Below are 224,651 nucleotides of genomic sequence, written 5' to 3'. Positions count from 1 at the left end.
CACCGGGCCAACTTCTGACCCTTGCAAGGAACAGTGGACTCCAAGGCCTCCCTCCCAGCGCCAGCTTGCTCTCTTCTTCCCGGTGTCTCGTCTGCGTCTGTTATAAAACTGTATTCATCGGCATTTTAATAGTTTCCCCACCTCAGACTTCAACCTACCAGTGGTACCCTGTCAGTGACCTCCAGAATGAGCGTGGATCAATGCCATTTTTATCGCACGCTCACCCTTAATTTCTATTCCAAACGCAGCTTTGCGGAGCTTCCACAATAGGACCTCCTTTATCAACGTGCCGTAGGATGACTGCCATTCTTTTGGGGGGACCCCCGCCTTACCACGCCCGTCTCTTCATCTGTTGTTGCCTCTCAAAGCACACGGTTCAAATTCTCCAACATTCCAGAACGTTCCCTTCCCCCCAGAACTCTTGCAATCCTTGCTTACCTATGTGTACATTGATTTATTGTTACTGTTTTCTCTTGGCTGTTGGACTGTGAGCTTCTTGAGGCCAGGGACCTTACCTTAACTAATGAGAGTGTTATCTCTCCATCTTGTTAAAACAGCAAAAACAAAAACTGAAGTCTCATCTAGAAGCCCTTGAGAGTATGTGCTACATTTTTTCTGGGGTTAGCCTATGTGTATTTTTCTGAGGAGAGTAACTATATCTTTCATCAGACTCTCAAAGTGATCTGAGTCCTCATAGTTAAGAGTTGCCTGAGTCCTGGGGCACCTGGGTGGCTCGGTTGGTTGAGCGGCAGGCTTCAGCTCAAGTCATGATCTCCCGGTTGGTGAGTTCCAGCCCCACATCCGGCTCACTGCTGTCAGCCTGTTAGCGCAGAGCCCGATTTGGATCCTCTGCCCGCCTCTCTCTACCCCTCCCTCACTTGCACTCTCCCCCTCCCAAATAAATAATTATTTTAAAAAAGAATTGCCTGAGTCCCATCCATGAATGAACCCCAGCTCTGATGTGAGAACCTCCCCACTCCATCCCCTCTATGCTACACATGTCTCTCTACAGTACCTGGAAGAACCCTCTAGCCAGACCTTCTTCCAGTCCATTTTTAAAAAACTTCTGGATCCATCCAAACAATTGGTGGGCCCTCTCAACAGTGTCTGCACATCGGAATCACCAGTGAGGGCTTTAAAAAAGACAAGTGCTTGATTCCACCTCAGATACACACAGGTCAGAACCTGGGGAGGCGGGGAGGGCTGGGAGGGGAGAGGCATGGGTATTTTTACAAAGAGCCATGGGTGATTCTGACCTGCCCATGACTAAAGTCACTGCCTTTCTTGGAAAAAGGGTCCCCAATTTATAAAATATCCTCACTTTTCCTTTCCTCCATGGAAAGATTGAGAAATCTTGCACTCTGTTTAATTTATTTGAACATTTTCATTTTCACTTTGAGCCAGGCCCACTTTTGCTTAAGAAACTAACTGGGATTTGTGAGGATAGCAGGCTCAGTGCCATTTGTCAACAGCACTAAATCACTGCCACCTTCATCTCCACAATGTCCATCCAGATAAACCCAAAGCATGAAATAAATTGTATTCCTGACAGTGATATTGACAGCTGAAATATTATGTTAAAATACTGGCCATGAAGGAGAGCTGGGTGCTATAAGCAGATCTGTTAACGTCATGAGAGTTTTAGTGAAGCTTCGAGGGAATGGATGACAAACGAAACACAAGTTTACCTATGCTTTTATCTTTCTTTTATTGCTTTTGGAATCCTACCCATTAAAATTTGTTCTCTGTGTACTCAATATGACCTTCGATGTTTTAAATCATGTATGGGTGTAAGATCGAAATACTTTCCTAGAACTGGTTGTCTTTTTAAAAAATGTATAGAAAGATTCATCCTGTATTCTTAAATGATTTGTTGACAGTGTTCCAAAATGCTTCAGGCTTTGAGGAAAGGGCTTAAGTACAGAACAAACAGGGCTTAAGGTCTGGTAATAGATGCCAACTATAAACTCCATGGGGGTAGGATGGAGATCAATACACAGAGACATAATCGCTCCACAGCACCATGATTTTGACACCATGCTGCTCCAGCAAATCTGCTGACCAAACAGGTGAACAGCACAGGTGTCCATCTATCTGAGTAGGGGTGATGTTTTTTCTGATAGAAGAGAACTTGTTATCTGGCTGAAACCACAACAAAACATTTAGGATTATGAAGAAATTCTATATTTTGCTCATTTCCTCTCTCTTAGGAAGCCAATTTGTTGTTGTTTATGATTCAAATCACTTCCCTCATTCAGTTGGAAAAAGGGACTGGAAGCACAATTTATAAATAACGCTGCCAGGGTGGTGGGATCCTTGCTGCTGGTTGAATTGCAATATATCGTGTTATAATAAAAATCTCTGTATAACAAAGTTATCGCCAACCCTTCTCCAACCAGCGATAATTCAAGTAATCTCTGAGAAACAACAGAATCATGCAAAGTTTGTTGAAATGGCATTTGATCTTTTCCAACGTCTACCTAGTAAAGAAACTTTATAGGGGTAATTAGAAAGAGAATGAGAATACATTTGGTAACAGGATGTTAAATTGGAGCTATTATTTCATTTCTATTTTGACAGAGGACCCAGATAATATCTGTCAACCCCTTTCACATTCCAAGCAGGTACAGGACCGCTATGTAGGACTTGCAAAGGGGTATTTCCTTAATGTCTCACTTACCTGGAAAATGTGAAAAGGTTGAGGTGGATGCTGGTGAGAGTGCTTGGATCAGAGAAGGGTTTCCGTAGAGGAATTGAAGGTATTCTAAGAGATCCCTCCTATGTACCCCCAGGGGCATGTTGGAGGGAGCTCTTCTCTCACCTTAAGTCTGGTGAGAGGTACTTCAGGCAGACCTCTTGGAGAGCTTAGGATGCCTTCCCTGCAGTTTGGGGAACTGCCATGGGCTGGTGTCTGCCTAATGCTTGAGAAATCTTAAAGGGCCAGAGTTGGCAAGAGGGATCTGAACACGGGGTGGAGGCCACGGTAGGGGAAGTCATTACTCCCAAGGAAGACAAGTCTAAGAGAGTGAGGCAGACAGTGTGGGCGGGACTTTGATCCTACCCATGAGGATTGCCTAGAAAGGCAGAGATCTCGGCAGAAAGAACCCAGAGGTTTGTCTCCAGATGGCCAGGGCCCAGAGGAAGAATCTGAGGCAACCAGTCACAGGCAAAATGAACTTGCTTGTGTCAAGGAAATGGGTGTTGAGAGATGCCTCCGCAGGATGGTAATGGTGAGAGTGGTTCTGACAAACCTATAGAACTGCCCACGAAAGAATCAGTTGGAAACATCTGCCATTGCTGGAGAAGCTATGCCAGTTAGAGCCCCCCCCTCCCCCCCGCAAGGACTTTCTGCCTCCTTAGCTCTCTCTCTTCCCTGCTTTAACCCTGGAGGATTAGGCAGCTTCATGAGAGAAAAGGAGGGAAGAAGACCCAGGATGGGAGAAACACAGAAGAAACCTACTATTACTGCGCTTTGCCACTGAAGTGTGGAGTTTTTTTTATTATGACACTGCACCAGACATGTAAATTACTGATATAAGACTGTATTTTTGACTAAAATAAACCAGAAACGCTTTTTATTATTTGAGCGTGACCCCAAAAGTCATAAGGCTTACACATTAATTCATCCAAGGGCAGGAGAAACATGCAGCCCCACAGAGCAGGTTTGAACAGCATGATGGAGGAGACTAAGGCTGTTTTCTGATTATACCATGAGTCCTGCTGGGTCAACATATCAGTGGTACATTCAGATATATTGCATTCCACCTCACACCTTATACCTTAAAGCTTCCGGGGCGCCTGGGTGGCTCAGTCGGTTGAGCGTCCGACTTCGGCTCAGCTCATGATCTCATGGTTTGTGAGTTGGAGCCCCGCATCGGGCTCTGTGCTGACAGCTCAGAGCCTGGAGCCTGCTTCTGCTTCTGTGTCTCCCTCTCTCTCTCTGCCCCTAACCCACTCGCATTCTGTCTCTGTCTCTCTCAAAAAAAAAATTAATAAATAAACATTAAAAAAAATTAAAAAAAAAAAACAACTTCTGAGGATGTCTTATTTTGGCATCTTACCTAAACTACAAACAAGTGACATGTGTCAAGAAATTCCTTCACATGTATATACATTATAACTTAAGCTTTCCAACAAGAAAGTTAGAAGTGAAGATACTAAATTAAAACATCCAAATAGGGGCCGCCTGGGTGGCTCAGTCAGTTAAGACTCTTGGTTTCGGCTTGGGTCATGATCTCATGGTTTTGTGAGTTCGAGCCCCACATCTGGCTCTGCGCTGACAGTGCAGAGCCTGCTTAGGATTCTCTGTCTCCTTCTCTCTCTGCCCCCCCCCCACACTGTTTCTGTCTCTCTCAAAATAAATAAATAAATTTTAAACATTTTTAATAAACCCCCCCATCCAAATGGATCTAAATGTTGCTTTGACTTTCTATTAAATAGTTGTCTGCCACACATCCCTCACCTCTATCTAAATGGCTAGAATTAGATAAAAGGCATCTCTCAGTCAGAAAAATCTACGTTTTGAAAGGCTACAGCCACGTACAGCACGTCCTAGATCAAGGACATATTAATTTTTCAGAGTTTGCTCCACCGGGCCAGCGGCCTCAAACCAGTGTATCTGTAGTGCCCTGGAGTGATAAAGGAGAAAGATTTCCAACACATAGACTAACACATACAGGGGTGCCTTCCTGTGGGGGCTGACATGTGGCTGCTTGATATGATCACCTTGGTGACGGTTTCCATATGATGTACTTGGCAACCGTGGGAATCCCCAAGCACTTCTCTGTATTCTCTTGAGTGCTAGGCAGCATCATCTCATTCCCGTCCTCCAGTGGGAAAGCAGAGTTGCCAAGAGGTCTGTGACTGGTGCTCAGAGGGAAAGCCTCCCATAAACACCAGATTCTGTGTTCTGAAATTCACTGCAACTCCGTTTTCCCTCTGTGAACTAAGACACTGTGCTTTGTAGCAAGAGAATAAGCCAGACAGTGTGAACAGTTTTCATTTCGCTCAATCCCTTCTCTTTTAGACCTTTTGCCAACATGCATTAAGTGTATAGAAGCCATTCATTATTTATATGATAAAAAAATACTTTCTAAATCAGAGAGCTACAGATTAATCATTTTATAGCATGATATTCTTTTGTTGCAAATGACTGTTTTGAGGAATTTACATGATTCTTAGTCAGTCTTCTAAGTTCTACCCAAGAAATGTGGCTTCAGCTTTAGAGTTGTCTTTCTCCACTCTGCTGCCTGCCCCTTAGCTGCCCCACCCTCTACCCTCAGACCTTGTCATGATCAGTAACTAGAGTTAACATGGCACAGAGTAGGTGGCCTGTTGGATGCTGCTTCAGTGCTTGTGAACTATTTTAAATATCACCCCTGGATACAGGCTCAATTTCCCTTCACCAAAAAAAAAAAAAAAAAAAAAGTATCTTTTTATCTTCTATAATTCTTTCTTGCTCTCTCCCCACTCTTAGAATATGAAAGTTTGCATTCTATTTCCAAGCTTAACTCTACCACTTGTTATTCTTATTTCTGTCCTTTCCCAAGACTCTCTCTTAAAGGTATCTAATCCTCCCTTCTCAAGTGCCTATTAAACATGGGCATATTTTCTCCATCCTAAAAACGCCTTCCATAGGGGCACCTGGGTGGCTCAGTCAGTCGAGTGTTGGACTCTTGATTTCAGCTCTGATCGTGATCCCAGGGTCGTGGGATCAAGCTCTGCATTGGGCTGTGTGCTGACAGCATGGAGCCTGCTTGGGATTCTCTCTCTCTCTCTCTCTCTCTCTCTCTCTCTCTCTCTCGCTCCTCCTCCCTTCCTCTCTCTCTATCTCAAGACAACAACAACAGCAACAACACCTTCCATAGATCCTGTTTTCTCAGTCAAATTCCTATTTCATTACTTCCTTTCCCTTTAATGAGAAATTTCTCAAAAACATTGTGTTCACTTGCTATTTCCACGTTAGTCTGGTCTTTGATGAACTCTTAGCCCCCAGAAATCTGGAATCCACACCCTCTGTTGAAAATGCTCCCTTGTAGATGCACAAAGAATGACCTTCTAGGCACCAAGAACCACTGACTGCTGTACAAACCCCTGCTTCATCTCCCTGTCCTTTTTGAAATTAGCTGGGCCTTCCCTTCCTGGCATGTCCTCACAATCCCCTGGATTTCCTTCTTCCTCTCTGACTACTTCCTCACATATTCATTCTTCCACAGAAATGCCCATATGGAAATGTGGTCTTCAATATCCTGCCCTTGGTCTTCTCTCTTCTTGCACTGTGTAATTTTACCTCTTTCCAGATGACTCCCCCAAAGCACTCATCTATCATGGGTCTCTATCTGATGAGCCAGTCAATACTTCCAACTCAAAGCCAGTCTAGGAACATCTCCTTATATGTAGACCAGCCTGGAATCTTCAATTAGCAACAACTCGTTTTCTCTTCGAGTGATCTCATCTTCACCTAGTAACTAAGTTCTATTTCTTGTACAAGAAATCTACAAGATTTTACAAAATCTTAGGAATCTGTTTCCTTTTCATTTCTACTGCTTTTGGGCAAGACCTCATCACCTCCAGCAAGCCCAATTACCTTATTTCCTCCTTCTGCTTCCACTCTCTCTCCTACTCCAATTCCCTTTCTCCCTGCCTCCCAAGATCTTTTAAAATAGTTTAATTTTATTCTTTCATTTTACTTCTTTTTGATACATGATCCTATATACCCAATTAAAAAGTGAAAACAATCCACATTTGTATAAAGAAAAACTTAATCACCTCCCGTTGTCTCCAACCTCTTTCTTCCTACTCCCCAATGTTAACAGCTCAGTGTATAGCTTTTGGAAATTTTTTCATGCTCATGCAAACATATTTTCACATTTTTAACCTAAAAATGGAGTCATAGTATATATATTACTTTAGAACTCTCTTCTTATTTAAAAGTGTATCAAGGTCATCTCTCCAAGTCAATAGATATAAAGCTAACTCACTTAAAAAAGAAATCACAGCTTTATTCAGATGTCATTCACATACCATATAATTCATCCATTTGAAGTGAACAATTCAATGATTTTTAGTATATACACAGAGTTATTCACCCATTACCATAATTAATTACACAACATTTTCATCACTTCAAAAAGAAACCTCATACCCATTATCAGTCATTCCCTACTTTTCCCCAACACCTCTTCCAGCCCCTTACCATTACTAACCTACTTTCTGTCTCCATGGATTTGTCCATTCTGGATATTTTATACAAACGGAATCATATAATATGTGGTCTCTGGTGTCTAGATTCCTTCACTTAGCACGGTTTCAAGGTTCACCCATGTAGCATCTATCAGTACTTAATTCATTTTTTTTAGTCAAATAATATTCCAATGAATGGATGTACTACATTTTATTTTATTTAACCATTCATCTGTTGATAGACATTTGGATTATTTCTACCTTTTGGCTATTATGAATAATTCTGCTATGAACATTCATGTATAAGTTTTTTTAGAGATTTTGTTTTTAAGTAATCTCTACACCCAACATGGGGATCAAACCCACAGCCCCAAGATCAAGAGTTGAGCGCTCTGTGGACTGAACCAGCCAAGTGCCCTTCATGTATAAGTTTTTAAAATGTAGATATATTTTTAAATTTCTCTTGGGTACACACCTAAGAGTGAAATTTTGGGTCATGGTAACTATATTTAACCTTTTGAGGAACTGCCAGACCACTTTTCAAAGTGGCTATACCATTTCACATGACCACCAGTGGTGTGTGAGGGTCCCCATTTCTTTACATTCCCACCAATGCTTGTTATTGTGTTTATTTTAAAAATTGTTTTTAAAATTATAGCCATGCAGCCAGTCTAATTGCTCTGATTGGACCGCTAGTACAAAGTTGAATAGAAGTGGCAAGGACAGACATCCTTATCTTGTTCCTAATCTTAAGGGGAAAGCATTTAGTACTCCACCATTGAACATGACGTTGCTGTGAGTTTTGTAGCTGGCCGCTATCAGGTTGAGAATGTTGCCTTCTATTCCTAGTTTGTTAAGTGCTTTTGTCATGAAGGGATGTTGGATTTTGTTCAATCTTTCTTCTCTGTCTATTGAGATAATCATATAATTTTTGTCCTTTATTCTATTAATATGACATATTAAATTAATTGAGTTTGGGGGTACCTTGCTTGCTGGCACAAATCTCACTTGGTCATGGTAGATAGTTCTTTGAATATATTGCTGGATTCATTTTGCTAGAATATTGTTGAAGATTTTTGCATATATTCATAAGAAGAGATCCTGGTCAGCAGTTACCTTTTCTTGTGATGTCTTTGTCTGGTTTTGGTATCAAGGACCAATATTGGCCTCAAAAACTGAGTGGAGCTAAGTTATTTTTTCTAACAGTTTATAAAATATTAGTAAGTATTTCATGATTTGGGTGTATCACAATTTACTTAACCAAAGCCTTATTTATAAATATTTAGTTTGTTTCAATTTTTTTTTTTGCATCCATTAACAATGTTTTGGGGAACCTGGCTGGCTCAGTCAGAAGAGCATGTGACTCTTGACCTTGGGGTTGTAAATTCAAGCCACATGTTGGCATAGAGATTACTTAAATAAATAAACTTAGAAAATAATGTGTTGGATATATATGCTTATGTACTTATGCTTTCATTCCCGAAAGAAAATCCTAAATGTGAAATTTCTGATTCAAAATGTATGTACACTTACCCTAAATAGGGCGCCTGGGTGGCTCTGTTGGTTAAGTGTACAACTTTGGCTCAGGTCATGATTTCACACTTCATGAGTTTGAGGCCCTCACTGAGCTTCGTGCTGACAGTGAGGAGTCTGCTTGGCATTCTCTCTCTCCCTCTCTCTCTCTGCCCCTCCACCACTCTCTCTCTCTCTCTCAAAACAAATAAACTTAAATATATATATATATGTATATATATATATATATAAATTTATAGATATTTCCAGATACATTTCCAAAAAGGTTGTAATGATATGGACCCCGCCATCAATGTATGAAAATATCAGCTTCTCTACATTCCACCAAATACTGAATGTTATCACTGTTTCAAAATATTTTAAAGTTGCCAATTTTATGCTTTCTTTTCATTTTCCTCCTTGATATTTTTCTGTTATGTAATTTTTAAGAAGTCTTCATACATTAGGGATAATAATGCCTTTTCTCTTACATATCTAACATTTTCCTCCTGTTTATCACTTTTCTTTTGACTTTGGTTTTGATGTTTTTAACATTAAAATATTTTTAATTTTTTTAAGTTCAAATATTCCTCTTCTTTCTTCCTAAGGTCAAAGAGAAATAGTTGACCTTAAAAAAAATTCCTTCCTTCCTTCTTTCTTTTTCTTTAAAATTTTTTTTATATTTATTTATTTTTGAGAGAGAAAGACAGAGCATGAGCAGGCGAGGGGCACAGAGAGAAGGAAGACACAGAATCTGAAGCAGCCTACCCAAAAGCATAAAATACCTAGGAATAAATATAACCAAAGAGAAAAATCTATACACTGAAAACTATAGAAAGCTTATGAAAGAAATTGAAGAAGACACACAAAAAAATGGAAAAAGATTCCATGCTCCTGGGTAGAAAGAACAAATATTGTTAAAATGTTGATACTACCCAAAGCAATCTACATATTCAACGCAATCCCTATCAAAGTAACACCAGCATTCTTCACAGAGCTAGAACAAATAATCCTAAAATTTGTGTGGAACCAGATACGATCCCGAATGGCCAAAGCAGTCTTGAAAAATAAAAGCAAAGCAGGAGGCATCACAATCCTGGACTTTAAGATGTATTACAAAGCTGTAATCTTCAAGACAGTATGGTACTGGCACAAGAACAGACACTCAGATCAATGGAACAGAATAGAGAACCCAGAAATGGACCCACAAACATATGGCCAACTAATCTTTGACAGAGCAGGAAAGAATATCCAATGGAATAAAGACAGTCTCTTCAGCAAATGGTTCTGGTAAAACTGGACAGCGACATGCAGAAGAATGATTCTGGACCACTTTCTTACACCATACACAAAAATACACTCAAAATGGATGAAAGACCTAAATGTAAGGCAGGAAGCCATCAAAATCCTCAAGGAGAAAGCAGGCCAAAACCTCTTTGATCTTGGCCACAGCAACTTCTTACTCAACACGTCTCTGGAGGCAAGGGAAACAAAAGCAAAAATGAACTACTGGGACCTCATCAAAATAAAAAGTTTCTGCACAGCAAAGGAAACAATCAGCAAAACTAAAAGGCAACCGACAGAATGGGAGAAGATATTTGCAAACGACACATCCGATCAAAGATCAGTATCCAAAATCTATAACGAACTTATCAAACTCAACACCCAAAAAGCAAATAATCCAGTGGAGAAATGGGCCAAAGACATGAATAGACACTTCTCCAAAGAAGACATCCAGATGGCCAACTGACACATGAAAAAATGTTCAACATCACTCATCATCAGGGAAATACAAATCAAAACCACCATGAGATACCACCTTAACATTAACAACTCAGGCAACAACAGATGTTGGCAAGGATGGGGAGAAAGAGGGTCTCTTTTGCATTGTCGGTAGGAATACAAGCTGGTGCAGCCACTCTGGAAAATAGTATGGAGGTTCCTCAAAAAACTAAAAATAGAACTACCCTACGACCCAGCACTTGTCCTACTAGGTATTTATCCAAGGGATACAGGTGTGCTGTTTTGAAGGGACATATGCACCCCAATGTTTATATCAGCAGTATCAACAATAGCCAAAGTATGGAAAGAGCCCAAATGTTCATCGATGGATGAATGGATAAAGAAGATGTGGTATATATATACAATGGAGTATTACACAGCAATCAAAAAGAATGAAATCTTGCCATGTGCAACTACATGGACGGAACTGGAGGGTATTATGCTAAGTGAAATTAGTCAGTCAGAGAAAGACAAATATTATATGACTTCACTCATATGTGGACTTTAAGAGACAAAACAGATGAACATAAGAGAAGGGAAACAAAAATAATATAAAAACAGGGAGGGGGACAAAGCATAAGAGACTCATAAATACGGAGAACAAACAGAGGGTTACTGGAGGGGGTGTGGGAGGGGGGAATGGGCTAAATAGGTAAGGGGCTTTAAGGAGTCTACTCCTGAAATCATTGTTGCACTATACGCTAACTAATTTGGATGTAACTTTAAAAAATAAAATTAAAAAAGAAAAGCTGAAGCAGGCTCCAGGCTCTGAGCTGTTAGCACAGAGGCTGACGCAGGGCTCAAACTCACTAACTGTGAGATCATGGCCTGAGCCAAAGTCTGGACGTTTAACCAACTGAACTACCCAGGCACCCCTCTTTTTCTTATAGGTTTTTATAGTTTATAAGTTTCCAGTTTCACTTGGAAAGGTCTCTTCCAATCCAAGTTTACACATTTTCCCAACTTTCTGTTAATGTTTGTATTATTTTACTTTTTTACTTTTAAATCTCTGATACATTTGAAATTTTTTATTTATGTTGCAAGGTAAGGGTTGAATTTGGTCTCCTTCCAGTTTAATTGATAATTATGACAGTACTTTTAATTAAATAAGCCATCATCAAATTACCACCTTTGTCATGGACTAATTTTTTTTATTTAAAAAATGTTTTTTAATGTTTATTTTTGAGAGAAAGAGAGAGAGAGAGAGACAGAGCATGAGCAGGAGAGGGGCAGAGAGAGAGGGAGACACAGAATCCAAAGCAGGGTCCAGGCTCTGAGCTGTCAGCACAGAGCCTGATGTGGGGCTTGAACCCACGAACCGTGAGATCACGACCTGAGCTGAAGTCAGAGGCTTAACCAACTGAGCTACCCAGGCACCCCTGTCATGGACTAATTTTAATGTCAACTTGGATTTATTTCTGGGTTCTTCGTGCCAATACCGTTGCACTTTGATAATTTTAATAAAGTCAGGCAAATTGTCCCATGTCATTCTTTTTCACAAATTTCTTCCCTACTCTAGACATTTATTTTGTTATAGTACAATGAACGTTATTGGTTGCCTTCTCAGCTTTCCAAATACCCTTTCCTACTGGGCAGTAGCCATAATTGGGTGGACGGATCCACTCTTAGCCACAGAGGTGGCCTCGATTGGCCTAAGCCAATCAGTTTAATCCTATTTCTCTGGCTCTGGCTCCAGAATGTGTGCATGGGAGAGTGAGACCTAAATTGGTCTAATCAGAATGAAACTTCGCATTTTTCATTAAAGGCGGAGAGAAATAGCAAATAGCTCTGGTGGCAACAATCTTGCAACCATGAGACAGGCCAGTCTGAACATGATGCCAACACAACCACCAAAGTCCCTTTTGTAAGTTCATTGGAATCAGGTTTTCTGTTACTCCCAATGGAAAGCCCCCTAACTGATACACATATGGGCTTTTCAAAAATTTTTCTTTCTAAAATCTAACATGAAAATGATCTTCCACTGTCCCACTTCCATCTTTCCACTGGGTACAAAACTAGATTATAGCCCTCTAGCATGGCCTTTAGGGCTTGCTGCAGTCTGATTCTATCCACTTCCCAGCCTAATTTCCCATTACATTGTCCCTCCCCCCAACCCATCACCTAAATCCACCTCAAATGCATCTCCCCATCCCCGTTCCCCTACCGGCATTCTCGCATGTTCAGCCTTCTATTAAAGTTGTGTACGGGGGCACCTGGGTGACTCAGTTGGTTAAGTGTCTGTCTTCAGGTTGGTGAGTTCAAGCCCCCCGTGGGGCTCACTGCTGTCGGTACAGAGCGCACTTCAGATCCTCTGTGCCCCTCTCTTTCTCTGCTCCTCCCCCACTCTCTCTCCCTCTCAAAAATAAATAAACATAAAAAAATAAAGTTGTGGGGCGCCTGGGTGGCTGAGTTGGTTAAGCATCCTACTTCCACTCAGGTCACGATCTCATGGCTGGTAAGTTCGAGCCCCGCATAGGGCTCCGTGCTGACAGCTCAGAGCCTGGAGCCCGCTTTGGATTCTCTCTCTCTCTCTCTCTCTCTCTCTGCCCCTCCCCAGCTCATGCCCTGTTTCTGTCTCTCTCTCCTTCAAAATAAATAAACATTAAAAAGTTAAAAAAAATAAAGTTGTGTATAGATTTTGACATACAATTCTCCAAACGTGTATCGAATGCTTACTCCTATGGAAATGGCCTATGCAAAGTGCTGGGGACACAGCATGAGTTACAGAAAAATGCTGCCTTCAAGGACTTACTGTGTGGTGGGGCAGTCAGACTCATAACCAGAGGGCTTCAACGTGGTGTGGTGAACGCTCTCATAGTCAGCTATACAATGCCTTGTATATGGTAATGGTGAATCAGCATTTGTGAAACAGAATTGGATTTAAGGCCGTGTTAACACAAGCATATCCACAAAGATACATTAGTGCATTTGAAGGAACAAAACTACCGTGCAGAAAAATAAAGTAAACACATGAAATGAATAAGAACTTTTAACAAAGTATAGTCATCTATAACTCTTGTGAAGTCTTTATCTGGTTTTGGCATCAGGGTAATACTGGCCTCAGAAAAGGTGAGTTGAGCTAAGTTATTTTTTAAACAACTTTATAATATTCCATGAATTGCCAATACAACCCCCCCTTTCTCCACACACACACACACACACACCTTGGGGCTGTGGCGGGCCCCGTGCTTCTGAAGATGAAGTGAGATGAATAGAACCAATTGATCCGAAGAAAGAAGTGAGTTCCAGACACATACACTCAGACTAGAGCTGGGGCCAGTGAAAAGAGGGCTTCTGCTTTGTTCACCTTAGTACCTCAGTCACCTTAGATACCCCAGTAGAGGGGCGCCTGGGTGGCTCAGTCCATTAAGCGTCTGACTCTTGATTTTGTAAGTTCGAGCTCCACTTAGGGCTCGGTGCTGACAGTGCAGAAACTACTTGGGATTCTCTCTCTCTCTTCTTTCTCTGCCCCTACCCTGCTTACTCTCTCTCTCTCTCTCTCTCTCAAAATAAATAGTAAACAAACTTTAGATACCCCAGTATCCTTGCATACACATCTTGACACACAGAGCAAGTGCTCAATTACTGCTCACTGAATTGTAAAACACTCCCATCTCCCCTCCCCTCCCCCCCCGCCCCCTAAAAAAGCTGGGACTGGCCCCTTGCTACCAAAGTCCTCTCTTATCTCCAGGCTCTTTGTTACCTTCTCCCACATCTCTTTCCAACCTTTCCTCTTTAAAGGCTGCGTCCACCTTCGTTCAAACCACAGTGACCTGTGAAAGAAGGTGAGCGGGGCCTGTCAGTACAAGATCTGATCCACCCTGGAATTCCAAACTCTCCTGGGGCCTGCCTGTCTCCTAGGACAAAATTAGTAACAAATCTCAGACTGTTCATTTCTGAACAGGTTCCTGAGAACCAGGCCTTGCAGTCTCAGACCACAGCCCCCAATGTGTGAGTCTGCCCAATCTTTACCTGCTGCTCAGCACTGCATATACACACTTTATTATCTTCCTCACCTTTTGCTCCTTCAAATGCACTAATTGAAAGGTGGGCGTGCAACACTACCGCCTGACAATCTCAGTCCCTGGTCTCTGCAGATCCCATCTCCACAATGCCAGCTGCTCAGTCTCCCTTCATACAGTGCTTCCAAACCCACAGAGTTCTGAGCTTCCAAGAGGCAGGCTGACCAGATCTTTCCCCTGGGGGTGCTGGCTGGGCCTCTCCTCCGCTGCCCTTTGTTAACAGTCTCTGTCACTCTAGATCAGTATTTGAAAGTAACAAAACAATCCTTGTTTTAAAGCTGTCTTCAACGTTTCGCCGGCTCAGTCTGCTCTCCCCCTACTTGTGGGTTCGTGAGACTAGGTTTAAGTTCAGGATTCACAAGCACAACTTGGCAAGAGGCCATCTTGCATTATAAATAGGCATGACAGGCCCCCAAGTGCTGGGTGAGAAGGAGGCCCCTGCGGGAGTGGAGTCAATTCAATTAAACTCCACCCAGCAACCTCCTGTCAGGGAACATACAACTCAGGGAACAGTACAAGTCGGTTCTTATGCCATCAGCTGGTTGTGTCACCTTGGGCTAGCCAAATTCTCCGGGTCTCCGCTGTAAATTAAAGTTTTGGACCTTAGATGATCTCTCACAGACTGTGATTTTAGATATAGGGTCACGCATCACACATGCAGTATGGAGCTGATGCAAGTCGCTGTGATATCCCCTGTCCTTTTCTATTAACAGATTTACACAGACAAACCTGATTAAAAATCAAGAGCAGTCTTGGGCAGTTAATTAAATCTTCTAACACTAAAAGGGGAGGGAATATCACTATCACCAAACAACCATCAGCTGTCCTTGGTGGCAGTGGTGGGGGAGGGTTCTGGCCTTGGTTTAGCTGCAATTGGTGGGGCCACGGTGGCCTTCTCCCCAACCATTGCTCTTGCCATCCCATGGAGCTACCCCTAAACCAGCCTCATGGGAGTTTAAGGAGACTCCTGCCCCCTCCTCATTCCCAAAGTTTGCAGACTAGAGCAATGGAACCAATTTCTTACTCTGTAAGAGCAGCTCTACTCATATTTCTGTTGTATACACAGGCATGCGTCTGCGTAATACTTGAAAGAAAATGTTAATTAATGCAATCTCCCCTTTATCTTATGGAATTCTTCCTATTTGCCCCATTTAAGACAGTTGCTCTTTCTCTGCTCTGTCTCACCACCTTGTTTATTTCCTTCACAACACTTATTACAATCTATAATGATCTTGTTTATTTATTAACTTATTTATTATTGGTTTCTCCCATAAGAATCTACTCTCAGCAAGGTCATGAAGCAGTCTATCTTGTTCATAGTTTTATCTAAGTGTCTAGCTCACTACCTGGTACATATTAAATATTCAATAAATATTTGTGGAATAAGAGGCATGCCACGATAACACATTTTCATGTAACCACACACATACATAAAAAAATCACTCATCAGTGCTTACTACATGTCAGGCATTGTGCTAAGCATGGATCAACTCATTTAGATCTCATATAACTGTATGAAGTAGGTGTTATTATTATTATTTTTAAATGTTTATTTTTTTAAAGAGAGAGAGAGACAGAGCGTGAGCAGGGGAGGGGCAGAGAGAAAGGGAGACACAGAATCCAAAGCAGGCTTCAGGCTCTGAGCTGTTAGCACAGAGCCTGATGCGGGACTTGAGCCCATGAATGGTGAGATCATGACCTGAGTAGAAGTTGGACGCTTAATCTACTGAGCCACCCAGGTGCCCCAAGTAGGTGTTATTATCCCCAGTTTACAGTGAAGTCAACAGGGGCACAGAGTGGATAATTAACTCACCTAAGGTCACACAGTGAGCTGGGTGGGGCTGGAACTGAATCCCAGCAGTCTCTCCAGAGTCTGTGCTCTTAACCATTATTCTATAAAAACTCTGAACAAATAATACCGTATTTAGCACATTTGGAGTCTCCTGGTGTGGCAGACACTCTTGGCACCTCACTCGATATCTATCTCAACCCTCCCTGCCTTTTTCTGGCCAACTTCTTTATGGTTCAGAAAGGCAACGTGGCCAACCCTAGCACTAAGCCAATGTTGATAACTTCATGTCCATTTAGTATTTACACATCCTCAACCTTTTTTGCATATAGGGAGCATGTGACCTGCTTCTGCCCAATGAGAGACCAGAAGAAATCAACTGGGGGATCTCCTCTTAAATTTTTTTTTTTTTAAATTTTTTAATGTTTATTTCTGAGACAGAGAGAGACAGAGCATGAGTGGGGGAGGGGCAGAGAGAGAGGGAAACACAGAATCTGAAGCAGGCTCCAGGCTCCGAGCTGTCAGCACAGAGCCCGATGCGGGGCTCGAACTCACAAACTGTGAGATCATGACCTGAGCTGAAGTCGGTCGCTCAACTGAGTGAGCCACCCAGGCACCCCCCAATTTTTTTTTAATGTTTATTTTTGAGAGAGAGAGGGAGACAGAGCACGAGTGGGGGAGGGACAGGGAGAGAGGGAGACACAGAATCTGAAGCAGGGTTCAGCCTCCGAGCTGTCAGCACAGAGCCCGACATAGGGCTCGAACTCACAAACCGTGAAATCATGACCTAAGCCGAAGTTGGACACTTAACAGACTGAGTCACCCAGGTGCCCTGAGGGATCCCCTCTTAAAATGAGACTGGCAGCAGCTAAGAACTCACTGACGCCATTTTTCTTCTTCTTGTGTACGTGGAGTTGCAAAGGCCATGTTGGGACCATGAGAGGATGAACATGAGGACAAAATGCCGACATGCTCAGGATGGTAAACTAAAAACGCAATAAAAACATGAGTCTGATAACATTGTGTTGCTGCTGAACCAAGCTGGGAATCACCTTCTTTCTGACCTCTTATTATAAGAGATAATTAAGTATCTGTATGTAAATGTTTTTTTAAACAGGTTTATTGAGGTACAATTTAATTTAGGCACCATAAAATACACCCACGTATACAGTTTTAGATTTGCAGAGTTGTGCCATCACCACTACAAACCAGTGTTAGAACATTTCCATCACCCCGCAAAGATTCCTTGCACCGGTTTGCAGGTGTAAGATCCCCATTCTTACAACTGTAGCAGCCACTAATTTGCTTTCTGTCTCTATAGATTTGCCTTTTCTGGGCATTTCATAAACACCTATTTGTTTGTTTGTTTTAGCTGAAAATATTCCTCATTGCCGTTCAGAGCATATGGCTATGCAGCTGGTGATGGAGCCCACACTCAGGTGACAGCATAATGAAGGAAACAGGATGGCCAACAATATGGCATAAGGGAAAGAGCCCTCAAGACCAGGAGACCACGTTCTGGTGCCAGCTCTTTTCCTAACCAGCTGTGTACCTTCAATACATTTTTAAACTTCTCTGAGCTGATTTTTCTCGATCATGAAATGGGAAAATCCAAGTGAATGGCTTTTGAGTTCCCTTCGAGATCTCAGATTCTAAACTATTTTCTTAAAAAAATAAAGGTGGTATTTGAGTTATTTCAGAAAAAAAAAAAAGACTGTTTCATTCACCTAAACCGGTGAAGACAATTCCACTCTTCTATACATCTAAATAGTCATGTTAAGGTAGATAATTCTAGTAAATGGGAGAACTGAAGATGTTATGCAATGTTATCAAAGAAAGTGATCTGTACTAGGCAGGAAGGTTGTTGTTGCAAAAGACAATGAATGAATTGTTACAAAGGGTCATGTTTGTTTGAACCTCTTGTCAGCGACAAGGGTGAAGGATGCTTAGAATATGTTCTATGTATGATACATATGAATGCCTAGACATTTCTTTTGCAAAAGGGATGCTGTGAATCAGTGTGTGTTATCTCATGATTGTAGAGAAATAGGACTATATTTATCCTTAAAAGTGTATATATTATTGTCAAGTTTTTTTAAGAAGCTCTATGCCTACTGCGGGGCTTGAACTCATGATCCCGAAATCAAGAGTCACATGCTCTACCAAGTGAGCCAGCCAGATGCCACTGTTATTGTCAAATTTTTAAAGATGTGATAGTGGTATTGTGGTTATAGATCAGAAAAAAAAAAATCCTCTAGGGGTGACAGGACTATTCTGTATCTTATAATGATGGTTACGTGAATCTATCCATGTGTTAAAATTTTTGGAACTATCCATTCTGCAAAAGGGAAGTTTTACTGTATGTAAATTTAAAGATTAAAGTTAAAAAAGAGTCCTTGCCTTTTAGAGATACATGTTGAAATATTCATGGGTGAAATGATACAAAATCTAGTGTTTGCTCCAAAATAATATGGGAAGGAGGGAAATGATGGGGCATAGACGAAACAAGATTGACCATGAGCTTATAATTGTTGAAACTGGATTCATTATAACTCTCCAAGCTTTCGTTATGCTTTCTTATCTCTTTCTGTAAATGTTCAAAGATTTTCGTCATAAAAAGTTAAAACTAAAAAGCACTGGTGAGCAAGAATGAAGTTTCTTCCTGTTTGCATGCTTAAAAGAGGCTTATTTCTGATTTCCAGACTGATGGCCCTCCCAAAAAGAAGGAATTATCTACACAGGTGAAGTGATGGAAAAAATATATACAATGTCTCTATACAATTTATGCACATTTCACAATAGGAGAAAAGATTTTTGGGGGTATATGGTTCCCCAGAGCTGACTACATTTCAAAAGTTATCTTTATATCAAATCAGAACTAATAGCTACCATTTATTGACCTGCTTACGATAGTCAACAAAATAATCTTCCAAATAAAACATCTTGAATCTTTACACCTCCTCCAGAAGATGTTATTCTCATTTTACAAAGGAGATAACCAAGGAGAGACAGGCTGCACATCTACCATTAGTGCAGGTGGAATGCAAATCCAGATCTATTTCCAGAGATTGCCTCTTACCCAATGGACTTCTGGAGTGGACTCTCTACTAAGCGGAATGCCTTTTATAAGTTCCATGCACCTATCCCCCTACTTCTGCCTGCTCTTCTCCTAGTATCTAGCACCTGTGACCTTCTTCAGAGGACTCCTCAGGGCTAGTGGGTCAGCTTTGCCCCAGCCCAGAGAGCCGAAAGTGCACATAGTTTTACATCTCCATAAGTGGCACAAAGTCAGTGATTCACTGCTCAGGAGTACCAAAGTCGAAGTCCCTTGTTCAGATGGAGACAAACTCTGAGGTGTAGTTAACCCTCCAGAGCCCCCCTGGATATCAGGCAGAAGCAGAACAGGCACCTGAGATCACACTCTCGCTCAGCGTTTTTCACTTCCCTGTCCTGCTTCCTTCACTGGCTTCTCATGAGAGTATTTGCTTCATAGGTCCCTTGCTCATGAACCCCTGACTCAGGGACTGCTTCTTGGGAGCCTAGTCAAAGACAGCTTCTTTTTCCTATTTAGATGCAGTTTCATTGCTAATAATTCCTTACCTAGGAACCATTTATGAGAATGTTTGTGTGTTTGTACACGGATAAAGTCTTACATACTGAAATATGAGTGCAATTACTGCAGTCACTAGAAATAGAGATGTCAAAGAAGAAAGGACCAGCATTACCGTCTATAAAGATCACCCTGACCTGTGATAAGAAGCCAAGGAATGTGGTCTCATCTACCAGTGTCCATGCAAGTACTCCAGGGGCAGAGCTGTAGTAGAGTGGGCTTCCAGATGATGATCCAAATACCATCTGCTGAAACAACAGTGCTTTAACCCATAAAGGTGGCCATGAGTGTTGGGAAGAGAGTCTGATAGTGTGGGTTGAAGATGAGAGAAAGAATACTTTGAAAAAGCTTAAAACCAAGTTCTAAAGGCTTCAAGAACAATATAAGACTTTCCTGTAAGCCCCTTGCTGGAAAGCAGCCATGGCATTTACAGGGAATAGAGACTACCTGTGTTGCATCCCCAGAGACAAGAGGATTTGAGTTTGACAAGGATTCTCCTAGCTGTAGTGCTATCCTATCCACAGGAGAGTTTGGTTCCGTACCTAATCTGGGGCAGTTCGTATTCTGGCTAATGGGAAGTAACAACGACCTCGTACTGTTGTGAAGGGAATGTTATTAGAGCCATACATTTTATTAGATACATAAACCACTGGAACATGATAGGAATTCAGTGAATGATACTTATTCCTATTAGCGGAATTGCAAATCTTCTTCTTTGAATGTCTTTCGTAATGACCTGCGGCTGGGAGGTTGCAAGGCATATTCACGCGCACTGCTGGAGGCAGGGAGCATGTGCATTCTTTAGAAAGAGATATGGCAAGTTAAACACCCCTAGACAAAGTCAGTCAGGGCTTCCATAGCAGTTCGTTCTTCTCTATGATATATTATTTCACCATGGTATATTCCCATTTTTTCTGTTGAATAGGGCTCTCTCCATCACCAGAAAGAGAATTCTTTGAGGGCCATGGAAAATAGTTATGATGAATTAAGTGAAAAAGAAAAATAATTGTATCTAGATAATCACCATGACCCTGTAAAAGTTATATAAAGACATGCCAACAAGGGCTAGAAGGGGGTGTGAACATATGAAAACAGGTTACTTTACTGCAGTGATGCTCTTATGGATAAATTTTTAAAATTTTGGCTTTTTATTAATATTTCTACAATATTGTGTGTAAGCCTGTGAAGTTAAACTGTTTTTTAATAAAAAAGTGTGGCCAATCTTCCACTGTGGAAGTATCTCAGGTTTTCATAGAATGACAGCCTCTCAAGGTCCCTTGTGGCCAGGAGTCTGGTATTTCCCAGCTCTTAGGACCACACTCTGAGACTCGCAGAACAGCTCAAAAGCAATTGCCTGTGTGTAATGTCGATGTGGTCAGAACCCAGTGGAAAAATAGTTACAATAAGGTGGAGTCAACACAAGTTGTGAAAGAGTTGACCCCTAACTCTTAAAAATACTTTTTAAACGTTTACTGAATATCTGCTATATGCTAGTCACTCTCCCAAGTGCTGGGGATCCAAAAGATGAACAGGACACTGTTCTTGCCTTCAAAGGAATTCAAAGCCCAATAGGGAAGGGAAACAGCAAATAACCAGCTACAGTATAATATGGTAAATGCCAAGATGGAGCACAGAATAAATGCTGTAGGATGGTTAATTAGGGCATGTTTGGGGGCACAGAATAGGAATGACTTCAAACTGGCTGAGATCAAGAAGGGCTCGTTATAAGGATACGGGGAAATATCATAGAACCCAAGGAGGAAGCACATCTTGGCCCCTCAAGATGTAAGAACTACAATTCCTAGATATAAAATTCCTTTGGAACTAGGGGTTCCTGGCTGGCTCAGTTAGTGGAGCATGTCACACTCTTGATCTCGGAGTTGTGAGTTCGAGCTCCACATTGAGATTGCTTAAAAATAAAATCTTAAAAAAAAACACCTCAGGAACTACAGTAGCTAATAGTCTCACCATCTCCCTCCCTCTCTCTGTCTCTCTCTCATATATACGTTTCTTATCCTTTCTAGGGTAATGGGGACTGTCATCTCCACTTCCTTTGGCACACCTATTCCTCTCTCTCTCCCTCTCCCAATAGACTAATCCCATTGCTCTGTTTTCACATGGTTCACCATGGCTTCCCTCAGATGATACCAAGCTCCAGAAGCTCCAGACTCTACGTGACCTTCAGCTCCAACACTTACAGTTAATTTGAGTCACTGGGTCCTAATTTCAAATCCCTGAGAAAGAGAATATATTAGGTGAGTCCTGAGTCAGGTCAGAATGTAGCTGAGGGCAGAGTCATGAAGCCTATTGTCCACTTAGAAAGGGCCCTGGGGACAGACTTCCTGGCAAGGGGGTACCATGAAAACAGAGAAGTTGGCCAACATCTCTCCTTTGTGAGAAAGCGGAAGACCTAACTCTGACTAGGACACCACGGTCAGGAAGGTGCTTTTGAGTTGATTTTGGGGTTAAAAGTGAGGTAGGGTGCAGATTTCAAATTTCAAATATAATTAGGCGGTAGAATCAATAAACTTGATTGGATAGCAGGAGGAGGGTTGCAAATTGAATCTCAGCCTATCATATAATTGCCTTAGCTCACCGTATTTGTTAAGAAACCTTTTGGACTTCACTGTCCTTGGAACTATCAGGGTTTTTTTCTATATTCAGACCCAATGAAGTCTCACCTACTCTGGCTATGGTCCCTTGTGTTTATCACTAACCCAGACTGCAACAAGAACAGAGTTACAGAAAACTGTGATTCCGCAGAGGAATTTGAGAATTCCATGTACAGTCTAAGCTTTTTGCTGCATACTGCATTCTGAGTCCATGCACACACACACACGCACACACACACTTATGCACACACACATGCATGCACCCCCATGCACCCACTTCCATGGAATGATACAGAGCATTTTTGCCTGGCTATATTTATTTTATTTGTTTTGCATAATGTATGGAACAAATTCACTGCTCTATTAGAGAGAATTACAGCCAGCATATGTGGTGTGTTATACTCTATATATGTAAATATAGCCCATTTATAAACACAGTGATTGTGTGCATATGCGTGTTTAAAGCTAGCTTCGTAGAATTTTTTCAAGCAGAGAAGCCGTCAGCTTACAAATCCTTATTTATGTTTTGTACATTGTCCTTTCCATTCCCGTTGCCATCAGCCTGATTCAGGACATTCGCAACTTATCCCAAGTTATTGCGGCAGCTTCCTAGCTGTCCATTCCATCCACGGCCGCCAGATTTAGCATCTTAAAGTGCCACTTGCATGATGGCACTCCCTGCTCACAAATCTTCCTTGTCTCTCTATTACCTACCGAGTAGAGTCCAAAGTCTATGTCCCAGCACGAAATGTTAGTAGAGTTTAGTACACACCAACCTTACGGGCTGCTTTGCTTCTCCTCCATGCTGCCGCTAAATTTAACTATGTTACTACTGGATTCCTAAATATGCATGGATATTTCTCTAACTTTTTTTAATGTTTATTTATTTTTGAGAGAGAGAGAGAGAGAGAGAGAGAGAGACAGAGCATGAACAGGGGAGGGGCAGAGAGAGGGAGACACGGAGACACAGAATCTGAAGCAGGCTCCAGGCTCTAAGCTGTCAGCACAGAGCCTGACATGGGGCTTGAACTCATGAGCCTTGAGATCATGACCTGAGCTGAAGTTGGATGCCCAAGTGACAGAGCCACCCAGGCGCCCCATGTATGGATATTTTCAATGAGGATATGCTTTTCTTCTGCCTGGAATAACTACTCTTTTCTCTCCTCTTCTCCCATGATCAAGCTAACTTTCACCACATCTTTGCTAATACACCCAGCAGGAGGTGATTATGCCTTCCTCTGCACCCCCAAAGTATTTATTAGCATGTACTTTTTTCCTACCATATATATATTTGCGTACGTCTGGCTGCTCCTTCTAGATGGTGCTACCCGTACTCTTTCAGCCTTCTCTGTCTTGCATACACTGTGATTCTTTCACCTACCCTCCTCCCCTGCCTAGCTAACTCCTGTGTCATTCAGTCACTTCAAACAACACAACCCAAGTTTGGCTCTTTTTTAGGAATTTTCTGGAAGGGTTTTTGGGACTCACAAAATAATGGGAGGCTAGGGAACCAAGATTAGAATACAGACAGAAAGAAGGAACCGAGGAGGACCAAGAGCAAGAAATACAGCTGTTTATTTAACAGGATTCTGCCACCACTACTGCCATTGCTGCCATTAGCCACCACTGTCACCACCATTGCACCATTCCAAATCTCCTATAAATGAATTCTTCCCATCCTGTCTTCACTCCTCCAGCTCTAAATTCAATATCCTGGGAAGGAGTTTGACTAAACCCAGGTTTTGCACTCATGCTCTGGCTTCCAGAAGAAAAGAAGCATAAATGGGGCCTCTTACCTCTCTGACTTCCTTTGAGGGGACACAGTTCTATGGACCCAACAGGACCGCACACAATAAAGAACTTACCCCAGGTAAGAAGGTTAGGCAAGTTTACACTCCCCAAAATACAAATAATAGCCACAACTTCTATTCACCCTTCAAGCCATGACTTTGATGTCACCTCCTCCAAGAGGTTGATGTGAACTTCTCTTTACTCTTTCCAAGAGGAACTAGAGACTTCATCTCAGTTCTGGGAACTGATAAAAAAAATCATTTTTCTGTCTTAAAAGTAATGCTGGGGCGCCTGGGTGGCTCAGTCAATTAAGGGTCCAACTCTTGATTTCAGCTCAGGTCATAATCTCACAGTTCGTGAGATTGAGCCCCACATTGGGCTCTGCCTTGACAGCACGGAGCCTGCTTGGGATTCTTTCTCTCTCTCTCTCTCTCTCTCTCTCTCTCTCTCTCTGCCCTCCCCTGCTCAAGTGCTCTCTTTCTCTCTCAAAATAAATAATAAATTAAAAAAATTGTTTAAGTAATGTTAATTTTTAAAAACAAAGTATAAAGAAGAAAGGTCCCCTCATAATCCTATAATTAACACTTTGGATTGTATATTTTCATTTTTTGTATTATACACATATATTATTTATCTTTTACAGAGTGTAAGCCAGGTTTATTATGTGACATTATAATATTACATGCATATCTCTTTCCCCTACTATACTCTGAACTGTGTGGAGGCAGATGCAGTGGTGTTTTCTTTCTTTTTTTTAATGTTTATTTTTATTTTTGAGACAGAGAGAGACAGAGCATGAACGGGGGAGGAGCAGAGAGAGAGAGGGAGACACAGAATCCGAAGCAGGCTCCAGGCCCTGAGCTGTCAGCGCAGAATCCGACGCAGGGCTCGAACTCACAGACCATGAGATCGTGACCTGAGCCGAAGTCGGACGCTTAACTGACTGAGCCACCCAGGCGCCCCGGAGTGCTGTTTTCTATTTTTGTATCTGCAAGCTGGTAGCGCCTCCCACGGTATTTGGCACATGCTTGACCAATGCTTGCTGAGTCAACTGAAAGCTCCTTGAGAACAGAAATCTTGTTTTGTAAAACTTGATAGTTAATATAAGATGCATTACACTCTCTTGGACATAGTAAATATTTTAAGTAAGCATTCAAGTTAGTAAATATTAACTTAATATTTTTGAATTAAATAGTTTAAGTCATATGTTAACCTTAAATTTTGAAGCTTTGGGGTATAGATATGTATGCATTCTTTCCCTGGCTGCACAAATTTAGGAACAAAACCAGGAGTGTGAATTACAATAGCAATGATAATAAAAATCTCCTTTGTCTCTTCTTCCTCCTCAGCAAATCACCAAAAATATTAAACTTTCCAAGTTTCTTTTTCCTTCCTCCTTGTAGGACCAGACACTTTCTCATTGACAACATGCAAGTTCTACTTCGATAGCCATTTGTTCTGACATGTTAGGGCTGACCTTTTCCATGGCTCATGAAGTGTATTAAAGATGGCGGCAAGGTCTTTGTCACTTTCATCACTGAGAGGTGGGATCTATTTCTTCACCCCTCTGCATATGGGCTGGGCCTGTGACTGCCTTGATCAACAGAATACAACAAAAGTGATGCTGTCCCATTCAGACACTTGCCTTTAATAAGACTGTTAACTTCTTCTTCTTTTTTTTTTTTAAGTAATCTCCACACCCAACCTGGGGCTCAAACTCACAACCCCAAGATCAAGAGTCACACGCTCCACTGAGCCAGCCAAGTGCCCCAAGACTGTCAGCTTCATTTGTCCCTCTTGGATCCCAGCCTCCATGCTGTGAGGGTTCCTAAACAGCCACTTGGAGCCACAGGTTCATGTGGAAAAGAATCAAGGCCTCTGGCTTTTAGGCCCAGCTGAGTTCTCAGCTGACAGCCAGCCCCAACCTGCCAGCTCTGGGAGTGGGCCAGCTTGAAAATAGATCCCCAGTCAGCCACGCTGTCCTAGAAGATGCTACATGGAGCAAAGGCAAAGTGTCCCAGCCTAATCTTGACCTAAGAAATGGTTCTTGTTTTAAGCCCCTATGTTTTGAGATAGTTTGTTACACAGCAGTGTATAATGGAAACAATTCTTAAAGTTGACCCTGCTTCTCTCCTAGAGGTAGAGGAGAGATCGCTTGCTTCTGGGGCAACAGCAAGAAACTTGCTCTTCCAGTTTCTAATTCCTTCTTGACTTGTGTCAGAGAACCCAGGAGTTTACATGGCACCTTTCATTATCTTATTCTAAAGAATTCCTTTTCTTTAAAAACTGACCAGTGTTTCTAGTGAGTCCTCAGGCCCTTTAGCTTTGCCCTCCCACAGAGTGATCTAGATCTCTCTAAACATCTAAGGTATTCCCTGAGAGAATGAGGGTAGCTCTGATGGCCCCTTCCTGTTTACAAGTTTTTATTATAACTTCCTGGAGCCCAACTAGCAATCCCCCAAATCCTGTTTGTTTCCCACCCCCAAAGATTTGACAGATCTCTGTGAAATTCGGACTCCATTTGGCTGCCCTGGTAGATAGGGCTGACCCCCTCTGATGCCCACATCTAATCTATTTGCATGTTTTCCAAAGTGCCTTAGCTAATCCTGCACAAGGTTTGAAACTTTCATTAGGTCATACCAAAACAACTCAGTAACTTTCCCTTGATTTTGCTTTCCCTACCTGTCAACTTGCTTTGCTCCATGCTTCAGCTCTCCACTTTGAATATCATTCCAGCATCTTAAATTAAGAGATCTCTTCTGCTTCAGCAGCTCTCATAGTATAATTTCCTCTTCCAATTCTGAAGGGCTACAGCAGAATGTGCATTATCGGAACATCCTGGGGCTTGGGGGAAGCTAGGGAAATCATTTAGATCATTCCTCTTCCTTCAGATGGGACTACATGCACACAAATAGCTTGGCACCTAAAAATAATTCAGGAAATACTTAACTTTCTACAAGACATCTGAGATTCTCTTGCAACCTTCAGTCTTCCACCTGAAATTGAAAGCCTCCAGGGTTGGGACCAAAGCACTTATTATAAACTTCAGCAAGCCAATGGAGTTCTTTGCAAACTTAAGCCTCCTATCAACCCTGAAATAGGCATGGACTTATCCAAAATAGGGAAAAGGTGTTAAGAGTCTTGATTAAACTAGCTCCAACAGTCCTTTTAAGTAAGGGGACCAATCATGCAAATTAGGATATTTCTTAAGGTAAGGGGGCTTGCAACTGATAATTATATCATGGCAACAGTTATAAACTAGGATTGTCCCAGCCAAGCTAGGATGCATAATCTCCCTGTTTGAGAGATGCTGAGAACATGATGGGGGAGGGAGGGGTGAGAGGCAGGACAGTGATAAGAAGGAAGAAGTATCCTAAAATATATCTTCTGTGTCCTTTGGAGTCTTTAGACCAATGGTGCTCACTTTAAAATTGCTTGCAAAACTTTTAAAAATATCAAATTGCAGACCCTAGCCTAGACCAATTGTGTCAGAACCTCTGTGAAGGCCAGCATGTCTTGAATCTCCCCAGGTGATTTTTTTTAAACCTCTTTTAAAAAAATGTATACTTTTGAAAGAATACAAGTGGGGGAGGGGCAGAGAGAGGGGGGCAGAGGATCCAAAGCAGGCTCTGCGCTGACAGCAGCGAGCCTGAGGTGGGGCTTGACCTCACAAACTGTGAGATCATGACCTGAGACAAAGTTGGACGCTCAACCAACTGAGCCACCCATCCCCAGGGTGATTTTAATGCACAGGCAAGGTTGCTTGGGACCTTAGGTGAGTACTAAATTTATATGGGTGCAGGTTCAGTGGTCTCTTTGGAGCCAAAATACATATCATGCAGAACATGGAGGCCTAAAGTAGGTGTATCTAGGCTTGCTTAATTCAGTGGCTCCATCATCAAAGTCTTTTGTTCTTCTGTCTTTTCCCTCTGTTATCCTAACTTGTTGACTTTCTTCTGGGCTAGTTCCCTACATAGTCACAAGATGGCTTCCACAGTTCTAGGCCTCTACCCCAGGCTTGAGGTCTGGAAGGAATGTCTCATACCTGTGTCTTTCTTAGATCCAGAAAACTTTCCCAGAAACCCCCCAGCAGACCTGATCTCCTGTTTCATTAGCTACAACTGGGTCATATGCCACCTCAAGAACAATCGTTAGCAAAGAGTATAAAGTCACGATTGACTTGGGTTGTTCAGGGCTTACCACTGAGCTAGATGAGGGTCTTTCATCCCAAGGGAGGGACACCTGGAAGATGAGAATTCTGTTGGCAAGGAAGGAAAAGTGTAGAGGAACCAATAGTGTCTGTGGCACCCAGCAGTGCCCGGAATCAGGAACATTTGCAGCAAACCTGGTCAAATTGGCTTGTGGATAGAAATACCCACCCTAACAGGGTTATTTTAGGATCAAATGAGATGGTACGTGCAAAATTGCTATATGTTAAGTACTATTTTTAAGTGATATACTTCTTAGAGTTTCATTTTACAGAAGAAAAAACCAAGGCACAGGAAAGTTAAATGCCATTAGCAAGTTTACCCAAGCAGTCCTGGTCAGAAGCCATCGGAAGTTTGGCCCGTGTTCTCCACAGGAGTCCAAGTGCTACTTAAAATACTCCACAAGCACTTGCCACCATCTGTCCTCCTGCAACTCAGCCAGGGGGTCTTCCAGAAGGGACATGAGAATGAGGTACAATGTAAATATAAAATAGAAATTGAGTCGATGTTGGAGAAATACTATTTATGGTATGTGGGGAGAGAATGGAGGATAGGATTGTGTACAGTATTTGCTATGGCCAGGAGCCACAGAAGAGGAGTGAAAACCCAAAGAAGACCAGAGAATATATGCGGATATCAAAACAAAACAAAACAAAATTAAAAACAAAAACTCTGACAGGTGAAGTTTGGGAAGCAGGACACATTATTGCTTAATGTCTGTCAGGCTCACGAAGGGTTCATTGCACATGGTGTTACACGATGTTTCTCCCCCTGATTCCTAGAAGTTGATCTGTCAAAACACAGATGTTGCATTAGGCAGCTTTGCCATTTATAGGGCAGCTTGGCACCTTCTGTTAAAGACTTGAGGCCATTTGGGGAGTCTTTGGAAAGGAGAGGATGGGGAACTGAGATGTGCTTGAAGCTGAGATTCTGTGCTGTTGAATCATGTTGGAAATTGTTAACTTAGTTCTTTGAAAATGTGTGTATTACTTTTCTTCCCCTCATTCCATCCCTTAAAAAACATCTTTGCTCTAGTTTAAGTTGTTTCTTCATGTTCTTGCTGTGGGTGTAATGATATGTTTGAGAATTTTGAAATTCAAACCATGAAACAAAATACTCTGTGGCTAAACCACAGTGCCAATAGGATAGTGAGGATATTACCAACCAAACAACCACATATACCAGTAGTCACTTTCTGATTGTACCTTGTTCCACCATCTTTAGATTCCAACTTACAGTTGGAATAGTAAACACAAATAAACAATACAGAGGAAAGATCCTGAGGAAGCAACTGATGCATTCTTGGTAATTGTGTCCCAATAAGCAGGGCTATTCTTGGGAAAGATTACAGAAAGGACAATGCCTCTTTGGGGCCCAGCAGACTTCTGCATGCCTCTCTTCTCCACTTCTTCCCCTTCGAGTGATGAGATCAGAAGTGTTCTTCAATTCTGGCATCCCAGAGTCTTTCCCCTGCCGCACCCTTCCCACTAGTCTCTCCCAACCCCATTCCAAAATTACCATGAGTATCCCACCTCATTGCCCATGTCTCCCCTCCCCCCATCCCTGCCTTCCAGCCCTCAGTACATGGCTGACCCACACTGGGTATCAGGACAGGGTAATTGAGTAAGTAAATTTACTTTAAGTCATGAATGACTAAAGATATTTACCTCTTAAATGAGGTGCTTTTAACCCAAGTGAATCTGTAATTGGTGGAATTTTAGGCAGTAACAAAGAGAAGTAAAAGTGAAGACTTTCACACCGGGACAGAGAGAAGAGGGGTGAAGGAAATTTTGATAACACCCACTTAGGCCACAACGCAGTCAACCTACTTAAAAGGAGTTCTAGAATCTCCTCCTCATCTGGGACAGAGTAGAGAAGAAAATAGGGAGAAGCTGTTCTCCTAAAATCATGAGCTACCTGCCTTTTGCCTTGGATTTTGCTTCCTACCTCCCTCAATTGTGTCAGCAATCATGGACATCTCTGGATTATGTCGTTTCTCAATCCAGCATAGGTTTATAATTGTATGGACTGTGATAAAGGAAACACATATCCCAAGATACATTTTTCTAGAAGCTGTTCTTCTAATAAATAAGATCTTGGACCAATATGTTCACAAGGATCTAGTTGTATAGGCAGAGTTTTAAAATAAGCAAACCCAGGACAAGATTAGTAAAAAGTGACAGTGACAGTAATATATCCACGGGGCTCTAATTCTCTGGTCCCTCGAGTCTTCCTGATAAGAAGACATCAGTAGAGGGTATAGGTTCTTTTTTTTTTAATTTTTAAGTTTATTTACTTACTTAGAGAGAGACAGAGACAGCGTGAGCAGAAGAGGGGAAGAGAGAAAGGGAGAGAGAGAATCCCAAGCAGGTTCTGCACCATCAGCACAGAGCCCAATTGGGGTGAATCTCACCCCATGATTTTGAACTCACAAAACCATGAGATCATGACCTGAGCTGAAAACAAGAGTCAGACGCTTAACCAACTGAGCCACCCAGGCGCCCCAGAAGGTAAATATTCTTTACGTTAAGCCTGACAAAATTCGTCTTCTGTTAAATAACAAAAATGTGTAAGGAATGACAGCACTGAACAAAACAGGGAACTAAGAGTTTTTCCTATTGACTATTCCTCTTATAATATAAGCACATAGGAACTCTGTATCTTTTTTTCCACAAAAATAAAATTCTGTGCTTGTGTTGTCTGCAAGAGCAAAAGATTGGGAAACAAATCTAATGTCCATCAATAGGGAACTTGTTAAATAAACAATGCTACATCTACACCATAAGGTACTAGGCAGCTACCAAAAAGGACAAGGAAACTCTATTTGCTGGCACAGGATTATCTTCCATAGAGACTGAACATATGAAGAAAGGGGAACATAAGAATGCACTATTCCCGTTATTCATTGATTTGCGTAAGTACATAATAATTGGATGGTTTCTTGTACAGGATGGGAAGGGGAGTAAGATAAACAGGAATAAGAGTGTGAGACAGATTCTTCACCATTTTATATTGTTTGGATTTTTGAGCCATAAAAATGGGTTATCGATTCAAAAGCTTTTGTGATTAGAATTCGAAATTTTTTCAGAGAGGTTTGTTGAGCATTTAATATATTATTCTTCAGTGAAACAGGTTGAATTTGGGACTCCGTGGGACGGAGGAGAAAACAGAGCCTCAAAATGATTTGGGTAAGATTCTACCTCTGCCATTCTTTGATCCTGGGCAGGCTGCTGACCCTTCCCAAGCCTATCTGTAAAATAGGAATAACAACAGAATGGAAATGATGGAGGTGGACTTGCAAGTGAGGAGTCAGTACAACTTAGCTACTATCACATAGCTGGTCAGTGGCTGAGACACTAACCCAGGTCTCCTGACTCCTAGTCCAGTTCGTGTCTCATCAGAAGCTACATAGGAAAGTGGACGCTCTTTGCTGTTCAAATGCTTAGTGATTTCTTGGAAGGAAGTCATCATCTTCTTTTTTTTAATGTTTATTTATTTATTTTGAGAGAGACAGAGAGAGCGCAAGTGGGAGAGAGGGGCAGACAGAGAGAGAGAATCTTGAGCAGTCTCAGTGCGGTCAGAGCAGAGCCTGTCCCGGGGCTCGAACTCATGAAACTGTGAGAAAATGACCTGTGCCAAAATCAAGAGTCGATGCTTAATGAACTGAACCACCCAGGTGCCCCAAGAAGTCATCTTCTAAGAGGTAAGAACAATTTGGTACTAATAAAAGAAAAGCCTTTGAAATGAATAGATTTTCCCTCTAAAAGTTGTTCTGTCATTTGTTCATCATGTCACTTTACAACTTAGCATTAATGGATGAATTAATATATGTTTGAGGTTTGATTTAAAATAATATAGGTTGGGGTGCCTGAGTTAAGCGACTGACTCTTGGTTTTGCCTCAGGTCATGATCTTGCAGTTCATGGGTTCTAGCCTTGTGTTTGGCTCTGTGCTGGCAGTCTTCCCCACCAAGGAGTCAAGCATGTGAATGAAGCTCTTCTGGACCTGCCAACCCACCCCGGTGACAGCCTCGATGCATACTACCGAATGATGTAGTCGTTGCACCAAATGGCATAAGAACTGTCCAGTCAAAACCATGCCCAAATTCCTATTACACAGGAAGTGGGCACAGTAAAATGATTGCTGTTTTAAGCCCTGAGGTTTTGGGGTTATTTGTTACACGACACTAGACAATAACCAGAACACACACACACACACACACACACACTTTAAAAATTAAGTGCAGGAAGACACCTGGGTGGGTCAGTCAGTTAAGCATACGGCTCTTGGTTTCGGCTCAGGTCATGATCTCATGGTAATGAGATTGAGTTCTGCACTGGGTGTGGGGCCTGCTTAAAGTTCTCTTTCTCCCTCTCTCTCTCTCTCTGCCCCCTCCCCACTTGCACACAATTTCTCTCTCTCTCTCTCTCTCTCTCTCTCTCTCTCTCAAAAACAACAAACAAACAAAACAAATGAAAATAAAATTAAGTGCAGAACATTTAAACATCTGGTTACTTAAAATGTTGCAGCATGACCGAACTAAAGTATAAAATGGTGAAGAGCTTGGATGTTAGTGTAACAAAAACATTTAAGTATGTGATATCCAAGACAGCATTTTGAAGGCAGAGTGGGTCTTTTTAGTAAGTTGTAATAAGTTGTGAAAGACTCACTTTAGAGTCTGGGTAGTTCTGCTGGTCTTCATTTGGCACCAATTTTGTTGACAAAACTATTGAAGGGCAAAGGCTGTCAAATCGCTTCAGAAAAAAGAATAGGTTACAAATAGATGCAGTCGTATCAAAACTGAACAAGCCGCTTTTCATAGCTTTTCTATGTCTCCTTTCATCTGGCCACTCACCATATTTCATCAACTAGACATCATACTAATCGTAGTTTTTTGAGCAGCCGTTACCTTTTAAATCCAGTTTATTCATTATTTGCGGGTGCAAACTGCACTCATGTTGATGTAAGTGGTGCTCTCACTTAATGGAAAGATCTCCAAGTTATTTATATTCATATGTGATACAGTTAGGAAACCAGCAAGCAATAAAAACAAAAAAGACAGACCTTCATGTGAATGTTGCTGTGCTTTTTAAAGAACCTATCCAGTTCACCAGAATGGGCACGTGGATCATAACCAGCTTTTCGATAAGGCCCCTCCCACTCATCCCATCTGGAATAGCAACCTTGTGACTCCACCACCTTGCTCTGCCTTATTTCTCTTCATTGTAATTATGAGGGCATACATTTCACATTTACTGGTTTCCTGTCTTCCTTCTCTGTCAGAAAAGTGTGAGCTCCTCAGAAACAAGACCTTTGGCCTCTTTGGGCCAAAAATATTGACTGACACCTGGTAAATGCATAATAAATACTCATTAAGAGGATGCGGATTTTTAGCCAAGTTATTTAAGGATGGGAAATCACCTTAAATGTATCAAAATATGGGAACAGTTAACTAAGTTATAGTATATCTCTGTGAGAGGGTGGTATGCAAATTATGATGTGACGCTAACTTTCAAAAGCAGCACATGGTGATGGTAGTTGGGGGGGGGGACATTAAAATTATGCCAGATACCTCTAGGTCTATAGGAGACCACCAGCCTCCTGACACATACTTTCCTTTTTATGGGAAGAATTATTTAGTAGTCCTTAACTTGTTCTGAAATGTAAGAAGGCAGTCGGGCAGCAGTTGCCTGAGGGAAGGACAGTACATTTTGTGTGACTGAGCCCAGGTATCTCTCTCAGTGTCTGCTAGTGCAAATCGTTCCAGGAAGGAGGTGCTCTCATTTGCCCAAGGAGCCCAGGGGTCTTCTGAAGGGAAACTGACAGGACTCCAATAACTTATCCCTGAAACTCAACATTAGAGAAATCTTTTGGGGTAGATTGCGAGGGCCCTAACCTGAGGCTCATGGTCAGGTTAAGGCAAAGGGTCTTTTGAAATGAAATCACCTTGAGTGTGGAAAGAAGTAGGACTGGTAGTGTGTTGTGTACTGTGTGAACAAGTGCCAGTGATCACTGTAGGCCCATAAGTATGAAAACATGAGTCTATGCTAGGGCAGTTCCTTAGGAGACAGGCATGTGCTCAGGAAGTGGCGGAGTGAATGCTGACCTTACAAAATGGGGCCGTCTGGTGGCTAACTCTTAGGTCAAACTTTACACTGTGAAGTGGCTAAATCCAGACCATAGTCTCCATGATTCTCGGGAGACTGGATTATCCTCCCTGGGTCCTGGATGATGTCAGAAACATCCTGCCCTACCCCAGAAAGTAAGCAGACATTCCTAGGGGCAAGTATGGAAGGAAACTATGTTGGACTTGGTAAGAGGAGACTCAAATATTTTGTTTTGGGCTACCACAGGATGAGGGACCATAATGCATCTTACATGGGACAGCCATATATCTTCATCACATGCCGTGTGGGGGATGAATGGTGTCCCCCAAATATTCAAGTCCATATGAAACCTCAGAATACAACTTTGTTTGAAAATAGGGTATTTTCAGATGGAATTAGTTAAGATGTGGTCATACTGGACTAAGCTGGCCCTTCTATCCAGTGACTGGTGTCCTTGCACAAAGGCCATGTGGGCATACAGAGACACAGACACACAGGGCAAGAGGTCACATGAAGACAGAGACGGAGGCCAGAGTGATGCTGCCACAAGTTAGGAAGCCAGGGACTGCTGGTCACCACCAGAAGCTGGAAGAGTCAAGGAAGGACCCTTTCCCAGGCTCTTCAAAGGGAGCGTGGTCCTGCCAATATTTTGATTTCGGGCTTCTAGCCTCCAGAACTGGGAGAATAAATTTCTTTTTTTTTTGAAGACACCCAGTTTGTGGTACTTTGGTTTTGGCAGTCCCAGGAAACTAATACACATGCATTTATAGAATGATCTGAATATTGAAAAGATGATAGATGATAGATAGAGAGATAGATGATAGGCCTATCTACCTACATGTGTGTGCATAAGAGAAAGCATATAGAAAAGTGGCATATTGCATGCAAGAGCACATGGCAAAATGTGAGTGGTGGTGACTTTTAGTGGAAGGAGAATGAATGACTTTCATTTCCTTCTTTTTTTCATTTTCAAAGTTTCTATAACCAGTAATTATTATTTTAATAATCAGAACTAAGTGAAATGCACGCCTGATGGATGCTTCCGACAGACTAACACCCAAATCTGTAAGTCAGATGGTTTTGAATCCCATTTTAAAAAGTACTTGTATTAGCATTTAACCAATACTGTCCACTAAAGGTATTTGTTTTTCTAAGCACAGCTGCAGTTTGCATTTACTTATTTATTTATTTATTTATTTATTATTTATTATTTCTTTGCTTAGTTTTCAGTGAAAAGATAATCCTCTTCAAGTTACGGTACGTTCGAGTCTGACACCGTTTCATGGAGTTTTAAACATTCTCAATTGTCCCTTCCAACCACGTCGATGTTTACAATCAGCTGGCGATTCTAGTCTTCTTCGGAATAAACGAAAGCATCTCAGTAATGACAATAGCCAGGCTTACTATGCGCCGGACACCATTCTAAGCGCTCTACACACATCAGCCTACGCTACCACCCCCTTCTGTCTCCCAAACGTACAGTTTGGATAATTAGTTATGTGGCTACCCTGCCTAGGAGGTCCTATTATTATCTCCTGTTTCACAAATGCTGGAACCAAGGCTCAGAGAAATTAAGTGACCTGCCCAGGTTCACTGCCCAGGAGGTAAGTGACTGAGCTGGACTTTGAGCCCAAGCTCCAGAATCCATGCTCTTCTAAGTGCTATCCCATACTGCCTCGCATGGAGTCTGGTAGGAGAACATGGAAGAGTATAGATGCTACAGGTGAAATAGAACTTTTTTCCTAAATACTTACTTAGCAGTTTCTTTAAGTGTTATTGAAAATCTATTTCATATCCTACAAATAAACATGATAGATAGTAAAATGGATTTAATGTGTTCCCCTAAAGTCCTGGAAAATGAGTCTGGAATTGTTCTTACATAACGGCACAGCCATTAGGCAAGGACACGGTCAGAAAATCAAAAGGCTGCAGAGACTGACTGACCACAGGGCACACAGATCAAACCAGCCTCTGATAGGAGACTCTCCTGCCTTCCATTTACCCTTAGGATCAAGCCTAATAGTCCTCACCCGGAATCCAACCGTGTCCACCTTTGTAGTCTTACAGGTTTTCTTTCTGCTTCTGGAACACTTCATCCTTTTGCTCCATTAGAGTATTTCTCTGCACGTACTGTTCCCTCCGTCTGAAAAGTCCTTCCTTCTCCATTGCCTTTGCCAAGAAAATTCAAGAATTAAATCTCACTTCTCAGAGAAGTGTTTCCTGACCTTTCCACCCAAGGGACCCTCTCTGTTGCACACTCCAAGGGCTCATTCTGCTCGCTTTCATAACACAGCTCTCTACCAACCTCTGTCTTCATTACGCTGGAGGGGTCCTTATGCAGCTCGCCCAGTGCTGCACCCCGAGCATCAGCACACATCTGGAAATATTTGTGTACTGAGTTCCTGACTGCCAGATAGACTAAGGGAAAGAGAAGATTCATTCCCCACCACACACACATACACTTTGGGTTTGAGACGTTTACAATTAATGAAAGCTATAAACAAGAATATATCCGTCATAGTACTGCAAAATTAACAAAATAGGGGTATGCTGTGGCCGAAGCTATACAATTTAGTTATCCAGAAAAGCAAATGGTTAAATTCTTTAAATAGGATTTTAAGAAGATGTCTGTATTAGTTATAGTATGTTTGATTTGATTTTATTTATTTTGTTTTTTTAATGTGTATTTATTTTTGAGGCAGAGAGAGAGAGAGAGCAAGCAGGGGAGGAACAGAGAAAGGAGACACAGAATCCAAAGCAGCCTCCCGGCTCCGAGCTGTCAGCATGGAGCCTGATGCAGGGCTCGAACCCACAAACTGTGAGATCATGACCTGAGCTTAAGTCGGACACTTAACCGACTGAGACACCCAGGTACCCTAGTTATAGTATGTTTTAATTTGCACATAAGAATTTACATTTTTTATGTCTCGTATTTCGCAGAAAGATCCAGAGCCCATCTAACACCAGGATATGATCCCCATCAGGAAGACACAAGAAGAGCTCAAATTAATGAATGATTACCTTTCATAGTGGCTAATTGTTTTTCCCTTCCGGAGATATTAGTCACGACATATATAAATATCAATTATAGCTCTTTCTACAGGGAGAGGTCATTAAAAAAGCAAGCAAATTAATTTTTTAATGGCATTTATAAATTCTTTTATTAGTTCCTATAACTCAGAGATCAGCTGCCTGGTTACTCCCTAGGTGTCCCAGAGTTATGGGGGGTCACTCTTCTACATGATATTTAAACAAAAGCTGTCAACTATACAGCATATCAGAGGGTGATAGGTTGATAAATGCTCGGGAGAAAAGTTAGTAGGAAAGAGAATAGGAAGTGAGGGAACATTGAGATGTTAGGGTGGGCAAAAAAACCCAAAACAAACAAACAAACAAACAAAAAACAAGCCTCACCAAGAGGATGGCTTTTGAGAAAAGATTTGAAGTTGATGAAAATGGGGTGGAGGTAGGACAGAGAGGGCGCGAGCTTTCCAGGATAAGGGAACAAGTACAAAGGCCCTGGGCAGAAGCATGCCTGGTGAGTTCAGGAACTGCACGGAGGCTGATCTAGCTGGAGTGGAACCAACAAAGAGAAAAGAAGCAAAAGATGAAGTCTGAAATATTTGGGGGTAGGAAATGGGAGGAGGAGGCCTTGTAAGGCTGTTGTAAGGTCTTGGTTTTTATTTAAAGAAGAGGAGAAGTCATCAGAGGGTGTGACAAGAAGTGTGGTGTCCTCTGACTGTTTCTTGAGTACAGACTGAAGAGTCAGGGTCATCAACCTGGATTCAAGTTTGGAAAAGCAGGTGAGAGGCCTAGACCAGGGACGTGGCAGTGGCTGATGACAAATGGACAGATTATAGTTACAGCTGCTTCTCTAATTACAGTTGACCCTTAAACAACGTGAGTTTGAACTACACAGATCCGTTGATATGCAGATCTTTTCCAATACAGTACAGTACTGCGGATGTATTTTCTCTTATGATTTTCTTATATCATTTTCTTTTCTCTAGCTTACTTTATTTATTTACATTTATTTATTTTTTATTTACATACAGAATATGTGTTAATTGACTATTTACGTTATCAGTAAGGCTTCAAAGTCCATAGTAGGCTATTAGTAGTCGCGTTTTGGGGGAGTCAAAAGTTCTATGCCGATTTTCAACCATGCAGGTGGTCAGGAGCACTAACTCCCATGTTGTTCATGGGCCAGTTGTATTTCCCTTTAAATATCGATACACATAACCTCATTTTCTTCCAGGAAGCTTGTATCACCAAAAATTTAGGGAGCAGTCATTTCTCCATACCTTCACCAATAATGAATTAATGTACTGCTTATAATTAAAAACAAAAGGTAACTCAAATTATTTTTATTAAAAAAAATTTTTTAAGGTTTATTTATTTTTGAGAGAGAGAGATAGACATAGAGTATGAGCAGGGGAGGGGCAGAGAGAGAGGAGACACAGAATCCAAAGCAGTCTCCGGGCTCCAAGCTGTAGGACAGAACCTGACGCGGGACTTGAACCCACAAACCACAAGATCATGACCTGAGCCGAAGTCGGGCGCCCGACCGACTGAGCCTGCCAGGCACCCCCAATTATTTCTATTTGAAGGGAATCAATCATTCCCTGACATGACTGGACCGTAGTCATGCCTTGGTAGACGGCAAAGGTTGTGAGCTCTAATCTGTCACCATGTACCATCCTCACAGCTGGAGAGAAAGCGCTTCTGGCTGCGATGAGGATGCCGTGAGGGCAGCAAGCCACGCTGACCTGACTGCGGGCTGCAAACTCACCTTTGGCCTCCCAAACCACGTTAGAAAGTCACAAGGTCGAATCACACAACAGAAGTGGTTGACTGCTCTGGACATCCCACTTCCCCCCGCCCCCCCCCCCCCACCACAGTGAGAGGAGTGTAACTTTTTGTGGATTTGCTGTTGTGCTGTTGCTGAAGTTGAAGAATATAACAGGAAATAATTCACAGTGCTTTTCTTAGGCTCCGTGTTTCAAGGACCTGTTGAATTTTCTGCATTACAGGCCACAGAGGCGACTGACAAGCTAGTGCTTAGCAACTGCCCTTCTGCCCTCAATATCTGTCTGCCCCCATCCACTGCAGTGGGTGTGTGCACTGCAATTTCATTTCTTATTCCATTCTGCTGAGATAATTGCACATTCGGGGGAAAGGCATCTAAAATACCGAGGAGAAAACAAGACAAGGGAAAGGTGACTTCTTAGAGTACTTTTGTTAATTTAAGTCTTTATTTTGGTTTGTGCTCTCTGGCGTCTTATTTTCTGTATTTATTCCTCAGGGTTGGAGTAATTGCTTTTCTGGTCTCTCTTATTTGGGTGGCCACAATTGGCTTAGTAGTTCTATTATAACGCCTCAAAGGTTTCTTCTGTTCCAACAGATTTGGTTCTTTCGTGCTGTTTATCCTTATTGCCGTTCGTTGCATCTCTGTCCCCTTTTCAAATTTTCTACCATTTGTACACAGGTTTCTTTCTGCACCTGGATCTGCTCGCTGAGCTATCTGTGTTCTGCAAACAAATGGCAAAGAGGCTGACGCTGTAAATTGTCGCCTTCTTGTGCTTGCATTTCTGTGACAGTTTGGACAATGAACTAATTTTCTAGTGTTTGGCAGCACGCCAGGATTGTTGAGGCATCCACCCCCCCCCCCCCACACACACACAAGGAGATTTTCTTAAAGAGCTGCGATTAAATCTCGCACAGCTCCCTTTCCTCTGCCTCTTATCTCTGGCTGGCTCCCTCCTGCTTTTGTGGAGGGGAGTTTGGGTTTTAAATGAGAAATAATTATTTTCTAGGTTAGATTTTCCAAGGTCGTCATTCAACTGGGGTTGTTATCCTCTTCAAAAGGCGGTTTCTTATTTTGGAACTGAGAAAAGAGAAGGAGAATTCCACGAAAAAACAACGGTGAAAAAAGTGAGGTTTAAAACACATGCCCACCCAAATATTCACTTAAATTTAGAAATGTTCACACAGTGTCATCAAATCACTGTCCCATTTTTAGATAGTAGAGCCTGATGGTCAATTAGTCTTCCTCGTTGCTTTGTTTGAGTCTGTCTTTGAAGCCTGGTTCTATGGGAGCGGTTGCCAAGGCAACCTGGACCACCAGGCTGGTCTCCTGAGTTCATCCTGCCAGTCCCCAACTCCCGGAGAATGGCTGTGTGATGGGGGCTTTGTTCCACACCTTATTATAGCTTTACCTTGATTAAATGAATAATCGCTTGGTAATTGGGGGAAATGTTTTACATCTTGCGATGAGGTGTTGGAAAAATGATACCATCATTTTGTTCACCACCTGGGTTTTAAATCATGTGCCACCTAACAGTTCAGTAAGATTGTGTACAATTTGTCACCCCCAGAGACTTTTGTATGTGGATTTAAAATGATGTCCAAATGAAAGTCTGAGTCAGGAACACTACCCAGATTTTCAACTCTGCAAAGAGGAAAATTGTGGTCTAAATATTATTCATAGTCTCCATTTCTCTACTGATGTCAATGTAAGACTCAAGGAATAAGAGAATCCTCACCCTCTCCGTATAAAATTTTAAATGTTTCATTCAGGACAGTTTTTAGAATTTTCTTCCCTTAAGCCATTGTCTTCTAATATAAGGGTTTTAAAACAGATAATTTCTCATTTGTTTTGTTTAGGGAAAATCCGTAATACTCCATCATTTGACTCTATTCTGAACTTAGTTATTCCCTAAAGTCATCTTTTAAATGGAACAAGGAACTTGGAAAAATATTTTTGTTTCCTATATAATAAGAAATTAGTAAATCAGCTTTCCTAGCTCAGCAACTTTGTACTAACAAAATTATTAGGGAGCATACAGAGATGAATATGATTCAGTCCCTGCCCTCAAAAGGCTTGTAGTCTATGGGGTACCTGGCTGGATCAATCAGTAGAGGGGGTCAGTGACTTTTGATTTTGGGATTGTGAGTTCAAGTCCCACACTGGGCATAGAACTTACAAAAAAAAAATCTTTATGGTCTACTGGAGGAGACAAAAATTTGTATTTATTCATTCAATAAATATTTATTGAGCATTTATTGTGTATCAAGAATTATGCTAAGTCTTAGATTGAATGTTCAAAAACAAGATATTCGTGATCCTTGCTCTCATGATGTTTACATGATAGTTGGGAAGAAGTAATTATAATACAAATTAAAATAAGCAGCAGTACAAGAAAGACTTCAGAGAGAATCTGGTGTGGCAGGTTTTAAAGAATGAATGGGAGAGTGCTAGATTTGCAAGGAAGCTGGGCATGCTGTTGATGGACCGCCTAGTATGTGAAAGGAACGGTGTGTTTGAGGAATTACGGGTTTGTATTGCTAGATGATGACAGGCAAAGAGGCAAACAGGCAAAGATGATGCAGGCAAAGAGGGGTGGGGGTGGGGTCTCATATGCAGTAATAAAGGGTTTGTGTCCTTCTTGCAGCAGATGAAAGCCACTGAAAGATTTTGATCCTAGGAACAACATAAGTGACTGAGAGCAGCATGAAGGATGAACCGGAGATGCAGGAGTGGAGGTGGGCAGACCAACGAGAGGGTGCTAGTGGTCCACGCAACCCTGATGGAGGACAGGATGCTCAGGACGCCGTAGAGATGTTTATCAGGTAGAATTGTGGAGATCTGACCGATACCCTGCAGGCACGGGGAGAGGTGGAGTGGACTTGGGGAGCTGTAGAGGAGAGCTGTAGAGGAGAACAGATTCAGGAGGGAGGGACGCACGGTCATCCATGAGAGATGCGGAGCACGAGCTGCCTGAGGGGAAGCGAGGCAGCGCTAGCCAGCCGCCGAGCCTGGAGTGCAGGGCTCTAAGACACTCACATCCCACTGCCACCTTCACTCTTCAGTCTCGGTGCTGGGTCTCTGCTTCACAATCCTCACTCTCAACTCTCCCGGGCCCGCTGCCATGATCTGCTAACAGGGCTTGTCCGGGCCTCAGCTCCAGTCCCTCCTCCCTGAAACTCCCTCTACATGCTGTCCCCAGTGTCACACAACTGAGATGTGAATCTGTCAGGTCCTGATTAATTCCTTAAATGACATTGGATGTCGTCTCCTGATTCATTCCTTTCGGAGGCCCACACCTAGCTGCTGTGATAAAGGCCAAGCTTTCAGCATAGCCCACGAGTCCTCTGTAAGTGGTCTTGCCCACGTCACAAAACATCCCTGGTTCACACAGTTTGCTGACACGCCAGCCGCACCAACCCCCACTGCACTGTTTTGTGCTCCTGCTGTTACTTCTTACCTGCGGGGATTGAAGAAATAGGAGCAAATGGGCTAATCGTGAGGCCAGGATCTGGAGGAAAGAGAAAGCAAGCAGTCAAGGACGCAGGAAGAAAGGTCTGCAGAGAGCCAGTGCTGGCATTTTAGGGGGCCCGTCGATTATAGGAGATGTGGACAAATGTATTGAGAGGATGGAAGTTGGATGCAGAGGGAATGTTTGCTCTGGGCCATTTCTGCCAGACACAAGATCCCTCTGAGGGGCAATTTTGGCTCAGGGACTTTCCCATGACCTGACCTGGATTCTCTCAGAATGATGGTGCAGTCGGAAGCTCTTTCGTCTCAACCCTTCCTGCTCTCCTTTCACAGATGTCAGACCTGTGTCCTGGTTGGAAGCTTCTCCCCCATTATTCCTGCTCCCTCCCCCGCTTTATCTTCACAGGCATTTCTCTCCGTCAACCTCTCATACACCTAATTCCATTTTGGTGTCTGGCTCTTGGAGGACCAAAAAGAAAATGAAGAGATAACCACACACCTAAGGATTGGGAGGCGAGGGCCACTAGTAGAGAAAACCACTGAGCTTCATTTATTACACAAAACGATCCAGTCACTGAGATGATAGGAATGAATCTTAGCATTTTGGAAGTTTCTTGAAGAATATTTGGAAGAATATTACAGCCATACTGCCCCTCCCACTGTTTCTTTCCCTCTCCTAAAAATGCTGCGTGAACAATAGGACCAAATTTTCTGAATCCCGAAGGAAAGATACAGTGTGATCATAAGTGTATTTTTGTCAAGAGGCCGAAATTCTTGAAATTAGAACAGTCGTCAAAAATGTAGCCTCCATGTTCAGGTTCTCCATGACATTTGCTTTTTATAAGGAAGTCAATTTTGTTTTTGAGATTTTGTGGCACTCATCCTATCTTAAGAGAATTAGAAAATGTGTACAGAGCTGCAAGTATAGGAATTACTAACCAAGGTGTCTCCCAAAAGTGTGTTAGACATCCCCTGTCCCAACCGAGGCAATTCAGATCAATTTCTGTCTGCAGAAAACCCCCACTTCTTAATCTGTACAGCACAGATTGGCCCGAAACAGCCAAATAGCCCAGTTCCCAGGTAGTAACAAGTTTAAGTTCCAAGGTTTATGAAAAGACTTAGGGTCTTTCTTAAATTTTTTTAAACATTTATGCATTTTTGAGAGATGGAGAGAGACAGAGCGGGGGAGGGGCAGAGAGAGAGGGAGACGCAGAATCGGAAGCAGGCTCCAGGCTCTGAGCTGTCAGCACAGAGTCTGACGCAGGGCTCGAACCCACAGACTGCGGCGATATCATGACCTGAGCTGAAGTCAGATGCTTCACCGAATGAGCCACGCAGGCGCCCCGACTTCAAGTCTTTCTGATGCTATTTTTGTCTCACAGCTTCAGTGACTTTGGATGTTTTCTTCCAATTGATTAAGATTAAATGCATTTTTCTAAGGTTCTGTTGAGAAAAGCCAGGGACCTGCACTTATTACAACCACTGCTTGTTCCCTATAGTCCTATCTTTCAAAAATAACAAATAAAGGGGCGCCTGGGTGGCTCAGTCGGTTAAGCGTCGGACTTCGGCTCAGGTCATGATCTCGCGGTCCGTGGGTTCGAGCCCCGCGTCAGGCTCTGTGCTGACAGCTCAGAGCCCCGAGCCTGTTTCGGATTCTGTGTCTCCCTCTCTCTCTGACCCTCCCCTGTTCATGCTCTGTCTCTCTCTGTCTCAAAAATAAATAAACGTTAAAAAAATTTATTAAAAATAACAAATAAACATAAAAAAAATTAAATAGGCTGTGTTAGTTGGATTTCCCGGAAAGCAGATGCTGGGGCAAGAGTTAGGGGTGTAGTTGATTTGTGGGGGTTATGCCTGTGGAGGATAACAAGGGGCAAGCAGGAATGAACAGGGAAAGACTTCATTCTCTGATGCAGATTGGATACCTATAAACATTTTTAAAAATTATTATGTGTATTTATTTTGAGAGAGAGAGAGAGAGAGAGAGAGAGAGTATGAGTGGGGGAAAGACAGAGAGAGAGACACAGAATCCGAAGCAGGCTCCAGGCTCTGAGCCGTTAACATAGAGCCCCACGCGGGACTCGAAGCCATAAATGGTGAGATCATGACCTGAGCCGAAATGGGACACTCAACCACCTGAGCCACCCAGGTGCCCCTGGATTTGATACCTATAAAAGGAAAGAGGGTGAGGTGTGAGGGCCATCAGTTCACCGTGACTTTGTTCAGGTACAGCAAGTTCTTTCTTGAGAGAAGATCTGACAGGTGCACTTCCACGGCTGTCTTACGGGCTACTCCCAAAAGCCCAGGTTGAGTGTTGAACAACCACAAGCAATAGAGTAGAGTTGGTCAGAGAGGGGCACCATTACTCTTTTAGCTCCAAGGACACAGACAGGATCATGACTGTCGGTTGAGGGGCATCCAGTCTGCAGGAGAGAATCTGGAAATAAATACCCAGACCTCCCCTCCTCCCTCCCTCCCTCCATCCTGCTGGTGCTTCTCATTTTCCATGCCAGCTCACTGATATGATGCATGCCTGACAGCCTCTCTGAGCAGAGAGCAGGGTTGAGGGGCAAATAAAATGCCCCTGAGCATCCAAGGGCAGACAAAGAAGAGAAACGAAGTCTCTAAGGGAGAGAGAATTCAGCCTTGGAGAAGGCATGAGGCAGGGAAAGAGGTTGCCTGGCTGTGCTTCTCCCAGCTGTCTGCCTCCCAGAGTCACTGGAGCTTCCGGATTACTCCCCACCCCCTCAGCAGCTCCTCTTGCAAAAGCAAGGGCCTTAGGAACGAGCAAGTAATTTACTGGAAGTTGAGGAAGGGAGGGAGGGAGGGAGGGAGGGAGGGGAGGAGAGAGAAAGGACAGGGAGATGTAGAAGGAGAGGGAGAAGAAGGAGGAGGAGGAGGACAAGAAGAAGAGGAAGAAGAGGAAGAAGGGAAAAAGAAGAAAGGGGAGGAGAAGGAGGAGGGGGAGGAGCAAGGGAAGTAGGAGGAAGAGGAGGAGAAGAATGAAGAGGAGGAGGAGACATTGAGAGGGAAAGGAGAGGAGGGGGAGGAGAGGGGAGAGAAGAGAGGAGAGAGAGAGATCAAGAGTCCTCATGCACACATATCACACACATGCACACACACTCTGTTCTACTTTTTTAGCTCTCACATCAGAGCTGATGAAAGGACCAGAATCTGAATCCAGTGACACTCCCAGATTACTTATAAACTTGTGTACGCAGTCCATATTCCCCAGTTCTGCCCGTCTTTCGGAGGTCTTGGTGCTTTGCAGAGTGACCTGTGGCCATCTGTACACTTGGCCCCTAAGGTCTTTCTTATCACTTCCTACAGAAGCCTCCTCTGTTATCAGCTCACTTTCTCCAGCAGCCTGTAGGCATTTATCTCGTGATGTTATTTCACAGACGTTCACAGCCACAGGAAACATTACTTCTGCTTCCGAGGAGTGGACAATGCTGGGCAAATTACTTTTGGCAACAAGCAGTTAAGATAATTTTTTAATGATTCAAGCCTCAGCCAATGGTATTCAAAACAGGTCTTCTGGAGCTGAACCTGGAGCTGACAGATGGTTTCTCTCCTAACTTAGTTTGACTGAGTGAGACATTTGATTTGAGCTTCTATTAAAGGGAAATAATGTATTTAATTGCTTGATGATGCTTGGCCCATATTCAGTGAAAGAATGTAACTCCTTTTGTCTATAACACTGACCACCTCCCTCTCCCACCCCCCCATGTAATATGTCCAAATTCTTAAGTGCAGGCTTAGAACTTACTAAGTCACTTATTCATCTACAACATTTAGAAAAGCTGTGTGAAGGGCGCCTGGGTGACTCGGTTGAATGACTCTTGATTTAGGCTCAGGTTATAATCCCAGGGATCAAGCCCCACAATGGGCTCCATGCTGAGTGTGGAGCCTGCTTAAGATTCTCTCTCTCTCCCTCTGCCCCTTTCCCCCACTTCTTGCGCATGCTCTTTCTCTCTCAAAAAAAATTAAAAAATTAAAAAAAATTATTGTGAAAAAATGCCCAAGTGATGTGATTGTACTTGGATAATGGGATGGGAGATGGGGAAGGTTTGATTCCTTACCTTCCAGCTGAACTTGTCTCCTTCTTAAGAGCCAGAAACAAGATCCATCTGTCTCCCCACAGTGCTCCATCCTATGCCTTCCCTATAGTGGAAGCTAAGTAAATTCCTGTTGATTATTAAGAAGAAAGGCAAAACATTCTTTGGTGATGTGATGCTAGTTTGAAGGCAGCCCTCTCTGTGGAATCACTTACAGTGCAAAATGAAGAGTTGAGACAAGGCTTACCTTAATCACCTCTTTAAAGATTCTCTCTCCTTATGCAGTCAGGGGTCAGCCCCTAACACCGTCTTGGCCTGTTTCCCTTCTTACATGATCTTGTTCTTGTGGCTTCATGGGCGACTCCTCAGAGCGGACGTGCAACTTTCTGACTCTAACCATCTCAGAGTGGCTCTGTGATTGGACAGTCTTCACAAATTAAGTGCACCTTGTGTCTCCCACCACATGTATTTCTTAAAAGTTGGTGAAGGGGGCGCCTGGGTGGCTCAGTCAGTTAAGTGTCCGACGTCAGCTCAGGTCATGGTCTCTTGGTCTGTGAGTACGAGCCCCTCATTGGGCTCTGTGCTGACAGCTCAGAGCCTGGAGCCTGCTTCGAATTCTGTGTCTCCCTCTCTTTCTCTGCCCCTCCCCTGCTGATGCTCTGTCTCTGTCACTCCCAAAAATCAATAAACATGAAAAAAAATGTTTTAAGTTGGTGAAGACTTTTAAAAGTTGAGCCATGTTTTCAAAGCCTGCTTATGAAAGGAAATCTGTACCAAATACTTTTGTAAAATTAAGAATTGTCTTTTTTTTTTTTTTTTTGACTTTTGTAAGTTTGGATTTCTGGTTCAACCGTTGGTGAAAGTAGGGCCTACCTGTGTTCATATACAATGACAGCTCAACCAAAATTTTAGAGGTCCTGCTTACATGGCAAGCTCTCTACTGGGAGCTTACGGTACAATTGTGCCCAAGACAGACAGGGGCTTGCCTTCCTGGGGTCTCACATTTAACAGGGCAAACAAAGGAACAAGTTACAAAGCTAAGACCCAGCAACGTTAAATAGGGTTCTTTCTGCATTGCACTACATTGTATCCATCCATCCATGCATCCATCCATTCACCATCCTTCCAACCATCCATGTATCCATGCATCCATGCATCCATGCATCCATCCATCTATCCATCTATCTATCCATCTGTTCTTCCAATCATTCGTTAACACCTATCAAGAACCTCTCCTCTCTCTGACCCTGTTCTGTGGATTGGGAAAACACTTGGCAGTCAAGACCAGCACGGTTTGCATGGCTCTTAAATGTGAGTTGCGAATTCTTTGTGCATCATTTTTTGATGCCATTGTAATAGATTTATAAAATCGAGCCAATTATAGTCAAAACTAGGTGTAGTTTGGGAAAATACTTTCCTGATGAAGATTTTTTTCTTTTTCTTATTTTGGTCATTATTTTTTTCTAAAGGTGGTGGGTTGAGTGAAATTGCAGTGATTTCAGGTGTTATTTGTGGGCTGGTTTGCTGAGGTTCTATGGTAATGCCAGTGGTCTTTCAAGCTGATGTGCTTTCATTTGATTTTGTTTTTTATGCAAAAGAAATTAGTAAAATGCATTATGATAAGTGGCCTAGAAACTGTAATAAAGGATGTTCTTCTCAATTAAAAGTAGCCTGTAAGTGCTATATATACACCAGCCCAGGAGCACTCATCTATTTAGAGTGGGAAAGCCAAGTGAAAAGGGGGTAGCAGAAAAATAGATAAATATGCGTACTTTCAAAAAAGTAATTATATTTTTACACCTCTTCAGGCTGTCCCATTTTCTCTTTCTGTCTTCTGTGGCAGTGCTGAATTTAAAGCAAATGGAAAAACAACAGACCGAATGTTACAATCAGATTCTATCAATCAGATGAACAAGACAAACTTGTTGGGAAGGTTTAAATTATCTCTCTGTGCACACTCAGCCTAGTTCTAACACGGAGTGTGAATCTTTGGCAGCCAAATCATTATGGCATGTGATGGTTGGTGACCTTATTTTGACGTTTGTTCTTCTTTCCAAGATTTATAATGCTGGAACTTTTGGACACAGCAATGCTCAATTTAAGGCCATCCCTCAAATGGAAACTTAAAAACAAAACAATACAAAACAACCCCCACCTCCCGCAATTGTTGAGAAATATTTAGCCATTGCAATGGCATTCCAGAAAAATCAACCAGCCTCAGGATTCTGCTTTTCCATCTACAAATGTTTACTTTGCTTCGACAGAGGCAATTTTCTAAGACTACTGTGGCCTGCAGTCTCTTCCTTTTTTTTTCTTTTATAGGGATACAGTATTGGGATGGCTTCCAACCACATGTTTTGCTTGGGTAGAGCAGAATCTGACATTTTCTAAGCTTGCTTGCTATTAATTCCTGTAGTTTTTGATCAAAGAAGGGACCTAAGTAATCATTTGTTTCAGCGGTGACATAGATGAAGAAGCGGAAGTTTTGCATGTTTCTCCTTAGGCTGTTTATCTCCCAACAAAGTAACAATCTAACCATCCCTGGGTTGTGTAAATGTAGGCCACAGAGCCAAATAATATAAAAAAAAATACATAAATAAACACATCAAAATGGCCCGTCCAGAGAGCTGCCCCTGCCGCCACCAAGATGGAGACTTTGTACTGGGTCCTGATCTTAGGGCTTGAATGCCCCCAGCTGAAGCTGAAGGTGGTGGTGTCTTATGTCCTCATCACGGGAGGAATGCTTTATGACGTTATTGTTAAACTTCAAAGTATTGGCTCTATGACCGATGAACATGGACATCAGAGGCCAGTAGCTTTCTTGGCCCACAGAGTAAATGGACAATATATTATGGAAGGACTCACATCTAACTTCCTATTTACAGCAGGAGGTTTAGGATTCATAATCCTGGACCGATCAAATGCACCAGACATTCCAAACCTCAATAAGATTTCTCCTTCTATTCATTGGATTCGTCTGTGTCCTGTTGAGTGTTTTCATGGCTAGAGTATTCATGAGAATGAAACTGCCAGGCTATCTGATGGATTCAAATGCCTTTTGAGAAGAGATCAGTGGATATTGGATTTGCTCCTGTTAATGAAGTTTTAAAGGCTGTACCAATCCTGTGATGTGAACTATGGAAAAGAATGAAAAGCGGCAGAAAAGAAGCATCTAGTGAAAACATAGGAAGCATGTTAAAGCTTGAACTAGAATGTCTTCTTGGTCTCAAAGAGACAAACTTATCACAGTATTTTCTCCCTCTGGCCTTTACTGACCTACCACTGATGTTAAGTGGCATTTTCTTCTTAGTTTTTCATTTCTTAGAGAAAATATACTCCATTTCCACAACTATAATATTGAATAAAGTGATTACTTTTTACAGCTCCCTTAATGTATTTTGGAAATGACATTCCTGACTTTCAAAAATTAATATAAAATCACGAAGCAAGATCCCATGGGCTGAGAACTCTGGAGAGATGATCAGCTTTACTTATGGTGCTTTGCCTTTAAACAGTACATTATTTCAGATATGTATGCCAGACTGTTTCATGCACAACAAGATGTATGAAAGAAGCAGAAATAAATAATGTTTCTAAAAAAAAAAAAAAAAAAGGCCTGTCCCTTTCAGTGTCTTGAAACTGACCCAAGCCCCTGGCTTCAAATAGACTTTAAAAGGTGGTTGGAAAGAGTCCAATATATCATTGCTTAAAACTTCCCACGTGAAGGCAAAACCAAGGTCTTCACTTTTAAAAATAGTGACCTGACTCCATAAAGGGCAAAAGATCCACTTTGAGATCATTTCTCACCTTGGTTGTCTATGGAGCGTCTGTGTGTACATTCTTGCTAACAAGCTGATTTGCCTTGTGTTACAAATTGCTCGGTCCAGCAGGGCCTGTAGAGAACAGTGCACACACACGTGCTCATTGGTTGGCATATCTGGAAGAACTTTGTGACGCTGGGCTTTTAAATTCAGAGAAATGAGTTGTTGCATTCACAGGCAGCAATTTTGGGACCGGGAGAGCAGTGAGTGGGTCTTCTGGATCTCTCCACCTCAAGTGTGAGAAGCCTGCTTGCTGGCACTGGAAAGTCATCACCTACACTGATGATTCACTCTTCCTTTGAGACACTGAATATCCCAGTTTGACAGTTCCTCCTCACTCGGTGATCACAATGATCACAACATGTACCAGAGAGGGTCACCCCTTCCCTCTCTCCGTCACCCTCACACATGACCTTGTCATACAGCCTGGAAAAAGGAGTGCCCTCTACAAACACCTCTTCTGTTTTATGATCCATACACTGTGAGAACCAGCTTTTAAGAAATCTGATAAAAATACAACCATGCCCTGCTCCAGTGGGACCCAGCTACTTTGTCCATCGACAGCATAGGATTTGGTGACTCCGCCCAGCCGTCAGTGCTTCTATCAGAAAAGCAACTTTGGAGATTTCTCTCAATGACATGGAAAGTAGCCTTGCAGAAGATCAAAAAAGGGAAGGACAGGGACATAGATCTAGTAAATCCTGAGTTGCAGGGATTTCAACCGGTAGTCAAAGGCCAAGTCAACTTTTTTGCATAGTAACTGTAGGCCTGGAGCTGTAAGGATGGAGACTTTCTCAGGGCTTAGGCCTCCTGGCCCTAGCTAACTGGGGCAGCTGTCTGCTGGTCTTTTCCTCTTTTAACCCATGGGAAGTGAGGCAGCCTGCCTGTGCTGACTGGTCTCCCAGCTGCCCAGGCAGAGGCGTCACGGGAGAGTGAAAGCAAGTGAGAAGACTGTCACTGAGCCACAGTAGCTGCTGGAACACAGGCTTGCAGCCTGGCCAGCATTCCCCCTCCCCCCCCCCCCCACCCCCCAGCAGCCGCAGGCCAGCGCTTTCCTTCCTCTTGCATCTGATTTGCAAATTTACAAGTCAGGAACATTCCTGGGGGTGGGGGCGGGTTGGTTACGAACTCCCTAGCCCAAGGAGAGAGAGCAGGAGCGGAGTTTCCAGGTCATTTATAGCACTTCCTTGACGTCGAGGAAAGGGAAGGAAAGGATTTTGACACATACCTTGAACTAAAAATGGGGAAATTAAAAAAAAGGGGGGGTATAAAAGTTAGGATACTTCTTTCCTTCCTTGTTTCACATGAGCAGCCACTGAGAAGTCAGCTGGCTTCCAGTGTCTTCTATAATTGAGGACTGGAGTGACATGGATAAATGAACGTCACAGATAATCCGCAAAGCTCATTCTTATCCATTAGCTTCAGCCTCTTCCCTCTCTGGGTCTTCTATCCCAGCTCCTGATAAGAAGAAAAGCAAGTAAGGCTTGTCCTCTGATGAGGGTGTGAAGGCACAGGAAGGAAGCCAAGGTTCAGAAGGACTCTCAGGGGACTGGACAAAGGCCCTGTGGGTGTGCTGGGTTTCTTCACATGGAGGAGAACGACTCCCAGCTGGAGAACTGGGCGGGACAATCTAATCCAGTCCAGGTCCTTTACAGAAGGGCTAGCTGAGGCTCCATTGTAGAGGAGGTGGAACTTTCCTTCTAGCCTCTGAGGGTCAGACTGGGTCTGAGAATTAAGTTGACATTAAGACAGATTAACGAGAGAAGAGCATACAGATTTTATTACATGCTCATGGGAGCCTTCATGGGAAAATGAAGACCCAAAAAGTGGTAGGGCCCAAGTGCTTATGTGCCACATTGGACAAAGAGTACTAATTGTGAGAGAGTGCCAAAAATATATGGGGATGCTAAAGGAAGCTAAGAGTTACTTGAACAAGGTTTGTTTGCACTGATTCTCTTGGTGCCTTCTCCCTATCTCTGGTGAGAAGAATGTTTCTTTCCTCCCCATATAGAGAAGACAGCTCTCCACATCAGAGTTTCATCTCCTGCTTTTAGGGAGAAAAAGGGAGTTCAGAGGGCCCTTTTTGCATCTGCTGTTTTCAAGTGCTTTATTTATTTATTTATTTATTTAAAATAAGCTCTACCCAGAAGATGAGGCTTGAATACATGACTCGGAGATCAAGAGTCACATGCTCAGGACACCTGGCTGGCTCAGTCAGTAGATCATGTGACTCTAGGTAACACACCAAGTTAGATCATGAGTTACAATTTGAAATCTTGCCATTTGTGACAATATGGATGGAACTTGAGAGCATTATGCTAATTGAAATGTCAGACAGAGAAACACAAACACCATTTGATCTCTCTTACATGTACAATCTAAGAAAAAAACCCAATGAACTCATAGATAACAAAGAACAGATTGGTGGGGCATGGGGGTTGACAAAATGGTGAAGGTGGTCAAATGATATATACTTCTAGTTATAAAATAAATATCATGGGGATGTACAGTACGGTGACTATAACTAAGAATATTGTATATCATATTTGAAAGTTGCTAAGAAAGTAGATTTTAAAAGTTCTCATAAGAAAAAAATTTCTGGGATGCCTGGGTGGCTTGGTCGGTTAAGCGTCCGGCTTCGGCTCAGGTCATGATCTCGCGGTCCGTGAGTTCAAGCCCCGCGTCGGGCTCTGTGCTGACCGCTCAGAGCCTGGAGCCTGTTTCAGATTCTGTGTCTCCCTCTCTCTCTGCCCCTCCCCTGTTCATGCTCTGTCTCTCTCTGTCTCAAAAATAAATAAACCTTAAAAAAAAAAAGAAAAAGAAAAAAAATTTCTAACTACAAATGGTGAAAGATGTTAACAAGACTTATTACTGTGGTGATCCTTTTGGAGTATACACAGACTTAGCCAGCCAGGTGCCCCCCTCCTTTTTTTTGCAATATATACAAATATCAAATCATTATGTTGTACACTTGAAATGAATATTGTGTTGTATGTCAATTATACTTTAATTAACAAAAGGGAGGAGAATTCAAACTGAAGTCTTGAACTCCAGTCCAGTGCTATTTCTACTACATCACCAAGCCAAAGCTTTTTACAGTACTTTCTTTCATTAAATTGTTTTTCATGGATTAAGTTCACTTTTGTTGTTTCATTACATTTTGAAAATAAATGAAACACATGCATGTTTTTTTGTTTTGTTTTGTTTTTTTACCAAGAATATTCTTTTCAGCCTCAGTCTGTGTTCTCTCACTCAGACTCAATGATTTCCCCCTCACTTTTGACCTCCCAGATTCCAAAAAGGATGGGCACAACTTGAGAGGTGTTTCAAATCCCAAATCAGGCACGTTCCTATCTCTGTTGCTGTTGGTGACCATTAGGGCTTGGTGGAACCTTAGCCAGAGTCTGGTTTCATCCTCTCTCTTTGTAGAGGAGAAAACCGGATGCAGAAAGACTGGTTTTCTCAAGGCCACACAGCCGGCTAGTAGCACACTTGAGTTGACTCTGCCATATCAGGCTAGCTTCATGTAGCTGCCGTGACATACATGGATCTCTTCCCCTTGTCTCCCCTCACCGGGATGCATGGGTGGATGCTTCTGAAATAGGCCTTGTAGGACACGGGAGATCAAGGGCAGGACCAACCTCTCTGAGGCCACCTTGGATAGTCTAGGGAAACACCACCCCCTTAGATGCTACTAAGATCTGCAGGGAATGTTTATATGGAAGACTCTAGAGTGATCTAACCTTCATCTAGCCACTCTGTCAACAAAATCATCCCAATCCTCATTCATTGGCATTATTGCAGATATATATGTGGCACTCAGGTTCGGAGGAGTGAGGTTCTGGATTTCTTTTGACCACCTGGGGAATGTCCTCCTTTTGTGAGAAGATTTCAAACAGTTTTTCCAAATGTAGCCTTTTCTATTAATGGACAAGCAATAAGTTCAGTACATTTAAGGGGTCAAAGATTCACAGAAATACTTCTAATTGAGGTCATTTTAGGTCTTGGGATACAATCACACTCTATCAACACTCCATACAAGGTCTCAGCAATGTGTGGCTGCAACATGAAGCAGATAGAAAACACACAGTCATATTCAAAGGGTCCAATGGCTGGAATCCCACTCAACTACAGGCAGGCTCAGAAGTCTGTATCTGATGGCAGGGGCACAGGTGCTTCAAGGCCAAAGGGCAGCACAAGGGAAAAGTTGGGGGGCAGGACTGGAGGGAGAGATGAGCCCATCGCCCATGCCCCTGGTCATCACTACTGGGGCCTGGTGGGGTCGGGGAAGGAAGGTGTCCTTCATGTTCTTTTGGGTGACAGGTAGGAATAAATGTTCCCATTTGTCAGCTGGAAGCAATACAAATGACAAAAGTGTTGGTGAGTGAGAAGTGGGGAACGACACCACTGAGGGTTAAGCATTCCAAAAAAAAAAAAAATAGTCAATTTTCCCTCCGGCATAAGGCTGATGGGATACAGGAGGCCTGGTCTTAGGGGTGTTGTTAGTCCAGTGCTCGAATCAAATGGGAATCACGTGGTTATCATGGAGCTTCAGGTACCCCTGAGAGAACATCCTCTGAACAACATTTAAGTACCTGGTCAAGAACACCAATGAATTAATAATCATTTATTGTAAATCACTCATAGTGTACACATTATTAATGGCAAATAAACACCTGCTGGATGAAGAACTTCATTGTGACAATTTCCAGTTGGCATCACTTCTTTTTCAAACATTTTAAATTAAAATTCCAAATTCCCACCTTTCCCGAAAAGATCTATCTTCGAAGTGCTCCAACATCTTTCTTTTACTCTAACAACTAAAACAAAGGGCACGCGGTCCCATGAATTCAACATGCTCTTTACAAGGCAACTTGACACACAACATTTTTTTTACTTCAGAAGCTACATAATGATCACTTCATATTTTGCTGCAAAATCAATGAAGGCTGCATGCAGGGGAAACATTAGTACACACTGAGTTCTAGATAACTGTCGGTTATTAAGATCTGATGGCCTAGTGTGGAAAATTAATATGCTTATTTAGCAGTAGTAGCTAAAGTACATGCATCAGTGGCTGGGATCAATTAGAATATAAATTAGATGTTTAAACATTTAAATGAGAGCTTAATTTGAGCTTAATTTTATGTCTGGCACATCTACGTTATACACCTTTAAAATGACAATAGCAAAGAGAACAAAATCAAACACCTAAACAGGCACTGATTTATAGGGTCGGCTGGCCATAATCGGGACACAAAACTAGCCGGGCAGTGAACAGATCTCTTCGGAAGCAAAGACAGTGGAACATTAACAAGCTGTAAACAGGGCAAGAAAATAAGAGGGCCATTTCCTGTCATTTTTGAAAGTTTTCAATTCTCTTCTTTAAAAAACAACAAACACACAGGCACAGTAATTACAAAACAGAAACATTCTTTAGTTACTTAGACCCTCTCTTTTGTCTTCTACCTTCAGAAAATGTGTTTAAAAACAGTGCTGGGTTAACTGGTAGAAAAGAAAGCAAATGCTCTCCTGAATCACACTGAAAGAATATTAAATTCCTTCATCCTGTCAGGGTTAACATCACGTTCAAGCACATGACCATGTGTGTTTGACATATTGTAGCTACAACGATTAAATCACATGTTCACACTCTAATGTTAAAATCATAGTTACATTGATGCTAAAAACTTTTTTCATTGATAGTTATATCTTGACATTATTTTGAGACAAACGAAAAGTTCCCAAACCACATAGATTCCTTTCCCTCCCCAGCCTCTACCCCCTCCCACATCCAATGAACAAGAGAACTATAGGAACAAAAGCCATGAACTAAGGTATCAATGGCAAACATGTTGGATGCCAGTTCCAGGTTCAAGTGCTGCCGTCTCCAGTCCTGGCTTTCCGGGCCTTGATCATTGGCTTGGTTGCTCGTTTGCGGTCAGTGGCCAGTCCCAGCCAGCACATGAGGTCAATGAACCAAGTGGTTGGGTTGAAATTTAAGCCAAATTCACTCGCAGAGTAGTCAAAGGGAAAGGTGTGGTGGTAATTGTGGAAGCCTTCACCTAGAAGACAAAGTGGGTATTGAAATAACCCCTCCCCACCTCTCTGCACAGATTTATTTTGCCCCCTGGTCTGCTGAGAGTCTACCATGTACAAGGCACTATGTCAGGCTCTCTGGGCAGCAGAAGACTTGGTGTCTGCCCTTAGGAAGAATTTACTTAGTTGGCTAGACTAAATCTGAACAGATTAAAAAAAAAAAAAAAAAAGGTTATCAGCGCAGAGTCACAAGATTAATTTCCCGGTATGAACAACTACCATGATTTCGGAGCTGTACTTAGTAAGCTGTACTTAGTAAGCTCAATGCTAAATGACAACAGATCCTCCTTTTGATGTATGTTCATAAAAGGAAAATAGCCTCTGTGGGCTGGAGTGATTAAAGGAAGGCTCGTTGGGAGAGCTTGGATGACCCAGAGGAGCCCTGTTCAGATAGGTAAGTAAACTGAGGAGCCGGACTTTTACATGTCCCAAATCTGCCCATATATTATTCCACCACCACCCCCACCTGCCCACCAGCGAATAGCTTTTCCTCTTACTTTTTTTTTTTTTTAAATTAAGGTGTTTTCAGGAGGGATCTCAGGGATTCTTTCATTTGACTTTTTTAAACAGCTTTATTGAGATATAATTCACCATATAATTCATCCATTTGAAGTACAATTTAATGGCTTTTAGTATTTTCACAGAGTTGGGCATCCATCACCACGATGAATTTTATAACACTTTCATTACCTAAAAGGAAGCTCCACACTCCTGAACTGTCATCCCCCAACCATCCCCCCCATCCCTCCAGCCCTACTTTCTTTCTCTGTCATGGCCTGGCTGGCCGAGGCATGCCCGGATTAAACATCTCTGTGTGGTGTGTCTGTGGGGGTGTTTCTGGATGAGATGAGCATTTGAATCAGTGAACTCAGTAAAGCAGATTACCCTCGCCAGTGGGGGTGGGCATCACTCAATCCGTTAAGGGCCTGAACAGAACAAATGGTGGAGGAAGAGGAATTTACCCGTTTTTTTCTGACTCACTGACTGAACTGGATCTATCTCTTCTTCCCTTGCCCTCAGACTGGGATTTATATCATCTGCTCCCCTGGTTCTGGGGCCTCTGGACTCCAATTTAATCATATCACTGGCTTTCCTGAGTCTCCAGCTTGCAGACGGCAGATTGTGGGATTTCTCAGCTCCCCTAATCATGTGAGCCAGCTCCTCATAATAAATCTCTCTCCCCTCCCCTCTTCCCCTCCCCCTCCCTTCCTTCTTTCCCTATGCATACACACACACACACACACACACACACACACATACATATATACATACATATATACATGTGTATATATGTATACATACATATATATACACACAAAACAGGAGGCTACCTATTTATGTCCTACAAATATATACCTATTTATATTTATATAGATATTGTACTGTTTCCTTATATATATGGGGATTTATGATGAGGAACATATAATATATATTACAATATATATAAAAACAGAATAGTGTATGTATAACATATATATACATATACATACATGTACTGATTCTGTTTCTCTGGACAACCCTAATATAATCTCTGTAGATTTGCTTATTCTGATCATTTCATACAAACAAAATCATACAATATGTAGCCTTTTGTGACTAGCTGCTTTCACTTAGCATCATGCTTTCAAGGTTGTAGCAGATATCAGTACTTCATTTCCTTTTATTGCCAGATAGTATTCCGTTGTATGGATGTGCCATATTGTATTTATCCATCCATCAATTGACAGACTATTGGATTATTTCTGCTTTTTGGCTATTATGAATAATATTGCTATGGACAGTTTTTGTGTGGACATATATTTTTATATTTTTATTTCTCTTTGTGTATGAATCTGGGAGTGGAGTTGTTGGATCACATGATAACTATTTTTAACCATTTGAGGAACTGCCAGATTTCTCCTTCACTTCTTAAATAGGCCCTGGTCATCATGTAGTTCTTCTATTGACCACAGCCGAAGGATCTTGCTCTGTAATGAATATATCAGATGGATGGAACTGTGGTTTGCAGTTTTCTTTTTTAAATTTTTTATGTTTATTCATTTTTGAGAGAAAGAAAGAGGGAGAGAGAGAAAGAGGGAGAGAGAGAAAGAGAGAGAGCATGAGCAGGGGAGGGGCAGAGAGAGAGGGAGACAGAATCTGAAGCAGGCTCCAGGCTCTGAGCTGTCAGCACAGTGCCCTACGTGGGGTTTGAACTCACAAACCGTGAGATCATGACCTGAACCCAAGTCGGATGTCCAACCGATTGAGCCACCCAGGCGCCCCTGCAGTCTTTTTAATTTAGGTCTTCTTTACCCTGCTCCTTTCACCCTCATAATTTTTAGTGTTTTTCCTGCACTACAGTGTAGTATAGAGGAGTCTCCCCTGCTATTTTCAGAAGCAGACACTGTTCTGAGAACCTGTGTGTACCCGCCATCTATCACACAGTTCAGTGTGACGGGAGCCTTTCCAGGACCTTAATGAAGAAAACTGACTAGGAGCCCCGTGTTGACCTGGGTGGACTAAAACCAGTACCCAGCTCTTCAAGGCCAGTGCCATGGTCACATTCCTTGGGTTTTCTGGTCCATCATCCCCACATCAGATGGTAACAGTCCATCTTGTCCCCTTGCTGTCTGATCTCAGGGTCAACACTGGATGTGGCCCCCCTCACTGCAGTCCTGTCAGAGATGAAGGGTGAGGAGGAGGAAGAAGTAGAAGCATCAGAAACTCCTTCCAAGACACTTTTCTCTCTGCTTAGCTGGTTGGTCCCATAGTTAAATTTGGGTGCTTATTCCATCTCAGATTGCTGTTGTCAACACGGGGTCCGAGCCTAACAATGTGGTGGGAGAAACTCATTGCTAGGTGATGCAGAGACCATTGCTACTTAGCCACAGGGCCTTCCCTTCCTGGGGCCGATCTCAATGCTCAAGGCTCAGCTTACCAAGAAGCTTGAGTTACTTCTAGAAAGATACAGCTAATGTCTATTTATTACTTACTATGTTTCAGCCACAGTGCTCAGTGCTTTAATGGGTATTAACACCTATAGTCCTCACATCTCTGAGCTAGCTGCTATGATTCTCCCCATTTTAAAAACGAGGATGTAAATGTACAGAAGGGACAAGTAACTTCCTAAGACCATAAGGCTAGTCACAAACTAAGCACTTATTTCATGCTAAGCACTGTTGCAAAGACTATGTATTAGCTCATCTAACCCTTTGGTGACCCCAGGAAGCAAGTGAATGCTATGATTATCTTCACTTTACAGGAGAAGACGCAAGGTGCGGAGGAGCCAGATAACTCTCCCAGAGAGTAAGTGAAGGAACCAAGACTCAACCAAAGTTGTCAGAATCCAGCGGCCTCGCTCCGAACCATTCTGTGGCACCATGAGATGCCACACTCTTGTTTCTTCCCGTCTCTCTGAAGGTCTTTTTTCTTACAGTCGGTCAAATGATTGGACAGCTGAATGGTCAGGGCAGTTTGAGAGAAAAGCCAGCTGCTACTCCTCCATTAGGAAAAATTTCACAGTAAAAATAAATAGCTCCTAATTATTGATCACTTACTATATGACAGACATTTTACTAAGCAGTTTACATAGAGTATCCATCTTCATAACATCCCTATGAAGTAAGCATCACTCTTCCCATTTCACAGATGAGAAAACTCTAAATCAGAATGATTAGGTGACTCGCCCAAGAACCAGGATTCTAATACCAAAGCCCAAGTTCATCCCACCTGACTCCATTCCACTGCCTCTCTTTACAGAGTCCAGAAAACCTTTGGAAGGTTAAGAAAATCTGAGCTGCCATGCTCCCCATTGGCTCTCACACCCCTACTCACCAATGGCACCCAGGGTGACGAGTGGGTTCTGCCGAGGGCTGATGTGCTTGTCGTAGGGCCGGTTTCCATACATGTGGGCAGCACTGTTGACCAGCCAGCTGATGTTGAGTGAGATGGTATAGCGGAGGATGGAGGCCAAGAAGTAGGAGTTCCACAGACTCTCTTCCCAGGCACACCAGGGTACCAGCGTGGGGATCACAAAGCACATGAGCACCACGGTGATCTTATAGTACCTGGAAGGCAGGACATTACACTACCATCAGGCACCTGTTGATGGTGGCAGAAATGAGATGAACAAGCTACATACAGGAAAAGCCAGGAATTGTGCCCATCAATTCCTTCAACTCTTTCTGGATAAGAAGTACCCTGTTGTGTGCTGCTCTGTACAGGGGTCACAAACCCATATACCTACAAGGCAACACAAGTAACCCAAATTTGAGAATTAGGATGGGTAGAATGCATGGAAAGTGGTAGGACCTGTAGCATACTTCAGAAGAATTTCAACATAAAACAATCCATGCTGTGCTGGTGAAATCCGGGTATCTCAGAGCTACATTTCTCCTATAGGTCACCAGTTCGACAACTCCTAGCTACTTCTTTGACCAGTCAATCAACTTGGTACTCAGGTTTTCTTTCCTAAATGATTTCAAGGAATATGTATTTCTTGAATAATTTCCATGTAGCCTGGTAAAAAGGTAAACAATCCAATCCCCTCTCAAAAATGTTCTCTATTCATTGGTGATTACATTCCAGGTCAGCATAAAAAATAAACAATAGTATAAGAACAAGCATGACCACATAAAAAGTAATCTTTAAGAAGAAACCATCAATAGTTTGATTTCCAGACCTATGTACACAGGAAACATTTACTGAGCACTTACTATTTGCCAGGCCATGAATACTGATGATACAAAGACAAATTCAACACAGTCCCTATCCCAGGTTTCAGTCAGGTGGAACGGCTGTTCCCCACCCTCTAGCCATATGGAACCAGCTCTATGCAGGCACAGGAAAGGGACTGTGATATGAGTTCATAGCTCTTTCCTCCCTGGCCTCACACTGGCTAATCGAGCTTCCAGAAGGCCAATGTTAAGGTGCATATGTATGAAATGGGAGGTGGCAGTGTGAGGGAATGTCATTCAGGAGGTAGAAGACTTGAACTTGAGTCTAGATCTGATTCTGGATGTTGTACAAGTCTTTTTTTTTTCCTTTCACTCTCCTCTTATGCACAGTTAGATGATTCCACAAAGAGCAGAGCATGAAGGCTTGTATGTAGATAGTCTATTTTGGGAAGAGTGAGACAGGGAAGGAAGGAATGCCAAGCCAGGGGTGCCCATGCTTTGGACACCTGAACTTGGACTGTGATGGGACCAAGTGTGATTGGACTGTGATGGGACCATCTGTGAGGATGGGACAGATTATACCTCAGAGTTATTCTCTCAAGGAAAGAAAGAAGGGATATTTTCCCATTGGTTCCAACTCCCTCCTGGTCAAGGGATGTCACATGGGACATTAGCTCCCTCACCTTTCCACATTTGCTCAGGTCAGAATGGCTGAGTGCATTTCTGGAAGCATCTCAGGTGGAAGTGGCAAAGCAACCAGACAGGAAATAAGAAATAAGCAGTCCAGCTGAGCAAGGTGCTGTTGGGTTACACCTGAGCCAGCAAGTGGCTGCAGCAACAGCTGGAGTGAAAAGATGGGCAGAGAGTAGGAGGTGGGGCACAAGAGGTGTCCAACACAGGTAATAATTATAATACCTCTAGGGGTTCTTGTGAGGATCTAATAACTAATGTATACTATGTGCATATTATGTGTCACAGCTATTCTGAGACCTTTCCATGTACTGACTCATTTAATTCTAATGAAAACTCTAGGAGGAAGCAACCATTATTATCACCATTCTACAGAGCAATGGAAAGATTATGTAGCTGGGCAAGGTCACAAGACTAAGAAGTGGTAGGACCAAGATTCAGATCCAGGCAGAAACACTTCAGAGACTATCATGCTATTCTGCTTTTGCAAATGAAATCATGTGTGTAAGTGTGTTTTGCAGATTGCTAGCTGCATGTGTCAGTTCCCATAAAATTTGCTTTTCTTGGGCAACATGTTAACCCATCAGCACCCATTTTCAAGTCACTGGGATACAAGATGGCTGAATTTTAGTGGAAAGAGGGTACTTAGGAGGTCAGATGAGTGGGCTATGGCAACAGGCAACGAAGGGATTGGTGGTCTTAGATTAGGCTCCCTAGAGTCACATGCAGAAGGATTTTGGAGACTGGTCTTGAGAGATACTTGTAAGAAAGGGAGGAAGGCAGGTTGGACTGAGGCAGCTCATCCACAATGAGTTTCAGCAGATCCAACAGGGAGCTCTAAAGGATGACCCTTTAGAGTTGTCCCAAATTGAAAGGTATACCTGCATCATCCAGCCTTTGGCCTCAGGGTGCAGGGTGTAGGGCAGTTCCATGTGGGCAAGGGCAATTCCCAGAGAGGACAGTAGCTGTGAGGTGGGAGCATCAGCTGAAGAGGGGATCTGGGTAAAGCACGCAGATACTGGGCAAGGCCCTGGGAACTGGTGGTCAGCATGTGGAGGGACGGGGGGAGGTGTTTTTATGTTGTAAAGCATCGTAGAATGGTAAACTCCCCAACTTTGCCATTTCCTACTATGGTATCTTGAGTAAATTATTTAATTGCACCGAACCCCAGGTTTCTCTTCTGTAAAACGTGGTATTAACAAATTTACTGAGTTCTCACTATGTACCAGGTACTGTCCTGGTACTAGAGATATAAAGTGAACAAATCAGACAAAATCCCTGCCCTTGGTGAGCAGGGGTATTCTGGTAGGAAGATTTGATAAATACATGTATTATGTATATACCATATAAAAATTTACACATATGTATATTCTGGCAGGGGAGAGAGTTAATAAACAATATAAATAAATAATATATAAAACATGTTAGTGTAAATACTAAGATAAAAATAAAGCAGAGAAGGAGAATATGAAGCCAAGGGCAAGTGCTGAAATTTAAAATAGGGTGTTGAGGGAAGGACTTAGTGACATTATAACTTTTGAGTAAATATATGAAAGAAGTGAGAAGTTAACCATGTGGCTAAATGGGGCAGAAATTTCCAGGCAGAGGAAACCACAAGTACAAAGGCCCTGCAGCAGGGTGTTCCTGGCACATTCAGGGACAAGCAAGAGAGTTGGGGCTGAAGCAGGTGAACGAAGGGGAGAATGTAGAAAATAAGAGAAAAATGGTGGGTTGAGTCACAGAAGGTGTGAGAGGTCATCAAAAGGGTTTCAACCTTTACTCTGAGTGAGATGGAGCCTTGGGCAGGTTTGGACTGAAGGGGCAGGGTGACCTGACTTATAGGTTAGCAGGGTCACCCCGAATGTTGTGTTGAGAATGGACTGTGGGAGGAGGGGCAGAAGCAGGGAGAGTAATTAGGAGGCTGCCACAAAATCCGGGCAGGATAAGATGTTGGCTTGGACCAGAAAAGGGGTGGTGGGTGTGAAAAATAATCAAATTCTGGATATATTTTGAAAATAGAGTGACAGCACTTGTTACCAGACTGGATGTTGGAGAGAAAGGAGTCAAGGATGATATTAAGGATGGAGATGTCATTAGCCAATAGGAGGAAGCATGGAGGGGGTGCTGGTTTCGAGCAACATATGAGAAGCTAGATCTTACACATGTCAGGTGGGAAATGCCCACTACACATTCAAGGGGCGAGGTCAAGTAGACAGCTTGATATTCAGGTCTGGAGATCAGAGGGTGCTCTAGAGAGAGGTTTGACAGGAACAGAAATTTGGAATTCATTAGCATATTAATGTATGACACTCACATACAAACATTTTTTTCATCTGAGTTCCACAATAGCCCTGTGAGATATCTATCTATCTATCTACCTATCTATTATTTATTTACTTTTAAATTTTACTTAAATCCAAATTAGTTAACATACAGTGTAGTACTGGTTTCAGGAGTAGAACCCAGTGATTTATCACTTACCTATAACACCCAGTGCTCATCCCAACAAGTGCCCTCCTTAATGCCCATCACCCATTTAGCCCATCTCACCACCCAAGGTGGAAGTTCCTCCATCCCTGTAAAGAACTTATTTATTTGTAGGACATTTCTGGAGCTCCAGAGAGGTCATGGGACTTCCTCAAGGTCATACTGGTTGTACAAAGCATAGGCATCTTGCTACTTACTTGGCTTACCAAGAACAGGACACAGGGGATGGGTAAACTTACCCAGAAGTAAACCAGGCCAGAGTGTGGAATCTGGCCATTGTCCTAAGAGTTACACATATTTGAGTAAAGATACTACATTCCAGCTGGACTGAACTTCTTCCCATTCCTTAGGCACCACCTTTTCTATGTCCCCTGTGTCTATGACACTCTTGGCCTGGCTTACTTGATGTTTCCAAATATCAGTCTAAACATCACTTCCTCTGGGGGGAATTTCCTCGGTCCACCAGAGCAGGCAGGGTGCCCCTACCCAGTGTTACTGCTGCATGTTGTACTTCTCAACTTCATACTTGCCGGTGTAGTAAGTGGTTTGAGGTGAGGCCTCAGCCATGAATGCACATTTGAATCAACTGGGTGAACATTTAAAAATGACTGATGTGGGAACCCACGGCAGACCAGCTCAGTCGAATCAGAATTTCTGTTCTGGACATTGATATTTTTAAAGTCTCTCCATTGCAGACAGACATTGATGGTAGCCTCCCTATAATCCACCCCCATCCTTTCTTTCTTGTTGGAATATCCTGATTTTGTTCAGATATCGAACTGTTCTCTCTGCAGCCATATCTTTCAGGGAATGTGGACTCTACCCAGGACGTGAGTCCTGATTGGCTTGGAGCAATCAGTGATGATCTCATTCACTTTCCCAATAATTAATTTGGGAATTAGCCAATAGCGGTCAATAAGATATGAGGGGAAATGGGTATAATTTTTTTAAAGGGAAATAACAAATGTTGGTAAAGATGTAGAGAAATTGGAACCTTTATGCATTGCTGGTAGGAATGCCAAATGATGCAGCTGCTATAGAAAACAGTTTCTCAAAAGGTTAAACATCAAATTATCATACGACCCAGTGATTCAACTCCTAGGTATATGTTCAGAAGAATGCGAGGCAGGGATTTCAACATATATCTGTACACTAATGTTCATAGAAGCGTTATCCAGAGTAGCCAAAAGGTGGAAACAGGCCAAGTTTCCATTAATAGATGAGTAGATAAACAAAATGTTATATATATGTATACACAATGGAATATTATTCCACCATAAAAAGGAACAAAGTTTTCATATATGCTATAACATGCATGGATGGATGGACCTTGGAAACATGTTTAGGGAAATAAACTAAACACAGAGGACAGATATTGTTATAATTCCACTTATATGAGGTACCTAGAATAGGCAAATTCATAAAGACAGAAAATAGAGTAGATGTTCCTAGGAGCTGGAGGGAAGGGGATGGAGAAAGGGAAGTCCCTGTTTCATGGGTATGGAGTTTTTGTGGGGAATGATGAAAAAATTTAGGGTATAGATATTACTGATGGTTATACAACATTGTGAATGTACTTAATGCCACAGAATTGTACACTTATGGTTAAGACAATAAATACTATGTTGTGTATATTTCACCACAATAAAAAAGAGTGAAATGAGAGAGTGTTTTCTTAACCACAGAAAGAACACATGGGCAGAGATGGCCTCTCTTTTTTCACAGTGACACCAGGACCTACTACAGCCATCTGTGACCGTGAACAAAGACCAGGAAGAAGACTGAAAAACAAAGCAAACCCCTTAGGCTGACAGAGCAGAAAGATGGAAAGGTTCCTTGACTGAGCCACGGAACCAACGAACCCCAGAGTGATTTTATCCCCAATGTCTTATTCTGGAACGAGCCAGCTGAGTCGGGACTTTCTGTGGAGTAGCTGAACGCATTCTAGTATCTGTAGTGGACACTGTCATGCCATCTGGATCTCCTTTCAGTTGAGAGTCGCTGGCCGTGCTGCCTCTGCTAGAAAGAGCCGTCCTGCCCTAGGTCACGCCCTCTCCTAACAACCCTATCCAGTGACTAACCTTACATAAGGGGAGTAGTCCATTGCCCAGGCCTGATCCCACTGCTTCACCTCTCAATGACTCTAAATGTCACCCCAACTTCAGAGCCCACAGTAAGGTAGGCCGAGGCCTTTGTTGGGACCAATCGGGGCCCAGCTTCCTCCTTTGCCCAATCCCATATCCATCATTTCTTCCACAGGTGTTGACCCCAAAGACTCTCTCCATTACACTTCTTGTGATGTAATATCCACCTCAGAGCCAGCTTCTGAGGTAACCTGTCCTGCGACATGGATACACTGCTGGGCCAGCAGAGTCCAGCAGAAAGGCACGCTCCAGAGCCTAGCACAGGGGCTTGCACAGAAGCAGGCACTCCTACGTATTTGTGGGACAACTAAGTAAATGATTCTCAGCTTCTCAGGAACATAAAAACACTACAGAGACTCAGTAGGGCACAAAGCAAGAGAGATAAAATGCCCAGTTTTCCAAAAAACAACACAAACCACACAGTAAATGTGTAGCCTGCTTTGGGGTCCTTCATGAGATGCTTATCTCTTGGATCAGTGCAACACAGGATTGTGACTATGAAGTCAACAACTTGATTAGAGACATCTGTGCTTATCTGCGCCCCAAACCCCAGCTTCTAACAAGTTTCCACTGTGAGGTGTCGCGGCTCCAGTTTAACAGAATGATTTCTGAGCATGAGCTTCTAAGTCATGCTCTGAGCTGCCAAATATGGCAAAACACTGGCAATATTTTAGACAACAGCCAATCTAACAGGTTTGGCCTTGGTTTAGAAGGTGGGTAATTTCCTGCCTTCCTGTGAACACTCAGACCCTGAGATAGGAGAAGATTCCTAATATTATCAAGGGAGAACAAGATAATGGGTAAGGACTAGAGAGAAGGGTTGGTGTGAATCCAAGAACGACCTAAGGAAGAGAAGTTCTCTACCACAGATTTGAAACCAGAGGACCATGGGTTTGAGTACAAAACACAAAAGCCAAAGTACTCAAGCTCACTCTACATGCAGCCCTGGAGCACCTTTCTATCACTTTAAAGTGACAGCTTAGGGGTGCCTGGGTGGTTCAGTCGGTTAAGTGTCTGACTCTTGGTTTCAGCTCAGGTCATGATCTCGCGGTTTGTGAGTTCAAGCCCTGAGTCAGGCTCTGCACTGGCAGCGTAGAGTCTGCTTGGGATTCTCTCTCTCCCTCTCTCTCTGTCCCTCCCCTGATCGCTCTCTCTCTGTCTCTTAAAGTAAATAAATACACTTAAAAAAATATTTTTTAAGTGACAGCTTATCAGAACAGACCTACACCAGATGTTGGAACCCGTCCCATTCTCACCATCTCACAATTCCTCATCACATGAATTCCACAGCGGGAAGACGGTTTTCTGCATTTAGCTCAAGATAAGAAGTCCATTCACACACACAATCAAACACCATCACACACCATGACGCTCCAGTCCAAGTAAGTTTCAGTGGTAGGACACAAATGAAGATATGGGCCCTCATCTTGCAACTTTGTCAATGCTTTGAAAATCCTTATTTCAATAAACTGGATCACAATAAAGAGAACTGAAACATTAAAAATAGACTTGGGGTGCTTGGGTAGCTCAGTTGTTTGAGCGTCCAACTCTTGATTTTGGCTCAGGTCTGGGATTGAGCCCCATCTCAGGCGTGGAGCCTGCTTAAGATTCTCCCTCTCTCTGCCCCTTTCCACTGCTTGTGTTCTCCCTCTCTCATTCTCTAAAAAAACTAAAACTAAAACTAAAATTAAAACTAAACTAAAAATAGACTTCAGACAAAAAATTTATTCTATGGAGAAGAAAGGATTTGGGATTTCTTTCTTTTTTCTCTCTCAAATTCTTCCCAAATTTCTTCCCAAATCTGGGTGTGCTAAGCATCCTAAAACCCTTTTTTCTTTAGATGAAAAAGAAATTGCTGTTCTCTGCCTGCAAGCATTTCCTATTGCTTGACTAACCTAAGCACAGTGGTCCAGAGCCAGTGACGTGTGAGATCTCCAGAGGGAAAATCATGAGAGCACGAAGGAAGGGGAAATATCTGTCTACTGCTGACTTCTGAGGGGGGCTGGCCTGAGGAAACGTGAAAAGAAGCAAATATCACCACGGGTGGGGGAGGAATTATAGCCCCACAAACATATCCTAATGATGAGCAATGAGCTGTCACTGGCATCCTGATTAAACTTGTTTGGTTTTGTGATTTCACTTAAAGCCTAGCCAGAAATTCATTTTCCCTACAACTTTTGCATCTTGTAGGGAACCAGGCAAAATCATCTGGCTGCTTACTCAACATTCATTTAGGGGGCAGATAATATACCCTGGCAGTTTGTAAATGGAATGGATGGAACACTCTCTCCGCCCTGCTTTGTCCCCCTCTGGCATTGTCCACAGGGAGGGGAAAGATGTGATTCCTTTGGATGCAGACCAGACCCAAAGGTGGAAGCCCCCTGATGGGGGAGCTCTTTGGAGTGTTTGAGAAAATCTTCCAGGCTCTTTGAATTGTTTAGGTTGATAATGGGCTCGGCTGCTGTGATTTTACCTCTTGATTTTACCTCTCTGGTGTTGCAGTGGCTTTAGGTGAGACAGCTCATGATGACTGCATTTGAAGTGTGCTCTGCAAGTCTTAATCAGTCTAGATTTGGCTCTGACCCTCAATTAGTCTTGACATTACTTCCCCTGTGCTACTTCATGATAAGCATTCCCGTAGAAAAAAATCTTCTAATTGGACTATCTAGATGCATAATCGTCCTCTTCTGGATGCCTCTTCTGCCCCATGAAGGAAGCAGAGATGGGGAACGGCTACTCCATGAAAACGACTCTGTTGGAAACTTGAGACGCAGTGGGCAAAAGACGTGTTTTTATTTTCTCTGTGACCTTCCGCTTTATTTGCTTTTGAGGTCTGAATATGGAGGTTAGTTGCATCCATCCACTTGAATTTAATCTGTCTTTGTACAAACGGTTTGCATTCATTCGCTGAGCAGCAGCTTAAAAGATAAACACAATCGTTTCAGAATTTCAACACAAAGAGCATTATTTGTACCTCACTGACAATGAAGTGCTTAAAGAAAAGACCCAGGCATGCTGATTGCCGAGACTAAGTAAGGAGGGTTAAAAGGCCTCTTTCCTTTTTCAAAGCTTTGATTCCATCATAGTAAGTAGATGGCAAGTTCTTTGTGGGCAGGAATTGTCTTGATCCAAGTCATGTCGCCCTCACTTTCTTGAACACAAAATGCTCATTAACACAGCAGGTGCCCAGTAAGCAGCTGAATCGTTGACCTGCACCAGAAGGAATGAGGCCAAGGATCCATCTGTCTTTGGCGAAAGCAATTAGGTCAGTTCCATCCTCCTAATGGTTTGCTACTTAGAGCTTCTCTAGTTGTCTCAATACAAGTTTAAGTTCATTAGACTGATGTTCTGTTCTCTCTCCGGGCTCTTGGTCTCTGTCTTTGTCTTTCTCTGCCCTTCCTCCCACTCACCTGCTTCCCTCCCTTCATGATTAGTTCTCAATTGTTCTCAGTAAGTCATTGGAACACAGACTAATTCCTGACGGTATGTAGAAGCGGATGACTAAAATGAACACTTAAAATTGTGTACAGAATAATTTTTTTAAACTAAGTTGTTGCTGCCTTGCCACTTTCTCTCACCTTTAAAAATGCGTTCCATTTTCATCCTTGCTGCCTGAGATAAAGTGAGCACCGCAGGAAGAAACATAACCACTTTTCTTAATCTGGGGCCTGTGAAATTGTGTGCAAACGCGTTTGTGTATTTCCATTTGCTGGGGTTCAAAGTCCACAGCTTTCAGCAAATTCTCGAAGGATACTCGGTTTTCAAGACCCCAAACATTTGATGAGGTTGTTGATGAACTTTGATTTTCTTTGTTTACTTTAGAATTTGGCTTAGGATTTAAGAAAACCTAATTCACTTCAAGGAAGGGTCGATTTAAAGAATTTAAAGAATAGTACTTTTAAAAATGAGATTGCCCTGCCTACTTTTTTAGCAGTAAAATGTTAAAAGGGATTGCAGTGGCACTAGATACAAGTGTGTGTGTGTGTGTGTGTGCGCCCGTGTGCAGTTCCCTAATCATTCTAGCCCACATATGTGGACCTTGTGCAGAAAGGGTGGTGACCTACTGACAGAGTTCAACTTTCCACCCCCACCCAAGGGAGCAAGTTTAATTCCAAATTCTCATCAATGATAAGCTATTCACGGGCAGCCAGTCTCTGGGCAGAAAAGGAGCCAGTGGAGTCATTTCAGCCACTTTCATCATCAATATCAACTGTTGCTGCTGAACTGATTAGGTGAGCTGACCGTTTTTCTTGTTGAGAATGAACAGACTGATATACGCATGGCTTCTTCATTTCACATTTGAAAGCCAGGACCCTTGAGCACAATGCATGCTTTCTAGCACATTTCCTAAATTCAAGCTGCAACGTCCTTTCAAAACTCCCCAGGCCTTCAAAACTCAGCTCAAATTGATTTCTTCTAGAAAGCCTACCCTGATATGTTTCCTTTCAACTAGGGTTACTGCATTATTTAACATCCCATTACTACAACTGTGCTGTAAAGACTCAAGAAGATGATCATTTTAGATAGTTGAGTTGTCTGACGAGCTGACGGTGTACGTGTTCAACTACACCAACTTAAAAAAAAATTGTATGTGAAAATCACTATCCATTTTTCTGCCTTCCTAATCAGTTTATGGAACAAAACTTGACCTTCCTTGATGGTGATGAGTGTCTTATACTGGATTCCCCAGAAGGCAGGGCTTAAAACAAAAGCTTATATGCTACTAATTTATAAAAGGAGCTCAGTCCAAGGAAAACAGAATGTGGGGGAGCTGATAGGAGTGTGTGTGACTGAGCCAGCCACTGCTTGATATCTCAGCCTGGTGGGACCATCCTCCAAAAGACCATATGGATGACTGAGCCTCAGAACACTCTCTCTAAGAGCAGGATGCGGGAAGAATGTGTCTCCCAGCAACCTGCTCTCATTGCCCCCTACCTCCACCCCCCACCACATGAACTTTAGGATTATTAACACGAATGTCACGGGCTCTAGCACCAGCAGGGATGCCTTAAGGCAGGAGGCACACACAGTGCTAACGTGACATCCTGTAGGGATGAACCTACCCAAAGCTAGTTGGAGTGCATAAACAGCTGTGCAGAACATGTAGGCAAGAGCCCCAGGACAGAGCGGGTTGAGACAGTGGTGTCTAACCTGCAGGTGTCTGATGCAATGAGTTTTGGAACATAGGTGTGTGCTCTATGTTCTGTTCGCAGAGTCCATTGAGGTGTGAAGAGTCATTGTAAGAACTGGTTTCTACATTGGGGCGCCTGGATGGCTCAGTCAGTTAAGTGACTGACTTCAGCTCAGGTCATGATCTCATGGTTTGTGAGTTCAAGCCCTGCCATTGGGCTCTGTGCTGACAGCTCGGAGCCTGGAGCCTGGTTCAGATTCTGTGTCTCCCTCTTTCTGCCCCTCCCCTGCTTGTGCTCTGTCTGTGTGTCTGTCTCTCTCTCTCAAAAACAAGTAAACATTAAAAAATTAAAAAAAGTAAAACAGCTGGATTCTACATTCACTTATTAAATCTTGCTGATCCCTCCCTCATTTTCAGGTACACCGATAAGCTGTCACTTGTGTTTGTCAGTGTTCTCTCCTGCAGTAGCTTCTCTGTCACCTTCTAATTTGTTTCTCTCAATCTGCAAAGGGTGTGAAAACCAGACAGCTGGGTTTGTTCAACTTGCGTGAAATGAAGAACACACAGGCTCTGGGTGAGACCTGAAGAGGGTCACCTGTACCGAAACTCAAAATGCAAAATCATTAGCAATGTGACATTTCTTCAAAGATCTCTTTCTGTGGAGGTAGAGGGTGGACCATTCACTTTGGAGTTTAGAGAATTCCATGAAACAATGTGAACCTGGCACTATCTCCAGTGAAGATTCTCTTTATTTATAGGTCCTTAGTTTTATTCCCATTAATTCCAAGTACCGGACGGCTTAGTTTCTGATTGGTGAGACACGAGCGTATTTAGTTTCCACTGCACTCTGTGCATTTGAACTTAATGATATCATTATGCTGCCTGTGATTTCCTTGAAGACACTTCTGTATAAACAGTGTGAGGTAGGGATGCACGGTGTGTGTGTGTGTGTGTGTGTGTGTGTGTGTGCGTGTGTGTGTGTATTTTTTGTTTTTATTTCTTTGGTTTTTAAAAAATTTTTTTAATTTTATTTTTTTGTGTACTTTCATAATTTTATTTTTTTAATTTACATCCAAATTAGTTAGCATATAGGGCGACAATGATTTCAGGAGTAGATTCCTTAGTGCCTCTTACCCATTTAGCCCATCTGCCTCCCACAACCCCTCCAGTAACCCTCTGTTTGTTCTCCATATTTAAGAGTCTCTTATGTTTTGTCCCCCTCCCTGTTTTTATATTATTTTTGCTTCCCTTCCCTTATGTTCATCTTTTCTGTGTCTTAAAGTCCTCATATGAGTGAACTCATATGATATTTGTCTTTCTCTGACTAATTTTGCTTAGCATAATACCCTCTAGTTCCATAGTTGCAAATGGCAAGATTTCATTCTTTTTGATTGCCGAGTAATACTCCATTGTGTGTGTGTGTGTGTGTGTGTGTGTGTGTATACACACTACATCTTCTTTATCCATTCATCCATCAATGGACATTTGGGCTCTTTCCATACTTTGGCTATTGTTGGTAGTGCTGCTATAAACCTTGGAGTGCATGTGCCCCTTCAAAACAGCACACCTGTATCCCTTGGATAAATACCTAGTAGTACAATTGCTGGGTCGTAGGGTAGTTCTATTTTTAATTTTTTTGAGGAACCTCCATACTGTTTTCCAGAGTGGCTGCACCAGTTTGCATTCCCACCAGCAGTGCAAAAGAGATCCTCTCTCTCCACATTCTTGCCAACATCTGTTGTTGCCTGAGTTGTTAATGTTAGCCATTCTGACAGGTGTAAGGTGGTATCTCATTGTGATTTTGATTTGTATTTCCCTGATGATGAGTGAGGTTGAGCATTTTTTCATGTGTCAGTTGGCCATCTGGATGTCTTCTTTGGAGAAGTGTCTATTCATGTCTTTGGCCCATTTCTTGACTTGATTATTTGCTTCTTGGGTGTTGAGTTTGATAAGTTCTTTATAGATTTTGGATACTAACCCTTTATCTGATATGTCATTTGCAAATATCTCCTCCCATTCTGTCGGTTGCCTTTTAGTTTTGCTGATTGTTTCCTTCTCTGTGCAGAAGTTTTTACTTTGTTGAGGTCCCAGTAATTAATTTTTGCTTTTGTTTCCCTTGCCTCTGGAGATGTGTTGAGTAAGAAGTTGCTGTGGCCAAGATCAAAGAGGTTTTTGCCTGCTTTCTCCTCGAGGATTTTGATGGCTTCCTGTCTTACATTTAGGTCTTTCATGCATTTTGAGTTTATTTTTGTGTATGGTGTAAGAAAGTGGCCCAGGTTCATTCTTCTGCATGTCGCTGTCCAGTTTTCCCAGCACCACTTGCTGAGAAGACTGTCTTTATTCCATTGGATATTCTTTCCTGCTTTGTCAAAGATTAGTTGGCCACACATTTGTGGGTCCATTTCTGGGTTCTCTATTCTGTTCCATTGATCTGAGTGTCTGTTCTTGTGCCAGTACCATACTGTCTTGATGATTACAGCATTGTAGTATAGCTTGAAGCCTGGGATTGTGATGCCTCCCACTTTGGTTTTCTTTTTCAAGATTGCTTTGGCTATTTGGGGTCTTTTCTGGTTCCATACAAGGTTCGGGATTGTTTGTTCTAGCTCTGTGAAGAATGCTGGTGTTATTTTGATAGGGATTGCGTTGAATATGTAGATTGCTTTGGGTAGTATCAACATTTTAACAACATTTGTTCTTCCTATCCAGGAGCATGGAATTTTTTTCCATTTTTTTTTTTTTTGTGTGTCTTCTTCAATTTCTTTCATAAACTTTCTATAGTTTTCAGTGTATGTGTGTGTGTGTGTATTTTATTCATCACTCTATGGGCAGTTCATTAACATTTGAAGTACCCTACCTAATCAGGAATCCACATTTGAGGCATGCTTAGTTAGCATTTGACTAACTCTAATGAGTTCATAAGCCAGAGGTCCATTACAGGCTTCAACTATTTTTATCTCCAATCACCTCCAAAGAGTTTGTAAAATAGTGGTTGAAATACGTGCTTTGTGTAGAAATACTATACTGCTACCTCTATATTCCTCAGAGTGGTGTCACTGAAGGCTTTGCTCCATCCTGTGCCCAACCACTGACAGAATTCTGTTGCTGGAGTCTGACAAGAAGGTGATACTACCTCAACACACCTTCCATGCACAGAGCTTACTGGCATGTCCAAAAGAGCAGCAAGTGGGCTTCACCGAGCTTCCAATGCATGCATGGCTATCTTTGTCCCTAATTGCTAATTGTGGTAGAAATTGGTCTGAGGCAGGGTTCTGCTGTAGGGAAGACCCACTTCCTTCCTCCTCCTCTCACACTGGATTCGGCCAAGGTCAGATCCCAGAAGACACGGCCAAATCGGTCTCTTGTTGCACCATCTATGTTTCTGTGGTGCTCTTTCAGGGTCAGAGGCAGCACCAGTCTTGGATAGGATCACTGTTGGTGTGATGAGACACTGCGCGAATGGGCAGTGTGCTCATGGAACTTCCCTACCCTCACCCTGGGAGGTACGCCCCCGGCTGTGGAGCCATACTGTGAGGGAATGGAAGGCACCAGGGCTGGCTGGGTGAGTCCAGGTGCCACTTACTTCAGCAACTGAGGGTTACAGCATCATACACAAATGATCACCCCAAATGCTGGTTCTAGGCTGTGGCTGTCCAGCACTCTCCACAAACTGGATAGTAAACACACTCCTCAGTCCAGAAAGGATTTTGGGGGGTGCTAGGTATTTCAGTAATCTCATGAAATAGAAAGATGAATAGGACATAGTCACCATCCTCAAGAGCTTTGGGTCCAATGCAAGAGACATACAAGTGGACCATTTTCATACAACATGATAAGCAGAAAGGTGTGGTAGGTCCATGATTCTGTAGACCTGACGAGAAGGGGTCCTTAGCTCATTCTAGGACAATGGACCTCAAACTCTTTGGTCTCAGGACGCTTTAAAATATTTTAAATATCATTGAGAGCTCCAAAGGGGTTTTGTTTATGGGGGATATACCTACCAACATTTACTGTATGGGAACCTAAAGCTGAGAAATGTTTTATGATTTCTTAAATATTTGATGTTAATAATATATGTTAATAATATAAAATTACATGCACTATATAATATCAAATAGTATATGTAAAACATAAATGTATCTGTTAATAGAAAATAAATGCAAAACTGATTGATTCATTAAAATAATAATGAACCTACTCCATGTTAACATAAGGGACATTTTTATGAAAAGTAACTATATTTTCCAAAACACAAAAAAGTTTTAGTGTAAAGAATGGCTTTATTGTACATAATGGCAAATCTCTAATATCTGGCTTCATGGAAGCGACTGGATTGACCCACCTGCTTCTGCCGTGGTTCTGCTGCAATATTTTGTTTTGGCGGAAGTCTACGGAGAAACTGCCTCACACAGACATGCAGTCAGAAAAGGGAGGACCTCACAGACCTCCTAAAAGGGACTTAGGGGAGCCCTCCCCCCCCAGGTAGCACCCCCCCCCCCGCCCCGCTGAGAGTCCTTGAACCGCTGACCTCAGCTTCCTGGATGTGAATTTTGAAGAATGAGTAAAGGCTGTCTAAGAGAAAAAGAACATTCTAGATCAGTGCTTCTCAAACAATCATGGTGCATCTGAATCACTTGGGGTCTGGGGTGGGGCTTGCATCCTGCATTTCTAACAAGCTCCCAGGTGACACTGATGGTGCTGTTCCCAGGACTACATGTTAAGTAGCAAGGATCTAGGCCAGAGAAATAACAGAAGCAAAGGCAGTTATCACAGAACAGCCTGACTTGTGAGGAGACTGGCATAGTTACAGAGTGAAGTACAAGGCGGGAAGTATCAAGACCTAACATAAGCACGCCAGGGAGATAACAGACAGTTGTAACTTTTCCCAAGGGGAAGTCTTGAAAAAGTTTTAAGCAGGAGACAACTCTGGCTCACAGGTATGTGTAATTTCTTATTCTCAATAACTCAGAACTGCAATAAATAAAAAACACACGTGCAAAGTAAGCGGGCAATAGGATGAGGCAAAGGAAGAAGAAAGATGATACTCCCTATACTATTACAACATAGCTTAGTAGAAAGAGCATGTGCTTTGGACTTGGACAGACTTTGCTTAAATTCCGTTTACAAAATGATTCCTGAGTCGGCTTCTCAGAGGCTCAGATTCCATCATTTGTAAGGATAAGAGAGATCCGAGTTATATAGGCAGAGAACAGAGTCTGACACATTGTGAGTAATTGCTATGCTGAAATCTATATGATAAAGGATGTTAGAGAGTAATAAAAAATAACAACTGGAAGCCATTATTGTTATTCTAAGATTAGATGTAGGCCTGAAACAAGATCATTGAGCTTACTAGAATTTTGTATTTTCTGGGAACCTAGGTGGCTCAGTCGGTTAAGTGTCCGACTTCGGCTCAGGTCATGATCTCTCAGTTCGTGGGTTTGAGCCCCGCATCAGGCTCTGTGCTGACAGCTCGGAGCCTGAAGCTTGCTTCGGATTCTGTGCCTCCCTCTCTCTTTGCCCCTCCCCGACTCATGCTCTGACTCTGTCTGTCTCTCTCTCTCTCAAAAATAAACATTAAAAAAAAAAAAGAAGTTTGTATTTTCAAGAGCGAAAAGATTCTGAGAACCTGAGAGGAATCACCCAAGAGTAAATGTTTCTCTATTTGCATGCCAGGCAGTGTCAGCTCATGGCTACCTGCAGTGATGGAGGATGCAGGCCAACAGCTACAAGAGAAAGATCTCTGGTCTCCTGGTTATCATCCTTTCTGGCAAGACAACTTGGACCCAAATTTTCAATCCAAACTTTGAATGGCTTATGTTGCAATCTCCCCACTCTTCTTTCTCTTTTCCTGGTAGTACTTGGTACCAATAATAAGGAGCAAAGGCACAGAGAGCACAGAGAAAAAGAATTATGACTGCATATTAAACAGAGCTATCACAGTTTACAAAATCTCTCTGTGCATGGGTACTCTCATGAGAAGGGCTTTCCCAATTTCTATTCCTCTTTTTCTCTGGAAGCACTTGGCTTTCCAGAAACCCCCTCATCACCACCTGGGATTCTGAGACTCTTCATATCTCATTCGTGCCTTGAAGGGTTAGGTTTTTTTTTTTTTTTAATGTTTATTTATTTGTGAGACAGAGAGAGAGACAGACAGAGTGTGAGTGGGGGAGGGGCAGAGAGAGAGGGAGACACAGAATCTGAAGCAGGCTCCAGGCTCTGAGCTGTCAGCACAGAGCTCGACGCAGGGCTTGAACTCATGAACCCTGAGATCATGACCTGAGCCGAAGTCAGACGCTTTACCGACTGAGCCACCGAGGTGCCCCTGAAGGGTTAGTTATTAAGTCACCCATGATGCGTTGCTTTCTCAATCCATTAAAACAAATACTGGTTCTCTGACTATAAATGAAAGTTTTCATTATCCTAAAAATTCACGTTCTTAGTTGGACAGAATTTGAAAGCCTGTTCATTTATCCTGAAACATATATATGTAGATATATGGGGTTTGTCTCAATCTCTTGATAGTTAGGACTTCTGAGTAATTGTTTTTCTCTGTTTTAAAATGAAAGACAAGATAAGAGTAGGTTTATAACAGAGAGCCAAATGTCAGAAGAGATAGCACACTTCAGTTGAGTCAATGAGCATGTTTTGACAAATCACATTATCTCAGCACTAAGAGTCTTTGTATCTGTGTGACAGATTTGTTATTGTTTTATGTGAAAATAGGTAATGTGAGGAGAAGTAAGTGACTTGGACAGGGAGAAAGTTCAAAGCTGATTTCTGACAAGCATTTCCTCAGCTAGTGGGCTGACAGTAATGTCTTTGGTTTTTCTTTCACCAGGAATTCATCCTTTTAAATTTTTATAATTTTCAGTTTTTTAGACTCAAGAATTGGACTCTTCAAACACCCTTAGCAATGAGATATGCTCCCCAGGAAGGGAGGATTCACCTATGCTCTCATTCATTCATTTATTTTTTCATTTTTTGAATCTGTGGAAGCATTTCTTTAAGAAAAAGCAAGGAGGGGGGTGCCTGGGTGGCTCAGTGGGTTAAGCATCCGACTTGGGCTCAGGTCATGATCTTGCAGTTCGTGAGTTCGAGCCCTGCACCAGGCTCTGGGCTGACAGCTCAGAGCCTGGAAGTTGTTTTGGATTCTGGATCTCCCTCTCTCTCTGCCCCTCTCCTGCACTCTCTCTCAAAAGTAAACATTTAAAAATTTGAATTTAAAAAAAAGAAAGAAAAAGCAAGGAGGGAGGAAGGCGGGTTTTTAATTTCTAAGGTTCATTAAGTCAGCAGATAGCTGATAGGATGGGGGTCTCCATTGGAGCCCTCTGCCTTTGGGCAACAACCTCAATGGCATCCTCTCCAGGTGCAGTGCCCGGTGGTGCTTGCAAAAAGTGGGGACTCCTTGACAGTTTCCGCTGTCCACTGGGATTTTGAGGGAGGGGAGATGAGGTGTCTGGGTATCCACTCCCTGTCCCTCTCACTGGGATAAAAACAGCGATTCCTATTAACAATAACCACAAAAATTACAGAATGTGTAGGAATAAACCCAACAAGAAACATAGAAGATCTATATTTAGAAAACTACAAACATTTACTGGAAGACGTAAAAGAAGTGGTAACAAAGGGATAGAGTGTTCTGGGAGAATGAGAGCGTCAGGAGAAGGTCACGAACCATGCAGACCTCAAGAACCTCATTCTATCCTTCTCTCCTTTACTGTGAATTCTCTCAGCTACTTTATTTTTTTTATTTAAAAAAAATTTTTTTTTTGTTTTAACGTTTATTTATTTTTGAGACAGAGAGAGACAGAGCATGAACGGGGGAGGGGCAGAGAGAGAGGGAGACACAGAATCGGAAGCAGGCTCCAGGCTCTGAGCCATCAGCCCAGAGCCCGACGCGGGGCTCGAACTCACGGACCGTGAGATTGTGACCTGAGCTGAAGTCGGACGCTTAACCGACTGAGCCACCCAGGTGCCCCTCTCTCAGCTACTTTCATATATGGACTTGGAAGCCTCTGGCTATTTTATAAGTGTGTGTCTTTTCTTCCCAATTAAATGATATGATTAATAAAAGCAAGGGCTATCCCTTTTCTTCTCTTTATATCTTCCATATCCCTTAGTACAGAAATGCCTCTACTTACAACTTGGCCATTTAAGGAGGTTCACAGTACGGAGAAAGCAGGGTAAGAAAGTGCATCCACTCTACCCACCACCAGCGGATGGTATTAGCAGCCACAAGCAATCATTCTTCCACACATGGTCTGTTAGTCAGGGGGATGCTGGCTGGATTGGCGCTCAGTTCTGAGCTACTTTATGAATATCAATAACATCATCAGTTTGAAAAGCACAAAAGTAGTGACTTTTGTCAAAAGTTGCAAAAAAGAGACACACAATTTTGACGGAAACAAAAGTGGAGATAATTTTTCGGGACTGAAAGTGGCGAGCGAATGCTTAATGCTACAGGTGCTCCTGGCAGAGCTGGAAGAACCCTGAAGGCCAAGGACTAAATACTGATCAAAAAGGAAGGAACAGATATTGGTGGAATGAAAAAGGCAAGTTTTGGGGGTTGTGGTTAAATGTTAGCAGCAACGAGCAATATCCTTTGGCCTAAACTTTGTCAGTCCTGGTGAAGGCCAGGAGTTATGAGTGAACTTAATCCTAGGCTTGGTGGAAAGTGTTGACGAGTCTGCTGTGAGGTAAGGGTGTCTCTGTAGGTTCAAAGTCGCTGGGTTTAGGGCCCATCAAAATCAGCAAAATCTCGTGTTGGCAAAGGAGGGTGATGCAGCCATAAGAGGTCCACGTTTGGGGAGAAATGTTGAATAGAATGTATGGAAGAGAACAGCACTCCTGGGTGAAAGCTTTGAAGGGCCCACTTATGTTTTTATTTATGGAGATGCATCTGGAAACTGGTAACTTAAACGTTTCTTGGTCACTTTGAACTTACAAAAAAAATGGACACCTGAACAGGGTTTTAGAACTAAGGTCTTCTTGAATGGAGTAACTTCCATATAGTGCCTTATGTGTGGTTAACTGCACAAATATTTATTGTACGTCTCCTCTGTGATGGACACTTTCACATACATTAACTAATTTATTCACTCAATCATTCTGTAAGATATATAGCACCACTATCACCATTTTATGGCTGTGGAAATGAAATCTTGGAGAATTCCAAACGTGGGTTCTTTTGATTCCAAGTTGCTGTTTTACTTCTCCATACATAGCTGCCTCTTTGTGTCAACCAAATTAATGAATGAATAAATAATCCAATGCAATATACATTATAATTTTATCTATGTGTCACACCGTTAAAAAATGGCTTGATTTTTGAATGCACATCTATTAGTTTATATAATGTCAAAAATACATACAATATACATAATGCCACCAGTGTTACTTTATATAATATCACCAAGTCCCGCTGTTGTGTGTTTCTCTTTTGACTTTCCAAATATCTCCAGGGGCCCAGAAGGGGCATACAGCATTAAGAGGCACTTTGAAGGGTGGTTTCAGTGAGTATATAATGAAGCCAAACAGGACACCCCCCGGAAGGGTTACTTTTCAATATGTATTTTTGATGCAATTCACAAAACATCTTGCAGTGCAGCCTCCTGGTTAAGGACCCTTCCTTGTCTCTGGAAATCCTTTGTACCGACAAGGAATAGAGAAAATGGTCGAGAATTCTAACCAGGGTTGTTTAGTGTAATTTCTCCGGTGCTCCTGTGCAAAGTGTGGCTGTAACAAAACCTATCTCTCAACCTAATCATACCTTGATATGTTCAATAAGATATAACATGGTGAAATGAAGAGTGAGGAATTAGAATAAATTGTGTCAAAGAAAAATCTCCCTAATAGCTCTGACATGACAACCTGCACATGAATAATCTAAATATTCATTTTGGGTAATAGAACAGCTATCAACAAATTCATTACCGAAGACAATATTTTCACTTCAACTGTCAACTGACAAGGGGTCCCCATAATATACTGCCATTAGCAGTTTGCATCAGTAACAAAGAAAATGCACTTGAATTTCACAAATATGTATGAATCATACTCTTTCAATTTTAAAAAAGGACTCAGCCTCATTAAAAGTTTTCACAAAATAGCTGTCACAGGGACATTAACCTCGTAAATCATTTCATGGCAAGAACTACAAATTGGACAGTAAGTAATGGATTTGTTTCCAGGTAAACAATTTATTTCTTACTTTAAATATATGCATTTGTGCCTTCAGATTCCTCTTGTTTAAACAACTTCTCCTATATTACTCTCTTTCTAGCTTAGTCGTTGCTGGATTCTTTAGAAAGAGAGTCTTCCATGAAGCAAAACAGCACTAAAATGACTGTTATTACTTATCAAGTAATACATCCCAGCTCAGAGTACCAGGGATAGTAGGAACAAGAAATATGTAAATGTTCCATGTGTTAATTTGCCTGTGTAGACATCAGACTCATTTGTGGCTGTTCTACCTTCCTGTTCCAGGAAGGGCAGAAGGATTCTGGGTAGGAAAGTGGGCTTTGGCATCTCACTTTGTTAGATTTTCTTCTTCAACAAAAATGGAGGAAGGAAATGAAAAGATAGTACCTTTGTCCTTGACCAACAGTGGATTTGGAGTTGTGAGGAAAATAACTGCATATCCCCTTTAAAAGGCAAATGGCAAAAAACACATGACCACATATTTAGTCTCACTAATAATCAAAGATCTGCAAATCCATTATGACTGTGAGTATCACAAGCTGAGAAATTTACATATTATTTGACTCAGCTATTCTGATTTTAGCCAAAGGAAAATATCATAGCTATGATAAAAAATTTATGTATAAAGTTATTCATCTCACCATTGTTTTAATGATAAAAAAGGTGAAAATCCTTCAATGTTCATCAGAATTAATGACCTGTCTTCACAATGAAATATTAAGTAGGCACTAAAACTGGAAAGATTTCACAGGATTCCATTAGGCAAAAACTGTAGGTCCTATAAAACAGGACACAGAGTTCTTCTTCCACTTAGGATGTAGAAAGTCATAAGAGAACATTGTTTCCATCAGAGCAATAAGAAAAGGTTGGCAATATACAAAATAATAACTTTTCTAGAGCCCATCAGAGAAGTGAGGTCACAAGGCAACTAAGTGAATTGAATTCCAAAGAGTGGTAAGCCCATCCATGAACTTCTTCACTTGGCAGAGCATAAGGAAGGATGGGGCCACCATATTAACAGATGAGAAGAAATTAGCTAAAAATTTACCTAAAATCCTTAAAGGCCAAGTGTGGGCTAATTTGTCACTTTGGAATAGCTTAGAGCCTCAGACACAAGGGAGTTTGCACTCACCTTCCAGGTCTTTTATCTATACCTGCATTAAATGTTCACAAAAAAGTCAGAGGCAAAGTAGGAGATTGGAGAGAGTTCCTCTCCACTGTATAGACATGCAGGATGTGACCAGCTGCCACCAAATGACAAGCACAAAGCCTTGACCTCTTCCCCAGAGACTTCTCTTACAAAGCCAAAGTCTTAAGCTGCTGGGGGAGGGCAGAAAACCTTTTGCCTCTAAGACTAGGCAAAAGTCCAATACTTCTGGAAGAACAAGAGAAACAAAACCTGCTTGTTTCTGAGGGAGGAGTAGGAAACTCCCCCCCCACTCCCAGACATAGGCAGAGTCATTGCTGTTGAAGGAGAGGTGGAAGCAAAAACCTGGCTTATGCCCAGGATCTTGCACTGCTTCAAAGCAGAGATCTCCTATTGTTGGTGAAGATGAAAAAATGCTCAAGAAGTATTAACCCCAAGGTTCAGGCACAGAGCTTGCCTAAGTCTGATATGGGACTAAGACAGCAAAGAAATCCCAACCCCCTACATTAAGACATGCATAGACAAGCAAACAATAGAAGTCTCCCCTAGTTCAGATAAGGGCAAGACCACAGAGAGAGATGTCCTCTGTGGCACAGGTATGCAAGGACAGCTGAAAGCTGAAGGCAAAAGCATTAATACTTAGAAATCCTCTCTGGTACTCCAGGGTCTACTCTAAGCATTTGATAATAGCAGCTCTTCACCAAAGTCTTTGGTACACTAAACCCAAATCTAACTTAACTCCTAACTCATTGACTCAACCTCCACCTTTTCCCATCCCCTTCACCCATATTAATGGCCTGAAAGAAGAATAGGTGTGGCCATTTAAAAAAATTTTTTTTAATGTTCATTTATTTTTGAGAGAGAGAGAGAGAGAGCATGAGTGAGGAAGGGGCAGAGAGAGAGAGAGAGAGGGAGACACAGAATCTGAAGCAGGCTCCAGGCTCTGAGCTGTCAGCACAGAGCCCAACATGGGGCTTGACCTCACGAACCGTGAGATCATGACCTGAGCTGAAGTCAGACGCTTAACCGACTGAGCCACCCAGGCGCCCCTAGGTGTGGCCATTCTCAAACATAAATTATATTTACCTTAGTATTTCTATTCTTGTAGACATGTCCAGCATATAATTAAAAATTATAAATCACATAAAAATGCAAGGAAAAAAAAACCACTGTCTAGAGATAAAGCAATTAATAGAACCAGACTCAAAGATGATTCAGCTGTTGCAACTATCAGGGACTTTCACTATAATTAACACATTTAAGAGATCTAGTGAAAAAATGGACAATATGCATGAACAGATGGGAGATACCATCAGAGAGATAGAAGATATAGAAGTGCAAATGCTATACTTAAAAAACAGTATCAGAGATAAAGAATTCTTTTGATGGGTTCATTGGCAGACAAGATATAGCTAAGGAAAGAATTAGTGAACTTGGAGATATGTCAATAGAAATTATGCAAATTGAAATATAAGATAAAAAGGAGTGAATTAGATAAAACAGTGTCTCTAAGAGCTGCGGAACGACATCAAGTGGTATAACATAGGTGTCATTAGAGTTCCTGTGGAAGGAGAGAGAAAACAAGGCCAAAAATAGTCTGGAGAGCTAACAACCAAGAATTTTCCAAAATTTATGAAAGAAAACAAGTCACAGATCCAAGAAGCCCAAAGAATCTTGAGCAAGATAACTGCTTCCTCACAAAATAAACAAACAAAAACAAAAAACCCTAGACACATCAGAGTCAATTTCTGAAAAGCAATAACAAAGAAAAATTCTTGAAGACAGTGAGAAAAAAGAAACATCACATGCAGAGGAATAATAAGAAGAATCACAGCAGACTTCTCAGAGACCATGCAAAGCATAAGACAAGGGATTGACATCTTTTAAAATCTGTAAGAAAAAACTTGCCAATGTAGAATTTTATGTCCAGTGAAAATATCTTTCAAAAATGAAGATAAAATAAAGACCTCAGATAAGCAAAGCTGAGAATGTATTGCCAATAGACCTGTGCCACAAGAACTGTTAAAGGTAGTTCTTCAGGCAGAAAGATGATATCAAATGGAAATTAGGACACACACACAGAAAACCATGAGGCTAGAGGTGAAATAAAGAAGGCAAATATTAAATATATTTTTCTTATTTAATTACCTTGAAATAATATATAGGGTATAAATAAAGTCTTGTAAAAAGAAAGCAGAGCATAGTTCATTAAAAAGAACTTTAGAAGGATATACAGCAAAATTTTAACTGATGTTTTCTAAGTGGAAGGATTATAAATGATTTTATCCTTTATGAAGCTTATTTGCATTTTCTAAATTTTCTACAATTAACTTTTATGATATTTTGTACTAAAAAGAGAATTTTATTCTTATGTTCTGTCTTAATTATTTTTTAAAGGTGGTATTTGGATCCCAAGCTCTGAGGTTAGAGAAATTTTAGAAGGTAATTGTTGGAGAAAATAATAAGTAGAAGATAAGTTTTCTGTTATGAAAATCTTTCTCCACTTTTTTACCTTTCTCATAAAAAAGAGACAATGAAAAGGCAAAAATGGTCTTTTTCTCTGATGGCGTAATCCATTGGTAATACATCTAACTTTTAAGAGAATAAATAAGTATTAAATAAAAGCCTCTTATAAGAGTATTGGTTCTCTCCCTACTGGATAAAGCCTTGGAGCTGGAACCACATACATGACTGAGGGGCTTTTTATTCCAAGAAAATATTAAAAGATTATTCTCTATGTGGTCTCAAAAGAGAGCCAAGAATTGATGATATCTAAGTATTACTGAGAATTTATACTTCCACAAAAATGTCTTTCATAAAATTTAATCTTGCCTTAACTACTACATAATTACTTAATTTTTACATTAAAACTTAGCTAAGATTTCTTTGCAGCTTTGGTAGCAACTAATATTTTACTAGAGAGAATAAATTAGTGCAAACATCTGCTATTCTTTTTTGACATGGTTAATTGAGGCCACAGGGAGCCAGAATATTTAGAATTCAAGTCCAGAATCCAGATACCATCATCTACATGATACAGTTATTGAAAGGATCAGAGATAATGTGTGAAAAGACACAATGTAAGTGCATAATAGGCAGTTAGTAAATGGTAGTTATTATTGACTACGGAAGTATATCAAAGATGCATGAAGTCACCTTCGCTGCCATCAACAATGAAGCTAAGGTAACACTTTACAAACAGCAGTTCCAGAATCCACTGACACCTGTTAGTTAATATGTCTAACATGCTAGTCAATGATGTATTCAGATTCCAGACATTTGAGAAACTGTCTCCTCATCTTGCCAGGGGAATTTCACATAGAAATGGAATGGTCAGTGTGGGGAAAGAAAAATGACAATACAGTTGATGTATTTTTATGTGCATGCACACACACACACACACACAGAGAGAGAGAGAGAGAGAGAGAGAGAGAGAGAGAGGAAGTTTTCATAAAGTTCTCATAGGAAAAGTACCTCTCACACAGGCAAACAAATAACATTTTGACCTGGAAATTTTTAAAAAGTCAAAATTAGTCATTGAATTATATGCCACACTGGTTTCTCTCTCACCTAAATTTTTAACCACTAAAATAGGGAAATTTTGGTGTTAATGCTACAGCTTCAATACTGGATCATCTCAGTCTTGTATCCCAGAGTATAATTTGATTCTTTGGCTATAGCAATCAGTTGCTTTAGAAAGGCCAAAGGTTTAAGAAGAAGAGTAAAGGATGTTGTACCTCTTCCATTGACTTTTAACAAAAGGAATCTAATTAAATACAGTTTACACTTCTTTAGCTGATTTGATCATCTTCCTTGGAACTTAGAGATTCATAATTTTAACTTTTGGCAACTACAGCTGGATGCAGGGAACACTACTCAAAGAAAAGTTATTTCATCCTCAAAACTTTCACAGCCCCAAGACAAGATGCAATGATTTGAGATGAGGACAGAATGGGAGAGAAGATTCCAGGGCTCAAGCTATTAACCAAAGATAGACTACCCCTCAGAAATGGAAGCCAAGATTCATGGAGAGAGAATATTTACATGCAGAAGTAATGTATGGAAAGAATAAATCAGAACAAGATCATGACATGAGGAAAGAATACAAGAGGACAAAAATCCTCATCTCCCTCCAAAAAGAAGAAAAAGTCTGCCTGAACAATGGGCTAAATGGCTTTTATTCTCTAATAAAACTATGCAAGAAGAAGAACTGCATGGCTTGGAGAACACGGTGTGACTGATGAGGGAAAATGTACCCATGCAGAGAAGGGCACAAAGGCAGGAACAAAGCCCTCCGGCAGGTGAAGAGACAAAGACTGTGAGGACAGAAAGAGGCAAATAGACAAGAGGAAGTGAACCAAAACAGATTCATGGAACAGGGACTGAGTAACAAGAGAAATGGAAAGGGGAGCAGCAAAAGTATCTTTCTGTGGAGAGAGAGGCCCAGTCAGGCAGGGGGGCAGGTGTATGGTGGGGCATCCTCTCTCACATCCCCAAACACAAATGGGGGAATTCTAGAAAGAGGGAGCAAATATTCTCCAGAATCTGGTTCTCCTGTGGACTGTTCCATCCCCAGCACCTAGAACAATTTCTGGTATATAGTGGGTGCTCAAAATATAGTTCTTGAATGAAAAGTGATATATGCAGAAACAAGAAGAAAGCTGAATCCTGAGAAACACCATGTGCCTCATCACTTACATTATTTATTTTTGTTTTTATTTTTAAATTTTATGTAAATCCAAGTTAGTTAACATATAGTATAATAACGGTTTCATGAGTAGAATTCAGTGATTCATCACTTATATATAACACCCAGTGCTCATGCCAGCAAGTGCCCTCCTTAATGCCCATCACACATTTAGCCCACCCCCGCAACCTTCCCCACCCAACAATGCTCAGTTTGTTCTTTGTATTTAAAAGAGTATCATAAGAGTATGATTTGCCTCCCTCTCTGTTTTTATCTTAATTTTCCTTCCCTTCCCCTACATTCATCTATTTTGTTTCTTAAATTCCACATATGAGTGAAATCATATATTTATCTTTCTCTGACTGACTTATTTTACTTAGCATAATACATTCTAGTTCCATCCATGTTGCTGCAAACGGCAAGATTTCATTCTTTTTGAATATTTGTAATATTCCCTTGTATATATACACCACATCTTCTTTATCCATTCATCAGTTGATGGACATTTGAGCTCTTTCCATAATTTGGCTACTGTTGGTAGTGCTGCTGTAAACATTGAGGGTGCATGTGCCCCTTTGAATCAGCATTTTTGTATCCTTTAGATAAATACCTAGTAGTGTAATTGCTGGGTTGTAGGGTAGCTCTGTTTTTAATTTTGGGGGGAACCTCCATACTGTTTTCCAGAGTGGCTTCACTGGTTTGTCTCACCAGCAGCGCAAAAGTGTTTCCCTTTCTCCACATCCTCACCAAAATCTGTTGTTTCCTGAGTTGTTCATTTTCTCATGGCTTACATTATTAAGGTGTGAGTTGGCACAGAGTATACCAAAGAGCTGGGATCTGCATATAGCATAAACAAGTGATGTTCCCCTTGGAGCCAGTTTGGTTTTACTGTTGCAGGACCATTAGGGACCCAAGTGAGACGGGCAGTGGTCAAACTAAGGGTAATTGATGTGCAAAGGAGTAGCAGAGGGTGGTTGTGCTTAAAAGGCACTGCCTCCATGTCCCCGAATCTCACCCACATGACCAGATGTTTGAATATCTCATCATCCAGGTCCTCTCATTTGGGGATCATTTTCTGTAGAGTTTTCCACAAATTGCAACTAACCAACTAAGGCCTTGAATGTACTCAGCCACTCAGTGTCACTAATATCTAGAGAAGAGCTGTTCTATTAACTTAGCAACAAGTAGGGTAGGTCCCCAAGGAAAATGGACTCAGAATAGAAAGAGACTCCCTGGGGGCCCCACGAGGAACCCTGATGAAAAAGCAATGGATTTTGTCAACTGAGATGGGATTATGTTGGTTGTAAATTCCCAGATGACTCATCCCAGTCCCTAGGGGATCCCCCACATGGAAGATGAGGGGATGAGATAGAGAAGTGAAAATAAGTCAATTGTAGACTTGTCTGACTGCTCTGCCCTGGCAATTTGATGTCACCAACACAGAAATACATGTGGGGTTTGGACAGAGGATTGACATAAAGACACAAAAAGGAGGATGTCACTGAGAGATGTGATGCTATTGTTGAAGAAAGAAAAAGACTAATGATAACAGACCAGGGGGAAATTGAAGTGAAGGAGGTCTTAAATAGATTCTAGCCATTCAAGTGTCAATCTTATTGGAAAGGGAAAATTTACACATTTTCATACCTTTCCAGGGTTTCAAAACAGAAGTGCTTTACCTTTCTGAATCACTCCAACCATTTTTCTCTTAGCTAATCCCATACTATGGCAATGAGGCAAGGACCTTGTTTTCATGTGTCTGGCTTAGTATCCTTGTTAACTCCTTCAAAAATACACATGACATTGTCTGCATGCTACTTCTAAGGGAATTTCTTATCTAATATAGGAATCAATGGGATAAGCAAAGCATTAGGAAGAACAGCCTCTGGATTTTTATCCTCATTCTGCCATCTCGGAAAAATGATGTGAGATTCCAGTTTCTGCTTAGAAAATGGTGGCAGAAAGGCCACTCACTTGCTTTATAATGAAAACGTTGTCAGACTGAGCCACTTGTGATGGCTAGTTATTTTGCTTAAGTAATTAAGTACCTACGGGAGAGCCTACCTCATACCAATTCGTACTTTCTTCCATGGGAACAAAACCAGGAATTTATGCAAGGGTGTAAGGCATCAACCAAGAAACTACATTTCCTGACATGGTTAATGAGAGGTGCGTGGATAGGCTATATGTGGCTCCTGGGAAAGCTCCTTATAGGTGACTGACTCAGGTGAGCAGTGTTACCCCTCACCCTCACCTTCCTTCTGATTAGGGCTCTAGTGGTCACATTGGACCTTAAAATGAAAGAATGAAAGTCACATGCTAAGGTTGGTGGAGCAGAAAGATGAAAGAATCTGGTTTTCAACTGACACTGTTGCCACCATAACCTGGGCCTTCACAATTCTTTTATATGTGAGGGAAATAAACTTCTATTCTGTTTTGGCCAAACACAATTCCTAACTGACAGACCTACTGCCAGTCTTATGAGTGGCCCCCTTCTAGGCTCACACTGATATTCGTAGGGCCCAGACCAAGAACAGAGGTGGAGGCCCTTAGCCTGTGATCTGCCCCATTCTCTTTCCACCCCTAGTTCTATCCTCTTTCTATGGACAGCCAAACTCATCTCCAGGCTAACACTGCCTCTTGGCCACTGTTCAGGACTAGGGTGTACACATCTCTACCAGGAGGACAGAGCCCTGGAGAGGCCAGTGTAGGCTCTGGAAGTAGGCTCAGAGTCATTTGGACAGGGAATTCTAGGTTCCTTGGAGCCCAAGGCAACGTATACAAGTGGGAGAAGATTCCAGGTGGTATGTGCCTCTGCCCTGTGATCTCCTCACCCTGTAGGGAAAAGCACAGCTCTTGTAGGCATAGAACCTCAGGCAGGGCTCAGTTGCCAAAGTCTGAATGTGATACCACTAGCTTCTCTCCCTCTCACCTCCTAATGCCTGCCATTTTGTCATTCACAACCAGGCAGCAGAGCAAAACTTGAAGCAGTCCAGTTAACTACTTGTTATCATAGCCTTGGTAAAATTTTTAGAGGAAAAGTCTAGAATTATAGCTTGAACTGTGTTGTCCTCCTGTTACGTTTAATGCCACTATCTTCTCTCTTTTGTTATACTGTATAATGGAAAGTTGATCAAGCCTGGCTCTCTGACAAGGCAAGCTTTTATTTGGTAAACTGTCATGAGGATGGCTGAGCACAAGTTTATCAACCAACTGCAATATTAGTGCTGGAGCAGCACTAACATTAGTGAATTAGCTGCAAACCCCGGGGATCAGAACCAGAACAGAGCCTGGTGCCCTCAGAGAACCATAGAGGAGCAGGTGGGGATTCTGACAAGGAGAGCAACTCTATAAGGTGTACTATCAAAGTGACCCAGGGCCGAATCTCTGTTATGCAAGGAGTCCCCCATTCAGCTAAGGGTAGCAAGGACTTAGACTTGATGTGGCAGTCCTGCCAATGACAGGGTCCATCCCTCCTCCAGCTTACACCCCAAGTGCAAGGACTCATTCTTTAAGGAATCTGTTGCCTCCATATAGTCTGACTGGCAGAACCAATAAAGCTGGCTTCACAGACTTGAAAATATCCAAACCCTGTACTACCTCTGTGTATTCTGGAAGCTCTCTCCTTTAGTGCAGTGATTCTAAGCCTTATTTCAGATTATGGATCTCTGTGTTCTCCAGGCTGGATAATTACCAATGAACATGAGTACTCACCTACACTTAAGAGAACCGTTGTAACCCTTTTCAAACAGCAAGGTATAATCAAAAGAACACGGAGCAAATAATTTGAGATGTAGATGCTTGCCACAGGGTAATATTTGTGTCCCCCCCAAATTCACATGTTGAAACCTAATTCCCAGTGCAATGGCATTAGGAGGTGGGTCTTTGGGGGGTGATTAGGTCATGAGGGTGGAGGCCTCCCAAATGGGATTAGTGTCCTTACAAAAGAGACCCCCAGAGAGCTCCTTCCCCGCTTCTGCCATGTGTAGAAACAGCAGGAAGGAGGCTGTCTATGAAGCAGGAAGAGAGCTCTCACTAGACACCAAATCTGTGGCACCTTAATTTTGGACTTCCCAGCCTGCAAAACTGTGAGAAATAAATGTAGCTGTGTAAGTTACCTAGTCTATGGTATTTTTGTTATAGCAGCCCCAAAAGACCAAGGCAGTACTTCTATCCCCAACCTTCTATCTATATTTTGTTTATTAGTTTTCCCATAGGAGAAATGGAAGGCATGAGCTAAATGATTTACAAAGTCCCTCCCTGTTCTAAAGTTCAATGGCTCTATATAGTTCTATGTATCGACAGATATATTAAATATCCTTTCCCCCATCTTCATCTAACTTCTTGTCATCTTTCAGGTCTTGGCTTAGAAGCTAGTTTCTTTCCTAGGCCCTCCCTCACCCTCACCAGCCCGTATTGTGTTCCTGTGGCACGCTTTTACAATACTTCTCTCACGAGAGTATAACTGTCTGTACATTTATTTGTGGGATCCCTGCTGGTCTGCAAATCTGGGGGATACAGCCACCAATCTTGAAGGTTGTATCCTCAACACCAATTCTTAGCAGGAACTCAATGGTATATATGAAATGATGATATGACTGGATGATATGAGTGGATGGATAGCTACAACCCCCTTTGGTCACTGGGCTGGTGAGGAAAGATATTCTCAGGTAACTATTTAGGGAACATGCTGAAATAGTCTCTGTTCTTCTGCTTGCATTTAGAAATAGTCTTTGGACATAAGTGCCATGAGTACAAATCTAATGAATCAAATTACCACATTTTTAAGGAAAAAGATGAAAAAAAAGATCTTCCATTTTTATGGTGAGAGAAACCCAGACTATTATACTCAGCCCAGTTCTCATTAATAAAATAGAAGATCCTTTGCCTTCTCATCTGAGCTCTTCAAATTAATCTAAGACCTGATTGTCCCAAAGCATTACTAATTATATAGCAACATCATTTATATCACAGAATTGGAAATGACACACATATTCAGCTGCAGAGTGATCGTTAAATAAACCGTGACACTCAACTAGTGAACTCACACAGCCTTCAACAATGGTGCCTCCAACATAATCTGAAGTTCAAAAGCAAGACATAAAATTACATATGCAGTATGCTTGTCATCATGTGAAATATATCAGATATGTGGACAAAATATGGAAAGATACACTACAGATTATTAATTGTGGCTGTGTTTGTGTGTTAGGACTTGAATTATTTTCTTTCCACTGTTCTGAATTTTGCAGATTTTCGTTAATGATATTTAAGACTTTATGTTTATGGTGAAAAATCAAAACGAATAAATCATTTAATTGTTCATCAAAAACCTCTTGTTATTTTCTGCTAGAGAACTTTTGGCTACTGATACTGGGTGTGTCCACTAGAAAGAGCTGTGTTGAGGCACACAGTGACCCTCTGGAGAAACCAACAGAAGCAGGGGATGGAAACACACTGAGTCCTTTGGACTAGCAACTGCCTGTGGAATAATAATAATCACTGATCTAAGCTCTTAACTATGAGCCAGGCATTTCCCATACATTTTTTTCCATTATGTGCTCATAAGAACTGTAGGAGGTAATGGTCAAGAGCCAGTCTTTACTAGCACATGGAGGAGCCACAAAGTTTGATCCTAGGCAGTCTATCTCCACGGTCCGCCATTTTCTCACTGTGTGCTGCTGCCCACTCCAATGTAAAGAGGGAGGCCGGGGGAAAGTGAGCACAATTCTAAGCCGTACTTCCTTTCATGCAAGAATCGTTTGTGTCAGACAAAGGCACAGCCTCCATTTCTGTTTTCAGGAGTTTCTACTCAGATATGGTCTCAAATATGACTCTTGCTTGTCAGTGGAGATGGCCTCTGGTAACCACTTTTTCACCATATTATATCAAGACTCTAGCCAGAGTGTAATCCATAAATTGTCTCTCTTTGCACATAAATTCATTACTTTGGGGCAAAAAGCCCATTTATAAATGCTCTCATAGTGGCCAACTTTGCAGATCCAGACCAACATGGACATAGTCTATGCCAGCTTCCTGGTAAAGGTGAAAAATAGCCACTCTCTATCTGCCAGCACAATTACAAGTGATTTTCTCCATGTGCCTGTTGAGAGTAGATTTATCCTGTAAATGCTGACTGGCTGAATACGCTCAGCTAACACCATTAGTGCACACAAGCATTTTGAGGCTCTCTGTTACATGATCACATTTCCTCTGCACAAAAATCTACTCGTGTAACATTTCTAGGAGACAGGGGAAGAGAGCCATCACTATAAGAGAATTCCAGGAGAACAGAGAAGTATACCTGGATAGAGTCCAATGCTGTTGGAGTCAAGGATCACTAAAACGAAGCAAGTTCTCCCCACCCTCCCCACCACCCCAGGGAAACTCTAATGGGGGAGCAGGGAACTACAGAAAAAGATTCCGTGAAATCAGTCATGTGGGTTGGTCTGAAGGAAATGACGTTTGGGCATAAAGGAAATCCATTTAAAATTAAAATTAAAACAATTGTGTAAATAGGGAAGACTTAATGAGCAAAAGAAAATGAATAAACAGAGATAAATCCTAATAAGAGAGTAAGTGGTATGAGGAGAACTACTTGGGGGTATTATTGCACTCCACTGTGCTCTGTCTCTTGGTCCTGTCCCCGAGGGACAAGCCTATGGTGTCTGTTCACTTACTTTCTCTGGAATCGGACCACAGGATCAGCCAGCAGGTCAGTGAGGTCAAGTTTTCTCCCCTTCTCAATGACATCTGGATGTTTGCGAACAAAGAGCCACCCGATATGAGAGAAGAAGAAGCCCCGACGGGCATTGTGTGGGTCAGCATCGGTCTCTGAGTACTTGTGGTGGACTCGGTGGTCCCTGGACCACTCGAAGATGTCATTCTGCAGAGAGAACACAGACCCTGAGTGAAGAGACAAAGCACCCTGGTGCCTTCTTGAAAACTTAGCCTCCCTCTATGCCTCACCCCCACCCCCTTACCATCCTCACCACTGACTTCTACTTTGCTCCCATCCTCAACCCACAACCTCTGCACCTCAATTTCAATCCCTGGGGTTGGTCTGGGATGATTTCCATGAAAATAAGAGGAAATCTTTGCTTAGTAGGGATCTTCGCTTGTGTTTGGGATGTGCCTGCTGCAGGAGATCCAGGCTTGTTGAGTGAATGAGAGGGGAAACCTGAACGTTCTGGTGGGGGTTACTGAAATCTCCTGGGAGAGAATTCATATCAAGAAAAGAGAGATCCAGTCTCAAGATGAAGTCTTGTTGTCAGAGGAGAGGGGCAATCTTGAGTATGAAAGAAGGCTGGTTCTTGGCCTGAATCTCTCTGGCCTCCCTCTCATTCTTTTTTATTTTTTTTATTTTTTTTAATTATTATTATTTTTTTTAACGTTTATTTATTTTTGAGACAGAGAGAGGCAGAGCATGAATGAGGGAGGGGCAGAGAGAGAGGGAGACACAGAATCTGGAATAAGCTCCAGGCTCTGAGCTGTCAGCACATAGCCCGACACGGGGCTCGAACTCACTGACCGTGAGATCATGACCTGAGCTGAAGTCGGACCCTTAACCGACTGAGCCACCCAGGCGCCCCTTTAATTTTTTTTTTAATGTTTATTTATTTTTGGGAAAGAGAGAGAGAGACAGAGCATGAGCGGGGGAGGGGCAGAGAGACAGGGAGACACAGAATCTGAAGCAGGCTCCAAGCTCCGAGCTGTCAGCACAGAGCCCAACGCAGGGCTCGAACTCACCAACTGCGAGATAATGACCTGAGCCGAAGTCGGACACTCAACAGACTGAGCCACCCAGGTGCCCCCATCTCATTCTTTAATAGCCTTCATATCCAACTTACAGAGAGCAGGAAGCCAGTAAGTAAAAACCCAAAAGCTACTTCACCAAATCTCTGCAAAATACCAAGACACAAATAATACTGTTTGAGGAGTGCTCTAACAGTGTGTCACAGGAAGGGAGGGGAAGTGATTTTGGTTCCTTGAGGAATCTGATGTACTTGGCCATCGGAGAAGAAATGCTTAAGGTACAGGCTGTTCTTAGTGGAATCCCAAGAGAGACTCTGCTGCCCAGGCAAAGAGAAGCATTGTCTAGCAGATTCTGCCAAACCCAGGCACACATGGGGGACACATCCTATTGACCGCCCTATGATGGGAGACAGAAGAAGGGTGTCCAGAGACTGGAGGTCCTGGGTGAGCTATCAAGGGCACCAACCAATGTCATTTAGGCTGATATTATTAATGAAACTTTATCAGTACCCATGGGCCAGTGGTATCTATAGACTTTCAGTTTATACTCAGTTTTGTTTTTCGCTGACAATGTTTTCAAAACTTTGAGCAGGCAAATCATTCTGGGAAGTAGTGCTTTTGATAGGAAAACTAGTCTGAAATAAAAATAAATTTACAGGGGTGCCTGGGTGGCTCAGTCAGTTAAGTGTCCAACTCTTGATTTAGGCTCAGGTCATGATCTCACAATTCGTGAGTCTGAATCCCTCATCTGGCTCTATTCTGACAGTGTGGAGCCTGCTTCGGATTCCCTCTTTTCTGTTCTCTCTCTGCCCCTCCCCGACTCGTGCTTTCTCTCTCTCTCAAAATAAACAAACTTAAAAAATAAAATAAAAATAAATTTATGTAGTGCATAAGCCCCTTTGTTTTAAAAAAAGATCATAATGTTTTTATACCATACTATTCAGGACATAGTTATGTTTTCACTAGAAATCTGCCATTTTACAGGTATTGGCTTCATCCTGCTGATGAGAAGAGAGGGAACTGTTTTATTCTCAAAGTTCCAATAGTTTCTCTAACCAAAAGGGGGTTCATTGAGTCTCTGGCTCATCCAATGCTGCTGGAAGGTTACTCAACTTTGTTTATCCAATAGCACCCCTGAAAGCTTCTCAATTTGCTTCACCCTTGGGTAATAGGACAAAGAGAGGGGAGGTAGAAAGACCTTAAGAGTTATGTGCTCAGCTTTGACTATAAAAAGAGAAAAAAGGTTCTTGGTAGCCTGTGCAAGGCAAAAATTATAGCCTGGCTTAGTGAGATAAGAAAGAAGTATTTTAGGGGCACCTGGGTGGCTCAGGTCATAATCTTGCAGTCTGTGAGTTCAAGCCTCGCGTCTCTGTGCTGACAGCTCAGAGCCTGGAGCCTGTTTCAGATTCTGTGTCTCCCTCTCTCTTTGACCCTCCCCCATTCATGCTCTGTCTCTCTCTGTCTCAAAAATAAATAAATGTTTAAAAAAAAAAAAAAAAAGAAAGAAGTCTTTAGATTTTACCAGAGTATTTAAACACAGTGATTGGAAAGAGAAAGTATTTATTATTTATAACCATAGAATCTGGAGTTAGAAAGGAATTTCAAATGTGAGTCAAGACCACTGCAGCCCAAGGAATAATTTATTCCTTTTGCTTTATTGCAATGTCCATATTAATGTAGGAAGAAAGGGGAATACTCTGTCCCCAATTCACAGACAGCAAAATTAAGGCTTAGAAGAATTTTGCTGAAGTTCATTGAGTAGGTCAAAACAGTAATGGAAAAAAGATAGTGCTCCTTCAATTCTTGGTTCACTCTCTTTCAACAAGGTATTTCCCTTATTCTCTAAATTTAGAGGCAGGAAGTCTTTTACAGAGAACTCTCATTTTCCTTGTTAAAAGGTTATATTTGTTCTTTATCACAATGCAATTTTATAAAAACTCTGAGTAGAGGCTTCTGAAGAACTAGAAACATTATTCTCACACAACTAAGCATAATACAATCACAACAAAAGAATGGTGAAGACAGGTCGGAACAGAGATGTTTATTTGCTTTAACTCCTCTTACCTGGATATCTTCCCAAAAGAGGCCACTTAGCCTGCAACAGTGAAATGAAGCAAGGGTTTTGGCCAGATTCCAAATGTCCGAGCATATCATCGAGCCCAAAATACTTTAAGATGAATTTTTTAAAAAATCTTCTCTTATTGTTATGTTCTTATTGTTTTTAAAAAATCTTCTCTTATTGTTTTGCTAAAGCAGAGTCCAATGAAAAAGCGATCCAAAGGACAAGATGTAAGCCAACAACAGGGCAGAAGCGAGCAAGATTCGTATGCTTACCCAAGGGCCTTTTTCCTCCTCCTTATCTGCATTTTGCTTCTATCCTGGAGGGATTGGGAATGGGAGCCAACCTGTGAATGGCATTTGTCTTTGATGAAAAGCTGTGTGTACCTAGGGTGTGTTTGGTACGGTTAATATATGTGGAAGGGCAAGTGGAGGGCTGATGGGAAGGGTGAGCAAACCTCAGGAGGCGGAGAGTGAGAGAAAACGGCCACTAGCTGCTCCCACAGCCCCAGCAATCTCCTGGTAATCTCTTCAGCCCCCAGAGTTTACAAAGTGCTGACTACTCTTGTCTGGAACTATGTGCCTTACTCCATCATCCTCACTTCACGGGAAAGAAAAACAAAATTGAGGCCTAGAAGGATAGCGAACTTCCATCAATGAACTGACTCTCGAGTATGTGTATTCTGTCTGTGCCCCGTGTGCACATTTCGGTAGGACATGATATTAAACTCAGTGGCAATTTCTGAAGCCTAAATACTTACACATCCTAACAAATCAATTGACAAATGATTCCATTTGCGACTCAGAGTTTATACCTTACGGTACTGTCTTAATCTGCCACCTCATTACCTTCATAAGTGGACGCTCACTTTTATCGAGTTTATTGATCATTCCTGGCAAAGAATTGGAGTGGCAAAGAGTGCTACATTAGCTCTAAGAGCCCCGGGTATAACTGAGGCACAGGAAGCTGGGGGCGCTGGAGAAGACCAGGCAGGGGAAGAGAAGCAAATGAGGAGTGGATGGCTCAGGTGGTAGGTTTTGTTATCTGAGGAGCCGTACTATGTCCTACTTTGTGCCGTCCAAGAGAAATATAATGCAAGAATATATATAACGAAAACTTCCCTGGTAGTCACATTAAAAAAGTGAGAAGACACAAGTAAAATTAACTTTAATAATATATTTTGCTTAATACATCCGAAATATCATTTCAATATATTATTAGCATAAAATTATTAATGAGACATTTTCCATTATTTTTTGGCACCAATTCTTTGAAAGTGAGTGTTTCTTTTTACACTTCTAGCGTACCTCAATTCAGACTGGCTACATTTCAAGTGCTCAGCAGTCACATGTGTTTAGTGGCTACCATATTGAATAGTGCAGTTCCAACTTAGGGCTTGTCCACTTTTCTATATGGGTGTTATACTTTTTTTTTTTAACGTTTATTTATTTTTGAGACAGAGAGAGACAGAGCATGAACGGGGGAGGGTCAGAGAGAGAGGGAGACACAGAACCTGAAACAGGCTCCAGGCTCTGAGCGGTCAGCACAGAGCCCGACGCGGGGCTCGAACTCACGGACCATGAGATCATGACCTGAGCCGAAGTCGGACGCTTAACCGGCTGAGCCACCCAGGCGCCCCGGTGTTATACTTTTAAAAGTTTAAAAAAGTTCCATGTTGTTTACCGGGAAGAGTGTCAAATTGTCACAAGCCATGTGAAGGGCAAACGGGCTGCACATATCAAAAGCACTAAAATTGTGTCTTTCAATTTAGCAATTTGTTTCCTACCTTTTTTGTTAAGTTTATTTACTTATTTTTGAGAGTCACGGAGACAGCTCGAATGGGGGAGGCGCAAACAGAGAGGGAGACAGAGAATCCCAAACAGGCTCCATGCTGCCAGCGCTGAGCCTGATGAGGGGCTCGAACCCACAAAACCGTGAGATCATGACCTAAGCCAAAACCAAGTCAGATGCTTGGTTTTCTAGACTGAGCCATCCAGGCACCCCTAGAAATTTGTTTTCTAGAATTTATCTTAAGGAAATAATCACAGTTGCATGCAAAGATTTAACCACAGAGATGCAGTGAAAACTGGAAAAACCCTGAATTTCCACATAATGGGATCTGATTGCGTACCTTGTGATATATTCGTGTGTGTGTACATAGAAAGTTTCTGGAGATAACTATTAAGAGAAAAACCTGAGGGTTACCTCAGGGGAGTGAGACTGGGAGGGAGGAGATGAGGAGAAACTTTTATATTTTACTTTATACTCTGAAATTTTTAACAAACGCATCTCTTGGTTTTGAAATAAAAACCAGTCAACAACAACAACAAAAGGTTACTGTAACATTGACATGGAGTGATGAAAGGGAAAACAGTTAAGAGAAAATAGTTTTCAAAATAATAAGTACAATTTTAATCAAAATGTGTGCATAAAGATAGAAAAAATAAAGGAAGTGCGCAAGTCAACCTGTTTTAGAGTGGTTCTCTCAAGGAGATGGCATGGCAGGTGTTTTTAAAATTTTTCTTTTAGTTTGCCTGTATTTTCTAAATTGTTATAATAAACGAGGTTTTTGTTTTGTTTTGTTTTGATTTTTGGAATATGGGGTAAACAGATTTTTTGAAAAACATTTCTATCCTCCTGAATCTAAACAACCCAGCTTCTGCCATTAGCTCCATGTTAGGAAAAACGACATGAAAGAGTAAGATTTGTCTAGTAATCTGGTCAGTTCCACATCTTCAGACCGTTCTTCTTCTATCTTTTGTTCTTCTTAGCACGCATCAACCAACCACACCTCAATCAGTGTGACGGTGCCCTTGCTGAAGTGCTCCCTGTGTCTTGTACCTTTAATACTTCACTCTCCGTCGTAGGTAACGTCCCTGAACAGGGTCCCTGCTGAGACTGTGAAAATTGAAATTGATCGTGCGGTGATTTTTTCCTTCATAAGCACGGCCTTTGAGTATTATCTGGGACTTGAGCAAAGGTAATCAATCTCAAAAGCTCCACTGAAGCAGATTATGAAACAACACGCTCTATCAGAACTACTTTTCCCCAACTTCCTTTTATGATCAAAATAATTCTCGAATCTAGTCCTCTAAAATGGCAATAGGGGAGCCTGTCTTTTGAAGCCCGCATAATTTCCACTGGTTAGCAAGATGAAGGCTAAATGTAAACTGTATTTTTAGCTTGTCCCAGTCAACAGATCTGAGACCAGAGCGTCGATCAGCTTTCCCCCAGCCTAGCTGCAAACAGATGTGTGCTTCTGAACAGACACCACTGAGGTCATTCTGTCCCCTACCTCAATTGTTCCAAAAGGGGAAATTTACCAGGTGGCCTCAACACAGAGCCAAAGGGAATTCCGTCTGTGCCCGTAACACATCTTTGTTTCTAGTCAGTAGTGAAAAACAAACTAGGACCAACATGTCAGCTCCGACAGTCAGGTTTTAGAGGAGAGAGAGACAGAGACACACACACACACACACACACACAGAGAGAGAGAGAGAGAGAGAGAGAGAGAGAGAGAGAGAGAGAGAGTGTGTCTTGTGAATGCATGGCATCTTATCTGGAAAAAGAGTCATTCTACCAAGGGGATCAGAGAAGAGAAGACACTGCTGCCTCCACTCTTTAGGGCCCATAAAGCTCATTTGAAATAGACTTTATCTCAGTCTCTGGGATCTGAATTTAATCTCCTCCAGTTCAGATGACAACATTGTACTATTCAAACAGTGAAGAACACTCAGTGCTTTCCCCATTGTTGATACTGGGTCAGCACTGATATCCCTCCAGATAACACTGACAATCTGTAAGAAGAACCCAGAAAGTCCCCAAGAAGGGCCTGGCAGAAGTCTATACCACCTGGCAAACTGTAGCTTCCAGAGAACAAGTTACCACCTGCCGACCAGCCTTCAGGTGGCACTTGGCCTGGGGAGGTTTTTTTATTTAAAAAAATTTTTTTTTAATGTTTTCATTTATTTTTGAGAAAGAGAGAGACAGGGCATGAGCAGGGGAGGGTCAGAGAGAGGGGGAGACACAGAATCTGAAGCAGGCTCCAGGCTCTGAGCTGTCAGCACAGAGCCCGATGCAGGGCTCGAACTCACAGAGGGTGAGATCATGACCTGAGCTACTCTGAGAGATCATGACCTGAGCTGAAGTCAGATGCTTAACCAACTGAGCCACCCAGGCACCCTGGCCTGGGGAGGTTTTATAAGATGGTTAAGGGTTGAAAGCCAACTTTCATGATTTAAAAAGTGCTGACAAAACTTAAAGATTGCAAAGAAGGAAAGGGGCGTTTTATGTTTTCTTTTATTACTCCGTTGTTTAAATCTCTTACAATGAGAAACACAATTTTTTTAATGTTTATTTATTTCTGAGACAGAGAGAGACAGAGCATGAGTGGGGGAGGGGCAGACAGAGAGGGAGACACAGAATCCGAAGCAGGCTCCAGGCTCTGAGCTGTCAGCACAGAGCCCGCTGCAGGGCTCGAACTCACAGACTGAGAGATCATGACCTGAGCCGAAGTCAAAATCTCAACCAACTGAGCCACCCAGGTGCCCCGAGAAACACATTTTTAACACACATTCTAAAAATGGCTTGGGAGGTCCTCTTGGTAGGCAAATTGACCTCCTGTGAATCTTTCCAATTTGATTTTTGGAGGTATTTTTGGTCAGTGATGTGACCACTGTTCTAGTCTCCTGAGCTATATCTCCTTCCCTCAATGAGTCAAAATTTCAGGAAGAAAGGGCCTCGATAATAATGACAGCCCAGTAGCCAAGGATACACTTTGCTCCTAGATCTTGCTTTTTATTTTTTTTTTTTATTAATTAAAAAAAAATTTTTTTTTAACGTTTATTTATTTTTGAGACAGAGGGAGACACAGCATGAACGGGGGAGGGGCAGAGAGAGAGGGAGACACAGAATCGGAAACAGGCTCCAGGCTCTGAGCTGTCAGCACAGAGCCCGATGCGGGGCTCAAACTCACGGACCGCGAGATTGTGACCTGAGCTGAAGTCGGACGCTTAACCGACTGAACCACCCAGGCGCCCCAAGATCTTGCTTTTTAAATATCACTTCGCATTGAAAGGAGTCGGGACTTTGATGATATGGCCGATGTCAGGCCTAAGGCAGGAAAAGTACAAGAGGAATGTGGTATATTTTGTTGTGCCAGAAAGTCAAGAATTGCTCAAAACATGATGGGAATGTATGAAAAAAGACATAGGAATCCACTTGTAGTGCCTCCCATTGAACAAACTGGGATAATTTGATAAATAATTGGAGGCATTAAGATGACTAACAGTAATGAATTAAAAACCATTTCATAAAATAAAAATCCATGAATAAATAAATAAATAAATAAATAGGTAGAAGAAATCATGGAGTGCGAAAATCATTGTTTTGCAGGTGCCATGGCAATAGTTGATTCCAGCAAGAATCACCCATGTGTGCTGAAACTACTAGGTAAAAGGTTGATGGAGGACAAATATTTACATAGGCTTATAATATCTCAGCATAAATCACTTATTAATTACAAAAGGAAAAATAGTCATCTTACAGGAGACACTGAGTAAACACCACCTTAACTAAGCGATCAAAGTTCATACTACCTATAATGGTATAATGACAAAGCGATATCATATGCTTCTTATTTGATGCTCAGGACACAGGATTATTAATGCATTCCCGACAAAAATGCACAGAATGTAAGAGAAAACATGAGCAAACCAAAATGGGAGACCCTCTGCAAAATAGCTAGTCTATGCATTTCAAAAATGTCAATGTCATAAAATCAAGGGAAGACTGAGGAAATATTCTACTTGGAAGGAGACTAAAGGGTCATCACAACTCATTGTAATACAGGATCCAGAACAGGTTCTTGGGCTAGGATCATGGATGTAGCATTTTATCAACATTAAATCCCCTGATTTTGGTCCATGTTCTGTGTTCTTACAAAATGTCTTTCCTATTAGGAACTACAAAGTGAAGTCTTTAGGAATGAAAAGGTATGATGTTTATAACAGTCTCAAATGATTAAAAAAAAAAAAAAGGAACGCAGAAGAATGCATATACACATATATGGAAAAGGAAAGAGAGTAATAAAGCAAATGAGGCAATAATGTCAATAATTAGTGAGTCTGGGTAAAGGGTATCCAGGATTCTTCACGGTATTTTTGCAAGTGTTTTGTAAGTTTGAAATTATTTCAAAATAAGAAGTCACAACTGCAAAGAAAAATGTCAAGGGCACCTTTAAAAATCTCAGATTTTCTCCTTCCATTCCATTTCTACCCTGCCACCCCCATTCAGGCTCTTGTCAGTCTGCTTGACTCCTGTAATAGCCTTCTGGCTCACAGGGCCTTCAGTCCTTTCCCCCTGGGCAATACATGTGGTACACTGTGACCATCCTCTCCATATTCATACTCCCCAAATACCTATCATCCTCTTGTTTATTATCCAACAACCTCTCCGTGCTACTTTTCTCACCAAGCCTAAACACTTCTTCTGACAATCAAAGAGCTTCAACTGGTCTGATCATCCTTATCTTTCCCACTTCATTTATTCTTTAATTGGACAAATATTTACTGACTGTTGGTATGTGCTAGGAGATAAGAAACAGGACAATCAAGGCTCTATCCTCAAGGAGTTTATATTGTATGGAGGAGACAAACATAAAGTTAAAGGAGTCAACATAAATAAAATCATTTCAGACTCAGATGTGTGCTATGAAGCAAATATGTATGGGAGATAATGAAGGGACAGGAAGATAGGCAAGGACTTTCTTATCAGGTAATCCGCAGGCTGGGAAGAGCTGGATGGAAGGGAGAAAGGAGCTATCTGGGGCAGAGGGAAGGACTGGGCAGGATCCAGGAAGTAGGAGACCGGCGTGTTGTGTGCAAGGAGGTGGGGCAAGAGTGAAGTCTGAGAGGTATTGTGGTGTAATAAAGACTATATCTGGTCTTTGCCCCCAGGGGTTCCTGGCACAGAGCTTTACAAACCCTTAGAATTTCCTGAGTGATAAAAAGTTTCCTTATTATGCTAATGGGGTGACTGTGGTGGGCCCCCAGATAGCTTCAGGATCATGCTGGTCACCAAAAAGACCCACCAGGTGACTAGAGGGTTGGCACTTTGGGAGGGGAGGGGGACTGGAGACTGGGTTCAACCATGTGACCAGTGATTTAATCAACCATACCCCTGTAAGGAAACTCCAGTAAAAACTCTGGACACAGGCTTAGAGGAGCTTCTTGACTGATGAAGGCACTGATGTGCGGGGAAGGTAGCACACCTTGATTCCACCGGGAGAAGGCATAGAAGCTCTGCCCGAGGGACCCTCACACCTTGCCCTATGTGTCTCTCCCATTGGTTGGTCTTGATTTTCTAATCAGATAATCAGATCCTTTATAATTAAAACTGTGATGAGAAGTACAACACTTTCTTGAGTTCTGAATTGTTCTGGTGAATTATCACACCTGAGGGAATTGTGGGAGTTTGTAGCCGGTTGGTGAAAGGCACAAGGGCCAGGAAACCCTACTTGCGGCTGTCACCTGAAGTGGAGGTGGCCATGCGGAGGGCTGAGGCTTTACCTTGTGGGATCTGCTGCCAGCTCAGGGACTTAGTGTCAGAATTGTAGTGAAGTGTGCTTGGGGTGGAAAGCGGGTATTGGGATGCAAAAGCCTGATCACTCAGGGCCTTTGAGGCCATCACAACAAGGCTGGATTTCATTCCAAATGCAACGCCAAGCCACCAAAAGATTATTCTTATTGTTGTTATTGTTATTATTTTTGCTAGAGAGTGGTTTAATTTTCGATAACTTCTGTCTGGCTGCAGTGCAGAGAGGGGCACGTGTTGCAGGAGGAAGACCAGTTTATGAAGCATTTGCAGTAGTGTAACCAAGAAATGGTGGTGGCTTGGACCAGAGGGGAGCACAGAGGAGAGGTGTGCAGATGCAAGATATTACCTAGAAAGTGGAACTTGAAGAGATTGGCTAAAAGAGAGCAGTGAGGGATGATGAGGGAAATGAAGGAATCGTGAATGACACCCAGATTTCTGGCAGGGAAAACTAGAAGTGGTCGAGGGGGAGACGGTAAAGTCACGACTTCGGTTTTGGGCACATTGGTTTGGAGAGGCCTAAGAGACGTCCAGGGAGAGACGTCCTGCAGGTAGGTGGGCTTGCAGCCTGCTATGGCAGTCTGTTTCTTTCTCCAGTCAGACCAACTTTCTACTCTGCGGGGACCCCCTCCAGCATGCCACTATCACTCCTCTCTCTCCACCTGTGCTCAAGTCTTTCCCCTACTTTTCCCTTTCAATTTTTTTTTTTAACGTTTATTTATTTTTGAGACAGAGAGAGACACAGCATGAACGGGGGAGGGGCAGAGAGAGAGGGAGACACAGAATCTGAAGCAGGCTCCAGGCTCTGGGCCATCAGCCCAGAGCCTGACACGGGGCTCGAACTCGCAGACCGCGAGATCGTGACCTGAGCTGAAGTCGGACACTTAACCGACTGAGCCACCCAGGCGCCCCTACTTTTCCCTTTCTTCCTTGCCTACGCAAATCCTTCTCACCTGTGAAGGTCTAACTCCATTTCTGCATTAGGTTTTATCCCAGTACCCTAGCCCGTATTCATATTTCAGCAGCCCTAAGACTCAGGATGAAGCTTTGGAGACAATGTAACTCCACACTGTCTTGTAAAAGTCCCCTTTTATCACACAAAAGGCTAGCCGGCTCTCTCAGACTGTCAGCGACTTATGACAAGGGCCATTTCTTGTACATCTCTTGTATTCCTCAGAAGCACACAGGGGTTTATGCACCTTTAAATTAGAAAGGACTTAACTAGCAGATTTACACAAAAAGCCATAGAGGAGTCAACTGGAGAAGATGAAGATAATCAAATGTGTCTGTCTTCTAAGAGTTTTTAAAAGCAAGGCTAGAAATTTCCTCTGGCATATAAAAGTATAACAATTTTACCATTAATTAAAATTGTTGTTTCAGTGGTTCCTGTAGCCATTGTACCTTTGGAGCTTAATAAAGCATGTGAAATAGCATCCCTGAAACACTGCTGGGACAAGAGCTCTGATTGGCACTAGCAGGAACTATGACAGGATGATTGAAAGTCTGAACTTTGATAAACAAGGACAAGAGATGAGAAACAGCTCAATTATCTAATGAGGGGGAGGGGGCAGGGGAGTGAGCGCATGGAAGGTCCCGATGTGCCTGAGAGATCTAGTTTTATTTAGCATCTTCATTAATGACTGAGAGGCAAGGCATACACATTTTGTTGATAACGTTTTTTGGTCGTTACCAAATTAGGAGGTGCTGCAGACATCATTGAGGACAGGAAAATAACACAGATGGATCTAAAAAGAGGTTGGAAATACGAATAGAAATTATCACAATGAGATTTGATTTAGGAAAAATGCAAATGAAGGCAGCTGGGAGAGAAATCATCCAAAATGCAAAATAATCAGTGGGTAGGGAAACCTAGAAAGCAACAACGTGGAGTGTTTGGCAGGAGAGCAGTGGGAATAAAGAGTAAGGAATGACAACTCAGTGCTAGCTCAGCCCAAATGTTCGGTGGCAGGTCTGGGAAGAAATAGCTCATCAAGGTATTGAATCGCGACACAGTGTCCTTCGACACCTATACAGAATTTTCGAGACAATGCGGAGAAATAAACAAAAATCAGCTCAGACATTTGGGCCTCAGTTTCTTCAGCTGTTAGACAAATGATTAGACTCAGCTTCTGAGCCCCTCCTCCCACTCCAACCTTCTGGTGGGTTCTAAGAGAGGAAGAGAGTGGTGGGGGAAAAAGGGCCCGGTTAAGGAGGTGCCTGGTCTGAGTGCCCTCTCCGAAGAACTTCCTTATGAAAAACAGGCAGAATGAAACACTTAGCTTGAAAATATGTTTCAGAATAGATTCTATATTGACAGGCCTGCATGTGGAATTCATCTTCAACAAGTGTAATTTCTTCCAATATAGATGTGGAGCCAAACGAATATATAAAATCTGATAGCTACATGTTTGCAAAAATACCCTCTACTTTACCAACTATTTCTTTGAATAAAAACTCTCTGGGTGCCTTTAAAGTATATATCTTTTTCTTTATAAAAATGTAATCACCTTGAAATGCTTAGGAAGACACCGCTGTACAGAGGGCGAGACTGCATGGGGAGTGGCTGCTCGATGTGGGGTTAGGGCAATGTGACAGGCAGGCTAGCCCTCTGGCTCGTACACCCATCTGTGGAATGACTCCCTTTTCTCAGGCCATCCCAGGCTATCACCTTTTCATTCCCTTGAGGTTCGTTTCACTCCTCTCCCCAGCTCTCACTGACCTAAATCCACAACAAGGAAGGAGGTGAGGCATCTTAGGGCAGGAGCCATTTTGACCTCTGCCTTACAAGGTACATTTTTACTGGTAGGAAATCCTACCAAGTAAGGACACTCAGAAGATGCAGTGCCTCCTGCGGCCACCTCAGAAGTTTCTTCTCTCTCTCTCCCTTCCCTCCCGCCTCCAGCCCGTCATCGTCATCGGTAGGAGTGCCTTGCCAATACGGATGGAGTTACAGAACGGTATGCATACGACAACAATGCTCTGATGATTCCATAAGTCACCAACATCACGAACAGAGAGGTTGCTCAAAGAAAACTGAGCTGTTTGCCCTTCCGTCATGGCTTCCACACATGTCCCGGAGGGCTGGCAGCGGTGGAGACAACGTGAGGTGGTATGCAAGCATCTTCCAAAAGCACGCGGAGAAACCTCACGGCATCTGGGTCAGGGCCACTTCTGCTACTCCCTGTTTACACTGGAAGGAAACCAACAACGTCTACCCAACTTGAAAGGAGGAAGGCGAACTTGTTTCGTGCAGCAGAAAGGCTGTATGTCTGAGGTGCAGACTCATGGTTAGGAAAGGTGGCAAATACTGAAACAGGATCTCTGCAGACAGAGTTAGAGCCTGCCCAGGGAACCACATAAAGGTAAGGATTCTTGAGCCTGCAGTAAGTGTTCTGATGTTTTATTCTCCCACCCAACTGCCACCAGGGGCTGTTGCTAACACCCTGAGCTGGCAGCGAGGTCACTGCTTCATATGCAGGTCCCTCTCCTTCTTATGCACATCCACACAGACCCAGCCTTGGGGACTGGTCTATGATCCTGAATCCACCACAACACCTCCAGGGTCTCATGACTATGGTCTGAGGCTTAATCATGTCACTAAAACATATGAGGCCATGTTGTTCCCCCTCCTAAAGTTCCAGAGTGCCTTGCCGTGGCATTTAGAACAGCATCCAACCTCCTTGCTATACCTGACGGAGCCCTGCACTGATGTGGCGTCCATCCCCCTCTCTATAATCTCTTCAGTAACCGTCTCCCACACCCACGTGGACCAGCCACACTGGCCACCTTTCTCTTCCTTGAATACATCATTCTTGTTCCCATCTTTGCTTTGGCTCCTCCTCCCATCTGGATCCCCCTTCCCCTACCAGTTGTCTCCCTCAGGTCTCAGCTCTAATGTCACCTCCTTAGCAAGGACTTCTCTCACCAACCTCTCCAAAGAAGCCACCACCCTGGCACTCTGTCACATCGCTGTGTTTAAATTCTTCACCTTCTTCTCTCCCTTCTGAGTACCTTTCTTGACTCATTTGCTCACTTATTTGCTCTCTTTCCCCCTGAAATATATACTCTATGAGGACAGGGACCTGTCCGCCTGTCTGTCGTGTTCTCCAGTGCCTGGAAGAATGCTTAGTCCATCTATCTGCTGAATGAAAGGATAAACATATCCTTTGATCCTGGGAGAGGCACTGGAGTGTCGCAGCGAGAGCGGGACCTCTGGAGTCGAGCCTCTGCACTTAAAATTCCCCTTGTGTCATTTCAGTACGTGTGTCCTTGGACAGGTTATGTAAGCTCTTTTCTTTCCATTTCCCCCACCTATCAAATGGAACAAATAACAAATAACAAATACCTTTTAGGGGTATTGTCAGAAGACCATATAAAGCACTTAGTGAAGTGACGGTATGTAGTAGCTCTAGATAATTGTTTTGTTTTATTGTTGCAGAGTTTAGACTTGCCAAAGTTTACGGCCCATGACCATGTGATTTATCTGACATATTTAGAGACAAAGTTTAGTCCATTTACAAATCACACCAACTTCCACCTTCTGGTCCGACATGTAAAGAGCTTGGAAGTAGTCCGTCACTCCCCATCCTTGCAACAACAACAACAAAAATCCAAATGAACTGAAAATCAACAACTCGTCTTAGATGCATCAGAGAAATGAGGCCGCAGGGCACACTACTGCCCCCAAAACTAGAGATATAAACAGGCCATTACAGAGAATCACTGCCTCCCAGAGGCAGAAACTCAGGAGCAAAAGTCCGCAGCTGGTGCCAGGATGGGCAGGCACCTTTAAACCGTAATTGATGAACTGCTCAAGTCTTAGTGTGGACAAGCTTGAGAGTTAAAAACACGAAGGTCCAGGACTAGGGGGCCCCAACTTTCATAAATTTTACCTCCAGGAGCCCTATCAGGTTCTCACTGTGAACAGCTGGTTCTCCCAGCAGGTGGAGGAGAAAAGTAATCATTCTGAAATACACACAGTGCTCTCTGTTCTCTTTTCAAGACCCGTCCTCAAGAGAAACTATTTTACCAGATCCTAATCAACCGGGGTTTTACCAAAGCCTAACTGACCTGGGGAGGGGAAATACTCACCTCAGGCTCAGAGACTGAGAACTAGTCCCCTCATCTCTATGTCAATAGTGCTCCTGTATGATGACAGGACCTCAACTGAAAGAACTGAGCCTTAAGCCTCATTTAAGAAGAAATCTCTAGGAAAACCCAAAGACAATACAGGAGAGAAAAAAACAAGGATACCAGAGGAAACTTTAGCCCCTGACACCGTAGCTAGAGTGCATAGTAAGCACACAGCCCAATTCCTAGCCAGGTAAACATAAAACTTCACACTAAACCCCTATTTCCTCAGTTCATCTTACCCAGTACATCATCTCCAGCTTTCAACAAAAAGTTACAAAGTATGCTAAAAGGCAAAAAATCCCATCTAGAAAGAAAAAGCAAGCATCAGAATTAGATTCCACATATGGCAGAGATGTTGGAATATCAGACTGGAAATCTAAAACAACTATGATTAACATGCTAAGAGCTTTAAAAGAAAAAGTGGACACCATGCAAGAACAGATGGGTAATATAAGCAGAGAGATGGAAACTCTAAGAAAGTATGAAAGAAAAATGCTGGAAGTCAGAAAAACTGTAACAAATGAAGAAAAACGCCTTTGATGGGCTCACCAATACTGGACATGGCTAAAGAAAGAATCAGTGATCTTGAAGATACATAAATAGCAACTTCCCAAGCTGAAATGCAAAAAGAAGAGATAGAATATCTAGGAACCATAGGACAATTATAACAAGTATAACAAATGTATAATTAGAATACCACAAGGAGAAGAAATAAAGAGAGAGAAAAGAAGGAACAAACAGCAGGAATATTTGAAGTAATAATAGCTGAAAATTTTTCTAAAATTAGTGACAGTCACCAAACCATAGATCCAGGAATCTCAGATAACACTAAGCAGGATGAATAGCAATATTTTATATATATATATATATATATATATATATATATATATATATATAGGCATATCATATTCAGACTGCAGAGAATCAAAAGCAAAGAGAAAATAATGAAAGAAGCCAGAGGGAAAAATATCTTCCCTATAGAGGTATTTATTACCTCTATTTATTAAGATTTATTAAGATTGATTTATTTATTTAGATTTATTAAGATTTATTAAGATTTATTTATTTATTAAGATTGATTTATTAAGATTGATTTATTAAGATTTATTTATTTATTAAGATTTATTTATTTATTTATTAAGATTTATTTATTTATTTAAGATTTATTTATTAAGATTTATTTATTAAGATTTATTTATTAAGATTTATTATTTATTAAGATGTATCTTAAAAAACATGAAAGCAAGAAGAAAGTGAAGTAAATTATTTAATGTGTTGAAAGAAAACCCTGGAAACCTAGAATTCCATATCCAACAAAGTTATTCACCAAAAGTGAGGGAGAAATAAAGACTTTCTCAGACAAACAAAAACTGAGAGAATTTGTCATTCGTAGAACTGCCTTGCAAGAAATGATAGAAGAATTTTTTTAGAGAAGGAAAATGGCATAGGTTAGAAACCCAGATCTACATAAAGAAAGAAGAGCATTACAGAGTGAAAAAATGAAAGTAAAACAAAACTTCAATTTTTCTTATTAATCAATCTGACAGATAACAGTTGGTTCAAAATAATAGTAGCAACAATGTATTTGTTGATTAGAGCTCATGGATAAGTGAAATGAATGACAGCAATGTCATCAGGGATAGGAAGGAAGAATTGGAAATGCTCTGTTATAAGGTTGCTGCGAAGTGCCATAATGTTATTTGAAAGTGGATTTGGATTAGTTCTAAATGTGTATTACACACTCTAAAGCAACCATTACACAACTGTAAAAAGAAGTATAGTTAATATGCTAAAAGGGGAGAGGAAAAGAAAATCATGTAAAATGTGCAGTTAAAACTAGGGAAGACAAAAAAGGTACAAAGAACAAGGGTAATGAGTAGCAAACAGAAACAGGGTAGATGTTACTCCAACTATATCAGTAATCGCTTTAAATGTGAATAGTTTAAATATACCAATTAAAAACCAAGATGTCACAGTGGATACAAAAACAAGAGCCAACTAGAAGCTGTTCATAGATCACACTGTTGAACATCACACAAGAAACCCAGAGTTGAGCCTAAAGCATCCCTGGCCTGAGGGTCAGGAGACAGGTTTCCCTCTGGTCCACCCACTAACTTGCTATGTGACCTTTCACAAGTCACTGACATTCTCTGGGCCTCTCTATACTACTCTTGACCCTTTATTGCAAAATAAGAGGAGTTAGACTAACTCCCTTCCAGCTCAAAACCCAATGCCTCTTTACTAGGATCTGATGAGTAATCATGGGCAGAGAGGAGGCTGCAACATCTAACAGGTGCTATTTGGCTAAGCTCATGAAAGACCCAGTTGCACCCAGAAGCGGTGTGTGCATGAATGTGAAAGCACAAATCCAAAGCCCTGGCTAGTGCTTGTGAAAGCTGAACTCTTGGGTACCATTGGATGGTAGAAATATCTCACCTGGGCCCATATTTAACTAGCAGAAAATTATAAGGAATTTGCAACCCATATTTAGGTTGACTGCCATCCTACTGATATGGAAGGAGAATGGGCCAGAGAGGAGCTCAGGGAGTGTCTGCTGAATGAAAGGGACAGAGGATTATCATAGCTCCTTGTCTATCATTCCTGCCCTGTCTTCATCTTTCAGACTAAAACAACTTCCCACTATCACCCCTGCCCCACGTGCATACATCTTCTACAGAAGAAAAAGAACAGGAAGTTTCAAATGTTTAAGCCCCAATTTTTTTTTTAATTTTTTTTTCAACGTTTTTTATTTATTTTTGGGACAGAGAAAGACAGAGCATGAACGGGGGAGGGGCAGAGAGAGAGGGAGACACAGAATCGGAAACAGGCTCCAGGCTCTGAGCCATCAGCCCAGAGCCTGACGCGGGGCTCGAACTCACGGACCGCGAGATCGTGACCTGGCTGAAGTCGGACGCTCAACCGACTGCGCCACCCAGGCGCCCCTAAGCCCCAATTTTAAGAAGATTGTTCTTGAAGATCTCGCTTGCAGCTTCTAGCAAAAGCCCTGCTCATTGTCTTCAAATACAGATAACCATGGCATGACTCGTCCGTTATGGCCAAAGGCATGACCATTCTGATGGAGTAAAGCACAGGAGAACCTTTGAAATTATCTTCAAAAACCCATGAGGACATCAAAGGGAAGCTAAATCAATGACTCTGCATTAAATCAGGGTTGCAGGTCTGTACCCTACATGGACAGATCATAGCACATTTTTACTTTCCTAGGTTCTTCTCTCCCCAGGGTTAAGTGGTCTGGATTGACTGTACTCTTTCCCACTGACACAGTTTTGCACTGTATGGAAGCTGGCCCTATGCTGACCTTACAGATACCTTTTACCTAGGTCTATGATGTTGTCATAAACCCCAGACCCATGAAGTACTGACATTTCCACCAGGAAATTGTAGGAATTCTAATATTCCACTAGATGGAAAGCTATACGAAGACAAGGCTTGGGACTGTGTTTGCTAACATTATACCCACTGTGCCTAGCTCAGTGCCTGGCATAGAGTAAGTACTCAATAAATATTTGTTAAATGAATGGGGGGGGGGAGGGAATCCACCACAATGTGAGCCTGAAAGAAGTAGGCACAGTTCAAATTTGATTGTTTCCAAAAATACTTCTTGAAAGTATTAATTCATTTCTCATTTCTTTAACAAACTCTCAGAGTGCCTTCTATGTGCCAGGCACCATAACACAGAAATGAATGAATGAATGAGACAGTACGCCAATTCTCATAAAGAAGAGAGAGAACAATATTCACTGAATGCAACTGTAAGTTGGGCATTTTTTATTCATTATTTCATCCTTCCAACAAACTGTGAAGTAAACATTATTTATTTCCCCCCTCTTTCACAGACAAAGGAAGAGGGAATTGCACAAAAACCCACATGTAGCAAATAGCAGTGCCAAGAATTTATTCCAGGACCTGGGCACTTCCTCTAGAATGTGTTTTCTCCCCAAAGTCAAGTTAAAATCACAGTGTGATGTTCTGTTATGTGATGTTATGCTGAGGAAACTCAGGTCATCATCAAAAATTGAGTTGTAAGTAAATAGTTTCATTGGGAAAAGGGAAATAAGAATTTTATGTTCTCAATTTCAGGTTGTTTAGGTTGGAAAAAAATTTTAATAATGGAGGTGCTTTGTAACTACATGAGTGTGTAATTGAAGGTTAGAAATAATAAACTGCTCAAACAAAACAAATGAAAATTACAGAGTTAAGTCCTAAATAGCATCTAAGGCCCAAGTCAATGAGTTTCTAAATTATCATTATCATAACTCATTGTTATGATAAACAAAGCACAACATTAAACTAAGATGGTTGAAGTCAAAACAAAGTGTGGTGTAGTTCACATTGCCGATGATGAACAAAAGAACATGAAAACAAGAATTTGCCAACTGCTCTTCTGTGCACAATAGCTTTTTCTCCAGGACCTGGTAGTAATTCCCGACTGCTTGAATTATAACCAAGAGATATCCATAATATGAATTGTGTTCCCTAAGGTCTATTGTGTTATATCCTATGTGCTTTATGAAGGCTCAAACTGTGGGAGGGAAATAGGGAAATGAACCCTTAGACATGTGAGCAACTTGGAGAAATGCTCAGGGTCAGGTTGTCTTGTAGGGATGGGAGGCCCACTGCGGAGATAGCCACGTGACTTGCATGTTTGAGGGTTGCCTGTTTCCCTGAACCCTAAAGCCATTTTGCAAATCACCATTTCTTCCCAATGGGTGAAAATACATGGAGCCTGGAATCATCTGCATTCATATATTGGCAGAAACTTTGAAAGCACGTTGTCCCCATCCACCCTACCTGGATCAGATGAGAAGCTGGGAAAACAAAAATTCATAATCAACTCAAAATCCAGCAGCTCAGAAAGTGCCGAAGGTGGTGGGGAATGTTCTACAACTGGAATAGTCCTAAAGGATATGGCCCAATCCTAATGCAGTGATGACTCTCTTACATTTTTATACTTCCCTGCAATTTTTAATGATTTCATAACAACTATGGGAGTGAAGTCATATTCTTATTTTTATAGATGAAGAAACTGAAGATGAGTAAGTGATTACCAGCAACCATCAGAGTAGGGCTAAAATCCTGTCTTCCGGCACCATATTTAATAGACCTCTACCACAAAATGATAGGGTATGTTTTCTAGGAGCAATGAATGGCTTTCGAGTCAGATCTGCATTTGCATCCAGGGCATATATATATCCAGGATATACCGCTTTCAGCCATGTAATTTGGCAAGTTCTTTAACCTCATTAAGCTTTAGTTCCTCATCTGTAAAATGGGGACACATAGGACACCTAGCTCATGGGGTTACTATGAGGGTCAAACGCAATATGCAGATAGCATGCTCAGCACAGAACTTGGCCATGGGTAGAGCCGGACAAATGTTGAGGGTTTCGGGGCATGCGTTTTGGGTGGAGGAATCTCGTTCCTCCTCTGTGGTTTAGTATTCCTAGGGGCACAAAGCCCCTAGGGAACATTTTACCATATCTAAAGCTACAAGGAGATAGAAATTTGGGACAGAAGGGGAATGCTTAGGGACCTGATTACTGAGCCTGGAATGGAAGTGAAGGAATGATCAGTCCACAGGGAGCAGGTCTGTGCCTCCACCCACAGTGCCATCTGCGCTGGGTCCCTAAGGCAGAGAGGACCCTCCATTCCCCACCTGGAAAGCCATGGAGTTGGCAACAGCCAGAAATATCCTCAGAGGCAGCTTGGCTTTGTAGGACCTGTGGCTCCACAAGCGATGGGCACCAGCTGTCACACCCAGAGCAGATAGGAGGAAGCAGAAGTACGCTGTAAGACACAAGCAGGGAAAATGTCAGTAAATGTCACCAAGCTCCTACACAAGCTTTTTTCCCCTATGCTTTTTTCTCTTCTGCATAGACCCATGGGAAATGGTGTTAGAACAATCTGCAATGTGAAGGAAGAATCGATAACTTGGGGAAATGCAGACTTTTTACTGATTTGTAGCTTTTCAGTACCAGGCAGAAGTGGTGAAAACTTTCCTCAGGAAACTTTGACCTTTGAACATTAATTTTTCTCTATCAAACAAATCTTTTATTTGCTAATGTTTCTTGCCAGTCTTGATGCAAAGTCTTAATCACGTTAGTGTGTATTTGTAACTCAGTCTTACATGCTCATTCTCTGTAGAGCTAAGATTGATGTTTATGTTGCCTCTTGACTGGCACCTGTGCTAGGAAGTGTGTTATATGAAGACCATATTTCTAAATGGCAGTGCCATTATCATGGCTTCATAGGCCTTTGTTTGAAGGAAATCAGGCCAGATCTAAAAGCAGTGAAGTCTGGCTCAGGACCAGTGAGAATGAGAATAAAAATGACAGTAGGGACAACTGAGATTTGCCTTCTAGAGATCCCCACGTACACCATCCTTATGACCCGGGATGGCAAAGATGGCCAGGTGGGGAATTTTTTTAAAGCCAGCCTACAGTGGAGCTTATTATCTGCCACACACTTAAATATATTATCTTTAATCCTCATGACATGTTGTAGTGTCTCATTTTACAGTTGAGGAACCAGATCTCTGAGAGTTAAATCCTGCCTATATACCCAAGTCAGCCTTGTTCCAAAGCCTCTGCCAAGAGACCCCATGCTGCCTGACCAGTGGTGGGGGTGGATTACTTTTTATACCAAGACCTGGGAGAGTTTATAAAAGCCTGTGTAGGGGCGTCTGGGTGGCTTAGTCACGCGACCAACTCTTGATATCTGCTCGGGTCATGATCTCTTGGTTTGTGAGATCAAGCCCTGCTTCGGGCTCTGTGCTGACAGTGCAGAGCCTGCTTGAGATTCTCTCTCTCTCTGCCCGTCCCTCCCTCCCTCCCTCTCTCTCTCTCAAAATAAATAAACTTTAAAAAAACTGTTAAAATAAAGTGTGGTATAAAGGGGACACAGGGACCCCCTCCCAATAAATTATTATTCCTGAGATTATTACAACTACTTTAGTGCTTTTAAAGCAATATGCCCACACAATGCTAAATGTCTTACTTGGATTATCTTATTAAAAACACATCAAACAATCCTATAGGGCTTATATTATTATTAATCCCATTTTACAGATGAGAAAACCAAGGCTTAAAGAAGTTAACTAATTTCCCAGTGTCACAAAGCTAGGAGGTGTCTTTGCTAAGAGTCAATTTCTAGTCTGTCTGAACCAAGAACCAAGTTCCTGACCCCACACTCCCCTATCCCTCTGGGAGACATCAAGTAAGTTTCATCTTTACTTCTTTACACCCCACTGCCATCCTTAATACTGGATTCTAGTCTAAATTTAAAAGTGAGCTTCTTCCTTACTTGAGGGGAGAACTCTAAACCTAGCTATAAAGTAGGCAGGATCAGGCATATTATCCCACACAATTGCTTCTAGCACTTAGCACATACAAGGCCCTCCATAAAGATGTGGCAAAGAACAAGTGATTGGCTGTCAGAACATCCCTGATCAACTGTGAATGGTACCAGGACAAGACGAGTTTTTAGGGAGACTATTATAGCACTTGTCTAGAAGAATTACTAGGGTAACTTCAGTGTCAATATATGTATTCAAAAGTAGAACCATATTACATCTCCCAAAGGTCAAGTCTGATCTTGACCTCAATCCATATTTATATGGGTCTGAAAACAAGACTTACCCTTGGCACTAAGATTAATGAGTCTCTGAATGCATGTGCTTTTCATAAACTTGACAAATCATTCCTTACTTGAAAGGTTAAAAACAAAAAATGACAATCTGCCCATAAATCACAAAAAATAACAGTATATAAAAAGTTGTGGCCTCTTTTGTTATTATAATTTAATCTTGGTCATGAGTCTATGAAACGGACAGCTATTTTCCATGTCATCCCTGGCCTTCATGTCTCTACCAATAATTTTTTCCCAACTGTCAAGTAGTTAGGGAGTAAGAAATCTATAACGGAAAAATTCAATGTGACTCTATTTTGCCAGTGGACTAAGACACTGGACAATGAAAAACATTGGCCAAAAAAAGAATCCATTCAACGCATGGTTCCTAGACAAGGCCTTATCACAGACAATGCTTCCCAGTATGGGATCTCCACTATTTCAGGGATCACTTACATGGTTGATCTGAGCTGGGCAGTAGTGGCTATTGGTTTTTCATGGTCCTTCTTCTGGCAACAAGAATGTGGCCATGTAACCCAGGCCTGGCCTAGCATATGACTCCATCTTCCTGGCCCTGGAATAAACAGTTGACCCAAACTTTCTCTCTCTTCTGGCTCAAAGACTAAAGGTCACATATCAAGGCATGATTACAATAGTAGAGAATGAGGCCAAGTAAGTGAGACAAGAAGATTATGGAGATGCCAATAAGAGCTGAGAGGAGAGCTGCCTGCCCTGGGCCACTGGTTGCAGCCCCCAGAGCTCTACAGTTCTCTTGATGCTGTGAGCCTCCCTGGTATTTCTCATAGTTATGTGAGGCGACAAATTCCCTTTTCTTGTTGCTAGTTTGCTCTGGATTTCTTTTTTTTTTTTTTATGTTTATTTATTATTTTGAGAGAGAGAGAGACAGACAGACAGACAGAGCATGAGCAGGGGAGGGGCAGAGAGAGAGGGAGACACAGGATCTGAAGCAGGCTCCAGGCTCCGATCTGTCACCACAGAGTCTGACACAGGGCTTGAACCCATGGACCCCAAGATCATGACCTGAGCAGAAGTCAGACGCTTAACTGACTGAGCCACCCAAGTGTCCCTGGATTTCTGATACTAAAATTCTGCAGAACCTCTGGGGAAGAAAGCAACCTCTGGCCATAGCCCAAATGAAGACAAACTACAAAAACCCTTACCTGAATAGGAGACTGTTATATTGACAGGGCTCAGTTTTCCTATTTTGATAGGGCTAATTTAAGAGGTTTTTAACCTCTTTTCTATGATCTTTGTGGAGATTGATATCCAAACTAGTTTTCAGATGGATGCTGCCTAGTTGGCTCTGAGAGAGTCAACTACTCAGAAACAGAATTGATAACTTTGGGAGGAAAAGGAGTAACAAGCAGGGTCAATAATTTTATCAAGTAGCTCACACCTCACAGAGAAAGGAACTAGATCAACAGAATTCAGAATCACAGTATTACAGAATAGTAAGTAGCAAACACCTATATTGGTCTGGATGCAAAGAAAAGTCACCAATTCAGGCTATCTCAAGTAAAAAAAGAATGTAGAGATGCCTGGGTGGCTCAGTCCATTAAGCATCCCACTTCAGCTCAGGTGTGATCTCACCTTTCGTGAGTTTGAGCCCTGTGTCAGGCTCTGTGCTGACAGCTCAGAGCCTGGAGCCCACCTCAGATTCTGTGTCTTCCTATCTCTCTGACCCTCCCCCATTAGCACCCTGTGTCTCTTTTTCTCTTAAAAGATAAACATTAAAAATAATTTTAAAAATGTATTAAAAAGATATTAAATAGCCTACAGATCTCATACTTGGCGGGGGGGGGGGGGGTTGCAGGACATTTGCAGGACAGTTTTGGTACAGAGCCTCCAAAATGGCCCCAATGCTCCCTGCCTCCTGATATTCATGCCTTCTGTAATTTCTTCCCCTTTAGTAACTTGCTCCTAACCAATAGAATGTAGAAACATTGAGGGAACATCAGTTCCATGATGAGGTCACAAAAGATTGTGACTTCTGTTTTGCTAGCAGATTCTCTCTTATGTTGGCTTTGCTAGAGTAAGTCACCACATTGGGATGACCCATGTGGCAAGGAAGTGAGGGTGGCCTCCAGCCAACAGCTAGTGAGGAAATGAGACTTTAGTCCAATAATCCTCAAGGAACTGAGTCCTCTCAACAACAGTGTTAGTGAACCTGGAAGCAGATCTTTCCCCAGTCAAGCCTTCAGATAAGACAGCAGCCTGGGTCAACACACTGCTGCCTTGTGAGAGATCCTGGAGCAGAGGGCCCAACACCAGTGGTACCTGGATTCCTGCTTCACAAAAACTGTGAGAAAATAAATGTATGTTGCTTTAGGTTGATAAATTTTGGGGTGATTTGTTCTGTGGCAATAGTAATGCAAGACTTAAGTAGAAACCTTACCTCAAGGGAAGGAAGGTATACTTTAAATCCTGGTTTAAGAACAGTTTGCTGTTGGGGTGTCTGTGGCTCAGTAGGTTAAGTGCCCGATTCTTGATTTCAGCTAAGGTCAGGATTTCATGGTTTTTGAGTTCAAGCCCTGCATCAGGCTCTGCACTGGCAGTGTGGAGCCTGCTTGGGATTCACTATCTCTCCTTCTCTCTCTCTCTGCCCCTCTCCGCTCACATGCTCTCTCTCTCAAAATAAATAAATAAACTTTAAAAAAAATAATAGTTTGCTGTCTATAGGGACAGAAAGTAGATTCATGTTGTGAAGAGCTGGGAGGGCAGGGAGGGAGGAGGGGAGTGACTGTTAATGGGTATGGGGGGGATTGGTGTGAAGAGTGATAAAAACGTTCTAAAATTGATTTTGGTAATGGTTGCACAATTCTGTGAATATACTAAAAGCCAATAGGTGAGTTGTATGCCATGAGTAATAACCTAATAAAGCAGTCATTAAAAAAAACTATTACTGAATTCCTAATAGACTTTGTTATTATGTATATTTTCTAAACGCAGAATAAAATAGACATGCCACACAACAAAATAGAACAAAACAAACAAAAATCAACCATTTGCCTAGGATGCCACTACAGGCATCATCACCCCTGGACACTGGGCACCACTGGACACTCATGTCATACTGTGGTCTCTTAAATCTTCCACAACTGCCAAGAAGAGTCCCTATTTGACCCTTGGCCTATGCCTGAATATATCAAGACCCAAGATTCCAAGGCAGAAGCACCTATTTGTCCACGCTCGGATCACAAGGCCAGCCCCAGCTGCCAGCAACAAAAGAGAGAGTACCCGCAGCCCCTTTGGTTTCCAGGGTGGAAGGCAGAGCCTCCCATCTATCCTGAGTACTCTATTGGAGCAATGTTTAGAGAATTATTGTAGTGACCCCCTCTGGACCACACAACCAGAGAACTGTCCTGGAGAGATGTTAAGAACCAAAAATTAAAACTCCCTTAATTCCGGACCTGACCAGAGGGAGAGGTGGACAGCTCCCCTTGAGACCCACCTGTGAGCACTAGACAGAGGAGGCAGTTAGCGAAACTCTTTAACTGTGCATGATCTATGTCCCTCTAGCACTGGAGTGAAAGCTATTAAATAATAGTAGCAACTACTATTGACCAAGAACTTTCCAGGTGCCAGTCCGTGTTTCTAAATTTATCCCTAGTTAGTCTTTGAATACTCACCTCAAGGGGGTGGGTAATATGATCTCTATCTTACAGATGAAGGCAACAAGACAGAAAGTAATGCAGCCAGGACGCAATCTAAGGCAGGAAGAGCCCCACATTCCACACCCCTGCTGGCTGCTTGACTTCTCAGGGTTGGCTTAATTCTAATGGGAGGAGCCTAAATGCATCAAGACTTCTTAGCTCAGAAAATAGGCTGAAAGTCAAGACCCTCGCTTTGTGTTTTGCCTTTACCAACTAGCAAGTTCACTTCTAAAATCACCCTCACCATAATTCTGCATCCAGTTCAGCCTCAGCTTGCCTTGGCAACTCCAGGCAACTCAAGACTTCATGAGACAGTTTATTGAGCTCCTATTATAGACCATGCACTGAGCTTAGAACTGGGTCTACAAGGTGACCACAAACACGAGCTTTTGCCTCCTGGAGTCAATAGGAGTTTGAAAAGTAAATCACTTACTGTATAATTATAAATTATGGCAAGTGCAGAGGACACAAACAGCATAATGTAAAAAGAGATTAAAAGATGGATAATTCAGGGGCGTCTGGCTGGTTCAGTTGGAAGAACATGTAACTCTTGATCTCAGGGTCATGAGTTCAAGCCCCACATTGGGTGTAGAGATCATAAATAAATAAATAAATAAATAAATAAATAAATAAATAGGAGATAATTTAGTTTGGGGGATCAGAGAGGACTTCGCAGTGGAAGCGAAAATTAAGTTAACCCTTGAAGGATGAGGAGAAGGCAAGATTCAGGCAGAGGGACCCACAAATGCACAGACCTGGGCTGGGGAAAGGGATCTGACAAGAAACCTGTATCTGACCACCTCACACGCACTCAGATGGCTGCTAGAACCAAACAAAAACAGAAAATAACAAGTGTTGGCGAGAATGTAGAGAAATTGGAACCCTTGTGAATTGCTGGAGGGAATGAAAAATGATTCAGCCACCAGGGAAAAGTTTGGTGGTTCCTCATAAAGTTCAACATAAAGTTACCAAGTGGTCCAGCAATTCCACTTCTGGGTATATATCCCCAAAGAGTTGAAAACAGGTACTTTTTCACCAAAGGGTGAGAACAACCCCGAAAGTCCATGAACACATGAATGGATAAACAAAATGTGACGTATACACAATGGAATGTTATTTGACCGTCAAGTGGAATGGAATTCTGACCCATGCCACAGAACATGGATGAGCTTTGAAAACATAATGCTAAGTGAAATCAACTAGACACAAAAAGAAATTTATAAAGCCACTTACATGAGGTACCTAGAAGAGGCAAATTCATGAAGACAGAAAGTAGAATAAAAGTTACCAGGGGATGGAGGAAGCTGGGGGGGGGGGGGGGAGGGGTGCGGGGAATGAGGAGTTGTTCAATGGGTACAGAGTTTCAGTTTGGGATGATGAAAAAGTTCTGGAGATGGATAGTGGTGGTGTTTGCACGACATTGCGAATGCAGTTAATTGCACCCTTAAAATGGTTAAAATAATAAATTTTGTTATGTATATTTTACCACAATTTTTAAAAGCATGTGTTTGAAGTCCAGGGTGAGAGGGGAAGGGGAGGTCAAAAAAGGTTAAAGAAATTTAAATGTAGGGCCAAATAGGTCTTATTTGCTGCACTGAGGTGACTGGACGCTGGGCTCAGGCCAAGGGAAGCTATTAAAGGGCGTTCAGCATGAAGTACTTAGAAAATGCATGGAGAGTAGAGGAGGGTAAACCAGTCACCACACCAGATCAGTCCCTGTAATACTTCTTAAAACAATCTTCTCGGTTTTTTTTAAATGTTTATTTATTTTTGAAAGACTGTGAGTGGAGGAAGGGCAGAGAGAGAGGGAGACACAGAATCCGAAACAGGGTCCAGGTTCTGGGCTGTCAGCACAGCACCCAACACGGGGCTTGAACTCAAGAACAGCAAGACCATGACCTGAGCTGAGCTGAAGTCAGACACTCAACTGACTGAGCTACCCAGGTGTCCTTTAAAACAATCTTCCTTTGTTCACTTTGAAATACTCTGCATACATAAGATCATTACAACTCTTATTACAACAGTGATCGAATGAAAAGATCAGTATTTGGGAACAGAGTGCAGAAGGAAGTTTGGTTCCCTTAATTTCCTAAACCAACGCACAATATAAAAATTCCTCTTTAGGGGCAGCTGGGTGGCTCAGTCAGTTAAGCATTTGACTTTGGCTCAGGTCATGATCTCACAGTTCGTGAGTTCATCCTGCTCTCTGCTGTCAGTGAGGAACCCACTTCAGATCCTCTGTCTCCCTCTCTCTCTGCCCCTCCCTGCTCACACATGTTCTCTCTCTCTCTCTCTCTCTCTCTCTCAAAAATAAACATTTTTAAAAAATAAAAATAATAAAAATAAAAATTCCTCTTTAAAAACAAATGCACAGGGGCGCCTGGGTGGCTCAGTCGGTTAAGGTCTGACTTCAGCTCAGGTCATGATCTTACGGTTCGTGAGTTCAAGCCCCGCATCGGGCTCCGTGCTGACAGCTCAGAGCCTGGAGCCTGTTTCAGATTCTGTGTCTCCCTCTCTCTCTCTGCCCCTCCCCTGTTCACGCTCTGTCTCTGTCTCAAAAATAAATAAATATTAAAAAAAATTTAAAAACAAATGCATACCCCTGTCAAACAGAGTGTCAGAAGGAGGCTGGAGAAGGGAGCCTGCTCACACTGAATGCCTGCCATGGACCATCACTTTGCCAATATACCTAATTTTATTGCTTTACTTCCATGAGGTAGACATCATATCCCCCATTTTACAGAGTTGCAAAACTGAGGCCCAGAGCGTTAAGTAAATGCCTGGGGATCTCAGGACAGAGCTAGGGCCCCAACACTATATCAGTCCAGCCCCAAGCCCTTGATGCAGTGGTTCTCAGCCCTGGCTGTGCATTGCAGTGTCTTGGGCTTTTACATGCTGCAGTCCACAGAGCAGAGTGAATTCGAGATGAAGGCCAGGAGAGCCAGGATCTCTCTCCAGAGGTGATTCTGATGCACAACCAGAGCTGAGAAACCACTGCCCTATGAGGTACACCCTAGAAGACCATCTGGTCCCATCCTCTCAATTTACAAATGGAGCAGCTGAGATCCAGTGAGGGCTAGGTGCTCTCTCTAACCCACCCAGATGCTGACCCTATGCAGAGCCAGGGGCTCCAGAGGGGCCTCGGGGCCCCATAAATTCTAAGTGACTCTCAGGGTAGGCAAGCCCAGGCTGCCCTTTCATGTGAACTCTGGTCTTGTCAGCATTCCCCTCCCAGTGGCTCCCTTTGATGGTGTGAGCTGTCCCCACCAGGCTCCAGAGAGTCGGGACTCTGATATCTAGGCACCCGGCTGGGGGACGGCGTGTGCAGCAGGGCTCCTGCTGCAGAAAGCTGCAGGAAGATGTGATTAGCACCAACGAATTGTCTTCCACCAAGGGGAGGGGAGAGATTGCAATCAGAGCAAACAAGCAGGGTGAAGCCTTCTGGGGGAGGGGCGGAAGCTGCCACGGAGAAGATACTGTGCTTGGATACCTGCCTTGCCAGCCTGCTCAAGTGCTTTGAAAGTCAGTTTGGGGCTCTGGCCAGTAAATGGCTGTTTCTCCTCTCCAGTCCTTCCTAGATTCAGAAGATAGTTAAGAGGCCAGCAGACCCATAGATGCAGAGACACAGATAAGGAATACATATAAAAGATACATATACATATATGTACGCATATATGTATACGATTGGCAATTATGGTAGCATTATGGTTAAAATGAACCTGGGAGGGGGCCTGGGTGGCTCAGTCAGTTAAGCGTCCAACTTCAGCTCAGGTCATCATCTCATGCTTCAGAGGTTCGAGCCCCACATCAGGCTCTCTGCTGTCCATACAGAGCTCGCTTCAGATCCTCTGTCCCCCATCTCTCTGAACCTCCCCCCCCCTCAAAAATAAATAAACATTTTAAAAAATAATAAAATGAACCTGGGACTGAATCCCTTGCATATCACTTATCAGTGTGACAATCTCTAAACCTTGGTTCCTCCATCCATAAGGTGGGTAAAATAGTACCTGCTTCACAACAAACGTGTTATAAAGATGAAAAGAGGTGAGCACGCAAAATGCACGCCATGCCTGGTGAGCAGTGAGCACTGGCACATATTATTGCCCCTCTTAGGAACGCCACTCCACTGCCTCTGTAAAATATTCCCTTTCCTGATAACCCCCTTCGAAGACACCTACACTCCTTATCACTCTAAGCCTGTGCTTTCTCAAGGGGGTGGGTGATTTTGTCTCCTCACCCCCCAAGGGACATTGAGCAAAGTCTTTAGGCATTATTAGTTGTCACAAACCCAAACTTGAAGGGCACTCCTGGCATCCAGTGCGTAGAGGCCAGGGATGCTGCCTAAGTGCCCAGACTCTCCCTCCAACAAAGAATTATCATTACCAAAATGCCAGCAGTGCGAAGGTAGAGAATCCTGCTCTACTCTTAGCAGAGTTCCTGAAAGACTTCTTGTTCATTCTCCCAGTGTGACTGCACCTGCCCTTGCTTCTTTACACCTCTTTGGTTTCATTGGGAGCTGTAGGAGTAATTTATCTCTGAAATTATTTAACAAATAGGCTGACAACAAAGGACTGGGATGAAAGATCGATAGTATTTTAGGTCACCGTTTCTTCAACTTTAATGTGCTACACACATCACCAGGCGATCATGTTTACATGCAGATGCTGGGCCCCGTCCCAGAGATTCTGATTCAGTGGGTCTGTGAAGGGTTCACGGGCGGTGTTGATGCTACTGGTCTAGGGTCCCAGAGTGTTTTGCTGACTGGCCAAGCCCTGAGAGAGAGGTCCTGATATGGGGCTGCCAGGGACAGAACAAGGCCCTCCATGGCCACTCATCTCACCAAATGGTATTAACAAAGAATTTCAACTAGACCCGACATCTTCCCTTTAAAGGTTTGGGTTTACAGGTTTCAAGATCCTGAGGCAAATTTCTCCTAGGTGCTATTTCAACAGCTCTCTCGAAAGCAGAACATTTTCACAGGGTCTTACAGGCTGAAAAGCAAAAGGTTTCTGTTTACTGTTAAAACCTTCTACTTCTGTTAGATTTACAATATCCACCAGCCCCTCTTTGCAATTCCCATCTCCCTCCACTAAACCTCCTTCTCTTGTGCTCCACATGGACCACAAGAAGATATGTTCTCTCCTCCCATGGCATGAATGTTTAAGCAACTGCCGGCATCTTCTAGGAAGATTTAACAGAAAGCGAATGGAACAAGAGAGAGAAGATATATTTCATGCATCTTACATGTACTGCCTATTTTCCTCAAGTATCCTTCCTGCCTTCAATTAGGCCCACTTAACATGCTCTAAAGTTCTGAGTAAATGTTACTTTTCTTCATTGGTTTATGGCTTATATGACAGAATGACAGTCATAGCAGATCACTAAGAAACACAAAATTGTTGGGTAACTCATTATGACTCTGCTACTGTACCACACTATTTGTAATTTAAAACAAAAACAAAAACAGGGAACCTGCGTGGCTCAATCGGTTAAGCGTCCGACCCTTGGTTTTGTCTCAGGTCATGATCTCATGGTTCATGAGTTCAAGCCCTGCATTGGGTTCCGTGCTGACAGCTCGGAGCCTACTTGGGATTCTCTCTCTATGTGTGTGTCTCTCTCTCTCTGCTCCTCCCCTGATCGCTCGCTCTCTCTCAAAAAAAAAGGCAAGAATTTAAGTCTTTTCTAGTACCTCATTCCAAACATACAAGACTCACTTCAGGCACTCAGGCCAGGCCAGGTATCCATGTTGGATGCTCTCTTGCTTTCTGTGTTTTTCAATACAGCAGCCATCACATTGTAATAAACAAGGAATTATTGATCTAATGCCATCTTCCCTTCTAAAACATAATCTCCGGGAGGGCAGGGAACATGTGTTCTTGTGCCTGTGCAACTAACTTAGCCAGAGAAAGATACACAACCATGCTGATTGATCTCACTTTAAAACTCATGACCACTAGCTTCACTTGGATGTAATATTACTCAGCGATCATTACATGTCCCTGGTCCATATGTGCTCTCTCTTGCCTGGACATCAGTTTCATACCTGCTCCAATCCCCTCATCCCCAACACATCCCTTCCCCCCAGCCCCTGATCTGATAGCTTTGCTTCTGATTTCATTGAAAATACCAGAATCTCTTCAGTCCACCCTCCAGCATCTCAGCCTGTGACCCCCAGATTTCTCTATTACTACAGAGGCCAATCCACACTCCCTTTAAGGCTGGTTGGCCTTCCTTGTGCATCTTATCCACTCCATCCTACTCTGTTGCTCTGCAACTCTCCTCTCCTCTCTGTGTCATCAAGAAATACCCTCCCTCTATATCATTCCCACCAGCCTACAACCACACTGCTATTTCTCTCATGTACAAAACACCAAAACACTTCTCTTGACTCCAATTCCCCACCTAGATCCTTTCCATTTCCCTGCTCCCTTCCCAGAAAAGCTTACTGGATAGATTGGTCTCTTTATAGGAGATTATAGTTCTTCACTGCCCATTCTCTCTTACGCCCACTAAGTTTTTGTCCTTCTTCCCCATCCCCACCCCCAGCCAAAACTGTTCTTACCCAGGTCCAGACAAGACAGAATTGGTCTCTTCACTTGTGGGAAGTTTCTAGATGGGTACTAAACACACCATCACGGGGTGAGGGGAACAATGAAGGAGAGGCACCCGTACCATGGCAGCTCCTGAGGGGTAGGAGGAATGGCACCAGGAAAGGCTGGAGGTGTGAAGGCCCAGTGTATTCAAGCAGAGGGATTTGGTTTGGCTCCTGGTGGGGAGGAGAGTTGGGGGAGTACAATGAAATAAGAAAATCAGACAGGGGGGCACCTGGGTGGCTCAGTCAGTAGAGCATCAGACTTGGGCTCAGGTCAGACCCTCTCTCTGACAGCACAGAGCCTGCCTCCAATCCTCCATCCCCCTCTGCCCCTCCCAGCTCGCACTCGTGCTCTCTCTCTGAAAAGGAAAAGAAGAGAAGAGAAGAGAAGAGAAGAGAAAAGAAGAGAAAAGAAGAGAAAAGAAGAGGAAAAGAGAAGAGGAGAGGAGAGAAGAGAAGAGAAGAGAAGAGAAGAGAAGAGAAGAGAAGAGAAAAGAAGAGAAAAGAAGAGGAAAAGAGAAGAGGAGAGGAGAGGAGAGGAGAGGAGAGGAGAGGAGAGGAGAAAGAAGAAGAGAAGAGAAGAGAAGAGAAGAGAAGAGAAGAGAAGAGAAGAGAAGAGAAGAGAAGAGAAGAAGAGAAGAGAAGAGAAGAGAAGAGAAAGAAGAGAAGAGAAAAGAAAAGGAGCCCCTAGGTGGCTCAGTCAGTTGAGCGTCTGACTTTGGCTCAGGTCATGATCTCACTGTTCGTGAGTTAGAGCTCCACCTGAGCCTGCTTCAGATTCTGTCTCCCTCTCTCTGCCCCACTCCTGCTTGTGCTCTCTCTGTCTTTCAAAAACAAATAAACATTTAAAAAATTTAAAAAAAGAAAAGGAAAGAAATGAAGTGAGAAGAAAAGAAAAGAAAAGAAAAGAAAAGAAAAGAAAAGAAAAGAAAAGAAAAGAAAAGAAAATCAGACAGGGGCCCGACCAGAAAGGGACTTATGTATGATGCTGAGACGTAGAATATATCTGATCATGAGAACAGTAGGGTGCCCAGTAAGGATTTCATGTGATCAAATTTAGAAAGACAGACAAGAAATCATCGTGGAAGATGGTCTAGTGGGTGAGAGTAGAGAAAATGTGCAGGATTTCCTCCATGTGCCAAGGCAGACACACCCTCCCCTCTCACACTGTCCTGTGCCCTGGGGGACTAGCCTCTATATGAGGCACAGTGGGCTTCTGGGCTGGGCTAGCTGCCTCAGATTACCTGAAGAGCTCTAAACTCTATACATGTATCCTAGGGCCTCACACTGACAAGGCAACTCGGGGGGCTCCCCCTGGGTGATCCTGTTACATAGCCTGTTATGGGGGAGATGGACAAGGACAGCGCCTCTCAAATCAATGTGCCCACAAATCACTTGCAGATCTTGTTAAACTGCAGATACAACTCTAGTAGGTCTGGGTGGGGCCAGAGATTCCACACGTGCAACCAACTCCCAGGTGACACCACTGCTGCTGCCTGGAGGACCACACTTTGAGTTGCAAGGCAGGGGGGATCCCTGCGGAGACTCATTTACAACCAAGGAAACCTAGCTTCTCTCTTGGTTTAGTGATGTGGGCAAAAGGTTTTCTAGTGACAGAGCCCAGATGGAAGCATGCCCTACACACGTTCTTCCTCCCTTCCTTCCTTCTTTTCCTGCTTTCTGTCTTTTTCAGGTACGGAGTGGAGAAAAGTATACTTAAGTGTACTAAAGGATGAGACAAGGATTGCTTTCAAAGCATCACAAAAACAGTTCTATAATATAAAAACACAAGAAGTGAGCTGCTAAAAGAACCAAGACTGAAGGGGTGCCTGGGTGGCTCAGTCAGTTAAGTGTCTGACCCTTGATTTCTGCTTAGGTCATGACCTCACGGTTTGTGAGTTCAAGCCCCACATTAGGCTCTGTGCTAATAGTGCAGAGCCTGCTTGGGATTCTCTCTCTCCCTCTCTCTCTTTGCCCCTCCCCTGCTCATGCTTTCTAAATAAATAAATAAATAAATAAATAAATAAATAAATAAATCTTAAAAAAAAAAAAACAAAAAACCAAGACTGAAGATCATTTGTGCCTTTGGGCCCTACCTTCACACCTCAGTGTGGGAAGAAGTCTCATTAAAGCAAAAATATCCCTTGATAGGAGTAAGCATTTCTTAAACAGAATGTTAATGGCTCTTAATAATCATAGAATGGTGCTGACAGCCTTTTTCCTGAAGGGAAGTCTGTAAAACAAGTTGACCAAACTGAAAGATTGGGGAAAGGGAGGGGATGAGTTATTTTCCTCTATTCTTAAAAAAATGTCAGACTATGGGGTGCCTGGGTGGCTGAGTTGGTTGAGCTTCTGACTTTGGCTCAGGTCATGATCTCACAGTTCCTGAGTTTGAGCCCCGCATCAGGCTCTGTGCTGACAGCTCAGAGCCTGGAGCCTGCTTCAGATTCTGAGTCTCCCTCTCTCTCTGCCTCTCCCCCACTCGCACTCTGTCTCTCCCTCTCAAAAAATAAATATTAAATTTTTTTTTTTAAAAAAGAGAGAAAATGTCAGACTTATACCGTTCTGCTTCCAGTTCACTTTTGAAAATGTCTGGCGTCCAGTAGGAGTGGCCACACAAGTGTTAGAACAGCTTTATCTGGAGTGGTCAATTGCTTAATATTTTAGTAAAAATGCAAAAAAAAACCCCACAAAACAAGCAAAAATCAAAGTTATTTTATTATTTTATTATCTATAAGTATTCAGTATGACACTAAAGCAAATCCTTGAGAGACAGCTGTTCAAAAACACAAAGTAATTTAGACTTGGCTTTCTCTACCCTTCCAAGTGGCTTCCTGCTTCCTTTATGTCTTCTTACTCTCTTCCTCAAAGCTCTTCCTCTCCCTCAACTGATGCAAAGCTTTTTTGGGTGCAGGGGTGGTGGGAATCATTTATTAGGCATGAGACTCAGAGCTCACTGGAACAACTCATGGAGGAGTTACGGGCTCCTTTCACAAAGTGAGGGGACACACAGGTAACTGAATTGCCTACCTGCCATTTCCTAGCTGGGGGGCGGGGGGGACAGGGGCAGGATGTTATCTTACACTTTCTTTGTCTCAGCTCTCTTATCTGTGAAGCAAACAAACCAACAAAATAAAAGACTATCTCAAACAGTTTAAGACAAATGAAAATGTATATAAAGCATTTAGTAAATAGTAATATCTCAATAACCATTACTGAAAACACCATTATTCTTTTTTTTTTTTTTTAGTTTATTTGTGTTGAGAGAGAGAGAAAGAGAGAGCACAAGCAGGGGAGGGGCAGAGAGAGAGGGAGAGAGAGAATCCAAAGCAGGTTCTGTGCTGTCAGTACAGACCCCAACGTGGGGCTGGAACCCACAAGCCATGAGATCATGACCTGAACTGAAATCAAGAGTTGGATCTTAACCAACTGAGCCACCCAAGCTCCCCCAAACACCATTATTCTTATCACTAGGCTACCCTTGCAAGGCTGAGGCTGGGTGACCAGGAAGCAGGGACTTCAGGGGAAAAAAATGCCTCAGGTCCCAGCAGAGACTCTTTTTCCTACCCTGATCCTCAGCCCTCCCAGGTTCTCTGAGGTGAATTTAGAAAAGCAAACTCATTCAGGGTTTGTGATTCAGGATAACTCCCATCATCCATCTCTCTTTCTCTCAAACAATTAAAATCAAACACAATTACTGAAATTAGAATTACAGATAATTGCGCACAAAGAGAATAATTTACTGCACTATGGATACACTGAATTTCCTTTTCCATTAATTATTTGGTTTTGATTTTCTCTTGGGCCGTAAGTGTGTTTATGGGGGGGGGAGGGAGGTGTGCATACATACATTTTGCTATAGCTATGTACATGCTCATTAATGTCTCTGACCATAAATGAGCAAGGACAATGTCAAAAACGTTGGTCCTTCTGAAGGAAGACTAAGATTAAAATCATGACCCAAACTAATCAATTTGGGGGAAGTGGCAAAAAAAAAAAAAAAAAAAAAAAAAAAAAAAAGGATAATTTCTGCCCTCATCGTCTGAAATATCTGGGTAACTATGGATCATCATCCTTCTCTCTCTCTTTTTCCTAACAAGCAATTTCTCTAAGGAAATCAAGACAGCTAGTGGTTGGAGCCTAGGACCCGGAAGTTTAGGCAGGAGTTAGGCACTTTCTCAGCAATGAAGCATAAAGACTGGGAGACCCATACCCTCAGAGGGCCGAGCCCTGGAGGAGCATCTTGGGGGAAAGCTCTGACAGGGCGCCACTGCTGCCTTTATGTCTAAGCCAAAAGAGCTGGTAAAAAAAGTCTATGGAAAGCCCCCTGGGAGGTACTGCTTTCTGTCCCCATTCCCTTCAAGGCTCTCCTCATTCTCCTCATGCTCTCTTCTGACCAGAGAAAGGTCCTTCCCGGGGCTTGGCATGAACCCAGTGGATTCTGACCCAACCTCCCCCACCTAGCAACCACAGGCCAAGGACACAGATGAAAAACTCTTGGTGGTAAGGTGTACTCGGTGCCCGCAAAGGAAAAAATAACAAAACACAGTCTTTTTACCACAGTAATGAATCTGCCTTAAGTAGGAAAAAAAATTTAATTGAATAATAAAGCCTTCTATCAACATAGTAAGAAATCCCCTTTAATTGTCTGGTTAGTGACTGCATCACTGAGGCAGCCTGACCTAGTTCATGAACTCTGGTTTCAAGGGTTTTCTTCACACATTTTTATTCTTGCCAAGTCTGTAAGTTGCTGTGAATAACCCAGGGAAGATTTGTTTTTTCTTTGCAGCATAATCCAGGACCTGGTTTTCTGATCTTCCCTGGTTTTGATGCATAAAAGCCAACCTGATTTTAACAGGTTGCCTTAGCAAAATGTAACTATCCATTCATTCGTTTCTGAGCAAACAAGTACCGGGTTTTCTGCAAGGTACCGAGTATGAGAACGGTCAGCATCTCTCCCCAGGGAGGCCCATGGCTAGCCAACTCCTTCTACAATCAGCCCAAAGACTTTTTTAAAAAACTGAGCCAACAATTAAAAATAAATAATTTCAAATTTTCAAAAGTCTCTATTTCTGGCTTCTCTGGAAAAATGGAAAGATGTATCAGGCCACCTCACTTTCCTACATGGCCACTTTCTACTAGAGCTAAATGCCCCTTCCCCTTAGACAGTCACCCCCACTGACCCCATGCACCTATATGCACTCAGAATCAACCTTCTTCAATTACTGCTTGCCTGGCCCCTGATCTGGATCTGGATGGAGCATAACCTGGACTAAGTTATGCATTAGGTAGAGTAGACACAGTGCTGAAAGCCCATAGTACATTTCCTTCCAAAGGAAAACAAGAGAATATAACATGAAATACATGATAATGAACCCAGACCTAGGTTGTATTTCTCTTTATACCAACACAGTTGCAAAATGTAACTTCTGATGTTTTTATGGCAGAAGGGGGTCCACCTTGGCAAAAGTAATAATGCCACTCTGAACAGAGCTGAATTATATCAACTCCTTACTTGGAAAATGATGATTAAACGGGAAAAATGTAAGCATTTAAGATTTTCCCCATATTTTTAGAAAGGAGTATATAATTCATTGCAGTTGATGAGAAAAAGCTCTTCTTGTTGGAAAAGCGCCAGGTAACAAATGGAGATTTGGGGGAAAATCACCCTCTGCCATCCCCAGTTGTCTAGGCGCTGTGGTTCCCGCCTCAGCTTCACGGCCCAGACACTCAACCCCCAACTGCCCGCACTATTGGTGTCCAAAAGCTCACGGCTGAGCCTTTCTCTGGGCACTGCCCTCATGGAGGAAGCTGGCAAGCCCAAGGTCTTATCCTTCCCTGGTGGGAGGCTGTGTTTAATGTTTAGTTGATAAAGGGGCACAAAGGCCTGGTCCTTTGCCTCATTTTGTAATATCCCTGAAGACCCATCCAGATATACAGCTGCCTGCAGTGTAGACTGAGGTCTCTGTTGCAGCTGTGGTGAACCTCATCTTCTCTCTCTGCCCAGTCTTGCTTCTTCTAGTCTCTCATGGATGTCACCAAGCACAGTCCCTGAGAAGCCAGCACACAAATCTGCCTCCCAGAATCTGTTTCCCAGGGAACCCAAACTAAGACCCCAATAAATAATGGATTCCAGTGAGAATCATCAATGGATGCTGCTGTGGGTTGAATTGTGTTCCCTCCTCCTCAAATTCTTATGTTGACGTCTGGACCCCCACTGCCCCCTGAATGTGACCTTATTTGGAGATAGGGTCTTTGCAGACAGATTCAAGTTAAAAGGAGTTCATTAGGGTGGGCTTTAGTACAATGGGACCAGGGTGCTTATAAGAAGAGGAGATTTAGACCAGGCACCCAGAGAGGGAAGGGGATGTGAGGTGACACGAGGAGACAGTCATCTACAAGCCAAGGAGAGAGGTGCCTGGACCGGATGCTGCCCTCACAGCCTTTAGCAGGAACCAATCCCGCCAACACCTTGATTTCAGGCTGCTACCATCTAGAACCATGAATTATAAATTCCTGCTGGCTAACCCCCAAATCTGTGGTACTTATGAGAGCAGCCCTTGCGAATGAATACAGATGCTAAAATCATTAGGTCAAAGGATTGCCAGGAAGCAAGATATTCCCATGGTGTCAAAGCATCACCCTCCAGACTGCCTACTAGCTGTGAAGGGGAAAATCACATTTTACCATGGAGGAATCTGGCACTTTACCAAGAGATGAAACTTAGCATCAGTAACAGTGGAAGAACTTGACATCAGGTGCCTTTTTTTACATTTATTTTTATTTTTATTTTTTTTATAAATTCAAGTTAGTTAACATACAGTGTACTCTTGGCCTTAGGAGTAGAACCCTGTGATTCATCACTTACATATAACACCCAGTGCTCATCTCAACAAGTGCCCTCCTTAATGCCCATCATGCATTTAGCCCATCTCTCCCCCACCCAACACCTTCCAGCAATCCTCAATTTGTCTTCTGTATTAGAGTCTCTTACAGTTTGCCTCCGTCTCTGTTTTTATCTTATTATTCTTTCCCTTTCCCTATGTTCATCTGTTGTGTTTCTCAAATTCCACATATGAATGAAATCATATGATATTTGTCTTTCTCTGACTGATTTCACTTAGCATAATACCCTCTAGTTCTAGCCACGTTGTTGCAAATAGCAAGATTTCATTCTTTTCCATTGCTGAGTAGAATTCCAGTGTGTGTGTGTGTGTGTGTGTGTGTGTGTGTGTGTGTACATACCACATCTTCTTTATCCATTCATCAGTCAATGGACAGTTGGGCTCTTTCCATACTTTGGCTATTGTCGATAGTGCTGCTATAAACATTGGGGTGCATGTGCCCCTTCAAATCAGCATTTTTGTATCCTTTGTATAAATACCTAGTAGTGCAATTGCTGGGTTGTAGGGTAGTTCTATTTTTAACTTTTTGAGGAACCTCGTACTGTTTTCCAGAGTGGCTGCACCAGTTTGCATTCCCAGCAACAGTGCAAAAGGGTTCCTCTTTCTCTGCATCCTTACCAGCATCTGTTGTTTCCTGAGTTGTTCATTCTAGTCATTCTGACAGGTGTGAGGTGGTATCTCATTGTGGTCTTGATTTCTACTTCCCTGATGATGAGTGATGTTGAGCATCTTTTCATGTGTCTCTTGGCCATCTGGATGTCTTCTTTGGAAAAGTGTCTATTCATGTCTTCTGCCCATTTCTTCACTGGGCTATTTGTTTTTTTGGGGGGTGCTGAGTTTGGTAAGTTCTTTATAAATTTTGGATACTAACTCCTTATTTGATATGTCATTTGCAAATGTCTTCTCTCATTCTGTCAGTTGCTTTTTAGTTTTGTTGATTATTTCCTTTGCTGTGCAGATGCTTTTTATCTTGATGAAGTCCCAATAGTTCATTTTGCTTTTATTTCCCTTGCCTCCAGAGACATGTCAAGTAAGAAGTTGCTGTGGCTGAGGTCAAAGACGTTGCTGCCTGTTTGTCCTGTAAGATTTTGATGGTTTCCTGTCTCACATTTAGGTCTTTCATCCATTTTAGTGTATGGTATAAGAAAGTAGTCCAGTTTCATTCTTCTACATGTCATTGTTCAGTTTTCCCAGCACTATTTGCTGAAGAGACTTTTTTCCTTTAGATATTCTTTCCTGTTTGGTCAAAGATTTGTTGGCCATACATTTATGGGTCTGTTTCTGCGTTCTCTATTTTATTGCATTAATCTACGTGTCTGTTTTTGTGCCAAAAGCATACTGTCTTGATGATCACAGCTTTGTAATACAGCTTAAAGTCCAGAATTGTGATACCTTCAGCTTTGGTTTTCTTTTTCAACATTACTTTGCCTATTTGGAGTCTTTTCTGGTTCCATACAAATTTTAGAATTGTTTGTTCTAGCTCTGTAGAAAATGCTGTGTTATTTTGATAGGGATTGCATTATATGTATAAATTGCTTTGGGTAGTATCAACATTTTCACAATATTTGTTCTTTCAATCCATGAGGGTGGAATGCTTTTCCATTTCTTTGTGTCTTCTTCAATCTCTTTCATAAACTTTCTGTAACTTTCAGCATACAGATCTTTTACCTCTGGTTAGGTGTATTCCTAGGTGTCTTATGGTTTTTAGTGCAATTGTAAATGGGATCAATGCCTTAATATCTCTTTCTGCTGCTTCATTATTGGTTTATAGAAATGCAACTGATTCCTCTACATTGATTTTATATCCTGTGACTTTGCTTAATTCATGTATCAGCTCTAGCAGTTTTCTGGTGAAGTCTTTCAGGTTTCTCATGTAGAGTATCATGTCATCTGTGAAAAGTGAAAGTTTGACTTCTTCCTTGACGATTTGAATGCCTTTTTTTCTTTTTGTTGTCTGATTGTTGAGGCTAGGACTTCTAGTCCTATGTTGAACAATAGTGGTGAGAGTACACATCCCTGTCATGTTCCTGATCTCAGGGGGAAAGCTCAGTTTTTCTCCATTGAGAAATATCATTATTTCATTGAGATATCATTATTTAATTATTTCATTGAGATGATATTAGCTGTGGGCTTTTCATATATGGCTTTTATGATGTTGAGTTATGTTCATCCTATCCCTACTTTCTCAGTAGGGATAGTTACATATATCTGATATGATATCTGATATCTGATACCTGAGATCTGATATCTCAGATCTGATATCTGAGAAACTGATAGTTTCTCAGTTTATAAGAACCATATAATCCTCCCAATATATGCAGAAAAAAACATTTGACAAAATACAACATCTTTCTTGATAAAAACCCTCAAGAAAGATGTTGTATTTTGTCAAATGTTTTTTTCTGCATATATTGGGAGGATTATATGGTTCTTATCCTTTATTAATGTGGTGTATCACATTGACTGATATGTGAATATTAAACCAGACTTGCAGCCCAGGAATAAATCCTGCTTGATCATGGTGAATAATTCTTTTGATGTACTGTTGAATTCAATGTCCTAGTATCTTGTTGAGAATTTCTGCATCCAGATTCATCAGGGATATTGGCCTGTAATTCTCCTTTTTAGTGGGGTCTTTTTCTGGTTTTAGAATCAAGGTAATGCTGGCCTCATAGAGTTTAGAAGCTTTCCTTCCATTTCTATTTCTTGAAACTGTGTGAAGAGAAAGAGTATTAACTCTTCTTTAATTTCTTTTTGGGAGATTGTTGATAACTGATTCCATTTCTTTGCTGGTTATGATCCTGTTCGAATTTTCTATTTCTTCCTGTTTGAGTTTTGGTAGTGTGTGAGTGTCTAGGAATTTGTCCATTTCTTCCACATTGTCCAGTTTGTTGGCATATAATTTTTCATAGTATTCACTTATAATTGCTTGTTTTTCTGTGGTGTTGGTTGTGATCTCTTTCATTTGTGATTTTATTTACTTTGGTCCTCTCTCTTTTCTTTTTGAGAAGTCTGGCTAGGGGTTTATCAATTTTGTTTAGTCTTTCAAAAAACCATCTCTTAGTTTCATTGATCTGTTATACTTTTTTTTGGATTCTATATCATTTATTTCTGCTCTAATCTTTATTATTTCCCTTCTTCTGCTGGCTTTAGGCTTTATTTGCTGCTCTCTTCCTAGTTCCTTTAGGTGTAAAGTTAAGATGTAAATTTGGGACCTTTCTTGCTTCTTGAATCAGGCCTGAATTTCCTCCTAGGACTACTTTTGCTGCATCCCAAAGGTTTTGGACTGTCATGTTTTCATTTTCATTTGCTTCCATGTATTTTTTAATTTCTTCTTTAATTTCTTCGTTAACCCATTCACTCTTTAGTAAGGTGTTCTTTTAACCTCTATGTATTTAAGGGCTTTCCAAATTTTTTCTCGTGGCTGATTTCAAGTTTCATAGCATTGTGATCTGAAAATATGCATGGTATGATCTCAATCTTTTTATACCTGTTGAGGACTGAATTGTAACTCAATATGTGATCTATTCTAGAAAATGTTCCATGTGCATTCAAGAAGAATGTGTATTTGCTACTTTAGGATGAAAGTAAGCAAGTCCATCTAGTATGTTATTCAGAGACTTTGTTTCCTTGTTACGTTTCTGCTTGGATGATCTGTCTATTGTTGTAAGTAGAGTATTAAATTCTCCTACAATAATAGTATTATTATCAATGAATTTGCTTATGTTGGTGATTAATTGATTTATGTATTTGGGTGCTTACAAATTGGGGGTATAACTATTTATAATTGTTAGCTCTTCTTGATGGATAGACCCCTTAAGTACGATATAATACCCTTCTTCATCTCTTTGTTTTAAAATTTACAGTTTTTACATTTACAGTCTTTGTTTTAAAATCTGGTTTGTCTGATATAAGTATGGCTACTTTGGCTTTCTTTTGGCATCCATTACCATGATGGATGGTTCTCCATCCCTTCACTTTCAATCTATAGGTGTCCTCAGGTCTAAAATGAGTCTCTTGTAGATAGCATATAGATGGATCTTGTTTTTCTATCCATTCTGAAACCCTATGTCTTTTGAATGGGGCATTTAGTCCATTTGCATTCAGAGTGATTATTGAAAGATATGAATTTAGTGCCATTGTGTTATCTGTAGGTTTTGTGCATGTGGTGATGTCTCTGATCCTTTGTAGTCTTTGTAGCATTCCACTGGCAGAGTGGTCATGAACTCCTTTAGTTTTTGTTTCTCTGGGAAAGGCTTTATCTCTCCTTCTATTCTGAATGACAGCTTTGCTGGATAAAGATTCTTGGCTGCATATTTTTCCTATTCAGCACATTCACTATTTCCTGCCACTCGCTTCTGGCCTGCCAAGTTTCAGTGGAAGGGTCTGCTACTACCCTTATGTGTCTACTCTTAAAGGTTAAGGCCTGTTTGTTCCTAGCTGCTTGAAGAATTCTCTCTTTGTATTTTGCCAGTTTCACTATGAGATGTCATGGTGTTGACCTGTTTTTGCTGATTTTGAAGGGAGTTCTCTGTGCCTCTTGGACTCAGGTGTCTGTTTCCTTCCCCAGGTTAGGAAGTTCTCAGCTATTTGTTCAAATAAACAAATTTGTTCTCAGCTAATTTGTTCAAATAAACCTTCTGCCTATTTTTCACACTCTATTTTTAATGTTTGTTTATTTTCGAGAGACAGAGAAATAGACTGTGAGCAGGGGAGGGGCAGAGAGAGAGGAAGGCACAGAATGGGAAGCAGACTCCAGGCTCTGAGCTGTAGCACAGAGACAAATATGGGGTTTGAACCCACGAACCACAGGATCATGACCTGAGCCGAAGACGGATGTTCAACCAACAGTCACCCAGGCATCCCTGCATTTGTAAAGTTCGGAAGAGCACGCATTGTTGCTGCTAGGCTCATCCTACTAGGTGGAGGGTATCCTGTCTCTAATGGAGTAAGGTCTATTTTTCTTCACAATCATCACAGGATAACACAGAGGTGTGTTAGGGTCACCCCATCTCACATCTTGAGGCTCCTGGGTTCCCATCCAAGGAGGAGAGATTTCCCCATCAGGCAGACGCACCCAATTCTGAATTCCTGATCCTTGGATTCAAATGAAACCCCAAGCTCCGCTATGAGACGTGGGGATTTGGGTGCAACAATGACATGTGGTGGACAAGGCCAAGTGCTGCCCAACTGCTGAAGGTACAACCTTCATTGTCTCTGGAATATTCCATGAAGGGATGCCATCCACATAGAGCACAGTGAGGATGGCACCCTTGGAGAGCTGTGTATCCTGGCCCACTGGCAAGGAGTTGAATATGTTTCAAATGCTCTGAGGCCCTTGTCCTTACCCTCTTTGAGTGCACAGGCTCCACCCATGGGTTGTGGTCTCCCCCATATCAGGCGTTATGGCCTCTGTGAACAGTTTTACTTTCATCTCCCAGAGATAGGGGCTGCTCCAGGCTTTGGTTCCCTTTTGGTTCTTTTGAGAAGTAATGGTTTTTCCTGTCTGCTCCTTGGACATCCCCATGGACAGCCAGTCAAAACCATTCTGGTTTCACAGGTAAATCCCTTGCCAACTGGTGTTTCCCTGTGTCTTGGAAGGTCCAGCTTCCCTTGGGCCTCCCCTCTTCGGCCTTGAGCTTTTCAATGAGCAAAACTACCTGTTTCCTTTGTCTCCTCTGAATCTTTTCCCTGTCTTCCACTAGTCCAGTAGAATAGGCTGTTTTAAGAACCCTCATCCCAGGGGCACCTGGCTGGCTCAGTCAGTATAGCATGGGACTCTTGATCTCTGGGTCATGAGTTCGAGCCCCATGTTGGACACGAAGATTAAAAAAAAAAAAAAAAAAAGGAATCCTTATCCTGAATTTACTTGTGCAGGTCTTGTTTTGGCTACCTGTCCTTTTTTTCCCCTTTAATGACTTATTTTAATTCTCAGAATTCTTCCCTGGCATTGCATGCCCCCTAGAGATGCTAATTAAGAGTCTCCTCTTCCTGCAAATAGTCATCAGGTGGCCCAGCTCAGCAGTTGTTCTCAACCTGCGTGGCACATCAGAATCACTTAGGGAGCTTTCAAAAGTCTCAGGAGCCCAGGCTACACCCCAGACCAGTTAAATCAGGACCTGGGGGTGGGGCCCAGCCATGATATTTTTAAAGCTCTCCAGGCAATTCCAAAGCGTAGGCAAGGTTGACAACCACTGTTTATTGTTCCCATTTACAATGCATGTTTCTATGTTTAAGACACTTCTGTAGCCAGTAGGACAGAAGCTCCAGCTTCCAGAGTGAAGACTATTTCCATCCCCATTGTCCAAAAAGGTCGCTTGCAAAGGTCACATCTCAAGCCAAAACGTGCATCTCAGAGAAACAGTCTTTTGAATAAAAATAAAGCCAATTGTTATTCCCTAGCACAACACAGATGTGAGGATGCCAACGGGGACCTGACTTGCCCACCAGCTCTAGAAGCCCTGGTCCCAGGAAGAAATACTGAGGGGGATTTCATCTCTCAAGATGAGACCTTTAGGGCCCCAGGATTAAGATGGCAAACCCAAAGGAAGAAGAAGCGCTACAGGCAGTAGTGACTCCTGTAGGGAGGAGGAGGAGGAGGAGGAGGAGGCTGCAGAGAGGATGTGGTTTCTGACCTGGGTTTTTGATAACGAATGGGACTTTCCCAGGCAGAGGGGAGGGAGAAAGGCACAAAAGTACTTGGAGAAGGGCCAAGGGAGCCACAGCTCTTTGATCCAGACCTCACCAGTCCACCTCATAAGGGAAAGAACCAGCTCTGAGTTCCCAAAAGCTGACACTGTCACACTGAAATTAAAGAATCCAATCCACCAAGAGGTATCCATCCCAAAGATGTGATAAGTGGCCAAGTCTGTGAAGATGAGCAGGTTGCTGTTCAGAAGGCAGAGGGATTCGTTTGAGGCTGGCAGGGTGGAGTAGGGTTTCCTGAAGAGAGAAGCTGCACCTCAGGGGGGGAGGAGAACCAAGGGGATCATTTTGGGGAGCACGGAGGTTGGGCCAAGTTGGAGGTTGGGCAGGTGGCTGCTGAATACCAGGTTAGGAATGCAGAGAGTCCTAGTCAGGTATCTTTCCTTGCATCTATAACCTCGTCTGAGAAGCTCCACTGTAAGCTCCCTGAAAGCAGCGGTCAGCTCTGGATTTCACCCCACCTCCAAAAGCAACAGCACACAGTTGTACATCTGGCAGGTCCGAGTAAAGAAAAGTTCGCCAATGGAATAGTAAGCATTCTTGGAAGTAGTGGAAGTAGGAAGGATGGAAGGGATGTGTTTAAGAGAAAGAATTTTCAACACGCCACTGTCTGATTGTACACAAAGAGCTCACTCTCTTGAGAGATACTGCTTCTTCTCGGGAAGGTTCCTCAAAGCAAGCCTACCCTTCCCGCTTGGGGTGCAAGGAGGCCCCCCAGACCCACTGACTACCAGTCTGGGATGCTCACTCCATCAGGATGTTTCGGTGCTTTTCAACCCTTTCATTTCATTTTCATTTTCAGCTCTGTGATTGACATGCGGAGTACCCACCAAGCCTGCCATTCTTGAGAGCAAAATCGGGGGACAGGATGTGGAGGACATGGCAGAGTTCTCCTGGGCGACTTCTGCCGGCCAGCTGGTTGCAGTTGGCACCAGCACTTCTTTTGCCTCCATCAGGAATCCAAGGTGCAGGACACAGCTCCTGGGCCAAGGCCTGGCATGGGTCTAGCCCGGCTAGGACAGCTTTGAGGAACCTTGCAGGGGCCGTGAGTGCAGAGCAGGTCACCTGGGGAGAGCACCAGCTCCCTCCCCTTCCCTCCTCCTAATCCAGAGGTAACTTTCTCAAAGCCTTTCAGCCTCAGTGCAATGAGACTTGCTGTGAGCACGGTGGGACGGGCTCGGGGCTGTGAGAGCTCACTGCAGCTGCCAGCACCGCTGCAGCAACTAAAAGCAGGGAATGCATCTGGGGGACACGTGGTCCGGGACTTGGAGTCACATCCCAGCTCCGGTCTTGCAGCCTACAAGTGGAACGTTTATTTTCAAAGCTCATCCGCTTCCCACGCAGAGCCTCTCCAGGTGCAAGGAGGCAGCACGGGTTCCACGAGGGTGGATTCCATGGTTCAGAGTCCTGGACCGGGAGCCCTGTCACACTCTATCCACTAAGACGGAGTGAGCTGGAGAGAATTCAGACCTCACAGCCACACAAACATAAGCCCTCCGCCCGGCCCGAAACACGTCAACTTATTCCTCACTCCCTTCCCTCCCTTGGTAGCAAAATGACTGCAGTTCCCGCCTTCCTCTCTTGTACACCTTTGACTTCGGAAAAGGAGAAATGTCATCTCCTTGGTTCAGACCAAGGTGCCTCCAGCTTTTGCTTCTTACAAACCCCACATTTCCAACAGTAAGTGTTGTAAATTAGGGCCCCTCCCCACCTCCTCTCCTCACTCAACCTTCCTCATTTCCATTTTTGCTCCAAGAACATTTTCTGCTTGGGAGGAAGATTCTTTTCTCCCCTCTCCTATTACTTCCAGAGTGACCTGCTGATTTCAGTCATGGAGCCACTCATCCAGGGGTCTCCATGCCTCTCACGTGTTCAACAAATGATAGCCCAGGCATTTCACCAGCTCGAGTCCCCTTCTGGCTAAGATGTCACGGTCAGATCCTGCTGAAGCCGGGGCCCCTGGCTAGGTTCTGAGACGACATCTTTCACTGATCACTGCCAGCCCTGCCAGCGGAGGCACAGCCCCCAGGTCCCCCCACTCTAGGCACAGTCAGCAAGCGCAAGTACTTCAGGGACCGAGCTCCAGGAGAGAAACGGAACTCCAGTGGCTGGGAAACAGATCCTCCTCTACGTTCTGGGTGTGGGTCCCGGATAAGAAGCAGCGGCAGCACCTGGGCTTGTTAGAAATGCTACTTTCGGGGCGCCTGGGTGGCTTGGTCGGTTAAGCGTCCGACTTCGGCTCAGGTCATGATCTCACGGTCCATGAGTTCGAGCCCCGCGTCGGGCTCTGTGCTGACAGCTCAGAGCCTGGAGCCTGTTTCAGATTCTGTGTTTCCCTCTCTCTCTGCCCCTCCCCTGTTCATGCTCTGTCTCTCTCTGTCTCAAAGATAAATAAACGTTAAAAAAATTTTTTTTAATTAAAAAAAAAAAAAGAAAAAGAAATGCTACTTTCATCACCACTAGTCTGGGAGGTGGGGCAGTGGTTCCCAAACACCGGCATGAACGATGATGGTGGTGACGATAATGGCTGACACTAAGCATAGTAACTCTGCACCGGCCCATGTCCTAAGGATTTTATTAACACACTCATTACAACAACTCTTGGAAGAGTTAAGTACTATTCATATTCTTGCAATTTTACAAATGAGAAAACTGAGAACAGAGGGTTAGGCAACTTGGTGTCGTCAGAGTAAATAACAGAATGACAGGTCGGGCTACACACACACACACACACACACACACCTTCACTGACTCCTCACTTGGCTTCAGTGATCTCCTCCCAGAACATGGGCAAGCTCAGCCTGGCTCACTCTCCCAGTGCATTATACAGCTCAGTGGCCAAAAACCACTTCGGGCCAAATGCTTGGGTTTAAAGCTTGGTTCCACCACTTTGTGAACTTGGACAAGTAACTTAGGCTTTCTGTGTCTGTTTCCTCAGCTGTACGATGAGGATAATAACTGTGCCCATCTACCCCATAGGGCAGTCGTAAAGATCAAACTGGTTAATATACGTAATTGTGCCTGATGCATAACACACGCTCAGTAAATGTCACCTTATTCTCTTGAAGGCCTCTAATTTGTAGAGGGGTGGAAAAAAGCAAGACACATATAGGAAGGAGAAGAGAGGGAGAAAAAGAACTTGGGAACACCAGCCTGAGAATTCTGTGACAACTCCTCAGGTAAACACTCATTCAGGTCCCTGCCCCTTCTCCCCTCTGCTGGAAAAGCGCACACTAATGAAGCATTCTGTGCACAACTGAGGGAGGAGATGTGAATCTCTTCATTCTGGGTCTCAGGCACATATTTCACCTTCCCGTGAAAGCAGATGGTGTTGACCCAGGCCCACCACCTCTAACTCTGAGAACTGCCTGGTGTAAGCAGAATTCCATGTCAAAGTACAGAGAATCACAGATGTTTGCTGCATCAAAGAAGCAAATAAAGTGGGACCTACGAGATTCAGTGCCCTGCTTCCACAGGAGCAAGGACAAGAAGAAAAATGGCCACTAGTCAATAAAATAAAGTCTGAATCTAAACACTTAAGAACATCTAGCTATTTAGAGGAAATATGTAACTCTATTTTATTAGGGTTATTGTTGCTCTTCGAGGTGGATAAGACAGCAAAAATAACCATCAGAGGATGCCAAGCCTGTGGGGCAAGAAGGACCAGGCGCAAAGGTAAAGGGCGCCTAGGATGCTGAAATGTATTGACTTAATTAAGGAGGGAGAGTCTTACAAGTAGAAAAAGGAGCCAACACTTTGCCTCTTCCTCTCTCCCAGACTGGCCCCCCTCTCTTCCAGAAACGCCAAAATGATCCAACCACCGGGACCAAGTAGATAAGGCTCTGGCATCAGATGAGCCAACCCGATAGCTAATTTGATGTGATTTTCTCCTACAGTCACTCAAGGCTCTTGGTAATCACATACCCCCTCTGCGTAATCAGCAGGGGATCTGTGCAGTGAGGAGATGCAGTTTCTGTGCTATTCCAGCTCATGTTTAAGATCTGGTTAGCTGTCAGAAACCACATGACAAAGGGATAAGAATTTACTGTGCTTCTGTCCTTGATAAATTATATATTAAATCTTATATTAAATAGAAATTAAATAGAGAATAGCCTTTAAAATTGTGTTTTTTATTTATTTTATTTCTTATATGCATATTTATTTTTGAGAGAGAGAGACAGAGCACTAGTGGGGGAGGGGCAGAGAGAGAGAGAGAGAGAGAGAGAGAATACAAAGCAGGCACCAGGCTCTGAGCTGTCAGCACAGAGCCCGACGTGTGGCTCGAACTCACAAACTGTGAGATCATGACCTGAGCTGAAGTCAGTCACTTCACTGAGCCCCTAAAATTGTTTTTTTAGAAAGATAAACACAAATGTCAAAGCAACAGAAAAATCAAATTCACTTCTCACGCTGCCATGTAACAAAAGTGAATAATGTCTTTTTAGTTTCATTGTTGCTTGGTCTTTTTTTTTTTTTTTTAACATACTTATAGTCAATATTCACAAAATTTGGGCTTAACTATTTTTCACTTAGCATTATTTTATATCAACATTTCTATTCCTTTCATCATACACAAATGTAACATTCTTAATAGTAATACTATATTTCATTATATATCATAATATGCTTTTATTTCATCATTTTTTGGTATTTTTTCCATTTTTTTCTTTTTGTCTCTTCTCTGCCCCATGATTTTTCTTTTTTTGAGTTATTTATTCAGAATACAGTCTCAAGCATATGTTTACCAGGCCAAGGATGTGATATTTCATGGCTCATTACACTTTGCCATGTTGCTTTCCAGAAATATTGTATTAATTTATGTTACTAGGAGAATACAGCTTTCTCAAAAGCCTTGCCAGATTTTGATTTTGTAATCATAATTTGCTTTTACCAGTTTAACTGGCATTGCGTGACTTTGTGCTTTAAGTTCCTATAATTACTAGGGAGGCTGAATTCTTTTCCACGGATTTGTTTTCTAGTTCTATTGCCTCTTGTGTGAAGGACATGCTCAGATTTTCTTTGACCACGAATGCAGTAGAAATAGTATTGCCCTTGTGGATTTGGTTTCGTTCCCTAGAGATTCTGGATGTTCATTTTTTTCCATCCATTCTGTTTATCACAAACGATTTCCCTCCTAAGTCACTTTGACTCAAGAAAGTTTTGCTCAGTCCATGAAGGTTCCATTCAGGCGGAAGATCATCCATTCAGGCCGGGTTCCTGGTGCTTTAATTACTGGTGGCTGCACGGCATAATCCCTTCATACATTTTCCTGCAGGCAGCCTGATTTTAAGTTCCCCAACTCCCTAATGAACTCGGTTCCCGATTTGTCAAATATACCCAGCAATTGTTCAATGCTGTATCAGGTGCTCCTAGGAAAAAAAATCAGGGAAACTGTTTTAATATTTGCCTTTCTGGGCATCTCTGATTTATATGATGTCTTTCTGGTAGGGTATCGTTTACTGATTGATCGCAAAGCTTTCTGTGACTACTGGGTCAGATTCTGAAAAGGGAAGAAGAACCAAAGTGAAGATGAATCTATGGCACACGGGGGTAGGATGGCAGGGGAAGAAAACCAGGTCATAGACAGGATAAGATTAACTTAAAACAAAACTTACGTGTTTGAAATATGTTACAGAATGGACATAAGGCCAATTTAGTTGGTTCAAAGGATATCCACCATCTAGGAATATATCTACCTTTTGCGGGCATCACACAAAATTGTAAAGCAACAACAATAATTAAGAACTGTACAAGAAATGCTAAACATTGCACAAATTATTTGATTTTCAAAAATGGCCAAAAGACTAACAGACACCTGAAAAAATGCTCAACATCACTCATCAGGAAATACAAATCAGAACCATAATGAGATACCACCTCACACCTGTCAGAATGGCTAACATTAACAACTCAGGCAACAACAGATGTTGACGAGGATGCAGGGAAAGAGGATCTCTTTTGCACTGCTGGTGGGAATGCAAGCTGGTGCAGCCACTCTGGAAAACAGTATGGAGGTTCCTCAAAAAATTAAAAATAGAACTACCCTCTGACCTAGCAATTGCACTACTAGGTATTTATCCGAGGGATATAGGTATGCTGTTTCGAAGGGGAACACACATCCCAAGGTTTATAGCAGTGCTATCGACAAGAGCCCAAGTATGGAAAGAGCCCAAATGGCCACCGATGGACGAATGGATAAAGAAGATGTGGTATATATATATACAGTGAAGTATTACTCGGCAATCAAAAAGAATGAAATCTTGTCATTTGCAACTACGTGGATGGAACTAGAGGGTATTATGCTAAAAGAAATTAGTCAGTCAAAGACAGATAATCATATGACTTCACTCATATAAGGAATTTAAGATACAAAACAGATGAACATAAGGGAAGGGAAGCAAAAATAATATAAAAACGGGGAGGGGACAAAACATAAGAGACTTAAAATATAGAGAACAAACAGGGTTGCTGGAAGGGTTGTGGGAGGGGTGATAGGCTAAATGGGTAAGGGGCATTAAGGAAGACACTTGTTGGGATAAGCACAGACTGTTGTAGATAGGGGATGAATCATTGGAATCTACTCTTAAAATCATTGTTGCACTATGTGCTAACTAACTTGGATGTAAATTTAAAAAGTAATTAATTAATTAATTTTAAAAATGGCCAAAAGATTTCTGTTTAAAAAAAAATTTGTTGCTGTCTATCCTTGGCTTTTTTTTTTTTTTTTTTTTTTTTTTTACCTATAAGAAGGATCCCAAGGTGAGGAAGAAGGCGTCTCAGCACGCTTCGTCTCTCAATTCTTTCTCACCACAAGCTTAGATTATGCAGTCACACACTGATGCCCCCCACCTCTCCATCCCCACTCTCCCAACCAGGCTAACTCCTGGCCACAACTTTGGGTCTCTGGAGAGGAGAGACTGGTGGTAGAGAAGCTACTCTGAAGAGCTACATATCTAACTGGTGAGGGGAAGGGGCATTTCTCCTCTGCGGTAGACACAACTACATTGTAGTTCCAAAGTTCAGGTGCCAAAGAGTTACCATTATTATTGTTACTATTATTATCAACACTTACTGAACACTTAGAATATGCCATGACCTAAGATAATCACTTAAATACCTTATCTCTTTTAATTTTCACTACCACTATTATCCCATTTTACAGATGAGGCCAAGTGATGTTTAAAAGCCTGGCTATGGTCACCCAGCTGATGATAACAGACAGGACTGACACTCTCTAACATCTTGCCTCTCATAGTATGGGTATATGTCTTGATTGTTTGTAATAAATTATAACTTTTGCCACAAGTGTGCTATTTTTAACTGTTAAAAAAAACAAACAAACAACTACTAGTTAAGAGCTGACCATTCCTATGAAGCCAAATGCAAAAAGCCCTAACTTGTGATTTCCCAGGCAAACAGCACCAACCACCTTACCATCTCCTGTTCTTTTCTAATAATTCCACATGCTAGCTCTGTTCCTTTCAACACTGGTAAGATATCTGAGATCACACCAGGGGCAGAGGTGGAGGAGGACAGAGGGTAGGGATCCCAGCGTGGAAGCCAAGAGGCCTGTGTTTTGGCCCAGCTTTTACCACTGACTCATCTCTTTGAACCAGAAGTTCCTCATGGGCAAAGGAAACCCGTGGTTGACATGATTTCTAACATCCACTCCAACTTTAATTGTCTAACAATCTAAGAAGCCTGGTGGTGTCAACATACCCGTGGCTACAGGTGTAGACACAACACCCCCTACCGGCAGCCGCTTGGCAGTGAGGTCGTGGTCACTGGCTCAGCACTCCAGCCTGCTGGTCCTTGGCGGGGGGGGGGGGGGGGGGGGGGGGGGGGGGGGGGGGGGGGGGGGGTGGGGACTGTGGGAAAGGCCAGCAAAGGGGGAAGCGGTTCAGGCATGCCCCCCACTCACCCAGCTCTTCTCTAAAGTATATATCGCCATGTGTCCGCTGAGAGAAATGTGCTTAAGATTTAGATAGGCAAAGGTTTTACAGAGGGCAGGAGGATTACAGAATAATTTAGGGGAGAGTCAGGCGGTGGGGGCTGGGGCAGGTCCTTGTGTGATCATGAAAAGCCACAATTTTTTTTTCATATAAAATGCTTTTCTTTTAAAGTAAGGTATAGTCTCTTAAAGGCAGGCATATATCCATTCTCTGAAAGTGAAAAATAAACTCTATGGATTTTGTGTGTTTGTCTAAAATACAAGGCAGGTAAAGTTTCTGTGCTTCCCCCAAGGGTGCTTATCAGCGTCAGCTATGTGCTGTGTGGGCCTGCTCACCTCTGTAGCTGAAAACCAGCCCCAAGCACTTCACTTCTCAGCAAAGTGACCTGCCCTTCCAATGTCATCAGCCTCTGTTCCCTTCCTCCTGGGGCATCTGATGGGAAACACAGGCCCTTTCCATTTAGACTCTAGATAAACACACATGATACAATGACATTTCAAGGCTTTAGGAATGGTTTTAAAAAATGAAAATTCTGAGCATCGAATCTGCAGCCCACAGCACAGCAATAGGGCAGCCAATCGCCTGGGTCTCCTAGCTTCTCCCATTCACCTCTTCCTGAAGCCTCACACCTGAGGACAGGGCTGTTCGCCAGTACCCCGCACCTCTCCTGGGACTCACCTTCCCTATGAACATATCAGAGGAGAGGAAGAATGGGGGGTGGAAAATGTGTCCAAGAGGGCAGGTGGGAGAGGAGGAATCCAATCTACGGTAAAGTCCGTTTTCACATGAAGTTCCAGAAGATCTCACCCCCCACCCCCCCACCGCAATTCACACAGAGAGATTGACTGCCTCTACCGTCATGAATGGAAAAAACTAGCCTGGCCTGTTCTCTACACCAAGGGCTCCTGGTTCCCAGCCTGTGGTCCATTCCCCTGGAATGCTTCCCCAAAGCACCCCTCAGTTGGCTCTGCTTTCTTCCCCTGGCTCTTACCTTCTGGATCTTTTCCCTTCCTTTCCATCCTTTCAAATATAAGCCCATCAAACCAACAGAGACTCATTTTAATCCCTCCCCTAACCCTCCACCCCACATCTGCTCGAGCTGGCAGAGACAGAAAGCCCTGTAGTGAGTGAACTGGGGAGAGCCAAAGACTGTAAATGCTAATGGCAGAGTCTTTTCTTCCCACCTATTGAGTTTAGGCTGGTCTTGTGGTTTTGCTTTGGCCAACAAAGTGTACGATAGTGATTCTGTGTGATTTCCAGAGCCGAGGCCTCCAGAGGCCTTAGAGCTTCTGCTCGGGTCTCTTGAAATGTTGCCCAGATCACCATGAAAGGAAGCTTGTTTAGCCTACCAGATAATGAGAAGCCATAAGAACATGGCCCGAGGCACCCTGCCACCAGTCAGCACTAAATGCCAGTGATGGCTGACCCTCCAGCTTGGTGCAGCTGCAGAAGCAGGCCCCGGTGAAACCAGCAGACGAGTGACCCAGCCGACCCACAGAAGCACGAGAAATGATACACCAGTGGTGTTTTCAACCACTCAGTTTCAGGGTGCTAAGCAGCACTAGACAACTGAAATGCACACTTTTACCTTTTTCTCTATTGTTTATGGAATAAGATACTAGGATGGGATTCTTTCTGCCTCTGCTTTAGCTAAGGCACCAGTATGAGAGATATCAGATACCCGCGTGAATGTGGAACAAGCCCCCTTATCCAGAATTCACAAAGGACATTTCGAGACCTGGCTGCTTCATTCTTGGATGCCTCACTCAGCTCAAGGATATGAAAATCGTCGGAGGGCGATGTGGCGGGGAAACATAGGTAAAGAGTTTTTTTTTTGTTTTTTTTTTGTTTTTTTTTTGTAAAGAGCTGTTAATGAGCTGTGAGTGTCCCCTTAACACCCCAAGGAAAGAAGGTCTACCGGTGCATCTCCTTCATCTCAAGCCCGGTGAAGCAGGCTTATGTGGACCACCTGGAGTGTCCTAGAATACAGTCAGGAAACAGCACATGATGGGTCCCAGCTTTGTGCTTTTGACACTGACAGTGGGCTGTGACAGTGGGGTGGAGGGGCACAGGGGACTGATCTGGTTTTGTGGGGTTTCTTGGGTAGAGTGTGTCCTGTGGACCAATTGTGGTCACTCAGAAGAGAGAGCTGGCATGTGGTCAGCTTGGGTGCTGTCTCATAGGACCACCTAGAGAGGCAGAGAGACGCCAGCAGCAAAAAGCTGGAAGTGGGCATTGGATTGCTAGGGTCTGAGAAAGAAATCCAGAGGGACCTCCTAGAATAAAGGTACATCTTCACATGCCCCGAGAATTGCAGGAGGGATGGCCAATAGTGGGGGTCTCTGAAGAACCCACCACAACACCCAACAAGGGAGAGGGTCCACATCAAACACTGGCCAGGCTTGGAGAGTGGGAAACCCACCTTGCTAATTCCCTTGTCCCAAACTCCCTACCTGCCCCCCAATCCTGGAAGTTCAGAAACTAGCTAGCAAACTGAGAACTACAGGCAGGAGAAAAGCAGAAGGCAGAGACCACAGAGAGGCCACCAGCTACCCACCACCCCTTCCCACACCAGCCCCCCAGCCTGATGCGGGCTAGAGATGGGGAGGAGGAGGGGAATTGACATTAAATCAGGTTCAAGGCTTAACCCTCGTCTTGGGCTAGAAGTTCTGATTTCTGACTTGAGACAGAGTTCAACTTAGAATGACACAAGTCCTATCGATTTCCTAAGAATGAGTTGAAAAGTCAGGGCGCCTGGGTGGCTTAGTCGGTTAAGGTTAAGCATATGACTTCGGCTCAAGTCATGATCTCACAGTCCATGGGTTCAAGCCCCCTGTCGGGATCTTTGCTGACAGCTTAGAGCCTGCTTCGGATTCTGTGTCTCCCTCTCTCTGCCCCTCCCCTGCTCACGCTCTCTCTCTCTCAAAAATAAATACTAAAAAAAAATTTTAAAGTATGAGTTGAAAAGTCATAAGCCTACTGAGTTTTCACATCAAACTTCCCCTATTAAATAAAATTTAAAATGGCAATGGGGGGGGAATAATATTTTGATTAACTCATTAATTGTATTTGTTAGACATGCTAATTACATATTTTGTCTATTCACCGTCTATTCACCGTTTCTCAGGAATACAGTTCCTAGGGATGAAAAAGTTATCTTTGTGCATTTCTCTTTTTCCCAGTTACCCATATGTCCCTTTGATCACATTATCCTCCTACTCGTACAAACTATGTGGGCTTATAACTTATCTCATCATGTGATTACATTCAACCAGGTCCAGAAAGTCCCTAGCTGCTCATCAGTTAGGACAGAGAAGACATTGAGGCTACAAACTTGGAAACAGGTCTTTCCAGGTGCTTAAGGCCCTGGCAAGCTTTCTCCCCATGACAGTGGGAAGAGGTCAGCACAGGTGTCTGTTGGCGTAAGGCCAGTCTCACTTGTCTGGAATGCAGGACTTCATCTGGCTACTTGCCTAAAAGCTTTCAAAGACTGAAATCTGTTGGTGAGTTTTTGGACTTCATGCCGGGAAGCTGAAATCCAACAGGGAAGACGGGCTGGCAGAACCTATGTCAGAACTTCCAGCAAGTAAATTTTTATAAATAAAAGATGCAATCAATTATTTAGCATAACCAAACATGCTTGAAAAATTTAGGTATCACTTGCTAGTTCTCAAGAAATTAATGCATAATCACAGAGATGCATAATATATGAAGACATGGCCCCACTGGATATCGTCTTAGGAGGGAGACTGGCTGGGCTGAGAGAGAAAGGGATCACATTTCAATCAATTATTTGCAGGGGATGCACTGCATTTATTCATGTAGTATAATAGAGCTCAGGTGGGAAAAGTGCATCAGTTTCTTTTCTCAAAAATATGCGAGTCAACGAGGACGTGTACTGATGAAGAAAAGGGTGCTGGGCTCTCTTTCTGACCACGGAACAGACAGTGCTCGGTGCCATGGAAGCTTAAAACCCTGCTCGGTGCTGGGAACCACCACCCCTGGGAGAAACCTGCAGGCTGTCCTACAAAAGGTGTCACAGCATGGACCTTGAAGATTTTGTCAAGGTTCAACGCACAGTCTTCAGCCTCACTGGCACCGACTCTGATCCAGTGACTCCATTCGCAAGACCCGTTTCTTGGGGGCAGATTCACATTATCCAGCCTCACAGCCTAAACCAAAATGACAGTTTACTAATTCATGAGGATACTCAAGAATCAATGCATTCTTTCCCGGCAGGCAGACCTCTGTCAGCGTCCAAATCCTAAGCACTGGGTAGCTGGGTGAGCACGGCACCAGAACCAGGGGAGATATGGATAGAATGTTTCAGGCACCCAGCCGAAACAGCCTGATGTGTCCATCTCACAACAGGGGAGGTCCAGCCAAGGGTTTTCAAACTTCGTACCATTAGAATTGTAAAAGCATTTTGCGAGCCACTCCCAGACACCATTTAAAAAACAAAACAATAGAGGCACCTGGATGGCTCAGTCAGTTAAGCGGTTAAGCGTCTGACTCTTGGTTTGGTTCAGGTCACTTCCTTGGGGTTTCACGGGTTCAAGCCTAGTGTCAGGCTCTGCACTGACAGTGCTAAGCCTGCTTGGGATTCTCTCTCTCTTCCTCTCTCTGTCTGCCCCTCCGCCACTTGCACTGGCTCTGTCTCTCTCAAAATAAATACAGTTTAAAAATAATAAAATAATAAAACATAGAGTAGAATAGAAAGTATCAGAAAGTATTGCATATAAATGAGATAAGTAAGAGGCAGTACAAAGTGGTGGTTAAGAGGGTAGGCACTAAATACAGGCTCCATAGGACCAAATACCAGTCATACAACCTGAGGCAAGTTGCTAAATCTATGCTTCAGTTTGTGTGCAAAATGGGAATGCTAACACTACATACCTCCTAAGGGTATTGTGAAAATTAAATGGCTAAATACCTACAAAGGGCATAGAACTATGCCTGGCTATATGAGTTTTCATTACTGGTAAGAATTGCTTTGTGAAACTGTTGCCCACAAGCTGAGAGACCAGAATAGAGTTCCTATGACAATTGGAGTCAGACGTGCTGAGCAGTCCATGAGGAGAATGGGGGAAGGAGTATTTGCCATTGTATGGGGATCAGAACATTATGGAAGCAATGCCAATTTCAGGAAAATGAGAACCGGAGGAAATGATCCAAAAGGATATCTCAGATGACCAGGCTAGAGCTCTCTTTAAGCCGAAGAGTACCTTTCAGTGAATGAAGATTGAAAGTGCTTTTGTTGCATCGAGATGCTATAAATACCTCTTTCCTGGAGAGAACTCTCATTCTCTGCTGTACGCTTGGCCTTTTTTCTTGCCTTCTGGCTTTCATCTGAGACCTTGATGACATATTTTGGTTCACTAGAATGGATCATCAGTTTAAATTTAAACTTGAACTTGAATTTCCTCTCTTCGGATCAATCAGAATTCCCATCTTCGCTTTTAAGAGTGTCAGCTATACCAACTGACGATTCCACGCTATACCACAAGTCCTCCTTTCATATACTTTTTCATGTTCCACAGAAATCTGGACAAACAAAAGGTGACTGGTAAGGTAGAGGCAAGAGACTAAAATATATTTCAAGAAGAAAAGATATCGTTGAGGAAGACAGGACACAGTAAATGGGGAAGAGTTAATGATATCCAAATAGAAGTAAGAGTAGTTATAATAGTTACCATAGACTGAGTACCTACCACGTGCCAAGCTCAGTGCTAAGCCCTTCATAACCATGAATCATACTTTTCACAATGGTTCAGAAAGGTTGATGGTACTATTTATGACGACAGGTGAGGAGAACATCAAGGACCGTCTGAGGCTCACTGCTAGTACGTGGTAGGGCAGCATTCCAACTTGGACTCCCCGACTCAGGCTCTTCACTCACTCACTACCGCAAGGGTTTCAGAACCAGACCCGCTGGGTCTGCATTTCAGCTGTGCCACTTACAAGCTATTTAACTTCTCCAAACCTCGCTTAATTTCCTCTTCCATAAAACAGGGGTGATAACACTAGCTTCCTCACAGGATTTCGTGAAAATTAAATGAGATGTTTATTCAAGTATTTCACATCGTGGCTGGCACACGGTAAATGTTCAAATAGATGCCAATTATCATTATTGTCATGCCAGCCCTTGCGAGGCTGCCTGCAATTGCAAACATTAAATATGGATGATCAGTGGACCGGGCTGGCCAACAATGTGCCATTTGGCCAACTGCCTTTGGACCCTTCTCTCTATAAAGGCATTTCCCATGGCACGTCGTTCCTGCCACTGGCACAAGGAGGAAACGAGACAGCACCGAGGACAGAAGCATGGAGCAGCAGGGTAAAATAAGGAAACCAGCGGGGGTGCCTGGGTGGCTCAGTCGATTAAACGTCCGATTTCGGCTCAGATCATGATCTCACAGTTCGTGAGTTCGAGACCCGCATCAGGCTCTGTGCTGACAGCTCGGAGCCTGGAGCCTGCTTCAGATTCTGTGTCTCCCTTTCTCTCTGCTCCTCCTCCACTCCTGCTCTGTCTCTCAAAAATAAACATTTTTAAAAATTAAAAAAAAAAAAAAAAAGGAAACCAGCACCCATCTGAAAGGTTCTGTTTCCGCCTATGGTATCAGGAAGACAGAAAGAAAGAGCTGCTATTGAAGACCACCATGGAGCTAGTCTTATAAAAGACAAATTCAATAAATTGTGGAAGACAGGAAGATTACTACTGGGGGAAAAACAACTTCCTTGGGGATTTGAGGGGAAGCTCTTGCTCATGTTACCATGTGAAGGAGTAGTCCCACAGAAGAACTAAAGGATTAGGGTTGGGAAGAATTTAATCAGTTTCACAAGCCCATTTTAACCCAAAAGAGAAGGATTTGATTTCCAAAGTCTTAAATGGGAAACAGAATTCCGACTGAATCAAACCAGGGGAAGAGAAAAGAGGAGACAGACTCGTTCACTTTCCAGAAATCAAAAGGAAAACATGTGCTTGTGGGAGAAGTGCCCAAGTTCAGGTTTAAGAGCTAATTTGACTCTGCAAGCACAGGGCATGGGGAGGGAGTGGGGGTAAGAGGGCACAAAGATGAACTGTCAGTATTTCCATTCTCTGCGGGGAGGGGATCAGCTAGACAAGGGCATCAGATTCAGCTGTATTCATTTCTGCTATGCCAGGCAAAGGATGCCAGGATTTTAAACGTAAGTTTAAATAACCAATAGGCAATGACATTTATTTCTAATATCTGCCCGTCTGAGAATTAATGCATCTGCTGAAATCCCTGGGGTACATAGGCAAAAAAGTTGCAAGGCATCTTTGTTATCCCAGCAATGTGGAATTTAGACATACGGTCTTGAATCTGCAGATGGCTGGATATAATATATACTATGAACCCTGTTATAGAGGGTCCCAAACAACTCTAAGACCCAAGAAACAGTGTAAGTGAGTTTACAGAGGTTAGTGGGAGGAGAAAACAAAACAGGAAGAAACAAGAAGATTTCAGGGTGCTAACTTCATCATTAGACAGCAGAAGTGGGCCGAACAGTGGGCAGACGGTCACATGTTCAGTGAACAACACTCCAGTGAAAAAAGGCAGAAGGAAGAGACAGCAGTAGCTTCTGTCATTATCAGCATCGTCGTCAATAAATATTATTCGCTACAGTGTGCGTGTCATTGAAGGACACTGTTCTCAAGAAGCTTACAGTCCATCTAAGGAAACAAAACATGTACATAAACAGAAGAGTAAGGTAACAATTCTTGGAAGCTGCTGAGAATCTTCATATTACAAAAATATATACCCACCTTGCTGGGCACAAGCCAGCAGGTGACGCTAGACTCAGAGGAAAAGCCCCAAATGCCAACAGGATACACTGATCGTCCTTCTAAGCCATCCAACCATGCAGCAGACCCATGCTTAACAGGAGAGCTGTGATGTTAAGATATTAGGAATCACTGCCTGAGAACACATTAGACAATTGCCTTATGTGCTGTTTAAAACTGTCCATTTTAGGGGCACCTGGGTGGCTCAGTCAGTTACACATCCGACTTCGGGTCAGGTCACGCTCTTAGGTTTGTGAGTTCAAGCCCCGCGTCGGGCTCTGTGCTGACAGCTCAGAGCCTGGAGCCTGCTTCAGATTCTGTGTCTCCCTCTCTCTGCCCCTCCCCCGCTCACAGTCTGTCTGTCTCTTTCTCTCTCCCTCTCTTTCTGTCCCTCAAAAATAAATAAACATTAAAAAAATTTTAAATTGTTCATTTTAGCCTCATGCTGATTTGGGAGTTACTCATCTAAAATGACTTTAGGCTTTAGACCTTCAGCATATTTTATGTTTATTTAGGAAGGCAACAAGTAGAGTGGCTTAAGAAGGACTCCGGAATCAGATTTCCTGGGTTTGAATCCCAGTTCTACACTTACTAGCTGTGTAAGTGTGGCAAGTTACTTCACTCAGCCTTGGTTTCCTCATCTGTCAGTGGAATAACAATAGGATTTGACTCATATAGCCATAGTGAGGATTTCATAAAATAGTCCACAAGGTACACAGCTCAGAGGATGGCACACAGCCCACAGAATCTTTCCTTTCGTTGTTATTGTCAACTGAGGTGGCTGAGAGCCAGAGCTGGTGCATGATGGACCCAGAAGGGGCCAGGGCCCTGCACAACTGGGGGCTCCCACACTGATACCTCTGAGCCCCACCTCCCCATTCTCATGTTTAAAGGCAGGTGCGTGCACAGAGACAAGGAAGAGGCACGTAACAGTCTGAGGGAGTAACACATGAGGAAATATTATATCCAATACCCCTGCTTAAAAATTACTGGTTCTGGGGTGCCTGGGTGGCTCAGTCAGTTGAGTCCAACTCTCGATTCTGGCTCAGGTCATTTGAGATCAAGCCCCACACTGGGCTCCATGCCTCAGAGCCTGCTTAAGATTCTCTCTCTCTCTCCCTCTCCTTCTGCCCCTCCCCTCCCTCAAGAAAAATTACTGGTTCATATACATAAAAGATAAAAAGAAATTTGGAATTGGAAGCAAATAAGCACACTTTGTGAGGATTGAGAATGTGATGGGCACAATGGGTGAGAGTATTCCCTGAAGCCAATAAAATTACCTCTAGAAAAATGTTGTTAAAGATCCAGGGAAGTCATGTAGGGCCCCCTGAGTCTCAGAGAATAGCTTTATTTCCGCCCGCTGCCAGAGAACTGCTTGTAGCAAAGAAGTTGTGAAATCAAAAGGCTGTTAATTAAGTCTGTTTTAAGAAAAGTATTGCAGGCGAAAAAGAGGAAGCTCTGATAAAAAGGTCTGGGGGGTGGACGTTCAGAAGCCCGTATTACACGCAGTGCTGATCTCATGTGTCAGGCCCAAGTGCTATTCTTGGCCGAGGGCTCTGTGGCCCAGGTTCTTCTAAAGCTCTGCAGCAAATACCAAAGAATATGCCTTCCTCAGAGTTGCCCAGCCGTGGCAAAACATGCACGGACAGCAGGCCCGGGGCCAGGTCCGTGCCTCTGTTAGGTGCTCTCAGCTCTGTACTCTCCTCCTTCCACTGCATGCACTCATTCATCACTGCCACTATTGGTCTCCCATGCCAGTCTTCAGACTTCAGGATGTCTGATGCTATGTTTTCCATAGCATCTTAACTGCTTAGCTAAGAGCTATGTAAGCATACCATAAAGCATATAATAAGCCTGCAACAAATACCTGCGGAATTAACGTATAAGCAGATGAGCAAATGTGTGAGCGAGAACAGTAGCTTGAGGACTGAACACCTGCATTCTGCTCTTTATGGGGATGTTTACGGGGCACCTGGGTGGCTCAGTCCATTAAGCGTGTGACTCTGGATTTCAGCTCAGGTCACGATCTCACGGTTTGGAAGATAGAGCCCCACGTGGGGCTCCACACTAACAGCACGGAGCCTGCTTGGGATTCTCTCTCTCCCTCTCTCTCTCTGACCCTCCCCTGTTCTCTCTCTCTCAAATAAATAAACTTAAAACAATATTTTACGGGGATGTTTACATTGGGCCTGATTATTGGTATTGCTTTAAGTATTTCCATTATATCTCAACTAAATCTTTGGGTCTCAGAGGACTAAAGAAAATCAGATCCTATGAGTATCAGTCAGGGAGGTAACTTCTCTATATATGCAATTTTCAAGTTACAAATGTCTGCCTCAGAGCACAAGGGTTAACCAGGTAAACCTTTTGAATTTCTACTTTCTAAAAGGACACCAATTAGATTGGCCAAAAAGTATCTTTCAAAACCATTTAATAGATCAAAATGTTTTAAACAATCTCATTAGCAAATGATCACTATATATGCTTTTTACTATAATAAGGTTTATTGCTAATGGAAAAACCATAATAAAGTATGTGTGTCTAGGGGTGCCTGGGTGGTTCAGTCGGTTACGGTTACGCGTCCGACTTCGGCTCAGGTCATGATCTCACAGTTCGTGGGTTCGGGCCCCGCGTCGGGCTCTGTACTGACAGCTCAGAGCCTGGAGCCTGCTTCAGATTCTGTGTCTCCCTCTCTCTCTGCCCCTCCCCTGCTCATGCTCTCTACCTCTCAAAAATGAATAAACATTAAAAAAACAATTAGAAAAATAAAGTATATGTGTATGTATATATGCATATGTATGTATATGTACACGTATACATACACACATAGACACATACATATACATGTATAACATACACAAACACACATATGCATATTTCCCATTTCCTGGGGTTAGTCACACCCAGGAAAACCCAGCCGATTGGCACATTCAGTTATAACTAAGCACCGTAATTCACCTGCTGGCAGCTACTTTTATTGCTTACATCATGTTTTCCACAGGGATGGCAAACACACAGATCACATGACCCCATGCCCCTGCTGTAAGTCCATGTAAAACATTGCTAATCCATGATGGCACTTTCTCTCTGAGTCTAGACACTGCCTCTGAGTTGTTTTCAATACAGTATCCTAGCCAGCCACTACAAATCAATTAGTGTTGGAATACAAAATGAAATAGCTTTGCCTCCTCGGCCTACAAGTATATATTCTAAAGCATTTAATAAGGCATTCACATCAAGCACACACACAAAGTTTCACTAAATAACACTAGCCCGTATTTGTGTGATGTATTCTGACTTTCTCTTCTCTTCTATCTCATTTTTCAAAATGCCGCTGGCAAACTACTGATTTTATAATCTATATAAGAACTTTGCTATAAAGGACTACCTCTGTGACTTCCAAATTCTAAGGTCATGGCAAACAACATGAGGAAACTGTGTTAGCTTGGACAGAGTTAGTTGGTCCAGAGTTAGTTGGACAGAGCACTGGGCTCCTGTAACCATGAGCTTCTGCCCCACTGGGCCCTGCTAACTCTGAGGTCCTGAGCCATCAGTGAATGCCTAACTCTAGATAGTCATTTCAACAGGGCCCATCCTTGGCATGGGCAGGATGGGACAGGAGGAAAATCCCTTATTCTTTTGGAACAAATAATTTAGAATGCCCATCCTTCCACAGTGGGTCAGGAAACCACTCACACCACATGGAAGACAATACTACCTGGGAGAAATCTCATTATTGATTGCTCAGTTCCCATAAAAACTACCCAAACTATCTTTAGCTTGCTGAAATCACGTGTTCTCGCACTACTGTGTTCTCTCTGCCGGGCTAATTCCCACTTATTTCTCTAGATTGGAAAATTAGAAAATGTCCTCATTAGAGAAACATTCTTCTTCCCTAAACCACAAGTTGGAGGAACCACTGAAAACAGGACAATGACAAAAACCTGGACGGTGTGGATTTTAACAAGAAATACTCCTCTGTTAGAGACTTGTTCTAAAGCAAAAGAAATCTCCATAATCACGTGGGCAAGGGAATCACCACCACAAAGTCTGAAGTATCAAATCTTAATTAAACATAATTTTAACCCAGAGGAATTTGCTCCTGTTTGGCAATTGGTAGCTCTATAAAAATTAGGAAAAAAACACCCAGAAAACAGAATGTAGGCAACATTCTCTGAGGCTGACTTTGACTTTAAAATATATAGGTAATCGTGCAGAAGTCAGGCAGAATCTTTTTTAAATTTTTTGTTTATTAATTTTGAGAGCAAGGGGGAGGGAGAGAGAGAGGGAGGAAGGGAAGGAGAGAGAGAGAGAGAGAGAGAGAGAGAGAGAGAGAGAGAGAATCCCAAGCAGGCTCTGAACTATCAGGGCAGAGCTGACACGAGGCTTGAACCCACAAACTGAACGGTGAGATCATGACCTGAGCCAAAACCAAGAGTCTGACACTCAGCTGACTAAGCCTCCCAGGCGCCCCTGTCAGACAGAATCTTGCAACTCCAAGATGGCATCTATAGCTCACAGTAAGGCTGGGGGAATGGGGAGGTGGAAGAGGGAGGTGGGGGAATGGCATCTATAGCTATAGAGGGAGGTGGGGGAAAGATGGCATCTATAGCTCACGCTAAGGCTGGGGGAATGGGGAGGGGAAGGAGACAGCCTTTTAAAAGCAGCCAGCTGAAATGATCTGACCAAGAAAGGCAAACTTTTATTTCTGCTCCTAGGTTCAGATGATTTGAAGCCCAGCATAAACCAAAAGCTGTCACTATAAATCAAGAATAATTGGAGCAAATGGCTGCTTAGCACAGGAAAAAGACAGGGCTGAGGAAATGGAATCTTTGGGCTTTGAGTTCTGAAAAGCAAGAGCTTTACCTTAAAATCCTAGCTGAATAAAAACTGCCTCTTCTCATCTCTTCACCGTAACTGGACTGGGAGAAGCTTACACATTTGTCGCCCTTTGATCTTCCCAACCCCTAAGATTCATTCAAGATGGAATATTCACCCGTGAGCACCCCTACGTCTCTCTCTCTCTCTCTCTCTCTCTCTCTCTCTCTCACACACACACACACACACACACACACACAGCACACTGCCATCTCTGTCTTCCTTTTCCTCCCTAAATACACCTGCTCCAGTGTTGAAAATGGTTGAACTCTACCACCAAATACTGAGTCACATGTTCCCAAAGACCATGTCACTTTGCCCCAGTGACAAAAGGGAACTCTTCCCCACTACCATCAAAATGTCTCTTTCACTTATTCCCTGCCTTTTCTACACCATACACACACACAAAAGAAACTCTATAGTATCAGAGCTGCAAAAACTTGAAGGACCACCCCCCACCCCCCCGACACCTGGCCTTTACCACCAGAGGGTGGATGGATGGGGCATGAGCACCAGCTGCCTCACCCGGGAGCCTGCTGGAGGGCCAGACCCTCTGGCCCCACTGGAGCCTGCAGAATCAGAGTGTGCCTGCAACGAGATCCCACGTGACTCACAAGCACACTCCAGTGGGAAAGACGCTGGTCTAGGTGGCACTTCTCAGGCCTGGCTGCACGTGAGGATCACCTAGGGAGCCTCAAAAGCTACCCAGTCGGCCCCCCTCACCTGAGAGCAAATTAATCAGCAATGTCAGGAGGCTGGTGTGGTTAAAGGCTCCCAGAGGTTCTGTCACGCAGCCAGGGCTGAGTGGCACTGTTCCTGTCCAAATCTCCCATTTTGCAGATGAAGACACAGAACTGAAGAGAGGCCAAGGTGACAGCGTAAGCTAGTAGCAGGGCTGAATTCAAATCTACCAAGCCATGTGCCCTAGGGTTCCTCAAGAGGCTGGACTCCCACAGTGGGAGTGTCTCCTTTCTGTGCCCTCTGGAGTCTGGCTCTTCTTGGGCTGAGTGACGTGTGAAGAAGGCTACATTCATAGAGGGTCATCCAAATTACTCTTTTGAGCCGTCCTGTACTCTCAGAGAAATCATTCACTCTGGCTTGGAGTGTAGCCATAGAAAACCACATGACCATTACATTTCTGTCTGACCTACCACATGGGCGTGTGAAACAACCATATTTGCCCTCCTAGCTGGCTCACTCTTTTCCCCCACTCTGGCAAAGCAGCCAGTACACAACACCCTGACAAAAATCTCTGAGAAAACCCAGCTCAGGGGAATTAAAAGACAAGACAGGGCATACTCCATTTCCTCGAAGCCCTGGGGAAATGCTTCCATTGGAGGATGACTGGGGCCTGCCATCTTTAATTCAAAAAGCCGTGGGACTACCACCTGTAGGTGGAGGGCAAAAAAGTTGGTCATGAGATTTTGCCAGGGCACTGCAGAGATGGCATATGGAAAGCCCAAATGTCCCTGCTCCTTGGGATCCTCTCACAGAGAATGCAGCTCCTTATCAAGCACAGACCAGCCTGAAAAATGAGACCTAAGAATAGGGGTAGGCATGAGGAAATCTATTCAAAGACTCAGACTCTCCGAGGCTGGGGGGTTTTCATGTGGAGGAAAGGCTTATCTCCCTGTTTCTCGGCAGTTTGAAGGGCAAAATGGACGAAGGCAAAAGGACTTACATGGAAAAATCAACATAGAAGGAGGAGGAGGAGAGAGAACAAGAATTCAGGGGGAGAAAGGCCCTGCTTTTCACTTTCTGAATTTCGATACCCGAGAAAAACGGCTGAACCTTCTGAGATAGCTCAAATGCAAGGACTAGGAACGATTTGGAGGCATTCCACTGGAAGGCCTGGTGACATGGCTGCAGCTCAGGAAGCCTCCTGGGTGGTCCATGGAGGGAGCGGGCTCCTCGCCGGGCTCCAGTGCAGACCCACTTTCACAGAAACTGGGACTGAAGCAGCCAGCACTCCTCCCCTCACCACAGGGAGGAGACAGGCTCAGTGCTTCTACCTACGACTTCCATTCAGGCCATTGTCACATTTTGGAATGGAGTCAGCTAAAGGAGAGAATTTCAGCTCCTCGTCTATTTTCCGGTTCCCTCTTCAACGGAGGATAGTGTCAACTAAGCTCCAAGAGGTAATTTAGAAGTGGAGGTGGTGGGAAGACAGGAACCCCCGCCAACCTACAAACCCGCAGAGCCTAGGGATGAAGCTTTTATTTTTAACACCGGGCTCCGTGAGGCTGACCTATATTTCACTTCTTATACTGACAGACATGACAAGCCTCGAAGGCCAGGACACAGATCCAAGCAGATGCCCTCTGAAGGCTTTGCACAGAGGAGCAGTAGGGGTAAGACACCAAAACTCCACCATGGACAGAGACTGGGACTAAAACAGAAGGATCCGGCAGGTCTGAGTAAGAGGTGCAGTCAGGTAGACTGGAGGGAAAGAACCAGATCTTAGCTTTAACTTCACAGCTTGGAAAGTAGTCCATAGCCAGCCCGAACCACGCAGCTAACAAGAAAAATGGGGGGAGGGGTGGAGTTTGCACAGATCAAATGCTCAGGAAAGGAGAAAATTAGGATGTGAAAGAGATGAAAAGGAGTGGTCAGGATGGGGATAGAGGGGTCAACTGAATTTCCAGCTTTCAGGAGGAGAACCTGTCCAACACATCGTAGTCCCTTGGTTAAATAGGCAATAAAGGACGCAATTTTTTTTTAAGTGTATTTATTTATTTTGAGAGAGAGGAAGCGAAAGCAGAGGAGGGGCAGAGAGAGAGTGAGAGAGAGAGAATCCCAAGCAGGCTCCACACTGTAAGCTCAGAGCCCGACGCAGGGCTCAAACTCACAAACTGAGAGATCATGACCTGAGCCAAAATCAAGAGTTGGATGCTTAACAGACTGAGCCACCCAGGTGCCCCAATAAGAGAGACAATCTTAAACAATGTGATAAAAGGGCTGCTTAACACCATCAGATATGTTTTTTTAATGTGTCATCTCTACAATTAATTTATTTCAGATTTTATTTCTCCTATTCATTTCTCAAAACCTAACTCTCTAAATCATATTTGTCTGGCCAGCCTTATGATGACAAGTCTTCAAATGCGTAATGCAATGTTAAATGTAATTTTATGCCTGACACACTGAAGGTTGGCACGGCTAAATCATTTTTTTGTCAAACCTTCACATTTTAATCTGCCATCCTGTCAGTAGACTGGAAACAGAGAGAAATCACATTAGATTATGAGAGATTTTAGGACCTGAAGCGTCGAATTATTTTTTTCTTATCAGCCTGTCATCTAAATGTAAAGCAGAATAATGACTTAAGCCCCATGGCTCAGTGATGAGAGGCTCCTGGAGGAAGAGCCTAAGCTAGATTCCTCCACTGGGAGCGCCACAGGCACCTCACAACAGACACACGTAGCACGGAGTCCAGTGTCTTTCTCTGCTCCCATCTGGAGTCTTTGGTCAATGGCGCCACCATCCATTTGGTCATCTGGAGGCGATGGTGGCGGTGGCGGTGGCCTGTCATCCAGATGCCTTTCCCTACCCCCAGGGCTCACTCAGGAGTGGTGCAGCATGGTGATGAAGAGAGCAGGTGACAGAACCAGAATACCAACCCCAGCCCCAGTTTGCTCCTTGCTGGTCATGACAGTGCCCTTGGGCCAAGTACTGAGCCTCCTTGTATGTCATCTTCATCATCTATAAACCCTGTAAAGTTGTGGTGGGTGTAAATGAGTTAAAATATGTCATACATTTAGAACCATATTTTACACATACTAAACACTCGGTGGTGACTGAGACTTCCTGCTCCTCTAGCCCATATCCACTCAACATGCACCATCTGTCAAATTCAGAATCCTCCCCACCCCCACACTCTTTCCTACTTGAAACCCTTACCACCTCTCACCTGGATTCATATAACACCTTCCTCCTGGTCTCTTATCTATACTTGTCTGTACTCTTGCTCCCTCAAACCATCCTCCACAGAGCCACTTCATTGATCTTTCTACAACATGAAATCAAACATTTCATTCTTGCTCTCAAAACCCTTCAATGGCACCTCGACCTCCACATGGGGGAAATCCAAATTTCTTACAGTGTCATGTTAACCACCTTCCCCACCCTGCTCCTCCCCACCTTCTCTCCCATCCCCTTGCCTTCCAAACCAGTTACACTGAACTGATTCTCATCTCCAATCTCGATGTCTCAAGTCTTTATGCCTTAGTCTGGGTGAATCCTCTCTGGGAAAGTCCTATAGGTCCCTGTTTAGTCATCATTTCCTTCAGACAGGCTTTCCAGAACCCAAACCTGGGAAAGCTCCTCATTCTGGGTTCCCAAAGCCTGGTGCATTTCTCCTGCAGTCCATCCACCAAGTCATACTAAAATTTTCCGGAGCTTGAGGGCAGGACTCATCCCAAGCACCCTTATGCCCCCTGCACAACCATCCAAACCCAAAGTGCTTATTTTGATGTGTGGTGGTTAAAAGCATGGACTCTGGTGGGGCGCCTGGGTGGCTCAGTTGGTTGGGCAACCAACTTCACTCAGGTCATGATCTCACAGATCGTGAGTTCAAGCCCCGCATCGGGCTCTGTGCTGACAGCTCAGAGCCTGCAGCCTGCTTCGGATTCTGTGTCTCCCTCTCTCTCTGCCCCTCCCCCACTCACTTTCTATCTCTCTCCTTCAAGGGTAAATAAACATTTTTTAAAAATTAAAAAAAAAAAAAAAAAAAAAAGCATGGGCTCTGGAGCCAGAGTGCTGGGCATATATCCTGGCACCATCATGTACTGGCTAATTTGGCCAAGCCACTTACCTTGTAGAATCTCATCTACAAAATGGGGATGTGGTACTACCTCCTTCACAGAGATATTATGAAGAATGGACACAATTAACACATAGTCCTTAGCTCCGTACCTTGCACATCCTAAGCACACATATTGTAAGGGTTAAATTGTAGTATAAGGCTACACTGTAGCTTGAAAAATAACAGCTTTGTTCTGACACTGAAGGTCAAGAGATAACAGCCTTGCTTTACTCTTGTAAATTACGATTCATACTCTTGTAAATCAGGCTTCACCAATGAAAGAAACAAAAGCTCAAAGAAAAGAGCATCAGAGGCAAGGTCAAGGAGATTCACTGGTTGCAACTTAGCGGCAGAAAGTCTAAAATAATCACCTCATCCGGCAACTGTTTCTAACTCATCTGGGAACTGTTTCTCTGTTCTGTTCCCAGGTGATGATAAAACGATGTGATCTGCCATAAAAACTCTGTACCCCGGCTGTTCGAGGCCGCACTCTTATCAAGAGTGTTCGTCCCGATCGGTCGGCCTTCCCTCTCATTGCAATAAACTTTGTTGTGACTGTCACTGGTCCCCGTAGCATTCAGTTTCAGGAGTTGTGTGGATGCAACAATATAAACTTCAGGGCAACAAAGTCCTGACAAATAAAAAATAGCAATAGGATACAAAATAAAAAAAAAGGGGGGGGGGATGGCCACCAGCTTCAAACACTTTTGCAGTGCAGAATTCTTTAACGGATAATGCCAAGAAAATCTTGGATATGATGTTCATCTGGCTGCTTCTGAGACTTCGAAAAAAAAAAAAAAAAAACCCAAGAGAACATAGTAAACAAGAGAAAACAGTGGAGTCAGCGGGTAGAGTCCCATTCCCAAGAGGGTTAGTGACAGCAGTCCTGTGAGGAGCAAGTGGAGACATTCTGGAGGATTCTGGAGGCTAACAGTGAATCTGGAGCAAGTTGCTCACCCGCTGCAGAAGCCAGAGAGCTGGGGGGGGGGGGGGGGGTAGTGGGAATGGTGGGGGTGGTGGGGGTGGTGGGGAGACAGTCAACAGAACCCTGGACCCACCTGCCAGTCTCTACAGGAGATCAACTTGTCAGAGCCAGGCTTTGCCAAACTCTTTCAAACAACAGGTTATTGATCTGCACTTTGCCCAGAAGACCTGCTTAACTAATCTCTGTTTCCATGACTTCCCTGTACCTCAGCCCCAGCACAGACAGCTGCTGCTGATGGTAATCGGAGATGATTCTCTGCCCTTCATGCCAGGAATTTAAGTGAAAACCCTCACGGCTCACTAAACGCTACATCCCCTTGTAAATCCCATGAACCCGTACTGATTTTTTGTTTTTTTAACTGACCTCCTCACAAATCTAACACTTGTCTGGCAGAGCGTATCCTGAGGTTCTACCACTTTCAGTAATAAGAATCCTCCGAAAAGGAAAGAGCTGGGAAAGGGGGACACACAGATGTTGACCAATTCTCTGAAGGAGCTGAGGGCCAGTCAGTCACAGCTAAACTTTCTGAGCGAGACTCTCAGGGACCATACTGAAAACGCCGATTTCAACGACATCAGGGAAGGGACCTCACAGACTGTGACGGTGGCATGGTCAGCAGTGGGAACAGGCCCCACAGGCTCCTGGTCTGAAAGACTTCATAGTTACCGACGCTCTGTATTCATTTGCAAGGGCTGCCTTCCAAGTACCCAGACTGGGGGGCTTCGCCAACAGAAACTTACAGTCTCAGTTCTGCAGGCCAGACACCCAAAATGAAGGCGTGGACAGGACTGGTCCCACTGAGGGCGCTGAGGGAGACTGTGTCCCGTGACTCTCCCCTAGCTCCTGGTGGCTTGCCGGCAATCTGTGGTGTTCACTAGCATACAGAAGCGTCCTCCTCCCCCTCTGCCTTCATGTTTATATCGTGTTCTCCGTGTGTGTGTGACTGTGTCCAAATTTCCTCCTTGTATAAGGACACTGATTATACTTGATGAGGGTCCACCATAATGGCTTCGTTTTAATTTGATGACCTTGTAAAGACCGCCCCCCCCCCCCCCGCTCAAATAAAGTCACATTCTGAGGCACCGGGGGTTAAGATTTCAACATATGAATTTATGGGGAAGCAATTCAACCCATCAGACCCCCACTCTCTCTCCAGGGACCATTCCGTATCACCAGTAAATACGCCTTGGGATCAGTGTGACAGGATCTAGTTTCCATCAGCATCCGAGTAAACACAGTGAGACGAACCGGCACTTCTAGAGCCCCAGGCTCTGCTGAGAGGGGTCCCGGTGGGCACAGAACACACAGGGCTGCCCATGCCTGGCTTCAGCCACCACAGTTACAAAGATGCCCCCACTGTGAAACAGCAAGCACATCACCTCACAATCATGAGGCACACACGGATGTCTGCACTCCTTCCTCAGTCTGACCTGACCCTTGCTCCCGACCGACGTCTACATCTCCAACAGCTGTGTGATGAGACTGCCATTCACCTCTCCCTTCCCGACAGCACACGCCTCTCGGCGATGGCCCCAGCAGAACCCTGCTCTTTTCCTCCACACTTTCCTTGAACCTGTCTTTCACTACTTAGCCTAATTCTGCTGGTTTTTTGAGTAAGTTCTTTTTTTTAATTTATTTTTATTTTATTTTTTTCCAGAGAGTGCGCGAGTGAGGGAGAGGGGCAGAGGAAAAGACAGAATCCCAAGCAGGCTCCACACTCAGTGCAGAGCCTGACTCGGGGCTTGATCCCATGACCCTGGGATCATGAGCTGAGCCGAAAATCAAGAGTCAGATGCTCATGGACTGAGCCACCCAGGTTCACCTTTTTGAGTAAGTTCTTAACAGTGAGGAGGGGGAATTTAGTCCATTCTGTTCCCTTCTGCATTTCCAGCACCCACGGTAGCACCTGGTGAGTAGGAGGGTCTCAACACATGAAATCTGAATGTTGGAATGAACGGTCTTTTTTTTTTAACTTTTTAAAAATGTTTATTTGTTTAAAAAATGTTTTTCTGGTTAATGTTTATTTATTTTTTAGAGAAAGAGAGACAGAGCATGAATCAGGTAGGGAGAGAGGGAGAGGGAGACACAGATACAGGCTCTGAGCTGTGAGCACAGAGCCTGACCTGGGGCTCAAACCCATGAACTGTGAGATCCGACCTGAGCTGAAGTTGGACGCTTAACCAACTGAGCCACCCAGATGCCCCTGGAATGAACAGTTTTTTCCCCTACTAGATGAACACTTTCTCGAGACAGGGAGACAGCCTTATTCACCTCTTTTTTCCTAGAGTTCCTGCCTTGGGGCCACCTCCTGTGGAGGTCCCTCCATAAGAAGGAATGAATGAATGGATGCTTCCCACTTAGGCGTTCTGCTTCCCCTCAAAATAAACTCTGAAGTCAAATATAATGTATACTTCTTCCTCAAACTCCCCCCACAACATTCAGCTCAAGACCCTCTCTGGTGAAGACACTCCTGTCCTTCCTCCTCCCCAGAACTAACCAGTCCTTCCTGTGAGCCCCTCAATGAACTTTGTACATGCTTTTATCCTAGACCCCCTAATCACACTCATCTTTTCCAACTAGGGTGCGAGCTACTTAAGGGCAAGAATTTTCCTCTTATCTTTTTGATTAACACAGGGCTTGGTGAGCATCATTTCGTTTAAAGGTGTAAACTCCTTTCCTACTGACTCAGACTTAAACCTCACACTCTCCTCTGCCTCCTTTGCTGCATCCTGTCAGTGAGAAGCTATTCTTTCTCAGTATCTCTGGGGTCCATCCATGCCTCCACTCATTTCTTCCATTCCCGCAACCTCTATTCTAACCCCTGAAGCAGTTTCCCATCCAATCTTTCTGCCTCTTCCTTCCCTCCTTCAAACCATCCTATACAGGGCTCCCAGATTAAGAATCCTGCAGCATTACTTTGCAAAAACAACACCCCCCTTGTTCTAAAACCTTTGACAATCCCTCACTGCCTACATGATAAAGTCTACACTCTGCCATGCCCCCTCAGAATCCTGACAACCTGAGCCCCCGACTCTCCCTTGTCAATTTTATTTTCACTGTCCTCACAGAAGTCTGCCGCTTTCCCTGAACAACTATCCACTTTCACTCCTGTCTCAGTACTTGGCGCTCCCACTACTGTCCTCGCTCATTTGTTTTCAAGATCCTCCCCGTGACCCCAGCCTGCCCTTCATCCCAGCCCAGATCAAGTCCCTGAGCCTGTCCCTGATCACCCCAGCCCCGGAAGAAAGGCTGCCCTTTTGAGTTCCTATGGAGCTTTTTGACTGCACCAGTGATCTGAAGCCCATGCCACCTTGCATTACCATTTATTCTTGTCATGCCAATGTTCATCCTTCCATTTGGACCACAAGCCTCCCAAGGTGCAGGACCTTTGCCTGGTTTCACTCCTTCTCCTAATTTCAAAACCTAACACAGTGCTCTAAGCACAGCACACATACCACAAGAGTGTGGGTGAAAAGAAGCAAGTGGCCCTTTGGAGGATTTGAAGTATTAGCCTTTATTTGCTGCAGATCTACCCCAGGAAATGTAAGCAATCAGCATTCATTGTGGCAGGCGTGCATTTCACCAGCGTGATGGATGCTTCTGGTAGAATTCAATGTTAGGTAATCTATAAATATTTTATCACATGAATGAATTACAGCCTCTGGTTATCAAAGCCTGGAGGCAGGAGGGGAGCTGCCATGGTCTTTCTAACCAAAGAGCTGCTGCCACGATTCCCACTAAGATCCGGAGAGCAGGTGACCGCTGATATCCCCCCCTAGTGACTTGAGGCCTGACTCTCAGGAGAATCTTCCTTAATAGCTAACCCAGATTTTGTGTTCTCCCTTCTAAGTTTAGTCCAATTTATTCTGCCCTGGGTCCCCTCCCTCCAACTGACACCAAGATTCTGTCCACACAGAGAGAACACTGTATAGTAACCGACAGAGTCAGCTGAGAGGTTGCCATGGAAACACAATGGTGATTTCAGGAAAACCATCTGGTTTTAAATTGTTCTATAGACTTGCTCTAACTTCTTTTACAGATCATGGAGCTCAGGGCCCCTGGAGCCTTCTCTCCCTCAAAAGCTTTCTGCAGCCTCTTTCCTCTCCTTCAAATTTCAAACCTCACCTAGAAACCTTGCACCTTCGGGGCTGAATTTGATGAACTAGCTCCAGTCTCCTAACATATAACGAAGTGAAGCCAGAACTATCATCTCCACACTAGCGGAGAATGAATGTTGTCATGGCAACAGGAGGCAGCTTGCCACGGATGGGAGAGTTGGTGGGCTTATGGAAGGATCAGCATTTTCAATTGGTTCTTCTTCTGCACATCAGAAGAAACAGTGTTTGCTTGAAGCCTTCCTTTCATTAATTGAGAAGGAGAAAATATATGGTAATTTTATCAACAACAACAACAAAAGTATCTCAGAGGCACAGTTTGTTGTTAGAAGGTTCAAGAGAAACAAGAGAGGCAGCACAAGATTCTGGGTAGACCCGACTCCCTTCCTCTTCATTTTTGCGTCCTCCATGACTCTCTTGAGAGGTGAACCATAGCCCCACAACTTTGGCCCCTTCTCTCTTGGGTTGATTCTTGCCTCATAGTCATCATAAGGCCAGGAGGGCACTGTCTTCTCCAGATAATTATACCACACCATGAAAGCCCAAAGATACTGTGCTTATAAGGACATTTATGATAAGCAATGTCCTTCGCTGATACAGGCTGAATTGTGTCCCCATCCAAATAATTTACATGTTGAAGCTCTAACCCTGGTACTTTAGAATATGATCGTATTTGGAGATGGGGTCTTTAAAGTGTTGAGTAAGTTAAATGAGGTTGTTAAGGTGGGCCCTAATACAATCCATCTGATGTCCTTATAAAAGGAGGAAATTTGGACATACAGAGAGACCCCGGGGGTGCATGTGCATAGAAGGTTGACCATGTGAAGAGGCAGCAAAAGAGTGGCCATCTGCAAGCTAAAGAGAGAAGCCTCAAGAGAAACCAAGCTTGCTGGCACCCAGGACTTGGACTTCTGCCTCCAGAACTGTGAGAAAATTAATTTCTGTCATTGAAGTCACCCAGTCTGTGGTATTTTGTTATGGAAGCTCTAGAAAATTAGGGCACCTGGGTGGCTCAGTCGGTTAAGCGTCTGACCTCAGCTCAGGTCATGATCTCACAGTCTGGGTTCAAGTCCGCGTCAGGCTCTGTGCTAACAGTTCAGAGCCTGGAGCCTGCTTCCAGTTCTGTGTCTCCCTCTCTCTCTGCCCCTTCCCCACTCATGCTCTCTCTCTCTCTCTCTCTCTCTCTCTCTCTCTCAAAAATAAAACAAATAGTAAAAAAAAAAAAAAAAAAAAGAAGCTCTAGCAAACTAATACATTTTTTCTTCAGCTGCTCCCACAGCAACAACATAATACTAAGGATCACTAAAATTTTTGTCTTCAGAGAGGTTATGTCTTCTTGATATCCACTATGATATTATAAATCAACCTTTATTGGTTGATGTTTGCATGATATATCTTTTTCCATCCTCTTACTTTTAACCTATTTGTCTTCATATTTTAAGGTTTCTTTTGCCAGCACATGACTGGGCTTTGCTTTTTAGCCAATCTGACAATGTCTGCCTTTTCACTGAGGTATTTAGAACTGTGCTGTCTTATAGGCCCCTAACCACATGTGGATATTTTAATTTAATTAAAATTTAATGAAATTTAAAATTCAGTTCATGAGCCATATTTTAAGTGCTCAATGGCCACGTGACTAGGTATTAGAGAGCATAGATAAAGAACATTCCATCGTTACAGGAAGTTCTATTGGACAGCCCGCTTTAGACCATTTACATCTGGTGCTATTATTAATACGGCTGGTTAAATCTGCCATTTTGTTATTTATTTTCTATTTATGCAGCTGCTTTTTGTTCTCTCATTAATCTTTTTCTACCCACTTTGAATTAATTGAACATTTTTCCTGATTCCATTTTATGTTCTTTGTTAACTTATTAGTAATAACTCTTTGATTTTTTCTTTCAGTGTTCATAGTATACATCTCTAGCTTATCCTCATCTACCCTCAAATAATATTAACATCACATATTATAGAAGAATCTTTAAACAGTCTATTGCATTGCCTCTTCTTGGCCTCTGTGTAATTACTTCTACATACGTTGAAAACTCCAGAAACATTGTGATTATTTTTACTTTCAACAGTCATTATCTTTTAAAAATATTTTTGAAATAAGGGACGCCAGAGCAGCTCAGTCGGTTGAGTGTCTGACTTCAGCTCAGGTCATGATCCCACGGTTCATGGTTTGAGCCCTGCATCAGGCTCTGTGCTGACAGCTCAGAGCCTGGAGCCTCCTTCAGATTCTGTGTCTCCCTCTATTTCTGCCCCTCCCCTGCTTGCACTCTTTCTCTATCAAAAATAAATAAACATTTAAAAATTTTTTTTAATATTTTTGAAATAAGGAAAAAGGTGGGGCTCAGTCACTTGAGCAGTCAACTCTTGATTTTGGCTCAGATCATGATCCCACAGACTGTGAGACTGAGCCCTGCATGGGGCTCTGTGTTGACAGCATGGAGCCTGCTTGGGATTCTCTCCCTCCCTCCCTCTCTCTGCCCCTCTCCTGCTTGTTCTCTCTCTCTCTCTCTCTCAAAATAAATAAATAAACATTAAAAAAAATAAAAGAAGAAAAATGGCTTCTATATTTACCCATATATTTAGCATACCTGATATTGCACTCCTTTATATCGATCCAGATTTCACACTGGTAGATTGTTCATCTAACTGAAGAACTTCCATTAACATTTCCTGTAGTGCAGGTCTGCTGGAAATACATTCTCTAGGTTTTTATATGTCTATAAAAGTACTTTATCCTTGTGTTTGAAAGATATTTTTTTTTTCAGATATAGCATTCTCAATTGATAGTTGTTTTTTTTTTTTCTTTCAGAACTTTAAAGACGCTCCACCATATTTGGTCTTGCATAGTTTCCAACAAGAAGTTTGCTGTCCTTCTTGTCTTTGTTCCTAGGTATGTGATATGTTTTCACCGGATACCGTTAAGATTTTTGCATTGTTATGGTTTTTAAATTTTTCACTTTGATGTTTATGCAGGATTTTTTTCATATTTCTTGAGCTTGTGTTAAACTTGAATCAGTGGGGTTTTCGTTTTGATCAAATTTGAAAAATTTGACTAGTATTTCTTCAAATATTTTTCTTTTCCATTCCCACTTGGTGGATTCCAATTATACTCATATTAGGCCACCTGACACTGTCTCGTAGCTCACTGCTGCTGTTCTTTTTTCCTTTCAGTTTATATTCTTTCAATAGTTTCTATTCTATGTCCTTAGATTCACAGATTTTCTTCTCCAGTATCTACTCTGACATAAATCCCACCTCATGTATTTTTCATCTCAGATACTGTATGTTTTATCTCTAGAAATTTGAGGCTTTTAAAAAATATCTTCCATGTCTCTACATTTCATGCTCAATCTTTCTTCTATCTTCTTTAACACATATGATGTAGTTTTAATGTTCCTGTCTACTAATTCTACGAGAAGGGTCATTTGGAGTCTGTTTCTTTTTATTATCTTTTCTCCTCATTATGGGTTTTATTTTCCTTCTTCTTGTATGCCCCATAAATTGTATTGGATGTCAGACATTTCAAATATTGCCTGTTGGACACTAGATACTTTCATGTTCCTATAAGTATTCTTGAGTTACTTGACACAGTTTCGTCCTTTCTTTTTTGTGTGGGCTAGTTTACTTTTAATTTTAGTGAAATACACATAACATAAAACTTACCATCTTAACAACAGTTTAGTAGTTTTACATTTTTTTTGACATTTATTTATATTGGGAGACAGAGAGAGACAGAGCATGAGCCTGTGGGGGAGAGCAGTGCAGAGAGAGGGGGAGACACAGAATCCAAAGCAGGCTCCAGGCTCTAAGCTGTCAGCACAGAGCCCATCGTGGGGCTCAAATTCACAAACTGTGAGATTATGACCTGAGCTGAAGTCGGTCACTGAACTGACTGAGCCACCCAGGCACCCCTGGTTTAGTAGTTTTAAATATATGTACAGTGTTATGCAACCAATCTCCAGAACTCTTTTGATTTTGCAAAACTGAAACTCTATACCTGAAGTCTTACTTTTTTTTTTTTAAGCTTTGGTAGGTGGCAATACCTCTGAGCAATCTACCCAATGACCCATGAATTATGTGGCTTCCCACTGCAGCTGGTGGGAACACAAACTATTCCCAGCCCTGTGCGAGCTCTGGGGATTGTTCCTTCTGCTCCCTTTGGGGTGGTCTTTCTCTGACCTCAAGCAGTTTCCTCACATGCATGCACTAATCAGTACTTACTTAGAACATTTGGAGAAGACTTTCTGACATCTCCAGAGCTCATCTTCCCTCTGTGGAACTCTTCTCCCTGGTACTTTTCTCTGTGAACTCTGGCCACACTGGCCTCCCTGAATTCCTAGCTTCATATCCTCAGCTCAAAGAGATGGCTAAGCTTCACCTAGATTCCCACTCCCTACCCCACAGCCTGAAAATTCTCTCTAGAAGTAGGGCCCACCTCATTTGTGTATCTTTTTCAGGAACCTCTGTCCTGTGCCACCTGATGTCCAATTGCTAAAAACTGCCCTCTCATATATTTTGTCTGGTTTTGCAGTTGTTTCTGTCAGGTGGATAAATCCAGTTCCTCTTACTCCATCTTGACTGAAAGTAGAAGTCTTACTACGTTCGTTCTCTCCAGAGGATTTGCTGGGTAGAGTGTTTCTACATATTTTGGTCTTGTCTCTGGCTTCTGTCTTTTTCTCTTACTTCTCTCTGTTCTTGTGAAAATAGTCCTTGATACATTATTTTTTCTTCTTCATTCTTTGGTGGGTACTAAAAACTAATGACACGTGGATGACAGATTCACTCTGAAATCCCACAGCACAAGATAATGATGGAATTTACCAAAAGGAATGTCAGCAGCAACAATCAGTCTGTAAACTCCACATGCGTGGCTAGAGAGGACCATCAGTTCCATCAGTTCCCCACAGCATTCTGCATAAACATTCTCCCATAGGTCCACTTTTTGAAAGAAAAATAATTCTAGTATATGATATGACTCAAGTGCCAACCTTACAAGGAAAAAGAGCCCCATACTTTAAAGATTAGACTTTTCTCATTTATTTGGCTAAATGAGATTAACCAAAAATTGCTCCTATATAAAAATAATAACTAGTGAGGGGTGCCTCAGTGGCTCAGTCGGTTGAGCATCCAACTCTTGATTTCAGCTTAGGTCATGATCCCAGGGTCATGGAACTGAGCCCGGCAACAGGTTCCGTGCTGAGCATTGAGCCTGCTTGAGATTTTCTCTCTCTCTCTCTCTCTCTCTCTGCCCCTCTCCCTTGTTTACACACATGCTCTCTCTCTCTCTCTCTCTCTATAAGATAAATAAATAAATAACTAGTGAATACATATCATTACATTATAGATACTCATTACATACCATATCTGGTTATACATTTACATTACATTACATTACATTACATTACATTACATATCTACATGGTAAATCTGTGAATCTGAAATCTGTTTGACACTAAGGCCCATTCTATATGGCAGTGCTGTGGCAAACTGGAAACACTATTGCTTGATGGAGGAAAATTAACATTGGCATAAAATAACTATTAGAATAACATTTCAAATAAGGAATGATATTCTCTAGTAGATAGAAAACTCTGACCAACAATTAGGAAGAGTACAGTAATAAAAAATAAGATGTCATCTTTTATAAAGCTATTTGGTGGAAGCTAAAGGTAAGGCTTCCAAAGGTTGGTGGTTTTGGTATTATAAATCAGAGCAGTAGTTATGTGAATTATCTGTAATGAAGTGTATTTTTTATGAAGACACTGTGATAATCTGGGAAGAGTAAGATTAGCATCCTGACTCAAGAAGCGTATCATGGGATTCTTGGTAAGTGCAAAAATAAAGGTACATTTGGAAGAAGAATAAATGGTAGGGAGAGGGCTTTGGATACATGAAGTCATCCTTTAATAAGATGAATGCTTTTTTTAAAAAAATATTTATTTTTGAGACAGAGAAAGACAGAGCGTCGGAGAGAGGGAGACACAGAATCCGAAGCAGGCTCCAGGCTCCGAGCTGTCAGCACAGAGCCCGACGCGGGGCTCAAACTCACGGAGTGTGAGATCATGACCTGAGCTGAAGTCGGATGCTTAACTGACTGAGCCACCCAGACGCCCCAAACCTTTTTTTAAATGAGTTTTGCCCCTAGCTTCACCAAGGCAATGGTTTTGCTTTTGAAAATTAGAGGTCAAGCAAGATTAATGAGAGGAGGCTGTGTGATGTGGAGATAGAGCTGAACTTGTACTGGACAGAGGTAGAAGGCTCAAGCTCTCACCCCAGCTCTTAATCAACTTGCTGGGTAATAATGAGTCCATGTTTAAACTTCACTAGGCCTATGTATTTTAAGTAGTAATGTCCTTCACAGAAAATCTTATGCAGAACCTCAATTCATGAAACAGAGGAGAAATCCAGGATGTCTGATGGAAGCTGGAGGCTGAGGGCTGGGTCTCATGCTTCCTGCTTACCATACACCCTCTCGATCCTGATTGGTTCCAAAGAGCCCAATGGCTCCCCTCACTCACACTAGACTGATACTATCTGAAGGGCCTTCCGAGTCTAGAGTGAGCATTCCTGGGTTCCACTACCAACCACCATCCTAAGGCTGTCATGGCAATGTCTTTCTGGTCCCTAGTTTGATTAACTGTAAAACGGAGTCAGAAGAATATCTAAGATACCTTCCGGCTCCAACCCCGTCTCTTACTAGGAATGTGATGGTTAATAAATTAATAAAATGCCATTGCATTGCAGCAGACTATTTCGGGGAAAGGATATTAACCAAGTAGGCAATGTTTTCCAAGGCCCATAAATGTTTCGCTACATTATAGAAGATTACAGAGCAAGGATGAGAATAAATATGGGAATTAAGAATATTCTTTCAGGGGAAAGGTAGCTGGCATGGTCGGAGCCCCCTTGGTTCTCACCATCCACAGAGGTGCCCGTGGCTTCTTACTGCAAACTCCTCTGATTTTTGACCTGAGCACTTTTCCCAGAGCAGAAAGCAGAACGGATGTGCCGGGTATTAATGTCTCTGAAAGCAGCCCTCAGCTGAAATGGACAGAGTTTGGAGGGTAAATACCCTTCACTTCTTCTCCCTTCCAAGCATGTTCTAATCTGCACAATCTCCCAGCTCTCACCCGAGAGACTGAGCCCCAGTCTCCCACAGTGACAACCAATTTATTAACATACCTCGCCTTAACTCTTTTCTCATTCCTATCTCACTTACCTCCCTTCTTGGGTTCTCCTCCCAAATAAGCTACTTGGGCTCAACTCCTTCTTTCAGGTTCTGCTTCTGGGGGAACACACTGCAAGGCAGGTGACATTTCCAGAAGGAAAGAAAAGAAACTAAGTTTCACTGAGGTATAACATAGGTATAGGTATGTGTTAGATGCTATAGCTGTTACCTCATTTGACTTTCACAACAACCCCACAAGAAAAATACAATTATCCTGTTTTTGTAGATATGGGACTAGTGGCTCAGAAAAGTAAATATCTTGCACAAGATCACACAGGTTGGGGAGGCTGAGGAGGAGTTAGCTTTCAAACCTATGCCCATCAGATTGCATGGCTCTATGACTACCTCAACATCATGGTTCCTGAAGCTCTTCATTAATTGGCAGTCCTCTACTGGCCAACTTCCCCCAAGTCCCTCAGAGACAAAAAGCTTTGAGTTCACTCTTCCTGGAGTCTGAGTAAGTCAATAAAAAAACAAAACAAAACAAAACAGAGAATTCAGTTCACACATGTGTCGCATGATCACTACCACATCCTGCCACATTCTACCCTCAGGAAGCTTCCAGTCCAGGGAGGCAGAAATGCCCATAATAAACAATGGACATCTAAGGAGCTAAGATACAAGACACAGATATGCACTCAGGAAGATTATTTAGCTCAACCTGGGGTTTCAGAAAAGTTTCCTAGGAATATAAGTCCGGCCTGGGTTGTGAAGAATGCAGGAATGTCCAGGGACACAACCAAAAGATATTCTGATGGTAAAATCAGCAGAATGTAGTGGCCAACGGTGAAAGCTGAGGGAAGGGAAAGAGTCTAGGATGATTCTCAGAGTTTGTCTTGATTGTCCAAGTGGATGGTGGTACCATTAACGAAGACTGAGAATACAAGAGAAAGAGTAGGTTGGAAGATGCTGAAGCCTTTTCTGTTCATGCATCACTAGAATGGACAGTGGGAGGCATCCTTTGAGCCAGCCAGGCAAGCTTTCCCACAGTCCTTGGATTCAGAGCACAGTTTCTTGGCCATTGGGGTGGGCTCTTGAGCTGCCCAACTGTAGCACCCCACACCTTTGTCAATAATGCTTGAGCAGGTACCTCACCTGTATTAGTTAGCTTTGACTGCTGAACAGACGACCCTCCCCAAAACTCAACCACTTAAAGCAACAACCATTTATCATTTCTCACAATTCTGGGGGTTGTCTGGGTGGGTCTTCTGGTCTAGGATGGCGTCACTTGTGTCTGGGGCCTCCACTGGGATGTCTAGTTCTCTCTCCATGTGATCTCTCATATTCTGACAGGCTGGGCTATGTCTCCTCACATGGAGGCAGAAAGGTTCCCAATAGCAAAAGCCTAATTTCAATGCACAAGCACTTTTCAAGCCTCTACTTGTGTCATATTACCAATTGGCCAAAGCAAGTTACATGGTCATGCCCAGATTCAAGAGATAGAGAAATAGACTCTTATTTCTCAGTGAGGCAAGTGCAACATGTGGCCTTTTTTTTTTTTTTTTTTTTTTCATTTTACCACATGACCCTAAAATGGCAGTCAGAGCCCTTCCCTGGGAATGAAACATAAGTTCTGAGAAAATGATTTCTCTTTCTGCTTAGGTTAATACGCTGAGAAAGTGCAAATTGGGGCCATCCTTCCCACCCCACGGAGAGTACCTGTCTGCAGGATGAAATCAGGCAGGAACAACCAAACCTGAGAGGTGTTAGGGGGCTTGGTGGCCAGGGTCTCAAATCTTGGTTCCTGAAGTTCTTCTATCTCTCCCATGAGACCTTCCCAGCTACTTGAGCTAATAAGTACCTTTCTCTGAAATTGATTTGTTTTGGTTTCTGTTATGCCCCATGGAAACAGACTAATTCAACCACCTTCCTTCAGCTGCTTCTGATGAAGGGAAGTATCTTCCCCAACCCTTCCTCCCTAAGGCTGTTTTCCTGAGGCAAGCCCTTCATGACACCATCTCAGGGCTCCTGGTATTCCTCTTGGAGCACTTGTCAAATGAGGCCCAGTGAAGGTAGACAGGAGGTCTAGACACAGACTTGATAAAAAAATCACATTACAGATCTTGGCTTCAGACTGTAGAGTCGAATGATCCCATAGTTCTTGGATGGAGCAGGACATGTGAGGGGCCAGATGGCTAATCTCTCTTCCTCCCTGATGGTAACCCCCATACCATGCCAGGCAGCCCCATGCAGGCAAGCCACTCTGGAAGACCAGTAACACTGGGCAACATGTCCTGCTCTGAGGGCAGCCCAGCCTCTGTCATATAAGGTGCATTTTCTGGTTTTGGAGCAGGTAGTGTCAGTGGGTGACAGCTCCTGCCATCACCAAGGCCACTTACCCCAAATTCTCTGACCTCAAGGGGATTTGTTGGGCCTCTTTTGTGAGGTTTGTTCAATTTTGCCAGCAATACCCTCAGGGCAGGATGTCTCAAAGGCACCTTCCACTTAGGTTGAAAATAACGTCCTCACACTTCAAAACTCAAGTCTCTACTCCAGAGCTTTTCCTTCTCCTGCATTTCACTTCTCAGTTCATGGCACAACAATCCTCCAACTTCCTAAACCGAGAACCTCAGATCCATCCTCTTTTCTTCTATCAATTCTGCACAGGCAGAACAAACAGGACTAAAGAGTGATCAGTAGAGAGATGAAGGGTGCTGGAGCCAATCTGTCATGTTGAACCCTAGGCAACTTTTGCAACCTCTCTGGGTCTCAGTTTCCTTATCTGTAAAATAGGGCTGACAAATAGAAACCAACCACAGGCATTTTGTAAAGGTTAATGAGTTAATATGTAAAACACTTAAGACAGTATCCTGTATCTGTATCTGGTAGGGATTCAGCAAAAGGAAGTTGTAATTTTCAAGTCTTTCCTCATCTCCACTCCCATTACTGTTGCAATTCCTCCGGCTCTATTGATCTCCTACTTGGATCACTGAATCAGACTTGTCAGTCAGTCAGTGTCCCAGCAGGAAACACATGGTGCACTTAAAAGGGGTGACTAAGAAGACAAAGGTGTGGGCAGGGCCAAGAGAGCCAACAAGGGTGCTGAAGCACCATAAGGACTAGCAAGATGGGAAGCCACTGCAGTCTAATCATGAAAGGCATAGGTCACTGTAGCCCAGGAGAGGAGCTGCCTGCTGGGGGCTGTAGCCTTACAAGAAGGGCCCACAGCCTCAGCCATCCTGCAGTACAGGAGAGTGGGAGCCATCAGAATAAATACCTGACCTCTCTCTCTCTTCCCTCTGTCTTTGAAATTGCATGGACCTAACCAGAAGCCCACAGGCGAAGGAACCATTGCTGCAGTCCATCCAAGTCAGTCTCCAGGGCTTAAACTAGGGTGAGGAAGAATCGAGAATGGGTTTAAATGGACAAACTCCTAGCTAGTCTTCCTTCTTCCCACTTTCCATCCAATATAGTCCATCTTCCACATTACCACCATACCTATCTTTGTAAATCTGATCATATGGCTCCACTGCTTAGACTTCTTCAATGGTTCCCGTTCTTCATGACATCAATGATCCCATTCTTCAGATCCAAACACTTGAGCATGATGTGCTCTTCATGGTCTCACACCTGCCTTTTTTTCTGGTTTCACTTTATACCACAAACCTTCCCTGGAACCAGACCAAATCCCTCACCACTGCTTAAACACCTCCATACCTCCATACCTTTGCTCATGCCATTCCTCATATCTGGAATGCTGGTCCCTCCTTCATGAACTCATCCTTCAGGGGCTCCCTATGGCTTTCCTTCACTGTCCTGGAAATGATTTGCTCAACATGCCTCTAGAGACTGCCCACATTGGTCTTGTTCACTGCTCTGTCTTCAGGACTTAGCATAGGGGCTGATGCAAAGTAGATGTTCAATAAGTACCTATTGAATGACTTCTTGGTCTATACCATCCATGAATGTATCACTAATTCCCTCCCTGAGTTTTTTACAGTATCTTAGTAGGTCACTCAACTATTGCACTTACTACCTTTTATTAGATACATTTCTGTGTCTGTCTCTCTCCCCGGATAGTTATCTTCTCAAGGGCAAGGACCTATCTTGACTGCCTCTAGTTCCCAGGTCCTATCATGAACAAAGTTGGTTGAATTAAGAAATGAATGGATGACAAAGCTGGATGTCACTGAATATCGACTGTGTTCTAGGCACTGTTCTAGAACTCAGTAGTGAACAAAAGAGAGAGGAACTCTTGCCCTCATGGAGCCTACATTCTTAAGGGTGGAGGTAGTAAGACAAGCAATAAACAAAATATGTTCGCTGGTAAAAAGTATTATGGACAAAAATAAAGAAATGATGGGTGATAAGGGGTGCCGGGGTGCGGACTGGGGTACAGTTTTAAGTACTTTGGTTATAACAGTTTCCTGTTGTTGCCACAAACATAGTGGTTTAAAACAACACAAATTTATTATCTTATATTTCTAGAGGTTAGAGGATCAACCTGATTTCACTGAGTTACAGTCAATGTGCTGGCAGGACTGAGTTCCTCCCAGAGGCTCTAGGGGAGAATCATTCCCTTGCCTTTTCCAGCTTCTAGAGGTTGCCCATAGTCCTTCCTCCACTTAAAAGCCAGCAGCAGTTTGAGTCCTTCTCACATGGAATCTCTTGGACTCTGACTCTCCTGTCTCTCTTTCACTTATAAGGACCTGTGTAATCACATTGAGCCCACCCACACAACCCAGGAGAGTCTCTTCATTTCAAGATCCTCAACTTAGCCACATCTGTAAAGTCCCTTTGGCTCTGTAAGGGAATATATTCACAGGTTCCAGGGATTAGGATAGGGACTTGGTAGCAGGGGGCAAGTCCTGCCTACCTCCACGGTCTTCCAGAAAGACCTCACTGATAAGGTGACAGGGAGTCAAGACTTCAAAGTGGGAAGCCTTGTCGCTACCTGGGAGAGAAGTGTTCCAGGCAGAGGGAACAGGCTCTAGTGGACTGTACCTAGTGTGCCTGTAACGCCTGTAAGACTGCAGCAAGCCCGGTGGGATGAGGCAGAACTGAGCTCTGAGAGGTCACAGGCAGGGAAGGGCATCGTGTAGGACTATGAGTGAGGGGGACTGAGTGAGATGGGAGGGGTAGGAGGGTTCCGAGCAGAGAAGAGACAGGATCAGAGCTACATTGTAACAGGACAACTCCGGGTGTTGTATGGAGAATGGACTAAAAGGGTCAAGGGCAGCAGCTCGGAGACTTTGTGAGAGAATCAATCATCCAGGGGGCCTTGGACCAGGCAGCTGTAAAAGGGTTTGCTGTTATTATTCAACTCACTTTTCTATATGATGGAAATATTCATAATGATAAAAAGATGAGTGAGAAAGACCTTGATTTTTGAAAGCATATTCCACCTACATTCCTTCAGGGAGAACCACATTGTAATGGCCTTGGGGAGGCCAGAACATTTTGTGTTTTCAAAGATTTCCAGACAAAAGTATATATTGCCCTGCTTTTGGCAAACTCCAATAGGTCCTTTAGTTCTTGACTTAGACATTAATTCTTATGAGAAGTTTCCCTGACATCAGTCCCTTCCACCACCTCCCACACCCCCATTAGATGGGGTGCTCCCACTCTGTGTTCCCACCACAGCACCTGTAGGTCCCTCTTCATAGCATTTATACTGCTCGGTGCATTGTTAGAGGTTCTATGCTCCATGAGGGCAAGCACTGTGTCTATTTTATTCATTGCCTCTCATGGCACCTGCCTTTGTAAGTACTTGGTAAGCATTTGTATTGTGAATGAATGATTGTAAGACTTTCCAAAGATGAATAAATGAAGTAGCCTGTTTCAATCAAAGGCATTTACCTGAGAAAGAGACTTCATAGATAGGGCAACATTTCAGAGCTCACAGCACTGTGACATATGGTGTGGGGAGCACTGATGTTTTTCATTTCTGGTGGGGTGGGCCCTGGCCAGCGCCCCGGAACACAAGACTTCACACTCTCTATGCCACTCCAAGAGAGACAAGAGAGGCTTTCTGAGCTGCTCCCTCCTCCTGCACTCTGCAAAGGCATGTGTTCTCCCTGCCTGGGTCTTCAGTGTCCGGAACTAGCCTTCAGGTCCCCAAAGAGCTGCATACAATCCTCTTTTCATTGCAACAAGGAGTGCATTGTCCAGCACTGCACCACCCCCATTCCCATTCCTTCCCTCTCGGCTTCTCTTTCTGTTCTACAACTCCTCCCAAGGCATCTTGCCCTCCTTTCTCTCCTGGATGCAAGGACAGGCTCCAAGTGGCTCACATTAGTTATTCCCTACTCCAAAACAGCTTGAGCATTCAATTCCTTTTCCAAGTGAAAGACAGGATGGGTTGGGTTGGCTTTGGTTGAGCTCCAATTAAACTGAATACCTAGACCTCATTTTCCTCTGAGACTTAGATGTTCCAGCACCACAAATATTACCAAGAATAAAAATATCTGTGTGTGTGTGTGTGTGCGTGCGTGTGCGTGCGTGCATGATGGAGGATTATTAAGCCATGACAAAGAAGGAAATTCTGTTGTTTGAGACAACTTGGATGGACCTCGAGGCCATGATGCTAAGTGAAATAAGTCAGAGCTCAGAGAGACAGTAAAGTGGTAGCTACCAGGGGCTGGGGGGAGTAGTTGGGGGAGGATATTGGTCAAAGGGTACAAACTTCCAGTTATAACATTAACAAGTTCTGGGGATCTAATGTACAGCATAGTGATTAGAGACAAAAATACTCTCAATATATTTGAAAGTTGCTAAGAGTGAATCTTCAATGTCCTCACCACACAAAAGAAATGGCAACTAGGTGACAGGATGAAGGTCTTAAGTAATGCTATGGTGATAAGCATTCTGCAGTATATAAATGTATCAAATTAACACACTGTCCACCTTGAACTTACACAATATTATGTATCAATTGTAGCTCAATAAAGCTGGGAGAAAATATCCATGTGTCTAAAGCAAAGTTTCCCAATCCTGGTGCTAACTAACATTTTGGACTTGATAGTTGGAGAGGCTGTCCAATAATTGTGGTACCCCATCTCCACCCACTAGATGCTAGTGGCAACTTCCCCTCTGGCTTTGACACCCAACAATGTCTCTAGACATTGTCAAATGTCCCCTGTGAGAGAGGGGTCACCTTGGTTGAGAACCCTTGGTCTACAGCTTTAAAAATGCATCTAGAAATGTATCCTATGGAAATCTATCTAGGACTTTATTCTGAGGAAACAATTGGGGATGTACATGGAGTTTGTTAAGAGGAACAGCTTCAACAAGAGAATCACCTAAATTTCCAACAATAGGGGATAAGTACATCCAAACTCCAGAATACTGTATACCATTTAAAATAATCTGTGATCCCCATCTGCGGACATGAAGTATGTCTATGACACGTCAACAAGTGAAAGAAGCTCATGACAAAACAGGGTTATGGTATAATTGCTGAGAGTGAGACTACAGCTCTGTATAGAGAAAAAAGTCTAGAAGGATATGGCCCCAAATGTTCACATCTCTACATTGGGGGAGGGGGATACAGGCAATTTTTTTTTCTTTTGCATGCTTGTATTTTCTAGGCTGTCTCCAATGAACGCGTATTGCTTAATTTATTAGATGTAAAATAAAATGCTTCGGAAACACAGTGGTCTCAGGCACTTCCTTGCTTCTCCCAGTAAATAAAAGAAATTTTATTGCCTGAGGCAACTGTTAACTAGACCCGGTCTTCGTATTCTGCTTTTCTCCTACCCTGCCTACTTCTCTATCCACTCTGTCCTCCCAGGATTCCAATTAAAAATGAGCATATCAGGGGTGCCTGGGTGGCTCAGCCACTTGAGCATCTGACCCTTGATCTCAGCTCAGGTCTTGATCTCACAGTTGGGAGTTCAAGCCCTGCGTTGGGCTCCGTGCAGGGTGTGAAGCCTACTTATAAAAAAAAGAGAAAGAGAGAGAGAGAGAGAGAGAGGTATCAGCTTTGAGAAGAGAAGAACTTGTCAGCTTCAGAGGTGGCAAGTGGGATGGGGAGGTCACTAAAGCCATGTGCCCTGACCACCCCTGGCTCAGCCTGGCTGCCTGGACTCCCCATGGGCCAGCTCTCTGCAGCAGCCAGTATTTCCTTTGGCACATTCCAAATTCTCTAGGCCAAAGGGTTTGGACCCTTGGCTCCTTCCTTCCCTCCCACAGCCTGCCTCTTGACTGGCCATTAGCACCTCAGGCTGAGCCGGGGCAGGGCAGGCAGAAGAGACAGAGACAAAGCCATGGCGTCTGCCTCTTGTCAGCACTGCCTGGGTAAACTGACTGCTGGAAAAGAGGTGGCAAGCACTGACTGGGGTGAGTTTGTGGCCATCCCCTGAATTCACTGGACCACAGTTGCCTGTTTTTCCTCCCACATGGCTTCCCTCCCCCGGTCCCCTCCTTGTCTCCCTGGGGCTGGGTTGGGAGCTGCCTGTAGGCATGGATTCTGGGTGGGCGGGTGCTGTGCAAGCTCAGGTGTCTGGCTCAGCAGCTCTCAGGTCCTGCAGAGGAAAGCGCACCCACAGGTGTAGGTGTGGGTATCCGTGTGCTGAGGGCACACGGAAGGGAAAGCTGGGGAACCGGAGCATCTAGTTAACCATACTGAACCAGGTTGGTGCTCAGCTGTTGTGCCCTGGCTCTTCTACAGACCTCTCGACCATTAGTTCTGGCCAGAGACCTGTTTGATGAGCAGAAGTCTGGAGGGTCCTCCTTGTAACCCCTCCATGCCAGGCACAGTCCTGGAATATCTCTCAGAGCACCTTAAGCAATAAGCCTCACGATGTCACTTTGGAGTCAGGAAGGTGATCACGACTCTACAGATGAAGAACTGAGATGGGGAAGATCTAAGTTGCTGGTCCCACAGCCAGGAAAGGAAGGCTCTGGGTTCCAAGTTTCTCCTCCTCAGCCCCCTCTCCCTTCCCGCCCCTGAAACGGGAGCTCTCCCCAAAATGGAACCTTTCAAAAGCACCAAATAAATATCCAGTTCAATCAAGACAAGTTGTGTGATAAGAAAGTGAGGTCTCAGTGCCAAGGCCCATGGTCCTGGTGGTTCCCTGGGAGACAGGCTTTGGATACCATTTGTGATATCAGAGTGCCAAGGACATCCATAGGGTATGTTATTTCCTGACAGGGGCATGGCCAGTGCAAGAACACAAGGCCTCACACTTAGATGGGTCCCATGCTTGGTTAAACACTTAGATGTCACCATCTTAAAATCCTTAACAAGTGTTGCACGTGGGCCCTGTATTTTCATTTTGCACAGGGCTCTGCAAATTATGTAGCTGGTCCTGCTTCCAGGAAAGCTTCCCGGCCACCTCTCCCTATCTTCCCTATCCCCACCTCACTGCCTCATGCAGGGTCACGACTCCACAGTCACAGTGAAGGATGCTTTCCCAACAAGTGTTTGACACCCAACGGAACCAAAACAAAAGCCTCAAATCCATGGAATTAGCCAATAATATCTCCTCATCAAGACAAAGCCGCTCCCCCCAAGCTGATACTGCCCCCTTGAGACAGATCCCTTTTCTCTCTCAAGGTCTTACTTACTATCATTTTTATGTGACTCATGAGTAAATTACCAGGGGCTCTTTAACCCTCTCTGTATTTTCTTGCATAATTTTGCAACTATTTCTGTTGCTACTGTCATTGCTAGTTGTTCTGTTTTCCCATCTCTATCCTCTCATGCCTGCTAACAAACTGTGCACACAATCATAAGGGATATTCCAGGCAGGCCAAGAACGTCTCCCAAGCCCCATCCCCAATTAAAAAAAAAAGAAAAGAAAAGAAAAAAAGATGGCTTTAATACCCTAAGCTGGCTCCAGCCAATTTTTACTGACATATGTCACCCCAGGGACTGGTCGGAGGTGGATGGTCAAATATTAGTGTTGGCAGATGTCCTCCGGAAGGTCCCTAGGAGGGCTACATGCTCTGGGAGCTGTTTGTAGCAAGTGGGCCATAATCTGTGAGATGGCCAGGCCATCTGCAGGCCATCTGAGGATAAGAAGGGAACTTGCAACTTCAATGACTCTTTGATATGCCCATCACAAGGACGAGCTCTCCTAGGGGCGCCTGGGTGGCTCAGTTGGTTAAGTGTCTGATTTCAGCTCAGGTCATGATCTCACATTTCGTGAGTTTGAGTCCTGTGTCAGGTTCTGCACTGACAGCTCAGAGCCTGGAGCCTGCATCAGATTGTGTCTCCCTCTCTCTGTCCCTCCCCTGCTCACAATGTGTTTCTCTTTCTTTCTCTCTCTCAAAAATAAATAAACTTTAAAAAATTAAAATAAAAAGTCACCTGATTAGCAACTTTAATTCCATCTGCAACCTTACTTCCCTTTTGCTATGTAATGTAACATATTCACAGGTACCAGGGACTAGGACAGGGATATCCCTGGGGACATCTTTGGGAGGCCATTAGTCTGCCTATCACACCCAGACACCAAAGAAAACTAATCTGCATTCGTTCTTCTGGTTATTATAGGTACCACCTGGACAGAAATGTTCAGTTATATTTGACCTTCCTTCGAGGAGAGCTTGTCCTTTTTTTAAAAAAATTTTTTTTAATGTTTAATTTTGAGAGAGAGAGAGAGACAGAGCAAGAGTGGGGGAGAGGCAGAGGGAAAAGGAGACACAGAATCCGAAGCAGACAGCACAGAGGCCGACACAGGGCTCAAACTCACGAAATGTGAGATCATGACCTGAGCCAAAGTCAGTTGCTTAACTGACTGAGCCACCCAGACACCCCTCCCATACAGCCTTCTGAAAGCAGCCCTGTTGACTTCTTTACCTTAGCCCAGTGAGACCTGGGTTAGACTGCTAACCGATAGACTGTACGACAGTAAATTTGTATTGCTGTAAGTCATTAACTTTGTGATAATTTGTTACATAAAGAGTAAATACACTGGGTCCCTAGGATTCTTATCACCAGAATGTTTTTTTCTTATAATGTTTATTTATTTTTGAGATAGAGAGAGACAGAGCATCAACGGAGGAGGGTCAGAGAGAGAGAGACACAGAAGCTGAAACAGGCTCCAGGCTCTGAGCTGTCAGCACAGAGCCTGACATGGGGCTCGAACTCATGGACTGAGAGATCATGACCTGAGCCAAAGTCGGATGCCTAACCAACTGAGCCACCAGGCGCCCCATCACCAGAGTGTTTTTAACAAACAGAGCTAAGTAGCGGCAGGGAAAGGCCCTCAGGAGTACCATCGCTGCTCCCCTCACAATGAGGGCACCATGGCAAAAGTGTGAATTAAATGAAAAGATGAAAAACACCCTTTGTTCTTTGTCTTTGGGTTGTCCCACAATCCAAGTAGATCCCTCATTTGGGAGGGACTCCATTAAGACCTACCCCGTAAAGACCTACTAAAGCCACAAGCTCCCAAGTTTTCCCTTCATCCTGTCAAAGCTTAATGATTCTATGTATTAGATATAGCACGAAAGTGATTATATTGACTACAGATACACAGAGGAATAATGGATGATAATATATAAACACATACTCACTATTTATCCTTTTAGGAAATGCTGGCATGTTTAATGTGGCTCGCTCTAGAACCAGCAGCACTTAACCTTTTTAAAGTCACAGGCTCCGTTGGGAATCCAACATGCACAGAATCTATTTCAGCTCGTGAAGCCCCTGAATCATCCAGCCCCAGGCCGGAACCCCCGCTCTAATTGCTAGGCCAGCTGAGGAAGGTAATCTGAGGGCCGCTTCAGGCCTGTGTCCTAAAATCACTTCTCACCATGGGCTACCTACTTCCTGCCACACATTAGGCAGACCCTGGCTCCGACCTACAAAACTCCAGAATCACTTCTAAGTACCTGTACCTCCTTCCCACTGGTCCAAGAGACCTTCAGGGTCATAGACCAGAAGCCAGTGATGGGAATAAAATGAGAGACGAATGAGGAATTGGGGAAAGGAGACATGAGAAATGAGCAGGGGGTGGCTTCTGGACAAGGCAATAGCAGCCCTGCAGGCAGAGAGACACAAAAGCATCATGCCCTGTTATGTAGTGCCTGACTACCACCGGAGTGAGGGTGGCTGAGCCCCGGCCAAGGGGAGAGATGGAAGCCCATATCCCCTGTCACTGTCACCAAGAGGACAGATCTCTGCCACCAGGCATGTACCTGTGGGCACTGCTATCCTCACCCACCCCCGCTCCAGAGATGTGCCCACGTCCGGCGCCCAAATCTCTGCTGTGTAGGAAGTCAGTGTCTCTCAAGATAGTGTCACCTGGGGGTGCCCAGCAGGGCTCGGCAGTCAGAAGAACCTTCGCACAAGCCCCTACCACCCCTTGCCAATTCTGTGATCTTGGGCAAATGAGTCCTCCCTACATTCTGCTTCCTCAAATCCAAAATACAGATGATACCAGGACAAGTGGACAGTCTCTTAGCAAAGCCCTAGGGTCAGACGTCTGTCAAAATTCAGAATTTTTCAGATTTTAGAAAAGTAATAGAGCACAAAGGCATATAATGAGTCTGTCATCAAACCCAAGAACGTGAGTATTCAGACTACATAGTTTAGGTCACATTTTGCTACCAAATGAGTTCATTGGATCAAGTTATCCCTCCACATCAGTTGTGAGAGAACTTTGTTTTCAAAATGTTATTGTTGTTCTTCAGAACTGCAGTTAAGACATCATGGCCCTGGTGTGCCTGGGTGGCTCAGTCCGTTAAGTGTCCAACTTAGGCTCGGGTCATGATTTTGTGGTTCATGAGTTCCAGCCCCACATCGGGCTCTGTGCTGACAGGGCAGAGCCTGCTTCAGATCCTCTGTCCCCCCTCCCTGCTCCTCCTCCGCTTGCACTCTCTCTCTCAAAAACGAATAAATTTAAAAAACAAAAAAAAAAACAAAACTCCCTAGGGTTCTGCTGTGTGAACTAAGAGTTACAGCGCCCCCTAGTACAGCTCATCCCTGCATCCCAGCCTGCTTCCGTCCTGGCATTCATCTCTCTGAATCTTAGCTGGCCTAGGTCTTCTCCCTTTCTAGATCCCCAGCATCCCGTGGGTAGGAAGGACCGCTTGCTAACCTTTGTGTTCCGAGCACCTGGCCAGCCCTAGGCCCATGTCCCCACATGTGTGGGAAATGGAATTTAATTAGACATCGAAATCTCCCAGCCCACCGTCTCCAAGCAGGTGCAGAAAAGGGCATCTCAGAAGTGTTCCCTCATTGTTCCTGAACTTGAGCACAGATAAAAACGCTAATGTGCATATTTAGCATCCTCACAAGGGTGCCTGGAGAACCTCTTTTGCACTTCGAAATACATTTTTTTCAAAAACCCAATTGTTATCCACTAGGAATGGCGCTGGCCAGCGAGACTTGGGAGATCAGCCCTTCAGCTACAATTTATTTTATTCGAGTCCAAAATCTTCCCTCCAACCTGTAGACTAAAGAAGCAGACTTCTTAGTCTCCCAGGAGGTCTGGGAGGCCAGCGTGGGCCTCCGCTTCCCCAGCGACCGCTGCCATACGTCAGGTGCACTCTGGGCAGAGGGCCAAGGGGAGATTTGCATTTAGTGCTTTGCAGTTCTTCCCTAGGAAGACTCAGTCCCGAGAAGCCGGCCTGGCTGAGTTCGGAAGCTCCTGCCTGCCTCTTTGCGCTGGCATCACTGAGTGAGAGAAACTGGTGGGGGCGCTCATGGAAGGCTGAGTGAGCCCTGACATCTAAACCAGCACCGGCTTCCTGAGAAGCACTCACGCTAAAAGAAAAAGGGATTTGGAAAGCACATCTCCTTTCCAGGAGAAAGGAAGGGGAAGATCCAACAGCAGGAGGAACTGAAATATCCATTTGCATTACGGTCCTCAGTCCTCGGTGAGAAAGGTCACAGGCCCTTGCTGCCCGCCCCCCACCCCCACCCCAGTAAGACCACCTAAGTCACGCAGCCACATTTACAGGATGCAGGTTAGGATTAACCCCTCGGCCCCCCTCAGGTGCACTGTTAACATCGAGAGCCCAGTGTCTTTCCCCCTCATTCTCATTTGTTGGTGGGTCTGAAACCTTTACCAAGGGCCTTGTATCTCAGGCAGCAGAGGAGCCTGGGTCCAGGATGTCCACCAACACGTGTCTTGCCCCAGGACAGCCGCACCTTGTCTCCAACCGCCAAGAAGCAGGGGCATGACGGACCTGAGAAGTGTGTGCTCTTCCGGAAATGATGATGGTAAAGCTGCCGCCCCTCAGAGATGAAAGGGGTCTTATTGCGGGGCTCCTGTGGCCTCTGTATGAGGAGTGAACAAGCGTGCTCGACCCAGACATATCTGTACAGTGGACTCACAGCCCCAACGTGCTTGTTGGTTCTGGGAGTGATGGCGGTCGGTGCCTGGGGTGGGGGTGGGGCTGCAGGGGCACTGATGCTGGGCAGGCCGCTGCTGTACCTAATTGAGTCCTCACAGGAGCCCCCACAAAAGGAGGCTTGGGGCACTCCCCTGCAGGTGAAGGTGTCTGCCTAAGGCCGTTTGGGTCTTTCTCCAGGGGTTTTCTTCACCTCTTCCAAACAGCTCTTCCCCCCAGGCACCTAAGGCAGGATCCAAGCACCTGTCCTCACCCCGGCCCACAACACAAGCCTGCTCCACCCCCACCAAGCCTTCCAGGTACGATATCCTCTATATCCGCCTTCCTTCCTCTCTAGGCTCCCAGTGGAGAAACCCAGCTCTCCTAGGCGGTCTGACCCATGTTAGACGTGTTCTGAAAGCAATTCACAGGAACGTGTGGATTCCTAGGGGAAGCTGTCTGCAAGCTATTCACATTCCTAAAATGCTGCCTCTTATCAACCCTAAGGAATCTTGGGCTAGTGGAATTTCAAGCAATACAATAGGGAGGCCACACGACAACTCTGAGGCAGGGGGATGCGATGTTAAAGTGCGTCACCCCCAGGCCACCTGCCCCTGGGACAGCACCTCCAATCCACAGGGTGTAAGGGCCACCTGTGGTGCCTGTTAAATGCAGACCCCTGGGTCCAGCTCCCAGAGGTCCTGGTTCTGCAGGTCTGGTAAAGCCCCCAAATCTGCACATTCAGTGAGCAACTCACAGGACTCCAATGCAGACAGTCTGCAGACCACACAGAGAGTACTGAAAGGCCCATCTCCTATGCCTGTGTCTCACTTTCTACCCCTTTCTGCTTTTGAAAACAGCCTCTCAAAGCTGTCTTCCCCCAGAGAGCTGGGGCAGTAGGTAGGGGAAGAGTAGCTCCCTCGGTTTTCCATGTGGATGATGTAGTCAGAATTACCCCAACTAATACTCAATACTCTGATATTTATATATACAAGTGTCTGAAATTCGCTTCAATCTAATCCGAAGGAAAAAAGAAAGCTACAAAGGACATTACTAGGACCTAATGACATTTGTCTATCCACCATGGGTGAGATAATGCTAAGGTTAAATTCCTTGTTTTGGTAGCTGTACTGTGGTTATATTTCTTATGCGTAGGAAATACGTGCTGAGGCAGTTAGAGATAAAAGGGCATGATGCCTCCAAAGTCTTCTCAAATGGCTCCGAGAAATAACACACACATATATGTGGACACATACACATATGGAAAATGATAAAGAAAGAACAGGAAAGACATAAATTGTTGAGTCTGGGTGGAGTATACAGAGTTCCCTGCACTGTTCTTAGAACTCTTCAGTGTGTCTGACATCACATATCAAAGCAAAAAGTTACATGGAAAAAAAAAATCCCAGGCCAGTAGGGGGTGTCAGCGAGTAGGAGTCAATTCCCTGTACCTTGTCCCGGGTATGGCTTGAGGGGCACCAGCAGGCTAGCCTGAGAGCCTAGCACCATTTACAACATTGTGGGCAGTGAGGCATGAGCTGGGAGGTGCCCCCTGGATTTGTGGTGCCACCCTGCATGTCTCCTCCTGCCAACCCCCAGCACTGAAAGGAAATGACTCCACAATCTGAGTTTGGCAATGTTATTTTTTTCTGATGGTACAATTAATATTTTTTAGGGGAGAAATCTTACAAAGAAGCAGTTATAAAATAAAAGAAAAATCGCCTTTCAGACACACATTGCCCTCATTACGAAAGGAGGGTTTTTTCTAATTTTTATTTTTTGAGAGAGAGAGAGAGAGAGAGAGAGAGGGAGAGAATATGAGTGGGGGAGGGGCAGAAAGAGAGGGAGACACAGAATCTGAAGCAGGCTCCAGGCTCTCAGCACAGAGCCTGACATGAGGCCTGAACTCACAAACTGTGAGATCATGACCTGGGCCGAAGTCTGACGCTTAATGGACTGAGCCACCCAGGAGCCCCCGAAAGGAGTTTTTTATTAGGAAAGGTGAGTTACTTAAAACTCCAGAATTTACATTGGGCTTGAACGCCTGTCCTTACTTACATGGTTTGGGGGATATAAATTTAAACCATAACGACAGACTGATTTTTCTAAAGTTCTCAGTTAGAATAGAATTGTGAGAAAGAAGCGAGAGATTATATAGATCATGTGATATATAACAAGAGGATGCACATGCAGAGGTAATATTGAAAATATTGGGCAGGCCACATGGCACCAACCAGCCCAACCAATCAGAACGGGCAGAGATTTTCAGCCCTGCAGCTGGGCCAGGCATTGACCCTTAAGCTCCTGGATTGTTGGGAGTTCCAGGAGTACCACAAAAGGCACCAGTACTCAGTATAGTATACACTTATTGAATACCAACTGAATACCAACTGAAGGAATTTTAGCTCTAATAACTGTGGTTTATTCCAATCTTCATGGGGGTATTCTAAATTTGGGTTCATATCCAGTCTATACTCAGAGGGTAGTGACTTAACTCTTCCCAGAGAGTCGGATGGAGTCAAGACCCTGGAGTAATTGGAGTATAGCTCAAAAATGTTAAATGACTCGCCCACTTCTCAAGAACTACTGAGCCCCACACAATGGATTTGGGGGTGGGAGACAGAGAGGGGAGACATGTGAGCATTGTTCACACTTGCTAATAAACATCTCCTTTTGCTTATAGAGCCTTCAGGGCAAAACAAATGCTTTCGGGGACACTCAAGTGAGTCATAGGCTGAGAATAGGGATGAGCTATGGTGTAACCATCTGCGAAGGCTTCTCATGAACATATTTATTAGAGGAGTGAATGACAAGCTACTCCATGAAACAGTTAAATTTTAGAAATTTATTTGTAATTTCATGCATGGGCCTTTTAAAGAAGTAACAGTATTTTCCATTATATACCCAAGCTGAGAGAACATTAAGTTGGTTACTGTACTGGGAAAAATCACAGCTGTTCCTCTGAATTATAAAAGGTATGAGGGTAGAAACTTAGTTTTTGTTTGTTTTGGTTTGTTTTGGTTTACACAGTGCCTGGTTCAAGACCATAAGTAATTAGCCGCTTGCTTGATAAATGCTTTTTGATGATGAGGTAGAGAATGCTAAGGAGGTGACCTTCCCATCTGGGTCACAGGTCGCTTTTTTTTTTTTTTTTTTTTCCTGTAGGAATTATTTTACTTAATATAAGACAGCTGTCTTTTCCTAGCAGGTGAACATAATGGCAGACCTCATGTAGTATTTACTTATTTTTCCCGGATGGGTGCCTGCGGCAGGGTGTTCAGCCCCTGTACAGGGGTTATGCCCCTCCCAGTAAGGGTTTGTGCCAGTCACAGGTTGCACTTACAAGCCATTGTCTCTTCAGGGAACCAAGCTAAAATCAACGCAATCAAATTGCAAGTGTTGGATGACAGGAAGAAAATAAATTTAAACCTGAGTTCTAAACTCTTTTCTTGTCCCATTTCATCTCCAAGTCCATTGGCATTGGATTTTTCCCCCGCTTTAAGGGCAATCTCAGAAAACGTCCACAATCCCCCAAGACCTTGATTACCACATCAGGGTCACCTACGTGTATGGAGAGTAATGACCAGCCAGCCTCTAACACAGCTTCTAAGACATCCAAAAACCACCCGCAGACCATCGATTGAGCACTTACCTTAAGTAGGCACTTCACATGCAGTGTTCGGCGGGTTTTATACAATGGCTACACTGCATCCCTGCTCTAGACATTCTCCCCAGGAGCACTTTAAAACATGGTTTTCCAAAATCTCTAGCCAAAAGCTATGGCTTTGTTTCCTTGATCCCACAGTGAGCAATTTCTCCTTAAATGTAAGATAGTTCTTTCTAGGTTGTTTGTGCAAATACAAAGTACCTGCTGGGTGAGGTTAAGTGGACTTTTAAAGGCCCTTTTAAGTAAAATCTGAAGCAAGAGAACAGAAATCTGGACATGACTTCATCACTGAGGTTCTGTGTCACCTGAAAGATGAAGAAAATAACCAACCAAGAAAACTACTTTTCAGGGGAAAGTATGTCACCATGGAAAACCTTGGTTAAAAAACATTCTATGGGCACCTGGGTGGCTCAGTTGGTTGAGGGTCTGACTCTTAATTTTGGCTCAGGTCAAGATCCCAGAGTCCTGGGATCAAGCCCTGCATCAGGCTCCACCTAAGATTTTTCTCTCTCTCTCCCCCTCTCTCTCCCCTGCTCATGTTCTCTCTCTCTCTCTCTTTCTCTCTCTCTCTCTCTCTCTCTCTCTCAAATTAAAACAAACAACAAACAAAAAAACATTCTAAAGCACGCATTTTCCATCTTCTTTTTAATTCAGTTCTCTCATGGGGGATTTAACAATTCCATGCCCAGAGAAAATCTCCCCAGCCCCACCTCATCCCCCATAAAAATCCAGCACAGCAACAGAGAGCTCTGCGAGTTCCTAGTGAGGTCTGGGTGACTCACTGCACGGACACACGTACAGGGGGACAGGCTGACTTCTGGGGCATTGAGAAAGGCTTCTTGCTTCACAATCCTTACCCCCAAATCACATGGAAAGTTCTCTAACAAGGGAAAAAGCATTTTTTAAAAAAGTTTGTTTATTTAGAGAACACACGTGCACACGCGCGTGTGAGCACACAAACGGGGGAGGGGCAGAGAGAGAGGGGGTGGGGAGAGAATCCCAAGCAGGCTTCACGCTGTCAGCGCAGAGCCTGAGGCAGGGTTCAAACTCACAAACCGTGAGATCATGACCTGAGCCGAAATCAAGAGTCCGATGCTCAACTGATTGAGCCACCCAGGCGCCAAGAGGAAAAAACATGTATTTTTATTTATTTATTTTGAGAGAAAGAGAGCAGAAGCAGGGAGGGGCAGAGAGAGGGGGAGACAGAAAATCCCAAGCAGGCTCTGCACTGTCAGCGCAGAGCCAAATGCAGGGCTCGAACCCGCGAACCGTGAGATCAAGACCTGAACTGAAATCAAGAGTCGGACACTTAACCGACTGAGCCACCCAGGCGCCCCTGGGGAAAAAGACATTTTTAAAGTTAAAGGATAAAACTTTATCTTCTGTTAGAAGGAAAGGCCACACAGTGCTTAAACTCCTTCATTTACTCCTTCATCCATTCACCCAACACTGATATGTGAGCAGAGGCTGTGTGCCTGGTCCTGGGGAGGCAGGGGTGTCATGGAAGAGGTCAGAGCCTCACAGAAAAGGCAGACTTTTACAAATCACTGTAATGACAGCAGGATTTGAGAAAAGTTCAGGGGGTGGGAAACAGAGGAGAGAGAAAAGGCTACCATATGAAACCAGAGCCTTTGCAGGGAATGGAGGTGACACCAAAGAGGGAAAGTCAAGACAGAGGGTGAAGGAAGTCCCTGGAGTAGAGGTGTTGGCTGTCCGAGCAGCCAAGCCATCTTCTTCCTTCGAGCAGGGCCTGGATCTTGCTTGCCTCTTAATCCCCACTCCTTCTACCCCTACCACATGTGGCTTGGTGGCCAACCTTGAGTAATCCTCTGCCAATGACTGGCTTAACAAGGGACTTGGGACACAATCCTGCAAGTGAGACTGGAGGAGACATCAGGTGTGAGGTGCCCGGGAAAGATCTCTCTGTTGAGACATCAGGAAGGGACATCCTCTTTCTTCTTCTGTAGGACATTGTAACTCCATGTGCTGCCTGGCACTCTGGCAGCCATCTTGTAACCACGAGGAAAACTAAATTTGACATGGCCACTGTGGCAGAAATAAAACCTGCCCTTTGATGACAGGAGTGCCCTACCTCAGAAGTACCCTACCTCAGGATTTATTATCAGTTGAAATTAGAAATTTTCCTTATCATTTAAGCCACTTAAACTTGAGTTTTTGTGCTGTGGCCAAAAGCATCCTAACTGATCCGATTTACTTCATAATTTTGTGGAAGACAGCCCTCCCCTGAGGCCTCTTCACCTTTACCAGTTCATCTGTTAAATAGACAAGCTGAATCCCCAAGGGCTGTGCACAGAGCCTTCCTGTTATTTTTCCCCAGTTCTATTCATGAAAATAAAATTAATTTTCTAGCCCATGAATTAAACATTGCTTCTGCCGGCTGAAAGATTTTAGCAACAGCCTTTTGTTGGCAAGAGAAGCAGGATCCTGACATATTCTAAAATAAGCTACAAGGAGGCAGAAGGGGAGGAGGAGAGGGTGAGGGGAGGAGGCCATTAAGAGGAAGAAGGAAGAGCTGGCAAATCCCACTCACGTCCATCCGGCTCCTCTGGACATTCAGCCTGTGGCTGCACTTAAGGGCGCACTTCTCTAACTGTAGCGTGGAGATGAATCACCTGGACATCTTATTAAGAGGCAGGTCCTGGGGCACCTGAGTGGCTCAGTCGGCCCGACTTGAGCTCAGGTCATGATCTCACGGTTCATGGGTTCGAGCCCTGTGTCAGGCTCTGTGCTGACAGCCGAGAGCCTGGAGCCTGCTTCAGATTCTGTGTCTCCCTCTCTCTCTGCCCCTCCCCACTTGTGTTCGCTCTCTCTCTCAAAAATAAATAAACATTAAAAAAAAATTAAAAAGAAAAAGAGGCAGGTCCTGACTCAGTAGGTCCGGAATGGGGTCTGAACAGCTGTCTTTCTTTCTTTTTTTGAGAGTGAGGATATAAGTGAGTGAGGGACAGAGAGACAGAGAATCCCACGAAGGGCAGGGGGTGGTGGGGAGAAGCAGGGCTCACCCGACACGGGGCTCAGATTCACAAACCATGAGATCATGACCTGAGCCGAAGTCAGATGCTTAACTGACTGAGCCATCAGGGGCCCCAAAGACTTTATTTCTAACAAGCCCCTGGTGACCCTGCTGCTGGCCCACAGAGCCCTCTAACCTATCCTAGTAAGCTGCGAAATGGGGAGCAGGATGTCGGAAAGGGGACTAACCTGAAATGAGGGCTAGTGAGAACCAGCCATTTAAACTCGCCTTCAAGGGAGAAAGTGAGGCAAGGACACTGTCCCCCACCCCCATACATATGCATCTTCCAGAAACAAGGAAGAGTAGAGAACAGGGAGGGGAGTGGAATATGGCACGCTGGGTCTGGTTTGCCTGTACTTTTGTACTCAGGCGTTTTCGTAAACGAGTCTCGGAACAGTACCTTTGAGTCTGTGAAATCAGATGCCCAGCCGAGATGTTATTCCTTGCCTCCCCTCAGCTCTGGACAGCCTGAGGGCCAGTCGTGCTCCACTGCCCACCTGCTCTAGGTGGCTGCCCCAGGGTCTTTCCTGGAAAACTTCAGACTCACTTATCCCACCGGCAAGTGTCTGGCCAAAAAATTTCACTCCAGACCATTCGATCATAGCAGGAATTGTTGGTGCGTGTGATGGGCTGAGAGGAGAAGGCGAGAGTCAGGGAGAGGTTGAGGGCAGCCTCTCCACATGCCCCATCCTGCTAGTCCCCAGGAATCTTCCTTGCCCTGCATCTGGCCCCTGACCACCTCCAGCCTCACTGGACCATCAGGTCCTTGAACCGGCCTTCTCTGTCTCTCCCCACCCCCCCCCCAATGCCATCTCACCCAAACCCCTCCACCAGCCAGCCCCAGCCTCGGGCCTCCTGCCAGGCTCAGTGCAGCCATCTCTTCCTGCGGGGAGCCTCCCCAGCTTCCCCAGGCCAGCACTCTGTAACTAATGCTGCCTTGGCATACGGTGCACCTGTCCATCTCTCCAGTCGGCCTCTAAGTGCCATGAAGTCAGGGATAGAGCCAACGCCTGGTAGGTAATGGGTGAGTCATAAACATTATCCAGCAAGGGAATTAAATAATGGTTCTCAGCCCAGCTGTGCATCAGAAATATCCGAATGGAAATGAAGAGAAGGGGAGGGAAGGGGAGGGGAGGGGAGGGGAGGGGAGGGGAGGGGAGGGGAGGGGAGGAAGAAGCCAGGGCATCACTCCTAGAGATTCCAATTCAGTAGGTCTGGGTGAGGGCTGAGGCTTCCAAAAATTTCAAAGGATCCCCAAGTGATTCTGATGTGCAGCCTGTTTTGACAATCACTGGAATGGAAAAAAATGAATGAATTCGTGCATGGATGAGTATGTGACTGCATGTACAACTGTGAGGACCTCTCCCGTGGCCACTGGCACACATAATGAACGAAGGATGGGCATTTCTGGGGGGGTCACAGCCGGTACCTATTGTGGGGCCACCACCCCATTGCCTGACGAAATAAAATCAGAGGCAACAGCCTTGACCCCATGACCAAGGCTTTCTGACAATGAGGGTGCTGGAACAAGGCCCAGCCTCCAAAGGATGAGCTAAACAGAGGGAAGGAGAGAAGGGAAGCAGTAAGGGAATGTGGGCCCAGGCACAGGGATAACATTTCCTCTGTGCTGCTTGCAGGCCAAGTTCTTTTTTTCTTTTTCTTTTTCTTTTTGTTTTTTTTTTTAACTCCAGTAGTTAATATACAACGTTAATTAGTTTCAGGTACACAATATAGTGATTCAACACTTTCTTTTTAAAAAATTTTTAATGTTTATTTATTTTTGAGAGAGAGAGAGAGAGAGAGAGGGAGGGAGGGGCAGAGAGAGAAGGGGACAGAGGATCCAAAGCAGGCTCCAGGCTCCAAGCTATCAGCTAGCCCAACGTGGGGCTCAAACCCACAAACTGTGAGATCATGACAGGCACCCCTGATTCAACACTTTCACACATCACCCTGTGCTCATCACAGGTCAGGCCAAGTTCTTTACTGTATTGTTTCATTTCCCTCCAGCTGCAATACTGTTGACCTAGTAATTAACCTCACTGTGCACCTGGGGACACTAAGGTTCGGGAAGGTAGTCATCTGCCCAAGGCTGAACTTGGGAGGCTTTTTTCTTTTTTCTTTATTTTTAGGGCTGGTAGGAGCAGAGAGAGAGAGGGAAAGAGAGAATCCCAAGCAGGCTCTGCACTGTCAGCGCAGAGCACAACGCAGGGCTTGAACCCACAAACTGTGAGATCATGAGCTGAGCACAAACTAAAAGTCAGACACTCAACCAACTGAGCCATCCAGGTGCCCCTGGGGGCTGGGTTTTGATCCCAGACCCTCACTCCAAAGCCCATACTCTTAACCTCAGGGCTAAGAAACCATACATGAGACAGCAGGGACAGGTAGACTGCATGCCAGAAACTAAAGAATGTCAAAATACACACTCATTGAGAATACTGTCACCCAAAGACATCACTGTGTTTTGCAAAATCCTAACATGGCTATGTCATCCTTTGGTAAATCGATCAATGGCTTCTCCAGGCAATTATTATAATTTTATATCATACACAAAACTAGACAAGGCAAGAACAAAAATGTTACAGCAAGGTCATGATGGAACATTTGGATTTAAAGGCTGGGCCTTGGAGCGCTTGGGTGGCTCAGTGGGTTAAGCATCCCACTTCGGCTTAGGTCATGATCTCGCAGTTCATGGGTTTGAGCCCCGCGTCAGACTCTGTGCTGACAGCTCGGAGCCTGGAGCCTGCTTTGGAATCTGTGTCTCCCTCTCTCTCTGCTCCTCCCCTCCTTGTGCGCTCTCTTTCTCTCTCTCTCTCTCTCTCTCTCAAAAATAAACATTAAAACAAATTTAAAGTAAATAAATAAAGGATGTGCTTTTTACATTTGAGCCCCAAGTGCTCCAAGTCCCAGACAAACGATGAAGCCAGTGCAGATTTCATGACACAGGCCCCCATCGTAGGAGGTAATAACAGCAGGCAGCACTGAGTGTCTACTCTCTGGCAGGCACTTTCCTATGTGCCCCAGTTCTGAAAACAACTTTCAGCTCAGTATCACCGCCCCCCTTTCACAGACAAGGAAGCCGAGGCTCACAAACTGGAAGGGGACATGTATGAGGCTGAACTAGGGGCAGCACATTCATTCCAGCCCTGGTTTCTACTCTGTAGCACTCTTTCTCATTTCCAGATCACAGTACAGTCTGCAGGGACCTTGACCAGCTTTAGAAAAAACTGAGTTAATAATGTTAACCTCAAACCTATATTTATACTTGGCGGGACTATTAAGCCAGCAAAAGCAGACTCTCTTCTCTCCTGTTTTGCTGCACGCCAGCCTTGGGTAAGGCTCTTAGAGCTTGCCCATTTATTAAAAATGCAACAGTTGCAACAATGGGCTGGGAATTACAGATTTTAAAAAAGGAAGATTCTTTTTCGTTTTTCGTTTTTTAGTAGTTTAATTGAGCATTAAAGTTTTTTGTTTTTGTTTTTAGGTTTTTTTTTAACATGACTCAAGAAGACCGGGATGGGAGGAAAAAAAAACACAAGTCAAAACTGAGACTTGTTAGAGATTTAGAAATGATTGGGCTGTGCTCAAAAAACCCTAAAGAAAACACCAAAGACCAGGTGAGTTGTCAGCTAAACAAAAAGATTCTTATCTACAGAATAGTGACCTTTTGGAGGAAAATAGGAGGAAGACAGAATCAAAGAGAAGGGAATGGGGGAGGGAGGAAAGACTAGAAGGGATGTGTTCATTTCTCTTTGGGAATTTTGAGAAAGAACCTTTGTTTCCAAAGCCAAAGCACTCTTTTCCATACAAGAGAGGCAACAAAGCCAAGTTCTGTGCCAGCATTGCAGAATTCACTGTGCTGTAGGAGGACCTTTTTCCCTTCTATTAAAGAAAAAGAGCCAATATCAGGACCAATAATAATGGCAGCTAATAATTATTGAACACCAACCAAGAGCAAGGTACCATGCTATGATTTACACGCCTTTCAAATTTAGAGCAAGAGGTATTAATATACCCATTTTACAGGTGTGAAAACTGGAGTTTAGAGATGTTAATTTGTCCAAGGTCATGTAGCTGGTAAGTAGGAAAGCAAGGATTCTTGCTCAGATATGTCTCTCTCTCCGGAGACACACTCCCCCTAGAAAATATGGAGGCAAGCCAGAAGTCTGAAGTCACACCTTCTTGGGGCTCTGTGACAACTGTAGGGACTTGATAGAAAAAGAAGCATAACCCAACAAAGACATCAAGAGGATCCCAAGTCCTGGAGTAAGGTTACTCAATGCCTGACAGAAGACAGCGCATCTTTGGGCAACTCTCGGAATTGCACAGAATTTGATTGGTGGACCAGCAGTCTCCAAACCCCAGCCTCTCCCAATGCTCCCCTCGCGCCCCGGAGTGCTTTGTTAATCCCTGCCCCCTCCCAGCTTCCCCCCCCCCCATAGGTTAGCTTCCTCCCCATAGGCTAAACCCCACTTCAGAGAGTCCAGAAGCTCCAGCAAGGGCACCAGGGAATCTGGAATAGCCTCAATGGTTTGCCCCAGGACTGGATGGAGGAAGGGAGCAGGGTTACAGGGCTAATTACTGTTCGCATGCCTCATACTTCCACTGAAGTTGTCCCAAGAGGACACAAAAGCTATGATGTCACCATGAAACACACTTAGGGGACTCAGTGACACTTAGAGAGAAACCAGAAAACTCCCTGACATTTCTGGAAACCAACAGCAGAATGCCCGGAGACAGGCGAAGCCAAAGCCTTCTGGAAAGGAGCCCGGGAGTCTTAATACCATGACTCCTGCCACTCACTCTTCTGTCCCACTCATGTTGGGACTCAGGACATGGACTAACTGCGCCTTTGGCCAAAAACTCTCAAAGCAGGCACTTTTGTGAGCTCAGGCCTGCAGGTGAAGATTTTTCTCCAACTCAGTTGGAGTTTGTGTTCTGTCCTTGAAACAACTTGTTAACTCATCTCTCAGGACCTGTGGCACCAAGAGCATTCTGTTCTGGTAGGCTGCCCACTTAGGAAACTGCAAGGAGAAGAAGGGAAACAACTCGCTCTGGTCCCAAGGAGAGTCATAAAAGGGTAGGGGGTTAGGCAACAGAGGAGGCTGGGCAGGATAACTGGATGGACCTTTCATGGAGGACATTCTCCCACTCCACAAATCACGCTGCACACCTAACACACAGTCTCTGCTGGGTGCATTGCATCAATGCCTCTTGTTCCCAGGGCAACCTCACCTGGGATGAAGGGTGGCAAGCAATGGATGGGCTAAGCCAATTTCCTTGACAACTTAGGTCCCTGAAGCAGATGAGCAGCCCGTTAGTGCATGAACTCAGTCCTAAAGCTGGATAGAGCCAGTAGCAGAAGTGGGTGAAACAGGGTATCCAGTGGGGGAAATTTGTGGCTCAAGACCCCAGGGCTTTCACTGAAAATAACCCTATCTATCATAGTGATCAGCACAACAAATCTTACCTCATCTCTGTCTCTCCTTCTTCTCTCACAAAATGTCCATCAGATAAGATTCATTTGTTTAGAATGTTTCTAAGTCAAAATTTTGGACTGTGAAACCACAACAGCCACCACTATATGCTCTTTTTTTCTTTTCTTTCTCTCTCCCCCCCATCCTTCTCTCTCCCTCACTCCCTCCTTCTCTTTTTCTTTCTCTGTTTCTCCCTCCCTCCCTCCCTCTCTCTCTCCCTCTCTCTCTCTCTCTCTCTTTCTAGTGATGCAATGAAGCACAGGTAGGGAGAGAATCAAGATTCAGAGAACCGAGCTGATGAAAGGTAGCTAAGGCAGAAGACAATGCAGGAAGGTACAAGAATGGGGTTGGCAACATCACCCACAGAGGGAAACCAGATTCCTGCAGTGTGTTGGCTTTTCTGGGGAAGCTGAAGGAGTTTGGGGCTGAGGGAGGCATCTTCCGGCCAAGGTCGTTCAGAAACAAAGATTCTGTCTTCACTACAGAGAAGAGCCTAGAAAAGGCAGAAGTGACTTGGCAAGCCTGGAGAGAAGGCCATGTCCTTGTGGATCCTGGTGGGGTGCTAGGGTCAGCAGGCCTTGGGGGCTGTAGGGGGTGGAGCCTGTGGGTCTTCCGGAGCTCCGGGTATGTAAGGAAATGTTTTAAGTGCTCACTTCTCTCTGAGCTCTCTCTGACACTGCAGCTATTAAGACTAAGCTTTAATCCCCTGGAGGCAGGTGGACTCTGAAGTCCAATGGCAAAATCTGAACCCCTGGAAAGGGAGAGAGGAGCTCCACAGAGGCTCTGGGGCTGTAAGGGCTTTAAATGCCAGTGTGGGGGGTATGTTCACGAAGCAATGGCTGAGCATCTTACAATCTAGTCACTTGGAGATAAGGGATGAAGGAGGATAGAGAATTAAACCAATACATGATCACAAAGGTGATGGTGGAAAGGACACAGAATTGAGGAGGTACAGGGTGCCTGGGTGGCTCAGTTGGTTAAGCATCCAATTCTTATTTCAGCTCAGGTCATGATCTCATGGGGTTGAGGTCTAACCCCCAGTCCAGCTGAGCATGGCGCCTGCTTGTGATTCTCTCTCTCCCTCTCTCTTCTGCCCTTCCCCTGCTTGCTCACTCTCTCTTGAAAGAAAGAAAGAAAGAAAGAAAGAAAGAAAGAAAGAAAGAAAGAGAGAGAAAGAAAGAAAGAAAGAAAGAAAGAAAGAAAGAAAGAAAGAAAGAAAGAAAGAAAGAAAGAAAGAAAGAAAAAGAAGGAACTGAGGAGGTGCACTGACTGGGGAACTGGGGAAGGCATGAGCAGGGGGTTGCCAAGGGCTTTTACCGAACTTCAAAAGGCTTCATGGAGCATCTGGCTGGCTCAGTTGGTGGAGTAAGTGGCTCTTGACCCCTGGTAGTGAGTTTGAGGGCGTGCATTGGGTGTGGAGCTTACTTAAAGGGGGGAGAAAAGGCTCCATGGATTCCCAAAGACCCCCCTCTCACCATCCCTCTCTCAGTCACACCCCCTAAGAGTTACACCATTCTAGATGGGTTCGCTTCCAACAGGGGCTATAGGGTTTCAAGGGAAGGCTTGCAACCAGAGTGGCCCTTTATCAACCTCGGCATCTGAAGCTGGCACTGTACCAAATAAGCTTTGCAGAAAGAAGTCTTCTTATTTTCTTCCTTCCTTTTCCCCTCTGGAAATAAAAGCAGGTTGTGCTTCTCCTGCCCCTGATCCTTGGAGATGCCCGAAATGGGAGCTGAAAGGGCTTCTTGGATAACTTCATCAAGTTCTCAGCCTGGGATATCAATGCCTGCACCTTCTGTCCTGGCTACTGCCCCTGAGGTGATTGAAGTCAAAACCCATTACTGGGGCCAGAGGGGTCTGCCAGGTGGTTCAGAGGCCAGCAACTTGGGTCGTGTAAGGCAGGCACTGAGTTTCAGGGGCCCAGGAGATCAAGGAGTGGGTGGGTGCTCAGGTCCACTCTTGGGCTCCCTCCCCTGCCAACAAGGACGGGGGGGGGGGGGGGGTTGGCTAGGAAGAACGGCGGTGGGAGAGTCACAGATGCGGCGATAGCCCCGCACCTGCCAGAATAAGACAGGGCCTGGAGGAGGCTCTCCCCAGCCACAGTTAGAGCTCTGTGCTGGCGACAGAGCGATCTCGCCAAGGTCTCGGTTTGCTCGCCAAGAAACTTCTGGGACCGTGTAAGTGCAACTGGACATAGCAGATCACGGAGGGGGCAGAGGCAGGAGCCTTGCGGGGACAGGAGGGAAACTGGTTTCATCCATCTCACGCGCGAGAATCAAGACCGTTCCTATGCCGGGTCTCTCCACCTTCCTCCACTCCCTTTCTTGTCCTTAACTCGGCCCCAAGGTCCGCGGTCCGCGGTCCGCGGCCCGCGGAGGAGACTGAGAACCTGAAAGGCGGCAGATAGGAGGACCCCAGGGACCAGCACGGACGACACAACAATCCCGCCCGTCTTCCCTCCCCGGAAGCCTCGGCCAGCCGGCGCCCAGCACGTCCCTCGGCGCGCCTCTGCACCCAGCGGTGGACCGACCGGACCCTGGGTCCCTCCCGCTCTCCAACCAAGAGTCGGCAAATGCGCCTACTTAGCCAGACAGCGGAGAAGGGAGAAGTTGCAAAGACCTGGACTGAGACAGCAGCCCGTCCCAAGGGCCGACCACTGCAGGGCAAAGGGGCCGGGCGCGTGGGGGAAGCGAGCGGAGTGCGGACAGGGCTCCCCGCACCACCGGCAGCGGAGCGGCGGCCGGCGACTCCGCGCGCCCCGCCGTGGCCTCGCCACGGCGCCCGGGGCACAGGGGGCGCCGGCGGGACTTACCCCAGAGCAGGGTGAGCAGCTTGGCTTTAGGGATAAGGGCCAGGGAGTACACGGCCCCCAAGTGAAGCAGGCTCATCAGGACGACGTTCCTCCAGACGATCTGCCGCTGCCCGCGCCCGCCCAGTCTCTGCGGGTCGCCGCTGCCCTCCGAGACTTCGATCCTCGCACGGATCTCCTCCTTGGCGTTGCGGAAGGGGACCTGCCTCCCGTCGGCGGCCGGGCCGGGCATGGCTGGGGAGAGGTGGGCGCCCGAGGCAGCGGCAGCGGCAGCAGGCAGGCGCTTGGCCGGCGCGGAGCTCTCCGGTGGGGGCGGGGGCTTCTGCCTTTTGGGGTTGGGGAGGGGTGGTCTCTGCACTCCCGTCCCCGCCTTCCCGGCCCTTCTCTGGTTCCTGCCCTCTTCTTCGGGCGCTCAGCGGGGACTAAGGATGCCAATCTGGGCGCCCGGCATCTGTTGCTGGCGAATCACCGCGGCGGCTGCTGGGGCCAAACTCCGCTGCGAGGAAGAAGAGGCGAGCGCAGGGGGCGGGAGGGGGCGCGGAGTTGGGGGAGGGCGCGCGGAGAGGGAGCGGGAGGGAGCCCTCGGAGGGAGTCGAGGAAGGAAGACCTGCATAGCTACAGCCAATCAGGACGGCTTGTGGGGCTCTTAAAGAGGAAGGCGCCCTCCTGGCCTCCGCTGCCCGGGGCTCCCGTGAGCGCTACGGGCGGGCGCGCGGGGCAGGCGCTTGGCCCCTCCGCCCGAGGGTGGGGGCATGTGGCTCCCCCGCCAGGGAGCCTGCAGCGCGGCTCACGGCACTTTTGTCGTTTTTGTGTGCTTCTCCAGTTCCAAAAAATACCTTTCCCTTTTGAAAATACGTTTTTGTTTTTGTTTTTGTTTTTGAAGCCACAGTTCACTGGTGTTGGCGGATTTAAAATACTTGCCTGGGGTCGCAACACAGGTTAAGGCCATATCCGAGATGAGAATCAGAAGCGCACGCGTCTGCAGGTTCAACTGGCTCCTTGGGCCAGTGGAGGGATGGAGGCAGCTGCTCAACTTTTAACAGGCAGCCGCAACCAGACACACAGTAGGTACTCAATTAGTGCCTTTTAGATGATACGTGATTTAGTAGCACCAGTGCCCTGTCCACCGCGCAGCCCATCCGCGGCGGAGTTCTGCTTACGGCTAACTCTGGACTAATCAGCGACCTTCCGGACTCCGCTGATGGAACAGTACCGTAAAGTCAGCACCGTTGTGAACGGGGCTTTAGAAAAATCACCCAGAACGTTCCAAGGAAAATTACCCCGAGAAAAATTTGTGTTTGTTCATTCCTCTCTCGCAGACAATTCAGAGCTGTTCAGAGGGAGCCCTAATTGCACAGAAATGCTGACAGGGTGAGCTGGTCGTGTTCTAAGCAGGTGAGACTGCACGTGTGGTAGCCGAAGAAAAAGCGCTCAGGACTGGAAATCAGGGGCTCTGAGTTCTAGTTCTGAGTCGTGTGACCCGGCTTGGCTTTCCAGACACAAATTTTCTTACCCGGGAAACAGAACTAATGTTTACTCTTTCTTCCAGCTTGCAATTCTATGAATGTGAGTTTGAAGGAGTACCATTATGTTGACAAATAAGGCTGATTTTTGGGTTACCCATCCTTTCCAAGATTCCAGGAGAGGGGGAAAAAATTACAAAGAACTGGCTGCATGAAAGGGCCATACAAGAGCATCTTTCTGTTAGCAGACCTGAAACAGTCCAATCAGCCAGGTTACAATAACGTCTGATTTATGGGGCGCCTGGGTGGCTCCGTCGGTTGAGTGTCAGACTGGCTCAGGTCATGATCTCACGGTTGAAGAGATCGAGCCCCACGTTGGGCTCTGTGCTGACAGCTCAGAGCCTTGAGCCTGCTTTGGATCTGTGTCTCCTTCTCTCTGCCCCTCCCCGCTCACGCTCTGTCTCCCTCTCAAAAATAAACATTAAAAAAATACCATCTGATTTAAAACTGTATGTGGCAGTGGAATTGGGACCCCTGAGGGGTGTTATGGTGGTGCTTCAGATGGAGCTGATACTTTAGAATGAAAGGAAATTAGCCTGGAAACTGGATAAATGTTGACATTATATAATGACTAGTGAGACAATAGAACATGAAACTGGAGGGTATAGACTTCATTATCCTGCTCAACCTGGGCTTTATAATGAACCACTTTTCTTCACATGTGCCTGCTCCTCCCCACTCCCATTAGACCCATATACTCCCTGCAGGTCTCTAATTCAGACTGTCCTTTCTCTCAGGGATGGACTAGTTGCTTGGCCAAAAATCTCTGGGTTATCATAATGACTCACCCCACACACGCTCTGACCACTCGATCATTTGTGTGGGATTTATTGGGCACCTGCTACGTGCTGGGACTAGTGGACACTGGGGATACAAGGATGAATAAGCTGTCCCTGCTCTAAAGGAGCTCCTCATCTAGGGGGGAAGACAGAGCAAACAAATGTAACCTCTTGGCTATGACCTTCAAAGGGCAGGAAGATCCAGTCCATTATCTGGAAAAAAAGTTATTTTATATCAAGCATACACAACAAGAGTCTGGGGGGGGGGGGTGGGGAGGCAGCAAAAACAGTTATTTACTTAACCCCTGGGTACATTATCTGTTAGATAAGCTACTCTATCTTGAATCTGTCTTGAATGAACATCTTCCTCTCTTCCCTCCAAAGGCTTAGCCTGGGTTGGGCCACTCCTTTCAGCAGGTTGGACTCAGGCTGGATAAGGGAATGATTGTATGTGTTGGGGGGAGGGGCAAGTGCCCATGAGGTCTTTCAGACCTCAGAAGGATGACTGAAGAAAAATGGTTCTTCCCTATCTAATTTCAGAGTGAAACCTCTACAGATATAAGATATACTCTTGCTAATATCAACTTTCCCCTGTAGCATATTATGCTATCAGGGCTAGTGTCTCTTTTCTTAGCTTCTGGTCAAGACCCCAGACATGGGTGAGTGTTCATTTCATCCCTTAATGGGGGCAAATGGGATAGTAACCTTTATCCTGTCAAACAAATAATTACCAAAAAATGTGGTAAGAGCCCTAATAGTGGTATATATAAGGCAAAGTGGAGATACAAAGGAAGGAAGAGGTAGGGGAAAGGAGAAAGGGTGATATCTTGAGTAAGGATTTTTTAACTTGAATTTTTAAAGTTTTTTTTTTTAATTGTGGTCAAATATGCATAAATCCCAGCATTTTTAAATGTTCAGTTCAGTAGTGTTAAATATATAATAAAATAAATATATACATCTCTAGACCTTTTTCAACTTTGCAAAACTGAAAGTCATGCACATGAAAACAATTCCCCATTTCTCCCTCTCCCTAGCCCAGCAATCATCATTGGATTTTGTGTTTCTATAAGTTTGACTACTCTAGATACCTCATATAAGTGGAATCATACAGTGTTTGACTTTTTGTGTGACTGGCTTATTTCCCTTAGCACCATGTCTTTAAGGTTCATCCATGTTGTAAAATGTGTCAGAATTCCCTTCCTTTTCAGGGCCAGATAATATCCCATTGTATGTATTTACCACATTTTGCTTATCCATTCGTCTATGATGGGCACTTGGGGTTGCTTCCACCTTTTGGCTCTTGTGAATAATGCTACTATGAACATAGGTGTGCAACTATCTCTTTGAAACTCTGCTTTCAATGCTTTTGGATCTATATCCAGAAGTAGTATTGGTGGATTTAATGGTAATTTTATTTTCAATTTTGGGGGGAGCTCCATACTGTTTCCCATAACAGCAGCACCATTTACATTCCCACCAACAATGTGCAAGAGTTTTCATTTCTCTACATCCTCACTGATGCTTGTCATTTTTGTTGGGTTTCCTTTGTTTTTTGGATTTTTTTTTTTTTTTAGATTACAGCCATTATTCTAATGGATTTGAGCTGACATATCATTGTAGTTTTGATTTGCATTTCCCTAATAGTGATGTTGAGCATCTTTTCATGGGCTTGTTGGCCATTTGTATGGCATCTTTGGAGAAATGTCTATTCTAATCCTTTGATCAGGTTTTTTGTTGGCGTTCAGTTACAGGAGTTCTTTTTACACTCTGCATATTAACCCCTTATTAGATAAATGGTTTGGAAATATTTTCTCCCGTTCCATAGGTTGCCTTTTCACTGTCGATTGTGTCCTTTGATGCACAGAAGTTTTAAATTTTGATGTAGTCCAATGAGCCATTTTTACTTTTGTTACCTATGCTCTTGGTGTCGTATCTAAGAAATCATTGCCAAATCCAATGTCATGAAGCTTTCCCCCTGTTTTCTTCAAAGACTTTTTTAGTTACTTCATACATTTAGGTCTTTGATCCATTTGGAGTTAATTTTTGTACCTAGTATAAGATAAGGGTTCAACTTCATTCTTTTGCATGTAGATATTCAGTTTTCTAAACACCGTGTGTTAAAGGGACTCTCCTTTTCTTTCCCTGAATGGTCTTGGCACCCTTACGGAAGAACATTTGACCATACACTTGAGGGTTTATTTCTGGACTCTATTCTATTCCACTGGTCTGCAGGTGTGTCTTTATGCCAGTACCACATTGTTTTGATTACTGTAGCTTTATAATACATTTTGAAATCAAGAAGCATAAAACTGCCAACTTTTTTCTTCTGTTTCAAGATTCTTTTGGACATTTTGGATCTGTTAAGATTCCATATACATTTAGGATGGATTTTTCTATTTCTGCAAAAAATTCCACTGGGATTTTGATAAAGATTGCAATATATCTGAAGATCACTTTGGTTAGTATTGACACCTTAACAGTATTAAGTCTCTAATCCCAACACTTGAGATCTCTTTCTATGTGTCTTCTTTAATTTCTCTCAGCAACATTTTGTAGTTTTCAGTGTATAAATCTTTTGCCCCCTTAGTTAAATTTGCCAAGAAAGGATCTTCAAGGAGTGCTCTGTAATAGAAATATAATACACACCACAAATTCCAGCCACATGTATAAATTTAATTTTTCTAGTAGCCACATTAAAAAAGTAGAAAAAATAAATTTTAGTAGTTTGTTTAACCCAATCTATCCAAAATATTATCTTTTCATCATGTAGTCTATATAAAATTATTAAGACTTCTATACTTTTTCCCACACTGTACCTTCAAAATCCATTGTTTATTATTATGGCAGATGTTATTATAACATGTTAATTCGGGTTACCACATATCAAGTGCTTAATAGCCATGTGTGGCTCCTGGCTACCATCTCATAGAGCAGAGTTTTGAAGAATAAGTAGTTTATCAGACAAATAAATGGCAGAGGACATTCCAGGTAGAGAAAATGGTGCAAGCGAAAGCTTTTGCATTTGGCATTTAGGGACGTGTCTGAAATATCTGAGGTGAAAGTAGGGAAACAGTAGGAGATGAAGTTGAAATGCCATGCGGTGGGCAGCACATGAAGGTAGGTGGGTTTCATGAATGTCATGCCAAAAGAGCTATGTGGTAGGTGAGGGGAGACATGGGAAAGCTTTATGAAGCATAATAATGTGATCAAATTTGTATTATAGAAAGACCACTCTAGAAGAGGTGTGGAGAATGACGTGATTGGAGGTAGAGAGAGGTAGGACTGAAGGCAAGGGGACCGGTTAGGGCACTGTTTTAAGAGTCTGGTCAAGTGATGATGAGGGTCTGAAGTAAGGCAAAGGCACAGATTCTGGAGAAGAGGTTATGGAGAGGAGGGATAAATCCAAAGAAACTAAAATGGAAGAACCAGCAGGCTTCATGCTTGATTGAACATGAAGGGGAGGAATAAAAAATACTGGATCCTTTTTGGCTCCCTGGATTTGGTATTCAAGTGAAAGACAGGGTCACTTATTGAGATATTAAATCTGTGCTTATATTTTTGTAAAATAATACACTTAATAATACTTAATAATACTCAATAATAATACCTACTTTATAGTATTCTTGTGGCAACTAAAGGTTAGAACAGAGCCTGGCAGGTAGTAAGGAATCCATAAATATTAATCATCATCATCACCATAATCATCTAATCATTTTTTGAGATTGGGACTGAAGAAGCAGGAGCAAGTTAAAAAAAGGAAAAAAAAGGTCCCGTGTTGTCAGACATCCAAAAAGAATGTTCAGTAGGTTGTTGAATACATAGGCCTGGAGCCCAGCGAAGATGTAGGCTGGAGAGAACATCTTAGTCATAACTGAGTAGAGTAAAATCTAGCCGTGGAAGCAGTTGCCCTGGGAAGGTAGGAAGGATTCTGGGTAGAATTCTAGTGAAGTGCTATTCATGAGAATGGCAAAGAAAAGGAAGCCTGTGGCATGGATTGAGAAAATGGAAGAGTTAGGAGAATCAGCAAAATGTGGGAGAGGATTCACAAAATCGCATGTTATAGAGAAGCTACTAAGGAGGGAGAATGAGGAGCCCACTACATACAAAGGTCATGGCTGACCTGTGCCGAGGCCTTTTCAGCGAGTTATGGGAAAAGACCTTACACAGAAGTTTAAGAATGAGGAAGAGGAGACAAGCATAGCATATATATGGAAATCAATTTTTCAAGAAGCTTGGAGTGAAGGGTAAAGAAACGAAACTGAGTGTGTGTCTGAGTGTTCAGACAAGAGGGATTTGAGCACACTTATTGGCTAGCAGAAATATAATGAAAGGTCAAAGGTCAAAACCATGAGGAAGGTAATGCTTGATGGAGCTAGTTTTCTAGGGTTGGGGAGGGGGTTAGGCAGGATGGGATGGAGTGATCAGATGGTTGAACTTTGAGCAGAGGGACAGCTTGTTCTTGGAGACTGAAAGGAAATGAGGATGAGGGCAGATAGAGCTTTTAGAGCCAGTAAAGTGAAGGAGGGTGCCATGACAGCCTGTTTCTTCTGAAGGGAAAGGTCAGATCATCTGCTGGGTAAGCAGAGTGGGAATTTAGTAGAGAGCTGCAGAAAGGTGATGAAGGCTTCCAAGAGCTATTGAGCAGAACGAAAGAGGAAGCTGACCAAGAAATGCTTAAAAGATTGTTGAGCCAAATTAAGGGCCCAACCAAGAATGGATGCTCTAAGCTTAAAATGGCATCATGATGTCTGCACAGTAACGGTTATACAGCCTAACTCAGCAGTCTGATGGAATATCCCAATTGAAGTAGGGATGGGGATTTAAAAAAAAAAATTTTTTTTATGTTTGTTTATTTTTGAGAGAGAGAGTGGGGGTGGGGGAGGGGCAGAGTCCCCCCCCCCCTGCCCCCTACCCATGTGGGCTCAAACTCCAGAGTGACATTATGACCTGAGCCCAAGTTGTACACTTAACCAATTGAACTACCCAGGTGCCCTAGGGGTGGGGTGAGGATAGGAGAGTCAGGTAACTGAGGTGCTGGTGAGAGAGAAGTTTATATGGAGTCCAGGCTGGAGAAAGGAGAAGGAAATGTGATCAGAAGGAAGCTAAGAACTCATATATAGTAGAGAAATCAAAGGCACCAAGGTTTTGAAAACAGTTGAAGGCCGATTTCTGTTGGGGAATGAGAATAAAGGGAGTAATGGGCACTGTGCTCCAAGAGTGGGATTTGGGACTTAAGACCTATAGTGGTAGAAGCGTTTCCACTGCTTTTCCAATGATCAGTTCCAAGGTGAGGCCACAGGATTATAGTGGAGGTGGCTGTCCCTGGGATGAGTAGGTCAAAGGTAGTCTGGTGCTGAGGAGGTTGAGGTTTACTGGACAGGACCTTCACAGGAGTTTGAAATCACACAGAGTGGTTGTCCAGATTTAGCTGAAGAAGATTATGAGCCAGGTGCTCAGTGGTTTGGGTGGCAGGGGGCTTCCTAAACAAGGACAAGGCACAGCTCTCAATTGTCAATGAACGCTTCCAAGATTATGTGGGTATTTCATTATTTTTTAATCACCTAGAGAGATGGACTTGATGCAGTTATGAAACCTGCCTGACCTGGAAGCCAGGGTGTGTTTGAGGGTTCCAGACTGGGTGGGTTGGAGGGATTCAGGCCTTCAAAGAACAAATTCTAGCCACACCAGGCAACTGTGAAATAAAATCACAGTTTTATTTACCACAGTATCAGAGGTAATCATGCAAGGCAACTCCCTTGGCCTAAGGAAGGGATGCACCCTGCAGCTCTTGTGGAATTAAAGGAGGGGGGCGAGCCGCCTTTTGGATGAGAGGCATGGACAACAATTTCACATGTAAACAATCTTTGTGCACCTAGGGGTGAGGAAGCCATTCCCAGGCTTTAGGTTAGAATAATTTCAGGGGAACATAAAGTTGGGAAGTTTGCCTCCCAGATGACCAGAAGAGTGGCTTTGAGATACAGCAACACCATGGGCTTAGTATAAAATTAGTCTTCTCAGCTTCCTCCAGTCACAGAAGGGTTGGGTTCCCCTTTTCTGTATTAAATGGATTGGAAATTTTTCTTATTGAGATTTTATAGCAGTGGATGAGGGGGGACCTGTTCCTAAAAAATGAATGATTCTATTGCTTTGGATATGAAGGGAATGAGGGGTTTTCTTTTAACAAAGCCCAGCCTTGTTGCTTAAGACCCTTCCCATATTTCCTGACCACTCTTAACAAAGTGCTACTGGGGCACCTGGGTGGCTCAGTCGGTTAAGTGTCCGACTTCGGCTCAGGTCATGATCTCATGGTCTGGGTGTTCGAGCCCCATGTCGGGCTCTGTGCTGACAGCTCGGAGCCTGGAGCCTACTTCGGACTGTGTCTCCCTCTTTCCCTGCCCCTCCCCTGCTCATGCTATGTCTCTTTCTGTCTCAAAAATAAATAAAAATATTAAAAAATTAAAAAAAAAAAACAACAAAGTGCTACCATTTAGCAGCAGGAACCTAGGCAGGGGAGATGGCTGGATTTGAAGGCCTTTACTTCCTAATTCTTAGAGAAGAGCATCTACTTAATGAGAAACTGGAGTACCGAAACCAACCCAAACCTGTCTCTTCTGTCGGTGATATACTGTCCTTTGCATCTTTCCAAGTTATCTTCAGTTGGAATGAAATTAACATTTTCATTCAACATCTATTTATTTGAGCCTCTCGTAGAAGCCAAGCATAAGTTCAGCTCCACGGACAGGAGTATATGGCTGTGCTCATGGAACTCAAGGTCCAGCCGGGCAGCCAGAAGGCAATCAAATCCTCACTATGAGAAGAATATACCACAAACTCTAACAAATGCTATGGAAGAATCACTAAGCATCTTTTAAGAGCCAGGCATGGCAAGTTAACATTTGTGAAAACCTACACCACACCCCCCTTTGACCAACATCTGGGTAAAACAAGGTATACAAACCAAACCAAGCTCCTCCCCACTGTCTCTCTCTCCCTGCTCCCAAATCCCAGCTCTCTGAAATAAATGAACAATCCCTATTATTGTGACAGAAGAAAGACAGTATTGAAACGTTTTCACCCACAACTCTTCCAGCTCTCCAGTTCCCTTTCCCTCACAAACACCCGCCCCAATTTCTTTTAGGATAGTTATTTTGGTTTCCAAGGGCAGATAAACAAGCTCTTATTTATTTCTCAGTATTAGCTGCAGTTATTGTTTCTGTTTCAATGACCTCTTTCTCTCCCTGCTGTGTCAATTACCACAGGCTGCTCTTAAAAGGCAAAGGCCCCTGCTGTTCTTTAGTGGGGAGGGGGCATTTGTAAATAGAGTTCAGGAATGTCAAAAGGGTGACCCAGATTTTGCAGCACCAGAGAAAAAGCTAGTTCATTGTTGAGTATCTATGTAATCAAATGTGGCCTATTCTTGATGTGGGAAACAGGTGTCTAGAAAGGTTAATTTCATGGAAATATATATCATTACAGAGGGAACTCACCCTAAGGACCTCAATGCCAAGCAAATATATTTATCCCAAATCCTCAAATTAGAAACTGCTTTAACGCCTGCCCACTTATTTCCAACCAAGGAAAGCCTTGCATTGATTTTTCTCCAGATTAGACATAAAATTAATTCTACAAAAGAAAGAAAGGTATCCAAATATAAACAGGCCTGAGTTGTTTGTCATTTTTCTTCAAAGCTTCGGTGCTTATCCTAATTTGTTTTCCATTCCTTTTGAAGATTTGTAGTTAATACACAAAGACGCTGTAGGAAAGGTAGGTGGATAACAGACTTCCAGAGCTGGGAAGTGAAACGAGAGTTTTCTTGTCCTACCCTCTCATTTTACAAACAGGGATTTGGAGGCAAAAAGCGGCAACATTTGACTGACAGTAAGTGGCAGAGAAGATGCCGAAATCCAGGTCCTGGACACTCGGGAGGTGCTCTTCTACACCGTCTCCCCATGAAATTTTGCACTGGGACCACCCAGGGCTTCTCTCCAGTAGGTAAGGGATTGTTTTGGCCTACTCTTTCCCCCACTCTTTTCTAAATTGCACCTCTTCCTGTGGGGAGACCATTCCATGGGTTTCTTGGTGGGGCTTACAAATCACTGTGTTCATACACAGGCACACCATGTGGGCCAGCAGATTCTAGTATCCTACTTCTCTGGGCACAGAACTCAGTTAGGGAGTGGGCACGAGACCCAAACAGAAGCAATTGGAGTTGTCTTTGTGAGCAGTATTTGGGTATTGTGAGAGGTTTCCTCTCCCCTTTGTATATCCCAAGCAGTAGAGGGGTATACGGGTTTTGGGTTGCCAGGGGCCATCTTTCCCAGCACATAAAGAGAACCTGCCTAAAAAGAAGCCAACACATAATGCTCAGTAAGTTGATCCATTTATAATAACCACATGCCTCATTTGTGGGAAATGCCAGGTCTCTGTAGACTAAGAGGGAAAATAGCAAACTCAAAAAGCATAATGTGTTTTCGTTGTAGTAGCAGTTATTCTTACTTTGGGAAAACTGGTTTTGTGAAAGGAACATGCTCACCAGGCTGAGATCTGGGTTTGAATACAGATTTTACTGCTCACTAGCTGCATCGGGCAACTGAATAGCTTAGCTTCCTGGGCTGATGTGATGAGGACTGTGAGAGAGAGCTAAGTACCTCGTTCAGTGCCCAGATCAAGGAAAGGTTAGGTTCCTTCAAGGTGTCCAAGCAGTACCTTCCAGCAGAAAACTCTTTGTGGACTTGATTTTTACCTGTTAAAACTGACTAGTTCTCTCCCAAAGATTCCTTCAAGGAAAAAAGGTGGTCAGGGAAGGTCATCAGTTATATGGAGATAGCTAGAGGGATAGGTAGTTACTTTTAGGTCACTTTTAGGAGATGGTTGCTTTCCCTCTTTACTACTGAAGCCTGTTTTTCATATTCAATTCCACCACGTACTCTAGTTCTCCTAGAGTAGCGAATTCCTTTATTGGACAAAGTACAAGAAGAAATGATGCCTCATAATTTTTTTTTTAATAGGGTCATTGATTTTTTTTTTATGTTTATTTTTTTGCAAGCGTGAGCAGGGGAGGAACAGAGAGGGGGACAGAGGATCTGAAGAGGGCTGTGCGCTGACAGGCTGACAGCAGCAAGCCTGCTGTGGGGCTCAGACTCACGAACCGTGAGATCATGACCCGAGCCAAAGTTGGACACTTAACTGACTGAGCCACCCAGGCCCCCCTGATTTCTCATCATTAGCCAACTCATCATACTTATTGGCTGCCTTAATGGGTCCCTTAAATTATATATTATACTCACTACTCTTTTACTTACCAGAAAAAAAGGTTTGAAACTTTCCTCTTCTAATCAAATTTGAATCCATTCTGTTCCTGTGATAGGCTCCCTCCTGGTTCATTTTACATCAACTACTGGTAACACATCTGTTTGGAAATGAAGTCTCTACTGAACTGCATGAAGCCATTTACAAATATTAATTACTGAAGTAAAGAAACCAAGTTAATAATGCTAAAATGCTATGCTCTAGACCTGAGAAGTGTAAAAGCCTCTAAAGATATAAAAGAGATAATTGTAGATGTTTGAGACACCAATTCCATTAGAATTTACCTCACATAGGCTAAAGTCCAACAAGTCTTGTATCTTTTTGAAACAGAAATGTTTCGGGGCTCCTGGGTGGTTCAGTCGGTTGGGCGTCTGACTCTTGATCTCAGCTCAGGTCATGATCTCTCGGTTTCGTGAGTTCAGGCCCCACGTTGGGCTCTGTTTTGACACTGTGGAGCCTGCCTGGGATTCTCTCTCTCCTCTCTCTGCTCCTCCCTCCCTTGCGCTGTGCTTCCCCCCCCCCCCCAAAGTAAGTAAACATTAAAAAAAAAGAAAGGAAATAGAAATATTTCCTCTATTTCACAAGGCTTCTGAAGCCATCTCTCCCTCCCCCCTCCCCGCTTGCACATTAACCCATTGATACATAAAAGGTGGTTTAGAAAGGTCATGGACCAGGAAATTATAAGACAGCAATAAAAGCAGGAACAAGCTTACCTGATGAACAATAACAATAGCCTTCTAAGTCTATGGAATATCAGCCAAAAATTGAATTCAAATTCTACAGGGAGTACAACTCCATTAAAATGAAGATCTTAGACATTATGGAGTAATGATGTTTGTACAAAGTCATTCTAGGTGTTTCAGACTAACAACATTAACATTGTTTGCTAAATAAATACTTTAGCAGATTTCTGGAAGCATGAATCCAGAATGCAAAGAACAGGTACCAGAGTTTTATCAAAGTCTAGTTCCCTTTGCTGGATTTTACTAGCTTTTTCTAGATCTACACCAACCACCTTAAAATCCACACATCCCATTCCTCCAAGAGGGGGTAAAAAGGCAAACAACTGGACAAAAAATGATACAATGTGACTTCAGTCAGGCTTAGATGCGCACTATGCAGCCTGGTTCATAGTTCATAAATGACTGGTTCAGTTACGAAAGCACTGATGCTACAGAAATGTAGATGAAACAAGTAGTATACTGGGGAAAGTGGAAATACAGAGCTAATTTGATTGCTTTTTCTTTGTAATCTAGTTTGGTTGAAAGATTTGGGGTATTCATCCATAAGACCAAATAGTTAAGATTTTCTGTGCATACATGAAAAGATGCTCAACGTCACTCCTCATCAGGGAAATACAAATCAAAACCACACTGAGATACTACCTCACGTTGGTCAGACTGGCTACAATGAACAAATCAGGAGACTATAGTGCTAGAGAGGATGTGGAGAAACGGGAACCTTCTTGCACTGTTGGTGGAATGCAAACTGGGGCAGCAGTTCTGGAAAACAGTGTGGAGGTTCCTCAAAAAATTAAAAATAGACCTACCCTATGACCCAGCAATAGCACTACTAGGAACTTATCCAAGGGATACAGGAGTGCTGATGCATAGGGTCACTTGTACTCCAATGTTTATAGCAGCACTTTCAACAATAGCCAAATTACGGAAAGAGCCTAAATATCCATCAACTGATGAATGGATAAAAAAGATGTGGTTTATATATACAATGGAATACTACTTGGCAGTGAGAAAGAATGAAATCTGGCCATTTGTAGCAATGTGGATGGAACTGGAGAGTGTTATGCTAAGTGAAATAAGTTAGGCAGAGAAAGACAGATACCGTATGTTTTCACTCATATGTGGATCCTGAGAAACTTAACAGAAGCCCAGGGGGGAGGGGAAGGGGAAAAAAAAGTTACAGAGAGGGAAGGAGATAAACCATAAGAGACTCTTAAATACTGAGAACAAATTGAGGGTTGATGGGGGGTGGGGGAGAGGGGAAAATGAGTGATGGGCATTGAGGAGGGCACCTGTCAGGATGAGCACTGGGTGTTGTATGGAAACCAACTTGACAATAAGTTACATTTAAAAAAAAAAGATTTTCTGTGCATAGACAGTCCCTTTTACTCATAGAGTAATTTGAGATGCTACTTGTGACATCTTTAGCATTTGATGAACACCCACAGATTTGTCAGGGGTTCTATCTGGGAATGCTGCCATCACAGCAGGGGAACAACAAAATAAAGAGGGGAGCACACATACTTATGTACGCATGCATACACGGATGTGCACACACTATTTGCTCAATCTTCATGACAGTTCCAAACGAAGTCTCCACCACAGCAGAAGAGTCAACAGTTGGCCTTACAGTCGCTCTTAGGTGAACACAATTCTGGCTCAGGAGACAAGTGGTTATCAGTGTTAACCAGTCATCATCCCTCCCTTTACCTTTTAGGCAGGTGTTAATCAAGGTACATGTGGTTGCCCAGAACTCCATTGTATCTTTTTGTCCTCCAGGATACATAGGAGTTTTCTGAGGCCAGAGGAATATATATAGGCTCACTGGGCTCTCAACAGTCAAGCATAGAGCAAGGTGTTCCCAACTTTTCCCTGGTGCCACACTATTAAATAAACAACTACCTCCATCAGCTATGTATGCCATTACATATAAAGATTCTCAAATGAGGCCTAAGAATACATCCACCCCACCAAGCACAAAGGGCCGTATGAAGAATGAAGAGCAGGTGCAATATTAAAAAGCACCTCCAGGGGCTCCTGGGTGGCTCAGTCGGTTGGGCCTTCGACTTTGGCTCAGGTCATGATCTCACAGCTTGTGAGTTCAGGCCCCCGCATGGGGCGCTATGCTGACAGTTCAGAGCCTGGAGCCTGCTTCAGATTCTGTATCTCCCTCTCTCTATGCCCCTCCACTCATGCTCTCTCTCCTTCAAAAATAAATAAACATTAAACGAACAAACAAAAAAAGCACCTCCCAAGGGTGCCTGGGTGGCTCAGTTGGCTAAGCTTCCGACTTCAGCTCAGGTCATCTTACAGTTTGTGAGTTCGAGCCCCGCGTCAGGCTCTGTGCTGACAGCTAGGAGCCTGGAACCTGGTTCAGATTCTGTATCTCCCTCTCTCTCTTCCCCACCCCTGCTTGCACTCTGTCTCTCAAAGATGAATAAACGTTTAAAAATTTAAAAAAAAAGGAAAGCACCTCCCAGAGGTCTGATACATCTCCTGGCCACACCCAGCCCCACCTACCAGTTTCCCTCACACCCCTTTCCTTGTTTTAAAATTAAGTAGGTTCAAAAAATATAAAGCACACCAACAAAGGGGCAAAACTGAAGGAATTGGGGATTCAGGATGAATTGATTCATCACTATACACAAAATAATCTCAAGGGTACAGCTAGAACTTTCCCAAACTAAGTAACAGATCCACCACATCATCGTGTAAGAGTAACTTTATACAGAGGTGCCTGAATCGTGCAGGAATACAGTGCAGTGTCATTGGAGTTGAAAATGTTAAAAACAGGCTTATTTACAAAATCAAGTTGAAGTTTTTTTCTCTACTTTTATAAAAAGAAAACTTTTTGAAGTTGTTCTGCTTTTCTTCAAGAAAACAAAGTGTGCTCTTTCCATAATCTCCTAATATCTTCATACTTCACACAACACAGTATTTTGGGTTCAGCTCTTCTTACCACCATCCATTTACGTGAAAATTCTCCAAGGTTATAAGCCACGTGAAAAAATGCCTCCACTGTGGGAAAAAAATTATCACAATGCTGTATTGAGAAAGGAGAGATAATGGCTGCTCAGATGTCAGTGGCAAATAGTTTTTTACCCTCTACTTGTAAAATCTTTGGGGTTGGCCAGGACTCCACTGCCACGTACTTTTCTTTCTCTTTTGGGAATTTATTTTTTTCTAAAATGCTGCCAATGATGCTATTATCCTATCAGGGCAAATGTGC

General features: G+C 43.5%; 1 protein-coding gene and 1 pseudogene across 2 annotated transcripts; one reads left to right on the top strand and one right to left on the bottom strand.

The window, feature by feature from the left end:
* Nucleotides 1-49,597: 49,597 nt before the first annotated feature.
* On the top strand, nucleotides 49,598-50,012 carry LOC102966312 (annotated as a pseudogene).
* Nucleotides 50,013-55,383: 5,371 nt separating this feature from the next.
* Nucleotides 55,384-209,602, bottom strand: SCD5 (stearoyl-CoA desaturase 5). Of its 2 annotated transcripts, none has more exons than XM_042984284.1 (5): nucleotides 209,075-209,602; nucleotides 116,229-116,359; nucleotides 94,692-94,897; nucleotides 60,684-60,916; nucleotides 55,384-56,836 (listed from the first exon to the last, which is right to left on the bottom strand). In XM_042984284.1, the coding sequence occupies exons 1-5, from the start codon at nucleotides 209,301-209,303 to the stop codon at nucleotides 56,646-56,648; spliced, it is 990 nt and encodes a 329-aa protein (XP_042840218.1). In that variant the 5' UTR covers nucleotides 209,304-209,602; the 3' UTR covers nucleotides 55,384-56,645. The 2 variants fall into 2 exon arrangements, with proteins under 2 accessions (XP_042840218.1, XP_042840219.1); XM_042984285.1 differs by lacking the exon at nucleotides 209,075-209,602 and adding an exon at nucleotides 118,210-118,270.
* Between the last annotated feature and the right edge of the window lie 15,049 nt (nucleotides 209,603-224,651).

Source organism: Panthera tigris, chromosome B1 (genome assembly GCF_018350195.1).
Source record: "Panthera tigris isolate Pti1 chromosome B1, P.tigris_Pti1_mat1.1, whole genome shotgun sequence".
NCBI lineage: Eukaryota > Metazoa > Chordata > Mammalia > Carnivora > Felidae > Panthera > Panthera tigris.
The sequence above is the reverse complement of the archived record's forward strand: the minus strand, read 5'-3'. Positions and strand labels throughout refer to the sequence as shown.

Excerpts from the sequence above, each read along its gene's own strand:
- SCD5 (XM_042984284.1), bottom strand. The coding sequence starts at position 209,303 with ATGCCCGGCCCGGCCGCCGACGGGAGGCAGGTCCCCTTCCGCAACGCC. Across the intron at positions 60,917-94,691 it reads GTGGTCCGATTCCAGAGAAA|GTACTATAAGATCACCGTGG; the intron begins GTAAGTGAACAG and ends CCTGCCTTCCAG. Across the intron at positions 56,837-60,683 it reads CGTCACCCTGGGTGCCATTG|GTGAAGGCTTCCACAATTAC; the intron begins GTGAGTAGGGGT and ends TTTGTCTTCTAG.